Raw genomic sequence first — 230,056 nt, forward strand, 5'->3', positions numbered from 1 at the left:
GCACACACACACACACACTGACCCCCACACCTCCAGCTTTACTGCGCGGCCATAAACCAAAGATAACACAAACAGCTCCTAAATCAACAGGCAGATTGAGCAGCACTAACATCTCAGCCGTCAGACACACTCGCTTCTCATTAGCAGCTCTGCAGCTTCCTAACCTGCCAAACCCAGCATCAGAGGGTGTTTAATGTTGTCATGGTTATAAGAGACATATGAATGAGAGTTTGCTTTCAGCTGTTTTGTTTGGAAGTTGCATAGTTTGTGGTGTGCAGCAATGTTCTGTCTTTCTTTTAACTACAAAGGCCGGAAAGTCTTTATTTAGATGTGGTTTTATTACTGGGACATTTAATCCTGTGTGGGAGGGGTCATTTCAATGGTACGACATCGATTGCTTTATTTATTATTCTGTCTTAAACCGAACACGACTCAGAATAATGTTTAATAAGGGTTAGATTAACTGCAGCTCATCTGCTCTGTTTCAAGTACCTGCTGCTGCTTCTGAACCCAACGGTACTCTAAGTAGTTTTATGCCTATAACACAAGGGACAGGAGCCAATCAGTGAAGAATAAAGAAACTTAAACTAAATGAAATGCTTTAGGTGAAGGACAGGGAACCCACGTTTCTTCAGGTCGGCTGTGAGCGGCTGTGGGTCAGTCGACTCACACGTCAAAGTGTCCTTGGGCAAGACACTGAACCCCAAAATTGCAACCGAAAGCAGAGTCTTCGGTGTATCTCATGATTGCAGGTTGGCATAGTCGCCTCTACCATCAGCAGGGGCGGAGCCAGACTTTTCACTGGGCTGGCCTAACTGGGGCACTGACTTATGCGGGGGTGGCTTTTATTTACCCTTTCTATCTCCACTAATCCTATCTACTTTGACTACTAACTTTAAAGTATCTTAAAGATGTCATATTGCAGTGTATATTTTTTAAGTACAACATATAAATCATCTAAATTCTTTAAGGACTCAAAATGTATGTCCAGAGTAATAATTTAAAATACTAACAAAAGGAAATGTCCCACACTGAAATGCAAAGAAAGGTAATAGCGGCCTGTTGCAACACAAATAGTTGATATTAACATATAAGTCCCGCCTCCAACAAGGTAAAAAGCCAATCATAGTTTAGGTTTTTGGGGTGGCCAATCAGATTTCAAGGGGGGCCCAGGCCACCCCTCTGGATCCGCCCCTGGCCATCAGTGTGTGAATGTGACATGAAGTCTCAGAAGACTAGACAAGCGCTATATAAGTACAGTCCATTCATCATTTGTAGCCTTAAAACTCATAAAAACACATACTTAAAAATACAGTAATAGTAGAGTGAGGTAAATACTAAGATAAAAGATTAAGATTGAAGATGTTCTCCATTCTCTGCTTCAGAGAAATCAAGTTCGTCTAGTTGCGCCTGTCTGCATTAACAATGCTAATGTCGTCTCACTTCCTGAGCTCGGGAAATAAAAGATCTTTGTTCATGTTGCCTCCAGGGTTGAACACGTTTTCACTTCACAAGGACATGTAACAACTCCAAACATGACACCACACACTGTGTCATTTCTGCTTCATAAATATTCAGATCTCCGCAGCTGCTTTACTTTGAAACATCCAGGTAGAAAAACTAACTTAACTTAAGACTATAATAGAAAGATTTCCTCTTCCTAAAATTGCACTGGTCTTTGTCAAACCTGTGATTTCTACATTACAATCGTCATTATAAAATACTCTGGATAAAAGGGAGAAAATATGTCCGGCAAACCAGTGACTTAGTCTGCACGGCCCTCAGCAAGGGTTAAACAATCTTGTAGCTTGACCCGAGCTTTAGTAGTAATCTGAGGCATCCCTTGTGTGTGTGTGTGTGTGTGTGTGTGTGTGTGTGTGTTAGGGCAGGTCAGGTTAGGCTGTGTCTAAACAGGCTGGGTGCCCTGGAGCCTTTAGTTGTCCTGCAGGAGACGGGGGTCGCCCTCCATCTCCTCCCCTCTGCTTCCTCTCTTCATCTGTGATACTCCACAATCAATGAGCGGCCTCGGCTCTCCTCCTCCACCACCTCCTTCTCCTCCTCCACAGGTTTGATGTCATACATTCTGTATCCTCCTTTTCAGTAATATTAAATTTTTTTCTCTCCTCTCTCTTCACCCCCCCTCAAAAAAAAAAGAAATGATATGCAGTCGGATAAAACTTTCCTGGAGTACACTATCTGAGGAGACTGTGTGTGTCATAGTGTGTGTGTGTGTGTGAGGGAGCGGGGGACAGTATACACAAACACACACTCACACAGAGCACACATGAGCATTACAATCACACACAGCTGTTTGTTTTTAGTCTCTTCTCTCTTCTCGGGAGCCAGAAAAGGATCAGGAATAAAAGGGGACAAGGACGAGCTTCACCAGCAGCTTTACCCACACCAGCATCTAGTCGATCTAATCGTGTCCTTTGAGGCAGGAGGTAAAAAGTTTAGTTGATCTGCAATCAGGTCTATTACTTTACTTACAGTGTAGAATGTGCTACAAGTAAAGTCCTGTATAAATAAACATTAAGTAAAAGCACAAAACTAATAGCATCATATTCTGTCATCCCTCCTCTCCTCTCTGCATATCCTCTCCCTCTTCTGCTTTCCTTATTGCAAAATAGAGAAAGCCACTGGGTGTGATGTATTATAATGTTTTAATTTCAAGGCCCTGAGGAGATGCTGTGATAATGTAATTGAATTATAGTCTTTAATCCTGCAGCTGTTAAAGGTGGAGCTTATTTGATTCCATATAAACCACTAGATATGAGTCGTATCTCAACCTATAATGACACATCTTCATTTATAACCTGATTATATTTGGTGCTGCTCATCTGGATATGCAGATTAGATTATCCAATCACAGACTCAGACTTTGCCTCTGAATGTTGCAGAGAAGAAGAATTACTTGGGTAAACATAGGAACTTCACTACTGTATATAAATTAAAGTTGAATATGATTAAACAGCAACTATATAGCACCTATATTCAGTATTGATTCAACAATTTACATAGTTTGACTGCTGGAAAGTCCTCAGATTAATAACGTCCACTCAGTTTACTGGATGCTCTTATATGTTCTTATAGTATACATGGACAAAAGCTGGTGTACTTGACACTAAAAGCTCATCATATAAAGATAAAAGATAACTCAAGTTATGTTTTCGTATCTAGTGCTGGATGTGTGTCCCTAATAGGACTGGGACAGGTGTTCCGGTGTGTTTGTGTGTTTGTAAGACTCGACCAGCCGTGGAAATATAAGAGTCAGGTGGGTTTCCCCCTTTTTGTCCACATTGGATCTCCCTAAGAAGCTCTGTCGCCTTCCTGAGGCCAGAGAAACGCGGCATCAGGTGACCGGGACACTGCAGAGAAACAGAAAGTCTCCTTCTGAGGTCAACTGTTGCTTGTTTGACGGACGGCCTGCTGGAAACCTGCTGCTACCATCAGGGAAAACGCAGTGTGTGTGTGTGTGTGTGTGTGTGAGACACACAAGAGAGAGAGAGCAAGAGAGTGAGAGAGTTGTCTGGACAGACGCAGTAGCAGACGTGCCCGCTCCCGTCTCTCCCTCTCCCTCTCTCTCCCTCTCACACACTCTCGGGAGCAGCGCTTTGACGCACCACGCACAGTTGGATTATAGTATTGCGCGCTGGTCTTTCACGGGGCTTTTTTCCTCCCTCACGCTGCCTTCACCCTCACCACTAACCGGCAATCGATACATGATCGGGATCAATACCTCTCCTCCACGGTGACCTCTGCGGAGCTTTAGGAGGACCGAGCGCTGCTTTCTCTCCGGACGCGTGTTGTGAATTAATAACCCAGACAGCCTCACCTGGAGTGTGTGTTTATGCACTAAAGTGTGTGTGAGAGTGTGTTTCTTTGGATCACATCAAGGATCGAGGTGTTTCACTGGCTTGGTTCCGCACGCGCACACACACAGACACGACACACACCGGGGGGATTTGGGCACCGCATGCCGGGGACATGTGGAAGTTTGCGCCGCTGTAGCGCAGCCAGAGAGCCGGTCCGCCGCCTCGTCGACCTCCCCTCTTCCTGCCCAGGGGGACCTCGTTGCCAGTTCACAGCCTTAACACATCGAAACCCCTCTAAGAAGACCCAAATGTAAAATCAGAGCGAGAAATCTCAGAAACACACGTCTAAACAGGGAGGACAAGGAGAAGGAGGACGGCGTCCCGTTGTGTGCAGAGTTTGCTGAGAGCTTTCGGGGCTTTTATTTTTTAAACGCCCTTGTATTTTCTCAGTTTTTGTGGGTTTCATATTGGCCCCCACTTGCCGCAGTGATGGTGGGAGCTGTGAGCCCCATTAGCCGCTCCTCGGTGACTGCACCGGGGCTGCTGGTGGCTGTTTTGGTCCTGGTCCTGTCCGGCGGAGCGGACGGCCAGCCCTGCCCGGCACAGTGCTCCTGCACCGGGACTACAGTGGACTGTCACGGCCAAGGGCTCCGCAGCGTGCCCCGGAACATACCCCGCAACGCGGAGAGACTGTAAGTACAGCTTCAACAGTTTTCCTTTAAATCTGCGCAGAACATTTCCCAACATGTGGACACACTTTACTGGGAAAACCCCCAGAATAAGATCGCTTTCGACATAACAAGTGTGCACTGACCTGCTGTTTAAATCGTATATTTAAACTTGTGCTTCTCTTTTAAGAGTTTTGGGAAATCTTTTGACACTTCTGAATTTGGATACCCTGACTGAAATCACAAACAATGTTTTTATGATCAAGTAATGTCCCCAAATGTATAATTACTCCTCTGGATGTTAGATTAGTATATTGTGATCTTTAATGCAGCATGCTGACAGAGTGTTGAGTTCTTTTCTCTTGGGGACCACATCTTCACAGCGCAACGTGTCAGAAACTCCACCATATGATCTGTAAATGCAGCTAAATGCAACAGATGCACATTTAGTTTTTCGTGTAAACTAGAATTAACGCAATATTATGTGTGTCAATGCGAGGATTATTTCTCGTCGCGGAGCAGAAGTTGGGGGCTCTGCACGCTGTGGTTGTGTTGGTGGTTTCGCACTGTTGCATTAGCACAGCCTCCGTACACCACATCGGTTTGTCTGGAGACCAGCAAGTTAATCAAAAACGGATTTGGACAAGTGGGCTTTGCAGTTAAACAGGCCACATTTTATGAGTCACACGCCCTTTGATGAAATTAAATTTTGCCACAGCTCGTCTCAATTTCTCTGCTGCTCAAATGACAATTCTGCGTCTGTCACGGCACACCAAGTTTCAACAAAAAGCCCTTCAGCAGACCTGCTCACCTGCTCTGTCCGTGTTTTTTTTTAACAAATCAAATTATATACTGACAGTTTGTTCTTCGCCCTTTTCTCTGTGTAGGGACCTGAATGCAAACAACCTCACCAAAATCAGCAAGGCGGATTTTGCAGGACTGCGACATCTGCGAGTGTTGTAAGTGTCTTTTTTATCTATTTTATTTTCTCTCCTTTATTTTCTCTCTTGCTTTGCAGACATATGAGAAAAATCCTCTCGCGCACAGCTCAGAGAACTTGCACCTTGCAATTCCAACAACTTTTCCCCAAAACAGCAACAACACTCAGTTTTAACTGTCTCCAGTCCTGCTCAGCATCACGCTGCCGCATGCAGCACTGCGTCTGTAGTCGTGGGAAGCTGGCGTTTCATTCAGCCCGTGAGTGTGTGTGTGTGTGTGTGTGAGTGTGTGTCTGCCCAGACTAGAAGCGGCACCTGTTAATGCTGTCGCGTTAATCTGCCAGTGGAAGTGTCAGGAGGGGCTTATTTTAACCAGCGGGCACACGGGGAAAGAGATAGCGGTCATTAGGTGTAACCGCGGAGGGAGGAATGCAGCTGGAAGGGAGGGAGGGTGCAAGGAAAGGAAAGGAAAGAGTCAAGTAAGAACAGGTTTGTTACCTGGGATGGATCCAGGTTAAGCCTGGGACGGGGATAGCAAGCTCCTATTGTGTGTCAGTTTGTGTGTGAGTGTGTGTGTGTGCTATTCAGCTGCTAAAAGTGAATGGCAGGGAATACATTGTTGGAATTCCTCCAGAGATTATGTCCTTAAATGAGTTTGAGTGTGTGTGTGAGTGTCTTGATTCAACGGTTTCCTGTGTGTTTAAGTCTACCTGCAGTCACACACAAACCTCAACCAACTGACTTTAAGAGCTGCAACAATGATTCGATTACTTGATCTAAAACCAAGCAAATCACTTCATCGTGTCCATCATTTATTTAGCGGAAATTCCACAATGTTCCTTTGTGAATGAAGCTTCTCAGATGTGATATGCTTCTTTATTTTGCCGCAGTGCCTGTTTAAAACCATTATTTGGCCTCCAGAAGCTTTCTCGAGATGCGCTCATCCGAACAACTTCACACTGGACGCGGCTCTCCTTTGGGTGGTTGGCAATACATCCGCAAAGTATGAAGTTGGTCACATGAATGGTTCTAAAGTTATGTAAAGGACAGTCATAAACCTATACAGAAGGGGATTACTTTCTTTATGTGAAGATAAGGCGGCTGCAGCGCCACCTATAGGCCAAATGGCACCACATTTTTCATGGTCACTCAAACATCATAAATAAACATTTCCACCAAATTTGGCTTTAATAACACACAGCTTTGAGAAGACATGACATTTTATGTGATGTAAGTTTTGCCAAAAGAATGAGAGCAAATTTAAGGAGCAGCTGTTGTAAAACTGTACGGAATATAAACAATCTGAAAATCTTGCTTTTTCCAGCTTGGTCTAAATATGCTTTGTACCAAATTTGGTGAAAATTGCTCAAAATTTGTAGAAGTAGTGAAACAACTGATTTGGACAAAGTGGGGCCAAATTGATTCTGATGGAAATGGCACGGCATGCGCCTTATATGGATGAGTTTTGTTCACTAGTGTTACAGTTTGAAAGTTACAGGCCAAAAATATAAATTGCTGTTCAAGTGCCACAATATGGCCAAATAGCACAAAATTCAGAACTTATCAGCAAAGCACACGCCGATGTGAAGTGGTGACGATGAATAGTAGCAGAGTAAACAGAGAAAAGACAGACAGACAGACAGAGAGTGGTTCTGTTATACTTAGAAAAGAAGGTCAGGAACGTTTCTTTGGCTTTTGGTTGTTGGAAGGTCACTCCGCAGTCATGGTGACTGTGACTTTGTCGGGCTGATTTTCTCTAGTTCTGACATTTATACACTAAATGACGTTGTTATTGTGATACTGCACATAAAAACCAGCAGATAATGAAGAGTCCCTTTTGAATGCACAATTGTGTTCCATCTTATCATACGCAAACAACATACAGTCTATAAAAATGTGTGTGTGTGTGTGTGTGTGGCTGCCGGGCTTGGTCAGCACAGTGCTCTTGTGGGAGTCGTGCCAGTGTAAGTGAATGAGTAGTCACAGCTATGTGGTTAGATAGAGAGTAAATTGGATGATAGATGAGCCGCTGTCCGACTGATGGGCCGGTTTTAAAGTCAATTCTGGGTCTCCATCGACCCGCCGCTCATTGTCTTCTCTCTCTCTCTCTCTCTTTCTCTGCTGTTTCAACATTCTATCACTCTCCATCTCCACCAGTCTGTTTTTCTTCTTTTTCCCTCACACCCTCTGCCCCCTTTCTTCTCCATCTCCATCCTCCCCAACTTCAATCTCTTTCCCTCTCTCGTGCTCTGTCTCTCTCCCTCCCTTACCTTTCCTCTTCCTCTTCTCCCTCTTATCTGCGGCCTCATCCAGCCATCCTTCTCCTTTTCTTCAGCCTCTAACGGTGTCGTCGCACATATCGCTCTGTCAGCTCTCGCGCTCCATGTGTCTCTCTATCGCTCTTTCTTTTTTGCTGTCCAGATTCTTATTGTCTCACTCTCTCCTGGTGTCTTTCCCTCAGGCAGCTAATGGAGAACAAAATCACCACGATTGAGAGAGGAGCCTTCCAGGACCTGAAGGAGCTGGAGAGACTGTGAGTAACATTTTTAAGTGAAGCAGCCGCCATTTTGTGCCTTTATGCTTCATCTGCACACAAACAAGTTTCAGGATCCTCAAGAAAGCTTACATACCAAGAACGCACACGTTCAAATGAAAGGTCAGGCTATTAGAAAGTGTCGCAGAAAGTTGTTGGGAAACCAGATCAACTTCAGCCCTCGTTGTCAGAGACTACACAGGATGAATGTCACTGTCTAAAGGCCCTTCGCACCAGCTGTGCCAGAACAGCCACATTTCAGGGTCATTTTATGTGTGATATGGGGTTCATCAAAATCAAAGTCACAGTGTGTTTCTGATGCTATGGGACGCCAGAAAGCTGAAGAGACATTTCATCAACTTGTATCACCCATCTGTGCTGCTGTCATGTTTTAAACATGCAGCAAAACAACAATAAACTTTAGCAACAGCACTTTATCCAACGATGGAGCTTACAGTGTCAAATTATCATTGCGTTCTGCATCATTTCAAGGCCTTTTCTTGATTTTCTTGAATTTTTTGGGCCTTTTTATGCCTTACTGAGAGAGAGGACGGTGATTAGTGTCGGAAACAGGGGAAGAGAGAGGGTGGGAGTTACATTTGAGGCCGCCACATCGACGACTGAGCCTCTGTATACGGGATGCATGATTTAACAACTGATCTAAACCAGCGTCCCCATAGAGTAATGTTTCAAACAGGACGCTTTCAACTATCACAAGCTGGCAACCCAGCAGAGCAGTATATGTAGGGCTCTACTAACGGGGGCTGCCGGGCTGCCACTGGGCCTAACAGCTTCTCTCTTACACCAGCAGAATGCTGCAGGCTGTCTGTCAGGTCGACCACAGACGTGTCTCAAAGTGCAGCGTAGGACCGCTGTTTTGGAAGATAAGAAAATACATTTTTTTTAAAGCAAAAAATTGAAGCACTTCAGTCTCTTGAAGGGGTTCAGCTTGGTTATAAAGGTGAGTTTGAAGGCCGTGTAAGATACACGTCACTCATCAAACTATCTAGAGACTCCTGTGACATCTATATATCTACATAAGTATTCAAAACGATTGTCCTGACATGCAGCTGCCAACGTCTCAGTCCATGAGGAACAATTTGAGAATGCGTCACATGGCAGCGACTGAGCGACAACCAGAGGTTGTTATGGCGCTGGCCTGGAATCACTGGTATTCAGCATCCGACCCTGAGGCAGTTATGGCATAATTAAGTCTTAGTGGTGTGTGAGGGAGCGAGACAGAAGGGGGATGAGGACCTCTGACTGCTGATATGTCCATTGTGTTGACTGTCAACTTTGCTTGATGTGCGAGCTGTCCATATATACGTGCGTGTCATGTCGACTGAAAGGCAGCCAGCGACTGTGACAGAGTCTGAGCAGGCTGAGAGACAAGCTTTTAATTAAACACCCATATAGAGCGTTGCTGCAAACACGTTTACAAGTGACGTACCTGCACACACAGACACACACACACACACTCAGTACAACATCCAATAGTTGTTTTCGATCAGTTCTTCAGGGGAAGGAAAAGCATGATATATCACGATTCCCCGGCTGCTGTTGACTCGGCTGTGTCGTGCCTGTTTTCTCTCGGCTCTCTGCTGCACTTGGGCTTCTCTTTATTGACAGAGAGAAACTCTGGAGGACAAATATAGGGAACCTGCTCGTGTTTCTCACACAACCAACGCTGGGTTCTGTCCAGCCAAGTAGATCTGGGAATTCCAGCAGGGAGCTTCAGACAAGGAGAGCGAAATTACGCTCTGTACAAAGAGCTGGTACATGCTGGTGATGGTAATCTAGACAAGTCTGTAAACAGCGATAGCAGATGAAGTCTTCCACGTCTGCTGTCAAACCATGCATGATTATTTTGTGCCGTCTCAGACGGCCACAAACACCTTTGACAGCGGCTTACTTTCTGACACAACATGGCTGTTTTCTGTTGTCCTCGCGCCTGTTTCAACTGTAATTCGGCGTCTCTGGCGTGGCATGTTCACAAACACAAAGATGGAGTCAGTCATCAATGCCCCCCCGCCGCTGCCGGACAAAGGCACGTCTCCGGAGTCTGGAGTCTTGGGGCTCATTTCAAAGGCCTCCATCCTCTTGGGGGCTGGAAGGGGTCCTGCTGGGCACCGCTGCCCAGAGGAGAGGGCCCTAAGCTGGGCTGACTGATCCACAGTGACTGCCCCCCACAGGGGTGGAAAACGGTTCCCCTTCTCATGCTTTTTTTTTTTTTTGCGACAGGCCCTGCAGGGCTGGGCAGGGTGGGGTCAGGTGTGGGGCAGTAGCTGGGGGGTATGGAGGAGGGGTGGAAGGAGGTGTGGAGGCAATAGGCACGTCACAACACACGTGCACACACACAAACACACGCAGCAGTAAGGATACACTCATGCATGCGCATTAACTCACGCAAGGCTGCTCCGTCACTACTGGTTTTATCTTGAATGTACCCCCCCTCATTTACACCCACTCACACCTTCTTTCATTCATCCTTTACCCTCGTGTTTTTCCTCCGTACCCACCCATCTCGTTCTCCCTCTCTCTATTGTCCCGTGCGTATAGGAATGTCGTACATTCCTCACTCTCTCCCTGTGGAGGCAGAATAGGAAAGAGAGGAGTTCCTGATCCTCTTGTCCTCCTCTCACATTTGACTGCTTTACGGCCCCTATCCAATTCAGAGAGTGTGTGAGATCGGAGGCGATAACAGCCACAGATATGCAGAGAGAAACAAAACAGTAATTACGGGCATTGAGGTGATGATTTCAGAGAGAGGCAGTGAGATAAAGCCTCGGATAATTAGCCTGTAATTGAGTGATCACATTGTCAGAGATGATTCTAACAGGGATGAATAACAGTGAAACTATTTACAGGTAGAGAGTTTGTCCATCAGCGAGTGCAGACGAGATAATTAAACTTCTGTTTTGGACGCTCTGAATAGCAGAAGATAATTGTAACAGTGATCCCACCTGGCAGGAGATGGATTTCAAAGAAGAGCGCTGGATTAGCGCTAAATGATTAGCTCTAAAGCCGCCGAGTGATAACATTGTTCCCGCTGATCATTTCAGGGCAAAGTTTCAAAGGTCTTTTTTTTTGGGAGGGGGTGTTTTTATTGAGCAGCAGAGCTTGAAATTATCTGCACTGTGAAGACACACACAAAAAGCAGCTCTCTCTGAATGTAATGCGTGATGGATTTTCCTGCGCTGCGCTCTGCTGCAGCTGACAGTTGTTATATTTGTTGGTAAACAGCAGTTAGGAGGAAAAGTGCTCAAAGTTCAGGGAAAGGTTCCTGAGTGCTGACTGCTGAAGGTTTCAGGTGAGAGGACTGGATCCGTTTGAGGGCAGAAACGTCGTCTGTCATTAGTGTTTGAATAATCTTTGATTCACTTCTGCTGTACCAACTACTTAAACTGCACACATGCACACACACAAGGTTTAGGGTGTAACTCTGGTAGCAGTACTCCGACTGTGTGTGACAGTATTACAGCAGCAGTAGCATCCGTAGAGTAATTGGTTCCTCAGGTTTGTTATTTCCTTCTCCAGCCTGAGCCGAGCCTGAAGTACTTCAATTTTACAAGTCTAGTGTGTGTGTGTGTGTGTGTGTGTTGCTGTCTAACCTCTATGCGGTTTGCGTGTGTGTGTATCCATAAAGATTTCTAAAGCTGAATGTCTTTGCAGGAATATGTGTGTGTGTTAGTGTGTGTTCCTCTAGCATCTGTTTATGACTGCAGGGATTATCACCCCGCTGCAGTGTGACATTAGCTCGTTGGAGTGACTCTCACACCTCAGACGACTGGCTGCTCAGCGTTCAGTCACTTCCAGCCAAACTTTGACTAATGGGACTCGACTGTGGAAGTGTTTCAGTGCATTCCTGCAGGTCCAAACCACTAAACCACAACGGACGACTTCAGAAGCTGTCTGTACTTTTTAAAGGGGAGCGAGAGGTGCTGGGTACGTGCATGGACAGAGTCATCATCATCGCTGAATGTGTCGCCCTCTCACTGGTGGCAGCATGCACCTTTTAAGACTGTAACATTCATAGACACAATGTTACAGTGTTGAAAGGTTACTGAGAGACTGTGCGATATGATCATGATGATAAAAGCAATCATGACCTTGCAGATTCTTTAGCTATTGAGCTATTTATGCTGATGCAACATTGTTAGTAACTTCAAATATGAACTGCACACATGTAAACTTTTACTCAGCCTTTGAATGATGATGGTACTAGTTTATGTTCCTGTCCTCCCTGAAAAAATGGCGTCATGTGTTTTGTCCTCCTTTAGAGGAGATTAAAAAGTGCACGTTTGCTCCTTGTCCCTTGTCATGCACGTACAAAATAAAAGCACAAAAACAGGTGCATTGTAAGTGACAAGACTCATTCATAAAACCTTTGAATAATCCAGCTTCTTATGTCTCACTTATGACCCTTAAATGAGCTACAAAGGATGGGTAAGGTGTTAACATCACTGTTGAGTGATAAGACAGTAACTCACATTATGAGAAAGTGCATTTAAAAGCATGACACCTGAGAGGAACCAGACTGCTTCACTTCATTCTCTTAGTCTGACAGCATTGCATCTATTTAAAGCGGATGAGCTCATACCCCCCTCTCTGTCCTCCTTCCTCCTCCCCGCCTCCAAACGCCAGCCCCTGCACTCACCCAGGGGAGGTCTAGCCCACTAACGGGTGCTCACGGCTGGGCAGGACCTGCAGGAGGAGCGGGCCCCTTCCGCGGGACCACGTGGGGCTCTTAGCAGAAGAGCCGGCGCTAACGGAAGAGGAGTGAATAATTTAGACACATCATTTCTGCGGGACGTTAAATATTTAAGCGGCCCTCTGATGTAACTGTGGAGTGTGAGCGTGCGTGCGTGTGTGCGAGCACGATCGTTTATTTGTGCTCCTGTGGGTGCAAGGTGGACACAGAGGGGGTGACGTAATTAGAGGAGAGTCCGCAGCGAGTTATAGTGAAGCAGACAGATGAGGAAAAAGCCGTTGAGACTTCAAGTTTTGAATGGAGTTTGTGACATTTTATTTTGGTAAAATCTGCTACTCACGTTTTATTTTGAAGTTTGAATTCTTTCTTTATTCTTCCTCCCTTTTTTCTTCTCCTCCAGCCAGCACAGCATCCATCGCTCGGCCTGTCAATGTGTGTGTGTGTCAGGGTTAAACTGTTTCAGCAGCCTGTCTCTCATTGTGTCACTCAGTCGCCTCTCTCTCCTCTCTCTCTCTCACACACACACACACACACACTCGCACACACAAACACACACCAGCACACAAGCCTCTTCAATCCACTCAACCAGGGTTAAATGATCGCACCCAGATTATTAAACTCACCCGAGTTCTCTCAACTCCTCTGTCTGTGTGTGTGTGTGTGTGTGTGTGTGTGTGTGATGACGGGTTGTTGTGAGTTCTTCCCCTGTGAGGGCCTTGTTTACTCTGTGGGGTCCTTTTCACACATTCGGTAGTCCGGCCAGACTGCCTGTTTGTTTTTCCCACATCATCTCCTCTCCTCCGCCTTTGTGGTAAAAAAAAAAAAAAAAACCTGCCCTCCCTCCCCCCTTCATCAGAACCCCTTCCCTCGTCTTCCTCCCCCGGGCCTTCCCTTCGTCCTTCTAGAGTTCACTGTTTGTCTGGCGGCCATGTTGTACCCCTTAAATCAAGGGTAACCCAGAGTCTGTGTGTTTTCTTGTGTGTGTTTTTCCATCAATCTCCGTATTCTCTCATACTTCCTCAAACTGTGCAGACTTGAGTTACAATCAAAATACCAAAACATAATTTAATATGATTAGCAGGAAACAGGAATCTACCTTTAAAAAGCTAATTATACACACATGTAACCGCTTCAGCCGCACCGTCTGGAAGGAGGCTAGGTAGAGTTTATTCCCTAATTTATGCTGTGTTTTTCCAGGCGCCTGAATCGGAATAATCTGGCCGTCTTCCCCGAGCTGCTTTTCCTGGGAACGTTGAAGCTCTACAGACTGTAAGTCCTGCTTTTATTTCCTTTACATCACTCACTTGCTCTGCATTGTTAACTTAAATATTGTTCATTTTGTCGAGTGTTTTAAGAGCACTCAAAAAAATCTGAGCTCATTTAGATCTGTGTTTGTGTGTTTCCCCCTAAAGCTTGTACAGGATATTAAATGTGACTGAAACGACACGGTGAAATATGTTACAGACAGTGAAACGTTTTTCTGGGTGACGCAGCCGTGGTGTTTTACTTGGATGAAGGAGTGAGAGGAGCGAGGGAACAGATTTTACATGGCCCTTTTTCATAGAAGCCAGTTCAGTAGCTAATGGAGATTAGCACTCAAACAGCTGCTGCCCACTGGGAGAGAGGTGTGTGTGTGCGTGTGTGTGTGTGAGGATTGAGAGGAGAAAGCGAGACAGACCAGTTGGAGGTATCGGCAGCGAAACACAGAGACAGGTTTCTCATCTGAAGTTACGTTTTGTGTTTCACAGGCAGAAAATAGCTTCAGTCACAGAACATAAACGTCCAGTTTGCATTCAAAACCGCTGTTTGTTGTCGTCAGGCACCTTCCTCCCTGCGCTCGCTGGGCCCGCTCGTCTGTTCTGTAAGCCGAGCCGTGGATTTCCAGGACTGAAGGGCTGGGCTGCTACGCTGCTGAAACTGTGGGAACTAACTTCCCGTCACGGTCATTTGCAGTCCCGGGGAATAATTATGGTCGCTTGTATTTATATGCGTGGCTGAATATATTTATCTAAAACAATATTGAAAAGCTCAGATGATTCAGAGAGTGTGTGAAAGTTGTTTATGTTCTGCGGACGCTACGGTGGCTGGCTGGGCTTGACCTGTCATGTCTACGGGTGTGTGTGCCTCTGTGTTTCTCAAGGCCGAGAGTTGGCATATAGCTCAGCGTGTGGGCCGAGGTAAAAATACTGCTCGAATGTACAGCTCTGTGCTCAGCTGTTGCAGACAAGAGGCCTCTCTCGCTCTCTCTGAGAGTGTTTGTGTGTGTGTGTGTGTGTGTGTGTGTGTCGGTTAGCTGAGCTCTCCAGGTGATGTGTTTAGCAGACGGTCCCTTGTTGGCTGCACATCTTCTCTGAACAAGCCTCTTCATTCAGCAGAACAGCTTTCATCGTGTTGTGTTATAATTGTTTTTCTCCCTGTGAAATATGAAGGAAAAAAAAAACTCTGATAGTCAAGAGAAAATTTGCTGAATGACAATGAAAAGAGAAATTGCCCAGCTGGCACCGCAGCAGCCACAAAGCTACGAGCAGATTTCTCAGACGTATGGAAGTCGTTCAGAATGAATAGCGAACCACTGAGGCTGAGCCAATAGTACTTATGGCTGTTTGGTCAATATTAAATCTTACGTCTACTTCTACACCCCCATACAGTGTACTTGTATTTTTAGAAAACACAACAAGACAGCCCTGAGAACCTCTGAAGTGGGCCTTGTTAAGTTTTACGCAGAGGTCAGAAGGTATGTGCGAACTGGACCGACTCTGGGTTTTGCAACAGTGCTGCTATAAATGAACACTTGCTCAACCTGCTATTATGAAAATTATGTTTTTTGGAGCTCGGAAAATCAGTGTATGCGTGTGTGTATATGTGTGCGTTTGTGAGTATTTACTGGATGGGTTTAACATTTTCTCAGTGGTTCAGCTTTAAGAGCGAAATCTCTTTATACACCAGGAAGTGTGACACACAAAAATCACAGGTTGAAGAGTCTGAAACTGGTGACCTGGGTTTGCTTCCTGCTTCATGCGTTGTCTGAAAAACACTTTCAGATTAGAGAATAATTGTGGTCTTTGTTTCCATTTCACATTTTAAGACATATATGAGGTTACAATGTAATGAGGTAATCTGTAGGTAAAAGTACATTGCAGTAATCCCCAGGCTTCTCAGCACGCCAGGTTACACACTGTTTTTTCTACACGCAGCCTCAGCATGCTGGAGAGCTGGCCAATCAGAAGAAAGCGGGCTTGTATGGGCGGGGTTTCTTAAAGGGACAGCGCTGACTGAGTCGTTCAGGCAGAGGCCGTATGAGGGCCTGCACAGAGCACCAGTGTGAGAAAAATGAGTTTTTTTAACTGTAAATTATTCTAAGCTCTTTTACAGGTATCACAGAGTGAAAAATGACGCTTGGAATTCGCATTATAGCCCCCCTTTAATATAAACCAAGCCTCCATATGTGTGTTTAGTTTAGCTTGTAGCTCATTTGATAGAATGAGAATGAGAGCATGACCTCAGGCCTTGAAATGCATGCACTACAGTTCCCTCATGTACACTCCACGCCTCTTACCGTGTGTTTCTGCACCTGTCAATGATGACATGATGATGACTCATACATGTCTGGATTCTTGATCCACTGCTCACTGTAAACTTAATTATTTAGAGTCTGTCTAATCGGGAGTAGTGAAGGAGTGTGTGAGGGAGGACACAGATGATTAGGTGACATCATACAACAGACCAACCAACATGATTAATTCACACACTCATTCGCCACTTTGTTAGGCACACTTAATGTATTAGACACGTGGTTCTCAACTGGTGGGTTGGGACCCAAAGATGGGTCGCGGAGCTGTTTTCACTGGAAGTCTGCTGCGCTTTTATTTTGAAGGACATGCAGTACAAGTGTGGTTAATTCACACTCCATGTATCCACTGATTGGGTAATCCCAGCTACAGTCACGTTTACATTCTTGAAACTCGATGAGCCCTGCAGTGGTTGCATTTAATTTGCACTTTTTTGGTGTTGTTAATTGAATTCATTGCAGAGCGAATATTTCCCTTCTCAAAATATTTTCATGCTCTGCTACCTGCTGGTCATTTTGCTCGACTATTATACTGTTGTGTTTTGTGATGTTGCCATACTGTGATGCTCTGTCCGTCTCAGCACCATTTTTCATTAAATACCTTTGAGTGGTTGAAAAATTGCAGAAATTTGGGTGGTGTGGTGGTCGGTGCTGAGGCGAGACCAAATCCTCCTTTTACAAATGTAACAATGTTCAGATTGTGCTGAAACTTTCCACCAAAAATGTAAGTCTATTAATGTTTCTTTGTCACTGTATTCTCCATCTAAAATACTTGCCTTCATTGTCCACCATGTTTTTCTTGCCTTGTGTGAATTGCCTTTTTTATTTAGAAGTGAAAACAAATACATTAGTGGGGTATTTCCTGTTCTCTCTCTATTTCTCCTCTAACCTGCCAGCTCTCTCTCTCTCCGTCTCTCTCTCTCTCTCTGTGCTGGACAGAAATCAGATGAAAGAGGGAGAGATGAAAGAGGGGCTGATGAAGGGATGGGAGGATAAGAGGATGGGTCACTGGTTCCACAGCTGATAACTCTGGTTATGCTTGAGTGTGATGCCGGATTGATGAGACGGCGTTTGTGTGTATTCGCGCACGTGTGCGTGTCTTGTTTCGTGGCTTGGCTTCTTCTGGCTCTCAGTTACTGTTTTCCAGGTTTTTCATTGTGGTTTTTTATTTGTATTTTGTGTCCCGTTGCGACGTGTTTTCCTTGAAACTTTGGCTTAGAAAGAGAGAGGGGAAGACAGATGTGTGTGTGTGTGTGTGTGTGTGTGAAAGAGAGAGAGAGAGAGAAAGAAAGCCACTGAGAGGAAAAGTCATCATAGACGAGTTGATTGAAAGTTGAATGAGTGAACTTCAGGTCTCACACACACGTACCAAACCTAGTTAGAGTGGTTTGGGGAGGTTGAATTAATGAGTTGATGAGGGGTTTTTTTTGGTGTGTGTGTGTTTATGTGTGTGTAATAGTCTCTAATCCTCTGCTAAACGGTGCCCTGATGAGGCTTTACCAGGCAGCATTGTTGCTTAGCAGCCTCAAAGGTTGTGGCTTTGTCTTCTGTGAGAGCTTACACACACACACACACACACACACACACACTCACACGTATGTACCACCTCGGCCGAGACGACAGGCTCAGCTCAATGCGTCACAAGAGCACCCGGCGTCTTTCACAAGTCGTGGGCTTTCCCAGCGCGACGACGGTTCACTGGCGCAGAGGGAGGAGGACGACGAGGAGAAAGAAAGAGGAAGAGAGAGGTCAGAGGTAGAGAAAATGAAATTCTCTCTTTGTAAATAATGCTTTTTAATTAAGACAGAGAGCGTCGGGCGTTTTAGTTGCCACAGTGACGACGACCTCTGGGTCCCACAGAGGTCAAAGGTGAAGAATGTTCCAGTCAGGAGATCTAAGCAGGAGGTGATTTATGGAAGAAAGTAGGGAGGGGAAATCTCCTCCCGCTCATTTACAAAAATCAGGATGAATTACGCTCGAAACAGCTGCTTTACCCCAAAGTATACTTTTTATTTCAAGATCAAACGTTGGAAACATTTAGATCTACTTTATTATGAGGCCAACTTTTCTGGGCCTCGTCACAACACTTCATTATTTCACATTATGAATCACTTCATTAATTAATTGATTAAAACAGAGATTAAAAAGACATCCAATCACAAAAACACAACAAAACTGAAGGATTTATTCAAAGCATATTTTTTAAGTAATCATATGCCATAATTTAAAAGCACACTTTGGTAAAGAACACATAAGCAGTGTTCCTGTATGCATGGAGAAGAGCTGTGTGATACAACTAAAATCTTATATCCTGATTAAGGACACTTTATATCCATTTAGTGAAACAAAGCCCGATATGTTTCTGTAAATTATTTCTATAAGTACTATTTTTTTTCATATTTCTGTATATTGTGAAGTAGAGAAGTAGTCCCTCTGACGGTGGAAGCTTGCTCTCGTCTCTGCTGGTCGTAGTCCTCCTCCTGAATTACCCCGATCTGTGTCACATCTGTGTCCTGCCTGCGTCCATAAAGCAACTGTGGAAAGTTGTTGTATGACCTCCCTGCTGAAGGCAAAACATGTCAATCTCACTATAAAGTTAGTCTCAATACTTCGACTAGTCTTGCAGAAATGTGGATTCTCTGTGTCTGCTTCTTTTCTCCTGCACCTTGCAAGTCACAGTTGGTGTCAAAGTTTGATACACTGTTATCTTTGACACTGTCCTTTGCATCAAGGCCGTAGCGACCCTGTCTCGATGTTCATGTCAGGGGTAAACAAGTGAAAACCGAACTCCTGCTTCTGGTTATTCCAGCGTATGTCGAAGGGGATTATTACGCTTTGGGACGCTGCCTTTCATAGATCTGTATCTGCTGGTACCGACGTTAGCTGCAGTGTTTTGGATAGGGAGATATTTGGCCACTGAGTTTGTGTACATAGGATATGCAAATATGTGCCATTATGTCTGTCCAAGGAAATGAAGTTAAGCCTCCGCAGCCCGAGGCGTCTGTAGATGGGCCTCCCTCCCTCTCTCTCCGTCTCTCTCTCTCTCTCTCTCTCTCTCTCTCTCTCTGTCTGTTTCTCTCTCTATGAAACAAACATAGACACACACTGGCACAAACATACCGCTTTAGCATTCATCAATATTTCCTGCCCCCTCCTGTTTCCCTGAATGCACTTTAACAGATATAAAAACTCTCACACACACACATACACGCACTAGAAAACAGCTCTTTTCAGATCTCTTCAGCTCTTACAAAGACATATTGTCCGAGAAATGTTTTCATGAGGCCTCTTGGATCACACAGATCCTCTCCGGCCAAACAGGAAAAAGCGAATAGTGTTTTTATTCCTCCTTCTTCTGCTCGAGTTTGTGTGTTTTCAGATATTTCCATGTCATTCGCGTACACATCATGAATCACCTTGAAAGTAAACCAACAGTTTGTGGAGGTGTTGAGTGTCGGTGACTCACTCGTTTGCCATCGTATGAATCACATGACCGCCTATCTGAATTGCTCAAGGCCACTCATTCCTAAGAAGTGATTTGGCCATTCACATCGCAACACAATGCTGTAATTCATTCTAAAGTGATTCGGAGAGGGCCTGCCAAAGCAGAACTGGCATTATTGAGAGGGCACCGGGACAAAAGATTATGTTATAAAGACAGAATGTAAAGATATGAAACACCCTGCTTGACTTTTAGCACGGCTAGAGCTAACTTGTTTCTGAGCCGAGCCCAGGAAGTGTGTGGTTTGCTTGTGACACGTCTGTGCAGCCTTTTTTTTTAATCATGATATTTGTTTATTTGAACTGGAAACAGTAGAAAGCAGCATCTTGGAATCGCATCATATACACTTAGTTGCCAGGTAATTAGACACACCTAGCTAAGACTAATGCACTCTAACACAATAAATTCTCCCTCTATGAAGGTTAAAATGTACATTATCTGTTCAAATTGTTGTACAGACTACTGCTACAGAATCATTATGGAGACTGTAGTTTATTTAACTTGCACTGTATTGCGGAGATGTTTGTAATAATGTGTGCACCCAGTTTCTATCAGACAGACTCCATCTGACATGAAGAGTCTGCAGTCCCCGTAGAGCCCACATCCTCTCTGCACAGAACACTTCAGACGTATCACAGCTGTGCTTTGACAAAAACATTGTCGACATGACCTAAAAAAGAACATTAAATGATGAACGATCAAACGGTAAAACTGTATATACTCACACACATAAATCTTTGCCGTGCTTCTTTTGTTCTTTTGCAGTGTTGCAGTGGTGCTAACTCACTGAGTCGTGTCATGGCCACAAAGTGGATTTTTTATCTAATCTGATCTTTAGAAAGTGATTTTAATTTGAAAAGAAAAACAGACTAATTTCAAGTCTGTATCAAATATGATTTTAGGTTGCCATCCCAACCAAATCTCAGGCAACTATTGATAAAACATCTTCAAACAGTAAATGTGCAGCTCCGGAAACAAAAAAAAAACACTCCAAAATGTCCTTAAATCAGCATCTCTCTCTGCGTGTCGCGGCCAGCCCAATCCTGATCTGAACCCCAATGAAAACCTCCCGAAAACAGGACGCTAGATGTTTACAAGCCATCGATCAAACCTGAGTTGCTTGAATTTTTGCAGCAAGATTGGCCTAACTTCACCGACCCGCAGCGTGAAAAAAAAGTTTTAAAAAAACAGTTAAAACATTAGTATTCTGTTGTTTAAAGATAACTTGTTGTCTTTGCAGTTTTCAAGGTCTTTTTTTTTTGCATCTTTTTGTTATTTTTTGTTAAATTCTTTTTGGAAGCAGGAAAAAATGGTGAAAACAATAAAACAAAAGTTCATTTAACAGAAACACAAACCTTTAAATAGAAGAACCAGGGAAAGAGGAGCTGTATGTAATCCAATCTTAAAGCTCCTGTGAGGAGTTTTTATCTAGTTATGAAACAGACTGAAATGTATTGTGATTTCTCTGTATGAGCTACAAAAGTAAACCAGACCATCAGAAAGAAGATTGATGATTTCTATATAGTTATTTTTAATGCCTGAAACTGCTTGCGGGGGGGTAGGCGTCAGACGAAGCGATTAACTGCACTCTGCCTTTGTTCACGTTTTCCAGGGCAGACATTTACAGTGAGTGATACATCATATGACTTTTAAAGGAAACAGGATGAGATTTTTTGATGAAAAAGGACCACTGAAACATGTAAAATCAGCAAAGAGATAAGAGGTTTTGTCCACAGGGGGCGCCAGAATCAACACAAACTGAAAGTTGCTCACAGGAGCTTTAAACATACATTTTTCAAAATGTTCTTTCAGTAATATTCTTTCAAAATACATCTGATAAACAGGGTTTTTTTCACTTCTAATTCTAAAACAAAAACTTGCCAAACAAAATATATTGTATTATATGTCAAATTTTGAAAAATGGCTACTGCCACTTTTCATAATTAAACCTCTTTCGATCTCCATGCAAATTCCAATTTTATGACACCCAACTTTGCAGGCTGAATGCAGCTCAATTAATCACCTGTCGCTCCGGGTGTGTGAGAGTCAAAGTTCAGAGCTCGCGGGGTGAAAGGTCGGGGAGCATCAGTGTCGACCGATGAGATATAGAGGATAATGGACATGCCAGCAGTGACGCCGCTGCTCTGCCCGTCAGATTACACAAGGAGCGAGAGTTACGCATGGGGGGAAAAAAAGAGACAGAGACAGCTGAGGGGTGGATACAGACGGAATGAATGAAGGGTATTTAAAAAGATTAGAGATGTGTTTGCTCTCTTAAATGGTGTGGAAAAAAAGAGCAGGGAGGAATTTACAGAGGTGAAGACAGAAAGTTTACTCCATTATGAGGTAGCTGTGAGAAGAAGAAGAAGAGAAGTGAGGAACAGAGAAAGTAAAGAAAGGAGGAGAGCTAGAGGGGAGAGTCATGAGGAAAGGAGAGGAGAGAGGTATGTCAGTACTTACTGTAGATGGCAGGTAGCCTGAAGCCTGGAGCCAGCATGTCTGTCAGAAACAAGTGCCCAGGTGTGTATGTGTGTGTGTGTACGTGCGTAACCTGAGTTAGGATTATAGAAAGGGGGGGTTACATACCTATCCAACGCCAGGAAGAGCTTACCTGGAAGCAGGTAGTTACGACGGCAGAGTGTGTGTGAATCTATGTGTGTGTGTGTGAGGTCCACGGGATCATCAAAGCATTTCCTCGCCTTGCTTGTGTGTGATTAAGGGTCACCGTGTGCGGTAATACCTCCCAACAAAAGCAGCTAAATCATCCTGCATCCTCTCCGCTGACTCCCTCGCGTCTTTTTAAGTCGACTTCCTCCCCTCTGCTCCGTCACTTTAGTCCTCCGTGCTTAACTTAATAATATAATGTTAGCGCTGGTGTTACGCAGCTGAGAACCAGCAGGATGTAGATTTCTTCCTCTCGCTCTTCGTCGCTCTCCTTCTCCCTCTGCGGCAGTTTGTCTCTCCGGGATCTCTGCAGGTATGGATCCAGGCCGCGTATTGATGGATGAGTCGGCCGGGCCAGTGAGTTATGGGAGGGATTATGGAGTAATCAGGACAATTCATCATGCAACGCTCCTCCACTCACCCCAATCACAGCTACTCAGCAATATTGACCCCTGCTTGCTGTGTGCATCCACATACAGGAGCGTGCGTGTTTGTGTGTTTCTGGCTGTTTTGTGTAACGTGGTGAGGAGGCAAATTATGAAATATTAGGCTAACCCTTTCACAGGCAGAGATGGGCCAGCCAATACAAACTCACTTTGTGCAGCCAAGCATTGTTCATATAATCATTCAAATGTCATTTCTCAAAAACTTAGTTATGAAGGCTAAAGCTTTAGCCTTTTTGCTTGTCAAAAACAAGTCAAAGTAGTACCATTGTGGCTAGCTATTAGCTAGTCTGCTGAGTTATCCTTTTAGCTTTAGTCCAGTGAGAGACATTACCATGTTAGCTAGTGGTCTGAAGTCTAAGATGCTTGGTCAGGATACATTAAGCTATGTTAGCTCACAGGTTAACATATAAGCTAGGTGTTATGTCAATGAATAATTGGTACTATTAGCCTGTCAGCCAGCAGTGGGTAGAGTAAATGTAAGCTAGCTGTAGGTGTTGTGTCAGGGTAGTTTTAGTATTAGCTAAACGTATACTAGTTTAATGATCAGTTTAGTGCTCGGCAGTTAGTTAGCATGATTGCTATATGTGCAGGTGGGGTGTTAGCCAAATTGTGATTGGTTCTTACTACCAATGTTTCAACGGAAATCTTACAGAAAAGTTTTTAAACTTTACCAAATATACCGTAGCTTTGAATTTTGAGAAAAATACACAAGAAGTTGAATTTATTAAATTCAATATTATGTAAATTTCTGTCTTAGGTTTGACATTTTTCCCATTATCAACATTATATAGCCTCAAGGAGCTGAAACATGATGTGACTGGATATATATTACACTGTTACTCCATGGAATAAATTGATTTAGCAACCCTGAAAGCTGCTGAAGGGGAAAACTTTATTTAGAGGGGTTATTAGCGGTAATCCACAGAGAAAACTCACTGTGGCTACCAAGTGTCTGCTCTTTCAGAAACTAGAACAAAAACTAGAAACTTAAAGCGCCCACAGAGTCTCACCAGTCAAATGGAAAACAGAAAGGTTTCACTTTATGTCAATCAGTCAGGAGACCTAACATGGCTGTCTTTCTCTACCCTGGGTGGCTCCCTCCCTCCCCTCTAATCCTCCATCTTGGCTCTGTGTCAAGCCGCCTTGTCCAGTTGCACAATATCCCTCCTCCGGGGCAGGCAACTGCATCCCCTCTCTGGCTCCATTAGTGCCACTCCACTGGCATAGCCGGCATTCTCCAGTGGGACCGTCATCGCTGGCCACTCTATTGGCACTCCTGTCACTCTCCAACCGGCACAAAGGAAAACCTCTCCGCTCTCCCTCTCTGCCTCTTCTGCTCGCTTGGTCTTTTCTGCGCCCCCATATTCTTCCCCTTCTTGTCTCTCTCTCTCTCCCCGCTCCTCTATTTTCATCCTTTTCTCTTTCCAGCACCTTTCTCTGAAGTCTTTTTTTTCCTCTTGCCTACACTCCCGTACCCATCTCTCTCCTCTAACACATTGGTTTGGAGAGGCTTATGCAAGACCCTCATGCATGGTAGAAACCAAGAGAGGAAGCTGGGAGCTGACCAGTGATTCCTCCCAGAGATGTTCCTCACAAGTTTAGAGCCTCTCACAGTATTTCACTAAAAGCTGAGTGTGTTTGAGCTGACCACGGCGACCCAGGCTCATTAAAACGCACTATGTTTACATAATGTGAGGATCCAGGCCAGAAACAGGCCCACGAAACACAATCAGCCGCTGTCACTTTAAGTGAATTTCCTGCTTTTAAAAACAAGCTTTAGAACGTTGTGGATGTTGAATTAAATCGAACAAATCAGAGCATAAAATAGACGTTATAGTCGGAGTCAGTGGAGTCAAAACATGATGCATATGTGAAGAGAAAAAGGAGAAAAAGAGAGAAAGTTTGACACTGTAGCTGCAGGCTGGTGATAGATCAGCAGGTTTGTAATCACAGGTTGGTATCCGACGTGTGTGTGTGTACATGTGCAAACCCTGAAGTGTGCATGTGCGCGCGCCCTTGCAAGTGTCTAATGACAGGTTCTAAGTCTGATGTGTCATTATCCAATTACAGTTTTCTCTCATCTCTACGGTAACACCATGCCCCCAGTAATTGGACGGCTGCTCTTAAGAACTCTGACCTCTCAGCAAGTGTCAGCGAGGGGAACACACACACACACACACACTCTCTCTCTCACACACACACAAGATGCCAGGAAGATGGGGTAATGCAGGATAAAACAGATGCTATCTGAAAGGTTGATCAGCCAAACTATGCAAAGACAAGTTAGGACTCTTGATCATATCGGATCACGTCTTCCTCCTCGCACCTCGTCCGTCTGTCTGTCTGTTTCCCCAGTCTAGTAATAACAATATCCGCTCCCTCTCATCGCCCGTCTCTCTTTTTTCTCTCCTCCAGTCTCGCTCTCTTGACAGTGTGCAGCCTCTAAATGGGCCTAAATGGGCCGAGTCGAAGGAGAGCTTTTGTGGTTTACGGTTCTCCTGAAGCTCTCTCTCTCTCTGTCTCTCTCTTCACTTTTTCACAAAAACAAAGCACAGCATTTTCTCTCCCCCCCTCGTCCCCCACCCCCCAAACTGGCCCTCTTAAATATTTCACACGCTTAGAAGGCTTCATGCCCTCTCCTCTCCTTGTGTGTGTGTGTGTGTGTGAGTTTGAATGCTGCCTCGTTGCAAAACTTTATGAGGTTTAATGCGATGGTTATGCAAAGACAGATCTGCATCGCTCAGAGGAATACAATTAAGGAAAACTGCCGAGACACACACACGCAGAGTGTGTTTGTGTGTGTGTGTGAGCAGGTTTCTTCCTGTTCCTGTTACAGAGGTCAGATATTCAGAAGACAGGGTCGCCTGCCTCCTGACGTCTCATTGGCGGACAAATTTATGAGCTCAGAAGGAGGAATTTTAACAATTTGTTTCCTCAGCATTTAAACCAGATCATGTTTGACATTATTTAAGCTGTTTCTTAACTGACTGTTTTTGTGTCATACTAGCTACAAATTAACTGTTAGTAAAGCTGTATTTTTCTACATTTCGTGCTGTCCGATTGCACATTGTAGTTGAACTTTTATGTCTTCATTTAAAATTCAGACTGCATTTCACATTTGAGACCGATAAAAGCTGCAGCCAAATTAAAAAATAACACACACTTCATGTTTACTGCTCTGACCTGCGTCCAATTTCGCCTCATTCATTTTTTCCCTCTTATCATCCCTTGCTTTCATTTGTAGCTTTCTCCATCAGACCGTGAGTTCACCATTTAGTTATTTTGTTTGTGTGTGTTTGTGGAGCAACTGACTTTATTTTCTGCAACTGATTCTGCAGAAAATAAAGTTTATCTTTTAGGGAGGAGCTGGGCTGCACCAGATTGCTACAGACAGTTACAGGCAGCAGTGAAAGTGAGGCTACAGCCGTAACTCCTGGACACCTCTGACAACACACACACACACGAGCGCGCACGCACACACACGTAGCTATAATATAGTTTGAAAGACGGGGAGCGAGGGAATGAGGAACCCAAGGCTATGATGTCAGCCTGTTTTACGGCTCTCATAATTACAAGCAGCGCTCCGGGTGGGTGGGTTTTCTGACAGTGTGCGTGTGTGTGTTTGTGTGTGTGTGTGTGTGTGTTCAACAGCGCACATAAGATTCCTGTCAGAGTTGCCGTAGTGACCCGCTAGGTAACAGTTGGTGTCCCCCAGACATCTTAGTGGCTGAGGATATGGACTGTTCCTGTTGAATCTGTGTGATACAGTACTGGACAGTACCAGCTGTGGCTTTGTGGAAACAAAGAGGGTGAGGTTCCACCTTGTTAGTGAAACTTGTGTTTCCATGTGTGTTCCCAATATTTTGCTTTAAATCACCAGGAAACGTCAGACACGCAGACTGTTCACCTGCTCATAACTCATTTTGTTAAATCAGAAAACTCAACTAAGATGGACTTTTCAAAACATTTCAACTCTTTGATTTAGCAGTATGACACAGAACTACTTAAATACACTACATGTCACATTCACCACATCCATACACTGATGGAGGAGACTGCTACGTAAAGTGCCCCACTGTCAATCAGTACTAATCCCCATACACTGATGGCTATGCCACTGGGAACACTTTGGGGTTCAGTGTCTTACCCAAGGACACTTTGCCACGTGGACTGTAGCAGTCAGGTATCGAACCACCAACCTTCCGATTGAGAGACGACCGACTCTACCACTGAACCACAGCTGCCCCGACTAAAGTGCATCTAATTGAGCCTGGTTCTGCTCGAGGTTTTTGCCTGTTAAAAGGACGTTTTTCTGCCGCTGCTGCCAAATGTTGCTAAGTGCTGCTCATGGTGGATTCATGTTCGGTCTCTAAGTAATATAACAAAGAGTAAGATCTAGACCTGCTCTTTTTGTCAAGTGTGTCGAGGTAACTTTGCTTATGATTTGGCGCTATACATATATAAAATTTGATTTATCTAATTGTTGCTAAAAAGAGTTTAAATAGACGCATCCTCTTATATGGAAGTTTATGCGAAAATAGAAAAAATACAACTTGAAATAAGGTGTTCTGCAAAAGTCTTTTTTCAAACATCTGTACAAGAACATTTCTTCTTCAAATGTATCAGAAAAATTACGATATTATTCAAATTGTACTTTTTTACAAAAGTCTTTCCCCCGCAAAATAACACAATTTTGAAAAAAAGAAATGACTCAACTTTGCATGTATGTTTGCATTTTGTAATAACAGAATAAAACGCATAAAATACAGGCAGATGACTGAAATCACTTTTATAATTTTGCATCTAATCTAAAAAAAATTAACACAGGGACAAGGAGTCCCACCAAGAATTTTATGATGACTTTTTGTAAAGTTGTACTTCAGCACAGAACTGTACTTGATAAAACTCTACGGTTGTCATCTTAACATTGACTTTAAAGTGCAGAATTCAAAGTGTGAGTGTCCTACAGAGAGGAAACTTTCCTTCTTAAACTGTCCTGGCCTCAAACAGGTTTTATATCAGATCAATACCATATGCAGTGGCCCTGAATGAACCAACAGCAGAGCAGCACAGTTTGCTTCAAGCAAGCTAGAGGCTCGGTTAAGATGATTAGGGTGCAGTTTTGTGCATGCACACGCGCACGCATGTGTGTGTGTGTGTCATGACCCTTCAGCACCTGGAATACGGAAAGTGGGAGGAAATGAGGGGAGGGAGGGGGTGAAGGAATGATGGGATAGAGGGGGAGGAGAGGAAAGGGTTATTAACCACAACACATTACAGCCTGACAACCTGCATGTTCAGACAAAAACCACAAGTAATGACAGCAGTGTGCGTGTGTGTGCGTGTGTGTGTGTATCATGCAGGTTTGTGGGGGTTCGTAAGTTCAGTGTTGTAAGCCTGACAAGCCTCGTTTGAACTGACTCGATAAGCATGTGTGTGTATGTTACTGTCCCGGTATATGTCATCCTGCAGCCGCTTACAGACAGAGGGAGAGAAATGCTTTGAATCTGCATGTCTGAAATGATGACCCCCATCTCCTGCTTCATTTCCCTCACTCAGCTCTGTCAGGAGACAGCAGCCATCAGGTTGGCTTGGCTGACTTTTATAGCTTTTTAGCTGGACTGCTTTTCCTCACTTCTGTGACTTCTCTTCTCCAAGAACTCACCTTTTTCCTTTTTACCACGCAGGAAACTGTTTTTTTCTATTCTTTTTTATGTCCGATCACCTCAGTGGTGGAAAGAATATAAGAAAATGAATTCCTTTTGCACAGTAGTTGTGTAAAACTTGAGTATTTCCATCGTATACTATTAATATTCATACGCCAATACATTTCAGTGAGAGTATTACGTTAGTTTGACAGCTACTAAATATTGGAGAAAAGTCCAAACAGAATTAAGCACCACTGAAACAGGTCACTTCCTGTATGTACTACAGTTATTGTGTTACCTTCTAGAAATTACCCAACCCCAGGATGGGAACCACCTGATTAAACCAATAAAATGCATTTATGTCAATTTAATGAAGGAAGGTTTTTCTTAAATAGAAAATACATTTTTTTTAGATGTATAATTGTGAATTGGGCGGCTGTGGCTCAGTGGTAGAGTGGGTCGTCTCTCAATCAGAAGGTTGGTGGTTCGATCCCTGGCTGCAGTCACATGACGAAGCGTCCTTGGGCAAGACACTGAACCCCAAATTGCACCTGAAGGCATAGCCAACGGGTATGAATGAGCATAGATCTGATTGGAGATTGGCACTTCAGCCTCTACCATCAGTGTGTGAATGAGTGTGTGATAGGGGGAATGTGACATGTAGTGTAAAAGTGCTTTGAGTTGTCGGAAGACCAGAAAAGCGCTATATAAGTAAAGTCCATTTACCGATTGAAAATATTAGGGTTTTGGACATCTTGGTTGAACTAAATTAAAACGACCTCCACCAGATATAACACTGAAACAAAATACATATAAATAATAATAATGTAACTTCAGAATAAGTACTTTTACTGGTTCTTTAAGCTCTTTAAGATATCAACACTAATACTGTACTTTTACTGTCAGTGCTTTTGCATTGTTCTATTAATGCTTTTACTTAAAGAGAAAGACTTTTTCCAGCACAAAACTACCTACATTTTTCTTTTTTTAGCACCTTGTACACCTCTTATCTCCTCTCCATGTGTGCCCCTCCTCCTCCTCTCTGCCTGCAGCTCCTCTTCATCTCTACGAGTCGATGGGGCAGAAACAGACAGAGACAGGTGATATCTGATGAGCTGATGGTGATGACTGCTGCTAGTCAAGCAGAATGGATGGGTCTAATTGAACAGTGTGTGTAAGTGTGTGTGTGTGTGTGTGTGTGTGTGTGTGGGAGGGGGACAGTTCTGCAAATGGCAGCCGTTGCCATGGTAGCAATTAAGCGCTGGGAGGTTTCAGGTCAAGGTTAATTAGCATGCAAAGATGAAAGAGAGTCAGACAAGAGGGGATGAACGTTTGATCGCTGTTTATCCTACATGACCACTTACGTGTGTGTGTGTACACGTACAGCTGTCTTTGTGGGGACCAAGTCTGGGTTTTAGGCCTGGGAGAGAGGACCTTTTAAGAAAGTGAGGACATCTTTTCTTTTTGAGAGACATTCAAGGACCATTTGAGGTTTAAAACCTATTTTGATCAAGTTGGTTGAAGAAATTAAGTAACTCTAAGAGATCAGCTTAGGCTTCAGGAAATGTTGAAGATTGATATTTTATAGACCAAATGTTCAATCAGCCAAAGGAAATAATCCCCTCCCTCCCTTAACACAGCCTTATATGTATTAAATATGAAAAGGATGGTACTGTTGTCACGTCAGAGTTTTAACTCTTCTCACCAGAATCACTTTCTCTTCTTCTTTTGTTCCCCTTTTTTCTCTCCGTCCCTGCCTCCATCTCTCCGCTCTCTCCCTCTGAACTTTAACAGCTCAATCCTCACTGCAGAGGCTTTCAGCTCCGTTATTCACAGCTCAGTGATACAAATCCCGCTGTATGTGCGCTCTGCATATGTGTGTGTGTGTGTGTTTATGGTGATTGATATGCATTAATGATGTAAGGCGAACAGCCATTAAAAGCTGGGAAACTGTAAGCACTGCCTTGAGCTGTGACTATTAGTCTGAAAGTTTCCGGTGTTGGCAAAACACAAGGGACTGCAGTGGCAGATGTTAGTGGAAAGTGCGTGTGTGTGTGTGTGTGTGTGTGTGTGTGTGGACTACCAGTAGCAGGTGGTAAGTTTATTTCACCCCGCTGGCCCAAACTCACGGTCACAGGGGATTTTGAAGCAATCTAAAGCTCAGCTGTTCTCGTGCTGTAACTACACTTGTGTGTGTGTGTTTGTGAGAATGCTTATAATCTCTGGGACAGATTGTCTTTTTACATGAGCGGGAGTGTTTCAAAGAGATTTCCTCCTCTGTAATGAATATACTGAAACACAGACATACTGTAAATCTCTCTATATAGAAGCCAGTATCATCTTCCCAGTTTCCTCAGTAAACCAACAGAACCACAGCGATTTTCTCTAAGCAGGTACTTGAACACTTTTCCAGGTCTTTCCTTTAGTTAAGCTCAAGTGTTGCTTAACCTTTTTCCAATTCAAAACCTGAATGAGATCGTTCTGCACTCTCACCTTTTGACCGCAGCTCATTAAAGCTAATTGCTAATCTGGTCATGTGGAAACTCAGCAGCAACCAGGAAACAATCTGTGGTCCTGACACACAGTTTAAGTAGCGAGGGCCTCGGGTTTCTAACTCCAGATGGGCAGGTTTGCTCAGCTCAACGTAAATAAGGGCCGGGAGGGACAAAGACGGCTGGTGCTGAAGTGGCTGTCTGCATAAGAAAAGGATGAGGGGGGGAGAGGAGAGAAAGGAGAGATTGTTTGTTATTAAATTCTCCCTTCCTGAGGTCAGTGACACAGAGGCTTTTAGTGGCTGCTGGAACCGCTCTCCTGCAACACCCCGTCTAATTGGTTAACGACATCTGATGTCATAACATGCCCCCCCTCTTTCTATGCCAATACCATCCTTCATCCCTCTTTTCATGTTGCTTCTCTTCTCTCTCCCTTTCTCAAACAGCTCGATTCCCCTTTGTTCTTTTAACTCACCCGTCCCTCCCCCTTTCATCCCGTCTTAACTTAAAGTGGGGAATGATTGAAGGACAGAAAATGATTGAACAAATCTTCCTTGTTGCATAGCCCAAAATGTGTTTGAGTGTGTGTGTGTGTGTGTGACCATTGATATTTCTCTATTTAATTCCTTGTATGTGTAGTTTTTATTTCAAACAAAGACACAAGACATAGATTTAAATAATGAAGACCAAAAGAAACAAAAAAGTGAATGACCTGGACCCAACAGTGTGTAACAGTTAAGGTATAAAAGATTACGCTAAATTAATAAAGTGCAATTCTAGTGTAAACATTTGAGCTGGTGGCAGAGTAACAAAATGATTAAACAATTTAAGCCTAGATTATTCAAATTGGGCTGTGAGCAACGATTATTTTTGTTTCATTAATCTAATCAAATAATGCTTCTTTTTTTTGACGATTAATAATTTAATGTCTGCAAAATTTTGGAACAATTTATTATTTGTGGTTGTTAAACTGGATCCAGAAAATAGTTTTTTTCTTGATAAACTATTTAAATTTCTTGGCCTTCTTCATGCCTGGCATTGTTACTCGTGGTAGAAAAAGCATGTGTTACTAGTAATGTTAACGAAGGGTCTGTTTATACAGTTACCCAATCAGCAATGGCAGAGTGACAGTCGCTTTCCCACTGGTCAATAAACCAGCTAACACATGGCTTTTTTGCTTAGTGGGAAAGGTTAAAATCGGCATTCACACCCGGGTCAAATGACTCAGCAGTAGACCAGGGTAATTATCGCCTCGACTCCAATCGGCATTGATGAGAACATTAAAACCTGTGTCGACACGCTAATCTCCTACCTCGGTAACTTCTGCAACTCCTCGTCATCTCAGCTACAAAAAAATGGGAATAACATATTAATTGACAGATTTATTACTACCTAAAACATTCTTTAAAATTTCAAAGATTCAAACACGTTTGGTCCATTAACTACAAATCACACATTATGATTAAAGGTTAAAGGAACAAATTAATGGAGACTTCACGTTCACTGTGATAAATTATGCAACTCAAGCAAAGCTTATTGTTTTTCATATTTTACAGAAAATCTTGGATGCTTCAAAAATGTAAAACATCTTGTGTAGCCTCCACATTCTGTTTCCTTTCTGAAAAGGAATGACAACAAGACTAGGTCCAAACTTAGTATGTGTCTGACCGCATCAGGTCAATGTGCGCTTTTGTGGGCAACGTGTTACAAGGACTGTCCTTATGAGGCCGATGACAACGTGTTTGAAAGCCGGTGTGCGCTGCGGACGTAGGCGAGGATAGCGGACGAGCAGCCCCGTCTGCTCCCCTAACAAAGTATCCAGAGCCGTATAGAGTTGCGTCAGTGGAGGTCCAATATGCTCCGTGATCCGCCATTGCGATGTCGCAACTCTCTCTCTCTCTATGGCTGTGTACCATCATTCACTCAGTCAGTCACATACAGACCCGTGTGTAAGGGCTGACCCCAGCAGTCAGCCAAAAAAGTAAAGTGAACATGATGTTTAATTTACAAGCTGAAACTCTCACTTTGCTGTGGTCCTTTAACTTTCCTCTCCTAGGAGGCTGCCTGCCCGTCTGTTGACCACCAGCCTGGTCTGTCTGTCTGTCTGTCTGTCTGTCTGGCCTTTAGTTACCTAAGAACCCAGGACCAAAAATAACAACACACTGTCAGACCTCTGCTTGCTACCATCTCACATAGCCCATAAACTTAACAGCTCTGCACGCCGCCTGTGCTCTCACTGTACACAGACACAAAGTGCAAGCCAAGTGGCGAGCGCCTAGGCGTTGGTCTGTTTGCCAATCTGCTCTCAACATGCTTCCATTTGCTCATCGTAATTGCGATTCTCTCACGAGCGACTGGACCGGCCTCATCCCCCACCAGGCAAGTGAACGTCTCGTCTCTCAGAAGCTCAGTGAACCTAGTTCACTATTCTGATTTAAGACAACGGATGATGCCCCCGCCTCCCCTGAACCCCCAATTTCTGACCCCTCCTACGCCCCTCGGGGACGGCAGCAGTGACCCATATGTGGTACGATGCATCAGAAACACATCTGAGCCCCTCAAACTCGACATACACCCCCAACACGCACACACACACACACACACACACATTTCCATGCATATAGACTCATTTCTCTCCCCAAGGAAAACGACAAACAGGAGGCGCTACACGTCTGCATCCTGTAGAATGTATTGAGGCAGACATTCATTCACTCAATTGCACACACACACACAGACACACACACACACACTCGCAGACAAAAGACAGAAAAGGGAGTAATGGACTTAGTGCAGCAGAGCTTTATGTGTGTCATAATCTTGTCATGATACTGTCCTAATCCTCCTCTAATCCACTACCCTTCTGGAAAGATGAAATTGGGATTACCCTTCGATCTGTCTCCATTACACAAGCATCTTCTCTTTCAGCGGGTGTGTGTGTGCGCATGCATGTGTGTGTGTGTGTTATGAGCTATTGCAGCATTCCCTGGAATGTCAGCTATCGTCATGCTCTCAGTTTTTTTTCCACTGATCCCATGGCTCTGGTTTTTCTACTGCTGCTCTGGCTGCACTGTATGTGTGTATGTGTGTGTGTGTCTGTATCTGTATATATTTTAGGGAAAACTTATTTCACACAATGAAGACAATATTTCCTCCCCCAAGACGAAGTTGACATTTAAAATACAGACTGAGGCGCACATGCTCACAAACACACATTAACACACACACCTCGGTGGAGCAGATGGTCACTGTGTGCGTTTGTTTGCGCTCAGATGATCATTTTTATGTACAGTGGAAATTAACATACTAACAAGTTGCTTGTGCATGTGTGTGTGAGTGCGTCAGTCCTTGATCACGGCTGTGGTGGCGGGACAGAAGTGGACTCTGCGCGCGTGTGCAGCATTCATTTGATTTTAATGCAGCAGAAAGGATGGTCCTCACTTTCCATGTGAATTTATATGGACCCCACCTTGTCGTTTAAACATGAACGTGTGTGAATTTCTTTTTTCTGTTGAATAACATAGGCTTCACTGACCATGAAGTTTGCGTGAAGAGGCGTTAATTTAAAAGCAATTGCATCTTTACATCTATTTCTCCCTCACAGCGACAGAGAGACGGGGACGAGAAGCTGCGACATTGAGGGAGACGAGTTGGAATGATGGAGAGAAGTTCAAGCAGGGTCCCCAAAATGTAGGAAAGGTCAGATCATGATAGAAAGAGAGAAGAAAGAGGATTGGGATGGAGAAAAGAGGGGACGAAAGACACACAGGAGTGGTTTTATGAAAGAGGCAGTAAAGTGACGGTGAAAGAAGATATGAGGCAGCCAGGAGGGCAAATAAAAAAAAGAGGAAAGGAGGTTAAGGAGCTGCAGAGTGATGGAGACGGACAGAAAGAGATAAAAGAGGAGGTGAAAAAAGAGAGAGAAAGGACCTTAGTACACGACTATGGCAGCATAAAAAGGCTGCTCTGACTCTTTACATGCTCGGGGCAGAGATGGTCTTAAAAGACATCCAAATGAACAAAGCTCAGTGTGTGTGTGCGTGTGTGCATATGTGTATGTGCATGTTTGTGTACTTGCCCTCAAGCTTTCGGCCAGTAATGGGCAGCAAAGTCTTTGTTCCTGAGCAACATGCTTTTTGAGTAGCGGTGCACAGAAGACACACACACACACGTGCAAACACACAGTAAGATTATTCACCTCTCGCTTGTACTTCTACGCCCTGCGACTCTCTGAGCTCGTGTGTGTGCATATTTCCGTGTGATTGTGTGTTTTTTCCGACTTCGTACAGCAGCTTCTGGTGGTTGATTGCGACTGCTTCGAGTCAGATTCTTGCAGGTCATTGGCTAACAGTTGCCCAGGGAGACAACTCAGCGGGCCGTGATTGGCGGATGATCCTAACTCGGTCTGACAGCCTTGTTAGTGCAACCTGATTGGTCAATTAGTAACATCACTTACTCTGAAATCCCTGGAGAGAGAGAGGGAGAGGGAGAGAAAAGAGGAGTGATATCAGTTTTCTTTAGTTTCTCTCTGTTGCCTTATTTCAATCAAACATGTTCAAAAACAAGTGTACAAAAGAAGCACTTTGCTGCTTTGTGTCTCTCTGTTAGTGAACTGTTTAATTTGACCGAGATGGGGGGGCAGGAGGCAGTGGGGGAGGAAGATGTGAGGGAGGGGAAGGGGAGGGATGGATGTGTTGTGGAGACAGATCCAATCTCTTCATAAATTATGAATGTGTTCCGGCGGAAAGCATTCAATGAGCAAATGCCACATGGTACTGAGTCAAGGAATCCAACCGAGTGTGTGTGTGTGTGTACTCTTTGTGTGTGCGCATGCTAAGCAATGACATGCAACAAAAATATGTGATATTTGTTGTTTGTTTGGATGACCTGTGCTTGTAAGGTAAAAATTGGGTAAATATATTTTTGTTTTGTTTTTTTTAAAGAATAGAGAGGAATCTGCAAGTTGATTGACATTTTAGAGTTTAAATAAAAGGAAAAATCTGATTAAAATATGTTTATTTTAATAGGTAAAGATTTTAGGTTTAGATTTGAAAAATGCTACAGACTGTTATTTTACTTTTCTAAATAAATATACAAACATATATTTATTTTATTTTTTTTGGCTTTTGCCTTTATTATACAGGACGTCTGAAGAGAGATAGGAAATGTAGAGAGCGGGGGATGACATGCACCAAATGATCGGCATACCGGGAGTCGAACCTGCGATCAGTGCGTCGAGGACTGCAGCCTCTGTACATGGGGCGCTGCTCTGCCGACTACCAACAAGCGAGCCATATAAAAAAAAGTTTAATGCATTGTATCTTTTTTTTTTGCATTTGTTATCCTCCCTTTCGTTTACCAGAGGAAAGTCTGAGCCAACTTGTTGCCTTGGACCTTGTTCAGCATCTTCTTGCTGCAGGAAAGACTGAAACTTTTGAATGTAATTTGTTTTTCATAGATTCAGTCAAAAGAAAATGAGCTTAAGGTGTATGTGACTTTTCGTGCGCTTCTTTTCCTTGTTTTAATTTCCATAGTTTGTTAGTTCAAGTGAAGAAATCCTGCACCACTGTGTGCACAGATTTCCAAACCTCTCTTTCTGCTCATCTTTTCCCTCCACATTGTAATCGAAACCTCTTCTTTGGCACCAGAAACAGACTGACCACTGCTGTGTTCATGTCTGGCAATGCTGCTTGTAATAAAGTTGTGTTGTGTTGAAGGCGAGCCATGGACGCCTTAATGAACTTGTTGAGCTTGCGAGGCGGCTGTCTGCGACTGTGTCAATAGACCGGCTAATAAAGTTATGTTATCGGGATGGCAGGCGGCCTGCACGGCCTGCTGCTTTTAGAGACATGTCATGCTGTGTGTGAGTTAATAAAGTTATGTGTCCTTTTGAATGGGTGTAATACAGTTGCCGGGGGAGCTGCTGCATGATGATAGCATTACAGGAGGCATTTTGATTGTCAGCGCAATAGGCTTGACTCGAATGCCTCTCAGTGTGACGAGGACGGCCGGAGCGAACAGAGAGTGTGTTTCCCATTTTCCATGGTTCGGTTTCTCAGAGCGTGAAATACTGCGTGTGCTGTAATTTTGTACCATCAGGTCTTAACATGATGGACAAACAGAGAAACCGCAAATAGGAAGGTGACAACACGAGCAACATGGGCTCCCACAGACACTCACAAACAGGAATGAGGATGTTTGGCATGTGGCTTGTGTGTCAGGTGGAGCTGAGAAGGGTTGACACCTCGTCAGAGAGTCTGGGAGAGGAGACAGGAGATCTCACTATGTGACACCAGGCTTTTTATAGACACGGGGGGGAAGTAGAGATGGATCCAACTGGATCACCACCGCCTTGCAGGGCCCCTACACAACTTTGCTACTGTCTGTGTGAGAAATACTTTGAGAAATATTGATCCTGTCTTTCATTCGGAGTAAGATCTCGGTTTTTAAGGCTTGAGAACAAGTATAAATAGAAAGAAATCGTAGTGCGTAGGCTTTCTGATGGAGGCCCTGATGGGAGTAGCTTGATAACATTTGTTTAAACGTGATTTGTTTCATTTGATGAATTTAATCTCTGCATTCAATAGAGTTTACAGAGGGTATGAGTGAAGAGGGAAGGGGAGGGTTATGCACTGAAGGTCATCTGGTTTTAGGTTGGCCTTAACCCATAGGCCTTTAAACTGTATTAATATTGCACATGAACATAATACTTAAAAACTAAATGCTTGATTAATACATAAAATAATTTCTCTTTTTTTGCTGAAGTTGATGTTGGTGGAGTTTTTGGAGGTTTGATTTGATGGGAAGGACAAATGGTCAAATATTGTTGTCAAACAAATTTGTAACTTCAGGCTAAATAAATTAAATCGGCCTGTTTTAATTTTACTCAGTATGAACGTATTTATAAAGATCTGATAATTATAACTCCAAATCACTTGATGTCGGCTGTTCATTCTTACAAAAGCTGGTTTGAGTGGTGCAAAAATGAAAAATTGGAGTCAGATGCAACGTTTTGTAATCATTTTTTTATCGTGTCCCAGAATTGCTTTAAAGCTCCTGTGAGGAGTTTTTAGCTGGTTATGAAATGGACTGAAATTTATACTGCTGCCTCTATATGAGCTACAAAAGCAAACAAGACCATCAGTGACGAGACATGAGATTACACGAGTAATTTTTGTTGCCTGTAACCACTGCCGAGGGGCAGGTGCCAGAGGGGGCGATTACCTTTGTGCTGCCAAATCAGCCTTTTTTCTATATTTTCCATGACAAAGTTTCACAGCGAGTGCATCGTTTGAGTGTAAAAAAAAAATCAGGATGAGATTTTTTTGTTAAAAAATACGACAGGACAAGATCAGCAAAGAGACAAGAGGTACCCCTTTGTCCACAGGGGGCGCCAAACTCAACGCAAACTGAAAGTTCCTCACAGGAGCTTTAAGTAAAAACGTAACTCTTTTGGATTCTTTGTAGACAATAAATTCATACCTTAACAAACTGTATGTCCCATCCTCTCGATAAGTGTGTGTGTTTGCAGTATTTTGCGGTTGTTCTCTTATTCCTCTGTGTCCGCGTGACAGATGGACTCTGAAAAATGAAACCGTCCCACAAGCTGAGGCACAATAGCTTGTAGAGGTTCATGTGTGTGTGGTTGGCGTGTGCACATACACCCATACAAAGATGCATATGTGTTTTTGAGTGTGTGAATGCACTCTGTTCTCAGTGTGAGCGCGTGAACGAGGGTGAATGGTGCACTGCAGGGAGGCTGGCCCTCTAAAGGAGATGAATGTGCTGATATGACAGTGATACATGGAGATGTTTACAGTAAACTAAGAGAAGCAGAGAGGCTCAACCTCAGGGGGATTAAGAGAAAGAAAGAAAAAAAGAAAGGCAGAGGGGAAGTGAAAGAAGGACCTGGCTTGCAGGATGTTTTTACTGAACTCTGTTAAGCACAATAAAACTGGCAGAAGTTTCCATGAATGAACGACGACGGTTCATCCGTCTCTCTGTCTTTACTACGACAAAGCTGATCTCCATCCGCTCTGTATGATATCACCGGAGGAATGTAGTTATTATGTGAACTGACAATGCTCGCTGACACGGTTGGCTCACGTTCAGCGCTTGTTCAAACAGCCAACACCCCCCCCACACACACACAAACACACAAACACAAAGGTGCATGTGCACATCGAGCCTGCTCGTCCCATCCCATTACTGCAGACAATCCTTACAGTGTTTGTGAACTAGCGCACGCTTGTGTTGCTCAATGCCGAACAAATCTTAGGCCATTCACACACGCACACACAGACGCGCACACACAAACACATTTACCTTTACATACAAGGCGGCAGACTCAGCAGTAAGCACAAGACTACTGAGAAATTAAAGAGTTTCCCTTCAGTAGCATAATGGACTCTGTACGGTTTCCTTTGTTTACAGTTGAGCCTCTGTGTGAACCGTAGCAGCAGCAGAAACTCGATCCTTTTAGGTGAATTGGTTTGCAGCAGCACAACACTCTGTGCAGCTCTGTATACCCAAGCACAACGAGCGTATAATGTGATATTGGCTGGCTTTAGGAGACTTAGCGCTGCTGCTCTTGATTTGTTGCAACTTTGTGGGAAAGTTGACTGTGAGTGGGATAAGCCCTTATTGCCTGCCCCTGTGTGTGCGTGCGTGTGCGCGTGTGCGTGTGTTTGCGTGTATGTGTGAGCTGATGGATGAACTTGCAGTCTGGTAAGCAGGGACATTCCCCTCTCTGTTCTCTCTCTGTGCCATGGAAACCAGACGGGAGGGCTATGGTGGCCCACAGGAGCCAAATGAGGCGGCAATAATGCAGCGCTTAACCCCACATTGAAAAATGACTTCATTCTCTCATCAATAGAGCAGTTCCGAACGCCCCGCCACGCTTATGCACGCACACACACACACACACACACACAAACATGCTCATGTTCATAATTGAAATGTGCAGCGGGTATTTCCCATGGTTAAGGTGTGATACAGTTAAGTATTATGCGGTTCAGACACACACAGATGCACAGCCTCTCATGCATACACAGCATGAGGTATGCTGCAGTGCGGAGAAACCAGTTTGTTCTTTGGCTTGATTGAGGCTGGTGTTAAATGTGTTTGCTTTGTTATTCAGTCAGTTTGATGCTTTCTGCTTTATTAAAATTCTTTTTACTTAGCCAACCAGATACTCGCCTCCCTGGGATGCGTTCACATTAAATGACAAATACAAAATAAGCGACAGAGACGACAGAGTGTGACGGATCCGACTGCACATTTCGGCTCGTTGTAAAACTCAAATCGTTTTCCGGGGAACCATTGTTTCCTAATTACCCGCTAAAGCGCTCATTAATCCAAGGTCATTTCAACACATCACCATGTGCACACATGCATCATAGAGCTTATTGATCCGACCAGAGGTCCAAGACGTTAATCCAACCTCGCCTGCTATTTATGTGTGTGACACAGACACCCAAAGGGCCCTTTAAGATGCTCCTTTTTTTCTGTGCCCAGTGGCTCTTTGCTCACTTAGTGCTGCAGCTTTCTTCCATTAGTGTATTACTGTGAGTGTGTGTGTGTGTTTGTGAGGAAGAAAGGCACAGAAAGAAAAAGCGGAGTGGGATTTGGGGTGTACTGTAATATTATAAGTTTTGCCCTGAGGGCAGCTAAGAGCTTTTAGAGGAAGAGCAACAGGGACTGATGACAGAACGGCAGCCAGGCGTGACTGACAGACAAACTGAGGCAGACAAGACGACGAAGAGGAGGAGACAGTAAGAGAAGAGACGCTAAAGAGGAGGATGAGAAGAAAGAGGTTATAAAAAGAAAAGTCTTTTTTCTATGGAGTCGACAGAATAATCAACTCAGCAATCAGGGATTTCCCTCCTTCGCTTTGAGTGTGTGTGTGTGTGTGTGTAATTACTGGTGTGTCTTAGATACCACTTTGCATCTGTATGTTTACCTGAGAAAAACAGGGCGTGCATGTTCTTATGTAAAAAATGATTTGCTTGATAATGTGTCTGTGTGTGTTCTGTCGGGTTTGTTTACTCTATGTGTTTTGCATGTGTCCATTTGTGTGTGCATGTGTGTGGTGCTGGTGCATGTCCGCCCTGGGGCAGCCTCTTTATACTGTCTTCTCTGTAAGGGGCTCGAATTGAAAGGCTTTTGAAATGATAACCCAGAGTTATGAATGGTTGCATACACTAGAGAGGGAGAGAGCGAGCGAGAGAGAGACGTGCAGAGAAAGGAAGGAGAGAGAGGTTTAAATGGGCGATGAGCAGAATAAAAAAGAAACGGCCTAATTCAATAAAAAAAGGAACGTGTAGGGGGAGTAAAGTCATTATTGAGGTGAGAAATTGCTCCTTTATTTCCCTGTTCGTGAATTGTTTTCTTACTCACCGCTCTGTTTTCTCTCTCTTTATCTGTGGAAAGAGAAATTGGAGGCCAGAGCGAGCCAGAAAGAGAAATTAAAACAGATAAAAGGTTATAGGGGAGCGTGTTTGTGCGTGCGTGCTTGTCTGTTTGTGAGGACAAAGTGCACGAGCGGTGAAAGCCAGGGGTTAGAGGCTGCTGCAGCGTCTTGTTAACCTGTGTGGTGGGTGACAATAGCTCAGTAGGACCCCTGCTCTCCCAGGCCTGTCTCAAGTGCTGCCTGTCAGTGGTTAGAGTGCTCTCTTTCTAGTCAGGCAGCCCGCTCCAGCACCTCACTATGGCCTCAACCGGGGCCTCCCAAGACCCCCGCGGTAAAGAGAAACAATGTCACAACGCCAGCCTCTCCACTCGGCTACTACCAGCCCCACTGCGACCGGCACAATGAGGATAAGCGATGTGGTTAAAGTTGCACCATTTTTCCTTGAAAGTGGTCTGCGCTGCGTTCAAGTGCTGGTTTTTTTATAGAAGTAGTCGTTTCTGTGTAGCAGGTCCTGATGATCACCTGTCAATCAAGCAGTGTATGCGGGCGTCTCTGGTTGCAGTCCCTGCTGATGCAGTTCTGTCGGTCAAAAGAGCCACACAGTTTTTTTTTTGACAGTGTGGTTTTTCACAGCAGCCAGAAAATCAGTTACGAAACAGTAAAAACTCTTCTGTAAATACTAATCTAGCGTTTGAATTTTGCCCAGTTTCCCCAAGTTTTAAACCTGGCAGGCCTGCAGGTCAAACACTCTCCTCTGTTGTTTCCCAAAGTGGTTCTTCTGTTTATTCCAGGCAAACCGCTGCTTCTGCTGCTGCTGCTGCTGCTGGAAACATTAAACGCATCACTTCCTGAGCGCCAAAGGACTGTGTACAGACTTATTTTAAAATTACGTTACTTTCAGACAGAATGTATGAGGTTGTTCTGTCGATGTGAAAGCTGAGAACGCACTATGACTGGTGTTAAAATGTTACGAACAGAAACGGACACGGCTTTTGCTCTCTTGTTAAAAAGCTTTGAGTGAGTTTTCTGCTTGTGTAAAAGGAGAGAATAGTTTAAAAAGTCCACTGGGTCCGCCTTTTTCACATATTTTCCCATGAAACAGAGGAATGAACCATCATTTCTCCTCATGTATTTGTTTGTAGTGTGGGGATCTTGAGTTAGGGCAGGCCACATGTTGAAGATACTGAACCTCAAACTGCCCTAGAAGGCTTTCAGTGTGTGAATGACCTTTTGAATGCATCCCGATGAACCCTCACCATCAGCGTAAGAGTGTTTGTGAATGGGTGAATGGCTGCAGTGTAAAGCTGGTTGGTAGACTAGAAAAGTGCCATATAAGTGCAGTCCATTGCCTTTTATTTTTTTGAAGGGACATGACATTCAAATAGGCCTGACATAGAGAAGAATAAAAGAAGACAGATAGATGAATAAACAGATGATAGAAGGGAATCTTTTGCCTCGTTGTTTGACTCCGACACTTGGACCAGACAGGACATTCTGTGTGTGTGTGTGTGTGTGTGTGTGTGTGTGTGTGTGTGTGTGTGTGTGAGTGAGAGAGACAGAACGTGGTTCTGCCTCGGCCTCCTCAGGACAATATATTGTGGTTTAAAATGTGTGTCTGCAGCGTGAAATAGACTCTGACCAGAGCGGCTGCTCCTGAAAAATTACATCAAATTCTTGTCTTTGTGCTTTTCGGTGGTATATTATTTATATTCTTTGCTTAATGCGGCAGGACGTATAAGAAGCATGCATGTCCTCCGCTGTATTCACCGAGAGACGGGGAGAAGGACAGAGGAAGGAAGGAAGTAGAAAGAAGAGAATAGATTAAGGAAAGGAAGGAGGAAGTGGAGGAAGTAAAGGAATGAAGAATGAACGAATGAATGAAGGTGAGAGGGATTAAGGGAGGAGAAAGAGGGAAAATTAGATGAAGGAAAGATTAAGTAGGAAGTAAGGAAGAGAATAAGGGAGAAGGAAACAGGAAGGAGAATGTGAAGAGAGGAGGGAATGAAGAGAGCAAAGATGTTAATTGAAACAGGAGAGAAAAGGACAGGAAGGAGTGAAGGAAGGAAACGGAAAGATGACAAGGAATCAAAGAAAGGATAAGCGAGGAAAAAGAGTACGTCGAGAGAGATATGAAGGAAATTGAGGCAAGTATAGAAGGAGAGAAAGAAAATAAGAAGAAAAAGATGTAAAAAGAGTGTGCGCATATGTGTGTATGTGTGTATGTATCAGTGTGTGTGTGTTTGCAGGGGTGAGAGGTCTATGTCTGTCTTCACCAGGATTAAGCTTCAGCCTTATTACAGCCTCATTACATCAGTCCACTTCTTCCATTACACACACACACACTGAATGCTGTGCCGCCGGTGTGCACTTTCATACACTCAGACACACACTCGTGCAAACACACATGCGCACACAGGCACACATGCACACATGCACACACACACACACACACACACACGTACATATGCATTAAAAAACAGTCACTGTGTCAATCAGTCTGCGAGAGGTCAGATCTGGAGTTTGGTGTTCTGTTGATGTTAATCAGTTTATGTGCATGTAAGTGTGTGTGTCTGTGTGTTTGTGTCACAGCTGTTCAATGCATTACCAACTAATATGACACTCCCGTTGCACCCTCAAACACACACACACACACACACGCACACACTGTTAATCTAATATAGCTAGCAGCGGCAGCCTTCAAACAGCAGTATAAGGTGTTGGTGTTGTTGCTCACACAGCGCCCCCTACGTCCCCTCCGCTGGAATGTCTCCTGTCTAAAGTCACTCATCAGGCCCTGACCTGCACATATTCTCTATATTTGGGACTCAAACCTCATGGTGCTCATTGTAGCGTGGTGGGTCATGTTTCGAAGGGACAAGCTGGTGTTGTGCCGCGGTTGGTAACTGGAACAGTCGCTCAGGTCTGAACATGTCCGGCGAACATGCAAAGTGCTGCGCTGTAAGTTATAACCAGCTGCTCGCGGGGGTCTTTGATCAAACATTAATAATAACAGGCTTGTCTAGTTTTACAAGAGAGCTGCTTGTTGGATGTGACAAAAAAATTAGTATCACACCAAGAAAAGTGTGTCTGATTCTCCGTGTTGATTCAAATGTTTGGTTTAAATTGGGCAGAGGGTGTGGAAACAGCAACACTGGCTCGTTCTGAACGTTCGGCAAGAGTTGGAAAAAGTATTCAAAAATACTCTAATATAAAAACACCATGAGAAATAAAAGTCCTGCATTTAAAATTGTACTAAAGTAAAGGAACATAAGAACTGTCTGATAAATCTGTCAAAGGTAAAATAATCGATATTGTCATAGATTATTAGATTACTATAGTTGATGTGTAAACGTGAGAGAAACCTGTTACCCGCTGTAGCTGGTCGACTTCAGAGACTGTTGGGTAATTATATCTCTAAAAGGACCCTGTTTTATTAAGTGATTTATATGTGAAATCAGAATTTGTTGACAGCCGTCGACAGAGAGAAAGGACGGGAATCGCAGGGTAACTCACGATACGATACGTGGCCTACGCTAACGATAATATCACGATAGAGCGATTCTGTGATAGCTGATAGATTGCAGGACAATCGAATAATGATGCATCACGACGTCTTACATGTTTCCCTCATTCTGCTGCCGCAATGAGGCATGACGTAGATGCACGGTGAGTCAACATGGCAGAGAAATCTGTTTAGAGTGACAGATATTTGTAAAGAAAAATATTGATATTTGGCGCTGACCTATCCATAATTGTATTACACGAGTCATGACGATGATATATTGTTGTATTTATATTTTGTCCCACCCCGAATAGAAAGTAAACACTTAAAAGTCCTGGACTGGAAGTATAAAAACCAAGTACCTTTGAACTGTATTGTCAACATACTTACTGCAGGTATTTTCGATCGGTCGGAATAAAGCACGATTATGATTCATATAAAATGTGAGCAGCATTCAAACATATATTTCTTTCAGGCCTTGTTCACACGATGGAAAAGGGGAACGAAAAAGCAAGAAGACTTCCATCAAAGGTCCCTGTTCGATATAAAAACAATGAGACGTCACAATAAATGTGTGAGTGTCGAGTCCTGCGATTGGTTCTTTGAATAAATCCCTTTAAATCCACTCGCCAGCACCGATGTTTTGTCGTGATGACATGTATGTGTGCTTACACGTATGTGTATGCGTGTACACGTGTATCTGAGTGTGTGTATGCGTGTGTGCAGTCTGGCTGCGGTCCAGGAGACTTAATGGCCAACACTGTTTGCTTTCATGGCTTGTCTTTCCAGCCCGCTGCTCATAGGAATGTAGGACGTACACACACACACACACACACACACACGCACATACACAATAATTCTGCTCACTTCAACACATATGGTGTTTAGGTCAAATGCGCCACAAACACACAAAAAGCCTCACCAGCCAATCAGGGAAGCGTGCAAGTGGTCCAGATTATGCATGACTTCTCATATTCACTGCTGGCCATGTGGAAATGGATCTCAGCTTTTGTTTGGACGTGTTTGCTCTCTTTTTTTTGGGCCCTCTCTTTCACCTCTCACTCTTTGTCTTTCTCCTATCATTGTCAGATATTCTATTTATTTTGACACAGCCCAATAAACATAAATTGTTCTTGGTCGTTCATGTCTTTGCAAGTAACTGCCACATTTTAGCGCCAGCGTTGTGCGTGTGCGTGTGTGTGTGTGTGTGTGTGTGTGTGTGTGCAGAGCGGACAGTGGACAGATGGTGCAGGACAGCTGGTCCGGAGTGACAAGTGTGTGTGACCCGAGCCTCCGCGGTGCTGAAAGAAAGAAAGACAACATTGACGGAGAGAAACTATTTGAAGAGGAATATTTCAGCTAGCCTGCGATTGCCAGGAGCGGGCAAACAGAGGAAGAGGGGGAGGAGGGGGAGGAGGGGGGGGGAGGTCCGGAGACATCTTGAATAGATTTGGAGCAAAAGAGAGAGAGAGAGGAGGAGGTGGAGGAGTGATAAAAGAAAGAAGAAACTATGCCAATTTGTTTTAATGTGAATAGTGCTTTTTTTCTGATGGCCGCAAATGTTGCTCTTTATTTTTCTGTCCTCCCTCCATCTTCCTCTCCCCTCTCTCTCCCCTCCCTCCCTCCCTCCCTCTCTCCCTCTCTGGTCTGAAAGCACCGTGCAGGTGTCGGGTCACACACTGTAAACTGCAGCGGCTGACTGATGAATCCCTCATTTCCCTAAACAGGCCCGAGTAGACGATTGACAAGAGGTTCATTCTCACACCGAGTTCAAGTGAGAGGCCTCAGGGGAGGAAACACTTTCTGTCTCTAAAAAACACACACACACGCACGCACGCACTAATAGCGTCTGAGGGGAGTAATGCGATCCGTCTGTGCGCTTATTGAACCAATGATGACAACCTCGCTCTTCCTCGTTCTGTCTATAAACGCGTCTCCATCCACCTGTTTTCACGTGGGCTGAGAGAATAATGTTTAAGGTTGTGAGTGAGGTGAAAAGTTTATAACAAATCAAACTAATAAATGACATTCACTGATTCAATGCACTCCACCAGCAAGGCCGACACACCAACAGTGACACAGTCAAACTTTGTGGGAAGAACAAGATGATTGCTATAAGAGCTGCAAAAAAAAGAGTAAGGGCCTCTGCCGCTAACAGTGTTTTTTGCGCTGGCAGCGCCCACAACCTCAACTTCAGAGCGCTTTTTACCGGCGCTTACTGTTGCTAGGTTACGAAAGTTGTCTGCGTCTAGTGACCGTTAAGTCTGTTTTCAATCGCTCTGTATTTGCTTTTTTTTCAAGGAAATTTTACAAAGAAAACATTAAAATAATGGAAAGGAATCGTGTCCTTGCATTAGCAGACCTGGAAATTGTACCCTTGAAACGTCTGCGTTGTATTAATCAGTGGAAACTCAGTCACAAAGTAGGAAAGAAATGTTATAAAACTTCTGGGTGGAGCCTCGGACAACGTATTGAAGCTGTTCAAGTTTAAGATGGGACATTACCTCCTCCACCCAACACTTGTGGGACGGTGGTGCAACCTCCTTCCTGCTGAGAAGTATCAAGCATCTAGCAAGGTACAGAATGCCCCGGCCTGGTAAGTTGTTAGTGGTGTCTCCCAAGGGACTACACCAAACAATGCAGTCAATGGGTTAGGGTCAATAACCGTATTACACATGCGAAAAGGTGTTAAATACACCCGTCCAAAATGTGGCTGAGGCTGGCTGGGTCCCTGTTGCACCTGATGCATTATTTTTTATTATTATATCTTCTTTAATATGAGTATGTCCTTGTTTTCCAGCATCAAATACATTTAGACTATGTAATGCTGGCAATTCAACAAAATAATGAGGATGGGTTTTTAATAAGTGTACATGCCAAGTCGCAAACAGTTGCAAGTATCCTGTAAGCTTACAGCCACCGAGCCCCATGAACTTGGTTGTGTTTAAACAGTGAAAGTGGAGGTTGGCTGAGGTTAAGGAAAGATCCTGTTCTTGGTTTAGAGAAAAAGTCAGGACTGAGTTGAAGCTTGGGGACGAACATGTTTATTTTATTAACATTTAAATAAAACCACACTAACTTTAACCAACGTGACTTTATTGCCTAAACCTGACCGTGCAAACCCAAAGTCTCTAGAGTCAAAGTCCTGATTCACGTGCTGAAAACACATCACACGGCAGCACAAACCAGGCAGTGATTACATGTTTACCTCCCTGCTAATTCATAGTGTCTGTCTGTCTGTCTGTCTGTCTGTCGGTCCCTCCATCTGTCTCTCTGAGTGTCTGTCTGCCTGCATTAGGAGGCCTCAGCAGCACGTCACTCAGAGCTGCTGGGTAAACACAGGAAAGGAAAGACAAAACCGCACACAGGACTGAATTAAGAGGAGATGTGTGAGAGAGAGAGAGAGAGAGAGAGAGAGAGAGAGAGAGAGAGAGAGAGAGAGAGACAGAGAGACAGAGAGAGAGAGAGAGAGAGAGAGAGAGAGAGAGAGAGAGAGAGGAGAGAGGGAGAGAGGGAGAGAAAGTGTGTGTGTGACGGTCTCGGCCTGTCTTGTCATGGTTTGTAAACTGTGAATAATGACACCAGGGCGAGTAAGTCATCGCCACTGCAGCACTGCTCTGCTGCCACACACACACACACACACACTGTGCCTCTTTCCACTGATACACTGCGTAACTACATAACCACTCATTCCCGACGTGCCAACCACAAACCGTCTCTTCCGAAGCTCAGCTGTCAATCACGCTGAATGCGTTGTCAAGAGGGGAAAAAAACTGACCTCTTTATTTCAGAGTCGATCAATTGTTTATGAGCTGTTTAGTTGTTTGTTTTGATGTTTTCCCTGCTTGTTTGTTTACGGCGCCGAGCCTCAGGAAAAAAAAAAGGCAGATGGGCTGTTAGCTCGTAATGAATTCCATTTAACGCTGGCTCTCGCTGTCTCTCAGCTCGGCCCAGAAACTTTAATGTTTTACTTTTAAACCACCGCTTCTGGTCACGTGGCCAAGCTGGACGACAGATGAACAAGAAGGAATGATTGATTGATGGATGAAAAGCATGATGCAATGATCGAGCGATCAGGAGAGTAGCGCGGCGATTGATGGATGAAGCAGGTTGTGGGGGAGAAAAATAGACGGGAAAAAGCTAACTCTGAAAATGACAAAGGATCGTTGGGCGCCAGATTGATACATCATCCTATAGTGAGAGGGTTTTCTTTGAAAGACGTCGGAGTTTTTAAGTGTAGAGGAGGCAGACGAGAAGGGAGGAGACCGCTGCAGCGCACTGGGTCATGGAGTTTGTGGCAGATCAGGTCAAAGACGTGGGTGAAAACTTTCTGACCTGGCAAAGAATTCAGACACACACACACTTTGCAAAAATCCACACAAATAGGCCCAGACAAGCGTCCATGTGCTGTCACTTTCTATTTGTCTCCTCTATTTATTATTGTAAGGCAATGCAAGAGGCAAACAGGAAAAGGATATGATGTCACTCACCAACAGCTTGTGGTAACCGAGCGGTCTGGCAACGCGTCCAGCGGTGGTCATTTTAGCTGTGGTGTGTGCGTCTGTGTCTACATCTTGTGTGTGTTTTGGAAGCTCTTCCAGGCAATAAATTTGGTCGTGGTGCTGAGCTGGTTTTAAAATTCACACACACACACACACACACACACACACACACACACACACATGCAGCCTCACTGTCATAGGCGGTGTGTAGGTGTTAGAGCCGAGGTTATTGACTCGTAGAGACGGAGACAGCAGCGAGCAGCGAGTGAACACACTGCTATCGGAATACGATTAATACTGTCTGGCTGATGGATTAGACTCATTACACAGGGAGCAGGGCGAAGGAGGGCGGTGGAGGGTGGAGAGGATGTGAGAGAGAGAGAGCGAGAGAGAGGAAAGAAAAGGAGGTAAAGAAGGGTTTAAGACGAGATGTGTGAGGGAGAGACACGTTAAGGAGGGAAGTTAAAATGAAAGGTGAAGTATTGATTGGAGGAATCGATGGAAGCGAGGGAGAGATTTAATTTGACATTAGAAATCTTTGGGTACTTAAAATCCATATGTGCTCAAATTATCAAAAGAGGGTGAGGAGAATCAAACCTGTAGATTTCTAATGTACTTTCTTCTCTTTCTGGCTGCAGCCCAGCAAACATTTGTTTACACGAGAGGTTAAAGTCCTGACTAATACACTATGGGGAGATATTCTCTCTTTAAAAAGATGCTGTGTCTGTTTTGTAAAGCGTGCATGACACTGACGAACGCAGCTAGAAGATTTTGGCTGCAGCTGATAATTAGTTACATTAATGATTGATCTTCCAGGTATTTTCTCGATAATTTAATATTAATGAATGCCAGGTGAATCCCTCCTATTATGTCTAACCAACAGACAGAAACTCAAAGATACCCAATCAAACTGCAAGTAAGAGCAGCAAATACTGTGTTGGGAAGTCTGCTACCATATAGCTTTAAAGCTAATCATGCCGTTTTATGTGCAATATCGCTGAAATTGTTGCTCTTAGTGGTCAACTGACCAATCGACTGATCTATCTACTGACTAATAGCTGCAGCTTGAGTGTAGACAGGCCTTGGGTACATTTAATATGAGATTAAACAGGGCCTACAGTTTAACTGTAGTGTTATATGTTAAGATGACTCGGTTGCTTTAAGCTAGTAGCAGTAACGGCCAGTAGGTACTGTACTAGTTTGTCATCACATGAGTGAGAATTTATTTAAGAATTACAAAGTATTTTTAGAGATTTTGTTAGAACATGTTTCCAAAAAAATATATTATTGCGCACAGTAGCTTAGCATCCCTGCTAGCACAGGGCACTAGCAAAGCATGTCCTGCATTAGGTTTTTGTCACACAAAAGTGTGTTTTCTTGCTACACTCTGATTCTGTCACGTCTTTTCTTGTCTCATTAAGGGACTCTGCTCTATTATCAAGAAAACCAGCAAATAGGACGGAACTCAGAGGCCTCAGAGGGTCCAGCGTTGCCAACTGCTTTCCAATGAAAGTAGCTAGCACTAGCTCCAAAAGTCGCATAACAGTTTGCATAACACTTAGTGATTGGCCAACCCCAAGCACCCCTGACTGCCTGCGCAGTGCTGCTGTGCACGGGACAAGAGGAGAGAGGAGAGAGAGCAACTCGGAGCTGTTGGCAGAGGAGCCGTGACCTGCGATTACTCTGAGTAGCAATATGAGATATTTCACTGGTCTGAAAAAGTCCCTAAATTTGTCGCTAGTCGCTTAAAAAAAAAAAAGTCGCTGAGAGTGTCTGAAAAGTCCCTGAATCTAGCGAGAAAATAACTAAGTTGGCAACACTGAGAGGGTCTGCATGAACCTATAGACTGAGCATGTGGTCTACATGTGTGTGAATCTGAGACACGAGATAGAAAGAGCCAGCAGAATAACCGTGACATTGAATTTGACCTTGATCCTTACCTTGCAAAAGTACATCCTTAAATTGTTGCAAAACACTTGAAGCACAAGCTTTTCTATAACACAGGAGTCTGAGGAGCACAGGTGCATTGCATGATGGGACATTTCTGTCGACGCAGCTCTAAATCAAAATATCATCTTCAGATGTTCAGAGGGAAACCATGTCCCCATTCGTTAAGTGCTTCTCAGCTCTCCTCATATGCAATTACTGTATTAGTGCAAGCCGCTGACCATTTCTCCTCCGCGTTTGTGTGTGTGCGTGTGTGTGTGTGTGTGCAACAGATGTATTCCTCACTTGTCTATAATTACACGTGTAAACATTACTGGTGATGTCATGGTCTCAGACCGCTGACTAATCTGTTCCTGGGCTGGAAAGCAACGTAATCAGTCTGCTTTTACACACACACACACACACACACACACACACGTACAGGCCATACATGATCTTTATTTTTGCAGCTTTGTTGTTTCGCCGTGTTAATCTCACATTATAGATGTGATAAGAAATGTTTCCCTCGGCAACAAGAAGCTTATGTTACAAGTGTCGCGCCTGGTGGCTGAATGGAGAGATCAGGAGCTATTTATGTAGGAAATCAGTCGGCACAATGTTGCTTTTCTACCAGGCAATCATCCTGCCGTTCCCCGTCTGTATTCAGAGCATAAAGGAAGAAACATTGCAAAATCAAAACTCTTTAGCGAAGCAGCAGAAATAACACAGCTGTTACCACAGCAGCTTTTGTAACTGAGCGCTGTGGTACTAAAACACACACACACACACACTGTTTGTGACGGATCGCCATCCCGCCAGCCCCGCAGCCACACTTCACGCACATACAGGGGACACCCTCTCCGTCAAGTCAAAATGTCCCCCAGGTGTCCACCCTGGTCCGGTAACCATAGCAACCCCCCCTACCTGGCATTTAAAGTGTGTGTGCGAGGCGTGATGGCGAATAAGAGAGGCAGACAATGAGACGGGAGGAGAGGCTGCAGATCTGTCATTCACGAGCAAAGTCAATATTAGTTTAGAAGAGAGGCTGAAGGGCGAGGCTGAGTGTGCGTGTGATTCTGCATGATAACTTTCCATCATGTATCGCATGCTTAGTTTAAATATTCTGCCACCCAAGACACACTTTAAAACCAGAGACTTGATGATTCACCTTTACACACACACACACACACACACACACACATTCCTCCACATTCCCAGATGCCAATCGCGGCCCTGTGCGTTCAATAATCCTCTGCATTGTCTTCTGCGAGCCTCCGCTCCTCCCTCTCCTTTCTCCCCCTCATCTCCTCTCTTTTCTTTGGGAGTCTTTCTCCTCCTAATTGCCCACAGAAGTGTGATCTTTGGGGGTCCACTTCATGGCATCGCTCCGTGAATTAGCTGAAAGACACACACACGCACACTCTTCCTCCATCCGCTTCGTCCATAACCACCCTGTCCTTTCCACCCCTCTACCAAAACCGCGTAAGCGTTTTTACTCCTCCATCCAGACTTTCTCGCGCCGTCCGTCTCTTCCTCACTTTCTCTTCCTCCTTCCTTTTTGACTCTTTCCAGCTCCGTCTTTGCCCATTCACACATTCTTATACTTAATAGGATTAAAGTCTCCGAAAGGGATTTGAACAAGATGATTAGTTTACTGCGCTGCCAACTCTGGCCCATACCCTGTCACACTCACACACACACACACACTCGTACGTCCACAGGAACCCCCAGTTAGCCGGACCTGGGAAGAATCTCGTGGCAGCACGGCGCAAACAAAAGAGGTTCAGAAACTGTATAACAGTAGGTCAGAGTGTGTGTCCAGTGTGTGTGTGTGTGTGTGTGTGTGTGTGTGAGAGAGAGAGAGGGGGGAGGATGAGGGGTGCATGTGTGAGAATTGAGTGCTGCTCTTTCATGCCCAGGTCTTCTTAGACACGCAGGGCGTCAAAAGCTCCTCTCTCTGTGAAAAGAGCCTTTAGAAAAGCAGCACTAAGCTCTTAACGCTGAAGACCTGACTCTGTCACACACACACACACACACACACACACCCTGGGCCACCAAAGGTGAGAAAAGCAGACAAAGAGGGGTCAGAAGATAGAGGATCAGACCGGACAATTTTGACTAAATCAGTGTGAAAACAAAATATGTCCAAAGTGTTTTTAGGATTATTTCGCTAAGATCTAAATTACACAAGCGATATGAAAACTATATCTCCTCTTTATCTTCTTTTTTTTGGTTGGCAAACGACCAATGTTCGCATCGCAGTCGACATCTGCTACAGACACGACCTCATGACGCTGCTGCGTCTCAGCTTGTTAAATCTCCTTTTTAATGCCTCCCGCTCTCTGCCATCACATTTAATGAGTGTTTTTAAGTTGTTCCTGTTTACATATTTCTCTGTTTCTGCTGTCAGACAGCTGAACAATCATAAAAAGTTATTTGATCATAAACGCCACCTGTTTAGCGAGAAAAACACTCTGTTTCCCGAAAGCTTGGATTTCCCGTCAACATTTAAATGCAACACTGATGTTTTCAGATTCAGTGATATAATTTCAGATTAAAAAAGACAATAAAAAGAACAAAAGTTTAGCTGAAGGGGGATACAAGATTATCAGCCACTTAGTGGAGAGTGTGTACTACATATTATCAGTGTGTGTGTGTGTGTGTGTATGTGTTAAAGTTCTTTTCAATGCATCACCGTGCTGTCAGCTGTCACTTTAAAGTAAAAGTGTGTCTGGTGTGTGTGTTTCCAACAGTTCCCAACTTATCAGCGTGATATAGTTCCTGTGTGGATTTAATACCTCCGGCGCCTTCAAACAAAAACACACACACACACACACACACACACACACACACACTGGGCTCAGCAGGAGCCTGTTTTAATGAAGCTAACCTCCCGGTTTAGGCACCGGGGCAGAGGTGAGGGGTTAAACCTCGGGGAAGTCCGAAAACAAGACCACATCTCGGAGAAAGAGAAAAGCAGAGAAAGAGAGGGAAAAGTGGTGAGTTGGACCGAATGATTCCACTATAGATGAAATTGAATCAGGTGCCTTGGCTCCAAACTGAAGAGGAAAATCCACTCTTAAGTCCCTGAGAAGTCAATTTCCTAGTCAGAGTAAAACGTACTATTCACCCTCTCTCTCTCTCTCTCTGGTGGTCCGAGTGATGAAGAGGGTTTAGAGTGGCCTCCTGCACTTCCTTAAGAGCCCCACACCAACCCAAGCTGCCAATCAAATGTGTATGCATGTACTCTGCCTGCGTACATGTGTGTGTGTGTGTTACCATGTGTGTGCGCTGTCCCTATTGTCGTAGATCACTGGGACAGAGCGACGAGGAAAATCAATTTCCAATCATCTCAGAGCATCAGAAGATAAATGCCTGTGTCAAACACACACACGCGCACACACACACAGAAACACACTCATGCATACTGTACTCATACACTCCACCTGTCTTGTATACCAATCACTTTAAGCCCCCAGCTTCTTACAGTGTTTACCGCAGCTGCATGACTGTAAATGTGATGGAGGAGTGAGTTCCCCTGTGAACATGTCAAGTGTGTGTGTATGTGTGTGTGTGTGTGTAAACACACTCAAGCCACACTGAGGTCTGTGTGCGGCGTTAAACACAGACGCACAAACTGTCAAACTGTCAACTTCTCACATTTGACACAAAGTTTTTACAGATTTTTTCATCTGATAGGCAGACGATGTGGATGCAGTGGGTTAAGTGTGTGTGTGTGTGTGTGCGCGCGCAGGCCCGAGGAGCACTCTCAGAGTATTTATTTGGTTTTAGAGTTCCAGCGGTTAAAGTAGCACGGCTGTTTTCCAAACCCCCCTGGTCCTGTAAAAACAGTATCAGGATACACTCTATTTGATTCAGACCAGTCGCTGTGTGTGTGTGTGTGTGTGCGAGCGTGAGGGAAGGCACATGTGTGTTTGTGTTGTGTGTGTAAAACAGCTCAGGTCTTTTTTCATCCAGCTCTGTTTGTAAAGTCTTATTAGAAGATCACGTTGATTGATCTCTGCGTTAGAGGAAACATGAAGCTTTGCCATGTTTATGTGTGTGAAGGCCGGGGTGCTAACAGGTGAACATTAATGTGATGCGTTAAGTCGAATTTGATTGACATTTTCTAACCTTCTCTGCGTAAGACAGTTGTTGGTTGTTTGGACTCTGCATGTGTCCAGTAAACACATCAATCTGTGTCTGCAACTAACAATTATTTTGCCTCTCAACATTTTTAGAGCCAAAGTGCGTGTCTTAAAATCGCTTGTTTTGTCTGACCAATTGTCCAAAATCCCCCCAAAACCAAAAAGCATGAATAGAAACAGAGAAAAGAGCACAAATCATCACATTTGAGAGACTGGAACCAGAAGTTATTTCCCTTTTGAACCAACAGCTTTCACTGACTCTGACGGACAGCCAGATTGCATTCTGCTACATGGATTCAAAACAGCACCAGCGTGGACACATTTTGTCTTGCCACTGGACCTGTTGGAGGAAACAAACTTCCACAGAGTAAGATAACACTATTGCAGTTCCTACAGGATTGATAGCTTGTTTGCTAGTCACCTGAAGCAGTTTGGTCTCTTTGCCAATAAGCTACAGCAACCAGAGAAGGTTTGTCATGTCTTTGTGTCCCTGCTGTCTCAGATGTCAGTCAGAAACATGCACATGAAGCGCTCGGACGTTGAATATGATCGGTGTTTTTATTTAAATAATAAGGCTACAGAAGATACGCCTCAATTCTTACATCACTATTATACAGGTGTCTTTTAGAAGCAGCAGGTGGAAACCCCCGATTACACGATCACGGCTCGGGTATGTGAGGAATGCGGCTCTGCATTAGCTGTTAGCCGATTAGCATGATGGGGGTCACGACGCCACGGCCCGGGGTCAAGAGCTGGAAGGGCAATGGTGAAAGGTCAAAGAGTCTGTCTGGAACTTTAGTCTGTGTTGGCGGTGAACGACAGACTCACACACACACACACACACACAGTCGAGCAGGCTGACACATGACTGAGAGGTCTTCACGTCTTGTTTTAGTGTCAATCAGACACAAAAAAAGTTAAATACATTCCTTTACGCTGTGCGTGACTTTATTTATATTTGCATGTGTGTAGGCAAGTGCACAGAACACCTCATTTATTGTTACTATGTGTGCATACATCCTTCAGCACCTAAGTGTGTGTCCTTCACAGAATCAAGTTGCTATACCAACCAGGGATATGATGTATTTTAGACTGCCGCAGACTACAGTTGTAGTTAACGTGCGTCACCTCTTCATGCGTTTGAGTGTGTTTATGTGAGTGAGGAGCAACATGATCACGCATGTGTGTCACTGACTGCGGCACATTTAGTGTGTTTTGTTGCTCTATTCCGAGCAGCAGCAGCAACAGCTTAGTTAAAGTGGCTGAAAATTAAATCTCTGCAAACCCCAGCGCTCACACTCAAACACACACACACATCCATCACTCACTCCTTAAAAGCAGAGGGAGGAGGGGAGGAAGTGGCGAGGGAGAGATGAGTGGGAGCGATGAGAGGAGGAACGGAAAGCTCCAAAGGGAAGCGGAGGTCACTAGTGCCCCCTATAGGTTGTTTTAGCAGTTAAAGCCTCTTATACCTGAGATGGATGGATGTTCAAAGCAGACAATTGAATTGCGTCTGGCTCTGGATACGTGGATGTTTTTGTGCGACTGAGAGATGAATAGAGACAGCTGATTATATTTGGAGAAGGAGTGCTCTGTGTGCGAGCAACTCAATTTTGCAGATGATCTGTCTGGCTCTGAAGTTCCCCCCGCTGGATTCTGGTGATTACATCAAGTACTTGTGCTGCAAAGCAAGTGGCTCTGTGACAGCTTGGTTTAATTCTCTGCCACCTTCTTTCTCATTCTCACTTCTTCTCCGCATCTCTCTCTTTCTCTGTGTTGTGTTCAGGGACCTCAGCGAGAACCAGATTCAGGGGGTTCCAAGGAAAGCCTTCAGAGGAGCCGTGGTGATCAAGAACCTGTAAGTGGCACTTTGGCAACACTTTCTGTGCATGTGAGCGTGTTGTGTGTGTGCGTGCATGTGTGTGTGTGTGCTCAGCGTTTGCAATCCCCATGTGCTTGTGCATCAATATTTCATTGTGTTAAATGTCATGCGCCTGCTGCTTGCTGTATTGACCGCCACCGCTGCTCATTAGCAGCTGTATGCGTGTGTGTGTGTGTGTGTGTGTGTGTGTGTGCTATAAATGTCACGTCATGTGGCATTTCTGGTGTTTTCTCTCTTTGTTTTGCCTCAGTCATAGTTACGATGATTGAAGATAATTGTTGGTCATTTCGCAGGTAAAGTAATTGCCCAGCAGTAATTCTCAGTATATGGATTTATTCAACAATTTCGCTGCATCCTGTGTTTTCTTCCACATCAGATCATTTCTGTGAAATGCCTCGCAATTATTATAAAAGGACAGGCCAGCGTATGTGTGTGTTTGCATTAGCATGCGAGTGACAGCACATGATTTACTGTCCTTATGTCTTAATTAAATTGTTTCAGCAAAGCGGCTCTGAAAAGGGCGAGAAAGAGAGAGAGAGAGAGAGAGAGTGAGTGGGGGAAGAGGTAAAGAGCAGAGCATACAAATGAGACGTCAGATAGCAAAGAGCAGGAAACAGGAAAGCATACAGACATGTTTATGTTGAGAAATACATCTACAAAGAGCAACGAGCTCAGGAGACAGAACCAAAACAGAAGAGAGGAGACAGACACAGAGAGAGAGATTTGATGAGTTTGCCGTAGGGAGTTAAAGCTTTTTCTTCCTGTTTGGCTCGAACTTCACCTGAAGATATACTGTAAGACACCTTTTATCTTACACAACTTCTCCTTTTGTTTTTGTTTGTTTCTGCAGCCAGTTAGACTACAACCACATCAGCTGCATTGAAGATGGAGCTTTCCGGGCGTTGCGTGACCTGGAAGTGCTGTGAGTACCTGTTCGTTCAGTCCCCCCCTGCTAAACAACAGCAGAGCTTTTGTGAATGATGAACACTAACAGCAGCGCTATACGGAGCAGCTAATATCCTCGTTGACCTTTAAAAGACTGCATTGCCTGTGCAGCTCCTGAAAAGGGACAGATTATGTATATTCAGAACTTCTGATGCCTGCTCACAGAGCATCACTGTCTCATAGTTATGTAGATGTCGCCTGATAGGGAAACATGCAGGTCGATTTGACTTCAAAGTCAGTTCATATTTTAGTAAAGCATTTTACTCATGTAACAATGTAACAGCCTTCTATCAAAGTGACAGTGACTAAATTTGTGAATTGCAAAGAGTGAATACACTGATTGTAATTGTTTTTACGTTCCAACCAGTACAATGTATTATATTATTGCTTCATAAAACGACATTTTTTTAATATACATATTTAAAAAAAACTCTGCAAATATGTTAAACATTGATGGTGTTATATTTTTCATGTTGTGTGTCTATGGTTTAAATCACAAGAGATAAGAGAGCTGGTTAGCGTCTAGATTGTGTAAGTGACAGTTTATTAACAGTGTGAGATAATTAACAGACTGTTCAGTTGTCAGAATTTACCTCGAAACAAGGTTAAAAATGACACTCAGCAGAGTCTAATTTTAACACTCTGCTGACTAAGTCACCTGCTGTGTAAAACAATCCTGTGTTAGCAGAAAAGTCCTGTGATTTTATTTTGTTTTCTCTCCTCAGCACCCTCAACAACAACAACATCAGCCGACTGTCTGTGGACAGTTTCAACCACATGCCGAAGCTCAGGACCTTGTAAGTGCACCGCTGAGTATTTACTACGCAGTATACGGCCCTGAGGGGAAGGCTCCCTCTCATCGCTTCCTGTTTGTACTATTGATTGATCGATCTGTACTCCTACCACCCTGCTCCTGTCTCCCCCATCCTTAAATCTATTATTCCTCCTCCCCCTACCCGTTCTCACCACTTGTCCGCCTTCCCCTTTTCCTGTGATCGCCATCCCTTCTCCTCCCTCCCTCTCGTCCCTCCCCAGTCGCCTGCACTCCAACAACCTGCAGTGTGACTGCCACGTGGCCTGGCTGTCGGAGTGGTTGCGAAAACGCCCCCGTCTGGGTCTCTACACGCAGTGCATGGCCCCCCCGCACCTGAGGGGGCACAATGTGGCTGAGGTGCAGAAGAAGGAGTTTGTCTGTGCAGGTACGTTCAGGTTGCATATGTTTCTATCTATTTCGTGACTTACTTTAGCTTGTTGTTTATCTTTTGCTTTGTCTCGTCTGCTTTTTCTTACTGTCTTTTGCTCATGCTTTTCGAGATGGGGACGAAGGCAAGTACTTATGTCTCATTGCGTGGCTTGGCTTTACCCTCACACACACTGCATTTGCAGATTTTCTGCACAACAAATTATATATGAGAGCACATGATTAAAAATTAAAAAAACCAAGGTCACTGTCACGTTTAAGGACCGTTTCCCTCTCTTACCTGTTCCCTGTTGCCTGGCTGCTGTTTCACACTTTGATTTTCCTCACTGGATTCTGTCAGCTTCAATATCCTTTCCGTTTTGTTTTTACACCAAGAAAAACGAAACTCTGTGACTAATATCGGCCCTCTGTCTTCGTGTAGGTCACCAGTCGTCATCATCTTCCTCCTGCAGCGTGTTACAGTGCCCAGAGTCCTGCACCTGCAGTAACAACATCGTGGACTGCAGAGGGAAAGGACTGACAGAAATCCCCACCAACCTGCCTGAAACTATTACTGAGATGTAAGGCACGCATACATGAGTACACACACACACACCTGCTGTACTCTGCATGCATATACATGCACCTTTGCACACAAGCTCTCAAATCCACGCTCGGTGCAGTGATATTTCTCTTGCTCTTTCATCGTGCTTCTCTCCATTTTCCTTCTTTGTCTCCTTCCACCTTTCTGTTTCACTACTTCTCTTTCTCTCTGTGCACTGAAATAAAACCACACATCTGTGAAATGAGAAAGCCTGGTCATGCAGCTCTTCTCTGCTTAAGAAAATAATGAAGGGATGAGGGAGTAAGAATTGAAAGATTATTCTGAAGGACAAGGCAGATAACATCTCTGTCTAAAGAGGGGCATCAAGTAGAAAGGAATGATGAGAGGCAGCAGATGTAACGTGTACAAAATGAGACTGGAGTTACAAAATTAAGGACTAGAGACATGAGCTGGAGTAGACTGCTCTGACACTTGACTGGAGACAAAACAGTCAGGTCTCAGGTTCTCGCCTGGTAAAATCATGGATACAAACTTTAAAATAACAGGACTAGGCAGGGCGTGCATCATGAATATGTATAAACAAGGTCAAACTCTGGACAGGAAAATGTGTCAAATATGAAAACTGTTAAACAGAACTTTGAATCAACTTGACTTATGATCTTCGCCTCCTGTTCACACAGTACTCTTCAACTGATAGCCACAGAGCTTCCATGTAAGGCGCTGCCATCAGGAGCAATTTGGGGCTCTGCTCATGTCTCCGAAAGCAGACATGCTTTGACAAGACCTCAGATGAGACTTTGACTTTTCTTAGGTTGTCTCGATTTTGTTGACAATCAACTTGACATCAGTTTTCATAAGGATTGAGACCTGACTTCGACTTGCACAGATTGATTTGAGACTGAACTTTGTTTTTGATTTGAGACTTGACTCTGGACCTGCTGTGAATGTACTTCAAGAATTGACTTGAACTTATCTATTTGATTTCACACTTGACTTGACATCTGTTTTAGATTTTGAACTCTGATCTGACTTGGACTTGGATTTTGACGGATTTGCGACTTAAAGTTGTAATCTCAAAGATCTCAGTTTCGTTCTCTTTGGCGGCACCTATGGCGATAAACGGTAATTGCAGGCGGACACTTCCCAGATATCCAGACAGTGTTCATGTGTGACGTCCACGGTTGGCTCCGGTTATAACTCATGATTTTCCTCGCTGACGGTCGCTTTCCTTTTCAGACTGTTTTCCTTCATCTGAGCGTCAAATTTGTTTCTTTTTCTTTGGATTTTCACTTATTTTTGAAGTTGTATCTGTAGTCATCGATCTTTTCTTTATTTGTTCAGCCATATTAGATAACTGTTAACTACTCGCAACAATTGCAGCCGCTTAGCTCCGCTAAACCCTCTCTGGCAGACCAACCACTGCTGGCTGATGGAAAGCGCGTCACTAACTGGGCGCCATCTGTGATTTTTTCTGTGAATGTCGCCACAGACACCCAGTCCATAATAATACTATATACTGCAAATGCAAAGGCTTTCATCAGAGGGCCATAGGCTCAATCACCATTGTGTTACCTCATACAGCAATAGATAGTGATTTAACAGACATTTCTTTGAATTGCTTGAAAATCTTGGATTATATCTTTAAGCTGAGACCTGATCTGAAGACACTTGTTTTGTACTTCATTTATAGACTTGACTTTGACTAGTGTCGGTTGACTTTAGGTAGCTCTAGACCTGCTGTTAGACTTGAATAGAACTTGTCCCAATCGATTTTAGACTTAACTCGAGACCTGCTTTGACAGTCTTGACTTCGTTTGGCCTAAAAAAAGTAAGATCCTGAACACAATGCAATCAATATAATGCTTCTGTGTGACCAGTCAAACAAGTTGGTACCGAAGAAAGTATTGGAGTGCAGCTGAACAGAAGAGAGCAGCAAATGAAAAACAAATTTGTTTTAGGCAAATTGAACGGTTGGTTTGCAAATCATGTTCCAGCGCCTTTCTCGTCACAGTGACTTAACATGTGAAATGTTTAAAGAACGGTTGTTTGGGCCTGTTTTCTCTTCTGTTTGCCCCCTCCCTCTCTCTTTCTCTCCCCTGGCCTGGTTTGATTTGTTTGGGCCTGACTGACACAGAGTCAGAGTCAGACTGGCACTTAATGGAATACTGCCCAGATAGTGTGCCTGGGTGTGTTTGTGTCTACGTCTGACTGTACACATGTTAAAGAGGGCAAAAGATCAGAGAAATGTGACAAACTTTGGCACAGTCATCAAAGAGACTTATCTGGAAATGTTCCCCTCGGCCAAAGCCCCGAGGAATGAGCAGCAGTCAACGATAGAGCAAAGATAGGTCTGTGATAGGGGAATGTTAATGTGGCTTCTCAATGGTCTGTGTGTATGTTTGGTTCCAGACGACTGGAGCAGAACGCCATCAAGGTGATCCCAGCTGGGGCCTTTTCTCCTTATAAGAAGCTGCGAAGAATGTGAGTAGATGAGGAGATATATGTTTTGTGCACCCTGACAACCACTTACAAAAACTTTAGATTCTGCTCTGTTTGTAGCCTGTGTTGACCTCCATGTTTCTCTTTTCATTTTCTCTTTCCATCACCGCCTTTTTCTCTGGCTCTGCTCTTCACAGAGACTTGAGTAACAACCAGATATCAGAGTTAGCCTCGGACGCCTTCCAAGGTCTGCGCTCCCTCAACTCTCTGTGAGTACTCTGTTTGTATTTAACATGCAGTTTACAGAAAACACAAGTACAGCCTTTTGAATCTCACAAGGAATATCAAATGCTTTTATTTGTTTTTAAAGTTAAAACCAATATTTCTGTTGATTATGTTACCACTCTATGCCCCAAAATTAGCTTATGAGACCTAAACACAGTAGTTAAGTTACAACAAAGCTAGCAAAATAGCAAAAAACACTGCACAGGAATACTGCGGAAAGTATGCTAGCACTGAGTTGAACCAGGAAGTTTGTGATGGAGGCTAAATAACTGTAACAAATCCACAAAACAACAATTGTTTAACTCTAGCTTAGAAACCGTAGCTAGGTACCAGTGTTAACTACAAGTATTAGCATTCATGGCTACGTATTTAGTTGTAGCTGTAACCTTGCATTGCTTCCTACTTTACTGGTTTAAGCTACTACATTATGATGTGGGGTTACAGTTAGGTTAAGTGGGAAGAAGTCGTGTTCAAGACCAACAGATCCACTGTAGCTATAGGAGCCGGTATAACTCGGATGCTAAAACCGAATACATTTTGGCTAGTTTTGGCTAATATTACATTAGCGTCTCTGCCTGCTATTCAAATTAGCAAAGCAAAGGGTCTGTTTTCATAAGAGTAATTTAATGATAATTTAGCATGCTTGTATCAAGTAGGTACCAGAGTAAACTACATTAGTATTCTGGCTAAGTATTTAGCTATAGTTGTAGCACAGTTTGCTTCCTACTTCATTATGAGCTAACCACATTACAGTAGGATGACAGTTGGGTTACGTTAGAAAAGACCATTTTAAAGGCTGATAGAGCCACTGTGTTGGAGCCTGTATAACTTCAATGCCCGATGCTGAAACCATTATATTGGTGTTTTGGCGAACGTTAATGTTAGCACCTCTGCCCTGCTATTTAAAGAAGCAAGCAAAGGGTCAGTTTTGATAATATTAATTAAGCCTTCCTTTCTGCAGCACAAGTTTGGCTAGCCTTTTTTCAAAAACGTCTTCTTTTATTATTATGGGTAGAAAAATTGGCCTAAAAGCAACTTCAACTGTAGCCTCAAGTTAACAGTATTTTTTAAGAACCAAAGATGCACTTTTGACAGTAGCGGTGTTGCTGCTGGCTTCCTCTTCAGCCTGAGTCTCAGGTCGGACCATCTGCTTTGCGTGTTAAGCTTTGGTAAAGGAAGACGCGGAGAGGAGCAGAAGAGGGAGTGAGGGATGTCGAGTTATTTCATGAAGGAGTTATATTAAGGTCTCGTCTCTCCAAAGTCAATAATTCATAAACGCTGAATTGCTGAATGGAGGCTTCTGCCACCTCATTACACATTCACCACAGAGAGAATGGGACACACACATTCATGCTGACACACCACATACAGTATGGCTTTCACATTAGGCAGTGCTGTGTGTTCATTGTGTGTCAGGGTTTAGTTAGAGAGGATGTAAATGAGCCATCGATTTTGTCAGTGCGTCTGACTGTATGTCTGCGTTTGTGTGTGTGTATGTGCGTGTGAAACTGTACGTGCTAATGCGTGTGAGACTTAAATGAAGCGTTCACTCCCCGCGCCGTGTGTTTCCCAACCTCAGGTCTCTCGGGGACAGCCACTCAGCACAATGAAATAAAAGCCAATCTAAAACACATGTCTTTAAACTGCCTACATACACAGCTCAACTCAGCGTGTAGCATTAAGATGACTGATAACTCTCTGAGTGTGTGTAAGAGTCTGCGTCAGAGGTATTTCTTGGGCAAGGCAGTGGCAGTCCCCGCCTTGACCTGTTTGTGTTTGTTATCTGATATATTTATAAAAGCTTTGCCCTGATAGCAGGGTGCATAACTCACTGTAACTGCAGCCAGATTTATGAAGAGTGTTTTGTGACTATTAGATAACAAGTGTTTATAACTAGTTATACTTTATGTGCTTACTTTTGACAAACAGGAAGGTGTTGGCAAAGTCACACAGCCAATGTTTTTAGAGGTCGGGTTTTTATTAGGCGTTTTAACATGGCACTCAAAAGGAAAAGAGGGTGCTATCATTTTTGATTAAGGTCTAATCATTTTATGTCTTGTGTTTTTCTCCCAATGTGTCTGCATGCTTTAGTAAAAAGCCGCCCTGTTGGTGTCATGCTGCTTTCAAGTAACACCGACACCTCCTGTTAGTCTAAGGCAACGTTCCCACGCCAAGCCTTAGTGCCCAATTACGATTTATTGCTCAGATGCGATTTTTTTCTTTGGCTGTTCAAAATGTTTTTAAAATGTGGCCAGTATCAGATTGCAGTGTGAAATGGTCACGATCCTGAACTGACTCCGCATGCGCAAGAACAATAGCAGCACGGTGTTGAACGTAAACAAACATGGGTGCCATGAAAGTCAGCGTTTACGGTTTCACGTGTAAATCGCTGTGCCGTGGAAGCCAGCAAATTCGACAGCAGATGATAACAAGGCCGAGAAGAAAGAGAGACAAATTTTTATTTATGACTTTTTGTGGAGCAAAAATGGCTGCTACCTCAGTACGGAGGTGTGTGTGGATGTGGAGTCGGAGCCAAGATTCCTTCCATGTTACAGTTTGACTCCTGCCAGCACATAATGTCGTTCGAGAGCGACGTAAAAGTCGCATGAATTCCAATGACAGTTCAGACTCAGGTTATATTGCAAAACATCAGACCTGTATCTGATTTAGGTCCACATATGAAGGTAGCCCAAATCAGATTTGAAAAGATCAGATTCCCTGTGATTTGTGCTGTTCACACTGTCATGAAAAAAACAGACCTGAGTCACATATAAGCAAAAGAAATTGGATTTGGGCCACATTTCCCTGCAGTCTGAACGTAGCCTGGCGTTGCAGAGTTAAAACCTTCTTCCAAGATGGTTACACCCATAATTATGCTTGTTGTCACATCAGATAAAAAGCATAAATTAGTTTTTTTTTAACAGTATTATTATAAGATTAGAAAAAGATAAAACTATTGGCGGTGGATGATTTGCAGGCTTTTTGCTGAAGATTCTTTTTTATAGGTCATAGAGAGGCATCCATCATTATTTCATTCATTTAATTTACCTTCATTATCATTTAATAACTGGTTAAAAACTCCTCGCAGTATGTTTAAGTAGGAGATATCGTTGGTGTCAAACATTTCCTCTACCTTGGACTTAGAATTACAGCAATTATTCCCACAGTCTGCTTTATATTAAGGTCTCTTACAATTTGACATGAACACAGCATTCACTGGCACACTGTCAAATTCAACTGTCACAATGGGAACGCGAACAAAATGTATCTTTTATATTTGATACATTGTTATCAGGAACAAACCTGCCTTCAGCGACTTTATCAGGAGGTTGTTAGAGAATTTGGCTTGTCTCTTTAAAAATGCAGAGTGTTAGTTTTACTGGTGTGACTGGATAATATGCGTGGTCTTGTTCATAACTTATTAATGTAAAGTTTGTGCTCCCCAGGGTGTTATATGGGAACAAGATCACAGAGATTTCCAAAGGGCTGTTTGAGGGACTATTTTCTCTGCAGCTATTGTAAGTAGACACACACCTTCATTCTGTCTCTCTCTCTCTCTCTCTCTCTCTCTCTCTCTCTCACACACACACACACACACTCTCTCTCCATTATAGTTGCAGCTAAGAGCTCACATCCATATCTCATTGATATTCTGTTGAAAAGTGCTTACCTAAAACATTGTCGTTAGAGTGGAGACATCATGATTGAAAGGCATCATCACTGACCTGTAACGCTTAAAACACTCACTGAAGAATGAAAACAGGATAAGCAGTCATCTCTCTCTCTCTCTCTCTCTCCCTCTGTCTCTCTTTTTTTTCAGGTTGCTGAATGCTAATAAGATAGCGTGTCTCCGTGTGGACGCATTTCAGGACCTCCACAACCTCAATCTGCTCTCTCTATATGACAACAAGCTCCAGACCATCGCCAAGGGGACCTTCGCGTCACTGAGAGCCATACAAACACTGTATGTACACACAGACACAGCTCAGTGTACACACACACACACACAGCAGATTTATATTGAATGGGAAGGTGTGAAACATTGAGCAGTAGCTGCCAATCATCATCGCAGACCAACTGCAAATGCCTTGTTTAGTCATCTTTAAGAATGACAATCGCCGTTTCTTTATCAATACTTCATTTTGCGCTGGTGTTTCATATAACACCAGAGAGATCTTCAGACAAGAGTTACAGTACATAGTGTATATTAATTTCACCACTTTAAAGAGCCCTAATAGACTTTAGTCTGACTGAAAAATGTCTTGTTCTGGCTCTTAGTGGCTTCCCCAGTGTATACTTACAGCTCCTTTCTCTCGGCTGTTAAGTGGATAAAACAGCAGTAATACAGCTACCCCAAACCTAAGACTTTCCATGTCTTGGGTTTTCCGACCTGGTGGTTACAGGCATTAAATATAATGTTATAGAATTAGTAGGTCATATAGAGACGTGTGTATTCATTTCAGTTAAAACTCCTCACTGTAGGTATATTATGTATTATCTTAACTGTGTTTTGGGGGGGCATCAGCAAATGGTAAGAGTCCCAGGTCTGAGAAACACTGTTATATATCTATAGTTAATGTTAATTTACATTAAAAAAAGTAAAACAAAAAACTTTACAAGCACATGCATCAGCCCGACTGTCACCTTTCAGCTTTAAATCATAGTTGGGAGACCGCCGGTGTCTGGTGATGAGTCAGTCTGCTGTCGCCTGGCTCAGAGCTGAAAACAAGCTTTAGTGCAGTGCAGGCAAACTCTGCTGTTAAGAAAGGTCGTGAGCTGTTGTGGTAACTTTGCATAAACAAAGGCTGTATTCACTCAGTGCAGCAAACACAGTACACCGCCCTGTCACAATAACAAATGCACGGCACACTATGTCACATAAATGTTTTCAATAAATCCACCTACCTGAAAGGGGAAGACTCCCACAATGCCTTGCTTGAAAGCATTTGCATTTTTAAAATCACTTTTACTTATATTAAGCTGACATTATGGTTATTAAACATACGTGGTAACGGATTGTAAAGTGACAATAATGTTTATTTGGTCACCTTCATATTAATCTCTATTTAAATAGAAATTTAGAATCTGTAGGCATGGATGAGGATTTCCGGGAAGGCAAGTGTTCTGTTTGAACTACACTTGTAGTCCGAGTAATATTGACCAATCACGTATCAGCAGGCTGCAGCGTATGCAGGGAAAACGGTCCGTGAGGAGATCAAAAGCAGGCGGAACGAAATCCGCTGTAATGGCATCCCAGCTCTCATCCGCGTCATCTGACGACGATTTAGCTTCTTATTAATCTCTATAAACAGACATCTGCATGTAAGCTCAGCTAACAATCTGTTCAAGATTTAAAATTTAACTTGAGATGAATTCCCATTTCGCTGTGTCACGAAAGCCGTTCAGCGTTCAGATTTCCCGACTTCCTCGAATGCACCAGATCGATCCGACCTCCGTTCAACAAACGGACATTTTAAATGTTTTCTTCTCCTCTTGAGGACAGACCTGACAAAGCTTGAATTTTAACTTCTTACAAATCTGCATCGTGATGTTGAGATTTCGGCAAAGGTAAGACCCGCTAATAACAAGGAAATCACAAGAAAACCGTTTCTCTTTCTGTAACAATGCAGCAGGCGGAAAAGGAAGTCTTGACAGGAAGTTGTTTATCACTTACCGCCCGGCACATTCACTATATCGTCTCAGACTATAGCCGATGGGATCCGAGATTGCCTATATATCAATATACTCTGGACATTAATTTAAAACTGCTGAGTAGAACAATGTTTCAGTTATTATTTTTCATATTTTTAAACTTTTATCAATCAATGTAGTGTACAAAAACATTTATACAAACAAAAAAAGCCGAATAATACAAAATAGTGGTAGTAAAAAAGACGTGTGGGTTTCATTCTGAAAGTTTGATTTACAACATACTATTTAGAGTATAATGTAATCTCAGCTGTAAATTAAATTATGCAGTTGTTTGTAGTGTGTTATTATTCTGTAACACACTCACAAATAATGTATCCACATTCAAAAAACATTTATGTTCAAAGTATGTGTTGTTCTGACAGCTAATTTATGTGTTTCTGTGTGTGTGTGTGTGTGTGTGTGTGTGTGTGTGTGTGTGTGTGTGTGTGTCTGTGTGTGTGTGTGTGTGTGTGTGTGTGTATCAGTCACTTAGCCCAGAACCCGTTTATCTGTGACTGCCATCTGAAGTGGCTGGCCGACTACCTGCAGGACAATCCCATCGAGACGAGCGGCGCCCGCTGCACCAGCCCCCGACGGCTCGCCAACAAACGCATCGGACAGATCAAGAGCAAGAAGTTCCGCTGCTCAGGTAAAAAAACACGCTGCAGAGAAGACGCATCGTTGTATCTCTGCAAGACGGATCATTTCTGTTTATGATTAGTCACACATGTCAAGAAAATCCAAATTGACTGTCCAACTTCCTGTGTTTTCATTCTGTGTCTTCCTGCTGGGATTTTCCCTTGGCCTCTCTTTACTAACCGCAGATCCCTGTTTTCAGCTTTTCTGTCTCTCTCTCAGTTCAACACATGCTCACGCACACACACACGCACACACACACACACATACACAAACATTAAGTACTTTTCTCTTTTGGTTCTTTAGTTGTTTTTTCACGTTCACTCTCTCTGTCTCTGTCTCTCCATTAGCTAGAGAACAGTATTTCATCCCAGGTATTGTACATCGAGCATGTGTGTGTGTGTGTGTGTATAAGACACTGTCTGGTCAATCACAGCGGATGCTGCACACTCACACACTCTTGACACTTGGAGTGACTTACCTTGACTGATACCTTTTGAATGCCAAGACATTTTGCTCTAATGGTCCAACTTACACGATAACGCATCACATCTAACCCGGCAGCACATAATCACTCTCTTGTCCTTGCACTGGGGCTTTTTCGGCGGCAGCCGTAACCTTGACGATGGAGGGAAAACAGTCGTGTTAATAAGCTCCGGCTGCTGTCAGCTCGGCTCTGCATGTGTAGACTCTGTATAAATGAAAGTATATTGGTACAGCGATCACAGAGACTAAATTTAATACGTCTCAGCACATCTTATCATAGCTAATGTATGAGCGTGTGTCCGCCAGCATCTGTGTGTTTCGCCCGCTGCAGAACATCAAAAGGTCACACAGTCGCCATGCTCAGAGGGGCGCTGGGAAATATGTAAATCAGACATGCATATGAGATCAGTAACAGGGCTAAAGGCGGTCATTACCACAGCAGCACACACAGGAGGCATGTGTGTGTGAATGTGTGTGAATGTGTGTGTGTGTGTGTGTGTGTGTGTGTGTGTGTGTGTGTGTGTGTGTGTGTGTGTGTGTGTGTGTGTGTGTGTGTGTGCGTGCGTGTGTGCTGCAGTCATTAACTCACCGGGGGGACAGAGGTTTCAAAGCCCAGATACCACATACAGGGCAGAGCTGAATAATTTAACAACATTTGCAGTTGAAAAGTTGAATAAACATGTTTCATTCTGGGGGACAACCTTGGTATCTCGCTTTAACTCAATACTTCTGAAATCCTTTAGTTTCCCTGCGTCATGTCCCCTATTTCACGGTGTATTGTTTCTGAACTTATCTCATTTCTCAGTCTGAACACAAACCGAATGATTCTGAATTCAAGTTTTATCTCTCCAACCGTGTCTTGTGTTAGTCTTGTGAAGATTGGAGTTGAAAGCTTGAACTAAACGCTCTAAGTTTATTATAATTGTTAATCAGTATAGAGCTTTTATCTATTTATTTGTGCTTTTTGTAATCTCACAATCCCCCACCTCCCAGAAAAACCCGCCTGAACCCGTCCCGCTTTAAGCAAACCGAGCCGGAACGCACCCACCAAATGTCATGTTATGCCAGCACGACTCTCACTATTCACGAGTCATTACCCCTTTAAATGAATCACTGCCTGGGGACTGAACACGAAAAAATTGCAGCATTTTCTCCCCGTTTTTCATCATTTTCTGCCCCTCCTGTTCAAATAAACGAGTGAAATCCCTTCTTCTTTCTCCTAATGCCTCTCTCACACACTCAGGAGTACACCACCACACCGGCTGTAAGTAACACACTCTCAAACACACACACACACACACACAGTTCTTGCGTCAAACTCCGATATCCCTCTCCTCTCGTCCCCTGAGCCGGGCTCTCACCTTTGACCTCTGCCACAGTGACCTTTGACCCCCTCTGTGACTCCTCGTGTTTGTCTACAAACAACAACAACCAGAAGATTCATAAGATTTACATTTTTTTACACAATGGTTCTTTTTTTCCTTCTCATGCGGTTCCTGTGTGTATCTGGTGTGTGTGTGCGCGCGCGTGTGTGTCTGTGTTTGTTTGTGTGTTTCTAGAAGTCAGAGCTTCTCTTGCCTTCAGTGCTGCTGTAACTCTCCTCCCACTCCTCTGTAACTGCTGCTCTGTTCTCCTCTGTTATGTCTGTGGATTTTAGAAGCCTTTAGATGTTCCAGTCTCTCCTTCTCCTCCCCACCTCCCCTGCTTCTGTACTTTCCAACCTGTCTGATCTCCTCCTCTTCTCCTTTCCCCCTCCTTTCTTCATCCCTATTTACATTTCCTCGAGCCAGAAGGTCTCTGACTTTCTCCTGCTTTTTCTCTCTCATCTTTTCATCTCTTCAACTTACCTCCTCTTACATCCTTCTTATCCCCTTCTCTGCTCCCTCTCCTCCTCCTTTCCTTTCCTTTCCTTTGCCAATTCCCTCCTCCTCAACACCCCCTTCCACTCCTCTCATCCTCTTTTCTTGTCCTGTTCTTTAAACCCTTCCTCTCCCTCTTATAACTTCCTTTCCTCCTTGTCTCTTTCTCCTTGCCTCCTAAGTCTTCTCCTATTTATTTCACCTCTCTCTCATCCCTTCCCCTCTTACCGCTCTTCGTGCCTTTCCTCTCCTCCTCGTATTCCCCCTCTCCTGCTCCTCTCCTTTTTATCTTCTGTTCCTTTAACTCCTCCACTCATTGCCTTTCCTTCACGTCCCGATTCCTCCTCCTCATCTTCTCTCTTATGTTCCTTTTATCTCTTCTCTTCTTTCTTCTCCTTCTCTCCTTCACTTCCTTGCCTCTCTTCCTTCTCCTCCTCATCTCTTTTCCTCCTTTTTATTTCCTCTCCTTCACATCCTATTCCCTCCCTCCCCATCTCTCTCCTTGTTGCCCTCTTGTCTCCTCTCTTTTTTTCTCTCCCCTCCTCCCTCCTCCTCTCACCACTCCTTTGACCTCTTCTCTTTTCCGTCCCTCTCCTCATCACACCTCTCTTCTTCCCTCCTTCTTTCCTTCTCATCCTTCTTCCCATTAACCTCCTCTTCCTTCAGCTTTTCCTCTACTCCTCCTCCTCTCCTCCCTCTGCCCTCCCCGCCCCCTGTGTTCCAGCGGAGGAGCAGTCAGTCAGCAGGTTGTTCCTTTGTGCTTGATCTAACCATGTGGCTGCCAGGTTCCTATAGTGGAACATGGTTCTGTCAAGCACCATGGAACGGCCCTGCGAACCCTGCAGCATGGCCGAGACGCAAGAGACAGCAGTCACCTGTCACCCCCCGACCTGTGTGTGTGTGTGTGTTTCTGTGTGTGTACAGTATGATGGATGGCTGCCTGTGTGCGTGAGCATTTTTCTGCTATGATCCAATCTGTTGATGCTGCTCTGTTTGTGCTGTGGTCTCTAACACTAACAGTTTCTTTGTAGTCTGACAGGACTGAAAGACTCCAATGTGTTTGTTCTGGTGTGGGTGCGTGCGTGTCTGTATACATGTCTCCATTTTGACAGTTTGTGCGTCTCATGCACTTGGCTCCTCGTAGGCCGTGATACAGATGAAGCATTTTGAAGTAATGCTCAAGGGAAATGTTGCTCACAATCAAAATAAGGATTGTTTTTTTGGAACATTTTCTTTTTGTTTTATTTTGGAAATTCCTTCTCCAAACAAAAGCCGCACGGCTCGGTTGCACTTTCTCAAAATTCTTCCATTGTATCACGACCTGTACTCGGGCCATCTGCTGGGTTTCTGTCTGAAGCAGTGCCAGTAAACGCTGGGGTTCGACTCTTGCGCGGTTAGGGAGCGTTCGTTGACGTTGCTTTTATGATTGTAACCAGGTACGGAGGATTACCGCAGTAAGCTCGGAGGAGACTGCTTCGCTGACCTCGCCTGCCCCGAGAAGTGCCGCTGTGAGGGCACCACGGTCGACTGCTCCAACCAGAAACTCACCAAAATACCCGATCACATCCCCCAGTACACCGCTGAACTGTGAGTCACGCTACAAAATCTATGTGTGTGGTATAGAGGAAACCTTGATCTCCTCCTCCTCCTCCTCTGTCTCCTCTGTTGTTGTCTTCCTCTCTGACCACCTCTTCTCCTCTCTGTTCCTAGGCGTCTGAACAACAATGAATTCACTGTGCTCGAGGCGACGGGGATCTTCAAAAAGTTGCCTCAGCTGAGGAAGATGTGAGTCAGAAATGTTGTAATATAACGGGAGCAAAGCGTCACATGTCCTACAGAGTTCACAGAGAGAAAACTATGATTGTACACATTATGACAAAGGCCATAAATAACATGTAATTCTCTCTACTCCCTCTGGCTGCCTTACTCTTGCTCACTCCTGTCTTACCTTTCTTTGTCCTGCTTTCCCCTCTTTGCAGTAACCTGAGTAACAACCGCATCACTGACATAGAGGAGGGGACGTTTGAAGGAGCCTCGGGGGTCAATGAGCTGATTCTGACCTCCAACAGACTGGAGAACGTACACCACCGCATGCTGAAGGGACTCGCTGGCCTCCGCACGCTGTGGGTACACGCACACACACACACACACACACACACACACACACACGGTTACTTAAATACATCTGCAATCACATTATCATAACAAGTGTGTGTACAATATTCAAATATGCTCTCTCACACTGTGATAGTATCCACACAAACATTTGAAACATGTGAGCATGCATAATTCACAGGTTTATATTATCATAAATATGCGATTTTCTTTGTAAAATACACAGAACATTTAATCATGTATGTGTGTGTGTGTTCGTGTGTGTGTGTGTGTGTGTGTGGTTGCAGTATGCTGAGGAGTAACCGTATCAGCTGTGTGAGTAACAGCAGCTTCGTTGGGTTGAGCTCCGTACGTCTCCTGTCGCTCTACGACAACCAGATCACCTCCATGAACCCCGGAGCCTTCGACACACTGCACTCTCTGTCCACACTGTGAGTACACACGTCAACATGTGAATGTTCACAAAAACACACAACGTATTTATAATTCTAAGTCACTTTATTTTGTTCTCCAGCAACCTTCTGGCCAATCCCTTCAACTGTAACTGTCACCTGGCCTGGCTCGGCGATTGGCTGAGAAGGAAGCGCATCGTCACTGGAAACCCTCGCTGCCAGAATCCTTACTTCCTGAAAGAGATCCCCATCCAGGATGTAGCCGTCCAGGACTTTGCCTGTGAAGAGGGTGAGTCAGAACAGATTTACTTTTTATCTGCGGCCTTTACAGTCTTGTTCCACCCTTAATCCCCTCTCTGTATCTCTCTCAGGTAACGAGGAGAACAGCTGCTCTCCGGTGCTCAGGTGTCCAGCAGAGTGTTCCTGTCTGGACACTGTGGTGCGCTGCAGCAACAAGGGTCTGACCACACTGCCCAAAGGCCTGCCCAAAGAGACCACCGAACTGTGAGTTACAGACAACACAGCATTTAATTCAGAGACATTTGTAAAGTCCTGTAAAAAACATGTATATCCAAAACTTTGCAGCAGATAATCTCATGGATTTTAGCTTTCTAAATGAGTTAAAGTAATAATCTCGAAGATTTTAATTTAAAAAAAATTCTGTTAAGTCACTATCTATCGCCGAATGAGGTAACACAATGGTGATTGAGCCTATGGCCCACTGATGACAGCCACAGAAAACACAAGTGGCGCCCAGTTAGTGACGCATCTTCCATCACCCAGCAGTGGTTGGTCTGCCAGAGAGGGTAGGCGGAGCTAAGCGGCTGCTTTTCCAGTCTCTGCAAGTGTTGCGAGTAAACAGTAATCTACTATGGCTGAACAAACAAAGAAAAGATTGATGACTACAGATACAACTTCAGAAATAAGTGAAAAACCAACGAAGAAGAAACAAATTTGACGCTCAGATGAAGGTTTAAAAAGGAAAGCGACCGTCAGCGAGGAACATCATGAGTTAACCCGGAGCAAACCGTGGACGTCACACATGAACACTGTCTGGATATCTGGCAAGTGTGCTCCCGCAATTACTGTGTATCGCTATAGGTGCTGCCAAAGAGAACGAAACTGAGATCTTCGAGATTATAACTTTAAAGTACTTTACGAGACAAATAAAAAATAGGGAAAAAAGGGAAAATATGAACTGAGAGAAACAGTACCTAATACATTCTAAGGTAATCCACATAAGATGCAATTTCTGAAGGATTTCTAGAACATTTTGTGACGTCTGTCACTTTTCCATCTCATAGAAGTTTGCTTGGAACGTAACAAATGCTGCCACATTTTCTTTTCCTCTAAGCCTACATCTCATCTGGCGAAACCTCCGTATGCAGGACTTTTAATCTCATCATGTTTTTCTATAATGACTGATAAGTTTGTCCAGTCAGTGTAGACGGTCAACACCTTACGGTGGATTAAAGGGCAGTTAGAACTTTATGAATCATAATTTGAATCTGTCTTTTTAAGTCACTGAATCTGTGCTTGGTCAGAAAACATGCACAGAACCACACATTAGCACACAGGCTCAAGAAAACGTAGAGGATTTTATTCCAGAAACTCAACTCAACACACACTCCCACACACTAAATCCCAGATGATCACAAAATAACAGCCCTAAATTAAACATCAGACAGCTGGCTTGGTGGTATTTTCTATCATTCCACTCGTCCTCCTGTGGGGAACGTGCTCTCTCCAATATTAACAAAGACTTAATTAATATGCTGGATTAATTGCACATTGTCACACAGTGAAGGAGATATGATCTCAGACGTGTGTGTGTGAGAGTGTGTGAGAAAAGAGAGTGGTTATAGTGTATTAGTGGATGCCTGTGGGGATATTAAACTCCAGTGTTTATTATGGCTCTCGCAGTAATGACTGCTCACACTGCTGGAGAGGAGGAATTTCCCACATGGTTAAATAACTTCATTATCTCCCTTCTCATTTTCTCCCCTCGTCCTCCTTACATCTTTCTTTTCTGTCTTTTTTTTTTTAACCCTTTGATTCAAACCCTCCCCTCTTTGCCCTCATCTCTGTCTCGCAGGTATCTGGATGGTAACCACTTCACTCAGGTTCCTGTGGAGCTCTCCAATTACAAACACCTGACACTCATGTAAGTTTCACCCACACGGTCTCAGCGGACACACATTACATAAATCACTGAGACGTAAATCAACAAATCACAAAGTCCGAGTTCTGAACAGTCAAACACACATCAATCAGGATCGTGACTTGGCCCGTGTTCCCTGCTTTTGTAGACCAAAACTAACTGACTGGTGTTGTAGCAGAGCTCTGTGTTGTATCACTTCTGATGTGACTCTCGTTTGGCCCTGATGTGGGCGTGACAGCCCGAGCACTGCAGAGCACAGAGGAATATGTAACACTGCAAATAGTCTGCGTCTGTCTTTGTGGGTTTTGTTTACGCATGTGTTGACAGCACTGCCTGTGAGTGTGTGTTTTATGTTTCTGCTATGTTTCCTTTTCAGCGATTTGAGTAACAACCAGATCAGCACGTTGTCCAACCACAGCCTCAGTAACATGTCCGAGCTGCTTACCCTGTGAGTCTGGCTTTACATCAGTCCCTTTGCAATGAGTGTGTGTGAAAATGTGTGTGTGTGGGCGGGAGAGAAAGTTTGTGTAAAGGCTCAGAGGGAAGATGCCCTTGACAAAAGAAAAAGCAGGAATAAAATGTTTCTTTTGTTGTGCATATTTTTGTGGAGTTAAAATGTAGTCTCACATGAATATTGTCCCGTGTGGCCCACCGTACAGTAGGTGTTCTTTTTGTGAGGGCACTAATAAGCTAAAAAAACAACCATTATATTTATTCTTAAAGCAGCTTAATATGCAGCCCGAAGCAGTTGAATATATTGTCACCACAGGGGCGAAACTACAAGAAAATGCTGACCTCACACAAACCACTGCCAAAAAAAACCACATTAAACATTTATAACACAAAATAGCTGAATCAAACAAGACGAAACTGTGAGAAGCTGAAGATGGACTGGTGTGAGACAGTCTGGAAAACAGCACATTTATGCATCAATCTGATTCTTTATTCAGGAAAGGCTTTAATAAGTTGTATGGATGGATGCGTTTGTGCGATCGTTTGCTCGACTGTTTCCCTCAGTAGAATGTTGTAATAAAGGTGTTGTGCTCTGAAATGCTGCATATGAAGATGTATTGAACACATATCTGCATTAGTTTCCATGCCAACATGTTTATTGTGTTTCACATAAAGAATCCTGAGCTACAACCGCCTGCGCTGCATCCCGGTGAGGGCGTTCGATGGACTCAAGTCTCTGCGTCTGCTGTGAGTGTCTGTCGCACAGCGACACATTTATAGTGACATCTTAAGTCAGGCCGATGCAGACTTATAACATTTCTCTTTCTTCCTCCTTCGCTCGCCCTTTCTTAGATCTCTCCATGGTAACGACATATCAGTGATACCAGAGGGAGCCTTCAAAGACCTGTCGTCGCTCTCCCACCTGTGAGTAACAGAAAAGCATCACTGTTCACGGCTCTCTCTCGGATGGAAGCGTCTACGTCTTTACCTTTATAGAATTGCAAAATAAGGAAATGATTATCATGATAATACAGTCTTCTCTCGCTGCCTGTTTGCTGAGGCTCGTCCATGAATGTGTCCTTCTTTCTCCTGCTCTCCTCTGTTTGGATTCTGAGCATCTGTACCCTGAATATTCCTCTTAGTTTTTATTTATATTCTATTGGAAATAGATCCAAACATTTACTATTAAAATCGAAGTAGTGTATTTGCTGTAAAGAGTCTCTTCCTCCTCTGAGCTGTACTTGGCTCTTTGTGGCAAAAACAGCCAAACTGTTTTTGTAGTTTCTTTGTTAAATATTGGATTTAAGAGAAATCTGCTTGATTGATGGACCGCTAAAAAGGTTTTACAGCACAAAACACCCACTCAGGCATGGTGAGGACTTCAGTGCAAAGACTGCAAAGAAATTCTTAATGTCCTGCCGCCTTGAATCAATAGTCAGACATGCAAAATATAACACAGGAGACTCTTGTCAAGAATGATAAACTGATGTAACTAGGAACCGAATAATCGATGTGACACACTAAAGAACTATTACTTTCTCTTCTTACTGATGTTTTCTTTTTGCATGCTAAGTGAAAATTAAGCAGACGGCACTGAGGTTATATCCGATGCACACTAGAGATAGATAGAAGTAAAGGATTACGCTAATAATGGGTTACCTGCTGGTGGGAATCCTCTCTAGGATCAGCACCATGGACAGCGCCTGTGAAAAGCTGCTGCTTTTTCTAGTTTTATCGCACTGCAGATTGCTAGTCTAAAATAATCTGTACGGAAAGCAGAACTATGAGCCTGGGAATTATTCTGTACGTCATTCAGATCTGTTCTTTAAGGAAGTTTTATAAACATTGGAGCAGCAATGAGATTGTTATTGAGCTAAAAAACAAGGGAAAAAATTGTTTTACTGAAGTACAGCAGCAACTACGGAAGCCTAGAAGGGCCGTGCTTGCAGTGTTTTTTGTTATCTTGAGAAAATAAGCTTTATTTCCAGTAAACGATAATAAATAGCTTGTTGTTATTCTCTTATTATTCGCCGACATCTCGCCAGCTGGAGCAACTGATCTTTTAAGCTAAAAACTGACAAATCAGGGAGAACCCATTATTGGTCACACATTATTACTTAGATCCCTTTTCACTCATGAATTCTCCGTAACAGTCGTGTGATCGTGAAGGCTGAAATCAGGTGTGATCAGATGAACCATACACAGACGTTTGACTTCTCCTTGATTATCCTGTGATTTTAAGAAACAAGAGATGTTCGCTTGTGATTCATATTTATCTACAGAAATAAGCTTTTTCGTTCCGAAAACAAGCTTGGATAAAGAAATAATTGGCATGTGATCTTATGATAAGGGCCTTATAAATGAATTGCAAGCACTTATGTTCTCTGCTTCCATTAGTAACAGACTCTTTCGGACAAGAAGAAGTTTTTACCACTACAAAAACTGCAACTGGAATGAGATGGATGCTTTCAATCTCCACTCTTTTCTCACTCTCATAAACCACAGGTTCACACTTAATGTGACAGTGATGTACAACTAAGTCTGAGAGTATTAACACTGCGACACATTTTCTTTTGTTTTGGCTCTGTAAACAATGACTCTGAGGTTAAAGAGCTGACTTTTCCTGTGTATCCCATTATCGTGACTGCACATTGTTCTCACTCTCCTCTCTCTCTCTCTCAGGGCTCTTGGTGCAAACCCTCTGTACTGTGACTGCCACATGCAGTGGCTGTCAGACTGGGTGAAGAGCGGCTACAAGGAGCCCGGCATTGCTCGCTGTACCGGCCCCGGTGACATGACCGACAAACTGCTGCTCACCACGCCGTCCAAGAAGTTCACATGCACAGGTAATCATACGCTGGCACATGCATACAGTACTAGCACTAGTAGTAGAAGCAAAGGAATATGTGCACATGCCGGCAGATACACAGTACAGTACATCTAGTATTAGATGTCCAAAAGCAAAAGCTTGCACATATTTTGCACACGAGCAGACCATTGGGATTTATTGCTATCAAATATACACACGCTTGATGAGGACTCCTAGAGGAGACCACAAGTTGCCATTAATAGAATTGCTGTCCAATGAAAACGATGTATTTTCTAAATGTGGTTTTCTTAAAACCAAAATAAACAGTTTTCATTTGATAGCAACAAAATGTAAGTATTTAAATTAATGTAACAACTCTAAATTTCTTAAATTTGCCTGTGAGCTGTTCCTCATATAACTGCAAAATGCTGCTGACTGTTGACCCTCACTTTAAACCTCATTATATCTCATTAACTCTGAACACATGACTAAAACCTATTTTTAACCTAACCTAACTGACGCACTGTAGAAGTCCCGGGGCCTTGTGGTTTTCTGGTGCCAGGTAAAGTAGTCAATCATATCCCAGTACTTCCTCCTTAGTGCCCTTCTTCCCCGGCTCCTCGACACGCTCCCAGCCCAGCTTTCCTCGTGCTTTGAGCTGAACCGCTCTTCTTCCCCCTCAGCCCTCGTGTTCTGACCAGCGTTGTGTTTCCCCAACTGTTAGGAATGATGTTCGATGATGATCTGTCATGATTTGGGAATATGAGAGTCCTCTGTATGAGTCATGGTCCTGCAAAGATAATCTTGCATATTACTCGTTTGTAACCAGTTTCATATCAGCAACCCCTTCTTCAAACATCCATAAAACTTTTGATAATGTTCTTTTTCACACGTTTATTCATCAAACTGAATATTTTTTTCCATCACAAAAAACCAATATTTCATAATCAAAATAGTATACTTATTTATCATTCAAAGTAAAACATTAGAAATACATAGTAGGTGGAAAAACCACCAACTTCTTCTGCAGTGCAAAAATTTGACCCCTGAGGATGCAAGACTTATGCAGGACCCTGATAATGTACAGCTGTCAAAGTGTATGTCAACCTATGTATCCTAACTGTACAATATATAAAGCTTATGATCTTCCTGTTGTGTATGTTTTGTGTGTGTGTGTGTGTGTGTGTTGGTGTGTTTGCATCACACAGGTCCAGTAGATATTAGCATCCAGGCAAAGTGTGAACCCTGCCTGTCCAGCCCCTGCAAGAATGACGGCACCTGCTCCAACGACCCGGTGAACTACTACCGCTGCAACTGCCCCTATGGATTTAAGGTACAAACACACACACACACACACACACACACACACACACACACATGGTCCGATGGTCATTTCTCTAGATGAGCCAGATGAACACATATGTGCAGATTTTTGATGAGGGGGATTACAAAATCAACAAACAAGTTGCAAATACAGGGCCGTTATAAGAAGTTGTGGTTTACAAGCACTACATCTATGCGTGTGTTTGTGTTTGCATGCAGGGACAAAACTGTGAGGAGCCCATTCATGCCTGTATCAGTAACCCGTGCCAGAATGGAGGCACCTGCCACCTGAAGGAAGGAGAAGGAAGCAACTTTTGGTGAGAATCTATTATATTTTTTCTACCAGTTAGTGTTGACTATTATGCCTACATGAGATATGTAAAATGCGCTTTATTAACTATTTAACACTTGGATCTCCGTTTACTAGGCTATTACTCCTATATGAGATATGTTTAAGGAAATTCCGGTGACTTATCAGTTGTCTACTAAACTCTCAAAAACTTGCTGTCATCTGTGGCTTTGGAGAGAGGGTTTTGCAGTCAGACAGGTAACCCTGATGATGTTATTAAAGAGGGGGCATTATGCTGTTTCACATTTTAAGACATATATATAATGTTACAATGTTGGATGTTCAGACTAAACGTGGGTGAAGTTTCAAATCTGTAGGTAAAAGTATGTTGGAGTAATCCCCAGGCTTCTCAGCTCAGTCTGCAGGCTGCTGTGAACGCCGGGTTTTACACAGTTTTTTCTACACGCTGCACTTTGTGACATCACAGCTTGTAGGGGCGGGGTTTCTTAAAGGGCAGGCAGAGGCTTTATGAGGGCCTGCACAGAGCAGCAGTGTGAGAAGCATGACAGACTAATGACTTATATTGTGGGTATTGTAGGAGCCACACATTTTGCAGCTTAAACAATGTTAAATGAGACTAAAGTTGAGTTTCATCAGCTTTGACCTTTCTTTTCTTAAATCTTTGTTTTGTGAGTCACCCAACATAATGGAAGTGTAATGCTTAATTGCTGGAGTGCACCTTTAACATTTTAATTGCCTCGGCGGCAGCTCTTTAAGTGTCTTCTTAGTGTTCTTTAAAGGCTGCGATCAGGGAGCTGTAAAGTTGAAAAGTCTTCCATACAACATGGCGTTAAACAAAAAACATGATTAAACCAGTTAGTTGAAACACCTTTGTTGAAGTGACTATAAATTATGTGTGTGCCAAAGTACTCTTCAGTGATCGTAACTGATCTGCATGATCACCACAGCTACAAAACATAAACACAAGGTCATAAAAAAATAAGGATTTTTGTTCATGTTCACATGGGCACACAGAGCTTGTGTAAAAACGCAGACATGTGGGGAACAACAGTCACCTGTGGCCAGACACCAGATATCAATTAGAATAAACCCAATGAACCTGTGATTAAAGGATGTGATCTGCCGCCCCTCAGGAGATCGTTCCACCAATAATGCTGCTAATGACAGGTGGAAATGAGTGTGCAGGAGGTAAAGAGCTCGGGGGACCAGCTCTGTCCTCGGCCCTGCTGTGAGAATCACCTTCTCTTCATTATGTTGTTTAGTATTAACAGGAGGGGAGCTAAGGCCCGTCTGCACGCTCCCAGCAGATTTCACCTCCCACACAGACAATTAGACCAGCCCAGTCTCTCCTGTCTCTTTCTTTCCTCTCTCTCTCTGTCTCTTCTGTCACTTTTTCATCTTAGTCTTCTTCTTCACGTCTGTATTTTCATCTTCGGACACTTTCTTGTCCTTCTCAAGCATAAGAGGTTAGAATATTCATGGTGAAGAGCTGTCGTTGACTGTGTAATGAGATATTAATCCACCTGAGTGTGTGCCGCATAAGAGCTCTTTATTAGGCCCGTAATATACCACTCTGCCTGTGTGTGTGTGTGTGTGTGTGTGTGTGTGTGTGTGTGTGTGTGTGTGTGTGTACGCAGTAATAAACCTGAGTAGCAGTCACAGAGTTGAGGTACGCTCGCGTCTCTACTGGGGATATGCAGATGGAGCTGACGCTGCTGATATAAGCTGCATGCATGGGTAGTGTGTGTGTGTGTGTGTGTCTTTATCATCAAGTGTTGCGGACCATTTTTTCGTATGCGTCCTACACGACTGTATCCCTTAATGCCTTCTTACGGGTTGTGTATCTGTGTGGCTCCATGTGATCTCAGGTGTGTGTGTCCAGAGGGCTTTGAAGGCGACACGTGTGAGATCAACATCGACGACTGTGAAGACAACGACTGCGAGAACAACTCCACCTGCGTAGATGGGATCAACAACTACACGTGCATGTGCTCGCCAGAATACACAGGTAACACACATTCAAAGCAGGAACAGCTTTGAATATAATTCTTATTTTTCCTTGAAAGATTTAGTGAGTATTAACCAGCGAGCATTTTTCAGTTTAAGGCGTTTAAAAGACGACTATGGCCCCCGTTGAAAAGATGTTTTTTCACCGACTATTTGAAGATGTTGATTAAACGTTTATGTTCAGACCATCAACAGGAAATCTGCTTCTGACAAAAGATTAATCACACGTTTGTACATCTCATAAAATGATTGTAAGTGAGCTGTGCATCACAGTGCCCAACGAAAAATGTGTTCCCAAAGAGGTCGGAAATCTGTCTCACCAGAGCTACATGGAAGTCCAGCACTTCAGCCACTGAACTTGCATATCAGAAATACTCCCTTTAGGTAAAAATCAACTACATCAGCATCAAGGGGCCGTTCTGCCTTCGTAGCCAGAGATGCACAGCCTAAGTACCTGGGCATGCTCAGTCTTCTTTTTTCTTCATGGTTTCAAAGCGCTCCCTTTATGATGTCTCTGAACCTTCTTGTTAACATCACACAGCCCATCATCACTTTCGTCACCCTTTCAACGCTAAAATATAGAAATGATCAAAATTATGAAACAAAAATGTGTTTCTGACACGTTGATGTCATAACCGTATTTCAGCCAGTTGAAAAAAGGTTGAAATTAGGTCGACGCTCAGACCTGATTTCAAGCAAATTTCAATGTTAAACTCCCGGTTGGTGCTCACTGGGTACTTTAAACAGAAACACAGCACTCTGCCAGATAATGTAACAATCCTAAAGGTTTATGTTACGGCAACCAGTTTTAATTATTTCACTTTTTGTTTCTGAAAAAATGTTCCGTCAGTTTGGCATGGCAGGTGGCTCATTAGACTACAGTTCCCATGAGCCTCGGCTGCTGTTTCCATGAAGAAGAATCAGTGTGGTAGCAACTGCAAAATACAGTCATAAAATCAAATGATTTAGAACAAGAAGCGGTGCCCTAGTTGCTGAATTTATTCAAAATTGACCCAGAATTTAAAACTGAATTGATTTATGCAAAAATCTGTTCACTATTTAGTTTCCCCCACTGTTAGCAGCACGCATTAAAATACTTGGGCCTCAAAATGCACCTGAGGAGATGTCGATAACATCTACCTTGCTGTTTTTATGGACACAGCCATCTTTTGTTTTGTTCGATCCAAGTTGCAAAAAACTTGAGAATTAAACGTACCGCACACAAACTTCTAAAGGGTCTCTTGAACACAGAAATAAATAGGGTTGTCAACTAACGCACGGCCTTAATGTAAAAATATCAAAATAAATGATCTGATGTTCTAACTAACACGAGTCTGTGGCTACTTGTGTGTCTGCTTTTGCACTGTGCTAATCATCTCTTACTGCTAACCTTTGTAGCCGTGTTCTCTCTTTCTTTCTGTGTGTTGCTGTCCTGTGTCTTTTTTCCTGTCTCGCTCTGCTTTCTATCATCTGCTGTCTGGTTTTTTCGTGGTTGCAGCTGCTACCAATGAGGTGGAGAGAGGTCAGTCTGCTCTTCACTCTATCCTTCCTCTCCCTTCCTTTCTTCCTTCCTTCCTTCCTTCCTTCCATCCTTGCCTTCCTTTTTATTGCCTGTGCTTTATCCAACCAAAAATGTATCCTGCTGTTTGCTGTCATGCTCCATGTTAGCAGTGCATGTCCTTTATGTTCAAAACGTCCACTTTACAATGGTCCTCTCAAATATCTTGCGTTATTTTGCTTGCTGCTTTATGCATACATGTTATTAACTTCCAAAGTTAACTGTGTCATTATGTCCCAGGTGAACATTTCGACATTAAAGAAGATGTTTGGTGATATTCTGCATTGTTGTTATGGTCAAAAATTCCCATGAACCGACCAAAAGCTAGGGACTAACTTTTTTAGCAAACTTTACTTAGACGTAAGTGAATTTTGTGGGGACTATTTTCTACAATTATTTACTTCAACCATGTCTGTGGATCAGCTATAGTCCTTAGGTTTAGGGGGGAAAGCACAGTTTTATGTTTGTGTTATTTTATGTACTGTATATGTATGGTGGGCTGCACGGTGATGCAGTGCTTAGCGCTTTCGCCTCACAGCTAGAAGGTTCCTGGTTTGAATACCGGTTCAGATGAAGTGGGCCCTTCTGAGTTTGCATATTCTCCCCGTGCAGGTGTGGTTTCCCTCCGGGTACTCCGGCTTCCTCCCACAGTACAAAGACATGCTCGTTAGATTCAGTGGTGACTCTAAATTGACCGTAGGTGTGAATGTGAGCGTAAAAGGATGTCTGTCTCTATAGCTGCTTTCCCACTGGTCAAAAAACCCACTAGCGCCTGCTAACACCCAGCTTTTTTGCTTAATGGGAAAGGCTACAATCGGCATTCAGTAATTATCACCTCGGCTCCAATCGGCAGCACGCTAATCTCCTCCCCCTTTCCGGCGCAATGCGATGCTCTGTCAGTAACTTCTGTGACTCATCTCAGCTACAAATTCTGCCCATCTCCGTCCAAGCAGCGCTCGTACATTGTTCACTGTTTACTAACCTTGGTTCGGGCACGTTTGTGACGTCAGACGGTGACGCAGCAGAAAAGAGACCGACAGGAGAATACTTCACTGGCAATGGGAACAAACACAATCGGCATTTATGAGTGGGTCTTCCCGGGTCTGAAAAGCCGGTGTCAACGTGCTAAATTTAGATGGGCAAGGGGTTTATGTGTCAGCCCTGTGATTGACTAGCCATCAGTCCAGGGTGTACTCTGCCTCTCGCCCAATGACAGCTGGGATAGGCTCCAGCTCCCCACGATCCTGAACAGGACAAGCAGTATTGGCTTTTTTCACAGCGGACATTTGGACTTCTAACAGGAGGAAAAGCACAGGTGTTAATAGTTACTTTAAGAATGGTTCTGCGCTTGTCCTACTGTAATATGCTAAAAAAGTCTTCTGTGAAAAAGGCCTATAGATAATGGGCGGATGTATACGTATGTTATATCAAAGGGTAAAAAAGCCGCATTAGGTTTTAGCTATACTGAGAACACTTGTTCCTGAGATGCAATCATTGTTCATTTTAATTTGGTCTTTTCATGGGATTTGTTGACAAAAGAAAAATACAGAATAAGTTGAGATGGCTGGTCTTCAGCCTGCAATCTAAATATCCGACATACATACATACATCACTTCACAACTAATATGTCTCTTTTTACCACCAGCTTTTTATTGGCTTGTCTCACTAGTCACACAGAACTGCTCAAAAACGCAATAACAAATAAAACATTTGAGCCTTAAATCTTCTTTATCCTCAAGTGACGTTTGGCACTTTACTCGTTTTACTGAAGGTTCAGCTTGTCAACAGTTGATTCAAAAACAAGCAGTCACAGTCTATTAGATACAACTCACCAGTTCTCCTAACGGCAGAGTCTGCCTCTTCATTTACGCCATTTAGACAATAAAACAACATCTCTTAAACTAGATACAGACTGGGGACAGAAGGCACAACTGTTTAATAAGTAGACATGTAAGGATTACCATTAAAAAATAAGACTATATTGAGCTAATCAGAGTGTTTTTAAAAAAGGGAGTTAGCAAAGTACCCACTGAAAAAGAAGCACAACAATGCGTACATATCTACCATCGTGTCACACACACACAATCATTAATCCCCAAGTGAGCATATAATTATTCCAATAGTGGACTTGGTGCTGTCAGGAGTATTGGTTTATTCCCTGATGCCTCATCAGTGATTCGCTGGGAGTTTCAGGAAGGTCGGGATACACATGGGAATATCGGTAGCAATATGACATTCCCAGAGATGAAATCATTTATCAGACCACTGTGTTGATCCTGGCCAAGAGAGAGTCATCCATCATCAGAGTGCACACCCATACAACATGAACGCACACACGCATACAATTCTGTTCATGCAAGAATAAACACATACATACAGTGGCCTGCTGCATACACACACACACACACACACACACACACACACACTGATGCTCAGTCATACAACGATGCAGAAGCAGAAAAACACTGCAAGGGAGTTAACGCTTGAAAATATTCAAGTGTTTTTTGTTACAATTTCTCTTTATATACGTATAATTGATTATTTTTGTTGTTGTTTTGTGTTGATTTGTGTGCTTGTGTGTTTTGTGTGTGTGTGTGTTCCTAGGGGAGTTATGTGAAGAGAAACTGGATTTCTGCGCCCCAGAGCTGAACCCGTGTCAGCACGACTCCAAGTGCATTTTGACCCCTCAGGGATACAAGTGAGTGGACTACACACACTCACGCAGACGCACACACACACACCAACACACACACACACACACACACATACACAGTTGGTGGTGTTAGCAGTGTTTTCTTGTTTCTCTCCCGCAGGACCTAAATACATACATTTCTCACACTAAATTAATTGCTGTTTTTTGCAGAGTTAAGCAGTGTGTGTGTGTGTGTGTGCGTGTGTGTGCGTGTGTGTGCGTGTGTGTGTGTGTGTGTGTGTGTGTGTCTACACATGTTTTTGTTTGTGTTTATGTGGAGAAGAGGTGTAATTCAGGCTCCCTCCTGAGGTTTCCTGTCCAGATTTTATCTGAACCTCACTTTAGTTTTGCTCTTTGTGTTTTGTGGTCAGGGTAATGTGTGCCTCTTTGTGTGTGTGTGTGTGTGTGTGTGTGTGTGTGTGTGTGTGTGTGTGTTTGCATGCGTTTGTAAGCTGTTTACAGTTTTTAACACTTGCCAGTGCTTTCCATGTCTGGATCCTACTGTTTTTCTGTATTCTGACTTATGTTTGTGTCAGTATAGAGGGAATTGCTACGTAAGCAGATATATTTATGTTTCGCCATGAACATTAATAAGACTGCTGCTCAATTTAAGTTCGACATTAAAGGTATAAGAAGTAGGATTTTCCCAGAAAAATAAAATATAGACTTTTACAAACATAATAGGTAAACTAGGTGCATCAAACCGGGTTGGACAAGCTATCCGGCGGTTAGCATGCTAGCGCAAAGGTAACCGGCAGTTAGCATGCTAGCGCAACGGTAACCGACGGTTAGCATGAAAGCCCAGGTGGGCGCGTTCTCGCACGAGAGAGTGAGAGTGAGAGTGAGCTTCTGGTGACGAAGAGCCCAGGAGGAGGCGCCCAGTTTGAATGTGTTGTTGACAAAATTCAAGGAAAAATCCTACTTATTATACCTTTAACAAACTTGTCTGTCTGTGTGCATTTTAGGTGCGAGTGCACTCCAGGTTATGTAGGAGAGCACTGTGAGCTGGACCAAGACGACTGCGAAGAGAACAAGTGTCAGAACGGAGGTCAGTGCATTGATGCAGTCAACGGATACACCTGCGTCTGTCCAGAGGGATACAGGTAAGATCGATATACAAGCAGGGAGTGAAAGATGGTATTTAAGTACTATTCTTTTGACCAACAGCATCAGTAACAAAAGGTTGCAGTGCATGTAGGGTTTGCTTCTCTTAAAAAAACTCCCTTTCCTTGTCTTTCTCTTGTTTTTCTTTAAGGTTGAAGAAAAATTGTTTTTCCTTTACTGTTTGCCTGCTTATTTTCACACACTTATTCGATGCTTAATGTGCATTTATTTGTAGTCAGTGGTGTAGTACGGGCTCCCCCTTGTGTACACATTCATTGTGTGGTAGAGGATTTTGGGAGGAGGAACTATTTTCTTTTCCAGATGTCTCTAAAAGGGAATTTCCATAGCATTCTTAACTCTGTTGAATATATTCTGATGGTCATGACTCTTAATTAGTTCGCAGCAGCTCATAATTATGTGTCATCATCATATTTATAACCTAAACTGACCTTTTTAATCACACCTGCAGTATTAAACCTGTGTAAATGTGTGTGTGTGTGTGTGTGTTTCAGCGGGTTATTCTGCGAGTTCTCTCCCCCCATGGTCCTCCCTCGCACCAGCCCCTGCGACAACCACGAGTGCCTCAACGGGGCGCAGTGCGTTGTCATGGGAACAGACCCCCGCTGCCAGTGTCTCCACGGCTACGAGGGCGAGCGCTGTGAGACGCTCGTCAGTGTCAACTTTGTGAACCGCGAGTCCTACCTGCAGCTTCCGTCCAGTCACCTCTCACCTGACACCAACATCAGTCTACAGGTGAGGGCTTCAGACTGCAGTTTCACTGTGTTGTGTCTCTCTTCCTCCTCTAATAGCTTTGTTTTCAGGCACAGCAGACGAGTGTTTTCAGTGAAAATAAAAACTCCTAAGGCACAGTTATCAACTAGCTGGTGAATTTGGAGAATTAGCAGCTTCAGAGGGAGATGTTTCAGGATTGGAAGGGGACTTTGTGCCTCTAATGTATTAGCATAATTCCCTGTCACTCAAAGTAGAGACCTAAAACAGAGCTCATCAGCCTAACAGGTGACACTTGTATGTGTTGTATGACAGCTTGTCTCTGCTGCCCTCAAGTGGCCAAAAAAACCCAGACATTGCAGGGTTTAAAACCCTTTACAGATGATGCTTTTAGAAGTTTATGTTTCCCTCAGCATGCCCAGCGCCAGCTTATAGACGCAATAACATATATGTAGGATACCATTTTGCAACACAGATTTGATACTTCAATACAGATCGAGCTTACCACCATGTGTTGAAGGTACTACAGAGGCCAACTTCTTAACCTTCCCTCTATTAAAAGATCGAATTTGAGTTTACCCACCTGGACCTGAACACGCCGATATCTCTCCTCTTGTGTCGGGAAGTGCGCAGTGACTGAGTGGTCGAGCAAGTAAGAGAGAGAGAGAGAGAGAGAGAGATGTAAATGTGAGCAGAGAGGTGTTATATTTAACATCATACCCGTGGCTACGTTCAAAACGTTCAAGGCTCAAGACAGCGCTCTCCATCGAGTGAACACCAGTCCAAGGTTACTTTCCTTTGCCCCCTCCATCAGCAGGGCTCTTTTGTTTTCCTCCTTTGTGGAGCCTAAGTCGATCCTTCGCTTTCCAAGCACATCCATCGTACACAGGGCAGACAGAATTACATAGTGAAAGTGCGGCTTTTAGGGAACCAAACAAAACACAAACGGTGTCATTATTCAACAGCTATTACAGTGTGTGTTAAGCATTCATAATGATGAGTGAAAGCAAACTTCAGATAGCCGCTTAAACCTCCCCCTGTGTTTTCAGATTGCCACAGACGAGGACAGCGGCGTGTTGTTGTATAAAGGCGACAATGATCATATTGCCATGGAGCTGTACAGGGGACGCCTCAGGGTCAGCTACGATACCGGATCTTACCCTCCATCTGCTATATACAGGTACATGCACACATAAGCAGAAACATCCAACACTCAGTGATGCCACTTTCACATGATGGATGATACAAATCTCTCTCTCTCTCAGTGTGGAGACAGTGAATGATGGCAGCTTCCATGCTGTGGAGTTGGTAGCATCAGACCAGACTTTGTCTCTGTCCATCGACGGCGGGGCCCCCAAATCCATCACCTCCATCAGCAAACAATCCACACTTAATATAGACTCTCCGCTTTACCTGGGAGGTAAGAACCTGAGTGTGTGTGTCTGTGTGTGAATGTATTTATTTATCAGTAAAATCTGGATTCTTTTAGAAAACTTTAAAGTATAAGCTGACACTATAGGCACATTGTTTGGTTTGTAAAGAGTACTAAAAGAATCCCACCTCTTTCTTCCAGGTATGCCAGAACGTGCCTCTGCCTCGGGGGGTCTGTCGTCCCTGCAGCACGGCTCAGGCGGACGTAACGGCTCCAGCTTCCACGGCTGCCTCCGTAACCTCTACATCAACGGGAAGCTCCAGGACCTGGGGGCCGGGCTGGGGCCAGGGGTCCCAGGCTCGGGGACTGCACAGAGCACCACCAGACAGTGGCTGGGCCACGGGGTGGAGCCAGGCTGCCAGCCCTGCCAGAGAGGCGCCTGCGTGCAGGGTGACTGCCACCCTACAGGGCATCGAGGCTTCACCTGCACCTGCCACCCGGGCTGGACGGGAACACTGTGTGACCAGCAGGTCAACAACCCCTGTGACGGCAACAAGTGAGTGAAAGGTTTTGTGAAGGGACTTTTCTGAAGGTTTTTCTATATCTGTCCACATCCTCCCCTTACCTGTCTCTTCATCCTCAGGTGTATCCACGGTACCTGTCTTCCAATCAACTCCTACTCGTACTCCTGCCGCTGCCAGCCTGGTTTTGCTGGCGTGCTCTGTGACGAGCAGGACCAAGACGCAGCTAACCCCTGCAGTCTGTCTCGCTGTAAACATGGCAAATGCAGAGTGTCGGGCCTGGGCAAGGCTTACTGCGAGTGTAACAGCGGATACACAGGAGAGGCCTGCGACAGAGGTGAGGAAAACAGAGACACATTTTTGCAGTAAACTGAAGCATTTTTCACGTAACAAAACCTCCTCTAAGCCTGTGCTTTGCTTTGTGCCATTAGTCTAATCAATAGTCTCTCGGCAGTGTGTGTGTGTGTGTGTGTGTGTGTGTGTGTGTGTGTGTGTCTCTAACAGTTTTTCTTGTGTCTGCATTAACACTTCTAACCTGCTGCTTTTCAACTCAGCCCTTCCTGAGCTTCCTCTTAATCCTTCGCGGGGGAATAATCAGGTGAGACTGCCTGGTCGCATCTTACTGTCGGCTTCTTTTTACTCATTTATTACCTGGTTCCTCTCCAATGCAAACATAACCCACGACCACTGCTTCACCTCGTCTTCAAGTCAAACACGACGCGATAAGTTAATTGCCTTTTAATTGTTTTATCTTTGCTATTGCGCACAGCAATATGATAATCAGAGAACGTTATAAAATCCTAGTTTAGAATAATAAAATGTTTCTGACAAAAATCAAAGAAGTCTAAAATGTTTTTATTTTCCAGTATCACTCAAAGAGAAGCAGAAGAACTAATGTGTCAAACATTTCACTCACTCTATATTTATCTGAAAAGAAGTTTCAACAACCATTAATTTGAATTTTAGAATTTTCATCTCATGTTGTTTTGACAAGGATTAAGGTCAGTGTTTTGAAGCCTCACAAATTTGATAAAGTACGAGCACTTTGCAGATTTTCTTTTTTATATTCTAGCCAATTTCTCAAAGTTTGCTATGTTTTGCTAGTTTAAAGGAGGGATTTTTGCAGTCTTTCATCTTCACGGTCTTTATCTTGTCTCACTTTACTTGCCCTCTTTCAACTTGAAAGGGGAAATCCATTATTTTTTAATCTGGGCCCTGTTTTTTTACATACTTTTATACAATCTGTTTTGGGATTTCTCCCAGAGATTGCTTCAGCCAGCAGCAGCACAATGGGCTGTAATGGCTGCAACGTTAACCTGTTATTATGTCCACTAAAAGTGCTTGTTCTTGCTAATTACAGGAGAATTGTTTTACAAGGTAATTAAACATATTTTGCTGAACATTTAATATGACTAATGACTGGAGCTGATCTTTAAGATGTTTTTTTAATTCAGAATATACAGCTATCACATTACTCTTGTCAATGCCACCAAAATCCATTGACAAAAATGATCATTTTAACCTCAGACCACAAAATATGTAGGAAAAGGGCCTGGGTTTTTTAGAAGCTGAATTCCCTTTGAAGATCAGTTGCGTCATGTGACATTGTTAAAAACATGGACCACTTGTAACCTCTCTGTTCCCTCCTCCTGCCTGCAGAGGTGGCCTGCCGAGGTGAACGGGTCCGAGATGTCTACCAGAGACAGCAAGGCTACGCGGCGTGCCAAACCCAGGAGAAGGTCTCCCGTCTAGAGTGTCGGGGCAGCTGCACGGGGGGAGCAGAAGGACAGGGCACCTGCTGCACCCCCCTCCGCAGCAAACGCAGGAAATACACCTTCCAGTGCACTGATGGCTCTTCTTTCGTCCAGGAAGTGGAGAAGGTGGTCAAGTGCGGCTGTACAAAGTGTTCCTCATAAAACCAGAAAAAAAAGAAAAAGAGACAACACCCTCGGCAGATTTCCTCCCCTACAGATATGTTTTATGTTCCTGCCCGCCTTACTTGATCCTCGTCCCCCTTTGTCCAACGTTTCCGACTCCTCCTGAGAAAACTCTCTCCCCTCCACCGTCCCTGTTTTTTAAAAACCCTTAAAAAAGGCAAAAAAACAAGAGAAACAACTAAAAAAGAGTTTCTTTTCTTGTCAGTGCTGGACTGATGATCGATGCTTCCTCGGTGGGGATGTTGAATTGTATTGTAAAGTACAAAAACAGACTTATTTTTTATTATGAAGTGGAGAAAAAGACAAAAAAAAAAACGACAAGAGTTGACTTTTTCCTTACGTCTACTTCTTTTTGTTGGTCATGATGACTCCAATGGTGTGCCACACTGTCTCTTCCCCGGAGGACTGACCGGTCTCTGACGGCGGACCGCCTCCTGTAGACTCCCTGCTTCCTGTTTGTGAGTTGTGTGTTTTAGGAGTAACCTTAACTGGTAGTACCACAGACTCACCACTAGGAGGAGCTGCATTACGGCACGGGGGAGACGGAGGGCAGTGATGACCCCCCTACAACACGAGAAACCACCACTGTAGACCTCCTGAACCCTCTGAGACTGTGTGCACGACCCTACACACAGCTGTGCTCAAACGTGTGGTATTTTTTACAGCTACTGAACGACACACACACACACACACACACACACACACACACACAGATACAAATGCTCTCACCTGTAGAACGTATACCTGCCAGGTTAAAAACACTACTCTCTGTTTATCTCCCCCCAGTCATGAATGACAAGTATTTATTGTATCATAAATACCTGTACTTATTCAGTAGATCCCCTGTGTATCAATCTGATTCTTTTAATATATATTAATTTATATTTGTCCTTATTTTTGTATTAAAAAGACATAATCTGTCAAGATAGCTGAACTAACAAAATGGTGTCCTTTATTTTGGTTGAAGAGAAGTTGTTTTTTTGATCACTGAAACTATTGTGCTTGCCAGAGACCTTAGTTACATTTTAATCTGCAAATGTGACGTGAAGACATTGTATATTTTTGTCGCGTTTCCTGAGAGTTTGTACTGTGCCATTACCAGAAGGTCTTTATATTAGAGTATAAATGTATAGATAATTTCCCTACCTATGTATTTCACACACGGATCTTGTGAGTAGCATTGACCCTAGAGGATGCTTAGAACTGTTTTTACCTTTTTAACAAATTTATGCTTAAAGAATACTGTGACTTTTTCTAAATGAAACTACTTTGTTAGCCCCTTGGTCTCCGACGTTAACATGTTGCTGCTAAGTTTTTGTACCGTAGACTTGGATCCTGATCTGTATGTTATATAGAACTTCCTGCTCCTACTGTACAGGGGCACCTTGTGTAACAGATAAATATGTCCCCCCACCTCTACACATGTGCATTGTGCTTTATATTCCCTCCTTCTCCATCCCCAGACTAATGTCAGTTCCCTGACTGATGTTTGTTTATTAAACACAATATTTACCTCACACTCCTCACTTTTGCTTTGATTTTGTCACAGTTAGAGGTGCAACTTAGAAATGTTCCCCTCGACATATTAAAGAAAGTGATCATCCATTAATCTCTACAGATACTTTCAACAAAATGCAGAATACATGGACTGTGCAATGTCTTCATCCGCACCGTTAAATCATTTTAACCCCTCTTGGTCTCTTGTGAATTATTCTACCTTCTTCTATTTTTTCATTTTTACTCCAGATCTCAGATTCCCCGCCACACTGCCTTCGTATTTCTGAGGAAATTAGGAGCATGCAGAAAAGTATAAGACCAGTTTTAAAGGGAAAATAGCAATAGTTAGATCCAACGAACAAGTCTTGTCTTTGTAGCCAAAGACTGATACGTTTTTTCCTCCAAAAAAGTGTATTTATCCACAGTGGCAAATAGTACCAAAGAAATACAATGTTTGTGTGAAGGGTAAAAAAATACATCGAACATCAATATGCATAGAGTGTAAAGTTAAAAAATTAAGGCTTAAAAGGTAAACAGGAATTAATTAGAAATACATGTTAAAATATTCACTAAGACTAGTAAAGTTCATCAAGGGACTAAGAGACAGTTCATCCCTTCAGGAAATAAGTGAGTAAAAGAAAATAATTTGTAAATATGTTTCTGCGTTGTAAGTCTAGTAACCAACATTTTCTCCGACTTAACCCTTTGCAAGTTGAGGGAGCATTCACGTAAAATTTCCCAGGTGGAAGTTCATTTTTCCGATTACTTGCACACCCTCTGAAAGCAGCGTTAGTTCGGCTAACATTAGCTTCTCAACTAGCATTAAGAGAAAGTACTGATAATTATAATAAAACACTACCCCCAGTATCTTAACTTAACTGCCAATTTAAGTGTAGTAAGTGCAATACTTAAACAGGTCACTATAGGGCATATAATCCTTGTGAGGAACATGATACATCATTAAGAGGTAAGTACTGCAGAATAAATCCTTCAGTCAAGCTGAATGTAGCTAAACTCTTCTGCCTCTGTATTTCTACACACAGCAGGGTTTATGAACTCACTCCTCCCTGGCACCCGTAGGCCGGTTCATTCAGGCGACATTTACTCCTGTTTGAATTAAACTTCATGAAAAAACACAGAGCCTGCAAAAGTTGAACATCACGAAAAGCTTTCAGTTCTGAAGTTCCTGTCAGCTGAGGACCTCCGCTCAACATCAGTAAATATTTGTACCGGTTTGTATCTGAATTAACAGGATTTGGAAGCTCTCTCGAAAGTACTGACGTTTGAAGCTAATTTGAAGATCGTTGTCCTTTTAGGACTTTGCTCCTTTCACATTTGCAGTAGTATAGCACCATCTGCTGGAGTGAAGCTTCATTACCAATGACTGTGTACTGTTATACAGGGCTTGTTCTTTATTGTGGCACAAAAAGTACTTAACTTAAGTAAGTACTATACTTAAGTAGTCTTGTCCTTGAGACCTTTGTAACGTGAATAATGTGTATAGGAGTTATACAGATATACCTGTTCAGTGTTGCATCCAGTGATCTGTTTAACCCCGGAGCAGATCGCCTTGAATTGTGGGTAAATACACTCCAATAATGCAAATAATATACTAACCTTTTTTATCTTGTGCAGATAATAAAAACTCAAAGTTGTGCATACGTGCTGTGCTTGTACTGTACAGTCACGCACTTAGTATCTTTCCACCACTGGTTGTACATAATTTAAATCTTCAAATGATAAATCCCAAACTCAAACAGTTTAAGGAAGGCCACATATTTATGATGCAGTTATATTATGTTTGATTAATAATAATGGATATTGGATATGGATTAATTTTGCTTTACTCTTGCTGTATCCTTCACATACAAACTGTAATTTCACAAATACAGTTCTGGTTCTCTTATTGAACACAAATCCTTACATACGTGATAGGAACACTAGTGTCTGATTTGTGCTGCTGGATTTTACAGCACCTCCTGGATGTTTTCTTTTCTGACCTGTAGGATACAAACCATGACTGCTCTCTCTGATCTATTTTTAGATGTTAGACGGACGCTGTGAGAGTTGGGCGGAAGGCTTCCTGAAGCCTCACACTAATAATTCAACTGCTTCACACAGCAGAAGGAATGAAAACCGGCAGCCAGCTGTGCTATCCCGACGGTCCAAATGTGGCCGTCTGCTGGAAATATTTACCTCTCCTTGATACATTTAATATCATTTTTTGGTTTTTACGTCTGAATCTTTGTTTGGTTGAAGTCATGCCCTCCATCTCTGCCACGCCTCCTGTGTCTCCCTCTGTGTCCCCTATCTGTTAGGTGTGTGTGTGTGTGTGTGTGTGTGTGTGTGTGTGTGTGTGTGTGTGTGTGTGTGTGTGTGTGTGTGTGTGTGTGTTTGAGTTTGAGACAGGTGTGCTGGAGCCAGAGCAGAGCCCAACAAGCTTCATCCCTTCATACATGATCTATATCGCTTGTCCTGTTCAGGGTCGGAGCTGTCATTGGTCGAACTGTCGAGAGGCAGGGTACAGGGGACTGGTCGATCACAGGTAGTCAATCACGGGGCTGACGCATAGAGACAGATTCACACCTATGGGCAATTTTAGAGTCACCAATGAACCTAACGAGCATGTCTTTGCACTGCGGGAGGAAGCCAGAGTACCCGGAGATACCCCCATGCATGCACGGGGAGAACATGCAAACTCCACACACAAAGGCACCCTACGTCTGAACCGAGATTCAAACAAGGAACTTTAAATTAAGATTCCAACAAGAACCCAGGCCGGCCTGAGACTGCAGGGGGTTGAGGCAAATATCTATCTACCTGTTCTGCCCCCACAAAAAGGAGTAAATCATCCTGGACCTCAGTTGTATTTTCTGCGCAGATATTCTGGTAGTGTGACGGTTTTAAGATCCAATCTTAAACCTCAGAGCCTTCTCCATAATATCATACATGTTTGATATTTAGGATTGAAAATCTGGATGATTACGTCAGTACTTTTCGAGCAGGACCGCATTAGCCAATAAGAAAGACAAGTCTGTAAGCAGCGGTAAACAGTCCGGCCCCTGAGGCTAGCATGCTACTGTTGACAGAACACGGACAGGTACAACCTCACCTCGAGGTCAAGAATATAAATGTGCTGACCGTGTGTGACCAGTAACCTTTATAGTTGTATACTAAATAAGTAGGCTACAATATAGATTTAACACTTAACTTATCTTAAATATTCACTTTATGTAATCTAGAATTACTGCAAACAAATGTAGTGTTTTATGGAAAAGACTTTCTTCTTGCCAATGGATGAAAGGGTTCATTATTGTGTTTTCTGGTCGTATTTTAGGTTCACTGCAACCTTTTTATGAATCTGCATTTCTCCAAACCCTTAAAATAACAATGTCTCTCAATAAAACACACACACAACCACACACACACGATTACACACAAACAAACACACTTCCTTTTGTGCCCGGTTTGCTAATCTTATCTGACCTAATTCATTTTTCCGCCGGAAACAGTGAGACTCATTGACTTGAATACACACGCTCATGCACAGCGTTCAGTCTCAGACTTTCCCCGTGTGTTCTGCAACATTAGAAATAGAGTAGAGCATTTATATAAGAGTTGTGTGCTTATAGATATGATTGTAAGATGGGACTAAACCCGACTAAATGTGTAATGTAATGCAGAGGCCGTCCCCTCTGGAGTACAGCGGGATTATTGTGCGGCGACCTGATCTGATCCACCAAAAGAGACTGAGGCGGATTATAAAGACTTTTGGACGGAAAGACTTCCTAAACTGGATCAGAGGACAAAAGAGAGAGAGATGTGTGAGGTCAAAGCAAATCCTTCTGTCAATTTCTTTCATAACAAAAGCTCATTTTGCAGTCAATATACATCAATAATGCTTTCACATTTAAGGCTCCTTCTGATTGGAAGAATCTGCCCAGGTCTTTGAGATCTCTAACCTATTTTCACCTCTTTCAGGTATCTCTCTTCAGTCATCTTCAAACAACCTGCTCTTGCTTTTAATCATACTTGAGAAGTTCAAATGATGTACAGTATCTCCAACATGTCATCAGACGTTTACAGATGTGTAAATAGCTCTGTGTGGGTATGTGTAAAATCATCTACTGTGGGAGTGGCTGAGGAGAGCTTTTTTGTATGTGTTTTTGTGTTGTTTTGCCTGATATACCTGTATCATCTGTTTATTTGTGTTTAGGACCCCCTTGAAAACGAGATGGTTCATCCCAAGTTGTTTATCCTTCTAATGAACTAGTATATATTTGTTTATGTTTGTTCAGTCAAATTTTAATTTCAAAAATTGCATCAGGGCTTTAAAACTTGTCTGTGAGCAGCATCATTAAAGGTAGGGGAAGAAATGTAGCACTTTGTATATTAAGACTAAAAGATGTGTTTTATCGCACTGCTCTTGACTGATGTCAACATCTTATCTTATCAAAAGTGGTTACAAGTAAAATCACTAAAAGAGATTGATTAAAAGAGATGAATCTGAGTTTAAATCTGGATCAGTTTTGAGTTGACCAGTGAGCAGCTTGCTGACCTTTAACCTGTGACTAATGGTCACAGCTTGCAATTGCTCCATATTACGAGGGAAAAAAAGGCTGATAGGTGCTGCTTATGTAAACACAAGTCACACTTATATGCAACATGGTGTAACACAGCTTGCCATTTTCCGTTCAATATGTGGATCAATATAGGTTCATTTTTGAATTGTGACCCAAATGTTTCACTCAACTATACATTTGCATATGATCGACAACATCAATGGTCTTCCTCAGTAACACCACCAACAGGGCAACATAAACCCTTTCATTTCAGCAGTATGTTCAAGGTTAGATTACGTTAAGGCCCCAGACCAAAGTCGTTAAGCTATGGTAAAGTTTGCGGTTGTGGTTCAACTACTTTGTAAAGGTTGATTGCTACTGTCATTGTTACAAGAAACCGTCATTTAATAACAGGGAAGGAACAGGAACAGAGTCTCAGATATCATGTTGACCCCTCCGACCAATCCAACCTCCTCCCTCTGTGAACTCTTTGGCTCTATAACATCTTCACGCTACTTCCTCCTTTGCTCCCAACGGAGCACACGCTAAAGGGTTTCTCACTTGGACTTACACGTTTATTGATTTCGGGCATTTGCTGAAACAATTGATGTTCTTGTCTTTCTATGTATAGTTTTTTCTGTCCCTGTCTGTTCTGGTAATATCGCCTTGTTAAAAAGAGTATCTAGACATTTTTGCTGCTGAGTCTTCAAAGCAGTATTTATAGTACATTTGCACCCAAATATATTAGCTTATTAACTCCTTTATAAACACCCTGTCTCTCTCTCTTTGTGTCTCACCTTTAGCCTTGAGGGCTCCTTTCACACTCACACATTCAAGGTGGGCAGGTGTAGCCCATTAAAAGCTTCTTAATTTGAACATGACTGCCCTCTTTTAGGTGACATGAGAACGTAATGGAAGAAGAATAAAACAAGGACAGTCAGTTAATATTAATAGACATAATCACTTTATCATCCCTCAGAAAAAGGAGAGCACACACGTCGCTCTGAACTGCACACCAGTCAGACCATAGGGATTTCTCTCACTCAATAACCTACATGCAACCACTGTAAATGGGAGACACATTTTAAAACATTCATATGACCTCTGTTTTATTTATCCTCTTTGGTATGGTGACTATTCTTACATACAGTTGGAGGCGCCTGCAGCTGATGGGTGTGCTATGTAGGTTACAAGCCCATTACACAGTGAACACCGCGTGGCTGCACATGCTTCCCCTCAGGAAGCAATTACACAGTATACCGCACCATCTCCGTGTTTTCTCACTCCTGCATAATCAGAATCAACACAAACACAAAGATTTTATCACTGGTGCCTAACAGATATAATACATCTGCACACATGTTCAGTTTAATTGGAAATTAGGGCTGTCTATTAGATGTTGCACTGATTCTGAGTTAGAGGAGAAGATCCATAACACTTTCATGTCTTCATGGTTGATGGCTGGAGCAGTTAGCTTAGTTTAGCGTAAATACATAACACAGGGAAAAAGCTCGCCAAACACAGACCAGTAACAAAATCTGCCCACTCGCATCTCTACAGTTCACTGACAATGAACAACTCACTGTCTAACTATTTTTCAGCTAGAAGTGACGCTAACTTACTGGAATCTGTGCTGCCATGAGCAGTAGCCTACTAGCATATCTACAACTCACTGTCCAACTATTTTTCAGTAATGGGGACTTCCTGGAATCTGTGCCCATAAATTAGCTTAAATGAAACTTGAATAGTAGCCTACTAGCATCTCTACAGCTCACTGACAACTACTCACAGTCTTACTATTTCTTTGCTAGGAGTAATGATAACTTCCTGGAGTCTGTGCTTGTACATTAGCTTAAATTAACTTGAAGTTTTGTACCATTTAATGAAAACAAGATGTTATTCGTGAGCTTTACAGATGCTGGTAGGTAGATTTACAAAATTAGGATAGCCAGTTCTCTCTGCTTTCACTCTTTATTCTTAGCTAAACTAAATGCCGCTAGCAATAGCTAAGCAGAGGCTGAACTGTAGTCTGTAAAGCAAACAAAAATGTATTAATAATCATAATATTAAAGAATGTCTTTAAATGTAAAACCACAGCTTTAACCATGGTAGCTGTTTCCCATCAGCTGGCTTAGCTGCAAGCTAACCAACTGCTGGCTATAGCTACATTACAGAGTGGTGTCAATCTTTGCAGCTAACACTCTGTAAGAAAGCGAGAAAGTGTATTTCCTAAAAGGAGTTTTTCTTTAAACCTTCTCATCAGAACTACCGAGAAAATATTTGAAGCTCTGGATATGGCCTAATCATATTTCGTGTTGGCTCCATTAAGGCTCGTGGCTCCTTGAGGCTTAAACGCATGCTTCCATATTTAAGACAAACACGAACGTCTCATTAAACAAAAATGAGCAGATGTTAATCTGTAGACTTTCATCATAGAGCACTATAAGAGACAGGGTATCTCCAGCTATTCTTAGTCCCTGTTCCTGCATTGCCCTCACAGCATAGAGAATAATCACAGCTTGTGTTTTTGAGGGTTGTCACGGTAAAAGCTTCTGTGTTCTCACTGGGCAGGGCGTCTTTCACAGGAACATCCTTTACAAATTATTCATGTTTGTTTCTATCAGGAGATAGAAGAGGGGAAACAGAATGCATCCACCATGATGCACAGCTGACGGGTGCTAATGTGAGGTAGTTACATAATCCCATTTTTAGAAGTTCACAGAATCCGTGACCTTTAATAGATTTGTCTCTGTGGTGGGGAAAGAATGGAAGCCTTATGGCTAAATTGCTCATCCTTACTGGTTAATCTAAATGAATGAATGAATGCAGCATCTGTGAGCAAGGGACAACATTTTTGTTGTCTGAAGCACTCTGGTGTCCTCTCAATAGCGGTTTGCAGGCCTTGGCCTTGTCGAGCAAAAGAGGCCAGCCGTGCAAACTCATTGGTTAAAGTCTGACGACGATTTAGTATTTTATTAATCTATATAAATGGGCATAAATGCAGAAAACAATTTGGTCGAAGACGTCCTCCCTTGACTCCAAATCCATTCTTGCATCTCAAGTAAACAATGACCAGCATTGCTAGGGTGACAAAACTTAAAAAGGGGAAGATATGATTGCACCTGTCCCAGCTGATTCCAACTGTAACATCCTAAGTGCAACATGGAGGGAATAGTCATCTACTTACATTCATCAACAGATCCTGATAAGGAAAAGAAGAGATAGTCCTCACATTGAAATTTTCAAGCTGCAAAAAATTTATTTTCAGTCTTTGTTGTGTTAACATCCCTGAGAACAAAATAGCCTATAAGTCCAATATAAGTAGAACTCCACAATTTTACCAGAAAATGCATTGTAGAAAAATGTATAATGGGTGATATATCTTATCTGTCAGTCTATGTAACCTATTTTTTGTTCATGGGCATGTTTGACTCAAATGAATGAATCAAATCCACCTTGCTTCGGTGCTTATGTTTTTTCCTCTGTTGGCGACAGCTGGGGTTAAATGCACACTGTGAACCTTCTGTGCATATTTGTTCTGCACCTGACCCTGCACATGGGTCTTAATTTGTGTCATTTATATAGGTATCTGCGTCAATCTGACTTTGTCGTTCCTCTCCTCTGTGTCTGTCACCTGCTCCGAGTTCGTCCCTCTGTGATAAAGCACAGTCACCGTAGTGTTCCCGCTGTCATCACTTCCTCTGGCTTGCATGGCACAGGAGACGTTCATCTTCACGTTCAGCGGGCTCTCCTGCTTCAGCTGTCCGGCCTCGTTGCTCGCCATCACCGTCTCCACTGCTGCGCTCACCGCGGCGCAGCAGCCTCGACCGCGGCAGCGCAACAGGCGCAGGAAGGCGTCTCTGAAGTCCGCGTTGAACGCATAGATGATCGGGTTGAGGGACGAGTTGCTCCAGCCAATCCACACAAAGACGTCGAAGGTTTTTTCACTGACACAGTAAGGGCCTCGCGGGGCCCCCGGGGCCTCAGGTCCGGGACAGAAGGGCAGAGCGCAGTTCAGAATAAAGAAAGGCAGCCAGCAGCAGACAAAAACACCCATGATGATGCTCAAAGTTTTCAGGACTTTTGTCTCTTTCCTGATGGACACTCTGAGCTCCCGGTGTGACTGATTAGAGCGCCGAGAATCGGGATGCAGACGGATATGAGACTGATATGAGTTCGCACTGATTTCCGTACACAGGTGAGGGTATTGTTCAGGTACCTCCGAGCGGCAACTCTGCGCGCGCTCTGCTGCCCGCTCCAGGGAGGAAATCATCCGGATCTGCATCTGGGCTATCTGGTAGATGCGCGTGTATGTGACAATCATTATGGCCACGGGTATGTAAAAGCTGATGAGGGAGGAGGAGATGGCATACGTGCGGCTCAGGCTGGAGTCACAGCTCCCATCAGACTTACCCTGAAGCGCCACTTCCTCCTCAGTCGGGTCACCGAGCTCCGCCCGGTGCCAGTTTAGCTGCACGGGCACGAAGGAGATGACCACGGATACTGTCCAGGTCACACCGATCATAACAGACGCCACCTTCTTGTTCATACTCCTCTCATAGCGGAAAGGGCTGGAGATGGCCCAGTATCGGTCCACACTAATGACGCACAGGTTGAGGATGGAGGCCGTGGAGCACATGATGTCACAGGCTAACCAGGTCTTACAGAACCCTCCAAACGGCCAGAAACCGGCCACTTCTGCCACAGCTTTCCACGGCATTACCAGCACGGCCACGAGCAGGTCCGACAGAGCCAGGGACACGATGAAGATGTTGGTCACTTTGACGCGCAGGTGCCGGTAGCGATAAACAGCTGCGCAAACCGTGAAGTTACCCAAAAGCGTCCAGATGATGAGCAGCGCCAGGACGCAGCCCGTTAAAGCTCGGTGCGCTGGTAACTCCTCCGGGCTGCCTGCTGCTAACAGCGCCCAGCCGGTGGTGTTACTCATTTCCCTGCCCCGCGATCAGCCATCTTCAAGCTACAGGGACAAGAATGTCATCCATTCGGATCATTAACAGAAAAGAAAGGGGGAAAAAACAAGAGAAGAGAAAGTCGCACGAGCGTGGAGCGCGCGTGCTGCTCCAGCCAGACTCAGTCGGACTGATGTGTGCTGCTGCTCTGAGCGCACAGGAGATTAACTGCGTGCACTACCAGCTGGTTTACACACTGCTGTGACAAGACACGCAGGGCATTCTGAGAAAAAGAGAGAGCATGCCAAGCCGAATTATTTCACTGTTTAGATACTTTAATTCAGTTGTTAGGCTATAAATAGGCAAAAATCACTTACATGGCCACACAGATGCTCTAGTTTGGTCTCCATCTGTCCTAATATTCAAGTCAGACTTTATTTATATAGCATATTCCTTACAAAGGGGCAACACAATGTGCTTCACATGTTTAAAGACACTAAACATCATCAGAGCTGAGAGGACGCTCGCCTAGATATATTTAAAAGTATATATTTAAAGGTAACAAAATCAGCCTCAGCACCCCTAAAGATCACAGTTACCGCATTATGCTGTATGACCTTTGATTCATCTTCATATAAATCCTAGAGTCTAGCCATCACTACAATTAGTAGCCTCTTCAAGCTAAAGAGGCTATAACCTTTTAACAAATCCAAGCTAGTCCCCTCTTCAAGCCTTTATGCTAAGCTAAGCTACCATGGTTGCTGGCTCTACAGTTAGCTTAGTATCATTGGTATCATTCTTCTCCTCAAACATCCAGAAAAAAATCTAATAAATGTATTCCTCAAAATGTCAAACTATTCCCTCAAATATGCTTTTGTTTAATCTCATATCGTCATAGTATTGCAATGCCCCTGCTCTATCTAATACCACACTACCATGACAGTGCACTCTAAATTTAAACCCTCCCTTCCCACAGCTCTCTCCATCACACACACACACACACACAAACATAAGCACACACAGACGTGCAATATGCTGCCGCTGTGGATCAACTTTTGTTGAGGACAGAACCAGATGGCACGGCTGAAGTTGGACGTTCACTGAGGAACACCGACGCAGCACCTGAGCAACATTTGATTATTAAAAGGCAGCAGTTTTGTTTGAATACAGATTTAGATGATGGAGTCAGAGGCACACAGTTGGAAGCCGAGGGCGGGGGGGAGATGATAATCAGATTATCTCTGTGGTTTTTTTTTCAGAGTTTGTGCTATTTTTACGCTGATTTAGGACACACTGGAATTACTTCCATTTGTTGAAATGAAAATGCTTTCACGTGCATTTTTATTTCTAACTGTGGGTTAACTGTTTAATCTAATAATAAGGATCCATATTGTACTTTGAAATTGAATGATTGTTGATTAGAATAAGTTAAAGAGAAGGTATTATGCTGTTTCACATTTTAAGACATATATATAATTTAACAATGTTGGATGTTCAGACTAAACGTGGGTGAAGTTTCAAATCTGTAGGTAAAAGCATGTTGGAGTAATTCCTTCTCAGCTCAGTCTGCAGGCTGCTGTGAACGCCAGGTTTCACACAGTTTTTATAGCTGCACATTGTGATGTCACAAATTGCAGCAGGCTTTGAAGAGTTGGCCAATCAGAAGAAAGTGGGCTTGTAGGGGCGGGGTTTCTGAAAGGGACAGAGCTGACTGAGTCGTTTCAGGCAGAGTCTGAGGGCCTGCAAAGAGCAGCAGTGAGAGAAAAATGAGGAGTTCTTTTAAGTGTTAATTATGCAAAGCTACTCCACAGGTATCACAGAGTGAAATATGAACCCCCCCAAGTAATTAAGATCAGGACACACATCTGCATGAAAAAAAAAACAGTTGTTACTGTATACAGCAGGGAGCTCCAACAGTCCCCAAAGCTGCGTTCAGCCCCATCAGTCCCATTTCCTGCATGTATGCGGCCACAGTCGTCACTGTACTGTGTTCCTCTGCAGACGTCTTCCTGATCGTGTCTTTGCACAGCTCTGAACACCTCTTGTCACGCTGCTTTCCCATCATAGACATTTCTCCGTAACTCTTGTCCCTCTCCCTCCGCATGTCCACCTCCAGCTGCCTCCTGAGCTTTTCCTCTCTCGTTTTTTGTTGCTCCATTTTCGCTTTGACAAGCTTCAGCTCTTGCTTGAGGGCCTCCGTCTTCCTTTTCTCCACTCTCTGATTCTCCATCTGTATGTCCCTTTCTCTCTGGTTCTCCTCCCTCTCACGTCTGAGCAGGCCCTCCATTTGCTTTTTCCTGTCCTCCTCCTTGCTCCTCTGATCCTCCAAGCTCTGGGTGAGTCTGTCCAACTCTTTCTGCAAAGCATCTCTCTTCCTTTCCTCCCGCTGCCTGATGGCCTGCTCTTTCTGTATTTGCTGGACTTCCCTCTCCCTCTCTTTCTTTTCGTGTTCCAGTATATCCTTTCGAGTTTTCTCCTCCATTTCTCTCCTCATCTTCTCTTCCCATTCAGCCTGCTCCTCCTGCGTTTTAATAACTTTGTCGAGCTTCTTTTGAATAGCTTCCCTCCTCTCCTCTTCCTCTCTTCGGATCTCCATCACTCTCACCATCTCTTTGATCTTCCTCTCCTCCTCCTTCTTGTCATTTTCCTCCATCTCTCGTCTGAAGGCCTCCTCCCAGTCTCTAGCTTGCTTCTTCTCCTTCTCCCTCTCTCGTTGCTGTTTTCTTATCAGCTCCTCAATCTCCCTGTTGCTTTCTTGCTGAACCATCTCTAGCTCTTTTTCGTACCACTCTTTTATTTCTGCCTCCTGCTTCTTTTTTAACATCTCCTCCCTCTCGTCCTGCAGCCTCCTCTCCTCCTGCAGCTCCAGATCTAGATCCTCCTCTGCTTTCTGGAGCATCTTGCTTGCGTAGAACATTCCTCTGTTCGCCTGCATCGTGCTGTCCACTAAGGCAAGCAGCTCAGACACCTGCTCCTTGTTCTTGGAGCTTTGGTTGTTGAAGACACAGTACCTGCCTCCACATCCGTCCACCAACTCAGTCAGATCCCTGCAGCCGTCTATCAGACAACTCTTGACAGACGTCCCTTCTTCCAGGAGGTCTCCGTGAGTAAAAACCACCACTGAGAAACTCAAAGCTTGGGATCCCATGGCCTGTTTGATCTGCCGTAAAACCTCCTTCTTCTCCTGAGTGAACCGCCCAATCTGAATAACAAGAAGCAACACGTGGGGCCCGGGGTACAGCAGGCTAATGCTCCTCCTCAACTCCTTCTGCACCTCCTGTGGAGTCTGACGAGTGTCCAGCAGCCCCGGAGTGTCCAGGACAGTCAAGCGTCGCCCACGAAATTCTCCACAGACCCTCTGGCATCGTTGGGTGGTGGAGGAGCTGCTGACCCTTGAGTCAAAGACCTTACGTCCTAAGATGGAGTTGGCGGTGGAGCTTTTTCCACTGCCAGTCTTCCCCAGCAAAACTAGTCTGACCTCAGGGGGGAAAGGAGGCATCTTCCTGCCTTAAGCGACAAAACAAGAGGTTTAGTTCAAATTTCAGAGAGAACAAAAAGAAAGTGAGAAACATAAATCCCAACTTACCTGCACAGCTGATGGAAGACAGCTGCTTACTAATGGATGACATGCTGTGTCTGATCTTTAGCTTCCATAAATCAACAACAAAGAAGAGCTCAGTGCTTTAAAGATCCCAACATTGTGGGTGTGTCCAACCCTATGACATGTCGAACCCTCTTGAACTATAACCGCAGCAGTCAGCGCGTTTTGAACGTCTTACTGAAGAACGTCTGGTCCAATAGTCTGTCTCTGAAACACTCAGACCAGCAGATCTTATCTCACCAACAGGGGGTCATGGTTCAGCTAAGGGATACATGTGGGAAAATTCTTGTGTGTTGTATGCATGACACGTTTGTGGATAAGTTGGGGGTCAGTGTGATGAAAATCCAATACACAAGTCAGTTGATGGAGCCCTGTGATTGACTGGCGATCAGTCCAGGGTGTACCCCGCCTCTCGCCCAATGACAGCTGGCATCGGCTCCTGCCCCCCTGCGACCCTGCGACCCTGAATAGGATAAGTGGTATAGATAGATTGGGTCTCTTTATCTTAGACGTTAGCTGATAAGTAGTTGTTTTGGAACCAGTCTGCATTGATGTCTTTCAGTCTGAAGTCACACTTGCAGCCCTGTGAGGCTGTACTTTGGTATGGCAGTGCTTTGAGTGCTAACATCAACATGCTAGCATACTTGACGATGCTATGAATCTATGAATCAGATTGGAATTTCATTACTTTTCTCAGGTATTTGGACGTAAAGTCTCAGAGTCTAAACTTTCACCTGGTGACATCACTAGAGTTGTTCCAATAGTGATAACAGTGTCGTTATCAGACACCGATACAGCCTTAAATGTGATATCGGGTACCAGCGAGTACATCAGTTAATGCACCGATCCAAGCTATAATCAATTAGCCTCCCAAAAAAATCGTTTGTTTCAAAATTGTTTCAAATAAATTATCATGTGACAATAACAAAAACTGTTGAAATCACTACAGGAAAGGAAACACGTTTTTAGATCTTGCTGGACAAAAAGTCCAAGAAAAAGTTACAGTTCTTCCAGAATGTGTGCACAACATTTCATGGTCATCTATCCATTAATTGTTGAGATATTTCAGTCCAAAGAACACAGGCTTAGAATATATCCCTGGAGGCATGCCACTAACAGAGCTAAAAAAAAGTTAAATAGGTTGAGTATACCTGATGTTTGCCCTACATGGTACTACATTAAGAAGAGAGGAAATTATATGGTGCCACTCAACACTGAAACTATGAGATGATACAGCAGATTAGTGTGTTTTTGATTACTGATTCCACCAGGCAGACACAGACTGTCACATGTCAGACCAGTTATTGGCTGTTTCTATCATGCTTGGTCGGTGACACTTCAGACGGTCTGAGACAAAGACAGATAATTTAATTAAGAGTGGTTTCATAAAGGATTTCACTTTCCTTTTTGGATGATGGTGTTCCTATTAATATTCATCATTTTTTATTTTATTAATTTGATCTATTTAAATACTGCCTCAAGAAAGATGACACAGGGAGGCTATTGTAGTCTTTAAATGAGAACATCTATTTAAAGTGAGGAGAGGTAACTTCTGCTTGTGCCTGGACTATTTATTGTTACACATGATGTTATTTCTTAGTGAGTGAGGAATTATGATTGTTAAAATTGCTTCTTGTTAGTCTCTTTTATGCAGTATTTGTCAGTTTCAAATCTGAAATAACAAGGAAAATCTTGTTTTAGCCCATTAAAAGGACCTGCTACTGGTTTACAGATGCACTCTGTAGACAGTGTGTTTTGGTATCATTGAGCTTCCCTTATGGACTTTCTACACAAATGTGTTTACACGTTCACTTGCTTTTGACTGAAGTTCATTCAACTAACTCAGTCCTCAATGATTAAAGCCGCACTGCCCTCTAGGAGCTCCTGGGGGAATTACAGTGTATAAATAAATTAAACCAGGTTCATTCACTCACTGATGTCCGGCTGAGCTATTCTGTGTTTAGAGGTTTCGTGTCTGTGACTTTGACACAAAGTGATTTTAATCATGGCTGAAATGAAAAATGATTAGAGTAATTACATACATTTAATCTGCCCTGCTACTGAGTGATTTGTGTAATTATCTGTATCACTTTAAATCTGAACATTAGATATATGTGCAGAACATAGCAGCAGTGATGCTACAGAATTATATCCAATTGTGTTTTAGAAGATTTTTAAAACAGCCAAAACTGCTGTGATCGTGAGTAAAACCATATTTATGACAAGAAATCAAAGGTATATTTTATATTAGAGCAATAAGCAGAGGTAAGTTTGTCTAATATTGTGAAAACATTTATGCCAGTCTCACATTCAAGTCATTACAACTTAAGTAAACACATTATTTACCATCTAGAAAACACCTCAAAGTTTCCCCAGCTTTAGTTTCTTTACCTTACACACTTTTCCACAATGATCCATACAAGGAAGGTCATGGGATTTGCCCTGTTCTTGATCACACAAGAGGATGTTTCATAAGTAATAAAGGTTGTTCTGCTGGCACTGTCCCTGTAATTCAAACAGCAGCATCTGTTAGCTAATCAATTATGGAGAGTCCATGCATGTTCGAGACGAGGCCTAGATTGTCTTTGATGTCTTGTTTGTTGTCTTGATGTTAAAAACCGATGTCAAAAACTGATGTCACACACCACCGGCACTGATGTCAAAAACCAACGTCGAAACAGGTCCGGACCTGATGTTGAAAATCAAGGTCAAAAATCAACCTCAAAAAAGAATGTCGAAACAGGTCCGGACCTGACCTCGAAAAACAGACGTCGAAACAGGTCCGGACCCGAGGTAAAAACTTGACCCCAAAAATAGACGTCAAAAATCAGCCTCAAAATCTGACATCGAAGACCACAGAAAAAGAAAAGAACGTCGAAACAGGTCCGGACGTCAGTCGAAAATCAAGGTCAAAAACGGATGCCAATAATCCATATCAGAAACCGCCAGCAGTGATGTGAAAAATCGACACCGTCAAAAATGGACGTAAAAAATTGATTTCAAGGTCCAGACCTAACGTAGAAAATCCACTTCAAAAACTGACCTCAAAAACAGACGTCGAAACAGGTGTACATGAACGTGTATGTGTATGTGTACATATACTGTATGCACTACCTGCCTTGTTGCCTAGGAGTATATCTACTTTCCATCACACATCCAGTGAATCGAACACAGGGCCTCCTCTCTCCAGGGTGACGGTGCTAGCCACTTCACTAAATTGCCACCCTGAAGTATTTACCTGTTTTAGCTTGCATACCTTTCATCACATTATGATGCTTTATAGAAAGGTCCCAGCCGGGGAATCGAACCCAAGTTCTTCTACCTGCAGGTCAACGGTGTTACCCATTACACCACCCTGAAGTGTGTACCTGTTTAGGTTTATCTATCTTCCATGTCATTGTGAGGATTTAAAGAAAGGCCCCAGTCGGGGAATCCAACCCGGGACCTTCTACTTGCGAAGCAGCGGTGCTAACCCACTTGTCAGCCTGCCACCTGTAAGTGTGTACCTGTTTGGGTATATCTAGCTTCTATCACATTATGATCATTTAAATGAAGACACCTACCGGGGAATCGAAACCCAGGACCTTCTACCTGCGAGGCAGTGGTGCTCCGTTACGCATGCAAGCACACCTGACATGAACTAACCCAGAGACTTTAATGAAGTTCTGTTTGCGGTTTAATGGATGATTTGAGCGCAGTGACCTTGTCCCATTTATGTCAAAACAAAATACAACAATGAGCCTACAAAGCACACACACAAACACACACACACACACGACACAATACTGACATATCACGTACATTTTCTTTGTAGACAAAAAGGTTTTGATTTATCTGCTGTTGCATCAAAGTTTAAATGAGGGGACTCAAGTAAGGAGGATTAAAGTCTTCACAAAGATACTGAGGGGTCTGTCAGGAAGCTTTGGCGATGATGAGGACGCTCATGAGGAAGACCATGAAGAAGAAGATCCACATGAAAAACCTATCCATCACCTTTGCCACCTTCTTCCACTCTGCTACTTTAACACAAGTCGCTCTCTGCTCGCGGAAGTAGTTGGCTATGAACTGGATGTTCTTCACCACCTGAGGAGGAGAGAGAAAGATGGACTGAAGGAAGCACTTAAAGTTCCTGTGAGCAGTTTTCAGCTGGTTATGAAACAGACTGAAATTATTAATGATTCCTCCGTATGACCGATTAAAAAACACAGACCATCAGTGAAAAGATTGATTATTTGTGTATAGTTGTATTTAATGCCTGTTACTACTGCGTCAGGGAGAAATAATCTACAGCACGCAGACTGAGTTAGCGAGTTAGTTTTATTTATATTTAAGATGGAAAAGTTTAATAGTTACTGATATGTTTGACTGTTTAAACACATCAGGATGTGAACACTATCTACACATGTAGAGAATAAGATCAGCAAAGAAATAATTTGTACTGATTTGTCCAATGGGGTCGTCACAAAATAAAAGTGCCGTAGCTTTAAATGCCAAATCAAAATCTCCTCCCTTAAGCACGAGCATCAAACCCTCATGGGTTTAACCGAACTTGCATGCAGTGTGGGTGTGTGTGAGTGTTTGAGTCCATGAGGGCTCAAAAATGTGTAACAGTGAGGAACACAAAGGTGACATCCCATGCTACCTGGAAATCGCCAATAAAAATAAGGAGATCTAAATATTTTTAGCACATCATCAAAAGTCAGTAGAGCCATGATTATATGCAAGGTTGCCCTTTGACTGAAAATGCAAACAACTCTATGTTGACACTTACAGATAAGCTGTCAAGCAGATTGATTCCATTCACTTTCAATGCTTTTTATGTTGACATTAAGAGTGACAACCACGGTTCAAACATGAACAATTTGATCTTAAACTAAGTCCCACAGTAAAGTTTGCAGATATGCGGGCACACGTACGGGGTACACGTGTAATTGGACGCATTACAGCCCCTGTGTACTTCAGGTTTATGCAGTAGAGGCCCTTAACCCTCACACGCACGGCGCCTCAAACTCAGCGAGTTTGTGAGTGTGAGGTTTGGGACTGGGCCACACTTTAGGAGAGAGGGAGTTGTCAGAAAGGGAGACACTCACCTCTTTATGTTCAACGCACGGACAGCAGCAGGGGCATGCTGGGATGTGAAGTTTCTCTGTGGAGTAGAGGAGCTGCTCCTTCAGCCCGGCGTTCAGGTGCTGGAGGTTTCGTAGATGATGAGGGGCCTGGTACTCCAGCTCGTCCCTCCTGATGTGGTGGTACCGCTGCGTGTGCCCGCGCCTCCCCTCCCCCCTCTCCAGCCTGGAGGCGTGGTGGTTGTGGTTGTTGTAATGGTGACGGTTGCTGTTGGCGTTGCCGTTTGTCTGGTGATGCTTGTTGTGATGATTCACACCGTGGCCGTTGCTGTACCTGTACGGTTCACTGTCATAATGATAGTCGTGGAAATGGTCGTCATGGTAGCCACCCTTTTCGCTCATGGGTTCCTCAGGGTACAGTGGGGTCCTCTCGCTCTCTGGCGTCGTGCAGTTCTCCCCCACCTCGTAGACAAAGAATATTTTGGACATGTAGTCGATGATGAGCACTTTAGCCCAGTGAGGGACCGGCTTGGCCTCGGCACCACAGAAATGAATGTTCATGATGAAGATGGTGAGAGAGGTAGAGGCTGTGATCATTGTCATCGTGGCGATGTAGTACTTCCCTAGAGGAGAGGTCAAAGAGAAGGAGACAGCTATGAAGGGGTAAAGTCTCATATGCATGCATTTGTAGGCTTAAAGGTTGAATATTCACTCAAAACTGTTGCAAAACAAAGACTGAATGCCAAGAATGAATCAAACCTATGTAGGGCATGCTCTCTGCAGGCGGCATGCTCTCAGCCACCAACAGCTGGAAAACAGTGAGCGCCAGCAGCACCGTCACCCCAAGGGAAACCTTCTCCCCCGAGTCAGCCGGCAGGTAGAAGCCCAGCGGGGCCAGGAACGAGATGAGGAAGCAGGGCAGGAGCAGGTTGAAGATGTAGAAAGAGGAGCGGCGCTTCAGGAGCAGAGTGTAGGTGATCTCCGTGTAAGGGTCGGAGCAGCAGCCGTACATCATGACGTTCCTGACTGCAGGCATGCCGTGACACTCCCACTCCACGTTCTCCACAAAGTCAGACAGGTCACCGCTGTCCATGCCCAGACTGATGTCCACCTGTGCGGAGGACACACACAAACACAGTGAACAACAAAATATGTTAATGTTATGTAGAGCGAACAACCACAATGATGTACAAACACTATTTATGTTTAACTCCTCCTACGTAAAGTTTCAAAACAGACTATAAACAGAAAACTGAAAAAAAAGTCAATCACTCTTATCTGACCTTGTTAAGGTCAAAGGAACTTGAGCCAATAACAGATATCCCTATAGGAGATTAAAGGCTGGCACATGGGCTGTACTGTTTACTACCGCTAACATCAGAGATTCAGATCACACATATAAACCTGCAAACCCTCTGGTTTGCTTAAACACACCTGGTTGCCGTTGTAGGTCCAGGAGCCGAAGGTGAGGTTGCACTGCTGCCAGTCGAAGGGGAAGTAGGAGACGTCCACCACACACGTGCTCTTTGTGATCGCTGGAGAGTCCCAGATGATCTCTCCGTTGTAACGCAGCTTCACATTAGTGCTGGGAGCACCTGCAGACTCCTCATCTGCTCTACACAGAAACACAGAGGGAAGGACATAATTGTAGATGCACACACACACACACAATCTGCTGAGTTACACACATCACTTCCTGTCACTGTGTCTTGTTACTGACTTGTTGTAGAGGACAATATCTGGCTTCCAAACCAGGTCGCTGGGGATGTTGATCATCTCGAGGTCATCATAGTCCTCCTTGTCCCACTTGAGGTAGGCATCATTCCAGACCTGCCTGATCCACAGGTATGTGGTTAGCACCTGGTTCCTCTCATCCTACACAATCACAGACACACACACATATATACAGACACATTAGATGAGATAGAGCGTGACAAAAGATTGTAGAACTTTACCTAATACTTCAGTACAAACATTGCTATGCAGTGCTGGCCTCTGCTGGCCTCTTCAGGAACAGAGTACTAAAGGCAGCTGTGTTCATTTGTACAGTGTGAGAGACACGCATTCATTCTGTAGCTCATGAAGTAGAGTAAAATAAAGGGACCCCCCTGTCAATTTACACCATAAATTGTGTCAATTGTGGAAGTGACAACTGGAAGACTTCAGGAGGGAGCAAGAAAAACAGGCCATATAGCTGCAGACAGCGACCCGAGTTTTGACCTTTGTTTTTAAAGTCCACTAACTGGAGGATTACTACAACGATACTACGATAATGGAGAGACTGGGCTGCATCGGACATACAACCCCACTATATCTGAGCAATTATTAGATCTTCATTTATATTCCAAATTCTATTTTGCTTAACAGCACCGCCAACACACACAAACAGTGACACACAAACACACAGGACTCACACAGTCCTGAGTGTCTGTCACACTCAGGACTCTCATCACCTTCACTCTTCATTGGCTCTCTGCTGGTCTGATTTATATACTCGCTATGTTACATTATATTATATATATATTACATTATATCTTCATACTTTACTGTGCTTACTATTTATCTCCATATTATACTGCACTATATTATACTATATTATTATTACTGTTTATCATTATAATTATTATTATTGTTATTACCGTGTATTATTATTATTATTATTGTTATTACAGTTTATTATTATTATTATTGTTGTTGTTATTACAGTTTATTATTATTATTATTAATAAATGGGGCGCCAAAGAGCGCTGTTATTACTGTTTATTATTATTATTATTATGACTGTTTATTATCATTATTATTATTGTTATTGCGGTTTATTATTATTATTAATAAATGGGGCGCCAAAGATCGCTGGGGGTGTGCGAGGCTTTGTCTGCACTGAGACTGTCAAGATTAGATTTGCACCGATAAATCAAGTCATTTTAAAAAAGCACTTACTTGATCATCAAAAGTCTGTTCAACTATTAAAAAATATATTTTTTGGTCCTCATTCAAATGTAGTAGCTACTCTGTAGGCCACACCTCTGCGAACTATCGGCTGATTGGTGTCAATTTTTGCCAATAAAGGTTTGGAATGAATCACTCTACTGTTTTGGTGTACGTGTGTGAGGGCTAGGGGGGCTCACCATTTCTTAGATACAAGCAGGGGGGACTACTGCTATACATTATTAAGTTTTTATTATGAATATACTATTATCATTATTATTGATACCACATACTGTGTATTATACTATACAATTGCAATTCTATTTTAAAATGACATTTTGGCTATTCACTTAATATTTCATAGCATACTACAGTGTATACATATACATACTGTATTCTATTGCCACTTTTATATGCACCTTATATTGTACTATTTACCATAGTACTATGTCACTTAAACTTGTCTCTTACTCCTACTTGTATACTAGTTGTATATACCTCTTCTCTTTATTCTAATTATTTGATCTATTCTTATTTTATTTGTATTTGCTTACTTGCTATTTTGTCTTTGTGCTGTTGCATTTCCCTTCTCTTTTAGGAAGTCTTGGAACAAGAAGGTACAGAGTATACAGGATGTGTGTTATAGTCAGCCAGGGGGAGAAATATAAGACTCATGTAAAGAGATTCCTGTGTGCTGTTTAATTAGAAGCTAATGTGTCCGGTGTGTACAGATTTTTTATCTCTAAATCAATGTTGGGTAATGATATGTATAGAGTTTCCTTTCTACTCACCATATCTTTGATCTGGGACAGAGTGATCTGCAGGGACACGTTGAGAGCTTCGTCTGTGTCCTCTACAGGTCTCAGAGCGTTGGAGTAGTCCTCCATCAGGTCATTCAGAAGTTTGCGGGCATAATGACCCTGAGCACCGTGGGACACTGAGGAGGGCAAACGGGTGGGCACAAGAGCAAGGTTAGAAAAGACTGATAAAGACAAGAGCAGAAACCATGGCACAGTGAGCTTTACAAGACAATTTGTGTGAGCAGAACTGACCTTGCAACAACAGGCTGATCCAAACCATGAGCACTGCCTTCCTCATTTTCAACCACTCACACTCCGAGGGATCAATTATTCAGCACAGCCTGGGTCCATTCTCCGCTGAGCTAGTCACCACCGAAAATTCACAAAATCTCACATCCTGTCCGAAACTCTGGATGCTTCGCTAGTTGTTAGTCGCAGTTCGCCTCACTGTCACTGTCCCTCTGTGTGTGATCGCTGCTCTGGAACAGGACCCAGGGCTATCACTCACACACACACACACACACACACACACACACACACACACACACACAAGGACACTGCAGTATCACATAGCAAGCAGGCCCTGGGAGAAAGGTGATGCCTGCAGCCCTATCTACTTGTGTACATGACCACAAGCAACTCCTCGTTCACACAACACACACGCACACACACTGGACCTTACTACGTTACACAGCTAATGACATGTGTCAGTCACGCACACACACACAGCGACACTTTCTTACCTATGCTCAGGCGATTCAACATGAGCACACACATGTCACGACACAAGCCAAACACGATGCATGGCAATGAGCTTCACACAGATCCAGGATCAGGTATCAGCATGTAAATAGGAATCTTAAAAGAACAGTAAAGCCGCACACTGGTTGTAGATCAGTGATCAGAGTAGATTTCATTCTTTGTCTATAGGTTGTTGAAGAGATCAGTAACCAGAGACTGAGGCCAACTAATTGACCTTTGTAATATTGCCTGCAGTTGTGGCATCTTTAAGGTTTAAATTATCTTAACATATTGATAAAAACTTTTATTTTTTGTTATTGGCTATTGGCACATTTGTTGTTTAATTTGAACCTAAAAAATAAAGTCTGTCTGAAACGTTGGCAGAGGACTACAAATACATACGTTTTTGATTAACATGAAAGAGTTGTGTTTGAGTTTCACAGTGTTATATTTCAACCATAGACTGTGCTTCCACCAAGAGCCTATTGAATAAGGCTAACATTAGCTTGCAGGCTAATGGTCACAATTAGGCTAACATTAGCTTGCAGGCTAATGTCATGATTAGGCTAACATTAGCTTGCAGGCTTTTTTGTGTTTCACCATATACCAGGGACCACTGTGAAAATAAAGTAGGCCTAGCGTGTGTGAAATGAGATATATAAAAATCCAGCGTGCATGTGAAAATATGTTATTTGTTATTTATTGTCATTGCTTAAATTCACCCTCATTTGATGTAGCCTATATATCATCACTACATCCAATGTCAATCCACATTCTCTGTAAATAATACAACCATCTACCTCTGGTATACAACAACCTGATCTATGATAATTATCTCTGCACCTTTGCACTCTCTGTTGCACTTTTGTCTAGTGTCTGTAAGTGTTTTTTAAATAATTTATATATATATTATTTATACATATGTACATCTATATATTAATACTTTTTGGCTGACTGCCAGGGTCAGCCCTACTCATTGGTCTGTATTTGACTGACTGACTGACTGACTGAGTGAGTGTCTCTCACAGCCTTAGAGAGAGAGAGAGTTGCGATAACACAATGGCGGATCATGGCGCATATTGGACCTCCACTAACGCAACTCTCTGTCTATACAGCTCTGGATACTTTGTTCGGGGAGTAGGCGGGGCTGCACCTCAGCTGCTCGCCCACTGTCCTCACGCATGTCCGCAGCGCGCACCTGCTTTCAAACACGTTGTCATCGGCCTCATAAGGACAGTTCAGCCCACAAAACCGCACATTGACCTGATGCGGTCAGCCACATACTAGGTTTTGACCTAGTCTTGTTAATATATTTTATATTCCTAGGCCTGTATATAGTAGTTTTAGTCGTAGTAGTTTTAGTTTTTAGTGTTTAAGTGTTTCTGTTACGTTTGTCTTACTAGTCCTTGTTTTAAGCGTAGTATGTCAATTTGTCTGTACATGGTGAGTTAAGAAAAACCAAATTCCTTGTATGTGCCCACATACTTGGCCAATAAAACCGATTCTAAATCTGATGTATGATTTTGTAAGAGTCAACCAATCTGGCACAAGACTACACAAAAGTTTTGGTGTGCATGCTAGAGTAGTAGTTGACGTTTCCACTGTAAACCTATTGCAATTAAACTAATGTTAGCTTGCAGGTGATTTTACATATTCAAAAAATACCAGGGACCAATGTGGGAAAAAAAATAAAATGCGTGTGTGTAACATGGATGATTTTGTGAGATTCAACCAAACTGCTGGTGAAGCAGTCCACTGAGTTTTTGATGCACATGCCAGAGTTGTATAATATTCAAAATGTACAAGAACAAAATAATCTTGCAAACTTCATTCAAATAATAATGGCTACATTTTTAGCAGTTATCCAATTTGTGTGCTTGTTTCTTATTTATTTAATTACTGTCATTAATTAATTCAATTAATTTCATGTATTTATTAAGAGTTTGATTTTAATTACTGGACTACAGGTTGTGCTGAGAACTTAATTAATTTTTCTTTTGTTTTCTTTAACATCTAAGTCAGGAAAAAGGAAAATGTCTGGTTTTGAAAATATCTTGTACATAATGTGAGACATCAAACAGTAAATTGTATAACAAACAAAGCTGCCACTGCAACTACTACTACCTCTTATTACAAGGAAGGAGTGAGTGATTTAAGAAAGTAAACTTTTTCAGCCTTCATAATTTTATTTAATTTTCTTACTTGAACTAATCAGTTAACAAACAAATCAAAAATAGTATCCAGGAATCTTGCAACCCGAAGACCCATCCTGGCTTCTAGTAGGTTGTTTAAGGCAGTGAGCCCCTCGGTGGGCGGGATGTTGTCTGGGCAGATTTCTGTTTAATACACACAAAAAATAGCTCTGTATGACATTATGGAGAAACATTAAAATGGATATACAATACCAGTCAAAAGTTTGGACACACTTTCCCATTCACTTATATGAGAAAATGTGTCAAAACGTTTGACTGGTAGTGTATAAGCATTTTTTTTTTTTTTTTTACCTTCATTTGTGTCTAGCATCAGGGGCGAAGGCATCTGGAGACACACTGCCTGTCTCTTCAGCATTGCTACATCAGCAGGTGAGACGCTGTTGCTTCTGCCTGGAAATAAAGATGTCACAACATTTTATTAAAAGTATATTAAACCTATAGACATGTTAAAAAAAGGGGTGTCATTTTGGTGTTTAAGGACTGATCATTTCTCACTGAAAAGAAGTAGACTTTTGAAAGTATCTTTGTCAGAGATAACTTCTTCATACACAGCCAGACAGTTGGAGCAATCGGTCGGCAGGTAGACTTCCTTCAGGTAAAAGGGTTGCTCTGTGAAAAATACACCAACAGAAAATTGGACCAAGAAGTGACAATATGTTGACAAGAATGTGGAGCCGGGGAGGATATGAGTGCTAAAACTCTATCCGGATTGAGAGGACGTTGTGATAGTGACATGTCAATCAAAGGTAGCCACGCCCTAAAAACCCCTGCTTTATTATCTGATTTACTCCAATCTCGGAACCCATCGGCTATAGGCTGAAATGATACAGCCTCTGGGGGTACCGGTGAACTTGCCGAGCGGTAAGCGATAAACAACTTCCTATCAAGACTTCCTTGCCTTCCTGCTGCATTGTTACAAGAAGAGAAACCGTTTTCTTGTGATTTCCTTGTTATTAACGGGTCTTACCTCTGCCGAAATTTCGAGATCATGATGCAGATTTGTAAGAAGTTAAAATTCAAGCTTTGTCTCATTGCCTCAAGAGGAGAAGAAAACTTTTAAAATGTTCGTTTGTTGAACGGAGGTCGGATCGATCTGATGCATTCGAGGAAGTCGGGAAATCTGAACGCTGAACAGCTTTCGTGACACAGCGTCAAGGGAATTCGCCAAGTTTTAGATCTAGAACAAATAGCTGAACTTACATGCAGATTTCTGTTTATAGGGATTAATAAGAAGCTAAATCGTCGTCAGATCACGCCAATGGGAGCTGGGATGTCATTACGGCGGATTATGTTCTGTCTGCTCTCACGGACCGTTATTCTTGCATACGTCGGCAGCCTGCTGATACGTGATTGGTCAATATTACTCGGACTACAGGCGTAGTTCAAACGGAAACCAGAACACTTGCCATGCCTGAAATCCACATCCCTGCCTATAGATTAGACTATGTAGAATCTGTAAATAGAGATTAGTTTTACTCTGAATAGATTTACTCATGTTAACTAAATGAAAATCATGCTGTACTGAAGAAAACTGGACACTAGTGATTGAGACCATTACATCATTAGGAAATTAATCAGAAGAGGGGTTTTTTTATAGGCTTTAACATAATATAAGACGTCTTTTTGCATTTAGTGGAGTTGGAGTCGCCCCATGCCGGCCAGTAGAAATAATGCAGGTTAAAACACTTCTGTATCAAAGACCACTTCCTTAGACAGTCTATGGTTTCAACTGTAAACAATCCCTCCGATACATCTTTCACTCACCTATTAACATTGTGCTGTTTTCAAAAGTCACATTGTATGTGAGGCTGGAACATTCATCAAATCTATAAAGAGAAAAATAAGAAGCTGAGTAGCACAGAGACATTTATACCTAATTATAACAACATAAGTTCCTCCTATAACATTTAATTTCACTATGGCGGCAGGAAATTTGGTTTGTAAAAACAATGTCTCTGGTGTGACAGTGTGAGGTGATTTACATTCTCTGACTCTGGAGGATATTGAGGACGTTTTTTTGTGGAGTTGCAGTGATGTTCAGCCAGACGTTGCTCATCAGGTGGGCCAGGGAGCGGCTTCCTGGGATGTCAGAGCTCCCCCCGATGTATAGCCACCTACCCAACATCTGGCACACACACACACACACACAGGACGGAGTTAACACTGTTACAATGTTCTTTTGGGAAACAGTGTTAAAATTACCAGATTTATTTTGTTTGAATTTTAATAAGCTTTGATCTCCTGTTTTGGGTTCCAGTGTTGCATGTTTTTTTAAAGAAGAAAGTTTCTTCTGAATCTATTCAGAACTGAAGACAGTAAATAATATGTACTTATGTCCCTCATTATGCAATGATGCTCATTGCTGACAGTTTCTTTCTCAGCTTCACTTCATTCACTCAAGTAAAGCTTGTTCAGCATTATGTAAGATAGGACAAACAGACTGATCATGACAACAGCAACCCTGCCTTTGCTTCTACTCATTTAATGCACCTATAAATCTCTTACCTGTCTTTTCATTTAATCAAACAGTCTTTTAAAAACCTTAAGCAGGGCAGTTGAAAGACTTTTAAACAGAAGAAAGCATTTTTTGTAGGTTGAAGTTAAATATAGATATTTAGGAGCATAAAAACAGACATGTACTTACTTCTTCATTGCTGATAGTTATGGGTTTCACCACACTTTCACAGCTGCTCAGAGGAGCAGAGAGTCCCAGCGAGAGAAGACTCAGCAACACGACAACAGCAGCACACGTCTTCATCCTCAAGATGGCTCTTATCTTCTTGTTAATCAAGCTTCCTCTGTATGAGCCTCCCAGTTTAGCTTATTTATTTGTAATATCTCCTGACTGCCTTTCACACACCGTATATCAACCGGTCTCCCCCTGTCACCAGCGTATATCCTCTCCTCTGTGTGATGTAACCAAAGCAAACAGTCCAGAGGGGAGACTTTGACCTGTGATGGAATCTTTAGCCGATCACATACAAAAGAGAGCTTAAAGGTGTTATATACACAGCCTTCTGTTAATCCTCTTTGATCTGTCACTGACACTAATTAACACATGCAACATTTTCAGATCATTGAAAAAAATAACAATTCTTGAAATACTCTATTAGAAGTAAAAGTCCTCCTGTCAAGTAATTCTTCTTTATTTTTATGTAATGTTTATCTTTCCTTGAAGTCACAGGAAAGCAGTTTCAGCTTCACTACGGCCTCCTGCAGACTGTCTACTTTTAATTCAAGTGTATGTGCGTATAGGTAAACTTGTGTCTGTAGGTGTAGTGTATGTGAACATCTGACAAAAATAAATCTTGAATTGCAATTATTGTGCAAAAAAGGAGGAAAAAATAAGTACTTTAAGTTTGTAAGTGCTCGTGCCACTTTAAAAGTGCTACATTATATATTGTTAATAAAAAGAAATCCAGATTATTGTAGTTTGAAAGTTGTACTTGCATTTTGATAATAAATATTAAATAAAACAAGGGTGAAATCACAGCCGCCATGTGATATGGTAAAAAGTACTTTTATTAGTATTAAAAACTATTATTGATACTGTTCTATAATCAAAAAACATTTGAAACATTTTTAAAGTTAATTGGACCTTGTCCCCTCCTATCATTACCCCTGCTTTGCTCTGCCAGATGTTGATCCTATCCCACTGACAGTTGTGACCTTTAAGATAATGGGCCTCATATACGCACTGTGCGTACGCACGTTTGACGCACAAATCTGGGATTCATCAATTTGTTCTTACCTAAATTTCTTCGTACTCTGCAAACAAATTTAGATCTCCCTCAGACCATACGTACGCAAATGTCCTAGGAAATGTTAACACACCCTTTTAACTAAATGCATACTATATTAAAACTTAATTTATTGGAAAAAAATGCTTTTATAGACATCAATAATTGAATTTACTAATGTATGGACCAAACGTAAATGCCGTGTCATCCTCATAATGTATTGTCATATAATTAAAATCTTCAATTATAGCAGTTGAATTCGTTTATTAAGTTTACAATAGACCATATGAAAATGTTCATATTGAAATGTAACACTATTAAATTGTTTATTGGCCTTGCTGGAAGATATTGCTGCCCGTGCACGCTCCGGAACAGTGTGCCTTTTCTGGCCTCCACCTCTGCCACAATTGTTTCTATTTCTGCTGATGTGAAATTTTTCTTTTTTCCTTTTGAGGCCATCTTTCACGTTCTTTCAGCTTCTCCATAACACCGCTCTCTTCATGCGGTACCAAACAGATGTCCTTATATAGAGAAATAGAGGCGTGGCAGTATGCTGATTGCAGATCGCGGACACGCGCCTGTCAATTTAGAATGGTTCTAATTTACTAACATACGCACGGTGGTGAGAACAAAATTGGCCGGTACGCACGTGTCATGAATCTGATGGTGATTTTGCGCAAGTACTTATTTTTTGCAGGAGAGTAAGAACATTTCTGCGCAGACATTAGTGAATGAGGCCCAATTGTGTTGAAAAAAAAAAGATGTTTAGTACAAAGAAAACAGCTTTGCCTTGATGCGAACACGTGCAGGAAATAACACTAGATCATTAAACAGAGGGCATCATTTGTTACAGTACAGATTTCTGCAGCAGTACAATTACTTATCAAATGTTCATTAGAAATCCAGATTTAGCGAAAAATTATACAAAAAAGCATTTGATAGTGGGGAGTTGACTGAGTGAGTGTCTCTCACAGCCTTTGAGGGAGAGAGTTGTGATAACACAATGGCGGATCATGGCGCATATTGGACCTCCACTGACGCGACTCTCTGTCTATACAGCTCTGGATACTTTGTTCAGGGAGTAGGCGGGGCTGCTCCTCGGCTGCTCGCCCACTGTCCTCACGCACGTCCGCAGCGCGCACCTGCTTTCAAACACGTTGTCATCGGCCTCATAAGGACAGTTCTTGTAACACGTTGCCCACAAAAGCGTACATTGACCTGATGCGGTCAGCCACATACTAGGTTTTGACCTAGTCTTGTTAATATATTTTATATTCCTAGGCCTGTATATAGTAGTTTTAGTCGTAGTAGTTTTAGTTTTTAGTGTTTAAGTGTTTCTGTTACGTTTGTCTTACTAGTCCTTGTTTTAAGCGTAGTATGTCAATTTGTCTGTACATGGTGAGTTAAGAAAAACCAAATTCCTTGTATGTGCCCACATACTTGGCCAATAAAACCGATTCTAAATCTGATGTATGATTTTGTAAGAGTCAACCAATCTGGCACAAGACTACACAAAAGTTTTGGTGTGCATGCTAGAGTTGTAGTTGACGTTTCCACTGTAAACCTATTGCAATTAAACTAATGTTAGCTTGCAGGCGATTTTACATATTCAAAAAATACCAGGGACCAATGTGGGAAAAAAAATAAAATGCGTGTGTGTAACATGGATGATTTTGTGAGATTCAACCAAACTGCTGGTGTAGCAGTCCACTGAGTTTTTGATGCACATGCCAGAGTTGTATAATATTCAAAATGTACAAGAACAAAATAATCTTGCAAACTTCATTCAAATAATAATGGCTACATTTTTAGCAGTTATCCAATTTGTGTGCTTGTTTCTTATTTATTTAATTACTGTCATTAATTAATTCAATTAATTTCATGTATTTATTAAGAGTTTGATTTTAATTACTGGACTACAGGTTGTGCTGAGAACTTAATTAATTTTTCTTTTGTTTTCTTTAACATCTAAGTCAGGAAAAAGGAAAATGTCTGGTTTTAAAAATATCTTGTACATAATGTGAGACATCAAACAGTAAATTGTATAACAAACAAAGCTGCCACTGCAACTACTACTACCTCTTATTACAAGGAAGGAGTGAGTGATTTAAGAAAGTAAACTTTTTCAGCCTTCATAATTTTATTTAATTTTCTTACTTGAACTAATCAGTTAACAAACAAATCAAAAATAGTATCCAGGAAGCTTGCCACCCCGAAGACCCATCCTGGCTTCTAGTAGGTTGTTTAAGGCAGTGAGCCCCTCGGTGGTCGGGATGTTGTCTGGGCAGATTTCTGTTTAATACACACAAAAAATAGCTCTGTATGACATTATGGAGAAACATTAAAATGGATATACAATACCAGTCAAAAGTTTGGACACACTTTCCCATTCACTTATATGAGAAAATGTGTCAAAACGTTTGACTGGTAGTGTATAAGCATTTTTTTTTTTTTTTACCTTCATTTGTGTCTAGCATCAGGGGCGAAGGCATCTGGAGACACACTGCCTGTCTCTTCAGCATTGCTACATCAGCAGGTGAGACGCTGTTGCTTCTGCCTGGAAATAAAGATGTCACAACATTTTATTAAAAGTATATTAAACCTATAGACATGTTAAAAAAGGGGTGTCATTTTGGTGTTTAAGGACTGATCATTTCTCACTGAAAAGAAGTAGACTTTTGAAAGTATCTTTGTCAGAGATAACTTCTTCATACACAGCCAGACAGTTGGAGCAATCGGTCGGCAGGTAGACTTCCTTCAGGTAAAAGGGTTGCTCTGTGAAAAATACACCAACAGAAAATTGGACCAAGAAGTGACAATATGTTGACAAGAATGTGGAGCCGGGGAGGATATGAGTGCTAAAACTCTATCCGGATTGAGAGGACGTTGTGATAGTGACATGTCAATCAAAGGTAGCCACGCCCTAAAAACCCCTGCTTTATTATCTGATTTACTCCAATCTCGGAACCCATCGGCTATAGGCTGAGATGATACAGCCTCTGGGGACACCGGTGAACTTGCCGAGCGGTAAGCGATAAACAACTTCCTGTCAAGACTTGACATTGAGTGCTGCATTGTTACAAGAAGAGAAACCGTTTTCTTGTGATTTCCTTGTTATTAACGGGTCTTACCTCTGCCGAAATTTCGACATCATGATGCAGATTTGTAAGAAGTTAAAATTCAAGCTTTGTCAGGTCTGTCCTCAAGAGGAGAAGAAAACTTTTAAAATGTTCGTTTATTGAACGGAGGTCGGATCGATCTGATGCATTCGAGGAAGTCGGGAAATCTGAACGCTGAACAGCTTTCGTGACACAGCGTCAAGGGAATTCGCCAAGTTTTAGATCTAGAACAAATAGCTGAACTTACATGCAGATTTCTGTTTATAGGGATTAATAAGAAGCTAAATCGTCGTCAGATCACGCCAATGGGAGCTGGGATGTCATTACGGCGGATTATGTTCTGTCTGCTTTGCCCTTCTCACCGACCGTTATTCTTGCATACGTCGGCAGCCTGCTGATACGTGATTGGTCAATATTACTCGGACTACAGGCGTAGTTCAAACGGAAACCAGAACACTTGCCTTGCCTGAAATCCACATCCATGCCTATAGATTAGACTATGTAGAATCTGTAAATAGAGATTAGTTTTACTCTGAATAGATTTACTCATTGTTAACTAAATGAAAATCATGCTGTACTGAAGAAAACTGGACACTAGTGATTGAGACCATTACATCATTAGGAAATTAATCAGAAGAGGGTTTTTTTTATAGGCTTTAACATAATATAAGACGTATTTTTGCATTTAGTGGAGTTGGAGTCGCCCCATGCCGGCCAGTAGAAATAATGCAGGTTAAAACACTTCTGTATCAAAGACCACTTCCTTAAACAGTCTATGGTTTCAAATGTAAACAATCCCTCCGATACATCTTTCACTCACCTATTAACATTGTGCTGTTTTCAAAAGTCACATTGTATGTGAGGCTGGAACATTCATCAGATCTATAAAGAGAAAAATAAGAAGCTGAGTAGCACAGAGACATTTATACCTAATTATAACAACATAAGTTCCTCCTATAACATTTAATTTCACTATGGCGGCAGGAAATTTGGTTTGTAAAAACAATGTCTCTGGTGTGACAGTGTGAGGTGATTTACATTCTCTGACTCTGGAGGATATTGAGGATGTTTTTTTGTGGAGTTGCAGTGATGTTCAGCCAGACGTTGCTCATCAGGTGGGCCAGGGAGGGGCTTCCTGGGATGTCAGAGCTCCCCCCGATGTATAGCCACCTACCCAACATCTGGCACACACACACACACACACACACACAGGACAGAGTTAACACTGTGTTACAATGTTCTTTTGGGAAACAGTGTTAAAATTACCAGATTTATTTTGTTTGAATTTTAATAAACTTTGATCTCCTGTTTTGGGTTCCAGTGTTGCATGTTTTTTTAAAGAAGAAAGTTTCTTCTGAATCTATTCAGAACTGAAGACAGTAAATAATATGTACTTATGTCCCTCATTATGCAATGATGCTCATTGCTGACAGTTTCTTTCTCAGCTTCACTTCATTCACTCAAGTAAAGCTTGTTCAGCATTATGTAAGATAGGACAAACAGACTGATCATGACAACAGCAACCCTGCCTTTGCTTCTACTCATTTAATGCACCTATAAATCTCTTACCTGTCTTTTCATTTAATCAAACAGTCTTTTAGAAACCTTAAGCAGGGCAGTTGAAAGACTTTTAAACAGAAGAAAGCATTTTTTGTAGGTTGAAGTTAAATATAGATATTTAGGAGCATAAAAACAGACATGTACTTACTTCTTCATTGCTGATAGTTATGGGTTTCACCACACTTTCACAGCTGCTCAGAGGAGCAGAGAGTCCCAGCGAGAGAAGACTCAGCAACACGACAACAGCAGCACACGTCTTCATCCTCAAGATGGCTCTTATCTTCTTGTTAATCAAGCTTCCTCTGTATGAGCCTCCCAGTTTAGCTTATTTATTTGTAATATCTCCTGACTGCCTTTCACACACCGTATATCAACCGGTCTCCCCCTGTCACCAGCGTATATCCTCTCCTCTGTGTGATGTAACCAAAGCAAACAGTCCAGAGGGGAGACTTTGACCTGTGATGGAATCTTTAGCCGATCACATACAAAAGAGAGCTTAAAGGTGTTATATACACAGCCTTCTGTTAATCCTCTTTGATCTGTCACTGACACTAATTAACACATGCAACATTTTCAGATCATTGAAAAAAATAACAATTCTTGAAATACTCTATTAGAAGTAAAAGTCCTCCTGTCAAGTAATTCCTCTTTATTTTTATGTAATGTTTATCTTTCCTTGAAGTCACAGGAAAGCAGTTTCAGCTTCACTACGGCCTCCTGCAGACTGTCTACTTTTAATTCAAGTGTATGTGCGTATAGGTAAACTTGTGTCTGTAGGTGTAGTGTATGTGAACATCTGACAAAAATAAATCTTGAATTGCAATTATTGTGCAAAAAAGGAGGAAAAAAATAAGTACTTTAAGTTTGTAAGTGCTCGTGCCACTTTAAAAGTGCTACATTATATATTGTTAATAAAAAGAAATCCAGATTATTGTAGTTTGAAAGTTGTACTTGCATTTTGATAATAAATATTAAATAAAACAAGAGTGAAATCACAGCCGCCATGTGATATGGTAAAAAGTACTATTATTAGTATTAAAAACTATTATTGATACTGTTCTATAATCAAAAAACATTTGAAACATTTTTAAAGTTAATTTGAACCTTGTCCCCTCCTATCATTACCCCTGCTTTGCTCTGCCAGATGTTGATCCCATCCCACTGACAGTTGTGACCTTTAAGATAATGGGCCTCATATACGCACTATGCGTACGCACGTTTGACGCACAAATCTGGGATTCATCAATTTGTTCTTACCTAAATTTCTTCGTACTCTGCAAACAAATTTAGAACTCCCTCAGACCATACGTACGCAAATGTCCTAGGAAATGTTAACACGCACCCTTTTAACTAAATGCATACTATATTAAAACTTAATTTATTGAAAAAAAATGCTTTTATAGACATCAATAATTGAATTTACTAATGTATGGACCAAACGTAAATGCCGTGTCATCCTCATAATGTATTGTCATATAATTAAAATCTTCAATTATAGCAGTTGAATTTGTTTATTAAGTTTACAACAGACCATATGAAAATGTTCATATTGAAATGTAACACTATTAAATTGTTTATTGGCCTTGCTGGAAGATATTGCTGCCCGTGCACGCTCCGGAACAGTGTGCCTTTTCTGGCCTCCACCTCTGCCACAATTGTTTCTATTTCTGCTGAAGTGAACTTTTTCTTTTTTCCTTTTGATGCCATCTTTCACGTTCTTTCAGCTTCTCCGTAACACCGCTCTCTTCATGCGGTACCAAACAGATGTCCTTATATAGAGAAATAGAGGCGTGGCAGTATGCTGATTGCAGATCGTGGACACGCGCCTGTCAATTTAGAATGGTTCTAATTTACTAACATACGCACAGTGGTGAGAACAAAATTGGCCGGTACGCACGTGTCATGAATCTAACGGTGATTTTGCGCAAGTACTTATTTTTTGCAGGAGAGTAAGAACATTTCTGCGCAGACATTAGTGAATGAGGCCCAATTGTGTTGAAAAAAAAAAGATGTTTAGTACAAAGAAAACAGCTTTGCCTTGATGCGAACACGTGCAGGAAATAACACTAGATCATTAAACAGAGGGCATCATTTGTTACAGTACAGATTTCTGCAGCAGTACAATTACTTATCAGATGTTCATTAGAAATCCAGATTTAGCGAAAAATTATACAAAAAAGCATTTGATAGTGGGGAGTTGACTGAGTGAGTGTCTCTCACAGCCTTTGAGGGAGAGAGTTGTGATAACACAATGGTGGATCATGGCGCATATTGGACCTCCACTGACGCGACTCTCTGTCTATACAGCTCTGGATACTTTGTTCAGGGAGTAGGCGGGGCTGCTCCTCGGCTGCTCGCCCACTGTCCTCACCTACGTCCGCAGCGCGCACCTGCTTTCAAACATGTCGTCATCGGCCTCATAAGGACAGTTCTTGTAACACGTTGCCCACAAAAGCGTACATTGACCTGATGCGGTCAGCCACATACTAGGTTTTGACCTAGTCTTGTTAATATATTTTATATTCCTAGGCCTGTATATAGTAGTTTTAGTCGTAGTAGTTTTAGTTTTTAGTGTTTAAGTGTTTCTGTTACGTTTGTCTTACTAGTCCTTGTTTTAAGCGTAGTATGTCAATTTGTCTGTACATGGTGAGTTAAGAAAAACCAAATTCCTTGTATGTGCCCACATACTTGGCCAATAAAACTGATTCTAAATCTGATGTATGATTTTGTAAGAGTCAACCAATCTGGCACAAGACTACACAAAAGTTTTGGTGTGCATGCTAGAGTTGTAGTTGACGTTTCCACTGTAAACCTATTGCAATTAAACTAATGTTAGCTTGCAGGCGATTTTACATATTCAAAAAATACCAGGGACCAATGTGGGAAAAAAAATAAAATGCGTGTGTGTAACATGGATGATTTTGTGAGATTCAACCAAACTGCTGGTGAAGCAGTCCACTGAGTTTTTGATGCACTTGCCAGAGTTGTATAATATTCAAAATGTACAAGAACAAAATAATCTTGCAAACTTCATTCAAATAATAATGGCTACTTTTTTAGCAGTTATCCAATTTGTGTGCTTGTTTCTTATTTATTTAATTACTGTCATTAATTAATTCAATTAATTTCATGTATTTATTAAGAGTTTGATTTTAATTACTGGACTACAGGTTGTGCTGAGAACTTAATTAATTTTTCTTTTGTTTTCTTTAACATCTAAGTCAGGAAAAAGGAAAATGTCTGGTTTTAAAAATATCTTGTACATAATGTGAGACATCAAACAGTAAATTGTATAACAAACAAAGCTGCCACTGCAACTACTACTACCTCTTATTACAAGGAAGGAGTGAGTGATTTAAGAAAGTAAACTTTTTCAGCCTTCATAATTTTATTTAATTTTCTTACTTGAACTAATCAGTTAACAAACAAATCAAAAATAGTATCCAGGAAGCTTGCCACCCCGAAGACCCATCCTGGCTTCTAGTAGGTTGTTTAAGGCAGTGAGCCCCTCGGTGGGCGGGATGTTGTCTGGGCAGATTTCTGTTTAATACACACAAAAAATAGCTCTGTATGACATTATGGAGAAACATTAAAATGGATATACAATACCAGTCAAAAGTTTGGACACACTTTCCCATTCACTTATATGAGAAAATGTGTCAAAACGTTTGACTGGTAGTGTATAAGCATTTTTTTTTTTTTTTACCTTCATTTGTGTCTAGCATCAGGGGCGAAGGCATCTGGAGACACACTGCCTGTCTCTTCAGCATTGCTACATCAGCAGGTGAGACGCTGTTGCTTCTGCCTGGAAATAAAGATGTCACAACATTTTATTAAAAGTATATTAAACCTATAGACATGTTAAAAAAAGGGGTGTCATTTTGGTGTTTAAGGACTGATCATTTCTCACTGAAAAGAAGTAGACTTTTGAAAGTATCTTTGCCAGAGATAACTTCTTCATACACAGCCAGACAGTTGGAGCAATCGGTCGGCAGGTAGACTTCCTTCAGGTAAAAGGGTTGCTCTGTGAAAAATACACCAACAGAAAATTGGACCAAGAAGTGACAATATGTTGACAAGAATGTGGAGCCGGGGAGGATATGAGTGCTAAAACTCTATCCGGATTGAGAGGACGTTGTGATAGTGACATGTCAATCAAAGGTAGCCACGCCCTAAAAACCCCTGCTTTATTATCTGATTTACTCCAATCTCGGAACCCATCGGCTATAGGCTGAGATGATACAGCCTCTGGGGACACCGGTGAACTTGCCGAGCGGTAAGCGATAAACAACTTCCTGTCAAGACTTGACATTGAGTGCTGCATTGTTACAAGAAGAGAAACCGTTTTCTTGTGATTTCCTTGTTATTAACGGGTCTTACCTCTGCCGAAATTTCGACATCATGATGCAGATTTGTAAGAAGTTAAAATTCAAGCTTTGTCAGGTCTGTCCTCAAGAGGAGAAGAAAACTTTTAAAATGTTCGTTTATTGAACGGAGGTCGGATCGATCTGATGCATTCGAGGAAGTCGGGAAATCTGAACGCTGAACAGCTTTCGTGACACAGCGTCAAGGGAATTCGCCAAGTTTTAGATCTAGAACAAATAGCTGAACTTACATGCAGATTTCTGTTTATAGGGATTAATAAGAAGCTAAATCGTCGTCAGATCACGCCAATGGGAGCTGGGATGTCATTACGGCGGATTATGTTCTGTCTGCTTTGCCCTTCTCACCGACCGTTATTCTTGCATACGTCGGCAGCCTGCTGATACGTGATTGGTCAATATTACTCGGACTACAGGCGTAGTTCAAACGGAAACCAGAACACTTGCCTTGCCTGAAATCCACATCCCTGCCTATAGATTAGACTATGTAGAATCTGTAAATAGAGATTAGTTTTACTCTGAATAGATTTACTCATTGTTAACTAAATGAAAATCATGCTGTACTGAAGAAAACTGGACACTAGTGATTGAGACCATTACATCATTAGGAAATTAATCAGAAGAGGGGTTTTTTTATAGGCTTTAACATAATATAAGACGTATTTTTGCATTTAGTGGAGTTGGAGTCGCCCCATGCCGGCCAGTAGAAATAATGCAGGTTAAAACACTTCTGTATCAAAGACCACTTCCTTAAACAGTCTATGGTTTCAAATGTAAACAATCCCTCCGATACATCTTTCACTCACCTATTAACATTGTGCTGTTTTCAAAAGTCACATTGTATGTGAGGCTGGAACATTCATCAGATCTATAAAGAGAAAAATAAGAAGCTGAGTAGCACAGAGACATTTATACATAATTATAACAACATAAGTTCCTCCTATAACATTTAATTTCACTATGGCGGCAGGAAATTTGGTTTGTAAAAACAATGTCTCTGGTGTGACAGTGTGAGGTGATTTACATTCTCTGACTCTGGAGGATATTGAGGACGTTTTTTTGTGGAGTTGCAGTGATGTTCAGCCAGACGTTGCTCATCAGGTGGGCCAGGGAGGGGCTTCCTGGGATGTCAGAGCTCCCCCCGATGTATAGCCACCTACCCAACATCTGGCACACACACACACACACACAGGACGGAGTTAACACTGTTACAATGTTCTTTTGGGAAACAGTGTTAAAATTACCAGATTTATTTTGTTTGAATTTTAATAAGCTTTGATCTCCTGTTTTGGGTTCCAGTGTTGCATGTTTTTTTAAAGAAGAAAGTTTCTTCTGAATCTATTCAGAACTAAAGACAGTAAATAATATGTACTTATGTCCCTCATTATGCAATGATGCTCATTGCTGACAGTTTCTTTCTCAGCTTCACTTCATTCACTCAAGTAAAGCTTGTTCAGCATTATGTAAGATAGGACAAACATACTGATCATGACAACAGCAACCCTGCCTTTGCTTCTACTCATTTAATGCACCTATAAATCTCTTACCTGTCTTTTCATTTAATCAAACAGTCTTTTAGAAACCTTAAGCAGGGCAGCTGAAAGACTTTTAAACAGAAGAAAGCATTTTTTGTAGGTTGAAGTTAAATATAGATATTTAGGAGCATAAAAACAGACATGTACTTACTTCTTCATTGCTGATAGTTATGGGTTTCACCACACTTTCACAGCTGCTCAGAGGAGCAGAGAGTCCCAGCGAGAGAAGACTCAGCAACACGACAACAGCAGCACACGTCTTCATCCTCAAGATGGCTCTTATCTTCTTGTTAATCAAGCTTCCTCTGTATGAGCCTCCCAGTTTAGCTTATTTATTTGTAATATCTCCTGACTGCCTTTCACACACCGTATATCACCAGTCTCCCCCTGTCACCAGCGTATATCCTCTCCTCTGTGTGATGTAACCAAAGCAAACAGTCCAGAGGGGAGACTTTGACCTGTGATGGAATCTTTAGCCGATCACATACAAAAGAGAGCTTAAAGGTGTTATATACACAGCCTTCTGTTAATCCTCTTTGATCTGTCACTGACACTAATTAACACATGCAACATTTTCAGATCATTGAAAAAAATAACAATTCTTGAAATACTCTATTAGAAGTAAAAGTCCTCCTGTCAAGTAATTCCTCTTTATTTTTATGTAATGTTTATCTTTCCTTGAAGTCACAGGAAAGCAGTTTCAGCTTCACTACGGCCTCCTGCAGACTGTCTACTTTTAATTCAAGTGTATGTGCGTATAGGTAAACTTGTGTCTGTAGGTGTAGTGTATGTGAACATCTGACAAAAATAAATCTTGAATTGCAATTATTGTGCAAAAAAGGAGGAAAAAATAAGTACTTTAAGTTTGTAAGTGCTCGTGCCACTTTAAAAGTGCTACATTATATATTGTTAATAAAAAGAAATCCAGATTATTGTAGTTTGAAAGTTGTACTTGCATTTTGATAATAAATATTAAATAAAACAAGAGTGAAATCACAGCCGCCATGTGATATGGTAAAAAGTACTATTATTAGTATTAAAAACTATTATTGATACTGTTCTATAATCAAAAAACATTTGAAACATTTTTAAAGTTAATTTGAACCTTGTCCCCTCCTATCATTACCCCTGCTTTGCTCTGCCAGATGTTGATCCCATCCCACTGACAGTTGTGACCTTTAAGATAATGGGCCTCTTATACGCACTGTGCGTACGCACGTTTGACGCACAAATCTGGGATTCATCAATTTGTTCTTACCTAAATTTCTTCGTACTCTGCAAACAAATTTAGAACTCCCTCAGACCATACGTACGCAAATGTCCTAGGAAATGTTAACACGCACCCTTTTAACTAAATGCATACTATATTAAAACTTAATTTATTGAAAAAAAATGCTTTTATAGACATCAATAATTGAATTTACTAATGTATGGACCAAACGTAAATGCCGTGTCATCCTCATAATGTATTGTCATATAATTAAAATCTTCAGTTATAGCAGTTGAATTCGTTAATTAAGTTTACAATAGACCATATGAAAATGTTCATATTGAAATGTAACACTATTAAATTGTTTATTGGCCTTGCTGGAAGATATTGCTGCCCGTGCACGCTCCAGAACAGTGTGCCTTTTCTGGCCTCCACCTCTGCCACAATTGTTTCTATTTCTGCTGAAGTGAACTTTTTCTTTTTTCCTTTTGATGCCATCTTTCACGTTCTTTCAGCTTCTCCGTAACACCGCTCTCTTCATGCGGTACCAAACAGATGTCCTTATATAGAGAAATAGAGGCGTGGCAGTATGCTGATTGCAGATCGCGGACACGCGCCTGTCAATTTAGAATGGTTCTAATTTACTAACATACGCACGGTGGTGAGAACAAAATTGGCCGGTACGCACGTGTCATGAATCTAACGGTGATTTTGCGCAAGTACTTATTTTTTGCAGGAGAGTAAGAACATTTCTGCGCAGACATTAGTGAATGAGGCCCAATTGTGTTAAAAAAAAAAAGATGTTTAGTACAAAGAAAACAGCTTTGCCTTGATGCGAACACGTGCAGGAAATAACACTAGATCATTAAACAGAGGGCATCATTTGTTACAGTACAGATTTCTGCAGCAGTACAATTACTTATCAGATGTTCATTAGAAATCCAGATTTAGCGAAAAATTATACAAAAAAGCATTTGATAGTGGGGAGTTCCCAAATATTAGGCGGACATGTTTAAATACTGTGCTTGGAATTATTTGCGTCTCATGTGGTTTTGCCACATAAAAAGGTGTAAATTACAACACATCCACTCCCTCGTGCAAAATCAATGATATATCTAATCAAAAAGTTTAACTGCTGGACACAGGATGTCTCCTACGTCATTGAAAAGTCCAGACCCAGTGCATGTGCTTGGCAGGTTTTAAGCTGCTTTTATGTGCACGCGTTAAACTCAGATTTAAAAAGCTCAGAGCTTTAGATGAGCGTGAAACAGCACAAACATCTTTCAGCAGAGTAAAGCACAAACATTCAAGTGAAGTAACAATTAGCATAACACATTTTAAGTGGAGGAGGACCTTAAGGTCACATTATTCAGACCCAATTATTAAAAAGGTATAATAAGTAGGATTTTCCTACAAAAATAAAACAGACTTTTACAAATATAATATAATTCAAATCATCACTTATGGGCTTCTATACATGTGTGTTGGTGAGTGTGTGTGCAGACCCTTGTGAGACACATCTGCATCTATTCTGTTGTTTTGCTCTGCACGGGACGTTGTTGTGGTTCCCTGAGCCAATCACAGCGTAGAGGTGAGTGTGGGAGTGGTTCAAATAATCAACTGGGCCCCATTCAGACCGGCGAACATGGCGAAAGAGCGATGTACAGTTGGCCTTATTTCCGTTGGACAGGTAGGTGGCTTAAACCGGGTAGGACAAGCTAACTAGCGGTTAGCATGCTAGCGCAAAGGTAACTGTGATGCTGTCAGTGTTAGCTCGGCGGGGTGGGCGTGTTCTCGCATGGGAGAGTGAGCTTCTGGTGACGAAGAGCCCAGGAGGAGGAGGGGCCCAGTTTGAATGTGTTGACAAAATGCAAAGAAAAATCCTACTTATTATACCTTTAAATGGAGCAGGCTGTATGGTTTGCAATATCTTTGAAGAAGAAGAATATTTGTGGCTAGTTATTGGACTTCTGATCCCAAAAAAATCTCAAAAACAGTTCTTATCAAAAGTGTTTTTTAATTGAACTTAAACTGAGAGCTCTCTATTGATGTCTTCTTACAGGACAAGAACAAAAGGACAATAAACAAACAAACAAACAAACAAACAAACAAAAAAGATCTAAATCTGCTGATCATCCCGACTAGACAGTGAAATCTCTGAGCATGACCTAATCGTTACAGCTCTGAGAGGAGGGAGAGGAGGAGGAGGAAGCTTAAGACAGACTGATGCCCTGTCAGGTGTCAGCTAGTGATGGAGAGACAGATGAAGTACAAAGGACAAACCCAGCCCTCCTTCACCTCCTCCCTCTGCTCCATCCATTCTCCGTCTGATGTGATGGTGAGGATGAACGACAGCGGGTCGGAGGAGGATTGAGATTGATGGAGAGGGGAGTGACAGGGTGCATCGATCACTGCGACTTCTTGGTTTTGTTGGTCAATTTCTCGCTTTCCTTCTCCTTCATCGTCGGAGACAGAGGGACAGACAGAGGGAAGAGAAACGGGAGGTGGTGATCATTACTCCATGGCCTCCTGGTTCTCTTGATCTGCGCTGATCTCCTCGCTGGCCTCTTTGCCCTCCTTGCTCCTCTTGCTCTTCTTGTGTTTGTGCCTCCGGTGGCTGTCGCCCTCCTCGCTGTCGTGCCTCCTCCTGCTACTGCTGCTAATGGAAGGAGAAGGACGAGAGTGTTGAAAGGGCGGAGGACGGGGAGAGGAAAGATATCAGACAGAGGGCAGGGAGGGAGGACAATAGGGGAAGGCAGATAAAAAGGTAGAAGGAGGCAGAGAGGGATGAAGAGAGACAAAAAGATCGATGGGGACAGAAAGAAAAGGTGAAGTGAAATAAAGAAAGTACGAAAGGTTAATAGTGACAGAGAATTGAAAAAAATTAGGTGTTGTTGGGTAAAAGACAGAAGGAGACAAAAGAAAAACATTTTAATATAGTTGCTGTTGCCAAGCCTGTCAATCTGCCTGAGCTCACACAACAAATAAGCAGTGTACAATGAACAAAAGCAGCTCCTCTGTTCAGCCGGCTCCCAACAAGAAGCCTCATTTGCATCTTTCCCTGGCAGATTATGTAGAAACTGTCGCTAGTTTGACAATTAAGATAACAAAAACTGATTTGGTTGAGTTTTATGAGATATAAAAAAGGTTTTAAATAAGCACTTTATGGCTACATGCACTGCACATGTAAAGACTGAGGTGATGTCACAGGCAAACAGGAAACAGCTTTGTTCTTGTGCTGCACTGCAAAAAAAATAGCAAGTCTTTGTAAGACGAGGAAAACTGCATGATTAGACCCTTTTTGTTCAGCTGCTTCAATCACATTTTCAAACTGTAAATTCTCACTTGTAGCGTTACAAACAGACAAGACTGACTGATGTGTTTGGCTAACCAAACACCATCTGATGCAACATTAGCTGGGAGCTCTGGAGTTTAAACTTCAAATGCAATAAAGGGCTGGACAGACCTGCTGAAACTTGCCTACAGACAGTCTAACAACATATAGGAGCTTTTTTGATGCTACCCTTTAAACTCAACATGCCAAGTTGCTCTCTTACAGCTGCATGAAAAGTGTCAATCTTGTCAGACACCGTGGTTATCCAAGCTTTAATTTGACAACCACACTGTGGGGAAGTGGTGGTCGATGCGTTTGTGTACCTGCGAGAGGACTTGTGGCGTCCCTCCTCTTTCTCTCGGTGCCGCCTCTCTCTGTGTCTCTCCTCCTTCTCCCGGCTCGACCGCTCACGATGTCGCTCTCCATAAGCGCGCTCCTGGTATTCACGATAACGGTAGCGCTCCTCCTCGCTGTGGAAGTGGAAAAGAGCAGGAGCTTTTACTTTATTCTGTCATGTTCGCATGCAAACCAAAGAAATCATTGTCTGATCGTGATGTGACAGTAAATTAACCAATATTGTATCAGTCCATGTTTGCAACCATGGAGGCCATATTTCCATGGAACCATGTTCCTCATCTGCCTAAAATCTGCTTTTCAGTGACACTTCAGAAATGTCAGTTTAATTAGCACCTGTTTTTTTTTTAGGTAATTTAAAGAAACAATGACAAAGCCAAACAAGTCAACATGTAGAAAAAGTTATTCACCAATCAAACTTTTACTCTCATGATTCCTAAAACCTCAAATAATGACACGAACAGACAAACTGTATTCAATGTGAATCTTTTACATGGTCACACATCCACTTAAAAGCATCTGCATGAAGATGAAAACCTGCTGAAGTTTGTGCGTGTGTAGACGAGGGATGCAGCAATTAACCGGTTTCACTATTAACCACACTTTAAAACGTCTCGCTTATTTAATGGTGAAGGCTCCACTACACCGGTGAGTACCGCTCTCACACTCAAGTAAGGGGCCGGTACATTATTTTTGGCGCAACCTGCACTGAACTAAAACAAAGTGACACCTGCGGCGCACCAGCTCAAACCACTCCCTACACCCTCTCCCTACGCACTTCCACTCCGATTGCACGCTAGTGGGGAGGGTCCGCCACACTGGGTGCCGTCCTCTGAGTGTGGAGTGGGAGTGGGTTGTTAAACCCTCCACCAGCGAGTCTGCACCGATGCTGACTTACTGACCAGGTGCAACGCTGTGTTATGTTTGTTATGAGGTGAGAGACGTTAGTTAACGTCCTGTGTTATTACCCGTACAAATGAGAACTGATTTAATTAAGATGAAATAATAAACTCTTAGTCTTAAAGTTAACATTATAATCAGAATGTAATGAACCGTTTCTTGTCTAGAAACGATACCAGTGAAAAGTTTAAAGTTTTTTATATTAACAGGGACGGCTGTGAAAACTCAGCAGGTCATTAACATGAGTTAGAAAAATATATATTTACAAATAAGAAAAGCCACAAAGGAAGCTCAGGACACTAACGGAGTTCATTCTGCGATGGAGCGTGAGTGGGGAGGGTCCGGTCTGAGAATGTGACATGCTTATTAAGAGCCTGGAAGCTACGCAACATTAGCTTTACAATGGCAGAGCTTTGTATCCAACGAAAAAATCGAGTGAAGTCTGTGTGGGGGAATGACGAATGTTGCTAAGTGCTACTCATGGTGATTCATGTTGGGCCTCTCTTTAAATAACATAACAAAGAGTCGGTCTAGACCTGCTCTTTTTGTAAAGTGTCTCGAGATAACTCTGGTTATGATTTGGCGCTATACAAATAAAATTTGATTGATTGATTGATTGATTGAATGACCAGGGACTTCAAGACAGGCAAAACCTGCCGGGAAAACGGAGTGGGATCACCACTCGGCTCTAACAGGATAACTGAGTGATATAACGTTGCGTATTACGATGAAACATTGAGGTGGTAGGAAATTAAATATAAACGTGTCACTTAAAATCAATGGCGTAGCGATGAAAGTTGGGGTTTCAGTGCAGCGTAAACAAACAGCAGTAAACCTAGGCATTGTAGGTAAATGTACCAGGTGTAAAACACTTACATAACATCAGGAGCTTGTAGACTTCCAGCACTATACCATAGGATTACATAATTGCATTTCAGTTATTAATAACACTGCATTAGAGACGTTTCTCATCTTATCATTTTACTAAAACGTCAAACAAACAACAATTACAGTCAAGATTTCCTTACGTAAGATTAGATTATTAAACATAGATTATTAAAAGATAGGCATGGATGACAATAACACTTCAGTTTATTACCCACATTAGTAAAATTTCCCCCTGATGGATCAATAAAGTTCATCTATTAATAACACATTAAAGACGTCTTAAGAACGACGATGTGACTTCATACATTAGTAATGTTGTGAAATTAATTCATGCATAATAATCGTGAAACTGTGATTATTTCTCAAACTATAATCGTACCATCAAAATCTCTCATCGTTGTGTCCCTAGTGTCGACGTGTGTGTTTGTTCATCTCACCTGGTGTAGCCCATCGCTGTGGGGCTGTGCTCCCTTTCTCTCTCCCGCTCATGTGTCCTCTCTCGGGGCCTCTCTCTGTCCTTGTCCCTCTTGTCGTCTCGGCGGTAATAGTTGTCCCAGGGTTTAGAGTTGTCCATCATGGGCGGCCAAGGAGGAGGACCTCCAGCCATGGGTGGAGGGTATGCACCTGGACAGGTAGAGATGAGGGGAGATGACAAATGTTTTCTGGAAATTATAGTCTAGTGAGCAATCTGTGACATAATAATGTAAATTAAACAATTTGAACATATTCATCAATTAATGAGTTATCTCTTACTTTATTGTATATATAATGAATATATTTTTCTTACTTCCATGATGCCATATATTCTCTATGCTTCTCTGTGTCAGAGCAACTGTAATGCCTGAATTTCCCCCCGGGGATTAATAAAGTATTTCTAGCCAAAGATATGAACAACCACAAACGTACATTTGCCTTCATGTCAGAATTCTTGTTGGTGCCACTTCCAACACATTTCAGTCATTACTTTATTTATCAGAACAGATTAGATTAGATCTTAAAGCTTGGTACCTTGAGGGAACGGGTAGGGAGGAACTGAGCGTCCATCGTAACCGCCCGGGTGGCCACTGTGGAAACAGAGCAGAGAAACATGTTACAGTGTGTGTGTGTGTGTGTGTGTGTGTGTGTGTGTGTGTGTGTGTGTGTGTGTGTGTAAATGTAAGTGTGTGTGCAAAAGTAGGGGGTGACATCATGAAACCAATAAATATAAAATATACTTCCTCTGGTTTGTTTGTCTAAGAATAACACAGGACAAGAGATTCACAGAGCAGATATGTCTAAAGATATGACTGAATCACTTAACGTGAATGACAGAAACGCTATTGATTGATGGATCCACATTAACTGCTTCACCAAACTACTATTTATTATTTGCTTCTGTCATCACTGTACTACTGAACAATAAAAGAAACACACTCAATCCGTTTCTAGCAGTAGATTTGTTGCGACACTGCAGCTTCCAGACAAAAATATGATTTAATGGAGAATAAATTATGAATCACCTTCAACACAGCCGCTACACAGGCATGAACCAAAATAGCAGGAGTATTTGGAGATGACCTCAAAGTCGGCAAAAGTGCTCTTGTCATTGCAATTAATGACCCGATGTGTGTGTGTGTGTTAAACGAGTGTTACCTGTCCATTGTTGGGATGATAGCAGGAGGGGGCCCACTAGGTGGAGGAGGAAAACCAGGAGGTGGGACAGTAATGGGCAACCCTGCATTGGAGAAAGAGATGGGAGAGAATACAGAGTGAGATAAGGATGGTTACTTCAAATCAAATACATCAAGAGAGCACAGGAGAAAGGAGAATATTGATGATGATGATGAACTTACTGGGCGGGGGGATAAGTGGAGGTGCAGCGCTGACGTTGGGTGGCGGTGGGAGGAAAGGAGGCGGGGGAATGTTCGGAGGAATAGGTCCAGGAGGGAAGAAGGGGGGGATCTTCGCTGGAGTCGGCTCAGAGTCTGATTGCTCCGCGATCACCTGCACGGCAACGGAGAGGAGAGGTTGGCATGAAAACACACGTCTAAATAACTAAGACAGGTAAGCCTGGAGTCTTACATTGTCTGAGGGATAGTTTTTATTCAAAGTGACTGTCTTCGTCACTCACATTTACCTGGATATTGTTGCCTTCTAGATTATGTCTGCGTCGCCCTTCAACCCTGCTGATGGTCGCAGTCTGTCCACCAATCACATCAATAGTACCGCTCGTCTTCCTGATAATAAAAAAGACACATCAATGTACTGAGCAGTATCCAAAACAATTCACGCACACACACAATTTACTTCCACACAAACAAAACAGCAATATACAGAAAACTTCCAAGTCACACTAAGTCTCACAGATGTAAAAAGTTTGACAAAACTGCAGCTAAGAAATCCAGAAATTGTTTTGAACCTAAGAAAATAATGTGGCCTAAAAGCACACAAAGAAAGGCATATTTACAGTGCAATAATCAACTTGTCAGGGGTCTCTTGTGGACAAAATGTGTCATGGTAACACACTGACAACAACCTCAAACCATCTGAAGCACTTCTAGACTTAAACACATCAACAGCAGGGCCGCGATGGTAAGAGACTTTCACTGTGTCTTAACTGTCCCAGGAAATATCATGGTTTCCCTGGAAACAATATCCCACAATTTGAATTATTAATATTACTCTAATTAGATAGGATGACCCATAATAATTTATTTTTAACATCTGTATTACTATTTCACAAATGACTATGTTTTAATGTGGTATAATTCAGGACTATAAAGAGGAAATGTTCATGGTTTGATTTCATATCATGATATACTGTTTACGTCTGGTCAGTGATTCACTTAAACTTTACAGAGCCCTTTAAAACCTCGGATAGTGCCAGAAACAATTTTGTCCCCCAAGAAAACATTCAAACAACCCATAAAATGTTGCTTCTTAACGATACCCATCCCTAGTTTTAACTTTATGCTTTATCTAATCCCTACAGAATTGTCTTGCAACAGATCATGGTTGTCAATGGGTTACCAAAAATAATGTTAAATCTAACATCAGGATGTTCAGGTGTCTCTTCCTTTCTCTTTCTTTCTTAAGCCCTGACTTATGTTAACTTTCTGCATTACAAAACATGCACATCAACCACCCCAAAAGACAGAAACATGGGCATAAACAGTGCATCATGTGGGGCCTTGGAAGTGGCGCCGGGAGTTTTTCTGTGGTCACGTTCATGGTCAAGAAAAACGCCAGGCCCCACAGTATAACATGTACACATTTCTCACGAGGGAAAAAGGCCGTGCCCACTTACGTATAATAGGACATGTCCTGAATAGGCGGGCCAGGCCACTGAGGGGGAGAGATCCTACCATTTTGAAACAAAGGACAGGGGTAAAGGAGACAAGATTAGCATCAGCACACATACAGCCAACGGGATGCTGATGGGGACACTGGTAATACTGGAGGTGACCAGGTGTGTTGCTGTCTGTCTGTGCAAGTCAAGATGGTGTCATTTGAAAAGCTAAACACAAGAAATTGCAGTTTCTATTGTTGCCACATGGACCACCTTCTTAAGATGATCAGTTAACTGTACATGGTTTGAACCATTAGCTCTTTGCCCTTGTTTTCAATCTCCTTATACGTATCAATTGTAGTGTAAACTGCATGTATGTATGTAACGATATGTCACAATAAGTAAAGATGAAAGTGAAAGTGTTACCTGGTGACCTGACTGACAGCAGACTTGTACAGACTGACGGGAGACGTGAAGTCTGGCTTGGAGGTGTGAACAGGCAGAATGGACATGTCCTTCTCATTACCTGTCCTGCCCTGCTGAACCTAAGAAAGAGCCAAAATAAGTTGTTGATGCAATAATTTGTTAGTAGAGAACGATTAAACAGAACAGTTCTTGTTTTGTATCATTCATATTAGATGGTCTCTTAACAACATTGTAAACATTAAAGTGACAGACGTGTGAAAAGAAAGTATAGTACAGACTTAAAAAATGGGTGTGTGTTTTTTTTTAGTAATCCAGGCACGCTGGAACAAAAATGTTTGCAAATGACCCTGATTCATACTAACTAATCAGAGGAAGAGGACAATGAAGAAAACAGAAAGGTGGTTAACATATATAGCACAGTTATTAAGGCAGTGGCCTCTCACAGTGATCTTGCTCGTCACCGAGCCCACAGTAGAGACCTCCAGACCCATGCGCAGCCTCTTCTGTTTTTCACAGTAAGCCTTCCATGTGTCTTCATTGAAGCCGTAGTTAAAGTAGTCTGACAGATCCGCTCCTAAAAAACATCAACACACAAAAAAAATCTTTAAACTGCACACGAATAAAGGAAGCAGACATCTTTCATTGATTTAAACTGCACACTGACAGACCTGGCTTTCTCCAGGGTTTCTCCTCAAATGACTCCACATCCGCCTCCAGCACTGGAACCCCATTTATGTTTCCTGGAGCATCCAGATCCACTCCCTTCAGCTTGGCAGCTATGGTCAAAAAAACACTTTGTTCAATCTTATTAGCACTCTGTGTGAATGAATAATGTTCAGGGTGTTTTAAGCAGAACAGTACAAAACGAGAAGGCTGTTTCATTAGACAGAAAAAGCCTGAACAGCAACAGGTTCGAGAATAGAGCGCGTTACATTGTCCATAAGGTCTGGATCCTGTTGTCTTTATGTTGAGATTCACAGGTGGAGCTCCATATGTTCTGGGAGAGAAAGAATAAGGAAAATCCTGACATTAATATATCACAGGGTCTACTTCTTTTTAAAGCTGTCAAATACGCCTTACATACTGTAATACCATATGCAAGTTAACAACATTATATTTTTTAATTAAACCTTAAATTCTACGGTATATACAAAGCTTTACTTATTTTGATTCATTGTATATTTCAAAAAGATTTAAGTGTATAAACACATAAAAAACATCTAGTAAGAACAACCAATTTCTTTACAATATAAAATGGTTAAGTAAGCAAATTTAAAGTTTAAACAAAGGGGAAAACGCCACACACTGACAGAAAACACTATTCTTAGAATCTTACGTGTATTGCGGTGCTCCAGTTTTTATGTCTCCGATGGTGACACGGACATCATCGTCGTCATCATCGCTATCGCTGTCACTGTCAACGTCCTCACCAGCAGCTTCCCCTGTGGCCTGAGAGACCAAGAAGTATAACACAGGATGAAGGTGAGACAAGAGCATTTCTCAGGGAGGGGAGGACAGGAAGCAATCATGAGGGGATTGTAGTCTGAAAACTTGCAGGTATGTAGAACAACAAAACCCACATATCAGCACTTACTGTGGCTATGTGCATGGGAGCTACTTACCTCAGATGCCACCCCGTTCCCGGTAGCGTGTTCATTACCATCCTCTGTTAAAGCATCAGCAGGTGCACTGCAGATAAAGAAATATAAAAGATAAAGTAAATCTACAAATGCAATGAATGGAAATGTACACGTAGAACATTTTTCTATGATTTTTGCTGTTAGTAACACCACCTCCTCCACAGGATGTAAACAGGTGTCACAAAGGTTTCATAAATGACCAACACATAACAATTGAGTTTAAATGGTTTAACAGAAATATTACATACCTGACAGCAGCATTCAGTTTGGCTTCCTCGTCCTCTTCTTTGCTCTCGGACTCATCTGAAAGATGGAAAATAAGTTAAAAACAAAGTTCATTCAACAGTAACTAGCCAAAGAGACCAGTCAGTGGCAGATCATGATAAACCTTATGAACAAAATCCAGCAAAGATCAAAGGAAAACGTATTTATCGTATTTATGTATTTGATACTAGCTGACAATGTCACAGGATATTTTTTAACTATTTCCCCAATGGAATTCAGCAGTACAAGGCCGACATTAGTGATATAAATAGGCGCTGTTAGCTTAGCTTCAAAGCTAACGCTAACATTATCATAATAGCAGACAGTGTTTTGGTCAGCAGTGTATAAACAGAACTGCACAAACATTAAATTATTTCTCATTCGGTTAAAATAAGTTGTGTTGGCGGGCAGCAGACATGTTTTTACCACCATACAGCCATTCCTCCTCCTCATCACCAGCGCTGGCATCAGTGTTGGCTGTTTTGTCCGCTTCCTCCGCAGACATGTTCAGATAAACACCCCGAACCTCAGAGCAGCCTCAAAACAAACAAAGTTCAGCGGAGCTTTTAAATGCAGAATTACATGTAAGTTACACTTTCTCACTTCAGCGGGTAACCGCGGTTATGAACAACAAAAATTATGCCCTCATAGATTCATCTCGAGCCTGTGCAGTCAGTGTGAACCCGGAAGAAGTTGTTGGTGTCCCGCTAAGGTCAAAGTATCTGTTCAGAAGCACAGCGCCCCATGGCGGAGCAGAGGACACATTATTTAGATGACGCTTTTAGAGAGCCAGGTGATGTCGCTTACTAGGCTACATTTATTCATGTAATGTTGTCTAATGAAGTGCACTTTTGAAGTACATGTACTTTACTTGAGTATTTTTTTTATTTTGTGCTACTTTATACTTTAACTCCAATACATTTAGGAGGCAAATATTCTACCTTTTACTTTATTATAGGCCTGCCTTTTCTTTTTACCTTTAGTTGGGGTACTAGCTTAGCAGTTTCAGATAATCAATACGAAATATTAATCATCTACTTGATATTGATATATTATCCATGAAGCTAACCAACAAAGTATCCAATTTGTTCAAATGTGCCCCATCCTTACTCACATGAAACATTAAAGTGATGTACATATGAACTCATCGCTAATTACAATTAATCAATTAAAATCTATTGCTATCACAGACACTATTCTCGATTCAGGATCGTTCTGCATAATGGTTAGTTTTACTTAAGGTACTCTAAGTGGTCTTTGCTAACACTGTTATTGAAGCATGTTTTTTAAAGTAACGTTTTTGTGTGCCATTCATTTTACTCTTGGGTACTGCTACTTTTAGTAGAGTAAAAACTAGTTTTTCAACTAGTGGTTGATCAATACCCTCATAAAATAAACTTTGCTGTAAAATAACTCGTATTAGACTTAGTTCCCTGCATCTTATCTGTGTGAATGGGAGGCACATTTTTCAGATAAATAAATTATAAGTAGTAGTCGATTTGATATTTTACAATCTTGTATTGTGTGGCAAAGGAATGGACAAATTATGAGATGACGGCCCCTGTGCTGTGTGCAGATGCCTGAAACTGCTCGTGTCCCACTCCTTGACACAATTCATAAAAGGCGGCTTTGTTGTCTCTGTTGTTGCTCTGTTTTGTCTTGTCTGCAGGGGGTGGCAACAGGGAGAGGGGCTTATGGAGGGAGCTCAGGGGAATGAGGAGGATTAAATAACAGGGGTCTACACCTGAAAGCTGCAAAAATCAGCAGCATTGCACACACATGTACCCCGTGTATGTCAGGCTGCAGGAGCCATTATTTACACAACCTATGTTTTCCTTTAAATACGTTGATCTAAATAAACACTTTTGTACTGTATTTGCATTTTTGTCAACATCTAAGTAGGACTGTGACAGTTCTTTAAAGTACAGATGATTTTCACAAGCTATTTTGAGTCACCTTCCACTCTCTTACCAAAGACGTTAATAGTCTTATGACAGTGGTTTAGACTCCTGACCTGTTGGGCTCCTGGGCCTTTGCCTGCTGATCCAGGAGCCCATAACCGTAAACTGCTAAAATGCACTACACGCCTAAAGAATAAGAACATGCAAAAACATCACACCTGTTTGTAATTGCTGAACCCAAAACCATGAGTAGCTTTTTAATCTGACCTTTCTGCAGGAACTTGCTCCAAATCAGCCACAAGCAAGGCAAGAGGAAAAGGAAGGCAACTGCCCCAGGTACGCAGGTAAAATATCGCGCTATATTATTCCATTATCTTCTGGCCCTTTGTTTTCAACTACTCTTGGCTGTGTTTTAAAAGGAATAAGAATAGAGGGGCTTGAAAACGGGAGTCACGTTTGGTCACATATTCAGACCAAGGGAATGAAAGAGGAGCTAAATCTAAATCCAAGTGTCGACCCTTGCATGTGTCAGCTTAGTAGATCACAGAGCTGTTAGCAGATCCAATGAATGCTCTATAAGCTATTCGCAATTTAATTTTTCAGAGAAAATGTCCTATGTCATATGAAACATTTTTACAGCAGCATTCACCACTATTTGTTGTCATATTTTCAGCTAATACGTGTTGACCCAAGTTGTTGTTATGAAAGACCATCACATCTCTAACTCAGATAAACTTTTATTGCGTTCTCACTCGCAGGGTGCCGTTCTGCAGCCCTCCATAAATTCATGAAATCCGGCAGCAGCTGCAGGCTCATCAGCGGCAGCGTGATTGCTGCTGTGGTTGTGTTCGGTCTGTTCATGCAAAGAGGATTGTTAATGCATTTATGGCCCCTTGACCAGTTAAGTGGAGGCCACTTTAGCTTTGTCAGTAACAACGGGGGAGATCTGTGGAATCTCACTCTGTCTTTTCCCCACCACTTTAGCCATTATCACTTCCTTACAGTGGTGATTATACGAGGCGCGGGCGACATTGACGCAAATGTATCTGATGCGGAAATTACATTAATAAGAATGTACATGCAATTATTCATGGATATAGACATGAGCATGAACGACACACACAAACACAGTGGTACTTTTATCTTTGTGAGCGCATTGATTTTTTTTTTTGCCTCCATGTGAGAGACACACGGGGCTTCATATCACAAGGAACTACTGTATCACATCATGTGTGAGCTTCTGTGAAGATCTCTGTGCAAACTCACACACACACACACACACACACACACACACACACACACACACACACTCATACACACAGGGAGGCGGTAGAGAGAGAGGGATGCCAATGCTCTTTCTGTTAAACTGATCATGGAAATTACATTTATCTCATTCAGCCTGTCTCTCCCAACCTCCTCTCTTTTTCTACCTCTGTTTCTCCCCTCCATCTTTTATCCTTTCAGACTATCTGAAAACCTCTTTTGGCATAATTAATCCTACCTCATTGAAAGTTGTTATTTAAAGTGCTCTGTACAATACACCATTTAAAGGCCATGCTAATGTTGAGAAACAAACAAGTAAAAGAGCTAAACTAAAATCGGGAGCAGACACAGATGTCTGTACAGTTTCATGCGTTATTCTTCTGGTTCCTCCTTCAGGCGGTGAACCAGTTTGATGTAATTTGCTGATTCTCTTCACGTCTTTATTTCCCATGATTGTTTCTTCTCTTTCTCCCTCCCCTTTTTTCCATCGTCCATCTCTCTTGTTCCGCATTTCTTTCCTCCTCTCCCCGTGCACCATCTCGACTCTGTCTCCTCGCTCCCTCCCTCCTTCCCTGCGTCCATCCCTCTCTCCTTACGGTGGATTAGGGCGACTTACAGGCCCGTCGATACTAATCAGGTTTATCCTGACAGAGGGCGATCATTGGGCTATCAGTAATCACACACGCTGATATTAGCTTGCTAAGATATGTGTCCTGGCACATTTTCAATCCACATCATCAGTTTGGATCAAACATACGGTCATCCAAACAGACTGATGGCACAGAAGACAGCTTAACGTGGCAGTGTCTATCCTTTTGTTTTGCAGCACAAAGATCCATCTGTTGTGAAAAATAATGCATGTTTGTTCAGTGCTCAGGCCTCAGAATATCAGATAATTGTAGAAAAATCGGATTAGCGAAACTGGATTTTTCTACTGATGTGCAATGATGACTTTAGATTAGAAATAATTGACCGTGCTGAGATGTCTTGCATCATTTTTTGTTTGCTGAAAAACAACATTTTACACAGCTAGAATTTCCCTCTAGTATAGAGATAAAGCAAATGTTTGCCAGTCAGTTATACACTTTTTTGCTTTGTAGCTGAAAGCTGGGTGAGATAAACAATGTCACTGTCATGTCTGCACAATAAATATGAATAAACAGTTATCCATCCATCCATGCATCCAATATCTATACCACTTATCCTTAGCAATTTTAGAGTCACCAATGAACCTAACGAGCATGTCTTTGGACTGTGGGAGGAAGCCGGAGTACCCGGAGGGAACCCACGCATGCACGGGGAGAACATCCAAACTCCACACAGAGAAGGCCAACTTCGTCTGTACCGGTATTCAAACCAGGAACCAGCTGTGAGGCACAAGTGTTAAAGTCGAGGTGAAATGAAAAATGTCATTTTAATCCTTTTAGATCACATCCCCGGTAATATTGTGCATCTATTTGACAATATAGGACAAAAAAAAATACGGAAAATCCATTTCTTCTTATTCTTATATCAAAATTCGATCATTTTTTCTTCCGGTAAAACAAAATATCACGTGTGCCTACGTAAGCTAGGACCAACCAATTTTAACCAATCAATCTGCAACATTTAGCCGCAGAGCACCAAGAACGCTCGGTCAGTTAGCTAGCTACTGCGCTGTGGAGAACGTCTGTCTACGCCCACTTCTCAACGATCAACTTAAATCCCTCTAATGATACGTTCCGCCTGCACATCCTGTTTCACTCGGAAATACGCCACGATACGGAAGCTAGATACTCTCCAAATGCCGTTTCAGCTCGACTCTAAGGAACGCCCAATCATTTCAATATAAAGAATGAAGCTACAGCCAGCCTCCCTGTTAGCCTAGCATAGCACAAAGAAGGAAAACAGGTTGAACAGTTGTCTGGCTCACTTCAAATGAAACCTATCTAAAGCTTGCTTTATAAACAATCTTGTTTTTTCAATCTGGAAGATAAACTGTAATAAAAAATGACTATTGGCAGTTTTACCGTGAGTTTCTTGAGGGACTATTCATGGCTCTGAGCTGTGAAATTCCTGTGTCGCGATAAAATAGTCCTGCATGTAACCCCCAAAACAGTCCGATTTGTGTAGATTACAAAAATAGATATGTCATCTGTATCAATCTTCCATGTAACTCAACAGGTTTTTTAAAATGTCAATATCTTTCTTAAAGGTTACAAGGGGAATTATTTGAACAGCAATATATCAAAGAGTTACATCAAAATGAAACTTGGGCCTCGTTTTCTTTTTTAGTTTTTTTCTATGGACCTGCCTCTTAGTCCGATCTGTTCAATGGGCAATAATTGATATGTGAAACACCACAATTGAACCATGGATGGACACTTAACAACCACACAGAGTGCGTAAAAAAAAACCTCCGCTGCTCTGACTGTATTAAAGGAGAGGAGAGACAAATGGAAACAGATATCAGGTTTATAATGCCCAGTCAGCAGGCGGACAACAGTGCTGGATTGCTCCGAGCTTCTGGCCAATCATCAAAAGGGAAAACGATGAGGTATTATTTGAGTTGAAATCTGTGTGTCAGTGTGTGTGTGTGTGTGCGTGTGTGTTCCTGTCAGTCTCGTGTGGTTTTGTGCAAACAGACAGAGAAGGTGTACTTATACGTGCCTGCCCGAGGGTGTGAAGTTAGCTACATTTGTAGGTGATTGAGTTAGGGTGTGTGTGTGTGTGCGTCACTAAAAAGAAAGAGGAGAGAGAGGAGAGGGGGGAGAAAGGGGAAGGTGAAATAGAACGAGAGAGAGAGAGAGAGAGAGAGAGAGAGAGAGAGAGGGGAATGATTTTCATTACGTGATCTAATCTAAGTGGCTATTTTTCTTGTATAAAACCTCTGTTGCCCTCTGTGAGCCCGCTGTCCTCATCTGTCTAAAAGCACTGAGTGAGTCATGCTATGGGTCCACACACACACACACACACACACACAAAGTCATAGTGAGTCAGCCAAGATCGGCTATAGACGCTCACCTCAATAATGAATAATGTAAAAGGGAAAGGCATATAAACTACTCAAATGACACGAGGACTCAGTGGACAGTGAGACATATGGATGATCCTGATGGACGCACACACAAACACACACAGTGACTTCATAGAGCATATGGGCAGCTGGCCGATGTGTTAGTGAACAGGTGAATTGTACTTTGACACCTTGAGGTGCGAGGTTCCTTTGTATAATTTAACGCAGGGTCTCCAGCTGGACGGAGAAAAATGATGGGAAATTGGGTCATTCAGAGAAAAGAGTGCAAAGATTGATCTTGTATGTCTGCCTGTTTAACAAGGCTTTGCCTGGCAGCTGGTTAGCTTAGCTTAGCATAACAGCTGGAGTGAAACTGCTAACCTGTCTGAAGATGACAAAATCCACCAACCAGCACATCTAAAGCCCTCTCATTAATAAATACCCACTAATTTGCCATTTTAAAGAGGATAAATGTTTACTTGCTTTGAGTTGCTAGGAAACATGCGGAAAGTTCAAGAAATTATTGCCTCTAACCAAGACACAGTTTAACACGCAAAGTCCCATTAAACAACAAGTTGTCCTTTGTACATTTTTGTGTAGGGCCTCCACAAATACACAGATACAATGTGTTACTTGTTGAGCTTTAGAGGCAGTAGAAGGCAGATTTTATATTCTTTAGTTACGGCTAAGCTAGCTGTTTCCCCTGTTTCAAGCCTTTGTGCTAAGCCAAGCTAATGGCTATATCCTAGCATTTTTCTGACAGATATGTGAATGGTATTAATCATTTCATGAAACCCCTAAAAGTTGAATGAGGCCAACATATGCCAAAATGTTCCTTTGTTGTTGAATTTACAAATACAGACACCAGTGGCCTATCGTTAGCATTCGCTAAGGCTACATGTCCGGATGAAGCCTCTACACCTGAAACCAGATTTTAAAGTCGACCCAGTTTTAAGTGAAAAACAAAACTTTTTGTGCGCCACATATAAAAGCCCTCAAAGGTATCACTGTTGATCTTTTTAAGCACAAGGTTTGTCTGTTAATTCCCTCTCTCAACCCCAGGCTTCTTGATCAACGGGTACGTTTGTGCTCAGATCCGTGGCTCAATGCAAAATAAACCATCTTCAGACACATTTTCCCAGAATTTTTTTAACTGGAAAAAAACTCAAAGTAAAACAAATCAATTACAACGATTTTCTGCAACTTTCTTTGTTGGTTTTGCCTAATTTTCATATTACAATATTTCATATTAATACAAGTATTGAAGGGCTTGAACTAAGGTTAGAAAAGAATCATGTGGAAAAGGGGTGGGAGGGAGCACAAAGATCCCAGTGTTCTGATCTCAGATATATTCCTATATTTGGGATGAATGAATTTATAATGATCTCCTTATAAAATGTGGATTAGTCGGTTATTGGGCTGTGTCATTAGGAAGAATAAACATGGGTATGGTTTTGTTTCAAGCTTTATTTTAAAATCTTCACTTTTAGTAAGAAGGACACTGTGAAAAAGTAGATCTAAACAGTAGTCTAAGAAATGACTGATTGGCTACGAGAATTGTTATATAACTGTTGAGGTGAAGATACTGGGGGGTTTACAATGTTTGGTCTGGCATGCCTCTATTAGTGGGATATAAAGTTGATTAAACCTGGGGGAAAAGGTGAGACATCTATTACGATCACGTTGATCAGAGCTGGGAAATATGAGACTGTAAACTGCATCACAAACTGAATGAGTTTCTGCAGGGAAACTCCAGCCAACTGAGAGCTGTTATCATCACAGCAGGTCACACTGGCCCAGACCAAGAAGTGTGAGGAAAGGCACAGGAAAGATATTGTTTAAATGTAAGTCAGACATCTAATTGAAAAGAACAATAATTCCTTTGTAATTCTGTATTATTCAATTTTGTAGTTTATTTTCTTGCAAAGTCTGCGTAAAGAAGACGACATGGACAGATCTGCCTGTGTTTTTCCCGGTAATAACCGACTCATCACCTTGGCCAGCCTCCAGCCAATGCGGGACAGAAAGGAGTGGCATGGATCCAGCGCTGCACTGTGTCTTTAAGCTCCAGTAAAATCCAGCAAGGAGAGTCGCAGCCTACCGGATCATTGTGTTTGTGCGCTCATTACGGTGAAGGGACCTGCTCTGTGTTTTTGCAGTGAAGAGGATCTGGTATTTTTTGTTTTGTTTTTTTAAAACACAATATGGTTATTTCCACAGTTGACACGCATGGAGTAGAGTAAAAAGGCTTGAAAACCGCCCAATCATGAGATACCACTGGGTTGCCTTTGCCTCACATTTTCTTTTGCTGCCACTTACAGGTAAGAAAAGCGCTCAAACCTTACAGAAGTCATTGAGAGGTTGCTTAAAAATGCTTGTGTGGATTGAGATTTGTCTTTGTTACACGTAAGTTTATTTATGGACCTAATTTCAACCCTTTGCCCCATGATAGTTTCATTAAGTATCGTATTCCGAAGGTAATGCAGCCTGTGCATTTAGTGGACTTTTTAAATTTTGTATATATTGTATTGCCTATATATGATAATCGTGTAGTGGGCTACTTCATGCCTGAAAAACTACTACTGTGGTACAAAAATACATTTCCGTATATTTTATTGCATTTTATTTAACTTCTGTCTGCGGGGTATCTCTAGTTTACGCTAATGTCACTTTGTCCCTTTTGCCCTTAATTGGACTAATTCAGTTGTTAAAAAAACGTTAAAAACGGAATGTTTCATTGCGCATGCTTGCTCGAAGTGCAGCTTCTCTTTCGTATTTTTGTTACTGAGCGTTTAGTTATGGTCCCCACATTGTAGCCTATCTGGACACGTGGTTGACGTTTAGTTAATGTGGCGTTTAACGGTACGGTCATGTCAACCTGTCAGCTCAAGTCTGCCTATCATATCAGCACTCATTTGCATAACTGTGTGCCGAGGTACGTAGAAGATGCCTATGGGCTGCCTTTCCTGGCAGGCAACAGGTGTGTGTGTGTGTGTGTGTGTGTGTGTGTGTGTGTGTGTCTTTTTGTTTCGACCACTATTTGAGGACCATCAATAATTTAACCTACCCAAATAAAAGGAGATTAGGTTGTGTGCCTTAGCCCAGCAGCAGAAGACACAAAGAAGCAACACACACATCTTTTAACAGAAACACACCCAGGAGCACCTTGACATCTGAACATCTCTGACTGCCGTGCGATGAAAGCTCTGTGTTTAGTCATACAACAGCCTCGGGAAACCATTTGCTTGCTCAAATAACACAGCAGCAACTGCAGAACACAGATCTGAAAAGATAGCAGCCGTAAAACATACAAACAGTTGCAGCTCGCAATATGTGAGTCAAAGGAGAGATCATCATTTGCATCTACATGCATCTCCTTCGTGCTGTTTCAGCCCTGACAAGCCTAAAGGCACAACAGTCACATGAAAGTCTTGTTCTTGAAATGGCCCTTATCATGTGGAAATCTGCGGGGGAAAAACACACAAAGAAAGAAAAGAAAATTGTGAGGGGGGTGGCTGTTGAACGGCAGAGAAATGTTAGTTTACTTTACTCATCTTAAGGGTATGGATTTAGGGGCCTTAATGCATGATTACTCAGCGGGTAGACTGCACATAATTATTGATTGTTCAATTGAGCCCTGGCGGTTTGATAGCACTTTGTCTATAGGGGCTCTGTGCCAATCATAACATCCTATTTAACCATCACATAAGGGACTGTACTCTACTTGACTTAATGCTCTACCCCATATGGTATGGAGCTTAAATGAACAGATGATTTATAGTTAGTCCTTTTTAATTCAAAATTACAAAACAGCAATTTTTATGATTACTTTATGACAGCGAAGTGGCTTAACAATAAATGGATTCGTCGACAATTTTCTCAATAGTAATGAAAATGACAGTTGCAACCCTTCTGTGCTGCTTTATGGTCTTTTGAGTATCTGTGTATGCACACTAGTATCCCAGTTATGGTCAGGGTTTTTGAAGTATCCTGGTAATTTATTGTGCATGTAAACAACATATCATGGTTTCAGATTCAGAAACTAATCTCTATTTACAGATCCAGCATAAAAATGCAGAGAGTATAGGTGCAGGACCAGATTTTGGTGTTGAAAGTGTTGTAGTTTTATTTTGTAGTGCGTTAGTAGACTGAGTAGTATTGACCAAACACTTACCAGCGGTTGCATGCACGAAAATAAGTCCATGTGGAAAGCAAAGTTGTCGAATGCAGTCCATTGTAATGCCCAGCTTCCATTGGTGGCCACCTGACGACGATTTTGCATGCAAGTGCAGCTAACAATCTGTTTTTAGATCCTGTCGTTAAACTACAACTACATTCTTGCTTGTCAAGTTGCTAGTCAGACTGTAACAATGCAGAGTGCGGAAAAAGTCCTGGCCAGAAGTCTTTGGTCGTTAACCGCTGGCTACATTAGAATGACACATAATTTGGTCGTGGCTCCAAGAGGCTATATTGTTGTAGTTTGCACAAACCTAGTTGCTCATCTTGATTATTTATACAGTTAAAGAAAGAAAACTGTGAAATTGGATCATGCTCTAAAATAAAATAATAATGAGTGTAAGGCATTCATCTTTCCCGAGCGTGTGATTCATCAAGAAGTTAGTGAAGCAGCAGGTTTTATTGCCATCTGGGCTGGATTTTTACCCAAACTGAACCCTTCACAGGCAACAAAAATAGCATCCAGATCCAGCATACGTCAAGCATACTGTCTGTCCTCTGTTCCAGTGTGGTGCGAGCCAGTCATCTCCCCCGGCGGGCCTCACATAGTGGTTCCCAAGAGGGGGAAGCTGGAACTGCGTTGCCATGACAATGCCACAGCGTCTGGCATCCCGTTCAACCTGAGGTGGCAGAGGGAGAGGGCTCGCAGGCTGGAGGGAGAGGTGGAGGATGGCGGAGTGGCGTACGTTAAGGTGCCAGCAGCGCAGGCCTACCACATGGGTCGTTATGTGTGTATCAACAACAGCACACTGGAACACAGCTCCATCTATGTTTATGTGAAAGGTAGGTTTCAGTGTGGGGAGAGCATGTGGTTGTACATATTTATAACTTCTATTAATCCAAATCCCAAACCCTCTCGCTACATCACCATAGACTCCCAGAATGCCTTTCAGCGCACCATGGTGAACGTCATCCTGGTGCGTGCAGGTGAGAACTGCACCATCCCCTGTCTGGTGACCGACCCTGAGGTCAACCTCTTGGCTTTGGAGACCTGCGATGGGGGACCTTTGCCTTCTGGTATGAGTTACCACAGCAATCTTCAGCGAGGCATCGTCATCAGTAATGCGAGAAAGGAATATGAGGGCTGTTATGTTTGCGTGGGTCAGCTCGGTGGAGTCAAAGTGACATCGAGCCAGTACACTGTGGATGTCAGACTTGGTAAGTGAGGAAGCCAATTTCAATATTATTGCTTCTGAAATTGTAATTAATAGTTAGCTTTCATACCAGCGTTTGATGTTTCTGCCTGAGTCTACTTTTCAGCTTAAAAGTGGCTGTTTGCTCTTAGTTTATGGCTGCTTGGAGGGATAGCTGAGGCATTTGTCTTTGCTTATTGCCTCAGGCAAACATATTCAGATACTTGTGTAAAGGTAAACAGTGAAGTACACAAAATATGCTCTACCAAAAATAATGGGTGGAGCGCTTGTTATCTGAGAATGCTGACAATTCATCCTTACATAACCAAACCAATTCACAAATGGGAATTAGTCTGATTTTGGATTTACTAGGGAGTTATCAACGGGCACAGAACAAGATGCCTCTGGAGCTACAACCAGTCAGAGAACCAAAACATGAGGTAGAACACAAGGCTGCTAGCCTAGGTTGTATTATGATTTATTACACTGCCGTGTTAAATACTTGATTCTGATTGGTTAATTACGGCATTCCAAGGTCTGTTATTTCTCGATAACAGACCTTTGTTATGAAGAACAGACCGTTGCTAGGGATGCGGCTATAATCACAAAATCCGGAGGACTAACTGTAATCATATCAATCCGCCGAAAGAAGTCCCGCAAATTAGACGGCGGCTTGTTTACAGAGAGTGAGACAAGACCTGCTCACCCTGTTGGGCTTACATTCTGCCATAACAGCCTGCTCACTATACATTATCCCTTATAACATACATATTATATGACTTCTAGCGTCATTATACACAGACATTTTGCATTAACTAATAAGGTGGTAAATCCTTCAATTGTTTGTTTGTAGCAAGGACTTTCGTCGGGTTTGTGAAATACTGAAATGGTAGCAGATTCAGAAAGTTCTACATCAGCGGCAGCCATCTTTGTTGTTTACGGAAATGCCCACAAAGCTTGAATGCGTCTCCAGTCCCCAAGCTATTAAAAAGCTAATAAGCAGCAAAAAAATAAAACAGGCAGAGCTGAGGTTGATGGCAATGTCATCAGATTTTTAAACTTGTTTGGTCATACAGCAGTTTTTAGGACAAATTGAAATTGATCCCCATAGTCAGTAGGGACCTTCCACTGGGGACCATAAATATAAGTACAAAACTTCATGGCAAGTAGTTGTTGAGATATGTCAGGTTGACCTAAAGGTTGAATCCGCCTACCGAGAGGCATGAACATTGTCATCGCTAGAGCCACTATCGCTACAAATCGACGTAAGGGAAAATAGAGTCTATTTTCTCTACATACTCTCCATATTACAGATGTGTGTGGGAAGAGAGGTTTATCTCATAACTCTTATTATCAGCTATATAAATAGTAAATGTACCCTAAAAGCATTCGAAGTTTACGTCAGTGGAAAGGGATCATGTTTCTATTTGTCCCTGCAGTGCATCAGCATTTTCAGTCTGGTCTGCAGTGGAAAACGAGACTAAACAGAGACAGGCTGGGAGGAGCTGGGAGGTGTAACGTCCTTGGAGCTGATGGAGAGAAGGAGAGAGAAAAAGAAGACGTGAGGGAGGGCCCAGCAGAGGGATTAGAGTCCCATACTGAACAAAGCTTTCATAACGGTGCATGAAGGCAAGCGTTTAGGGTAAATAGAATTACCGCCGTCTTGGTCAAACACAGCCACTGAATTGACGTCAGCAGGCAGTTAATGTTGGGAGTTAATCATCCGGTTTATACGTCTGCAAGTGTCTGCATATGCAAATACTGCCATTGTGTGAATTGCCTTGTGACTACAAACATGTATTAGTGTGTTTGTCCTTTAATGAAAGGCTGCTAATCAACAAATAAGAGTCACTTACTTGAAAGGGTATTTTACGATAGTGTTCAGCTGAGGTGTTTATTTGTTATGTTTTTAATTACTTAGGGAGGACCACTGTTGTAAACAGGAACAGGAATGATTTACAATGCTAAAGGCTTTATCATACAATAGGATAATGTCAGACTCATAAATAACAGGCTACTTGGAGTGAGCGGTTCAAAGGTCACGACCTGAAGTGACCCAAATATCCTTGTGACTCTAGTTTAAGAGAAAATGCGTATAGGGAGTAAATATAAAAAGAGGCCATGTCATAATTTTCATGTCAATGTAAATGAGCTAATCAGAGATATCACTTATGATAATGATGCCTTTGAATCTCCTGATCTAGTGCCAGAGGTGACTCCAGTGGTCACGCTGTCCCAGAAAGACACAGTCATCCTGAGGAAAGGAGAGCAGTTTCAGATTACCTGCAGCTCCACCAACGTCAACCCAGATTTCAATCTCAAGTGGGATTTCCCTTCAACAGCGGTGAGATTGATGGGAAACTTCCATTTTTGCCTTATTATGGGGGTATTATGCTGTTTCACATTTTAAGACACATATATATAATGTTACAATGTTGGATGTCCAGACTAAACATGGGCGAAGTTTCAAATCTGTAGGTAAAAGCATGTTGGAGTAATCCCCAGGCTTCTCAGCTCAGTCTGCAGGCTGCTGTGAACGCCAGGTTTAACACAGTTTTTTCTACACGTTGCACTTTGCGATGTCACAAAGTGCAGCCTCAGCAGACTTGGCCAATTGGAAGAAAGTGGGCTTGTAGGGGCGGGGTTTCTTAAAGGGACAGAGCTGACGGAGTCGTTTCACACAGAGGCTGTATGAGGGTCTGCGCAGAGCACCAGTGAGAGAAAGATGAGGAGTTGTTTTAACTGTTCATTATGCTAAGCTGCTCCACAGGTATCAAAGAGTAAAATGTGGAGCTTGAAATTAGCATAATATCCCTCCTTTAAAGGAAATGTACCCTTTTCAATGAAAGAAACAGCAAGATACTTAGACTGAAGTTACATTTATTAGGGCTTTATGGCTTATAGGGCCATAGAGAACACACAGTTATATTCTTTAGAGCAATTCAATACATGAAAAGAAGAAAGACTGATTCTAATAGAGAGTTCAGGCTGTGAAAACATACATTTTACAGCTTTAGTTTACTGAAAATATAGTTAAACAGTTAAATGAATAAATAATATGTTGAATATTGTGATTTTTTTAAATCCCCAGAAAATTGTTAAGTGTATTTTTTAAATCCTTACCACAACCCTGGATTTCTTCAGTATTCAAAGTCAAACTGCGATGAAACTATGTACTGGATTTGAAAAACTGAACTACCTGAAGCATGGGACTTTGAAAACAGTGGCTCTGTTTGATGTCACTCCCATAAATATTGCACAATTCACCGTTACCCCTGATGCCCCGCAGCATCCTGATGAATCACTCACCTCACACATCCTGTCTGGCTCCCGGGGTTATCAACGCGCCACCTCACTGTTGATCAAAGCCGTCAACCAGTCAGACTCGGGAACTTACCGCTGCCACGCCCACAACGAGAGAGGCAAAAGCGCTACAACCCTGCAGCTGGATGTCCGCGGTGAGTGTTGATGACTGGTTTATTGGTTTATTGGTTACCTGTGGATTTGTTTGTTCAAACAACTGACAGATCAAACATTAAGATTGAATACACAATGTTTGAGTGAGCACTTTGTCTACCATAAAGTGGACTGACCAGTTTTGGGAAGTGATCTGCTTGTTACAGTTTGTATAAAATCTTAATGTCAGGCCAGGTTTATATCACATGACATGATTTTGGCACGTTTGTTGCACCTTTGAGCCAAAACAAGCAACATATCTGAGTCTAGTGTTTATTGATAATCATCAGTAAAACACTGTTAACTAACTTACTTTGTTTCTGTCTCCAGAGCAGGGCTTCATTACCATGTTAGGAACCCCGAGTCCGGTTCAGGCTTATGTGAAGGAGGGCGAGAGCCTGAGCCTCAGAGTAGAGTTCGATGCCTATCCAGCACCGGGCACCCTGACCTGGTCCTACAACAGCAAAAAGCTCCTCAACACTACGGAGCATGTCATCACCATCCATCGCCGCAAATACAGGTGCAGGGAGTTTAGATTATTTTAATTGTGAGTAAACATGCATGTGCATACAGAGGATTTTAAATGGATGTTTGTTTTATCAGATACATCAGCGAGCTCAGACTGGTCAGGGTCCTCGGCTCAGAGGGCGGGATCTACAAGTTCTCAGCCAATCTCAAGGACGCATCTGTTGAACATTCCTTCCACGTGTACGTCAACAGTAAGTAGCTGTCACAGGGTTTATACTGCTCTGAATAATTAGAACACAATACTCTTGAATTTTCTGGACTGTTGTTAACATTTTTTTAATTCTTCTTTATTTTTTATCTACAAGGTAAGCCGGTTATCGTTGCCCAGGAGGGACCTGTTGATGGACAGGTGAGGTGCATTGCTGCTGGTTACCCCGTTCCGAAGATCAGCTGGTACTTCTGTGAGCTGCCCCACACGAGGTATTCTTAAAATATATTCCACTGCTTTTCTTAAAGAGGGGGCATTATGCTGTTTCACATTTTAAGACATATAATGTTACAATGTTGGATGTTCAGAATAAACGTAGGTGAAGTTTCAAATCTTTAGGTAAAAGTATGTTGGAGTAATCCCCAGGCTTCTCAGCTCAGTCTGCAGGCTGCTGTGAACGCAGACAGTTTTTTCTACACGCTGCACTTTGTGATGTCACGAAGTGCAGCTTCAGCAGGCTTCAGAGAGTTGGCCAATCAGAAGAAAGTGGGCTTGTAGGGGCGGGGTTTCTTAAAGGAGCAGAGCTGACTGAGTGGTTTCAGGCAGAGGCTGTATGAGGGCCTGCACAGAGCACCGGCGTGAGAAAAAAGATGAGCTTTTTTAACTGTTAATTATGCTAAGCTACTCCACAGGTATCACAGAAGCTTGAAATTAAATTTATGTTAACTTAGTTCTTAATTATATTGCGATCAAGACTGGAAAGATGCTGATGCACAGCTACCCTGTCATTGTGAGCTGGATGTAAACCTTGCCATCCAGCAGCAGCTCCGTCCCTTGACTTTCTTTGTCTCTTTAGAAACTGATACCCGGTCTTTAGTCACAAACGAGACGTTAAACCAATTATTACAAACTTGGGACTTTTTGGCTCAGATCAAAAGCTGTAACTGAACAGCAGTGTGTTTTTCTCACAATAATCTCAGACATGACTCATCCTCTGTTGTTTTGTCTGGCAGCTCCTCTGAGAGCAGGAGAAGCTCGTGGGAGCAGAAAAAAAAGTTTGTTAAAAGGATTATATCATCTCATCGTCTCATTAGCATTCAGACTAATCAGCCACCTGCCAGCTACGTCTGTTGGTCAACATCTAAAAAGCCTTTTACGACTTTGGTTTAATTGGCATTTGGTTTTCAGAGATTAAAGAGTGATTTATTGATGAAGTAAATTGATCAGTACAGAAGCTGAGATGGTCTGTGGTTCGAAATAATGTTATTAAATGTTTTATTATCTCAGGATAAAAGGGTGATTATTTCGTAACACTTGGAAAACAACCTCCAGTTTTTGAGAAGAAAGACAACTTTGTGATAATCAGATCAGAGAACTTTTGGGTTTTAGATAATGGATAGATTACTGCAACCACAGCAATTATGGCTTTTATGACAAGCCTTTAAAGGGACTTTTTGCCACGTTTTATGCGGCTGCCCAATCAGTATTTATGGCAGACGATAGATGTAATCAATCCGGGCAGTAATTTCCTCAGTGCCAAACTGAGTAAGAAAGCTGAGTTGCCTGCAGTGCCTGCATGCACCAGGATGCATCGTGCCAAGCAGCCCCAGCCTTGGCCTGGCTCCACCGCATTTCTTAAACAGTTTACTCTGGCTCGAAAAAATATGTGTCAAAATTTCCAGTCAGCCAAAACACTGTAAAATGCATCCTCTGCTCATATTTTTGCACATACTGAAATTGCCTGAGCCATTTTTCGCACCAAAAACCACACGTAGATAGATTTAGGTAAGGCAGAAAAATTTTCCTTTAACAATAACTTAAATTTATTCAGACGGATCAATTAGAAATGTGTAGAAGTATTTAAAGCTCCTGTGGGGAGTTTTTTGCTGGTCATGAAACAGACTGAAATTAATTCTGATGACTCGATATGATCTACAAAAGCAAACCAGACCATCAGCGACAGGATAGATTATTTCTATATAGTTATTTTTAATGCCTGAAACTGCCAGGGGGGTTGGTGTCAGATGAAGCGATTAACTGCACGCTGTCTTTGTTAACTCTTTCCAGGGCAAACCTTTGTAAGTGAGTGATACATATGACTGTTAAAGAAAGTAGGATGAGATTTAAGCATGTACAGGACAAAATCAGCAAAGAGATAAGAGGTACGGCTTTGTCCACAGGGGGCGCCAAAATCAACACAAACCAAAATTTCCTCCCAGCAGCTTTAGGGCCCGATCAGACAGGACGTGTTTTAACGTATTTTTTGTCATTGTTTTCAGGCTTTTTGCGCGCTGCTTTTGCTTTGCAGAGCGCCTCGCTTTTTTCCGCTCTGTGTGCCTCTCGTTTTTGAGGAAACGCTCCGAGCGCCTCGAGTTGAAAAAACTTCAACTCAAAGCAGAAAAGCGCTCGACGTCATGACGTTTTTTCTCATTGTCCAATCGGATGAAAGGAGAGGCGAGCCTTCTGTCAGTTTACAATGTAACAGTTTGGTTAATGACAGCTAATGATTCGGTGGTTGCCTTAACAACAGTAGGAAAAAAAAGCCGCCCACAGCTGCTAAAACGCGTTCTGTCTGATCGGGTGTTTACTTCCACAAAAAAGGCAGTGCGGTGTGCCTCGCGTTTTACAGCCTGCAAAGCGCGTCCTGTCTGATCGGGCCCTTAAGGATGACAAACAACGAAACAACGCTTAACATAAGAAATAGGACAGCTTCCCGCTGGAGGCTAGAGACAGAAGGACAGGATGGCAATGAAATTTGAAAAACAGCATCTGGGTACTTGAGGATTGTGGTCCGATATAGTTAGGCTAGAATTAGTAAATGAAAATTACATGTGAACTGGAGGAAAACAGAAGAGACAGAACAAATAAGATGTGGAAGAACAAAACACAGAATTTCATCAAGAGCAGAATAAGGACAAAATAAAAATATCTTCCTCCATGAATGTTTGCCAAAGCTTTGGAAGATTATTGGTTACCATCTGTCGGGTAGTATAAACATATTGTACTGAAGTCCAGTGTCCCCTTGTTTCTCCTGTAATTTGGTATTGCATCACTCGCTCTGACGTAGAACTGAGAGTGACTGTTGGCCACTTTATAATCTCTCAACAGGTGCTCACACCTGCCCAATGCCACCCACTGGGAGACTCACGAGGAGGCAATGGTGACAGAGTCCGCCTTCGGCAGGAGTGAGGTGGAGAGCCGGCTGAACGTGAGCAAGGAGCACGCGCACTATCACACCCTGGAGTGTGTGGCGAGCACTGAAGGGGAGGAGGCCTACACACTGTTCTCCATCAGCGGTACAACAAAACTTTATCTTTTATATTTCATACCACAAAGATCTAGTATTTCTTTTTTATTATTATTATTTCGGCCTTTATGGAGAGAGACAAGAGAGTGTCGGAAACAGGGGAAGAGGGAATGGGGGATGACATCATCGAGGACTGTAGCCTCTGTACACGGGACGCTCGATTTAACCACTGAGCTAAACTGGTGACCCATATAGCATATCTACACACATAAATGACACTTACACACACACACACACACACACAGACACTGCTGAACCCAGGTGCTTGATAACTGGGTGCAGATTGAATAAGATTAGTGAATGCTGACGATGCAGGGTGGGATTATATGATGTACACTGGCTAATCCGTGTCACATAAACAAACACCACTGCTCCAGCTGTCCTCTGGATGAGGGAGGGGGGGGGGGGTGTTCTTTAGTGTGTGTTTTTGTTCGTTGTTCTACCAGTAAAAGGTTGTGTACACTTCAAATGCTCAACATTATGTCTTATTAATCCCCTCAGAACGCCTCGTCCCCCACAAGCTCTTCACTCCTCTGCTCACGGGCATGGTGGTCACTGGAGTCTTCCTCAGCCTCGTTCTGGTGGTGCTGCTCTATAAATACATGCAGGTAATATCTTTATTATATTAGACATTGCAATATCATTACTTAGTATAATTTAAGTTGAGTAAAAGGAAATCCCTCATAAATCACACAAATCAATGCCCATCAAAGCCATTAATTAGTTTATGGAACACTTCCAGTTCATCTACATCCACTGATGTGCAGCTCGCATCAAAAATAAATAGCTGCAATAGTTTCTGGCAAAAGGCCAACTCTCATTTACTACTGACTCACGCCTCCATCTTGATTATGGTTAAAGTTAGAAGCATCTTTCTGAGATCAGACTAGTTTTTCTCTGGTAAGATATTCAGCAGATATAAGTGGAAGTATGTCTTTTTAATCAATATGAATGTGTCCCTAATGAATGTGAAATGAATCAATCAGCCATTCAGAGCGCACACATGCTGTAGCTAAAGGCCTCTTTGACACTCCGATCATGCCTCGGGCCTTTAACGTAGCGCGCAGTGTGACGCTCTTATTGCACTCAGATGAGTCAGACTCCTTCAGAACTAGTTTATGAATTCGCAGTGGGATCATCAGGGGGAAGTCTAGACTGACAACTTAAGTGCATCGAGTAATCTAAAATTGAAGAGAAGAATAATGACAACACATGTAAGTGAGACAATCATGTAGTCACACATAAACAATACCAGGAAGCTGATCGAACACGACCGTCTCTCTTCCTTTCTCTCCACATGAACAGAAGCCAAAGTTCCAGATCCAGTGGAAGGTGATTGAGAGTATTCATGGCAACAACTACATATATATTGACCCCACCCAGCTGCCGTACGACTCCAAATGGGAGTTTTCTCGACAGAAACTGCGCTTTGGTATGACATTGTTCGTGTGTGTGTAGCTAGAGTATATACTGTATGTAAGAAAACACATCTGCACCCTGATTACACAATGTAGTTTATTTTTACTTCGATGTTTGACTGTCACCGTACAGAGTGATGTTCAGGTTAAATTTGACACGAGAAGGTTGTTTTCAAGCTCATTGCTGAAATATGAACTGAAAACAATTAAAGGCGTGTATGTTTAGATTTTTTTAGGTCATGAGACAGATATTATTGGTGTGTTGGTGCGCATTGTTTTGTTTGTAAATACAGTTTTTAGTCAAAATGCACGTAGCTCTTACACCAGAGAACTCATGAACATAGGGACAACAACACCATTGGACTTATTTCCCCTGATTCTTATTCAACGCAGGTTTTTTTTGATGGGTTAAATTGTGTGTGGTGGGGTACTTAAATGAACTGTCAAACGTTTAAGGTTTTTTGTATGTATGTGTGCATCCCTGAAGGTAAAACCCTGGGCTCTGGGGCTTTTGGAAAGGTGGTGAGGGCCACAGCGTATGGACTCTGCTCTGCAGACACTGTTACAACTGTCGCTGTGAAGATGCTCAAACGTAAGTGTGTGTGATTCTTCCTCTCTCATTTTCTGCATTAGTCACTGAAACCTCTGAAACTACATGAAACTAAAGACAAACATGACATGCCCTCCTGTCATCTTAAAATTGATATTAGGCTTCGTCCAGGGGCGGGTTTCACAAAGATGTTTTAGACCGGTCAATAGTGTTAGGCCAGTCTTCATTCCGCTCATAGGTTAGTCTAATGCAAGTTAGACTGTCCAAAAAAATTAGACACCGTACCCCCAGGCTAATTTAGGTATAAGACTCGTGTTACCATGGTAACAATCAGTGACCAGTGGCACCAAATGTTGAATGTCGTTGATGGTCAGATTAACACTGTTTACTGTTGCTGCAATTTTTTTCCCATGTCCATTTTTTTTGTTGCTACACTCGTTGCTGAATTTTCCAATAAAATGCCCTTAAAACTGTTGAACTCCTCTAAAAGACAAACATTTCTGCTGGGGTGAACGGATTGAGCGGTTAGATGTGGTCGGCCATTTTTTTGTTTTGAAAAAAAGTCTTAATTTACCCAGAATTCAATGCACTATAGTCCTGCTTATGTTAGTCAAAAACTAAACTGCTTTGTGAAGCGGATGAATTCAGACGTCTATCTGAAGTCTGACTATTTGTTTTAGCTAAGTCACAGTCAAAGTCTTTCTTTGTGAAACCGGCCTCCGCAGTGCTTCCTTTTTTCCAACTGAAGCTTTCCTACAGGAACTAAATGTAATCCCCGTTTCTCTGTTTAAAACTGCTGGAAAATTCCAGAGTTCCTGAAAAGGTTCCTGCTCACCTGAAAAGCTGGAAACGTCCTTTACAACACTCTCTTGTTTTCTCTAAAGTGAAGATTAAATTGAGATTTCTAATGAACCGTCTGTTTGCGGCAAGGGCCTAATTTCCATTGAGGATTAGGGGGATTAGCTGCCTTCAATGCATTATTGCATTATTTTGATTAGCAACAGGGTTTTTATGCCTCTTTGGCATCATAAAAGCTGCATTGGGAGCTGTTTGCAGTTAATGAGATGACTACAGACTGGAAAAAAAGTCCCTGAACTCTATTGCATTGTAGGGTTAGAAAAAACCTCCAGCTGTCTCATTTTATAAAAGATTATTCTCCTAAAAAGACTCATCATCAAAGATTATGCAGTAAAAAATATTATTGGCTTCCTTGACTTACATAGATAAAGCAAAAACATGATATTACTTGTTTAGAACCTCAGAGTTAACTGCGATTGAGAGGGGTAGAGTTGGCTTGTTGTTGGAATAACTCTGTGTAATGCATCCGTTTGGACACTGGTGGACAACACATAAAGTGCACTAGCAGTAAATAAGAAGTGATTTCTGATGTAGCCTCTCTCTGCTTGTCTTTGCAATATACGAGACACTGTGAGAGTTTATAAATGTCCTGATGATGTCATTGCAGCCAACGCTCACTCTACGGAGAAGGAAGCGCTGATGTCAGAGCTGAAGGTTCTCAGTTATCTTGGAAACCACGTGAACATTGTGAACCTACTGGGCGCCTGCACTGTCGGAGGTGAGAGGAGCCGCTTATTTACTTTTATTGGGCCTGGACACTGTAAAAGTCTTACATTTGCACATGTTTATCACATTTTTATTGACTGATTCCGTCTTACAGTGATCGTAGAGAAAGGTCGTGTAGACGGTGCAGACATGTTGATTTGCCGACTTGCTGTCAATATTTCCCTCTTATTAAAAATCAGATATTGGACAGTCAGTACCACCTGGCTCCAATATGAGAGCGTGCTGCAGTTGGACTGCTCACAAATCTACAGTGCAGTCAATCAATATTATGTACCTGTCTGGCCCTCAGTATTGATTATAATGCAGCATTTAGATTAGGTTTCCACACAAGCATGCATGCATAGGTTATTAAGCAAGTACTCTAAATACTTACGATTTTCTACTCAGTTTTGAGCATGCAAAATCCTAATTTTGTGATATTGAAGTAAATGTTTTCCTATTTTTCTACACAAAATATTGCTACCAGCTTTTAAACACACATTCTTATAATGTTCTAACAAGACAAATCCCTCTCAGGCTGTCTGAAGCAACATTTCACCATCCTCTCTTCCCTTATTGTCAGGGCTTTGTGTGTCTGCTCCTCTTTCATTGTTATTGGCTGTCATGTGTTTTAAAAACCAGTGAGCGAGGTTTCTTTTGCTTCTGCATCCTGCCAGGCCCAATTTTGGTTATCACAGAGTACTGTTGCTATGGCGACCTCCTCAACTTCCTGCGCAGAAAAAGAGAGTCCTTCCTAAACTCCCAAGTCGGTGATGGTTACTATCGCAACGTCTCGAACCAAGCGGAGCCGCCGAGGTGTGTATGTGTGTGTGTTAAAATACTGACAGCAGCTGCAAAATGGTTGTCGACATTTGATGCTTACGTGTGTGTGTGTGTGTGTGTGTGATCATGCAGCAGAGAGGTGACTGGCACAGGATATGTGACCATGCGTCCGTCTGAGAAAGAAAGGTGTTCCCAAACAGGTAGAAAGCCTCATTCTACATTTCTTATCCTACATTTCAACACACTGAGTGCGCTGCAGCCTGTAGTAAAGAGTGTTTAAAACATTGGTTTTATTCACTAACTCTGACCCTGTCATCTTAATCTAGATGACATAGATGAGCTGTCTCTGGACGCCGAAGATCTCCTCAGCTTTTCCTACCAGGTGGCCAAAGGGATGGAGTACATTACTTCCAAGAATGTAAGGCTTTTACAGACTGTGTGCGTTATTTATAGAGTAGTTACAGCAGAGATTTAAGAGTGCTCCTGCTCGTTTATAAATCATGATTTGGCTTAGGGCCAACATGCGCTGAATTAGTTGCTGATATAGGGCCTCTACAATCACAACGAAACATGAAGCTGAATTTACACAAGATCCCACACTGCAACACAAATAAAACCAGCTGCCTGATGTGATCTTAAGCTCTGATGTTGAAACTGTAAACTGTAAATGAAAACCACCTCGTTCTCCTGGTTCAGCTTCTCTGACCGTTATTTATCCATGAATGTCTAGACTGTAACGGCACTGAAACAGCTTATTCCTTTGACTGTTTGTTCTTTTGCATTTCTTAATTAAATTGATTTAATTTTATTGCCTTTGCCAAGTGTCAGCCGAGTAATATTGCATTTATGCCGTGTGTAAATCACCTCTAATTAGCCTTTTCCCATTTGGTCTGTAACAACACTCGCCTCGCCTCGGCGCGTTTGAATGTGTGTGCTGTGAGTCACCCGCTCGCTGCAGAAGCCGGTTACAATGTCAGTACTCATTTCCGTGTTTGTGTTTGTTTGTGTGTGTGTGTGTGTGTGTAGTGTATCCACAGGGATCTTGCAGCCAGAAACATTCTGCTGACTCACGGCAGGGTGGCGAAGATCTGTGACTTTGGCTTGGCACGAGATATCACCACTGATGCCAGCTACGTGCTCCGGGGCAATGTGAGTGTGTCTGTCACTTATTCTCTCTGACCCTTCGTCTTTTCCATCCCTCCCTCCCTCCCTCCTTCCTCCTCTCTTTCTTTAATACCTCTCACTGTCTCTGAATGGTTCCCTATAAAAAAACAAAGCATAGACTGTTGCAGCTGCTGCAACTTATGAGGATTTTTATTACTTTATCAATTCATCATAAACCATTTTGTTTATAAAATATTTCCTAAAGCACAAACTAACACCTTTCAGATGCTTTTTTCAGCTCTAGAAAAACGTATGCCTGCTCATAGTTTCATCTGTAGGAGCATCACTTGACAACACTATAAAAAAATGTCAAGCTTTTGAAGAGGACATATTGTATGCTTTTAAGAATGAAACAAGTAAACATGGTTCGCACCGTTGTTGTAACTGTTGCTCTCCCTCCCACAGGCTCGTCTGCCAGTCAAGTGGATGTCCCCCGAGAGTATCTTTGACTGCGTCTACACCTTTGAGAGTGACGTGTGGTCCTACGGCATCCTGCTCTGGGAAATCTTCTCTCTGGGTAACATTTCCAGTTAGATCTGCTTCATAACAACTCAGCCATTATGATCAGTTGTTTGAGACCGGGGCCTTATTACAAGCTCTAATGATGCTCCCAACAACAACAGCACTAAGTGAATCAAACATCATTTATTGGGATGTGTGATGCAGCTCCGGACAAAAGCACCGGCATATAAATTCTTGATGACGGAAAATTATAGAAAGCTTGTGAATACTTTGCGTCTGTGTTGCAGGTAACAGCCCGTACCCTGGGATGCAGGTGGGCTCTGCATTTTACAGGATGATTCAAGAGGGTCACAGGATGAACAGGCCGAGGTTTGCTCCCGTCGAGATGTAAGTGTGTGTCAGTTATTTTTCTATAATCAATTATCTGCAGACCACTTTTTTCAATGAATTGATCAGTTGTTTTGTCTATCTGCATCGTTTTTCCAGAGCGCAATTTAATGCTTCACATTATTTTGTTTAACTGGCAGCAAATCTACACATTGGAATCAGCAAACGTTTCGCCCTTTTGCTCTCATATAACCACTCATCTAATCAGTCAACTGACTAACTGTTGCAAGTCTTATTATTACTCATATCTCTTTTATAATGATGGTAAATACACTGTGAAATATTGTATGACTTTTTTTTTTAATCACATATAATAACAGGTAGTTTATACATTGGTTAAAACAACTTCCACAGTGATCCATCTTTTCAGGGTTTTTCTTCTTACAGTATGTTATTAAAGCAAACAAAAACAAAAATAAAATAAAATAATACAACATTGGGTGTTTTTCTATTCACAAAAAAGGTAAATAAAATGCAAGTATGTACACATAGGTGTTTATAACTTACATGAACTGTGAAACAAAAGAAGTGCGTTTTGGGGCAATATATGATTTCCATTTCTTCGTGCGACTTCTCACATCTTTGTTGATTTTTCCCGGCTCTTAATTCGTACTCTGTAGATGTCATCATATTCCCCCTTACTAAAACTAACCCCGGTCTCACCTCTGTAGGTATGACATGATGTTGTCCTGCTGGAACCATGATCCGTTAAAAAGGCCGTCCTTCAGGAAACTGGTGGAGAGGACGGAGCTGCTGCTGTCGGAAAATACCAAGAACGTAAGCATAAAATGTCAAGACATGTTAGTTCCTATTTTTTAAAGAGAATTTTTGCCTTTTTGTGTAGAGAATGACAGGAAATTAATACTCAGGTAAAGTAGAAATACCTAAAGACTCTAGTTAAGTACAGTAATGAAGTATTTGTACACTTCTTACTTCCCCCCCCGGAAATGTAGGATGCAGTTTTGATTTATAGTATAGTTTCCAAACCTTATTTGCTTGTGGCCCCCTAATACAAAGCTGTGAATACTTGTGATTTTATGAATGAACATGTGAGAATTCAGTTGAATTCGGTTGAATTTTTACATTATCAGATTTGCCCTAACAAGACAAAAATCTTTGTCACAAGAAACTATTTTATTATTTAATGACCGGTTAGAAAACTCTCAAGGTCTCTTGAGGAGCTCTGAACCCTGGGGGAGTACTAATCAGTTGGGTATCCTTCAATAGACATCCAATTCCCAACTAAAACAACAGCCTTGGAGGAAAAATGGAAACACTTCAAGAGATGTTTATTTTTCAATAGAAAAATGCATTTTAGCCTACTTTGCATATGACATTGTGATTTAGCTTGTTTTATCTCTCAGGATACTATTAGTGTCAGAAAAGTAGTATCATCAAAACTTCCATAACCACAATTGTGTGGCGTTCTTCAGGTGTACCTGACACTGAGCAACAACCCCGGTCATCCTGAGCAGCAGAGGGCGCCATCACGGAGGCTGAGCTCAGTCTGCAGCACGACAGCACCCACCCAGCCTTTACTGCAGAACACTGTTGATGTCTTCCAAGACTATGTCTGAAACGCACACATGCACACACACACACACACACACGTACATACACACTGCTATGAAATACACAACCCCCCTACCTCCCTGATCATTCGCTCAATTTACCGCACACAATCAAAGAGCCAAATACACCCTGTAAACTACTAACAACACATTCACTCTAACTAACTCTGAGACGCTGGCCTTTCTGCACACACACACACACACACATACACACACACGATAACACAGATACTGTACATAAAGGACCCTGCTCTGGGCTTTCACTATTGGCCTCTATCTAATCTCCCCAAAGGCGTATTGATCTCTGCGGTAGGTATTCCAGGTGCACGTCTATATAAAGCAGACTGCAGCACTAACCGCCCATCAGAAACAACCTCACCCATCAGCAGCAGGAGGAGCTCTGGCTCACATTTAGCCTTAGATTACATCTTAATATGCTTTGGGGAAAACAAGGACTAAAAGCACGAGGTAATACCTGACCTTGGGATGAGGCATAGATACGGAGAGCTCGTGTCGAGATGAGTGGACTGCAAATGTTATTTGTTTTTGTTTTTTGTCAGTTTTATTTTTCTTTCAAAGGACTTTTATGGACTTTTTTGATTGGGAAAAACATTTACACAGCTTTCTTGTCATGATTTAAATGAGAAGATAGATACCAGCTGCACAGCTGTCTGTGTGTTACATGTGAAAAAAAGGCCAACAGCTTTTTAGCTTAGCTGAGCTTAAACACTGGAAATATCGGGAATTAGCTAGATTCTTTGTTTGGTAATATCACTTGAAAATTCATGGAAGTTTTGCCTTCATACATCTATTGTTGTTGTATTTAGAGAAAATATTGTGCATGCATCCATGATCTGGTGCTCTGTTGTCTAAATTAAATCATCCCGTTCAAAAATCCCAAATTTGCCAAAAGACCAAAGGCTCATTTGGCTGACAGCCTGTTTCCCTAAAACCAATCATTCTGAAACCCTCGTAGGCCAAAAAATGAATCAAATTAAACGATGCCTAACTGCTCTGAAAAATACAGTCTCCCTGGAGTGGTTAGTTTCGCGACAGATGGCTCTGTCCATGGTGCTGAAATGGCAGGGATTCGCTCCAATTCCAAAACATGCAACAAAGTCTCTCACTGTCTGCACTTGTGGAGACCCTGATTGGCATAATGCATTCCTAGCTCCTTACCAAAAATCTATCAGAAGCTGGCCATCAGAAGCACCAGGCTGGTTTGGTGGGACGGTCTGAGTCAAGAAGTCCAGGGAAATTTTTCATTACCATTCTGTCTATGACCCTGACTATCACAGCAAGATGCCTACTAATCCAATGGGACATTTTTAAGGATTATTGAGTATTTAAATAATACATGTTTTAGTTTATTTTGAGGGATAACTTGCTGTCAGACAAATAAGCTTTCCATCAAGTCTTTTTTTAGGGTTTTGGGGGAATTCAAGCGAACTGTTGTTGGCTGTACTTCCAATATAATGTTATAAGACATTGGAGCAGTATTTCTCTTCTCATATGACTTTGGCAAGTAAGCATAAAAGCGCATTTCCCAACACATCAAACTTACTTTAAAAATGTGAATAAAATGAGACACAAGGTTAACAAATGCTAAGAGGTTGTCACCACGCCTACCTTCAAACAGGCTTTAAAAGGCCTTGATAAAGAAACTCTCTGATAAGACCCCTGAAGTCTCTTACGATCATGTAACATGAGCCCTAGAAAGGTGGCATGCAAGCGATAACCTCTACTAAAAATTAAAGCCACAAGTTGTGGAAACTCTGGTTCCCACCTGTATGTAGTAGCTTTGAATACTGTGACTTATTAAAGACTGACTGGTGCATTGCTGTATGTGTTTTAGGGTTAGCTTTAGTTTAGTCTCTTCAGTTAAGCCACTGCGGTCAGGCTTTAGGATGGATTGTGTGCTCTTTTTACTTGATTTATGTCCAACTTGTATGCAATGTAAATATATTAGAGATGTGCCTTTAGATTTTTTTTCAAACTACTGAATGTTTTCTGGTTGTGACACAATTAATGCTGCGAGGGCAGCCAGAAGAGAGCTTCTGTATGCTGGTTCTGACGATCACACAGTTTTGATACAGTTGGTTGACTTGTAATAATAAAGAAAGTACCTGTGATGGTAGAAACAACTGGGAAGTGTCTTTTGTCTGTCAACTTCAAACACAACAATCAATGAGTCAATGATTCTTTATGTACATAGCTTAAAATCACACATAAGTTATTTACTTTTAGTAACTTTGTGAACAGTGACCCAATTTAATCCACCACAAGAAAGCGCTTGGCAACAATAGCAAGACAAAACTTACTTTGAACTTCCTTGAAATCTTTGCAGAACCAGACTCATTGGTAGACAGCCATCTGCCCCGACCGGCTGGGCCGAGAAGGTGGGATAGAGTGCGAGGCAGAAAGAGTGAGAGATGGATAGAGACAAGCAAACAGACAGACAGGCAACAACAAACAAACAGCAGATAATAGAGACTTAAGAGAGCAGTGACAAAAGTTTAAGTAAAAACATGTCTATTATTGGCAATAACAACTATATTAAGTTTGACTGATAATAATAATTATAGCAATGGAGTCAAACAGGTCCATGGCAGGAGGCTGTCCGCAACATTGATCCCCAGGAACCTGCAAGACGAGAACTTAGAGAGCCCCTTTCGCACATGAACTTCTAGTTGCAGACAATTTCAGGACATTCGGGAGACTGTAAGTGTTGGGTGGGCTCTCACAGCTCAAAATACTCTGTTCTAAGTGAGGAGGGTTCCATGGACAGGCAGGAGGAGTAGGAGGACTCTTCCGTAATAATGACTAATATAATATAATATAATATCACTACAACATGTACAAGGACAGCTCTGCAATAGGAATGCAATAGTTGAAAACATAATACTGGCAACGGAGCCGAGCAGTAAAGCATCCAAACGTAAAGTGAAAGTCTAGACGAAATTTCAGTAGATTCCCTAAGAGGATGCGATTGGTTGCCTTGGTAACATGATAATCTGTAGCTAATGAAATTACAATCCACCTAATGGTATCTCAACAATAAAATCACCAAAGTTAGTGGGAGTCATCAGTGTCTGACTCTGTACAAAATTTAACTGCAGATCCATTTGTGTACCAAAGTGTTGGACTGACGTTGCCATCCCGAGAGCAAACAAAAACAAAACAAAGTTTCAGCAGACGTATGTCACGTATAATATTTGCAACTGTTTTTATTTTCAAATTGACTAATAGGGGAGAGGGGGGTTATAATAAAAGCAAACATTTTGCTTCAAAATATTGATTATTATTACATTTGACTTTGGGGTAGATAAAGGAGCACAGTTCAAGAGCAGAAGGGATATACATACATACAGTACAGGTAAGCATAGCACCGTTTTACACTGAATACTGGTGTTCTCAGCTTTGTGTATGTGTACAGTATTATACTAGAACTAGAACTCTTTAGAACCAAATCGTGTTGTGGAAAGGTGATCTGTGTATCTCTATGGAGGGGGGAGGGGGCCCTGCTGTCTTCTCTATGGTGACCCATTTCAAATATCCTACACCTCATCTTTCAACAGCTTTCCAACTCTTTTTCAACCAGTTGTTGTCGGGAAATTATTGTTGCAAAATCAGAAACGGACAGTTTGTTATGGCGAAACATTCAGAGGTTCTTTTACAATGCAAAAGAGATTGTATCTCAGATTCTATATGTGGGTTCTTGCAGTGAGAAACATGATTTTCTTTAATACCCCTTGTTTTCCTTCATCACAAAGCCTGTCAAAGGTTTTCCAGAATCAACAGTTACAACATCCATTAGTCTCCTTAAAACACCTTTACATTCTTTGGGCTGGGTATCAGTGACTCAAACTATAAACATTTCATCATTACCCTTCAGAGTGATGCCTTAAACACAAAGTAATCTATAGAGGATCTACATTTGCTATGTGATGGGTGTAGACCTGGCTGAAACAGCACACCTCTCTGTCCACAAATAAGGAAAGAAGAGTTGATTTGCAGAGTCGAGAGGACTGTTGGTCCCTGCTCAGTCGCACAAACTGCCACTGTCTGAATTAAAACGTCGAGGTTTACCATTTGAGGCAGGTCTGATGTGTTGTTAATGTGATAAGTGTTTGGTGTGCAGTCTGCCATTGTAAAACAATAACACTGCCCATATTCTTTATAGCCAGTCAGGTGACCAATGCTCTGCATTGCCTAACATAGATTCTTTTCCAGTCACACATCTGTTTCCTTATGAAAATATATCGGGTTACAGTGACGGTTAACATGCATACAAACTGTCTTTCACGCACAAACATGTATTCAAGTTGAGCTGTCCCACACACAGGCTTGCAGAATACTGAGCCCAACTGGAAAGGAAGTTTCTTGAATATTACAATTATTTCTTTATACTGCAACGCAAGAACTGATTGGCTATCGCCAGGGGAAACCAATACTGACCCCCATGTGATACGAGAAGTAGGAGACGCTATATTCACACACAAACACACACTCCCAAACACGCACACACAGTCTTTACTATACTCTGAGACGAAACAACACATTCTAAAAGCTCCTTTGCCAACCATTATACTTCCTCCAGTCCAAGGCTTTTCTGTTTGATATGGCTTTCAACTGTAGTAGAGGGGCTGAGCCCACTTCCATCTGTGTTTAAAATGGCCTTGGGCACAGCCCTGGATTTAACTGCTGTTAGAGAACTGAGAGATGAGGGAACTGAACTGCATGAGGATTTCTGAGGCCTAGGAAAAGATAGAAGGATAAAACACTGATGCTATAAAAGACCATGAGACAGTAGAAATGCTGGTACTATTAATTCAGTCTTGAGGAATTCTCTGTATTTGTACTACATCACATCTGAACAACAAAAACATTATACTTGTACTCTCGTTGGAGGCTTCTCCCTGCATACTATTTTGATTAGTAACAACGAGGAAAGCTTTTAGAAAACTGGGTCAAATTTGATTTAATCAACACGCCCTTTACGTCATGTCTTCCTCTGGACTTTGCAGCATCACTGTTTAATCCTTCCTGGTCTGGTTCCAGACTGAGGCAGAAGCAAATAACTTTCCACATTCCTGAGAATACAAGTACCATCCAGCAACTCCAAACCCTTACTAAGTCAATTATTATAAGACACAAGGGGCAACAAGCACACACATACACACTCGCACATACACACCAACCACAGACACTCTCATGCCCACTCATGCACACAAAGATTGTATTCCCAAAAACACACACTAGCTCACAGAATCACACCACAGATTACAAACAACTAGGTCTTGACAGTGATTTACTGTACACAACCACATCAAGTGCTAAAGTTTCAGGAGGTTGAGGATATACTGTTTGTTACGTATAGGGCTCTCTGACTGTTAAAAAATAATCCCTACTATATACACACGCATGAACTTTATTAGGGGTAATATCTTGTTGGAAAATATATCTACGCCTTTGAATAGTCTGTTAGAAATTAAAATGACATAATTGACTATGTTATTGGCACTTGGAATCACTTAACCCGTTATACGTACAGTGATTATCCTGTGTGAGTATTTCAGTTAAACTGTAATGTAGTTTCTTGCCAAACATAATGATTTCTTACAAAGTTAAAAAGAGTCATTTCTGCCTCAGAGACACAGTGTGTAAAAACACAACTTCCACAAAAAACAACAACCCAAGCCCAACCATTTTTTAAACAAGCTGACAGAACTTTAAAGCCTTAATCTGGACTTTTTTTTTTTTGAGAGAGAGAAGGGGAGGGAAGGGGTTCTGAGAGAGCATGTCACTGCTCCGTCTTTGACCAGAAAACACTTGAACAAAGTAAAAATTCAATTTTCAAAAGCGACTAATAAAAGCTTACACAGTTATTCTTTCCATGCAATCATATAAAATACTACATTTCTGTTTCCTGTTAGGCTATATTGGATATTTACATGTTTTTTTATATCATACAGTAAATCTGTACAAGGTCAGTCCACTTTGACACACCTTCAAAAAAAAAAGTCTGCCGTTACCGTTGCAATAAGGTGTTCTTGTCAGGTTTTCACGGAGACTGGAGCTCCCTTACAGTCCCGCCTCTGATGAGGAAAAGCGGGATTTTAATCCTTCCTGTTGCCATGGTGACAATCCTTGGTGAGTTCCTCATGGACTCACGGGCTTTCCTCTTTTCCTATGATTCACTTCTTTCAGATGGAGGAAGGGAGGGCAGCGGTTTCGGGGAAAAGGAATTTTTTTGTCGACAGCCACTCGACCAAAACACATGTATGCAGCAATCCCTCAGAGTTTCACTTCCCCGTGTTTTCCATCCTCACATGCTTTCCTGCTGACTTCACTGTGGTTGGCTGCTGACGCTGTCAGTCCTGTGCGATGATGGAGCTTTCTGCTGTTTCTGGGGCTGTGGTTTCAGCTGCTGCTGGTGCCTCTGGTGGTGAGATTGTTGCTGCTGTTGTTGCTGTTGCTGCTGCTGCCGCTGTTGTTGCTGTTGTTGTTGTTGTTGCTGCTGCGGTTGCTGTTGGTGGGTCGCCTGGGTGAAGGTGCCCTGTTGCTGGAGTGGGAAAGCTGCCTGCAGAATCAGCTGGGTAGACTGATTACTATGGAGAAGACGAGTGCCCTGAAAAAACAGTGCAAGAATATTAAAATGTGAAGCAGATAGTCTCTTTCATTCTTGATGTCCATAAAAAAAAAAAAACACCTTTCTCCCAGTCTGACAGTAAAAAGCACTGACACATTAACATTTTAAAATAAATGGCTTTGCTGCCCTCTACTGATACCTGTAGGAATTGCTGTTGTTGCTGTTGCCCCTGCTGGCCGCTCTGTGCCACTACAGCTGTCTGGTTTTGGCCGTCGGGCTGACCTTGCTGCGGTTGGGCTGGTTGCAGAGTCAGGGTCTGGGTTTGCCCCCCCTGTTGAATAGACACACAAGTTAACAGAGAACAGCACAGGGATGTAGTGAAATAAGTGAACTCTATAAGAAAGGCTTTCTTTGGAAAAATGCAGGATATATACTGTTTTTTGAGGGATCCTTTTATTTAGTTATGTTATGAGCAACACCTCTGTTTCTCCTTATAATCTTTCTCAATGGATACTTTAAAATAAACATAACTTTAGGCAGAAATTTTAGCTGCCAAAGGCAAGAGAAAAGGAAAAGGGATTAAAACGCTGCACCCATGTTTTAGCAAATAATCTACTTGTCTTTGGACCCGTTACTCCCTTCAGCCATCTTTAAGCTGCAAAGACTTGATTAATGTTAAAAAAACATCAAACAACAGGAATGTATAAACAATATATTTATAACATTAGCATTATAACAGCATTATTTTAATCACCTTTCAGACCTTAAAAAGTAGACTAAATTTATTCGCCAAAAATCAGGTCATAAACAAAAGCAAGATTATTTAAGAATTCATATGTAAAAGGAGACAAGCCAATTATCCCCCACAATGCAGTGCTTTCTTAAATTCCATTTTGTTTCACACTTTGACACAATAACAACACTCTGTCTGCACAGACTGTATAAGAAGATGAATGACATTACAGCTCGCTAAAAGTGAAGCCAAAACATTTGGAGCGCCCCCTGCTGACTGGCTGCGGTATAGGTCATAAAGCCCGCCTCCTCCATGTTAACAGATGGGACATGAGTCAAACTATAAAATCAAAATACACGCCAATTACATTTTTCTCGAACATGGTTTCTGTCATTAAAGTTAGTTCTTATCATGCTGATACATCCAAGTGTTCATTTTTAATTAGGTATTTGATGCTGTACAAAGGATGATTGACAGCTCTGTTGACAAATACGGCTCCTGCAGCCAATCAGTTCTGGATTATCAGAGTAGAGGAAAGTTAAGTGTGTGTTTTGGTTAGCGGAAGCGGCTACAGCCGCTCCACCCGCCGGTCTCTACTGCACAGCCTTTAGCTCAAAATGACGTCACTATTGCAAGATGGCAGCGCCCGTCACGGGTCTATTTTGCCATCAATTCTATACAATGAGAGCAGATGGAGACGCGTCGTCCATCTATATATACAGTCATTGGCACAGACCAGCTGGGTGCCTCACACATAGTCGCTTGGATGGACTCTATTAGGATAGTGGTTTCATTTTTAAGTCTTTTTAAATTACTTCTACAGCTTCATCCTTACCTGTTGCCCACCAAAGGGGTTGTACGCTGTGACCACCTGTCCCATGAACATAGAGGTGGGTACCATAACTGCTCCACACGCCATTGGAGCTGTCACAAGCTTAGTCACCAGCTGCTGCCCTGCTGGGAACCTTGAGAGGGTGAATTAGAGAAAGAGGAAATGAAATGAGAAGAAAAAAATCTTTAAGTAAATATGAATCATGCTGGATGTCCTCTACTCTATTTTTGGTTTTAGAGGGAAGTTCTTCTGACTATGAAGGAGCGATACTTCTCAAAGTAGCAGGTTTGGCTGTCGTCCACCTACCGAATCTGTCGGTCCTGTGTGAAGGTGGCGACAGCGGTGCCTTGCTGTGTGTTGTTCTGCGGCAGGCTGGTGCTGATCTGCAGCACGTTGGGCTGCCCTGGCTGGGAGATCATCATGGTGTTGTATAGTGGAGCAGATACAGAGCCCTGCGTCTGGGGCTGAGCCTGCGGAGGTTGCTGGGGCTGACGCTGCGGCTGGAGAGAAGCAGTGAGACATATTACATTAATTCCTTCAGAACAGTGAACTAACATAAAAAAGCAAAAAGCCCGATATAATTAGACGGGACACTATTGTGTTATGTTTCTTTTGATATATGAAAATACAAACATGAAGTGAAATGCCTCATATCTGTCGCTGCTTAGAATGGATTGTGTGAGATGAGAAGATTGCAGTCGAGAAATTCTGATCTACCGAGGCAGAGCATGGAGGATGTCTCTCACTCTGATGTCCCTCTGTCACATGATTACACACTAACAACATGCCCTGTGGCTCTTCCTGTTATCTGAATTGCATGTAAACTTCACAGAGAAGTGCTGCGTTTGTGTCCGATAGTGTCAAAAGTTCACGCAAGATTAGTGATCTAAGAGGACCTACAATATTGAATGCATTAAAGACATGCAGATACCTTCAGTTCAACAGAGATAAAAAGAAAGATGTACTCTGGTCTTGGTTTGATCCATGTGTGTGTGTGTGTGTCTCACCTGTGTGAGGGTGTTGGTCTGCTGCTGGAGGTTCTGCTGAGGGGGCGGGGCCTGCTGTTGGATGGTGAGCTGCTGAGTTCCTGAATGGACGGGGTTAATCGTTGCTTGCTGGACCTGACTGGTCAGAGCAGTCGTTTGTTGGACCGACCCCACCTGCGGTAGCTGCACGTTCATCGCTCCACCTGGCTGTTGCAGCAACATCTGTCGGGATGGAGACAGTAAAATAAATAAATCCTCTGAATATGTATTTATTGTAATAACAAAATAGATTTACTGGGAGTGAATCTATATAAACATTCAGGTATTAAAATTGCTCTTTCCTCTGAATAGATTAAAATGATACATAATGTATGATTGTAGTTGTGATCTAGGTCAGGCAAAGCCAGGAACACAAAAGGAAAAGACAAAGCACAATACACCCACTGATCTTTAAAAAAACTGAAGAAAGGTTGTGTGTTAATTTAGATTAAAGAGGCTCTTCCTTGTTTTAAAGTAGTATGCAATTATTGTGCGAGTAAAAGAGCCTCTTTCATTAAATGTACTTGCTCTCTGGTTTATTATTTTGAATGAAGTTGCTGTTATTAAATGAAGTAAAACGGAGGAAGTCAAAGACAAAGAGAAAGAAAGGAAGGAGAGAAATAAAATGAGATATTTGAAGATCTCACATTTGACACAAACTACAGACTTAATCTAATAAATATTAAAAAAACTTTAATAAATGCACATTATATCGACCTAAATTATACCTGTATGAACAAATAGAAGGCAATTTAATATCCTGCTGCTGTGACACCATGTGCGCGAGTCTCCATCTCACCTGTATGCCCTGTCCCTGGACTCTCTGCAGCTGGTCCTGGATGTGTCTCAGCTCCTCCTGCTGCCGTTGGATGTTGGCCTGGATCAGTCTCGTCCTCTGTTCCAGCTGGTCCTTCAGATGCTGCATGGCATTCACCTGGGCTGAGAACTCCATCACCGGCTGTGGGCGGAGAGAGCGAAAAAACCAGGTCACTTTCATCAGTGGTACTGGCTACATGTGCCTGCAGTTGGCAGAAACGGATGTTCAAATATTCATTTTTGAACTCTGCTGCATCCCGACTGAGGAGTGTGTGATGTTCATTTGCCAAATTATATTTTTCATTATTGATAAGTTTCCCATGGCCAAAGTGTTTGTGAAGAAATGATAAAAGTTTACAATCACAGAACGCGAGCATATCAAGCTTATAGACAACAGACGAGACATCAGTGTTACTCCACATCAAACTATCATGTTATGAAATGAGCTTGGCATGATGCCACCATGCTCACCTGTACGTTTGTCTGTAGTTGCTGTGGTTGTTGCTGCTGTTGTTGCTGTTGTTGTTGCTGTTGTTGTTGTTGCTGTTGTTGCTGTTGTTGTTGTTGTTGTTGTTGTTGTTGTTGTTGTTGCTGCTGCTGCTGCTGTTGCTGCTGTTGTTGTTGTTGTTGTTGTTGTTGTTGTTGCTGTTGTTGCTGTTGTTGTTGTTGAGTGATCATACTCGGAGTTACACTCTGGCTTGTGGTCTGAGAGCTCATAGACTGCAAATATACAGAGAATCAAGAGGATTATGACAAAGAAAGTGCATGAATTCAAACATTAGTGTGCAAATGAAATTCCACCTCTGATCATGTTACTCGTGGCTACAAAAATCCTCATCTGTGAAAACAGGTCCAAGTTTACTTTGTGTTTCGGCCAATCAAGTCTCACCTGACTGCTGATGGATGAGCGTCGCTGCGACATATCCATGGTAGAGGCCAGTGACTGCCGAGGAGGCGTCGCTGTGTCCATGTGTAGCTTTGAGGCTGTTGCTGCAAAGACAGAATCATCAATGAGCAACTGTCACACTCACTTCATTTTGGGAGCTATTTTAGATTTAGTCTTCAGATTAAAACTTTTATTAGTTTTAGACACATTTTAGTCATTTCTACCCTTTATAGTTTTAATCTAGCTTTAGTTGACGAAAACATTTTAGTCCCGTTTTAGTCAATAAAAAGTCATCACATTTTAGTCCAAGCTTTTTCTCCGTTCCCTCTCCTCCGGTGAAAATATGTTTGTCTTATCTCTTTGCTGATTTTGTCCCATATGTGCTTAAGTGGTGGTTTTTAACAAAAAATCTCACCCTGTTTTTATAACAGTCATATGTATCACTCACTTTAAATTGTTGCCCTGGAAAATGTAAACAAAGGCAGCGTGCAGTTAATCGCTTCGCCTGACACCTACCCCCCGCCAGCAGTTTCAGGCATTAAGAATAACTATATAGAAATAATCAATCTTGTCGCTGATGGTCTGGTTTGCTTTGGTAGGTCATAGAGAGTAATCAGAATACATTTCAGTCTGTTTCATAAGCAGCGAAAAACTCCTCACAGGAGCTTTAATATCATGTATTCAACTGCATGTGTGTGTGTCCTTACAAGTGCAAGTGTTGTCAGAGACATGTGATGAGGACTTGCGGGAGCTCCGTGATGAGGTTGAGGGTGTGCGGCTGCGGTCAAACCGCTCCAGAGCCTCCTTGAGGCTGGATGTGTTCAACTGTGACTCTGACTCGGAGTCCTGACTCTGAAAACAGACGAGCAGACGGAAAAAAACAAGACATGACAAGTGATACTTTAAAAACAAGCGTCAGACTGCATCCCACTCGTAAAACCAGTTTTACCCGGCAGCATTATACAGTAATACCTCTTTAATTTGCTGCCCTACCAATACATACTTATTAACAGCAATTAGAACAAATAGATGTTGACAATCCAGATGTTTTATCTATTTGCAAATTCCACCCAAACTCCCAGTCTTTCTTATGATACATCTGCTGTTCTCCTCTTGATGTAATCACTGACCAAAGGGATTAAGATAACAACAGTCACATTGTTGAGATTTGCAAACGGTGTGACAGTTAGAAATGTTAAAGGCAGCAGCAGCTCACTGATTGAAGTTAATGGGTAACATTTTGGGGAGGAAAGACAGCATTTTACTTCCTGTTGGATGACACAGTTCTCACTACATTGATGTTTTTTGGCTTCATGTTTTGCCACTACAAAATTGTCATCATTCAAGAAAACAGACAAGTAATTTCTCACCTTATCTGCAGCAACTTCTGGGTTAGCCTCCTCAATACCCAGCTCTCTGCGCTGCTCTGCCCTCACCTCTGCATAGCTGCATGTAAGACAAAGAAAAGAAGGTTTAAGGGACATCCTATGGCTGATATGTGGTGTAGATAAGAGAGGTGAAGATGATTTAGAAATGCTTTGTTATCAGTAAATGGACATGACAAGCCCTTTATTATTGTAGATCCTTTACGGTGGTCTAAACACGGGTAATGATCAAAAGCTTCAGTGAAAAAGGGAGCGACAGTACCTGACTACTGTGTGCGTACAGACGATAAACTCAGGCCGAGAGTTCCACTGGTGATAGGTGATGTAGTAGTGCGTTTGAAGCCAGATCCACTGTTGACCTTTAGTCAGGAAGCGGTAGTAGCAAGACTTCCCTTTACCGTACTGCATCACTGAAAAGGAGAGACAATCACAGAGAGGTTTAAAACAACAAACAGAAGAAGGAAAAAATAATTCACTAAAAGTGTGTGAAAGTCCCTCACAGTGCTCGTGACACTTGGCTAGTGTCTCCAGGTCGTCCACATGGTAATAGTCGTACCCTGATGTTCCCAGAACCTCGAAAGGTAAGTAGCCTATGATTGGTGGAGCTCTGAAAGAGAGTAATCATCATCAGTGACAGCAATTTAAATAATCACACCTCAAAGGAAGTGTATTTTATTTAGATGTAATGGTCAGGGGTGAGTGTACAGGTAGCTCAAGTGGCAATGGACAGTTAAACGTGTGTGTGTGTTTACCTATGGTCTAAGAAGAGGAACTTCCATTCCAGACTGTGCCTAGAGGTGAATTCTTCATTGGGCTCCTCCACGGTACACATTTCCTGTGAATATTAAATATATATATAATATATATATAAAAAAACCTCACTAATTTATGACTCAGTGTTATTTTATTTGCATGTGTGAGTGCGTGTCTTAGCCTACCTTGATAAACTGAGGTTTGGCCAGCCGAACAGTGGCCACAAAGCACACCTGGTCATCGAACGCAGGTTGAAGTGATCGCTGTAACACCCCTGCTAGACCATTCCTCGTCATGTTGGGAACTACACAACACAGAACAGACAGTATGCCATTAAAAAGGGAAGGGAAAGAAAACACAGTGTGCTTGTGAGATTTGTGCCACTTTGTTCTTGAGCACATTTCTGTGCATACACAAGGTTGTTACATGAAAAGGTACACAAATTCAATATTGCAAATTAGAATAATAAATAAAACACCACAATTCACATACCGTTGTTGAGTGACTTGAAATTGCCAATGAACTTTACGTATTCATAGACAGGGGGTTCTTTAGGGTCAATTGCCCCTCGCAGCATATGGCAGCAAAACTCCATGTGGTTCTTAGCTGGAGGAAGAACAAATAAACAAATAAATAAATACACATTTGGTCAAAAGTAAAAAACTAGGGATGCACCGATGCATCGGCTGAACATCGGAATCGGCCAATATCCACCGTGTTGACAGACATCCTCCCATCGGCAAATAAGGTGGCATGCGCCGATTTTTTTTATTTAACTGCTTTAATTGTGCAGTAAATTTAATTGTCACTTAAAAGTATTTATGTTTTCAGAAAGATTTTTGTTAGGCGATGTAAGCACTGAAAACATTTACTATGACTGAAGAGGCTTTTCAGGTTATTTTTGAACAAAAGATCATTTTTACCTTTAAATAAAAAGATGTATTGGGAATTTGAAAGATTGAATTCATGCTTTCTCAAAGAGTGTGATGAAGGCCTGAAAGAATTTATTTTTATAATTAAAGTTGATTTTTCCCTTTATCCAGACGAGGGCATTAATGATTACAAAAATTACAGTTATTGAAAAAAAACATCGGCAAAATTGTTGTTTTAAACATCGGTATCGGCCCTGATTTTCTCTATGGGTGCATCCCTAAAAAAAAAACACACAATGTTGTAGGACCAAAACAAACATTTCTTTCAAGTTAAATTATGTCATGGATTGAATTAAATAAAGACAAAATATTGCTAATAAAAGCATCCCACCAAAAATAAGCGAATATTCATTTTCCTTTCTTTTTGCATGGCTGCATGTTGCTGTCTGTGGCTATCTGTTAATTTATCTGTGGCTCTTAGTTTAGCTTTTCAATTCCGTGAAAATGGCCTGTGGCTACGATTATTTTATGTCCATTGAATTTCAATAGACAAAACATGAACAGTGCAGAAAGTTTTACAAAAGTAACACAATCTTCTACTTTCTTACATTTAAATTTGTAATAGATATAATCCGTGTATTTAATCACCGTCAATGTTTAAAACACATTTATTTAAAAATCAGATAAAAGCAGCAAGCTGTGCGTTCTAAACTAGAGAAGTTAATGTTAAACTGAATGATACTCCCCGTTTAACCACTAAATAAAAAATGTTGTGTGGTGTAATGCATCTTGGGGTGTTACTGACTCTTCATGTAATCTGTGCTGAGGCTCTCTGGGTCAGTGGGGTGCGTGGACAGAGCCTTGTACACATCGGAGTGTTCCCCGACTGGCAGGAAGTTTAAAAGGTTCTGGTCCACCAAGTCCATCTGGGGAACACACACAGGCATGTACACATAAATCAGTATAATTGTCTGAACCGTATCTTCTGCACACACAGATCATTCCGACATGTTTAATCTAAAGCACAAACACACAGTTAAGGCTGGCTAAAGAAATACTGAAATTACCCAATATAAATGATACTCACCGGTAAGTGTTCTAATAGTGAGGTGACACTTTCGGAGACGTAGAGGATGTTCCCATCAGTCATTATTGCTATAAAGAACCCATCCAGAGCCTGATAATGAAAGACAAGATAAAGGGAACTAAATGTGTGTGTACAGCAGGAGAAGTCAAACGCTGTCATAAATGTGTCCTTCAAAAACAACTGAAGAACAAACAATGACTTTAAATAAGCAGCTTTTTCACTTATAAATCTCCTCCAATTAAATTTACTGAGGTGAATTAGAAATAATCTTGACCCTGGTCATGAGACAGTTACTAAAAGTGTAATATAACAGTGTAGGTAGAGCTAACAGAAAGGATTACAGAACAAATGTGACATTTCTGACCTCCAGCATGAGCTGGGTGAACTCTTCGTTGCTAAGAAATGGAGGCTTCCAGTCCTGCCTGATTTCACTCGACTCCGACTGGGCTGCAATCTCTGAAGTCAGACACATAATAGAAAGACAATCAAGTAAGGAAAACATGACAGAGACGACACAGAGACAAAGCATTGCAAGAACACAGGACAACGAGGTAGAAAAATGTATTGATAGTGCAAGGCTCATTGTGTAAATACGGCAGTTAAACAGAAGAGATAACACAGTGAAGTAGCAGCTGACAGTGAACTACCATGCATTGTAATGATAAGAGCAAGGATTAAAAATAGCAGTAATCCATGTGCCATAATTAAATATTTAGCAAGAGAGAATCCCAGAATTAAACTTGGATTAGTGGAAAGACAGTAGAGGATATAAAGCAGCTCTGTTGCAGAATGAAAGTATAACATTATTACTAGTTATAATACAGTAAATCAGCAATAAGCATGAAATTAATTAAAAAGAGGAAGTGCAGTTTCTGAAGCCATGTTTAAGTAAAACAAGGAGCGCTTTTCTTTTAGCAATGCAAGTAACCAAGCACAGATAACAGAGAGTTCATGGTAAAACAAAATATAGCGTGGATGAGTTCATGCTGCGAGGTGTTCAAAATGAGCACAGGAAGTGAGGTGAGGGTGGTAGAAAGGCCTGACCTTTGTGTTTACACAGGAAGTCGATGCTTTTCTGCAGGATGGTGGACTTGTCCATCTTCCTGGTGTTGCCAGGCAACATCGTGCCGAGTTCCTTGATGAGGACATTGAACTGGTCTCTCCGTTTCTTCTCAGACTTGTTACGGGACACACTAAAAACGACAGTTACATTTTATATTTAACATGTCATGCAATCATAGTTTTAAAACGTTTTTTTTAAAGATTCGCCCTTTTTTGTCATACAAAAAAAATAAAAAACACAAGATGGCTAAAAATAAGCAGCAGTAACCTTTGTGTCACGTGACCCTCGAAGTGTTCAGTTTAGACGGTGTGGCTGCCGTGTACGGCATACAATGTCATGTCAGTTACAACATAGTCTATTTACAGCAGAAGCTCAAAATGTACTCCAACCTGTTTTTAAGTGTGTTTCCAGTGTTGGTTCGTTTAACATGCGTCAATCTGGTTGAAATACAATCCCTTAAATACCCTGTCATGCATTATTATTAAAACACACACCGCCAGTAGCCTCACTCTGGCGTAGGCATCTTCATATGTAGCTTACCGTTTTGCTTTGTCCTTTTCATCTTCTTCCATCAACCCATCAAAGATGCTACAATCATCCCTGGAAGGAGGAGAGAACAATATTTACAGGCTTCTCCGAGCTCACGTTGTGTTTTCCTCTGTGTGCACGTTTGTTGGCAGCTTGAAAGCAGATATGTTTTGTTAATAATAGCTAATGACGGATGTCGGCTAATGAGTGGATTCCTACATGCCAGGAGCAGGTTTATTTTTGGGTCACACAGAAAAGAGAGTGAGACAGAGAGAGAGAGAGAGAGAGAGAGAGAGAGAGAGAGAGAGAGGAGGAATGTGTTGTGCTTGCCAAGAAGGTTACCAGTGCATTTGTGTAACAGGGCGTGATCTTGCCTATGATTCTATTAATATAGGTCAAATCAAATACTTCTATTTTATTCCTGATGGATTAATTCTGGAATTGTTATTTATAGTATCTTCAATAAATGTAAATATTTTCATGTCAAAAGAGGCATGCTATTTGACAATAATAATAAAAATATGTAGAAAATAATAACACTAATAATAACAACAATGATGATAACAATGATAACAATACTACCACTAATAATCATCATCACCATAATAATAATAATGATTATTATTATTTTGGTATTATTCTCATTGTTATTGTTGTTGTTATTATTAATATTATTATTAATAATAATAATTACAATAATAATAACAATAACAATAATAATAATCATATTAACTATTATTTTGTATGTCTATTGTTAGTATTGTTATTATAAGTGCTGTTAACATTATCATCTTTATTATTAACATTATTAACATTTTTATTATCTTTATTACTATTGTAATTATATATTATCAGAGCGTTTGTTTTATTAACTGCATTATTAAGTGTTTCTGCAAACCACTGTATCAGAAGATGTTTTGTTTTAAGGCATAAATGGTGCATATACACATCACTGATGGTAAATTACTATTGTGTGTATATGTGTGTGTGTGATTAGGTGTGTGCTGCAGCATACCCTATGCTTGATGTCATGATGGCTGCTGATCAGGGCTGTGGCGGCAGTGATTTGCTCTTTAGGCGTGAGGTAGGCATTTGGAAGACCACCTGGAGAGACAGAAAAACAAAGACTGCACTTAGTGGACTAAAAGAATAAATTAATGTTTTTGGCAGACAGCGTACTGCAGTAAGAAGTTAACCTGTTTTTTGTATTGCAAATCAATTTCGGATTAAGAATACGATCTGAAACACATCTTAATCATTTTAGAACAAAGTATTTTTTATTTTACCACAATTGTAACCTCGTGCATGTCCAAGCAAAATATCACTTTAAAAAGTTAAACTTAAATATAAACAGGACAGTGTCAAATTCTCTAAACAAAATGTAAATGTATATGTGTTTGTTCACATTTCAGCCAACTGGATTAATATGATGGGCCGTTAATAATTCAGTATTTAACTTTTTTGTAAACTTGACTGAACACTGAATCATAGCGGAGATATCAGAAAAATGACAACATATGGCGTTGCAACATGTGTTAGAGAACAAAGTGCATCTAAATATAGAATAATTAGATTTACTCAGCCAAAAAGAACGGCGGAGTGAATAAAACATCACAACACATCTCTGTGTGCATAGAATATGTGTGTAGGTGTGTGTAGTGATTTCCTACCCCAATGCAGCCAATTACTTGGTCAGTCTTTTCAGGGGTTGTAGAGAGGGTTCTGGGTCAAAGCTGACTCTATGGTCACAACTGTTGTGGTGGTCATTGGGGTCACGAGAGGGAACCAGACCACGGCAAAGACATGGTGGTTAACCAAGCCTAAGAAAGAAATCAGAGCAGAAAACAGGGGTCATGTGAGGTCATCAGGTCAATTTAGTGGCAGCTTTAAGCAGTTTACCATCTCTACTACCACAGGGATGTGCGCACAAATAGCTCCAATGAATTGCAACAGCTAACAAATACAGATTTTCATAAACTACGAAGTCCTGTTCAGAAATAATCTGATAGTTTGAATTTTAACATGACATGGAGCAGAACAACAGGTAACAAGCCAGTGTTGTAAATGGACTTTACTGATTTATCACCCTATGATGATTTTACAGCGTATGACTTAGCATATTTCAAATGAAAGCCTGTGGCAAGAAAATGTCAATACACTGCCTCTGAACTAAAGATGAATACAGAATGATAAAAGTTCCTAGAATTTCATTTTTGCACTAAAAGTCTTTAAATTGACAATAATCAGTGCAGTGAGAAAAACCTTGAATAAATCCGTTATTATGCTTACATTATTCTTTCAGAAACGCTTTTGGAGCACAGTGACCCAGTTATGCAAAAAAGGGATAATAATAATATTTTTTAAAACTTACTTTCTGGAATGTCTCGTTGCAAGCAAACTAGCCGTTTTAGATCCTCTCCTCCCAGGCACGGACGAATCCTCACGTGTGAGCCACACCTCACCTGCAACACAAATAACTCCAACTCATTCACAAACATACCATAGGGCTTGTGCTCACTATTCGCCATGCATGCAAATTGTAATAGCCAACAAGGAATGTAAATGTGTTGGTTGCTAGAAGCTAAAAAACTGGAAGTAAGGCTGCATACAACTTACAAAGCTTTTAATACTTGTTTTGTCAATAAATTATTAGAAAATGTAGATCTCTCTCAGAGCTCAAGGTGCAATATTTAATTGTTTCTCCCAACCACATGACCAAAACTAAGATATTCATTCTATCTTTTGCTCTGTTAAATATCATAGAATAGTGAAAAACAGTCAAGAAATTCCTAAAGCTCGAGATCATGTCTAGATCAGTCTGACCAGCAGTCCAAAAGCAAACGTCTGATTTACAGTGATAGGAAACACAAGTTAAGCAGCAAAATATCCTCACAGTTTACAAACTCAGAACTGAAACCAATATTTATTTATTTATTTATTTATTAGTTTATTTAACAGGGACAGTGCACATTCAGGAACATTGCTGTAAATGTGCCAGACTTAGCCAAGAGGCTATATTTCATCTGTAGTCCCTGGACAGATGTTTTGAATCACCCTAACAAACTTAAAAACATGATATAAAATTTAAATTACAAAGTTATTATAATCAATTTAAAACATGGAACACAGAGGCTCGCAATACATGATATGCAACCAAACAATAGACAATGATGTTAATAAATATATGGACTTACTGATTCTACATTGTGCTGAATTATTAGAAATGTTAGTAAAAAATGTGAACCAGAGGCACAGGCATAAAAAACATGCATAATGTAAATGTATCAACAATGACTATAATGCCCATAGCACTTTCAAGCAGCCCATAGTTCCTACTTTGTCTGACCAACAGTCTTAGACAAAAAAATAATTTTACAATCACAAATGATGGGAAAAAAGCAGCAAATCTCCACAACTGATAAGCGATTGGCATTTTGATTAGAAAAAATTATGTAAACAGAAAATGAATCATTTTTGTGTGTAGGCAAACAGTCTTATTGACAAATGTGTCATGCAGATCAAACATCAAACAACTTCACATTGTGTCCCTACAAATCCCTCAGATGATTTTTGCTTTAAGATATGGCAGAAGTCAGTAAGATCAGTGGGTCCAGTAAAACCTATGAATAGCATAATCACCCAGCTTTTAATGGGAGATAATAGTAAGATATGGGTATTCGGTTTATCAACCCTAAGGACCCCATTGTGGTTTCTACTATGGTAAACACCGGCCTGACCTACAGTCGTGTGGTTCTGATGGCCAGTAAGTGAAGCCTCGTTTGACTGGGCTTCTTCATTCTGCTCACTGTACAACCCTACCAATGAATAAACACTCATATTAGCACTGAGGTTCAGTGGAGACCATGTAATGCAGTCGACCAAGACAGCCCTTAACTATCAGATAAGCACAGTAACATTTTTAATGTGCTTTTTAGTGCCACAGGTGTTCGTTATACAACCATAAGAGAGCAACCCATTTAACGTTAGCGCGCTAGCAGGCTAACTAAGCTTGCCACCGAACACTGCCCGTTTAACTCAACAGATTTCTTCCTCCCGCAACACCCACAAACACGGAGTGACACACTTATGGCAGGTTAAAGCATTTCACGTTTGTAGATTATAATAGGAGGAATATTAGTCTGTATATCACGGCAGGCTGACGCCGAGCCTCAAGCTGTCACGCAACAACTGACATTGAAGACAAAATAACGTCTAAAATATTACCGTTGGTCCTCAAACACCGCGAGACAACTGAGCCTAAACATCCGCGCGGGTAAAGATCCTCGCCGACAAAAGCATAAATGTCGGTGGTGGAGAAATGTCCAAAAACAGCGATGGTGGAAACATTTTCGCGGCAGATGTATGTACACACACACACACACACACATACACACACGGTACCCAGGCACACACACACACGCACACACACACAGGGGCAGGGAAACGCGCACGCGCTCGCCCACGCGTACACACACACACTGGCTGCTCTGAATGTGGGTCACTGGGCCTTGCTCTCCCTCAAGCGTGCGGAAACAGTCCCGAAGCCTCCTCTGCAGTCCGACTGCTTCCGCACGCTAAAAAAAACGTTTACCGACCTCAACGGCCGTGCTATTTCACAATCTGCGACCACCGCTACCTGAAGATGTGTATTAAAAAAAGCTTACCTTCCCGAATAACCGACAGCAGCCTCCGTGTTTTGCTTACTTGAGTGTTGCATCGACATCGAGGCGGTGGGGGCCGGGAGGACTCCGGGTTGGGGAGAAAAACAGGAGGCCTACTTCATATTACGACGTACAGTCATGCGCATTGGAGACAGTAGGGCGCACTATTTTGCAAGTACAGTCGCAACAGACACGGAGGGGATCGCTGAGTTATCTTCAAAGAGGAAATGACTCCGCTGGTTTGGTGGCTTTTTCCAACATGACTAATTACCAGTCAAAGCCACCTTGTTTTACAAATAATAGTGAAAAAAAGAAAAAACTGCGATTCTGCGTCGTGACTTGCAAATTAATGCATTTAAAGCGGAGACGACGGACATGGATATTCGACTTTGTTATTTCAGTGTATAACATTTTAAGAGCTTAAATGTTAACCGAAGCCTTATCTAAATATTTTTACTAGTCTATTTATAGGCATTATTTACATTGCCGTATAATTTCCTGGGTAACTGTTTAGGTTACGGTGAATGCACTGCCAATGTCACATTGGACGGTGGCCAGGACGGTGCAGGGCAGGGTAGGGATGGCCCTGCCTGATGGCAAAGGGTTTCCCCCTTTATCGACATCCAATCAGAAGCTCTACAGAGCGTGACGTGGTACCTATAGTGTGACGAGGTTCCCCTAAATACATACAGTAAAATACAGCATATAAAGATAAGAAACCCTTTTTTAAAGAGGCGTGATGTGCGATTAGAATTACATTTCACATTTACTTCACACGACCAATTAAATGTATTGACACAGGGCTTCGTTTATTCACATTACATGGAATTATATACAAAAGTAGGTGCAGCCTGCTGTTTCTTAAAAAACAAAGTTTACAACCCTTTTCCGTGGGTCATAAACAATGTCAGCATTAGAGAGGACAGATATGATAGCTAGTTACACGGTATTTATTGTTCATTGTCATGACAATATTACTTTGTAAAGACTTCAAATCATATAAAGAAAAAATAAACAAGCTACTGCCTTGATGTAGTAGAATTAAAGCCACACACGTTATTATTATTGAAATGAAAGATTAAAAGATAGTGATCATAGACTTGCTGTTCATGAATTCTGATTTTAAAACTAAAAAGAAAACGATTGCTTCATTCTTACCAAAATAATGTATTTTAAAGACGAGCAGAGTGTCATGTCCCCTATAGTTCCTCTGTACTATTAGATGGGTTTTTGTTTTGTCATCCATCTACAGCAGTGCAGAAAATCAGCTCTAAAAAGGACGGCAATTGTTGGAAAAATATAGACAATTGCGCCCCCTGTGTTTATGTATGTTTTAATGGATGTCAACATACCGTACACTGTATGCAACATGTACCCTCAACTTTCCTCCATTGTCCCCTGCCACCTTTCTAACTGCCTGTTTGTCTGTATGACACCAACTGAATCATTTTGAGTCATATCCTGGAAACCAGCAGCATTGTGTTGTTGTATTAACCATGACTCATCGCTAAACTACATGCCCTGTACACAGATATATAGTGGGGCATAGGTCACTTCCCTGATAAACTCCTTGAGCTGACTGTCTTCACCTTTGTCCTCTATTGTCAAAACCAGTCGTACTTGACCGACACTTAGGGGTGAGAATCACAGGGGAAGTCATGAACAAAATATATTAATGGTGTCACAATGAGAGAAAGCAATTTGTTACTTTATAGTTACAATGCACCCAATATCAGTGTGTAGAGTTCAAAGGTCTGCAGCAGTAAAACAATGCAAATTTAAATCTTTTTTAAACCTGTCCAGATACTTTGACGTAAACATCAAACTCCAATATTACTGTAAAAGTTGCAAACTGTAAAATCAAGAATCTATATGCTTAATGTTAACAGTCTTGTGGTTTTCACACAGGCACACTTGTAACTCCAGCCTTAGGCTTGTGCATTATACAGTTTCATTAGCTCTATTCTAGTTTGCTTAATGTATAACAGCGCCAACCTCATTAATTCTTTTCTCCTTCGTGGACTCATTATACCTCTGCACCGTTTCAGGATTTCTCTCATTCCCTTCCCTGTGTGAACTCAATTTGCCCCCCTCGCTTCTCCTCTTTTCCTCTGTCATCATTTTCACTCTTCCGCCTTTCCTCGGATTAATCGTTATCTGCTTTTTAAGGATTTTCTCACTCTTCTCCTATCTATTATTTTCTCTCCTTTTTCATCTTTCCTTCACTCAGCAGCCCGTCCTGCATAATCAGTGTTAGTCATTCTTTAATTCATCTCCACAACCGGTTCGTTTTTCACATCCACCTTCCCTCTTCTTCAGATTTTCTCTGTTTTCTTCCTGTATTGTCTTCTTTCTTTTGCTTCTTCCATTGTCATATCTTCCCACTCGTATTCCACTGCATCCTCTATGCCATCCCGCCTTCGCTGTTTCTTGATAACTTTTCAATTATCTCCCACATTTTTGATATCTTTTTCTTCTTTACTTTCTTTTCCAGCAGCTCCCCCTTTTTCTTTTGGTTCTTTTTTTTTATTCCATTGTCACTCTCATCTTCTCTCCATCCTTACTGCCAGCTCCTCTGACTTTACTCCTTAACTCTAAACACCTCCTCTTAATCCTCATTAATCATGTGCCCTCTCTTTCCAAACCCCTCCCATGTCATCTTAAATCAGTATTATAAGTGCGATACGTTTATATCCTGTTGATAGATAAACAAGTGCATGTTGAAAAGTCAGGGATTATGGGAATGCTTATAATCATCACAAGCATATTTTCTCACAAATACAGATATAAAAACATTGATGTAGCAATATGTGTGTAGCATATTATTGCAACCTTTATTTTTGTGTGCTTTACAACAGAATACAAAAATACTGTTTAAAACTGTGACTGACAGTTGTTTTGCTATTCTACCTGTTTGCGTTTTAAAAGTTTTAAATGTGCATTCTTTATTATTTAAGTTAATAAGTTAAAGTCCTCATAGAGCCTTATCGTAGAGATATTTCTGTTACTTTCTTACAATTACTTTCTCCTGTGCTACTTTTGTCTAATTACGATAAAAATAAGACTCCTTTAAATGCACATGCCAGACATAGTGGGGTTAAAGTCGATGATAAGTAAGTACAACAAACCTCATGTGTTATTCATGAGATTCAACACTTGTATATTTCCTTACCTCACTACTTCCTGCCCATCCGCTCAGCTTTCCATCTCAGAGGCAAAGAGCCTTTCAAGAGAACACCCACAGAAGCCATCAACAACAACAACTATAAAGCACTTAGCAGTGGAACGACCCATCTTTGTTTTCACAAATGTGACAAATCCAATCCAATGGAGCCACACTCTTTCCTGCCAACAGATCAAATTAAAGCTTCGGCCTGGTTCATTCCAGGACACTTTGATTATAGAAAAGTCCTCCCACGCTGTTTTGACACCATTCTCATGAACTTGAACTTACAAAACAAACTCATAAGTGTGTTGGGTTTTTTTTGCTTATTAGCACACCCAGCAGAACGTCTTGTAGAGTCATGATGACTAAAGAGCTGAAGCATCGTTTATATGCTTGTAAAATTCCTCCATTTAAGTGCTTCACCCTGCTTGTACCTGTTCCCAGAGATTGAATTATTACAGGGTAATGGAAACCGTGCAGAGTGCTGTGGGACATCCTTTTCCCACACAACAACCGTTTAATCACAGACAACGTTTGGGCGCTGGGCCACATTAGATATATCACCGTCTATATGTGAGTGAGTGGAGTCAAAAAGACCTCGGAAAGCAGGAAAGAGGCTTTCTATGTGTGTTATACAGGAACGTTTAAGCACATACAGTACAACATAAGTACAGTGCTGTGGGTCAGGCACACTCTGAGGTAAATACAAATCCAAGAGTGAAATCCATATTAGCAGGAAACCTGGGCGTCAGGTCTGTAATGGATCTTAATTGAAGCAATAAAAGGGTGAAGTGATGAAGAGATTGGCCTTTTTAATTGCTGCCTTTCTGCTAAATCCCTGCTGGGCAGGTTGGTATGAGGGCAGTTCTTTAATGAAAGATTGACATTGATCATCAAACCTGATTGTTGCAGAGTGGAGTGTGCGTGTGTGTGTGCGTGTGTGCGTGTGTGTGTGTGTAAGTAAGGGCTCATTTCACGCACAACCACATTCTTTAAGGCGGTCAGACCAGAGGAAACATCACCAGCTCGCTCCTCACCACTGCCAGGTTTCACTCTCCAGTCTCACAAGCCTCTTCGATTTTTTTCTCTATTGGACTTTTCACCTCCCATCATTCTCTCTTGAGGTCTTTCTGCCTTACTTTTTCTGTGTTTTTCAAGGTTTTCTATCCATCCAGTCTTGAATTTTCCTCTTCCTCTTCTTCCAGTGATGTCGTCTCTTCTGAGGGAGGAGATGCAGAGAGTTTTATTTCGACCTGCAAAACAAAGACTGGTGGAATTTATTGAGATTGAAGAGCCTTCGCACGGAAGACATTTTCTCTGCGTCTCAGGTAAACGCCTATCTCGTTGATCAGGTTATTCCTAGAAAAGTCTATTTGTTTGTGTGGAATTTTCCGTAGGTGTGCAGTAATTGTTGTGGTTGTAGAGAATTGTTAAGGAAAAACAGGCCTTGTTCAGGCTTGAATTGAGTCACATTACTTTTACCGCAGAATAAAATTTCTGGTGCTGCAGTGCACCTTTTTTAACTTTTTTTGTTTTGTTTTTCATTTTTCCTGCAGTTGCAAAAAGCAAAGTGGTGCAGTTAAGTATAGTACGCTGTCAGATATCTCAGACGCCCCTGAAGTCTGGCTCCAAGAAGTCCCACACACAACGCTCCAGCATACAGGAGTGTTACCGGAGGACAGAGATCTGGTCCCTGCAAGACCTGAGCCTAGTCGACGGACGAGATGCTGATGTGGTAACTAATCACAGTTATTTACTGCTGTCATTGCTTATTGTTCCATTATTTCCTATGGTTTTTAATAGAAAGGATAGTCGTAATTACGAAAATATGTTTCCTAATGACCAAAACATTGCTGTCAATTAAACTTATATTATTTATTAGTATGAGAGTTTTTAAAAATGTAAGTGCTCTTAAACTATGATTTCCCATTTTCCCATTTTCCTGTCACTTTTATGGTGTTTGTGCGCGCACTTAAAGGATAATCAATTGTCTCTCAATAGTATCCTTAAAAAACAGCTAGACAAAATGCAAAAAATAGAGTAATAACACAAGCATATTGTACCTATTTGTATGCACGACGGTTTTTCAGATGTAAAAGTAATGTTAATCATTTAAGTGGCCACTGTGTGGAATATGTGTGCCAGTAATAATATTTAACTGTCCTCTGTTTCCAGGATGACCCCTGTTTTCTGCTGCACTTTGACAAGGTGCGTGCAGTGACGGCCGTCAGCTGCTCGGCCAAATACGCCTTCGTGCGAGCCCTGGTGGTTCTCAGCGACCAGCACTGTCAGAGGTCACTGAACCTGCGGAACTTTGACTGGGCCTACATCAAGCCCACCTCCTTCTACTCCAACAGAGGAGACTGTGTTGTTCTAACACAGATATGCTTTTATGCATTCAACTTGGTATGTCTGTCCATGTGTCCCGTGCCCCTGGATGCATAATGGAATGACACAATGATAATGTGTAATTGTGTGTGCGTATTAATTGAGGTGTGTGTGTGTATGTTAGAAATCTGTACCAGGTTTAATGTATATAACTACTTTAAGTCCATGGTGTGGAGTGAATGTCGGCCTGTAGTTTCTGCTGCACTAATAAGGCTTCAAGTGTGATTCATTATTTATTATAATGTCTTTGGCCATTATTATCCTGCCTGAAGTGTTCTTTTCTGTGAGCTATTGTAATCATGTGAATTTCAAATGGGGAACGAATAAAACAACTATACATTTCTTGCATTTTTCCTGCCTTTAGCTTCCTTAAATGTTAAATCATCATAATGTGGTAATATCTTAAATATTTGAGCTTATCTGTCATATCCTTGGATCATCAAGCTTATGCTTCTAGTCTTGGTCCTAACTAAACAACTGAGTTGGGTGGAATTCAGATTTAACCCTCCTATTATCCTCAAATATATTACTAACAGAATTTTACACATTTGCCTCCAGAAAATGATTTACATAAAATTGTTGACCAAGTTTTTGTGTCAGGCACTTTGTTTGTTTGTTGAATACATAAATAACCCCTTGATAATGAAACCTATCAGTGAGTTCAATTAGAATTAATGTATCTTGAAAAGTTTTCATACAAATCTTCTCAAATTTACTGACAACGTTAATGAACACAAGAGTATGCACCCTATTGGTTTTGGTGATGATATGACCTGTCCTCTAGCGCCACCATCAGGTCAAACTTTTAGTTTTAGAGTTAGTGTATCTTGAAAATCTTTCATCCAAATCTTTTCTAATTTGGGGTGCACATTCATGACTCTTACAGAATGAATCGTTTTGATTGATGTTGGTGACCCCCCCTTTCCTCTGATAAACATATTTATTTACTTATTTTTACCTCTTTTTTTTGTAAGATATTTGTGGTTAGTTACTACAAAGTCTCACTCACCCCTCCTCTTTTGTTATCCGGGCTTGGGACTGGCCAATTTGTCATCCCAAGTACAATATTTTCAATCGATGGTGTTATGAAGAGCTCTAATGATGACTTGATGTCTTCAACATGGCTGATTGCATATCTGGTGGGGCCTGGAACCATTTTGATAATATTAGTAGCGTTAAGTCTACCCTGCTGTTGAAGTGGGGAAAGGGACCATAATATTTTTGGAAGGGATTGTGTCTGCTGGTGGTTGAGAGACAACAGGAGGGTCAACACTCTCATTATCATCAGATGAAAATGCCTCAAAATCAGGGTCCTCCTCAACACAATCCTCTGTCTCAGACACATTCTCCTCTATGACACATTCACTGTCAAAGAGCTGTTCCAAAACATTACACACACACCTTCATGCCCATGGTGCGGGAAAGATCTCATGAGAATATTGTTTCCCCCTCCCCCATGTCATGTTAGCACCAAAAATGGAAAATGATGGTCCCTCTACTCACTTCAACAACAAGGTAGACTTCTGCTAAGAGTGTGTCCGACCAGACACACAGTCAGCCATGTTGAAGACATAAAGTCATTATTCGAGCTCTTCATATAACCATCAATTGAAAATATTGTACTTGAGATGATAATTTTAGAGGGGAGGCATGTGTAGTTGGAAAGACTTGGATGTGACCAACTCGCAAGCCTACATTGGCTTCCTCATTTTGGCAGGAGTTCACAAGTCAAGTTGTTTCCCACATGCCCACACCACGAGAAGTATCTAAGTTCTCGTGGGAATAGTTGTTTTCCCCACCCTCCTGTTATGTATCAACTCAAAAGTATCAACTCTGCACCTGCAGGTGTGGGGATGTTAGGTCACACACACAGACAGACAGGTTTTACACTGCTAAAATAGCTTGGGGTCAAATTGACCCCAGAGGAACACCAATGCGTGCAATATTTGTTCAGCACATTGAAAAAATATCATCATGATAATTTTATGCTTAATCAGTTGTCCCCATCAAATTAGGAAAAGTCATGAAATATGAAGCAAAAAAAGTCAACTATTATTCTTTGAATGATAAACATTGAATGGGGTCAAATTCATAATAGGAGGGTTAAACTATACTTTTTAGACTTATATTAATTATATTTGAGCAAAATAGGAGGTAAAGAATTCAATATCACCTCAGCATATTTATTCATGGCTTTTTTGAGAATTTATTTAAACAGTAATTATGCATTTGGGCCTTGATATTAAAGCTAAAATCAGCATAAGATGTATGACAAATACGACAAATACAATAATAAATGATCAGTTAGCTGAGTTAATATAGTCTAATAAAGTCTTAAAAAATTAAGACATTTTTATATCTGGTTAAAGTTACAAAGAACTTTGGCTACAGGGACTAAGGCCCTTTTGGTATTTAACTTTTATGCTAGGACTTTCTGTGGTTCTTAATGGTGACCAATGGCTTCATAATTTAAGTTTTTCATTATTTTACATGATAGAGCCCTAAATAATAAATATACACCGTTGACTACTTGCTATTTTCATTAAAATATTTGCATTAGCTACAGTATTTTAATGTACTTTCTGAATCCTTTCTAAATCTAGGATATCTAGCCTCGTTTGACATATTGTGCCTCGCACTTGTCATTCAGTTTTCTACCTGTAGCTGGCGCCAAAGTATTGCCAGATTCTTAGTAGCCTTAAATTATGCCTGACGAAAATAAATAAATATGAATATAATTATTTATAAAGCGGTCTTCATTGAATTGTATCTCTAAATTACAGGTAATCTATACTTATCTATTGATAAATATATTGAAGTGGTACAACACGCTTTAGGTTACGATACAGTTGTCCGCCCCGTCTCAGGCACAGAGTGGACGGACTAGCGGTGTAGGTCCTACTGCGGCTCCATGCCTGCCGCCAAAATTCAAGTTAGAAGAGAGAAGAGCGAGTTTTCCTGTTGTCCGTTGTAAACACAGGGCTCTAACCTAGTACCTTAGCTTTTCAGTTAAGGTTTTGGTAATCAAACACCACAAATCTTGCCTCCGGAGTCTGCGGAGAGATAGGACAGCCTAAAGATGCACATCAAGTCTATTATTATTGAGGGATTCAAATCCTACGCACAGAGGACAGAGATTAACGGCTTTGACCCGCTGTTCAACGCCATCACAGGACTGAACGGCAGCGGCAAGTCCAATATTTTGGACTCCATATGTTTCCTTTTGGGCATTTCTAACCTCACCCATGTAAGTACATTATTGGCTAATAAGTTACAAAGCTCTATCATAAAATCTACCTAGTTGTTGACCTTCGAGTAATGTTGTAGAGTTTGTTATGGTGGTGGTTATTGTAGTGTTCAGTCTTCAACTAGCAAAGGCGAGCAAGCTTGGAGTATCTTTACACAAATCATCAATTACCACAACACACTACTGAAACTATTTTGGTTTTCCTCTATAGGTGCGAGCATCCAATCTCCAGGATTTGGTTTACAAAAATGGACAGGGTGGCATCACCAAGGCCACTGTGTCCATTACCTTTGACAACGCCAACAAAAGCCAGAGTCCTCTGGGATTTGAAACCCATGATGAGATCACCGTCACCAGACAGGTCGGCAAAGACATGACGAGAGAAACCAGGATTTTAAAGCAACAAGGTTATTGTGTTCGATGCTTTGAGTGAAACTCTGATCTTCCTTGTTTCAGGTGGTAATCGGTGGCAGGAACAAGTACCTCATCAATGGAGTCAATGCCAACAACACCAGGGTACAGGACTTGTTCTGCTCTGTTGGCCTCAACGTCAACAACCCACACTTTCTCATCATGCAGGTCAGTCTTGTGTCTGGTAGGGTTAGGTGATGTCTATGAAATGGTCATGTGGTGCTGTTCAGATTGAAACATCACCATGTACAATGGCAATAGGCCCAGCCCTTGTGTTTGCAGCATCGTGCCTTTTCTTTTTTCGGTGTGAAATAATGTGATCTATTATTTTAGGGGAGGATCACTAAAGTTCTGAACATGAAGCCACCAGAGGTAAAACAAACACATGTTGTACATCAATAAAACATTTTCCTTCTTTTTTAGTTCTATTAATAAGCATTTATTTTCTTTCAGATCCTTGCCATGATTGAGGAGGCAGCAGGAACCAGGATGTATGAGTGTAAGAAGATTAGTGCTCAGAAAACTATTGAGAAGAAGGAGGCCAAGCTGAAGGAGATCCAGACAGTAGGTTTATTTATTTTATTTTATTTTTTTAACAAAAGCTCACTGTGCAATAGAGCTGCCACAAAAATGATTGCGACGAATGCTGAAATATTAACATTTCCTTTTTGTTTACTTTTGAAGATTTTGGATGAGGAAATTACTCCAACCATGCAAAAACTGCAAGAGGTAGATGCCATGCAAAATCAAAACATATGGATTTACTGCTGTGACTGAAATGTAATTGAAAGAATGATTTCCATTATACATTTCTACTTTTTAAGTCCTTATTTCACTTTTTTTCGTAAACCTTCCTCCCTCTGCAGGAACGATCATCGTACTTGGAGTACCAGAAGCTGATGCGTGAGATCCAGCACTTGTCCCGGCTGTACGTGGCCTGGCTGTTTGTGTGTGCAGAGGAAACAAAGATGAAGTCAGCAGAGAATCTGAAGGTGATGCAGGATAACATCACCAAGATGCAAGCCTGCATGGCTGAGAACGAGAGCAAAGTCCAGGAGCTCTCAGCCCAGATCCAGGAGCTGCAGAACAAAAAAGACCAGGTAAACTGAAAAACTGGGGAAAGTTAAAATGACTTTTTAACATTTCTTCAGGATTTATAAGCTCTTAAAAAGTGTAAAAATGTAAAAAGTTGAATTTTCCTTTTACACTTTGAAATATAATGATAGGCAGCTGTTTGACAAATATTTTATGCTATACTTAAAACCTTCTTTACCAAGAAGATTTTGCAGTTGTTTTTTAGGTCAATTTCTTTGATTTTTATCATAATACAGAGATGGAAGGGAATTTTAAGTCATATGTTGCCCATAAAGTTTATTTGCGTATCTGTAGGAGGTGAATGGAGTATTGAAATCCCTGGAGGAGACTCTATCTGATGTCCAACGTGTGGATGCTAAAGCTCAGAGTGCGCTTGATATGAAAAAGCAGAATGTCAAAGATGAAACCAAGAAGAGGAAGGAGCTTGTCAAGAGTATGGAGGAGGTAATGAAGCAATGCATTTTGCTTATATGTGCCTAAGACTTGTGTAAAGTCTTCTCAAAATTCTTGATCATGTTTTTGTTTATTTTCATTCTTAGGACAAGAAAATGCTTGTGGTAAAAGAAAAGGAGGTTTCTAAGTTGACTGAGCAGCTTCAGGCTCTACAGGAGGAGGGGCAGAAGGACAGCGCAGCCCTCGAGGCAGCTGAGCAGCATTTTAGGGCTGTATCTGCGGGCCTTTCTACCAATGAGGATGGAGAGGAGGCCACACTGGCTGGACAGATGATGACCTGCAAGAATGACATGAGCAAGGCGGATACTGAGGCCAAGCAGGTGAGGAAAGGACGTAAACATATTTACCAGACAGTTGATGTTTCAGTTTTGGTTTTAAGTATATTCAATAACAAGTTTTCATTACAGACATTTAAGCTCCTCAGTTGCAGCAATGGTTTTTTACAATTGCTTCGATTGCTACATTTTTTAATCTATTCTGTCTCTGTCCTCTTTCCTCTTTCCTCCTCAGGCCCAGATGACCCTGAAGCATGCCCAGGCAGAGCTGAAGACCAAACAGGCCGAGGTGAAAAAGATGGACAGTGGATACAAGAAGGACCAGGACGCCCTGCAGGCTATCAGAAGCAGCAGGGAGAAACTGCAGGCTGAGCTAGCTAAACTCAACTATGAAGGTACTTAGTGTGAGCAGATTAGATTAGTTAATTACTTTACACAATGTAAAAAAACTCCCCAACTCCTCCACCAACCACGAAGCACTTGATGAAAACAGTCATAGATTCAAGATTGACTACAAAACTAAAATTGTTTTTAAATCAAGACACTCTGTGTTAAATTTATGATCGTGCAAACGGCCTCTTTAACTTATGTCAGTTGCAATTTCTTCTGTTACACATTTTGCAATAACATGTGGGTCCCTGTGTGTCTCTGACTGCAGATGGGAAGGAGGAAAGTCTGCTGGACACGAGGAGGCAGTTGTCCAGAGAGGTCGCTAAACTTAAAGAGACCTACGAGAGGCTTGTGTCTCGCTTCCCCAACTTGCGCTTTGACTACAAGTAAGGATATGCCAAATACATTTCTTATTAACTGTACTGTAGGTTTTCAATCAAGATGTTTCTAATAATGTTGCCATGGGACCTTACCTTGGTGTTTTTCTGTCTTTTAGAGACCCAGAGCGAGGATGGGACCGTAGCAAAGTGAAGGGGCTGCTAGCTAACCTGATCACAGTCCGCGACCTCTCCTACGCAACAGGACTTGAGGTCGTTGCAGGAGGCCGGCTCTATAACATCATAGTTGACACTGAGGTGGGTGTGCTCTTGGACAGTGATTCTTGTGTTCTGATTTTTTTTTTAATTTGAAGATAAGTTGGGTGGTATAACCGGATATGGAGGTGTGATTATTTGTTCTTTTTGTCTTTGCCAGGTAACCGGTAAAAAGCTGTTGGAGAAGGGAGAGCTGCAGCGGCGGTACACCATCATCCCCCTGAACAAGATCTCTGCCAAGACACTCAATGACAGAGTGGTCAACGCCGCCAAGAACCTGGTTAGAGATTTAAATGCTGCCTGGTTTATAAATTAAACATGAAACAGTCTCTCCAACTCTTTCTTATTCTGTCCTGTGTCTTCTCTCTATCCATCCTCTGTCAGGTGGGAGAAGACAACGTCCACACAGCTCTGTCCCTTGTGGGCTATGAGTCTGACCTGCGTAAGGCCATGGAGTACGTCTTTGGCTCCACGCTGGTGTGCGACACCCTGGACAATGCCAAAAAAGTGGCTTTTGATAAGCAGGTGATGACAAAGACCGTCACTCTTGGAGGGGACATCTTCGACCCTCAGGGAACTCTGAGTGGAGGTGAGAATGGGGAGAATAATGCACTGTATATATGTATGTATGTATGTATGTAAGTCAATAAGTCAGCTGCTTTGTGTAAGGTTGGGAGGAGGACCTCGCAAAGAAAGCAACAACAAAGATAAAAGCTTCCTTAGAAATGTGTCTCAATAATAACGCTTATTAACATTATTCTACAATCAAAACTTTTGCCTTGCATGACTGTTGTTTACTTTTTTACACACATTTTAAAACTCCTGCTAGTCATACAATGTAAATGACTTCTTTTCACCTTCTTCTTCTCTTCCAGGTGCTCGCTCCCAGTCAGCGTCGGTCCTGTCCAGTCTACAGGAACTGAAGGAGGTTCGGGACAATTTGAATGGCTGTGAAGCCAAGCTTCAGGAAACTGAACATCAACTGTCCAGCCTTAAGGGAATCGCAGAGAAGTATGTAAACATAAACACACAAATGAACTAGATTAAGTTTGAAGAGCTCAAACAATAAATCAAGCATCTATTTATGACTGCATCTGCTAAAAAATAACAAGGAATAAAGGCACAGAAATGCTGCATGTGTATGTTTGAGGCCACTTAGAAAAAGCTGCCTTTACATAGTTTGTCCACTAGATGGTGCTGACAAGTTGATTTTTACAGTGCAATGTGTCTTAGTCAGTAAGCAGCTTCTCTTGCTTAAGTTAAACTTTCATATTATTTCCCTTGAAGCTACAAGCACATCTTTCTACTACATTCTTGGTCTCTTGTATTTTTCCAAACCTATCGCCTCACCACATCTTCTCCCTCCAGGTACCGCCAGCTGAAGCAGCAGCATGAGCTGAAGGTAGAGGAGGAACAGATCCTGCAGGCCAAAGTGCAGCAGAGCTCCTTCCACCAGCAGCAAGAGGAGCTGGAGAGGCTGCGCAAGGCTATTGGTGAGAATGCTGAAATGTGCACACATACACAATTAAGGATAACTGCGTTCAGTGGGCAGTTCTCGCACACTTTATACAAATCAGCATAAGATTTGGGATTTCACCAGGGTTTTAATATGTACACGTCTGATAGTAAAAACAGTAGCTTTGTCCGGCTTTAATCGTTTCCTTTCCTTACTTAACTGTGTTCTGTGTCTTTGCTTAACCAGAGGAGAGTGAGGAGACTTTGCGCGTCACCAAGGAGGTGCAGAAACGGGCTGAAGAAAAGTACAAGGTGCTGGAGAACAAAATGAAAAATGCAGAGGCGGAGAGGGAGAAGGAGCTGAAAGCTGCCCAGCAGAAACTCAATGCAGCCAAGGCCAAAGCTGATGCCTTCAATAAGAAGCTGAAGCAGAAGCAGCAGGTACACCAACAACATCAGTCCTGTCCTCTTTACATTGTATTTGATAAAATCGCTCTTTGTCTCACTACAGTGAGAATCTGGTGAATTGATCAAACATTCGTTCTTGCTCATGTGCGCAGGAGTCTGACGCTGTGGCCCTGGAGCTGGGGGAGCTGCAGAGGGAGCAGGCTGGTTATGAGCAGCAGATTCAGGCTGTTGATGAAGCCACGAAGGCCATCCAGGAGCAGATAGATAGCATGGCATGCACTGTATCGCAGAACAAGGTATTTACATCATTTTATTTTTATCCTTTATCACAACTTCAAACAAGCCTTTATGTAGAGCCTCCGATATTGTTCTGTTTTAATTTTTCCTCCCTCTGTCTGTTTTTATCTCCATGCAGGAGGCTGTGCGTAAAGCACAGGAGGAGCTCGCCACACAGAAGGAAGTGATCATGGCTCAGGATAAAGAGCTCAAGGTGAGTACATATTTATACTTGTTTAGTCAAGAAGATTAGACTTGTTAATTCAAATCTAGATTTATTTTGGTTAAAGACTTTTGATGCAACAAACTGTAGAATTAATGTATCTTACTTTTAAGTTCTTTGGGGGGAAGAAAGTTTTTCTTATGTTCTCCTGCTTTCTTAAATGTATAGTGCGGATTGATTTTACTGTTTGGAGTTTTAAAATGTGACTTTTTGTTTGATTATTTTCATTCAGGCCAAAAGCTCAGAGGCCAATAAAATTAGGGAGCAGAACAACGAAGTCCAGCTGAAGATCAAGGAGCTTGAACACAACATTAGTAAGCACCGTAAGGACAGCCAGGACGCTGCTGACAAGGTACATGCACACAAACTTATTTTTTGCTTCCGTCACTCCTCTAACTACATTAGATATTTCAATAAAATAATGTCCCTGAAGTTCTGTAAACATCTCATCATACTTTCTCCCAGGTGTCCCGGATGCTGGAGGAACATGACTGGATCCACTCTGAGCGTCAGTTCTTCGGCCAGCCTAACACCTCCTATGACTTTAAGACCAACAACCCCCGAGAGGCCGGCCAGCGCCTGAAGAAGCTGGAGGAGACCACCACCAAGCTGGAGAGAAACGTCAACAAGAGGGCCATGAACATGCTGAACGAGGCGGAGGAGAGGGTGAGGACACAGAGGATTGTTGTGTAAACAAATATATACACTGCTGTTACAGCTGTGAATGTCTAAAACTGTCACACAACTGTCTTCCCTCCTGCAGTACAACGACCTGATGAAGAAGAAGAGGATCGTGGAGAACGACAAAGCGAAAATCTTGCAGACGATCGAGGAGCTGGACCAGAAGAAGAACGAGGCTCTGAACGTGGCATGGCAGAAGGTGTGCTGTCATATTCCTTCATGTGTCTTTCAGCTAACATTCAGCAATACAACCAAGAATGCTACAACACACTAAGCTGCCAGTTTAGGGGGAACTGGATTGGATGGACATTTTTATTTTGCTTGATAAGTCAAAAACATACAGTCCCTCCTGGTCATACTATCCAAAACAACATTGATATAGATGAGATGTAAAACTAAATGTAAAATCAAATGTCCCATGGATTTGGATCTCACTGTAGTGCCTGTAGTTAATTATTTTATTTATTTATTTTGCCTTCGTCTGCAGGTCAACAAGGACTTTGGCTCCATCTTCTCCACTCTGCTGCCAGGAGCCACGGCTAAGCTGGCCCCTCCACAGGGCTGTGGTGTCTTGGATGGCCTGGAGTTCAAGGTGGCCTTGGGCAACACCTGGAAGGAGAACCTCACTGAGCTCAGTGGAGGGCAAAGGTCGGCAAAAGCACTTGTGTGGTTATTCAGTGTCAATTAGTAGTGTAAGAATGTTTGAAAAGATTCATGCTTCCATGGATGATGGAGATTGAGCCCCCTCTGTTTGTGTTTTCAGATCCCTGGTGGCTTTGTCCCTCATCTTGGCCATGCTGCTGTTCAAACCTGCTCCCATCTACATCTTAGACGAGGTGGATGCTGCCCTGGATCTGTCACACACACAGAACATCGGACAGATGCTGCGCACACATTTCAGACACTCCCAGGTATGTTAAAACACACGTGCACCTCGGTTTCTCTTACGTTATGTAGCCACCAAAGGCACCATTATCTGCTCAACTTTCCCGTTTCATCTCCCTCCCTGCAGTTTGTGGTGGTGTCCCTAAAGGACGGCATGTTCACAAACGCCAACGTCCTGTACAAGACCAAGTTTGTCGACGGCATGTCCACAGTGTCGCGGACTGCGCTCAGCCAGAGTGACGCCAACCTTCTTCAGAAAGGCCAAGACAAGGCTCGGCAAAAAGACAAGAGGAACAAACAGCTTATCGGCTAATCATTGCACAAACAATGCTATCTAATGCTGCCCCTGTATTTCTTCTTTGGAAAGCATCTCACTTAACAAAAGGAGGTGTCTGTTTATGACTTCTGCAGTCAATTGTGTATATTCTACTATTTCCTCTTTGTAAGTAAGTGTGGACTTTCTTCACTGCTTTGTGTATTTTAAACAGTTTTATCTGTAAATTTCTTGTCTTGTCTAAACTTTCCTGGATCATTTTGTCTCCTTTCTGATCTATTTTTATGCTCCTACGCTGCAAATGGTCGGTTTGCATCTAACGTGTCCATATATTTTGGTAATAAATCAGGTCAAATATAAACACTTGACTCCTTTTGTCATTGTTATAACTTACAAAAGCTTATTAGAGTGTAAAAAGTACATGATGTACAATGTCGATGCCCTCTAGTAGAAGCATCAAGGAAATTGTAAGCCTGCAATGCCACATTAATAAACCATGAAGCCTGCCATGTTGGATATTTAGAAATCACTCATTAAAAAAAACTTTAGGCAGTTGATCCAACACAGTTGGAGAGTTTCAGTTTAACTGTTAAATTTCAAACAAACTAAACTGCATTTTCAAAAGGTAATTTTGATTGATTGTAAAGACTTGAATACTTTTAGCTTTTGCTTTGCTTTTGGATGCAACATTTTAATCATCAAGTAATCATTTATAATATCCTTGCTTGATTAGTTTTTTGGCCAATAAATGTCAGAAAATAGGGAATTATAATCAATCAGGATTTCCCAGAGCTGAAATAAATATGGTCAAATGGCTTAAATCAAAGATCATTTCAGATTTCAGTTCCATGTCGAACAGGAATGAAGAAAAGGGGGGGGAAAGTTAAGCTTGAGATTTCTCGAACAGATTAATCAATATTAATTTGATAGTTGACAAGTAATCCACTTAATCATTGCAGCTTTAGACTGAGACAGATGTTTGTTGCCTACTTTTTCGAATTGAAGTTTTGCTTTATTTTAAATGGACAACGGTCGTGCGTAGCCTACTGATGTTCCTCACACGAGTAAAAGCTAGTTGTCAAGGGAACGCACTCTAAGAATCTTGCGGTGTGTTGGGAAAAGGCGCACATTGGTCCAACTTTCCACGACTCTACCAAACCCGACTGGACGTGTCAAACTCGAACAACATCCGACAAACAGACTACCTGCGCACACTGACCCGACAGTTGGTGGTGGTTGGAGTTGGTCGTTTGTCTGGGCTGTGTGCAGCCACCTTTAAATATACAACCACCTTTAAATGTACAGCCATGATTCTGTCATTAAGACAAAAGAAATTCACATGTCCAAATTGTAAATGTATTTTTATTTCATCAGGGACAAATTCAAACAACAATAGCATCACTTTTTAACTCAATAGCAGGATTTTATTTTATTCTCAATACTTCACAAAATTGGCTTCGCCTTGCTCATTCACCCTGCAAACAGGAGAAATTTACAGGACACACAGAGATATAGCAACGCCTCACTTCTTTAACCGCTACTCAGCAGCAGAGGCAAACAGTGAGGAAGCGTCCACACCCTGCAAAGTGCAACTTTGAAAGAGAGCTGACTAATCAACCATCTGCTTTAACTAACGTGTACAACCTGCTGCTGTTCTGACATTGAATGAGTAGGCAAACCCACAACAGTAGTAAAAGTCCCCATTTTGGGGTTATAGGTATACAGCATCCACAAACCCAACACACTGGTTTATATAGTATTTATTATCATTATCTAACTGTCCATTTAAATGAACCAAATAAAACTTGACACGTTACAACAATAGCCTTGCCCTTCACCTCTCACTGTGAGTTCAAACTCGGAGCAAGTTGTGTTATTGTAGTCTGTTCCGAGCTTTAAGGTCAACCTTCGTCTGCCAAAGAGGTCAATCAGTGTGTCAGCTTGAGTGCAGCAGTCTGTTACACAAAGCCAGCCTCAGAGCTCACAGGTAATATGTATAAGCACTGACATTATAGAGAGATTGTGTGTTAAAGAGAAGATCACTGCATCAGAAGGTCAGACAGAGGAGTGTGTGATGTTTTATTTCACTGATAAGTAGGAAACAAGTACTTTGTGGTTGTGACTGCACGTATCTGGCTGGCTTGTTAAGCTGTGTTTTATAAGTGTGTGAGTGTGTGTGAGAGCTCAGGGTTGGCTCTGGATGTGTCTGCGCAGCTCCTGGGCCTTATCCCTCAGGTCAGGCCTGGTGTCGGTCTGCAGCGTTGACAGTGAACGCTGCAGCTGCTCCCGGCTCTTCACGGACACACAGTCCCACTGCTCACTCTCTGTTCACATCACATGCACACGAATATTTCATCAGTGACACGTTAATTAATAACCCTATGAAACACTTAGCTTATGTGATCTTTATATATATGCACGTTTTGTATGAGAAGCAATTTGTATCTCACGAGACAGTAATCCTTAAAGGGCCAGTTTGCCGATTTTAAGCCTCAGTCCTATCATGCTATTATGGGGAGCTAATGCAATTATGGTAGGAAAACATTCTTGTCGTATTTCGGATTCTGTACCGCTCTGAGCCGTTGCCTGCAGCGAAACGGTAGTATTTCACTCCAGCGTCTCTCGCTGGGCCATTCCTTTCAGAGGGAGGGGCGCAATGCCTGCTGGGTGTTGTAGGAATGTAGAGTGGGCGAAACCACGAGCTGTTTGTACAACTTTCTCCACAGCTATGGTGCCAATTTCAATTATTGCTTCTATCGATTACAGAGAACACCAGCTTTGACTGACAGTGACTTTTTCCAGGGGATAATCGCTCCTTTAAAATATCTCCAACATAAACAAAAGATGATAATACATTGGCTTTCACAGTCTTTGAACCTTAATTTTATAAAAACAATCTGAGGTTCAATATCTGCTGCAGGCGAGTATTCATAAGAAAAGGAGAAGAAAGAGAAACTAGATCAAGAGTCTACAGGCACGCTAGCGGCTCTGTAAGTCTGCAACAGTCACAGTAAGGCTTTGAGCTGAATGCTATTAAAAGCATGCTAAAAAACTCACAATGACAATGCTGCTGTACAGCTGGTATGAAGCTCTGAATCTTTGTTTAGCACGCTAAAATGTGCAAATAGTAATTTTTTACCTGATGATGCTACAAAAAAAGTCTTTATAATAAACCCCTGTGAACCTGATGCTGGAGGAAAAATCAGGGGATCTCTAAGTTAACAGGATAAACTGTCAATGAAGCATGAAAGTCTGTACAAAAATTTCATCACAGTACATTGGATATTTGTCGAGATATTTCTGTCTGGATCAAAGCAGCGGTGGTGTGAGCAGCACTGACATTCCCTGATCTGTGCTGAAAGCTAATAAATAATTCCTAAAGCAAGAACAGGAAGGCTGTTATGAGGAACAGAAGGACTGCTACATGAAACCATTTGCATGCTGACATTTAGTGGAAACCATGTGCAGAAAATATATCAATTCCAAGTCTGCTCCTGACAGAAGATTCATATTGAATCAGAGGAGCAACAACAGCCCTCTCCTTTTAAATTATTCACAGTCAGTCAATTAAAACTTAAGAAGCATTAAAACTCTTACCTCCAGTTCTCTTTACGATCAAATCCACAACTGACAAGGCCTCTGTTCGCACGGAGGAGTAACTTTTGTTCTCTGGATACAAAAAACAACACAGGTATGTTAATAAAATGCAAGAAAATTAGCCTGTAGTTCAGAGCACATTGAGATTGTGAGGCCGCTTACCTAAAGGATACGTGAGAGCAGCGCAGGTCTCTGTGAGGATCTGTGACAAAGCATCAAAGTCCTCACCCCCTTTCTCCAGCAGCAATAATCTAAAGAGAAAAACACTTATTTATTCTCAAAGAAATTTAAAAAACTGAAAAATATGTTAATATAATGCTATTTCTTGTTCAGTCCTTACCCCTGGAAGTATGCCTTCATGGACTGTAGGACACCAAGCTGGACTTTCCAGGTGCTCAGCTTCAGCTTGTTACACATTAGGCTGCACACCTCCACCTGGAAACGAGCTACAGACAAGACAGAGACCACGTTTAGAGCTTTACTTTGTGAAGGCCACATCTCTGCTTCCTAACAGCCAGTCAACCTGTTAGACCCCCAGAGAGATACACTGAAGCCCCTTACAATGTCATTGAGTCTAGGAATGGGAGAAGTGTTGGCATTGTATTAGATTGGTATGATGCAGAATATATTTCTGTCTACACAACATTAGGCAAACTTTAAACCCGTACTTTAGGTCAAACGTTAATAACACTTCCCTCAATCTTGTCCTAGTAAAATAGCGATGAAAGGTTTTTTGGTAGTACTGGAATGGGAATCAACAGAGATACATCTTTAAAGCTTAGTTTGTGTTGATTTTGGCGCCCCCTGTGGACAAAGCCGTTCTTATCTCTTTGCTGATTTTGTCCTGTTCATGTTTAAGTGGAGTTTTTTCTCATCCTGCTTTCTTTAACAGTCAATGTTTTACTCACTTTAAATTTCTGCCCTGGAAAATGTGAACAAAAGCAGCGCGCAGTTAATCACCTCGTCTGATGCCTACCCCTCGCCAGCAGTTTCAGGCATTGAAAATATAGAACTAATCAATCTTGTCGCTGATGGTCTTTGGCTTCTTTGGTAGGTCATAGGTTCATTAGGACCACAACAAAATGGCCTTGGGGTTACGGTTCAACATTTACAGGAGTCTGCCACATGAGCAGCGACTGTAAAAATGAGTCAAAAGTCCAGTAGGCTGTTAACCTTTAAAAACCAGGTCAAGAAAAGGAAATTATTCTAGGCCTGAAACTTGCTGTAAAGGACCGTAGTAGAAATGTTAATAATGTCTAGGGCTGATATTTTCAAACATAAATAAATGTTTGATGTGTAAAATATTACAGCTTGGAAAAGGTGGTTTATGCAGCTGTAACTCACCCTGCGTCTGTGGGTTTCTGGGCCAAGCCTTTCCAAGACTCTCGAAAGCACAGAGCAGAGCTTCTGTCTGCAGCTCTTTCTCCTTCACATCTCTATCATCATCGTCCTCAAGTGACCTCGGTGATGCAGCACCGCTCTCAGGGCAGCTCTGTGAAAACAACAGGAAGACAGATTGACTAAAGCTCCTTCTAATGCACCAATGTTTTCAACTATGGCACAATAATAACAAATGAGTAGATGAGGTTTCACCTTCTTGATCACAGGGAAAAGGATCTCAGCCATGTCGCTGAAGCGGTCCTCCTTGCTGCTTTGCAGCACATCTGCAGCACAGCGCAGAGCTGCCATTTTGTACACCAAACTCTCCTTACGGCATTCCTTCAACACAACCTCCAACACCTCAGAGATGGTGGGTTGGCCCGCGCACGGCTTCTGCAGCTCCGTGCTGAAAGAAAACAAAGAATGGAAGCAACAAGCCGGTTAATAAATGTTGTCTTTCAAAATAAAAGTGGCATAAACAAGGAAAAAGTCCTGCAAGGAGTTTCACCTGCATTTGGAGACGACTGAACCGATGGCTTTCAAAAGCTCCTCCTGGAACAAGAAGAAAAAGAAATCAGAGTTAAATCGAAACACATTTCCTTTTTCATTCTTCCACTCTGCTGTGGTTTAATCAGACTTCACCTTGCCAGCCCATGTGCGCCCAGATAGTCCCTGCATTAACGCCGTTAGCACCATGCCAAGGTGCGGTGCAACCAAAGAGCCAGTTTGTTCCTTGGCAACCGTTGCCATGGCAGCTGCACCCTGCGCCTTCATCTTCCAGGACTGGGACTGCAGGGCCTTCTGTGTGATCGCGATCAGCTCGGTCATGTAGAGTCTGATGCCTCCGAAGCTTCCTGGAAGCACAGACAAGTTTGAAGAACAAAATGACAATTTGATCATAGGTTTTGAGTATGTATACCCCTATCTATGTAGCTCTCTAATAGTGGCTTAAAGGTGTAATTTCAAGTGGTTTTTGTGTCACGCTTTCACATCGTCTTATTAATAATACTTTTTTTTAATATGGACTGAATGAGTGCTTCTCACCTGGGACATTCTCCTGCCACACCTCGGCCCACAGCGTGGCATCGTGGCTCTCTCCCTTTTCCTCGTCAGGACCGGGCACCTGATGCATACCCAGGAAGGCCAGCGGCAGAGCCACTCCTGCATGGCCCTTTAGCACATCAGGACTGTAGTGGCTGATGGCGTGCACGGTCAGCACACATGATGACTTGTACACGGGTTCTGGGAATAAGAAAGAGTTCAGGAAATAGAGCAGTCCAAAAGTTATTCTTGGGTTTAAAATCACTCGTACAAAATCACTGTTTTTTGAGGGAGAATAGCACCTTACCTTCTTTCTCTAAGTACCAGTTGTTGAGCTTCAGTAGCAGTTTCTCTACACTGCTGTCCTTTGCTGTCTGATGAAAAAACAGGCGAGGGAAAGCAAGCATGTTTACAGAGTTGCCGAGAACATCATGTGGCATGATTATTTTAATAAGACTGCCTTACAGATGATGCGCTTACCCTGACCAAGTGTCCCAAAGCAAAGGCAAACTGTTTCTGTACTACGCTGCTCCTGTCGTGGATACCACTGAGCAGGGCACTCATCAGTTTACCTGGAAACACCAAAATACCCCTGTCATTAGTTCTCTCGCACCAAACAGTGTCACATTACAGGAGCAGATGAGCATGCTTGTGCTTTACCTGAGTACGGGGTGAGGTCCTGGGGGCACTGCACTGTAAGTGAAACAATAACACTCGCACAGCCACCCTAAGTCGAGAAAAGTGACATTAATAGGCTGATTCAGTAAATCTTCATAAACATAACTACGACAACTACGACTTGACAATGTGTGTCTACCTTTGTGCCCAAGCCTACTCCACTCTTGAGCAGCTCACAGAGTCTGGGAACCAGCTCACCCAGCACAGAAACATCGAGATGCTGCAGACACTAAAAACAGGGATACACGAGACCAATCATTACAACAAGGATCTCATTGGCCGTTTTGTCTGTGACACCTAGAGACCGGGTCTAATACCTAAAGAGTTCAAAGAAAATAACTTTGGTAGCAGTTATGATGATTTTCTTCTTACCATATTTATGGTCTCCATCATTGGAGAGGACTTGGCAGCACTCAGCCTGGCAGCATCCATGGCACTCTAGAGAGGCAGAGAAGCACACGTGATGACGCCATTACTTAATGAGTCCCTGGTTTAAAGACGAGGTTGAAGTTGGAGCTGAGGTTACCTTTTCCTGCTCCGTGGCTCTGAGACTGAGGTAGTTGAGGACCTGAGGCTCGAGGGTGCTGAGGGCCTCCAGGAGCGCCGGGATCAACCGGGCAGCATGAGGCTTTAGTCTGGCACCGGCTGTCTTACTGATCTTCACAAGGGTCTGGATGCTGGTAGACAATACAATAGACTGGTTAAGGGGGAAAGGGGTAAACAATGTAATGAACAAAATTTACTTTGATTTAAAACCTTTTTTTGACTTGTTTGATATATAGTTTTTTTAAATACAAAATGCTTGTAAGATTTGTTTTTTTTACTTAAAAGGTTTCATCTTTTCTAAAATGATAAGTCTCAAAAAAGCTGCATTGCATTGTGGACACTTGACTGCCTTGTTCTCTTATCAAATGTATTGTGCCTTACTAATGTTTATTCAGTATATTCATCCATTCATCATCTATACTGCTTATCCTGTCACACCTATCCCAGCTGTCATTGGGCGAGAGTCAATCACATGGCTGACACATACAGACAGACAACCTTTCACATTCACACCTACGTGCAATTTAGAGTCACCGATGAACGAGCATGTCTTTGGACTGTGGGAGGGAACCCAGGCATGCACAGGGAGAACATGTAAACTCCACACAGAAAGAGCCACTTTGTCCCGAACTAGGAACTTTGGTTTAAACAAGGAACCTTCTCGCTGTGAGGCAACAGCACTTACCACTGCACCTCCGTGTGTCCTTTTATAAATTTTGGTCAAGAGTGTGTGCCTTTTTTCATCCACAAATTTAAAACTAAAACACTGCAGGATACATTTTTTGTTGCCTTGGTAATTTTAGTGAAAGGGTTCAATGATTCAATTTACCCCCTCTTATGAAATGTGCATTTTGTATTTGACGGACAGACATACGACGTATGTTGCCTCAGTATGGACGGGTACCTTAAAGCGCGGACCTCTGACACATTGCTAACGATGCCTTTCTCCAGCAGGGTGGGTAGAAGTACGGCCACAGTCCTCTGGGCTGCAGAGCCTGTAGACTCACACATACGAGTACACACCTGGATAGAGAGAGAGAGAGACAGGGAGAGAGAGTGTGGACGTGCACATGTACACACAAGAAATGATCGAGATACCCATAGACAAACAGGCCAATACGTGACATAAGACTTTACCTTACTGAGCGTCTTCAGTGTTAGGTCTGCAGCTTTTCTCACTGATTCCTGAAATGCAGAGCAGATCTATGGTCATTCTGCTGTGTGTATATTGTGTCTGCTCTGCTGGACATCATTAGACAATCGTCCTTTGTTTGCAAAAATCATATTGGTTTTTTTGCATTAATTTAAGAAACATTGACGGTGATCAATTTCTGCTCACCTTGATGTCATCAAGGACTCTGAAAAGTGTCTCCCAAATTTCTGCCAGGTGATCAACGAGGTCGTCGGCTTGGCGCCCGCGAATTAGGTCATTCAGGGCCAGGCAGCTGGGAGGAAAATTACGTTACAGCATGGACTTCTGGCTGACACAATTTTTCTGAAGCTGCACTTTCGGTGTGTGTTCCCGTCTAACCAATTGGTAGATTATTAAAATTACAATAATTACAATGTTTACTATAATTATGATAGTTACGATAATTAGGAGGTTCAGGGATTTAAAGACGCCCTGAAGCCAGAGGAGAATGGTTTCAGAAAAATAAAACTATAATAGAGATTTAGAATACAAGTTGAAAAAGAAAAAACAGATACACTTATAGTACAAGATGTGTACCCCTTTAAATACTTCTGGCTGCTAGTAAGAAGCTGTTTTTAAAGATCCTGCTCCTGTACAAATATTGTGTTCAAAAATTAAAACACATCCTTAAAAATGATGTCGCTAAGGACTTAAACAATTTGGGGAGCATTAGCTTCGTAGTAAATAAACATCTTAATTATTAAAGGGTTGGATGTTCAGGTAATGTATTGCTCTTACCTGGACTCACGCACTCTCCATGTATTACTGGTCAAGTTTGAAATGACATCCTGCAGTATCTCCTTCAGATACTTATCCACCTGAAACACATCAGAACAAACATACTCACATGACTTTTAATGACTTTGTTTTTTGTGCTGAACATGTTGCACAAGGATTGAACTCTTACCAGAGTCTTATCAGTGACAAGGGCATCCCAGATGCTGGTCATGGCCTGGCGAATGCTCAGGTTGGGGTCAAACTGGTAGCGGTACAGACGGGGTACAAGCTGGGGCAGGAACGGGGCAAGCTGCTCCCCGGCCTTGGCTGCGATCATGTGGAAACCAAAAGCTGCTCCCTGAAAAGAAGAAGAGGCTCAGGTCAGAAAAGATGACAACCAGAGACAGCAGGAAAAGTGAGCACATGTGACGGGTGTGAAATAACTTGAGTGTGATGCATGAGCACGATACCTTGCGGGAGTTCCACATGGCGTGATGATTGGCCAGGTTCATGAACTTGTAGACGAGATCTGGTTGGTTCAGGTCGCTGGCCAAAGAGCAGAGCTCCTTGTATGTGGTCAGGCCATGACTGCAAGGAGCCATAAAGGTAAGATGAAGACATAGAATCTGAAGTCTTTATTTTACATGTTTAGAAACAAAACAACAAAGACTGTATGTCTAGTGGTGACATATGACTTACCCATCAGGTGTTTTCCCCAAACCCTCTCCTTGAAACACCTCTGTCTCTTCTGAAACAGCATGTTTCACTCTGTTTGCACAGAAAAAGAAAAAGAAATATTTTATCTCTAAACACAGAAAAAGGTCTGATGTTTATTCCTTCCTCCTTTACTCAAACCATTGGCCTACCTTTTGCCAGTCATGAGTGTTTCCACCAGTGTGGACACCAGTTTCTGCTGGTCGCCCTCTCCTCCCATCTCATAGACAAGACCCAGACCCTTAGATGCAACATCCTGACTCAACTCTTGATGAAAGAAGACAAAGAAGAGGGATTGATAAAGAATTGGGAAAAGAAGAAAGAGAGTGGTGATGGCTTGTTTTTGTGAAGTTGCACAGGTAGTTATTAAAAGCACTGGCTGGCACTGCACTCTCTTCTTACCATCAGGGTCTGAGAGAACAGAGATGAAGGCCACCTGAATCTCCTTTAAATGGGACTGTAGGAGTGAAAGCACAAGAAGAGAATGATTGATTAAAGTCACTGACTTGTAAAGATCATAAGTCTTAACATGAAATTAAAAATATTTGATATCACAAAAGCTAAAAGTAGAACAGCCGTATGAAGCTGGCAAAACATTAAATGTTTCCTTCTTGAACTTGGACAGCTGTTTGTCTTTCAGAATGTGTATATATTTATACATATAGCTGTACAAAACACCCACTGTGATTTCCTTGTGTTGGCTGAGTTTCTTGACCAGGGAAAGCAGCCATATGCAGGCTGCCTGTCGGACATGGGGGTTCTGGCTGGGTATGTACTTGGCCAGGATGGATTTGAGGACCCAAGGAACCACGTCGTTGATTTTCACATCTAACAGGGAAAGGAGGGCTACATGTTGTTAAGGTTACAAAATTTACATAATTAGTTTGATGGAGCATTGAATGTAATGCTCCGGCAAACTGAACTACGCATTGCTAGTTGTCAGATATCACATATGATGTGAGACTAAGTTCAGAGACAGAAAATGTTCTCCATCAGCATGCGATTAAATTTCACAACCAGTTATTCTGCAGGAGGCTTGATAATCACAGTCAGCCTGAATGCTAACTTGACAACCCAATCATTTTTTTGTGAATACAGCTCAAGACATGACCTAATCAACTGGTACTTATAATGAGTTTAAACTGAAATTCAACAACTATGACTGAAGGTGCTTACTGTGTGGTGAGCTGTACTGGTCCTCCGTGCAGGTCCATGGGTCTCTAGCAGCTCCAGAGCTGGTGCCTATCGCAGCACTGGTTATAGCCTCTCCAACTGTGAACTGCAGCTCAACCTGCTTGGCCTTGAGATTGAGAGAAGGGAAGAAAAATATAAGAGACGGACTGAGTCAACGAAAGACGATTGTACAGCCATATTCGTGACTGCAAAAACCATACCTCTGTTAATACTTGCAGACTTGATGCCTCTTTAGTTTTTGGTTTGGGACAGTTTTATGCACCTACTAGTGCTCCCATTAAATCTGTTTATTCTAACTGTTGTCTTTGTAAAGTCCTGCATAGCCTCTGTCAATGCGGGTGGAATTCAGTACATTTCTTACCTCTACAGAGTCCATGAGACCCTGCAGCAGCTTCTTCTGGTGAGGGAAGTCTCCATCTCCAACAGGGAGGTAACCCAGGGTCTGGATAGATCTCTCCTTCATCTGAACCACAAACACAAACAGATACAAACAACATTATTAAGATCAAGATGATATGAGTGACACATACTTTAGCTGAAGATCTGATGTGTTGGTAATACATACAGTAAAAACATAGAGTGCACAATTAATGATTTTGTTGTCACTGAACAAAACGTCACAGCAGCCACAGCGGGTTACCTTTGTGCTCTCCTTGCCAGAGGGGATCCGAGCGAGCAGGTTTTCCACGGTTGACAGTTTGGTGAAGCCCTCGCCCTCGGCAGGGATCAGCAGGGTGCCATTCCTCCCAATCTCTCCCAGAGCTGTGCACGCTGCCACAGCCAGCAGAGCACTGCTGCTGTCCAGGAAAGAGCCTGGATGGACAAAAGTTATGTTACAGGAAGGAGATAATAAAAAGCTATTTAAAATCAATTTGTTAACGTACTCTTACAGATATTATGACATAAATAAAGAGTAAAGCCTAAACTACAGAACATTGTTGGAGAATAATTACATACCAATTGTCTTGGTGGCCATGGCCACAAGTTCATCGTCTCCTTGGGAGGTGATGCTCATTTGCTGCTCCATGTTGTGCATAGAGTCACTAGAGGTGATCGCCTTCTTCCTGCTCATGTACCTTCCCACCATGTAGCCCAGAGCCAAGATGGCGCCATGCTGAGTCTCAGGACTCTGTGGTTTAACAAAGCCAATTCAGATTAACGTGAGGTGAAAATGCATACTTATATAATAATGATAAAAGCGCTTCAAAGGGACAAAGTGGCATACATGGTTGTCTTTAGTGATTTTGATCAGGTTTTGCACAGCCATCTGCAGCTCATTGCCAGTCATGGTGGAAACCACCAAAGCATACAGCTGGGCTGCGAGCTCCCTCATGTCTTCCTTATTTGTGTTCATCAGACTCTGGAGGAGAAAACATCTGTTATTACAGGTGAATGCATTGATAGTAAGGAAATGTTAATTGGTCTCAAGGTTTTACAATGTCACAGGTAACTAAGTGATGGACCTCACTGTTGTACTATTAATATAAGTGAAAGGTTGCCTCTATCCTGTATCTAAATAAATAAAAAATACTCACTTTAATCCAATCAATTTTATCAATAAATCGGGGGGCCAGTTTCTCCGGGTACACAGACACCACCTCCAGCAGACAGTACATTACTGGGATACCTGTTGAGAGATCAAAGATGAAGTGCGATCAATAACAGAGATTCCATCCAGGATTATTAAGACAATGCATGTGTTTTTACAATAACACACCACACAGATAAATATGCAAACTGTAGAACTTCATCCATTAGTTGCATTAATAAATATGTTCAGTACACAACTGAACTCAAGTCCAGATTTTAGATTGATAACAAAAGTCTTATGCAACATCTTAAGCTCATCTCAAATGTTTTAAGAAGCTTAAAGCAACAATTAAGAGCAGCTCTTGAGGTGAAAAGACCCGAACGATAGAGCAGGCTCACTTCACTCACCTCCAACAGCAGACAGCAGCTGCTGCAACAGATCCATGTAGACATGAAGTGGGTTTGCCTCAGAGCCCTTTGACACTGAGGGCTGATCAGAGGACAGCAGTGTTTGGACATAACGGCCAATGGCCGGTGCATCATCCTGCATGTCTGTCAGGCGTGTGGACAATGGCGTGGCCCCGGCGCTGTAGGCTAAACACATCCTCAGGTAGAGAACAATCTGAAAAAACACAAAAAAAATTAAGAAAATGCAGCAAACAAACACAAAAGAACACTCAGGGTTACATGCAAATGAATATTTACCTCTGCAAACGCAGATGGGTTGAAAGGAATAGTGGATGTTCCCACGATATACTTAGCAGGAGTTTTGATCCTCTGAGCCGCCTGATGATGACAAGATCAAAAGATATAAGATTCATTACTTCCTTAAAGCCACCATGTAACATTGGTGTATTGCCTCCTGAGCCTCACCTTCTCCTGCACATAAGCCACCATGTCAGGAAAAGAGGGCATTGGCTTTGGTCCTTCCTTCTCCGAGCTCTTGGGTAAAGCTCTCAGCACCCTCTGGGCCTCCCCAGCCACCTCCTCCCTCCTGCAGCACAGAAAATCAGATCAATTCAGTGTCATCACTCAGGAAAGTAAACCATTAACACCCTCACTTTAGGTTTTACTATCTTATTTGTATCCTGTTATCCACATGACATAAGAAGTGCTTACAAGACTTGCTAAAATGCTGATAGTTTATTAGTGTAATGACCACTATGTAGACGTTCTGTGTTTTTGGACTTACGGGTCTCCAGCTGCCAGTAGCAGCAGGTATCTTGATGGCACATGATCTTGGGCAAATACTGTGCTGGCAAACTTCATGGCCACCTGACGAACTTGCACCTCAGGCTGCCCACACAAAAAGAAATCATCAATTATTTGCCTCATGCCAGGTTATAAAACAAGTCAACCATAATGTTTGTTTCTTTATAAAACTAACATCTATTTTGCCTGTGTTCACTCACCTTTCCAATGTATGCAGCCACCAGGGCCTCCATCAGGTTCAGCAGTGCCCCCTGCAGGTTGGCATAAGCTCCGACCATCATAGACAAAGCTTCCTGGATGGCAAGGCGGACATCCGGCTCCTCCTAAAAAGGATAAGATTAAAGGTTATATTACATCTTAAAAAACCCTCTGTTTTTCTTACAACAGAGGCTAAGTGAAGTAGAGTATCATAATCTTTATGGAATTGTTTTTTTTGTTTTAGGATGTCAGCAACATCTGGCAAGAGGGACGACCGATGCGGGTGCATTTACATTTTTATTTGCTTGTTGATTATTGTACATTGTCCCTTTTCTTCTCCTTCAAATAAACTATCTTGATAATCTTTAATGGATCTATTTCATGTATTGTTGTTTGTATCTAATGTAAGATTATTGAGTGACTTTTCACCTACCTTGCACATGGACTCAAAAAACTGCTGTACCAGTGCGATATCCTTCGTAAACAGCTGCGGCATGCGGCTAGAGGAGAGGATATAATCAGTAAAATATATTTTAGTGCTAAATCCCAGACCAAGGTGACAATGTTTAAGGAGGGAAAAAAAGAGCATTCATTCATTATACCTTGACAGCTTTCCAACAGCAGAGTAGGCAACACAGAGTAACTTAGGGTCCTGCAAAGACAGTGTTATTAATTAGGTACAAATTAAATCAAACTGTATGAGACTGCAGTTTAAATGTGTGTTGGCATTTGTAGTTTTACCTCCTTGTATTCATTGATGAGCTTGGTGAGACCATTAAGGAGCATTAGTCCCAAAGGTTTATTCGTATCAGGACACCTGAAAAACATAACAAATATTTTTAGAATGCACAAAAAAAAGGAAGTAAAACATGAACAGAGAAAACAAGAGATGAAAAGTGCATTAACTTACACCATGCAGATGTGATGCACAAACTGCAGGGTGAGAGACAGCAGTTTGTTGTTGGTGCTGGCTCCAAACAGGCCGTCATACACAACCTGTGGAGGAAAGAAAAAGAATGACCTAACGATACTCTGGAACTAGGGATGCACGATATTATCAGCACGTTATCGGTATCAGCAGATTATGGTTTGAAAATTACATTTCAGCATCGGCAGATATGCCATTTTTCTGCTGATATTTTCCACTAATAAAACAATGACGGTTCCCTAAAAAAGCTTGACGGAATTCCACGACATTAACTCGACGCAAGTGTGCGAGCGCACTGCCTGAACCATGCCTCTTCCATCAAGCGTGAAGAAGTGTGCATGATGTCAGCGGTGTGGCAGTATTTCAAAGTTTCTGAAACGGACAGCAAGGTTGCTATTTGCAATGGTTGCTCAGCATCAGTCATGCGAGGAGGGTTATTTCTGCATCTGCCAGTGGGCCACTACAATAAGAGCAGGCATGATATCAATTCCACTAAAGGGGAGACTTGATGTTCTCTGCAATTAGGTTGAAAAAAATGTGAAAAGGGGTTGGAAAATATCGGCAAAAAAAATCCAACATCCTGCATCCCTATCTGGAACATTTGCTTGATATTGAAATGTACCAAAAAGGAAGGTCAGTGATCATCCTACCTGGATGTTAGCTGGAAAGCACTCCGCGGCCAGGCGTGACCGTAGAAGATGTGGCAGGATTTTCAGTTTGACTCTTGTGCTCACCGACTCGTGCTTCAGCTCTTGCTTCATATTGCCGCCCTAATGTAAATGCAAAGCAGTATAATACTTACTTAATATTTAAACCACTTACAGGTTAAGTTTGTAAATTAAACTTGAATTTACAAACCTTTGTTTTAAGAGGAACATCCCCGAGGTACACTTTGTACATCTTATTGATAATTAGGGGATTGTTCCAATCAATGATGCTGAAAGATAATAAAACATAAAAATTTAATACAAACAAAAATGTCTCTCTGATGGATATTAATATTAGCTTGTTAATCTAATCATCCTTCATACCCTGATGAAAACACTATCACAATCATTTAGAGATGATGATGATTTTGTCTCATGAATTTATTAGCACAACAGGTGTAACACATTATGTAATTAACTGAGTTAGAGGTTAAATTACTGAGTGGATAATAATCTGTAAACACATATGAACCAGAGTTGATTTAAGCTCTTTCACCCACCTCTGTTTGCTCTTCAGCTCCAGATCCGCCGCTGTGGCCACACTGTGTCGGGTGTCGCTTGACGCCACCACCAAGTGCACCACCGTCTCCACCTCTGGGACTTGCTTTGCCTCAATGAACTTCACAATGCCCAGCTTACACTGTAGAAACCAAACACACAATGAAGGAATAATCTGCTCATGCTCAAAACAGCATAAACTTAAAACAGCATCCAGCAGCTATAAACTCAGAGCTAACATAATTTCTGCATCTAGCTGAGAGGCCCGCTCTGTCCCAACAAGCTAATAAAAGCACACACAAGCTGACAGAAATATATCCTCTACCAATCCAGATTCAGACACTGTACCTGCTCCAGCTGCTCAGCGCTCCACTGAGCCTCTCCAATAACCCTCTTGGCAGCATAGACACTCATCCCAGGGGGAGGCTGGGGGAGACCCTGGCCACCTGTGGCAACTGTCCCATCCGCAGAACCTCCCTGGGAGGAAGGAGCAGGGCGAGTCGGGGATTCATTGAGCACAAACCTGAACAAGACAGAGAGAACATTCTTGTTCAAATGCTGAAATGCTGCCAATTGAACAACTTAAACACTCATTCTGAGACTCATTATATCTTACAATGCAGCAGGAACTCACCCGTAAGGCATCAGCAAAACATCTAACATGAACTCCAGCAGCAGCTGCACTGTCTTTGGCCTCTCAGTTAAGTTAAATGGAGTGGAAATCTTAGAGGTGTCTGCAGGATACTTCATATGGTATAGAGTAGGGATCAGCAGGTGCATCAGGCTAAGAGAAGAAGGAGAGGGAGTTGTGAAATTCAAAAGAAATTCAAAAAGAAATGGAATAAATTTTAAACATTAAGTACCCTTGTGCATCTTAAGGAGTGTCACTGAATGTGTCTCCTCACCTGTCCTGCTGTGGCTGTGGCTTGCCTTCCATGGCAGTGAGAAGGGTGGGGGCCAGCTCGCACTGTTTTCCCACCTCCAGACGTGGGTAGCCCATTTTGATGTAGATGATGGTGAAATTCTATAACGATACATAATTAAACAATCAGCACCTTTTGTGACAAACCAAAATTTGAACTGAATGAGAAATTAAATTGTTTTCGGATTTCTAGTTCATATTGAAATAGATCCCAAATACTGCATTGGCACACTATCCACAACAGTGAGCAAAGAATCTATAATCAGCATCTATAATCATGGATGTTATCATTGTATATCAAAGTTGAGGCTGGTTAATCTTGATCCTTACCGTAACAAAGGAGGCGGCCGCAGGATCCTGGTACTGCACCAGCAAAGTTTCTACAGGAAGCTGAATCTTAGGCCTGCTTTTTATCCTCTTGTTAAGGTGGACCAACAACTCCATAACCTAGCAGAGGAGGCACAGAAAGTAAATCGGTAACTTCCTTAATACATGATAAGGTTTTAGTAAAATAGATGCCTATATTTTAGGCGAGGTTCTGAAAGCATGAGACGGCATTTTAGTCACATTTTTATGAGATGCTGCTACAGAGAATAGGCTCAAGATTCATTGTAATCTCTTCAGGCACAGAGATAGGAAACACCCGTCTTACTTTCTTTCGCACACCCTCCTGAACGCTGGAGAGTTTGAGGAGCACAGGGGGAAGGAACTTGGAGATAATGTCCTGCAGTTGTTCATCTGTTTCTGCATGGCCCAGGCGTAGGAACACACGCTCCAGCTGATCTGTAATAATGGATATGTAACACCTTGATCAACTCGGGTCTCTTTCATTTTCTTGAGGGTATTTGTCACACCCGAAAAATACACACTATATATTCTATTACATCAGTATGAAGCAATACATCTGCCGATAACTTAATACAAGACAACAGCTCTCCAATCAAACATGTCTTTGGAGTAGGACCCAGTGGGTGTATGCAACCACATGCAAACCCAATACGTTCGACCTTCAGCTTCATCAAGTAGGAGTATAATGCACAAACAGTGAAGGTAAAAGACAGTCCCTTAAGCATGTTGCTTATGTTTGGCTGATAATCTCGTCCTGTCAGCTGCTGTGTTGGTGCAACCATCACCCAGCCCTGCCTTCATCGGCATGGCTCACCTACAGCTAGCTACAACAAATGACAGACTATCAACGCATTGTAGCATTTCTCTGCCACACCACTGGCTTTTAACAACCAGTGACATCATGCAAAATTAATCCTTATGAGCCTATACATTCAGGTTGTAAACGTGAACCTTAAAAGTTTGAATAATGGAGTTATATTATGAGTCTACGTGATAGTTTCATTTTGACCATGACTGGGCAGACGGCCTCCTGACGTTAGCATTCATGCTAGCAGCATAGCTGAGTAGCTAGTTGTCGTTCCTGCCAGTTTTGAACTAAATCAGCCATTATCGTGTCTTAAAAAATACCCTAATCGTTACAGTGAAACGGGCCCGTTGTTCAATATATGTTTGAAAGTCATAGACGAGATTTTTTAAGAGATATTAATCACAGATAACGCAGAGAGAAAACTTACTGAGTTCATCCTGAGCAGCCATGTTTGCAGACACGCATCAGCGCCCCCCCAGGTCACTGAGTGTCACTGTACTCACAGGGCCACTCCTCAGCAGCTGCTTCATCACCCCACACATCAGAGGCATTAACATACATCACATTTAGTTTACACATAAATATATCAGAAGTTTGTGTGCATGACTGTGACTAATCATACATCATTAAAGACATGCGTTTGAATGCAAAATATGCCTATAGATTACCACAATAACTCACCATTGTATAATGTTTTATCGTACTGTCATATTTTGTACTTATGTAGGTTATGTCAAGTTTTTTTTAAAGAAACTCAAAGGAAGCTTTATCACCAGGTGTTTACAGGGGTTACTGTTTAGTTATTCATTTTGTTAGTTAGTGTTTAGTCTTTTTTTAATTTTATCTTCTATTTTTCTCTAAATAACAATGTAATAATATGTAAACATATGTGGGTACATACATAAATGTATAAGAATAATATATATTATATAAATTCAAATATAAAAAGATAAGTAGTCAATATGATTATAAATATATAATTAATGAATTTGTATTTGTTAATACAATGGTAATTGGTAATAAATATTATATATTTAAACAAGTTTGAGAAAATTAATTAATGTATAGGTTTGATAATTATCCAGTCAGCATCCTTATTTATATAATCAATGACTAAGGGGTGTGATTTAATAACTTTGTACTTCTTCCCACTCCTTTTCAGATGTGTAAATCAAATTAACTTAATTAAGTGTTTGACAAATATTATTATTTTATGTTTATTTCTCTATTTACATGTTTAAAATAAAAATTTCAATTAAATTTAAACCTTATCTAAAGGTTCTCTGAAGGTTCTTTTACACAACCTTCAGAGCCTTGAGGGGAAATATAACATAGGTCAAGTAGTCTTTAGACAATTTAATTCAGAAATGTTACATGCCTTTAACCTTTGCATTACTGTTAGGGAACATTCCTTAAAGGTCCTTAGTAGATTTTATTAAAACTTTAAGGCAAATTCCCAAAAGGTCTCTGGAACACATGTAAATAGTATAATAATTATCTTTAAAATTTCTTTTGCAAATAAAAAGCAAATGACCTACAAAACGAAAGAGCCAAGTTTAAAAAGCAATAACTTTATAATAGGACCAGGTTATAAAATCGACTAAACTGCCGGAAGTAAGGCTAAACATTAAGACAAATACATAAAGAGTTTATGTGCAATAAAACAGT

At 42.0% G+C, this 230,056-nt stretch overlaps 9 protein-coding genes across 11 annotated transcripts; 4 read left to right on the forward strand and 5 right to left on the reverse strand.

Annotated features, from left to right (window-relative positions):
• Positions 1-4,304: 4,304 nt before the first annotated feature.
• On the forward strand, positions 4,305-94,341 carry slit2 (slit homolog 2 (Drosophila)). The gene is made up of 37 exons (XM_069665664.1): positions 4,305-4,507; positions 5,371-5,442; positions 7,883-7,954; positions 13,863-13,934; positions 57,258-57,329; positions 58,204-58,275; positions 59,024-59,095; positions 59,334-59,497; positions 59,613-59,624; positions 59,921-60,059; positions 62,453-62,524; positions 62,680-62,751; positions 66,214-66,285; positions 66,588-66,731; positions 68,944-69,107; positions 72,876-73,026; positions 73,150-73,224; positions 73,419-73,562; positions 73,842-73,985; positions 74,069-74,235; positions 74,318-74,450; positions 76,042-76,110; positions 76,484-76,555; positions 77,236-77,307; positions 77,413-77,484; positions 79,243-79,406; positions 80,578-80,702; positions 80,912-81,009; positions 82,871-83,010; positions 87,172-87,265; positions 88,225-88,362; positions 88,876-89,116; positions 90,142-90,272; positions 90,358-90,512; positions 90,666-91,020; positions 91,108-91,322; positions 92,645-94,341. Exons 1-37 carry the CDS (start codon positions 4,305-4,307, stop codon positions 92,899-92,901), a joined length of 4,686 nt encoding a protein of 1,561 aa, XP_069521765.1. The 3' UTR covers positions 92,902-94,341.
• Positions 94,342-102,558: 8,217 nt separating this feature from the next.
• On the reverse strand, positions 102,559-103,929 carry LOC138594748 (D(1) dopamine receptor-like). Its single transcript, XM_069665959.1, has one exon. It carries the CDS (start codon positions 103,927-103,929, stop codon positions 102,559-102,561), a length of 1,371 nt encoding a protein of 456 aa, XP_069522060.1.
• Positions 103,930-111,404: 7,475 nt separating this feature from the next.
• Positions 111,405-116,584, reverse strand: chrna9a (cholinergic receptor, nicotinic, alpha 9a). The gene is made up of 7 exons (XM_069666402.1): positions 116,539-116,584; positions 116,278-116,423; positions 114,279-114,433; positions 113,993-114,173; positions 113,318-113,669; positions 112,583-113,181; positions 111,405-111,575 (listed from the first exon to the last, which is right to left on the reverse strand). The coding sequence occupies exons 1-7, from the start codon at positions 116,582-116,584 to the stop codon at positions 111,405-111,407; spliced, it is 1,650 nt and encodes a 549-aa protein (XP_069522503.1).
• Positions 116,585-136,187: 19,603 nt separating this feature from the next.
• Positions 136,188-146,539, reverse strand: fip1l1b (FIP1 like 1b (S. cerevisiae)). 3 transcript variants are annotated; one of them, XM_069666513.1, is made up of 17 exons: positions 146,277-146,539; positions 145,845-145,899; positions 145,579-145,645; positions 145,293-145,405; positions 144,889-144,953; positions 144,625-144,732; positions 144,400-144,530; positions 143,957-144,075; positions 143,549-143,602; positions 142,379-142,478; positions 142,095-142,245; positions 141,895-141,976; positions 141,271-141,326; positions 140,700-140,886; positions 140,251-140,280; positions 138,444-138,590; positions 136,188-137,445 (listed from the first exon to the last, which is right to left on the reverse strand). In XM_069666513.1, exons 1-17 carry the CDS (start codon positions 146,326-146,328, stop codon positions 137,301-137,303), a joined length of 1,662 nt encoding a protein of 553 aa, XP_069522614.1. In that variant the 5' UTR covers positions 146,329-146,539; the 3' UTR covers positions 136,188-137,300. The 3 variants fall into 3 exon arrangements, with proteins under 3 accessions (XP_069522614.1, XP_069522612.1, XP_069522613.1); XM_069666511.1 differs by having other exon boundaries at positions 136,189-137,445; positions 146,287-146,539; XM_069666512.1 differs by having other exon boundaries at positions 136,194-137,442; positions 146,287-146,539.
• Positions 146,540-154,285: 7,746 nt separating this feature from the next.
• kitb (KIT proto-oncogene, receptor tyrosine kinase b) lies at positions 154,286-174,841 on the forward strand. Its single transcript, XM_069665327.1, has 21 exons — positions 154,286-154,340; positions 156,763-157,038; positions 157,129-157,413; positions 159,593-159,732; positions 160,678-160,846; positions 161,175-161,364; positions 161,448-161,563; positions 161,678-161,792; positions 164,629-164,816; positions 165,329-165,435; positions 166,133-166,259; positions 166,733-166,837; positions 168,261-168,371; positions 169,036-169,174; positions 169,274-169,341; positions 169,468-169,559; positions 170,168-170,290; positions 170,711-170,822; positions 171,055-171,154; positions 171,826-171,931; positions 172,588-174,841. Exons 1-21 carry the CDS (start codon positions 154,286-154,288, stop codon positions 172,729-172,731), a joined length of 2,868 nt encoding a protein of 955 aa, XP_069521428.1. The 3' UTR covers positions 172,732-174,841.
• Positions 174,842-175,933: 1,092 nt separating this feature from the next.
• On the reverse strand, positions 175,934-194,083 carry LOC138594234 (circadian locomoter output cycles protein kaput-like). Its single transcript, XM_069665258.1, has 24 exons — positions 193,962-194,083; positions 191,669-191,759; positions 190,968-191,117; positions 190,313-190,401; positions 189,310-189,369; positions 188,751-188,899; positions 188,071-188,162; positions 187,707-187,796; positions 187,425-187,545; positions 186,240-186,353; positions 185,933-186,051; positions 185,747-185,829; positions 185,495-185,601; positions 185,257-185,404; positions 184,980-185,055; positions 184,317-184,461; positions 183,613-183,713; positions 183,195-183,443; positions 182,707-182,865; positions 181,890-182,090; positions 181,189-181,382; positions 180,886-181,015; positions 179,517-179,648; positions 175,934-179,356 (listed from the first exon to the last, which is right to left on the reverse strand). The coding sequence occupies exons 4-24, from the start codon at positions 190,327-190,329 to the stop codon at positions 179,075-179,077; spliced, it is 2,769 nt and encodes a 922-aa protein (XP_069521359.1). The 5' UTR covers positions 190,330-190,401; positions 190,968-191,117; positions 191,669-191,759; positions 193,962-194,083; the 3' UTR covers positions 175,934-179,074.
• exoc1l (exocyst complex component 1 like) lies at positions 193,563-199,769 on the forward strand. Its single transcript, XM_069665259.1, has 4 exons — positions 193,563-193,657; positions 198,330-198,452; positions 198,681-198,859; positions 199,300-199,769. Exons 2-4 carry the CDS (start codon positions 198,332-198,334, stop codon positions 199,567-199,569), a joined length of 570 nt encoding a protein of 189 aa, XP_069521360.1. The 5' UTR covers positions 193,563-193,657; positions 198,330-198,331; the 3' UTR covers positions 199,570-199,769.
• Positions 199,770-202,478: 2,709 nt separating this feature from the next.
• On the forward strand, positions 202,479-210,521 carry smc2 (structural maintenance of chromosomes 2). The gene is made up of 25 exons (XM_069666019.1): positions 202,479-202,759; positions 202,971-203,120; positions 203,216-203,338; positions 203,504-203,542; positions 203,624-203,734; positions 203,855-203,899; positions 204,037-204,270; positions 204,560-204,709; positions 204,805-205,038; positions 205,229-205,388; positions 205,652-205,769; positions 205,880-206,018; positions 206,137-206,256; positions 206,361-206,565; positions 206,852-206,987; positions 207,345-207,469; positions 207,679-207,872; positions 207,992-208,135; positions 208,255-208,329; positions 208,571-208,690; positions 208,804-209,004; positions 209,102-209,218; positions 209,507-209,667; positions 209,783-209,930; positions 210,032-210,521. The coding sequence occupies exons 1-25, from the start codon at positions 202,592-202,594 to the stop codon at positions 210,215-210,217; spliced, it is 3,603 nt and encodes a 1,200-aa protein (XP_069522120.1). The 5' UTR covers positions 202,479-202,591; the 3' UTR covers positions 210,218-210,521.
• A 999-nt stretch (positions 210,522-211,520) lies between these two features.
• On the reverse strand, positions 211,521-228,852 carry ecpas (Ecm29 proteasome adaptor and scaffold). Its single transcript, XM_069665995.1, has 49 exons — positions 228,816-228,852; positions 227,885-228,015; positions 227,563-227,679; positions 227,216-227,334; positions 226,945-227,094; positions 226,659-226,833; positions 226,313-226,452; positions 225,964-226,042; positions 225,756-225,875; positions 225,088-225,173; positions 224,919-224,994; positions 224,780-224,829; positions 224,611-224,677; positions 224,180-224,302; positions 223,960-224,063; positions 223,641-223,761; positions 223,473-223,553; positions 223,176-223,389; positions 222,773-222,864; positions 222,463-222,597; positions 222,195-222,366; positions 221,878-222,050; positions 221,599-221,700; positions 221,220-221,343; positions 220,726-220,871; positions 220,446-220,500; positions 220,196-220,310; positions 220,029-220,097; positions 219,800-219,917; positions 219,520-219,687; positions 219,351-219,430; positions 218,760-218,865; positions 218,558-218,605; positions 218,325-218,443; positions 217,401-217,551; positions 217,247-217,312; positions 217,014-217,103; positions 216,857-216,923; positions 216,677-216,768; positions 216,504-216,570; positions 216,200-216,397; positions 215,798-216,009; positions 215,664-215,707; positions 215,369-215,561; positions 215,120-215,267; positions 214,116-214,221; positions 213,938-214,026; positions 213,776-213,847; positions 211,521-212,502 (listed from the first exon to the last, which is right to left on the reverse strand). Exons 1-49 carry the CDS (start codon positions 228,835-228,837, stop codon positions 212,363-212,365), a joined length of 5,532 nt encoding a protein of 1,843 aa, XP_069522096.1. The 5' UTR covers positions 228,838-228,852; the 3' UTR covers positions 211,521-212,362.
• Positions 228,853-230,056: the final 1,204 nt, after the last annotated feature.

The sequence above is a fragment of the Semicossyphus pulcher genome, unplaced genomic scaffold (genome assembly GCF_022749685.1).
Source record: "Semicossyphus pulcher isolate SPU_LCO1_2020_fin unplaced genomic scaffold, fSemPul1.0.p SCAF_17, whole genome shotgun sequence".
Lineage (NCBI taxonomy): Eukaryota > Metazoa > Chordata > Actinopteri > Labriformes > Labridae > Semicossyphus > Semicossyphus pulcher.

Excerpts from the sequence above, each read along its gene's own strand:
- slit2 (XM_069665664.1), top strand. The coding sequence starts at position 4,305 with ATGGTGGGAGCTGTGAGCCCCATTAGCCGCTCCTCGGTGACTGCACCG. Across the intron at positions 69,108-72,875 it reads CAAGAAGTTCCGCTGCTCAG|GTACGGAGGATTACCGCAGT; the intron begins GTAAAAAAACAC and ends GATTGTAACCAG. Across the intron at positions 79,407-80,577 it reads CAAGAAGTTCACATGCACAG|GTCCAGTAGATATTAGCATC; the intron begins GTAATCATACGC and ends TGCATCACACAG.
- LOC138594748 (XM_069665959.1), bottom strand. The coding sequence starts at position 103,929 with ATGAGTAACACCACCGGCTGGGCGCTGTTAGCAGCAGGCAGCCCGGAG.
- chrna9a (XM_069666402.1), bottom strand. The coding sequence starts at position 116,584 with ATGAGGAAGGCAGTGCTCATGGTTTGGATCAGCCTGTTGTTGCAAG. Across the intron at positions 116,424-116,538 it reads GATCAGCCTGTTGTTGCAAG|TGTCCCACGGTGCTCAGGGT; the intron begins GTCAGTTCTGCT and ends TGCCCTCCTCAG. Across the intron at positions 114,434-116,277 it reads TGTCCCAGATCAAAGATATG|GATGAGAGGAACCAGGTGCT; the intron begins GTGAGTAGAAAG and ends GTGATTGTGTAG.
- fip1l1b (XM_069666511.1), bottom strand. The coding sequence starts at position 146,365 with ATGTCTGCGGAGGAAGCGGACAAAACAGCCAACACTGATGCCAGCGCT. Across the intron at positions 142,479-143,548 it reads CAGGACATGTCCTATTATAC|GAAGACGAGCGGTACTATTG; the intron begins GTAAGTGGGCAC and ends TTTTATTATCAG. Across the intron at positions 137,446-138,443 it reads CGCCACAAGTCCTCTCGCAG|CAGCAGTAGCAGGAGGAGGC; the intron begins GTACACAAACGC and ends TCCTTCCATTAG.
- kitb (XM_069665327.1), top strand. The coding sequence starts at position 154,286 with ATGAGATACCACTGGGTTGCCTTTGCCTCACATTTTCTTTTGCTGCCA. Across the intron at positions 159,733-160,677 it reads GGGATTTCCCTTCAACAGCG|CATCCTGATGAATCACTCAC; the intron begins GTGAGATTGATG and ends GATGCCCCGCAG. Across the intron at positions 168,372-169,035 it reads GGGCGCCTGCACTGTCGGAG|GCCCAATTTTGGTTATCACA; the intron begins GTGAGAGGAGCC and ends GCATCCTGCCAG.
- LOC138594234 (XM_069665258.1), bottom strand. Across the intron at positions 188,900-189,309 it reads GAAAAGGACAAAGCAAAACG|TGTGTCCCGTAACAAGTCTG; the intron begins GTAAGCTACATA and ends TGTCGTTTTTAG. Across the intron at positions 181,383-181,889 it reads AGACCAACACCCTCACACAG|CCGCAGCGTCAGCCCCAGCA; the intron begins GTGAGACACACA and ends GCTTCTCTCCAG.
- exoc1l (XM_069665259.1), top strand. The coding sequence starts at position 198,332 with ATGTCGTCTCTTCTGAGGGAGGAGATGCAGAGAGTTTTATTTCGACCT. Across the intron at positions 198,453-198,680 it reads ACATTTTCTCTGCGTCTCAG|TTGCAAAAAGCAAAGTGGTG; the intron begins GTAAACGCCTAT and ends TTTTTCCTGCAG. Across the intron at positions 198,860-199,299 it reads ACGGACGAGATGCTGATGTG|GATGACCCCTGTTTTCTGCT; the intron begins GTAACTAATCAC and ends CTCTGTTTCCAG.
- smc2 (XM_069666019.1), top strand. The coding sequence starts at position 202,592 with ATGCACATCAAGTCTATTATTATTGAGGGATTCAAATCCTACGCACAG. Across the intron at positions 203,900-204,036 it reads CCATGCAAAAACTGCAAGAG|GAACGATCATCGTACTTGGA; the intron begins GTAGATGCCATG and ends CTCCCTCTGCAG. Across the intron at positions 209,668-209,782 it reads GAGCTCAGTGGAGGGCAAAG|ATCCCTGGTGGCTTTGTCCC; the intron begins GTCGGCAAAAGC and ends TTGTGTTTTCAG.
- ecpas (XM_069665995.1), bottom strand. The coding sequence starts at position 228,837 with ATGGCTGCTCAGGATGAACTCA. Across the intron at positions 213,848-213,937 it reads TGCTCTCACGTATCCTTTAG|AGAACAAAAGTTACTCCTCC; the intron begins GTAAGCGGCCTC and ends TTTTGTATCCAG. Across the intron at positions 212,503-213,775 it reads GATCGTAAAGAGAACTGGAG|AGAGTGAGCAGTGGGACTGT; the intron begins GTAAGAGTTTTA and ends TGATGTGAACAG.